This window comes from Hyperolius riggenbachi, chromosome 6, assembly GCF_040937935.1.
Source record: "Hyperolius riggenbachi isolate aHypRig1 chromosome 6, aHypRig1.pri, whole genome shotgun sequence".
In the NCBI taxonomy this organism is placed as follows: Eukaryota; Metazoa; Chordata; class Amphibia; order Anura; family Hyperoliidae; genus Hyperolius; species Hyperolius riggenbachi.
This window is the reverse complement of record NC_090651.1, coordinates 20319992-20608349: the sequence shown is the minus strand read 5'-3', so window position 1 is coordinate 20608349 and position 288358 is coordinate 20319992. Positions and strand designations below refer to the sequence as shown.

At 45.7% G+C, this 288358-nt stretch overlaps 5 protein-coding genes and 2 long non-coding RNA genes across 14 annotated transcripts in view; 4 read left to right on the top strand and 3 right to left on the bottom strand.

Moving 5' to 3' along the window:
• Positions 1 to 85631, top strand: part of TUT4 (terminal uridylyl transferase 4) — a 108447-nt gene extending 22816 nt beyond the window's left edge. Inside the window, exons 2-30 of one of the 3 annotated variants that reach the window (XM_068238977.1) lie at positions 11868 to 12475; positions 17763 to 17908; positions 26689 to 26805; positions 34754 to 34931; positions 37417 to 37505; positions 39696 to 39747; positions 42674 to 42743; positions 46175 to 46301; positions 47378 to 47497; positions 49906 to 50106; positions 51043 to 51217; positions 53171 to 53787; positions 54837 to 54987; positions 57355 to 57441; positions 58299 to 58402; positions 59146 to 59203; positions 60215 to 60318; positions 61338 to 61427; positions 63072 to 63185; positions 64211 to 64288; positions 65517 to 65694; positions 65814 to 65861; positions 70138 to 70220; positions 70757 to 70872; positions 73507 to 73664; positions 74346 to 74440; positions 78543 to 79017; positions 81042 to 81197; positions 84860 to 85631. In XM_068238977.1, coding sequence (XP_068095078.1) covers positions 11965 to 12475; positions 17763 to 17908; positions 26689 to 26805; positions 34754 to 34931; positions 37417 to 37505; positions 39696 to 39747; positions 42674 to 42743; positions 46175 to 46301; positions 47378 to 47497; positions 49906 to 50106; positions 51043 to 51217; positions 53171 to 53787; positions 54837 to 54987; positions 57355 to 57441; positions 58299 to 58402; positions 59146 to 59203; positions 60215 to 60318; positions 61338 to 61427; positions 63072 to 63185; positions 64211 to 64288; positions 65517 to 65694; positions 65814 to 65861; positions 70138 to 70220; positions 70757 to 70872; positions 73507 to 73664; positions 74346 to 74440; positions 78543 to 79017; positions 81042 to 81197; positions 84860 to 84951 — 4590 coding nt within the window. In that variant the 5' untranslated portion in view covers positions 11868 to 11964 and the 3' untranslated portion in view covers positions 84952 to 85631. Of the gene's footprint in view, positions 1 to 11867; positions 12476 to 15490; positions 15578 to 17762; positions 17909 to 26688; positions 26806 to 34753; positions 34932 to 37416; positions 37506 to 39695; positions 39748 to 42673; positions 42744 to 46174; positions 46302 to 47377; positions 47498 to 49905; positions 50107 to 51042; positions 51218 to 53170; positions 53788 to 54836; positions 54988 to 57354; positions 57442 to 58298; positions 58403 to 59145; positions 59204 to 60214; positions 60319 to 61337; positions 61428 to 63071; positions 63186 to 64210; positions 64289 to 65516; positions 65695 to 65813; positions 65862 to 70137; positions 70221 to 70756; positions 70912 to 73506; positions 73665 to 74345; positions 74441 to 78542; positions 79018 to 81041; positions 81198 to 84859 lie in introns of those variants that run through there. The other 2 variants (XM_068238976.1, XM_068238979.1) reach the window with 2 other exon arrangements.
• Positions 85632 to 99047: 13416 nt separating this feature from the next.
• On the bottom strand, positions 99048 to 126670 carry PRPF38A (pre-mRNA processing factor 38A). Its single transcript, XM_068238975.1, has 10 exons — positions 126517 to 126670; positions 123955 to 124114; positions 110367 to 110488; positions 106983 to 107068; positions 105955 to 106065; positions 105044 to 105153; positions 104773 to 104799; positions 103368 to 103468; positions 99356 to 99404; positions 99048 to 99263 (listed from the first exon to the last, which is right to left on the bottom strand). The coding sequence occupies exons 1-10, from the start codon at positions 126644 to 126646 to the stop codon at positions 99221 to 99223; spliced, it is 939 nt and encodes a 312-aa protein (XP_068095076.1). The 5' UTR covers positions 126647 to 126670; the 3' UTR covers positions 99048 to 99220.
• ORC1 (origin recognition complex subunit 1) lies at positions 126523 to 175339 on the top strand. Of its 3 annotated transcripts, none has more exons than XM_068238972.1 (18): positions 126523 to 126752; positions 133350 to 133470; positions 136944 to 137068; positions 138083 to 138261; positions 142318 to 142693; positions 144661 to 144922; positions 145009 to 145116; positions 148759 to 148854; positions 154442 to 154649; positions 158199 to 158293; positions 158420 to 158521; positions 159414 to 159585; positions 159721 to 159828; positions 160792 to 160941; positions 162626 to 162745; positions 163745 to 163905; positions 165067 to 165154; positions 175015 to 175339. In XM_068238972.1, exons 2-18 carry the CDS (start codon positions 133373 to 133375, stop codon positions 175207 to 175209), a joined length of 2643 nt encoding a protein of 880 aa, XP_068095073.1. In that variant the 5' UTR covers positions 126523 to 126752; positions 133350 to 133372; the 3' UTR covers positions 175210 to 175339. The 3 variants fall into 3 exon arrangements, with proteins under 3 accessions (XP_068095073.1, XP_068095074.1, XP_068095075.1); XM_068238973.1 differs by lacking the exon at positions 126523 to 126752 and adding an exon at positions 126831 to 126850; XM_068238974.1 differs by lacking the exons at positions 126523 to 126752; positions 133350 to 133470; positions 136944 to 137068; positions 138083 to 138261 and adding an exon at positions 139687 to 139930.
• A 1812-nt stretch (positions 175340 to 177151) lies between these two features.
• Positions 177152 to 180654, bottom strand: LOC137520696 (uncharacterized). Of its 2 annotated transcripts, none has more exons than XR_011021919.1 (2): positions 180602 to 180654; positions 177152 to 177455 (listed from the first exon to the last, which is right to left on the bottom strand). It is a non-coding gene; the product is annotated as an uncharacterized lncRNA (long non-coding RNA). The 2 variants fall into 2 exon arrangements; XR_011021920.1 differs by lacking the exon at positions 180602 to 180654 and adding an exon at positions 180273 to 180342.
• Position 180655: 1 nt separating this feature from the next.
• Positions 180656 to 262294, top strand: CC2D1B (coiled-coil and C2 domain containing 1B). 3 transcript variants are annotated; one of them, XM_068238964.1, is made up of 26 exons: positions 180656 to 180788; positions 182786 to 182866; positions 208799 to 208920; positions 211724 to 211862; positions 220144 to 220253; positions 220349 to 220498; positions 226018 to 226140; positions 226869 to 227115; positions 228466 to 228575; positions 230280 to 230358; positions 230440 to 230508; positions 231877 to 231998; positions 234603 to 234675; positions 237527 to 237642; positions 241355 to 241505; positions 241606 to 241778; positions 243461 to 243586; positions 243693 to 243751; positions 245365 to 245481; positions 246435 to 246508; positions 246732 to 246790; positions 251093 to 251144; positions 251504 to 251603; positions 252573 to 252666; positions 255688 to 255816; positions 260709 to 262294. In XM_068238964.1, the coding sequence occupies exons 3-26, from the start codon at positions 208852 to 208854 to the stop codon at positions 260709 to 260711; spliced, it is 2544 nt and encodes an 847-aa protein (XP_068095065.1). In that variant the 5' UTR covers positions 180656 to 180788; positions 182786 to 182866; positions 208799 to 208851; the 3' UTR covers positions 260712 to 262294. The 3 variants fall into 3 exon arrangements, with proteins under 3 accessions (XP_068095065.1, XP_068095066.1, XP_068095067.1); XM_068238965.1 differs by lacking the exon at positions 182786 to 182866; XM_068238966.1 differs by lacking the exons at positions 180656 to 180788; positions 182786 to 182866; positions 208799 to 208920; ... (1 more) ...; positions 220144 to 220253; positions 220349 to 220498 and adding an exon at positions 221595 to 221718.
• A 7102-nt stretch (positions 262295 to 269396) lies between these two features.
• Positions 269397 to 288358, bottom strand: part of LOC137520695 (uncharacterized) — a 24287-nt gene continuing 5325 nt past the window's right edge. The window contains exons 2-3 of the long non-coding RNA XR_011021918.1: positions 280104 to 280210; positions 269397 to 270053 (exon numbers count right to left, since the gene is read on the bottom strand). This is a non-coding gene — a long non-coding RNA (uncharacterized lncRNA). The remainder of the gene's footprint in view (positions 270054 to 280103; positions 280211 to 288358) is intronic.
• LOC137522363 (transcription factor HES-5-like) overlaps positions 287002 to 288358 on the top strand; it is a 2607-nt gene continuing 1250 nt past the window's right edge. The window contains exons 1-2 of the mRNA XM_068242408.1: positions 287002 to 287098; positions 288132 to 288306. Of these exons, the coding sequence (XP_068098509.1) occupies positions 287042 to 287098; positions 288132 to 288306 (232 nt within the window). The 5' untranslated portion in view covers positions 287002 to 287041. The remainder of the gene's footprint in view (positions 287099 to 288131; positions 288307 to 288358) is intronic.

The following is a 288358-nucleotide window of genomic DNA, read 5'->3' as shown; positions in this document are numbered from 1 at the left end:
TAAGACTTTTCTGGATTCTCGTAGTCTTATTTTGGTTTACCACCTGAGCGTTACGGACGAGCTCAGCTCATCCAGTAACGCCGCGGTGGATTGCGCAGCCCCTGGTGGGCCGATTTGCATCTTTTTTTTCCAAAATGCCTGTTTGTTCCGATCGCCGCCACGAAAGAGGGCCGCCGCAGACCCCTTGCGCAGCCTGGCCAATCATCGCCAGGCTGCGCTATGGGGTGGATCGGGACTCCCCATGACGTCATTCCGATCATCGCCATGGCGACGGGGGAAGCCCATACAGAAAATCCCGCTCAGGACGGGATTTCCTGTTAGGTATGATCGCCGGCGGCGATCGGAGGGGTGGGAGAGATGCTGCAGGGAGGGGGGAATCATGTAGCTAGCGCTAGCTACATGATAAAAAAAAAAAAATTAGGTAAAAAAAAACCCTCCGCAAATAATCAGAACGCCAGGGTGGTTAAAAATCAGAGTTTAAAGTAAATGGGAACCCGTTACAAAAAAAAAATAGACAGCCAGATACTTGCCTAAAGGCTCATACACACATCGGATTGTTCCAAAAGACCCGTTGTTTGGACGTCCAAACGATCGGTTGTTTGGACGTCAAATCGGGCGTGTGTACTGTCAGTCGTTCAGCTGGTAACGCTGGTTTTGACGGATCCGCCAGGTAATTTGCACTGTTTAAAAGAAAACCAATATGGCAGCCTCTGTGGGCCCATTTCCAGTAGATGCGTTGCGATACGGAAACCGAGTCACAACGCAAAGAAATTGCAACCAATTCACTTCAATGGAGTCGTTTCCATTGACACGAATTGACCTTCGTGATGCGACGCGGGGGAATTTATGGATGGCATTCTGCAGTTTCCCGTAGCACGCATCCAATTCCCTATACCCGCCGACGGGAAGCCGCATGACACCGCATCTGGTTATACGGACAACGACTGGAAGTACCAGCGGGGGGAGTGAGGCGATGCGGCGATTGCCTCACATCCACAGTGCTAGTGGAAACGGGCCCTAAATCCCTCTCGCTTCAGGTTCCCCCTTAATATATGGCCTCTTGTCTAGCTGCGGTCTTGGCTCTGTCAGGGAGATGAATGAGCTGTCTGTAGCTGTGTTTGTGTAGCTGCTGGGTAGTCTTGGCTGGGTGTATTTGTGGCAGAGCTGAGGTCGGATTGCCACATGCTGATGAAGGGTGCGTATTGCCGTCCACCTGTGTGCCCGGGGCCACTTCCTGCTACACTCTGTGCAGACGCCACACACCTCACACTCCTAGCAGAGCTACACACCTCACACTCCTAGCAGAGCCACACACCTCACACTCCTAGCAGAGCTACACACCTCACACTCATAGCAGAGCCACACACCTCACACTCATAGCAGAGCCACACACCTCACACTCATAGCAGAGCCACACACCTCACACTCATAGCAGAGCTACACACCTCACACTCATAGCAGACGCCACACACCTCACACTCATAGCAGAGCTACACACCTCACACTCATAGCAGACGCCACACACCTCACACTCCTAGCAGAGCCACACACCTCACACTCCTAGCAGAGCCACACACCTCACACTCATAGCAGAGCCACTCACCTCACACTCATAGCAGAGCCACACACCTCACACTCATAGCAGAGCTACACACCTCACACTCCTAGCAGAGCTACACACCTCACACTCCTAGCAGAGCCACACACCTCACACTCCTAGCAGAGCTACACACCTCACACTCATAGCAGAGCCACACACCTCACACTCATAGCAGAGCCACACACCTCACACTCATAGCAGAGCCACACACCTCACACTCATAGCAGAGCTACACACCTCACACTCATAGCAGACGCCACACACCTCACACTCATAGCAGAGCTACACACCTCACACTCATAGCAGACGCCACACACCTCACACTCCTAGCAGAGCCACACACCTCACACTCCTAGCAGAGCCACACACCTCACACTCATAGCAGAGCCACTCACCTCACACTCATAGCAGAGCCACACACCTCACACTCATAGCAGAGCTACACTCCTCACACTCATAGCAGAGCTACACACCTCACACTCATAGCAGAGCTACACACCTCACACTCATAGCAGAGCCACACACCTCACACTCATAGCAGAGCCACTCACCTCACACTCATAGCAGAGCCACACACCTCACACTCATAGCAGAGCCACTCACCTCACACTCATAGCAGAGCCACACACCTCACACTCATAGCAGAGCTACACACCTCACACTCATAGCAGACGCCACACACCTCACACTCATAGCAGACGCCACACACCTCACACTCCTAGCAGAGCCACACACCTCACACTCCTAGCAGAGCCACACACCTCACACTCATAGCAGAGCCACTCACCTCACACTCATAGCAGAGCCGCACACCTCACACTCATAGCAGAGCCACTCACCTCACACTCATAGCAGAGCCACTCACCTCACACTCATAGCAGAGTCACTCACCTCACACTCATAGCAGATGCCACACACCTCACACTCATAGCAGAGCCACACACCTCACACTCATAGCAGAGCTACACTCCTCACACTCATATCAGAGCCACATACCTCACACTCATAGCAGAGCCACACACCTCACACTCATAGCAGAGTCACTCACCTCACACTCATAGCAGATGCCACACACCTCACACTCATAGCAGAGCTACACACCTCACACTCATAGCAGAGCTACACACCTCACACTCATAGCAGAGCTACACACCTCACACTCATAGCAGACACCACACACCTCACACTCATAGCAGAGCTACACTCCTCACACTCATAGCAGAGCCACATACCTCACACTCATAGCAGAGCCACTCACCTCACACTCATAGCAGAGCCACACACCTCACACTCATAGCAGAGCCACACACCTCACACTCATAGCAGAGCCACTCACCTCACACTCATAGCAGAGCCACTCACCTCACACTCATAGCAGAGCCACTCACCTCACACTCATAGCAGAGCCACTCACCTCACACTCATAGCAGAGCCACTCACCTCACACTCATAGCAGAGCCACACACCTCACACTCATAGCAGAGCCACTCACCTCACACTCATAGCAGAGCCACTCACCTCACACTACGGCTGCACAGTCAGAGGGCCCACTGGCTTCACCTCCTCTCTTCATAACCACCCGTCTTCAGCTGGGATGTACGGATGTGTTCAAAGTTTTTATTAATTTTTATTTAGAAGATGTTTAGTGAGCAATGTCTTCAGCTCCTGGATGGACATATTCCAACTCACCCCAACCCCATGCTGCATCCCAGGAACCCTCAATCACAATGCCGCTTCCTCCCAGTGTGTGTGTACAGTGTGTGTGTTACGTATGTATGTGTTATGTATGTATGAATGTATGTATGTAGAAGACTTTACATAAAGTCTTATGGGTGGGCAGTAGTCAGGGGTATACAGAGTATGAGTAGAGGTCCAGGGATCAGTGCAAAGCACAGCAGTGCTGGCGTTAGGGGTAGTTGATGACATCAGGGCTGTGGAGTCGGTAAAAAATTATCCGACTCTGACTCCTCAGTTTGTGAAACCTCCCACTCAAGGTACACACAAATTGCTCTGACTCCAATGCCCTGGATGACATGCCAATCATTTAAAGCAGTGGTCCTCAAACTACGGCCCGCCGGCTGAATGCGGCCAGCCGAGGCTTTTTCACTGCCCCCCCCCCCCCTCCCCCAACATAAAATTAATGTATAACTTATAGATGCAGATCACTGCACCTTTAAACCTCAGCAGCCCGGATATAAAATAGCAGTGCTGGCCCCACCCATCCACATACTGCTGAAGCCAGCAAGCAGTCATTCGCTGGTTTCCAATCCAATTCTGCATCAGGTGACACTGCTGTCCAACTGGATGGCAGGTTATCACCTCAGTCTGCTGCACAAAGACGTTCTTCGGGCGCCGCATGACTGAATGGCTGCTGCTGGGAGGTCTCCTCCAGGCATGATGGGCGGGAATATATACCTTGATGCAATGTAATGGTTTTTAACATCATATGTATGTTCCGGCCCCCCAGCATTCTGAAGTATGTTGACCCGGCCCTTTACTGAAAAAGTTTGGGGACCCCTGATTTAAAGGGATACTGTAGGGGGGTCGGGGGAAAATGAGTTGAACTTACCCGTGTCTTCTAATGGTCCCCCTCAGACATCCTGTGCTCACGCAGCCACTCACCGATGCTCCAGCCCCGCCTCCAGTTCACTTCTGGAATTTCAGACTTAAAGTCTGAAAACCACTGCGCCTGTGTTGCCGTGTCCTCGCTCCCGCTGATGTCACCAGGAGCACACGGTGCAGGCACAGACCATACTGGGCCTGCGCGGTACGCTCCTGGTGACATCAGCGGGAGGGAGGGCGCGGCTGCGCAGGCGCAGTGGTTTTCAGACTTTAAAGTCTGAAATTCCAGAAGTGAACCAGAGGTGGGGCCGAGGGGCGGTGAGTGGCTACGCGGGCACAGGATGTCTGCGGGGGACCATTAGAAGCCCCGGGTAAGTTCAACTCATTTTCCCCCGACCCCCCCCCCCCCCCTACAGTATGCCTTTAAAGGAAAACTGAAACTAGAGGGACATGGAGGCTGCCATATTTCCTTTTAAGCAATACTAGTTGCCTGGCTATCCTGTTGATCCCCTGCCTCTAATACTTTTAGCCACAGACACCCCCCCCCCCCCAAAAAAAAAAAGGGAAATATTACACCCAGGCTTCCATCAAATTCTCCCATTGGCTTTTCAGTGGACTTTAGCCTCATGCACACGTTAAATGGTTCTCAACCAAGGTTCACCTCTACAGAGAATCTATAGTGTGTACAGCAGCCCTGATGCATCACCGAGAGATACTGAGTGCCGGTTCTTCTCGGCTATTTATTGTTCTCCTTTGTGCCCCTCCCACCCTATCATGCACCACACCCTCATCCCTCTGCCCCCTCCATAGCATTAGCACTGGGCACCAGTCTAGGGATGTGTCTGTACAGTCAGGGCCTGTTCAGACGGTCAGCGTTTGTAGAACGCATATAAATTCAAAGAAACGCAAGTTGAAAAATGCATGCGTTTTTTTTTGCATTTTCTATTGCGTTTTGCACACACACGTGACCCAGAAAAAAAAAAGAATTATGGGAACCGCAGAGGGAAACGTACGCTAAAAACGCAATAGTACGCGTTTTTGATACGCGTCCATAGACTTTCATTGCGTCCGTTTGTATGCGTGGCGCACAGAACTGCGTGCAGCAATGCGGATGAGAAACGTATGCGTCTCATACGCATACATGTGAACGAGGCCATTAGAAAACATTAGTAGCCGTTTCTATGCAGAAAGTCTTCCTGTACGCATTCTGGAAAAACGTCTAGGAACGCACATAGTCTGAACAGGCCCTAACTGGCTCTGAAAATGTCACTGGAATGATTAAGTCCCGATTCTACCAAACGACAGTAATTTCACGAGTGTACGCTCCTTTATAGCCTTTACCTTTAGGTTGTGTACACATGATGCAATTTTCCCTCCCATCAGATTGGCAGGAAATTTCCCGTCTTTGGATAATTTCCAACATGTCAGATCTGCTTTCGTTCGGTTTTCTGCAGTACTGTTCTCAAAATTCATCCCTTTCTCGATTGGAAGCAGATCTGTCGGCCGCCCATACGCCGCAGGCTGATTCTCGATCAATTTCTGCTTAAAATCTCTCAGTAATCAGCCTCGTGATGCCGTCTCCATCGCTACCCCCCCTAATGTACATATGCCCCCCATGCATGAAAATGCTTTACCTGTCCTCTGTCGCCCCCTGCAGTGCCCATACGTCTTCCGTTTCCGCATTGCCGCCTTACGTGGCTACCATCCTATAGCATGTGGGGCGCATTTGTGCTGTCATACACGTGCTATATGCTGTGTGCCACGTGGGGTGGCAATGCGGAAACAAAGATGTATGGGCAACAGAGGACAGGTAAAGTGACACTGAAGCGAAAAAAAAAACCTCCTGATATAATGAATTGGTTGTGTAATACGGATAATTAAAAGAACATTAGTAGCAGAGAAAATATTCTCATATTTTTATTTTCAGGTATATAGCTTTTTTTTATAACATTGCATCATTCTCTAATAATTGCAGTTTCCACAATACACTCAGCATTTTAAATGATTTCACAGAGCAGGCTAGTGACCCTTTAAACTTTTCTCTGCAGAAAATAACATAAACAACAAAGAAGAAACCGTGAGAGACAGTTGAGATAAGAGCTTGAAAAGACAGTGTTGTCCAGGACTTTATAAAATCACAGCAGAGCTCACAGAAGCTCCTTTACTTAGATAACAAGTGAAGTTTCTTAACCCTTCCTGTACTGGAAACAATTTGAGACTCATATCTGTGCTAATAATGTTATATTTCTTAGCCGTACTACACATACAAATCATTATATGATAAGTTTATTTTCACTTCAGACTCCCTTTAAAGCATTTTCGTGCATGGCGGGGCCAGCGGCCGGGGGTTCCATTGTGTTCGTCGTTCGCAATTATCACATGCCGTTACCGCTGCACACCCGATTAAAGCGGAATATAACCCAGCATTTCTACTTTGCTCTAATAGATTGTTTACAGCATATTATATACAACCAGCATTTTTTTTTACTAGAACTGCATTGAAAGGGTTACACACAGGCATTAGAAGCTTCCCTTCCAGCAGAGCTGGCCACTTCCGAACTTTACATAATGTTATCTTGTGTTTAATTGTATCAAGTGAGAAATGTAAACAAAGCCTTCTCTCACTCTGCTGGGTCCCCTGAACAAAGTCAGAGGAGCATAAATGCTTTCTGATTAAGTTAGAGGATGAATAAAGCAGTTATAAATAAAATGCAAAGTCAGCTCTCAGAGTAAAATAAGTGTACTTTAGGAACGTATAATTTCTAAATGAGTAATAATACTTCTGCACAAAAGCAAATATGCTAACCGTATGGCATATAAAAAGTAGGAAAACATGTTTTTATTGAATATTATTTCAGGCTTTTATACCGCTTTAAGCTCGTCAGACTGGAATTTCCCAGCATACTTGTTGCTGCTCCCATTTTAGTCCGATTCGATGGTTATCATAGCAGATGGTTGTTTGGCCGCCAATCGCCTGAACTTAGAGTGACCTAAACTAAGAACTTCTTATCTGCCCTAAAAGATAAGCAACAGCATAATAAACCTTGAAGAAAAACTTTTCTTTGTTACAGCTGATACAAATCTTGCAATAAATGTGCAGTGTGTCTACTTCCTGTTTTACATGGAAGCAGACATAGGGTTAACATCCTGTGTTTACAAATTAGCTGCTCTGCCATGGCAGTCAGCTAACACAAGTGAAAGATCAAATTACAACTTGTGCTTAGCCACTGAGCAGAAAGGAAGTTCTGAATTCAAGTCTGCTTAAAATAATCAGAATAACTTTATTTTGCTAAGCATGACAGGGTCGTGTTGGGAATTGGGCTTAGCACATACAGGGCTTGACTTGAGCATAGGCAAGCTGATAGAAATCCCTAATTAAATCTGCAGTGTTTCTAGAAACGTCCTGCTTTCATGGAAGCAGACATATTGTTAACATCCTGAGCTTTCAAATGAGCTTGGCATCCTGTCACCTGATTGCCATCGGCTCTGCCATGGCAATCAGGTGACACGGGAGAGATCAAATTACACTTGTGATTAGACAGAAATGAGGGGGAATTAAGGTTCATACACACCTACCAACTATCTGTCCAACTATCTACCAAACTTGCCTGTTAAGCTCCATACTCCTTTTGTTGAGAAACAAGTTGAAACAACAAAAAAAAGTCTTATTGTTCAAACGGCTGATAAGAAGTCAATCCAGCTGTTGGATTGACGGCTTATCAGTCTTATCAGTTGTTTGAACAATAGAAAGAGACTTTTTTTTTTTTTAGTTATTTCAACAAAGACTTTTGACAATTGTGCTGCATAAAAGACCACTGTTTGTGCTCAACAAACAGTGGTCTTTTATGCAGCACAATTGTCAAGTCTTTTATACGCTCAGCATATGGAGAAAACAACTAAATAGTAAAATCGCTCTAATCCACTTATTCATCTTCTGTGTATCAACAAATGTGTCTGGGCTGCAGGGTTGTTTACAGTATCACAGTAGTATAAATACAACTAATTCTTTTCACACTTGCTTTGCTTGATGATAATCCCGGGGCAAGCAGGTATGCATGAGACAATTACTTATTTATGAGAAGCTTTGTGAATAGAGCCCTTGTATTGTGTGAGATCCCTATTTCTTTCCAGAAAGGGGAACTACGTGAGCGCCCTCTTGAGCCCCATTCACATTTGTAGGGCCCGTTTCCACTACACGTGTTGCTATGCCGAAACCGCGATCAGGCGCGGGGGAAAATATGGATAGCATGCTGTGGTTTTCCGCAGCAGGCGTCTGAGTCCCCATAGCCACTAATGGGAAGCCGCATGATGCTGCATCCGGTTGTACGACTGCTCGGGCCTGATCAACTCTGTGCTACTGTGCAGCCTCCATCCACAAGCATTTGTCAATGAAGTGTGGGGGTCCCAGCTCTGGGACTGGGTGGTGGATGGGGAAGCCTTTGGATTATCCAAAAGCTTTGCTCTACTAAGATAAGTATATATTTGAGGGACTTTTATCCCTACAAGTTTCCTTTAGGCCCCTTTCCCACCAGGACGTTGCGTTTTAGGGGATGTTAAGGTCGCATAACCTGCCCCTAACGCAACGCCTGGTGGTGTTGGTGGAGGATGCTACCTAGAGCCGCGTTATGCAGCTTTTGGTACGCCTTGTTTGTGCTATAGACTGCGGAGACCACATGATCCGCATCATGTGATCCCGCCGCAGGGCGGAGCTCCAGGAAGTAAACACTGCAGTCACACCGTGCAGTGAATATTAATTAGCCGTGTGGCTGGCCAAGGAGGAGGAGGTGAGACCTCCTCCTCCAACATCACTGAGAATGTGCAAACAGTCTAACGCGGCTTAGCCGCGTATAACGCACAGCATGCAGCACTTTAACCTGACGTGCAGCGTTACAATGTAACACAACGTGGGCACTGTGAACAGCCCATTGATTTTTTCATTACTGTGCGGTGGGCTGCGTTACAGGCTGCTCTAACGTGCGCCTGTAACGTCCCACTGTGAAAGCAGCCTCAAAGTGAACCCCATGGAAGAGGGATATGGAGGCTTCCATATTTATTTCCTTTTAAACAATCCCAGTTGCCTGGCAGCCACGCTGATCTATTTGGCTGCAGTAGTGTCTGAATAATACCAGAAAGAAGCATGCAGCTAATCTTGTCAGATCTGACAATAATGTCAAACACCTGATCTGCTGCATGCTTGTTCAGGGGCTATGGCTACAAGTATTAGAGGCAGAGGATCAGCAGGACTGCCAGGCAACTGGTATTCCTTTAAAGGAAATAAATATGGCAGCCTCCATATCCCTCTCGCCTCAGGTTCACTCTAAAGAACCACTTCAGTGAAGAAAGTAAGCAGCTAAAATCTGACAAAACTGACAGGTTTTGGACAAGGCCATCTCCTGGTGGGGGAATCTTGGGTTTTCTTTGTTTTTAAAAGCATTTCCTGAACAGCAGTTGCTAAGTTTACCAGTTCCAACATGTTATGGCAAACAGAACGCAGAGTCCCTACCTGCTACATACCTGAACACGGCAAGAGTGGAGCAGACACTGAGCTGTTCGCTCCGCTCTGTGCCAAACGGATTTGTCGCAAGTGTGAACCGAGCTTAGCAGTGTCTGCTGTCCTGTACAACTAATCACTCCTGCAGCAAGGAGGATGTTTTCAGCCAGTCTCGTAGGAACAGTTCTCCCAATATTTTGTTTCTCAACACTATCACAAAATTATTTAAAGCCAATGGGTACCACTTTAAAAATAAAAGTCAGGTACTCACCTAAGGAGAGGGAAGGCTCGGTCCTAATGAGCCTTTCCTCTCCTCCTGGAGCCCACGGTGCTGCGCTGGCTCCCCCGTTCGCGTCCGCCGCCGCAGGGACTTTGGAGGTCTTCGGGAGCACTCAGGCTTCCGAAGACGGGCCGCTCCATACTACGTACGCGCGAGTGCGTCATAGAGGGCGCTCGCGCATGCGTACTATGAAGCGGCCCCGTCTTCGGGAGCCCGAGTGCTCCCAAAGGCTTCCGAAACATCCCTTCGGTGGCGGAAGTGGCAGTATTTGACCGAACTGGTCGAATACTGCTACGGGGGATCCTGCGCGGGACCGGACACCAGGAGAGGAGAGGGAAGGCTCATTAAGACCGAGCCTTCCCTCTCCTTAGGTGAGTATCTGACTTTTATTTTTAAAGTGGTACCCATTCACTTTAAAAGTTAAAAGAATGAAAACATGTAAATAGAGAGAACATTTCTCCTAGATTAAAATGCACTATAAATGACTTTTCTCCTATGTTGCTGTCACTTACAGTAGTAGAAATCTGACAGGGTTTGGACTAGCCCATCTCCTCATGGGGCATTCCCAGGGTTTTCTTAACTCTCAAAACCAGTTAGTGAATGGCAGTTGCTCAGTTTAACTGCCAGAATAGTGTACAAAGAGGCAGGGGAGGCAGCCTGCACATTTATATAAATCCTTTCCAGTAAGTGCTTTTGTAAAGAATAAATCAAATACCGAGAATCCCCCATGAAGAGATGGACTAGTCAAAAAAAAATGTCAGTTCCGTCAAATTCCTACTACCTACTGAAAGTGACAGCATCATAGGAGAAAAGTATTTTATAGCTTATTTTACTCTGGGGGAAAAAAGCATACTTCTTATTTGTATGCGTTAACCTGTATTCCAAATATTAAAATGTTTTGTGGTCCTTGGTAATTGTTGTATATATTGTATTGTTATACCTTGTATAGCACCGAAGCAAGTGCTGAGCGCCGAGACTGGACACCCCATAGCAGCAATGTTAGGCTCTCTGCACACTGCATGCGATTCCGATTTTTAATCGTTTTTTACATCCGATTCTGATTTTTAATCGTTACTGCATGCTGCATTTTTTCCTTCATTTTTCTGTTGATTGCATTCAGGGAAGATTGGAATTGCAAATCGGAATCGCAAAACGGATTTGCAGTGTGCAGGGAGCCTAATGCTGTGCGGGGTGCATAACGGTAATTTGGGGCTCCGGCGGTTGCCAGACTCCTAATAACATCTCTTTCCGAGTTGCGACACCCTGGAGGGGATTAGTATTTAAAGCGGAACTGTAGAGAGCAAATAAACACATTGTTTCACTTACCTGGGGCTTCCCCAAGCCCCCAGCAGCTGTCCTGTCTGGCGCCGGTCCTGCCCGAGCCTCCGTTCTCCCGCCGCCGCTCCGTTCCGTACCTCGACTTGTAAGTCGATGCCAGCGAAGCCCTGCCAGGCGAATCCTTTCTTCACGTTCCCCTCTGCAATAGCGGGGAACACGAAGAAAGGATATGCGTGGGCAGAGCCGCGCAGGCGCAGTGGCCCGGCAGCGAAACCGAAACTAGCTGGTGGCGGGAGAACGGAGGCTCGTCGGGAAGCGGGACAGGACGGCTGCTGGGGGCTTGGGGAAGCCCCAGGTAAGTGAAACAGTGTGTATATTTTGTCTCTACAGTTGCGCTTTAACACCACCTCGAAGTTTTGCGGCAGCGGGGAGAGCCGTTGTTTGGCTCGCCCCGCGCCGAACTGCCGGGCGCCGTGACAATATGTACTCGTACTGTACAGTGCCACAGAAGATGCTGGCGCTGTATAAAATAACAATAATCTAGGAGATGGTTATGAAATGCTCTTGGTATATTTGCTTCTTTCTCTTTTTTGATGTACATAAGAGAGTGTGTAAATATGTGAAGTTTCTAACCGCCTTGTTCTCTGTGTTACCAGACGGGCCAGCCGGTACTTTGCGTTCAGTGGGACTTTAGCACGGCTGCTGTGACTCCGGGAACCCTTCTCCAATGATCTGAAGATAATTTGAGGAATAATGGATGGTAACTCCAGGCCAGCCAGCCATGAGTCGAGGAAGCCGCAGGAACGCCGCGGGAAGACCAGGAGACACCATCGGGGCGTGAACAGCCAGAAGCACAAGAACAGAGCGGAGGCTAAGCTGGGCCAGGAGGGCGATGCCAACTCTCCAGCTACCGTCAAAAAGGCAAAACAGCCAGAGGCGTGCAATGTGTCTCCCGGAGACTCCAGAAACTGTAAAGAGAACCCGTCTAATTGCACTAGTGGCTCAGGGGCGGCGGAGCAGGGCCTTCAGGACGTGGGAAACACCAGAGCTAGAAGATCTTCCCCTCTCCAGGCTGGTAACGTAAAACCACAACAGGCCAACAAGCCGGAGCCGAGCAGCCTCCAATCCAAAGATGCTGGAGATGGGCCTGAAAATCAGATTCCAATCGCCCAATCTGCGGAGAACGGCCCAGAAACAAAGAAAGGCACCACATGTTCAGATGTACCTGCAGAAGCACCTTCAGGGGTGGAGAAACCTCCACTGTGTGAGTACACAATACCGCCGATACCGGCCTGCTCAAAAGTATGGGCACCCCTCCACACTTTCCAATCATAATTCTCATCGACATAACAGACCTTTTGCTTACTGGATTAAGACTCTAAGGACCACTTTTGCGAAAAATTTTTACATTTAAAATACACAACTAAGAAGTCCATTTCTTCCAGAGTAAAATGAGCTATAAAATGCTTATTCCCATGTTGCTGTCACTTACAGTAGGTAGTAGAAATATGACAGGTTTTGGACTAGCCCGTCTCCTCATGGGGGATTCTAAGGGTTTCCTTTATTTCAAAAGCACTTAGTGAATGGTAGTTGCTCAGTCCAAGTACCAAAATAGTGTGCAAATAGGGGGAGGGTGCAGCCAAACATCTTTGTATAGATCCCTTCCAGGGTTTGGTATTTTTCATAAAAATTAAAATACAGCAGTAAGAATCCCCTTATGAGGATATGGACTAGTCCAAAGCCTGTCAGATTTCTACTACCTACTGTAAGTGACTGCAACATTGGAGAAAAGTGATTTTTTTTTAGCACATTTTACTCTGGAAGAAACGTACTTCTTATTTGTGTGTGTTTACATGTATTTTGAAATTTTACAATTTTCCGCAATCGTGGTCTTGCAAATATTGAAATCAACTAAAATGGCATATTCATTCATGGGAAAAACACACACATTATGTTTTCATTGTTTTAATACTTACAAGAAGATGTTAAAATGAACCCAAGGTGGCAGGAAAAAAAAGCAGATACTTACCTACCGTAGGTACCGTGTTTACCCAAAAGTAGGACATCCCTACAGTGCGTGGTTCGGGGGGTTGGCCGTAGAGCTGTGCAGCCGCACTCGCGGCCAGAGGAAGCGGCCATATTGGGAGCGGCACGAGAGCCCGACCCGGCCTGTGGGGTCGCGTTCGGCACGGGGGCGATCTCAGGAAGGGGACCCGGCGGAGCTGCACGGAGGGCGCGGACGGTGTCCTCTGTGCTTTTAAACATCTTGCAGGTACTTGGCTTTTTTAGCCATTTTGGCCTCGTAAGTCCTTTAAAGGGAACCAGAGATGAACGATTTACACAAAATAAACATATCAGTTGATAGCTTGTAAAGAATAAATGCTCTACCTGATAATTTCGCCACTCTGGTGTGCCTTTTTGAGTGCTTTTTATCCATTATTGCTCCAGGAAATATCCAATATGGCCGCCGGCTCATATTCCTTCTGTTTCCAGGTTGAGGTGTTCTGGATGTGCTGTCTAGGCTATATGAGACTATAGACAAGCAGGGCTGCAGCAGGCTTTCATCTGTGTGCTTTCAACTTCATATTCTGGTATGCTGTGTGGCTGCCTGTAGGAAGTGTCTCTCATAGTAATGAAACTGCATACAGTAGATAATAATGACAGGCTGCACAGACAGAGCACACAGATCACACAGCCACACTGACTGAATAGTCGGTGGATTCTTATCACAGCTGCTAATAGACTAATTAAGCAGATAACAATGAAACTTAAAGCAGGGTAGGTGTTTACTGTCATGTTCCCACTGATAAATGTAATAAAATACATGAGGGTGCTTCTTCTCTGGTTCTCTTTAAGTAAGACCTAGCATATATTTAGAGCAATGCCCCACCTGGTTGCCGGTGTACACATGGGCGTGTGTGTGTGATGTCACACATGCGCCCACGTTATACTGCTCCGGGGGGGGGGGGCACATTTTACATTGGGGGGGGGGGAAAGCTCTCTGGGGGTCTCATTTGTTGCTTATCCCAATATCGCTCGCCCACCCCGTCAAGCACAATAGCCCGCCATCTTGCAGCATGTCCAGTCGATGCATGAGACTGATTTTGGCCCGCAATTGGTCGCATCGTCAATCGGGCATGCTTTTAGCGGCAACGATTTTCATCCAATTCAATGTCAATTATGAAATCCGATTGTTGATCAGCTGCCAAGCCGATAGATGTATGGCCACCTTAATACTTTTAGCCATAGACCCTGAACAGACCTATATATCAGGTGATTTGACTGAAGTCTGATTGGATTGGCTGGATGCTTGTTTAAAGGTGCCCATACACTGGTCGATTTTAGCCATCGATCAAAAATCTATTCTATCAAATCTATCGATCGATTAGTGGCCGATTTTGATCGATTTGATCTATCTGACAGGATGGAAAATCTAGCTCAATCTGCTGCTGGCAGCAGATCGATAACCCATAGAGTTGCATTGGATCTAAAGGGGCCCATACACTCAGCCGATTAACGGCCGATCGATCAATTGATTGCAAATCGTTTGCCGATTCGATCGATTTGCGGCCGATTTTGATCGATTTCAATCATTCGGCCAGGGTGGAAAATCAAAATCGATCTGAAGAGATTGCTTATCAATTTGCATTGGCCCCAATCAGATCGATTTTCAATAGATTTCAAACTGAAATCTATTGGAAATCTGTTCCTAGTAAAAAATGTTCCTAAACACATCAGATAGATCAGAAATCTATCTGATGACATATCTGCTGCTAATCTAACGAGTGTATGGCCACCTTAATGGTCCAATAATGCATTTAGATCGATTTCCAAGAGATTTCATTCTGAAATCTTTTGGAAATCTGTTCTTAGTGTGTGGCACACATCAGATAGATTCGACTTGACAGGCATCTGACAGGAATCTATCTTATGGTCAAATCTGCTGCAAATCTATCAGTGTATGGCCACCTTTAGGTGTGTGATCCGGACACACCAAAGAGATCAGCAGGACAGCCAGGTAACTGGTATTGTTTAATAGGAAATAAACATGGCAGAGTCTGATCAGAGAGGTATCTTTTGCCTGCCCATACAGCCAAGTGATAATACATACAGTATCCAAATAAAAACCAAGCTGTGAGGTTAAAGGCTTGTACTGTTTCATACACCAAAATATTAAAATAGTGCCAATATCTACAGCCAATCAATGCAAATTGTGTTTCTGATGAACGGGCAGTTTGAAGTCAGTTGGCAGTTTATGGGTCAGTTAGATGACCATAAATACATTTCCATTGGATTGAAGGTGGCCATACATGAGGCGACTTGACTGCCGATCGACCATCTGATTTGATTATTATAATGGAATCAGGTGAAAATCGGTGCTGCCAAGCGTATGCCCAACCGATTAAGCAACCAATTTCGGGCCGAAATTGGTTGCATGTATTGATAGGACATGCTGCAAGATGGGGGAGATGCTCGACTGAATGGACTGTGTTCCCCCCAGTGTAACATGTGCCCCGTGCATGAATACTTTACCTGTCGGTGTCCACCGATGTCGCCGCTCTCTTCCTCCCATACCCACGCCCCATGTGGTTGCTGACGTATTGCACGTGGGCGCATCTGACGTGACACACACTCTGACGTGATATACGCCAGCAACCACGTGGGGCGTGTGTGTGGGAGGAAGAGGACAGCCGTGGACACCCGACAGGTAAAGTAATCATGCACGGAGCACCGAGGGGCTTATCTTACACTATGGGAGACAGCAAGGCGGGGAGGCGATGTCACTGAGCCATTTCCCAAACGATTTCATGCTGATATTGATCGGAAATCGGTCTGTGGTTTATGGCGGCCAACAGATCTCTCTCCTGTCAGAGAGAGATCTGTCTCTAGGTCAATCTGCCCATACTATTGCCTAGTACACACCATACAATTTTCTGTTATGCTGGGAATACACGGCTGGATTCTGAACCATTTAGATGGCTCGATAGATAATTTCCCACATGTCCGATCTCCGGCCCAATCGTTTCGTCGCTTGATTCCGCATTGAAGACAATGCAGAAAGATAAGAAAAACGAGCGGAAGATTAGAGAATCGCCTGCGGAATCGAGCGGCAAAATTGAGCCGTGTATGCCCAGCATTAGTAAGATTACTTTCTGTAGAGAATGGTCATTATCTCTGGTGCATTGTCTTCTGTTTATCTCCTGCTGAGTAGAACAATGCCTAGTTGCTCGGCAGATGGTTAGATACCGTCTTTCCCCGAAAATAAGACAGTGTCTTATAATATTTTTTTTTGCTCAAAAGCCTCATCTTCACGTGTAGCTGAGGCGGTGATCCGGTGGCTCGATTAGCCGCCGGATCGCCTCTTCCGCGTCCCCGCTTGCCGCGCGTGCGTCGGAATCAATACCCGCTCGATTCCCGCTCGTCGCCGCGCCGCTTATCTTCCGCTCGATTCCCTGCCATTGTCCCCTCGCGGGGAGCGAGCAGGGAATTGGCGGTGGGGAGATCCGTCCTGTTGGATCTTATGCGGCTCGATTGATAAGGAACATCGCGGCCGCATCTACGCGTGTAGATCCGGCTTAAAATATGTGCTAGGGCTTATTTTCAGGGGATGTCTTATATTTCTATTAGGAAGTGTCTCTCAGCAGAACATTTCCTGTTCCTTTGTACTGTGATGTTCATGGATTTGAAAGTATGCTACTGTACTGATCAGGCACCTGCCCTGTGTTCCCTGCACACAGCTGATTACCTTGCTGTGTGCTGGGATGACAGGTTTAGTGCCACTGCACCACTGTGTCCCCACTTACTGGCTGCCCCTTCCTCCTCTTTAGCTTCCGCTAGGGCTTATTTTCAGGGAAAGAGGGTAGATAAATTTCCAACATGTTGGAAATTATCTATCTGGCAGGTAAATCTAATAGAAAATCTAATGCTTGGCATACACAAGTCGATTTTGTCGCTCGATTCTCCCGCTCGATTGTTTCGCCGCTCGATTCCGCAGTCAATTCTCTTATCTTCTGCTCGTTTTTCTTATCTTTTTCCATTCACATCAATCTGGAATCGAGCGGCGAAACGATCGGGCGGGAGATCGGACATGTCAGAAATGATCTATCGAGCCATCTTAATGGCTCAAAATCGAGCCGTGTATGCCCAGCATAATAGAAAATTGTATGATGTGTACCTAGCATAAAGGCCTGCGCAGGTCTAATTTTGCACCCCTGCTACCCGCACCCAACCCACAACCCGCTTTCTGGTGTATCTGGTACCCGCACTTGACCCGCAGAACAGCTAGCTACCCGCACCCGACCCGCAACCCGATTAAATCAAAACGGGAACCCGAACGCGACCTGCATTTCGGGGAACCCGCGGGTACCCGACCTGATGCAGGACTTTAGCCCATACATGGTCTGAGGTACGGGCACCTTTAGACACAGTCATCATGGGTGCTAGAAGAAGCATCCTCCGTATGGCTAGCTTTGGATGTCAGTGTCTTGGGGGAAACACTCCGGAGGCATCACCCTTATCATGTTCTCTTCTGACTCTTCTCCATTCTGTAGGTAAAGCTGCAGAGAGCAGCCCTAGTCCAGAGTCTGTCCGAGGAGATGCCACGCCCACAGACGAGTCCACCATAGCAGATCAAGAGCTGGGCCTGAAGCAAGCAGAAGAGAGGTTGGAACGGGACTATATCCATCGCTTGGAGAAGGTACTGGGTTCTGACAGGAGTGTAACCTGATGGCACACAGGAGAGGGGCAGCTGCACATAATGGGGAAATTCCAAGCAACACCTGAACAATCCCACCGTTAGGTTCTGTTCCCACTAGAGCGGAGAGCGGACATTTTTTTGTCCGTTCTCCATTCATTGCTAAATGGACAGTGAACAGCTCCTATTTTATGAAAAAGAGCCGTTCACACTTGTTACTCTGCAACAAATCCACGGGAACCATTGCAGTAGGCAGGCCGCACTTCTGTGCATTGCGCGATAATTCTGGGCAGGCGAATGTGTTTCTCCATATGGCCTAGGGGGAGCACATCCAGCCTAGGCTTCAGCAGGACCACAGCAGATCATCGAAACGGACTCTACACTACACTGTTCGCTCCCGCTGGCCGCACATGGTCTGGCACCATGTGGGAACAGAACCTAACTCATGGATACAGCATCCAGCACAGCTTCCCTGCAGGCTCTGCATCCAGCACAGCTTCCCTGCAGGCTCTGCATCCAGCACAGCTTCCCTGCAGGCTCTGCATCCAGCACAGCTTCCCTGCAGGCTCTGCATCTAGCACAGCTTCCCTGCAGGCTCTGCATCTAGCATAGCTTCCCTGCAGGCTCTGCATCTAGCATAGCTTCCCTGCAGGCTCTGCATCTAGCATAGCTTCCCTGCAGGCTCTGCATCTAGCATAGCTTCCCTGCAGGCTCTGCATCTAGCATAGCTTCCCTGCAGGCTCTGCATCCAGCATAGCTTCCCTGCATGCTCTGCATCCAGCATAGCTTCCCTGCAGGCTCTGCATCCAGCATAGCTTCCCTGCAGGCTCTGCATCCAGCATAGCTTCCCTGCAGGCTCTGCATCTAACATAGCTTCCCTGCAGGCTCTGCATCTAACATAGCTTCCCTGCAGGCTCTGCATCTAACATAGCTTCCCTGCAGGCTCTGCATCCAGCATAGCTTCCCTGCAGGCTCTGCATCCAGCATAGCTTCCCTGCAGGCTCTGCATCCAGCATAGCTTCCCTGCAGGCTCTGCATCCAGCATAGCTTCCCTGCATCCAGCATAGCTTCCCTGCATCCAGCATAGCTTCCCTGCATCCAGCATAGCTTCCCATAGCTTCCCTGCAGGCTCTGCATCCAGCATAGCTTCCCTGCAGGCTCTGCATCCAGCATAGCTTCCCTGCAGGCTCTGCATCCAGCATAGCTTCCCTGCATCCAGCATAGCTTCCCTGCATCCAGCATAGCTTCCCTGCATCCAGCATAGCTTCCCTGCATCCAGCATAGCTTCCCTGCATCCAGCATAGCTTCCCTGCATCCAGCATAGCTTCCCTGCATCCAGCATAGCTTCCCTGCATCCAGCATAGCTTCCCTGCAGGCTCTGCATCCAGCATAGCTTCCCTGCATCCAGCATAGCTTCCCTGCATCCAGCATAGCTTCCCTGCATCCAGCATAGCTTCCCTGCATCCAGCATAGCTTCCCTGCATCCAGCATAGCATCCCTGCAGGCTCTGCATCCAGCATAGCTTCCCTGTAGGCTCTGCATCCAGCATAGCTTCCCTGTAGGCTCTGCATCCAGCATAGCTTCCCTGCATCCAGCATAGCTTCCCTGCATCCAGCATAGCTTCCCTGCATCCAGCATAGCTTCCCTGCATCCAGCATAGCTTCCCTGCATCCAGCATAGCTTCCCTGCATCCAGCATAGCTTCCCTGCAGGCTCTGCATCCAGCATAGCTTCCCTGCATCCAGCATAGCTTCCCTGCATCCAGCATAGCTTCCCTGCATCCAGCATAGCTTCCCTGCATCCAGCATAGTTTCCCTGCATCCAGCATAGCTTCCCTGCATCCAGCATAGCTTCCCTGCATCCAGCATAGCTTCCCTGCATCCAGCATAGCTTCTCTGCATCCAGCATAGCTTCCCTGCATCCAGCATAGCTTCCCTGCAGGCTCTGCATCCAGCATAGCTTCCCTGCATCCAGCATAGCTTCCCTGCATCCAGCATAGCTTCCCTGCATCCAGCATAGCTTCCCTGCATCCAGCATAGCTTCCCTGCTAGCTCTGCATCCAGTGTTATACCTACATGCTCTGCATCCAGTGTTGCTTACCTACAGCCTCTTTATCCAACACTGCTCTCTTATTTTCTGCAGCATTTCAAAGCACATTACAGGTAGTCCCCAAACTAATAAACACACAAATTATGAACAACCCGCCAATGAGAACGACCTGGAAATGTGAAATTTGAGTCTGTGGGAACAAGTCAGAATTTTTTATTTTTTTTTAAAGACCTTATCGTCTTTGAGAAAATTGATTTGAAAAAAATTCAAAGACAAAACAGTTTTCAAACTGGTAAAATGACATTTTGCTGAGGTACACTTTAGTATATAGCGAGTTCCAAGCTCTGCATACACATTTTATGCATGTAAAAGCAAACCTGTCATCTAGCGCTAGGATCTTCTGGAAGTTTACGTCGGCTGTCCCCTCTGAACGCGACCGCACTGAGCAGGACGTCTCGCCCCTGCGCAGTGCCACAGATCCGCTCAGGTTTGGCTTTTACTGCCAAGTCCGAGTGGCTCTGTGCTGCTGCACAGCGCGGCCTCACTTGTGCAATGATGGGAGCGCAGGTACGAACTTCCAGAGGGTCCCAGCACTGGATTGGTGGTCTTGAGGAAAACGTGGGAAACTTGACTTTATCTCTTTTTAAAGTAAAACGAAAACAGCCCCTCGGGGGTACGTAACTCGGGGAGGGGGAAGCCTCTGGATCCAAATGAGGCCTTTCCCCATCCTCTTCACCCTCCGGGGTCCAAGGCTGGCAGCCCCCAAAAATATAGCCGACAGGTATTCGGTATTTACCTTCCCAGCTACGGCACAGGCGCAGTAGCAGCTTTTCGATGAGCTCCAGCAGAAATAGCCGAGCCCGACTGGTTCTGCTGTACTGTGCAGGCGTAAGTAGACTGCGCAGTATAACAGACCCGATCGGGCTCTGCTGTTTCTGACGGAATCCATCGGAAAGCCGCTACTGCGTCTGTGCAGGAGCCGGGAAGGTAAATATTTACATCGCCTCTGTTTGGGGCTGTTAGCGCTGGATCCCTTCTGCTGAGAAGGACAGGGGAAGCCACATTGGGGTCCAGAGGGTTCCCCCTCCCGAAGTAAGGACTTTGTTTGTTTCCTTTTGTTTTTTAGATATTCCCTTTTAAAGCCACAGGTTTGCTTTAAAATGTATTAGATATGTATGCAGAACTCTGTATATAGCAGGGCTGTAGAGTTGGTACAAAAATCTTCCGACTCCAAGTCCGACTCCTCAGTTTCTGAAACCACGACTCCGACTCCGGGTACCCAAAATGGCTCAGACTCCGACTCCTCGACTCCGACTCCTTAGTCTAATACTTAACAGGACTGTGGATTTTGTACAAAAATCATGCAACTCCAACTCCCGACTCCGACTCCTCAGTTTATGAAACCACGACTCCGGGTGCCCAGAATTGCCCCGACTCCTTGACTTCAACTCCGACTCCACAGCCCTGGTATATAGTGTACCACAGCAAAATATAGTGTACCGCAGTTTAAAAAAAACAAAAAAAAAACTACAAGGTTTGAAAAAAAAAAAGGGTTTGGCTTGTTCTCACTTGTTTCTGGTTTGTGCGAATATGTTCTCGCGATTAATAACAGGATTTATGGGAAACATCGTTTACGAGGGCCGCGCCTGTAGTTTTGCAAAAACATGGCGAAATGTACAAATGGAGTAAGCAAAATTCATTTTTTTTCGAAATCGTACTTGCGTATAACAGCAAATGCGGTTATCAAATCAGAAGAAAATCTGTGCCACCAAGAGTATACCGATGATGCAACCCATTTCGGGCCTAAATTGGTCATATGTATCCGTCGGATATGCTGCAAGATGTAGGGCCGACTTGCACGATCGGGGGCGTGGCAGTAATGGTGTGTGATAATGCAACAGAACCCTCAGCGTTGTTTCACCCAATATAAAATGTTCCCCCCGATGCCCGCTGCAGTATACTTTACCTGTCCGTGTCCGCCGCTGGCTCTGTCTTCATATACGTGCCCCATGTGGTGACATCACACGTGACCACATATACGCCAGCAACCACGTGGGGCGTTTGCATGCAGACAGAGCCAGCAGCAGGTAGGGACAGGTAAAATATACGCAGTGTTCTCCCCAGAAATTTTTTCCAGCCGGGTGGCAAGAAAAAGTAGCCGGGTGGGGCGTGATAACAGAATGCAGGGCTGGCGCTTCTCTGCATACAGCAGAGGAGAAAATGAGCCGATGACAGCCGGGTGCTCACCAAAACTAGCCTGGTGGAGCACCCAGCTAAAAGAGCCTGGGGAGAACACTGTACTGCATAGGGAAGGGTGGGCATTTTACTGTAGGGGGGACAACGCCGGGATGGCGGTTGCGGTGTCACAAGGCCGATTCCCAAGGGATTTCATGCTGTGGTGTGTGGGCAGGTAACCGATTTCTCTACGATCAGAGAGAAATCTGTCTCTTGGTGGAACTGCCCATACATCTGATATATGGGCACCTTTAGAGGATGTACAGGGGACAGGTGGCACAGTGTTTCAGCTTGTAGACAGATTCAAGCTAATGCTGGGATTACACGTTGCGTTTTTAAGGTCGATTTTCCGTCCGATTCTCTTATCTTTTCTTATCAATTTCCAATCACTTTTATGAAAAATCGAGGGATAAAATGATCGAAAGTGAGATTGGACATGTCGGAAATGATCTATCGAACCGTGGGCAGCACGGCGGCATAGTGGTTAGCGCTCTCGCCTTGCAGCGCTGGGTCCCTGGTTCGAAGCCCAGCCAGGTCAACATTTGCAAGGAGTTTGTATGTTCTCCCCATATAGCAGTGGGTTTCCCCCGGGCACTCCGGTCCCCTCCCACATCCCAAAAACATACAGATAAGTTAATTGACTTCCCCCTAAAATTGGCCCTAGACTACAGTACTTACACTACACAATATATAGACATAGGGCTATGGTAGGGATTAGATTGTGAGCCCCTCGGAGGGACAGTTAGTGACAAGGCAATATATACGCTGTACAGCGCTGCGTAATATGTCGGCGCTATATAAATACTTAAATAACTCTATCTGCCGAAAAAACGTATGGTGTATTCCCAGCATTAGAACCAACACTCCCTATGGGCCTTTTTCCACTAGCCTGCGATTTGCGATTTGATTCTGATCGCAAATCGCAAGGTACATTAAACTAATGGAAACTGCAGCAGCAATTTCCATTAGTGCGATCCGATTGCGATGCGATTTTGGTCAAAGCGCAATCGTCATCCTGCCGCGTTTTGTATGCAATTGAGCTGTACTATAATGAGTATAGTAGCTCAATCGTAATCGCAATCACATGGTGGAAATTAAAACGCGATTGCGATCGCGATCGGAATCGCGATCGCAATCGCATTTCATAGTGGAAAAGAGCCCTATCTTGTTAATTTGGTGCTACCTGTAGAAGCAAAAATAGAAACAAATCAAAGATGAATTACAGTAAGCAAGAGGATCCTTTCATCTATCCCGGCCGACTTTCTCCTAGAGCAATTGCCACCACAAACATTATCGGGTGGGGCGAGTTATATTCATTAAGGTGAATGGAATTCCAATCTTAATTTCCAAAGCAGCCTTTTTGTCCTTTAACCTGATTATATCCAATTGTCTCCCTCCAGACAGTATAATCCATTCATGCTGTATCTTGGCTGTGGGTAAATAAGCAAACAATGGTGTGGAAATGTGCAGCTGCCTTTCACTACCTGAGAACAGGTGTGAAGTATAGTCCCAGCCTTCCTTTCACTGCATCAAAGGTGACAAGAGGAGCTCCTCCCTCTCATTATAATATTACATGAGGTGTGAACAGAGGCTGCTGCACTCCCAAGACCCCTCCAGGCTTAACAGCCAATCACTGGAGGTTTCACTGTCCTCACAATGGGAAGGTGATGACTAATGGATTTGACATTGATATGCTTTTAGGTAGGCATACTGCTGGTAGATGTGGTAATTGCGCAATATTTACCTGATATTGACCATTAACTGTCCTGCCACTATAACCCACTAAGAGTATTATTATTGTTAGTGTTATGTGTTTATACAGCGCTGATAACTTCTAATGCACTTTACAGAGTACATAGTCATGTCACTGACTGTCCTCAGAGGAGCTTGCAATCTAATCCCACCACAGTCATAGTCTAATGTCCTACCATAATCTTATTATGTATTTATATAGCAGTGACATCTTCTGCAGCACTTTACAGGGTACATAGTCATGTCACTGACTGTCTTCAGAGGAGCTCACAATCTAATCCTTCCATAGTCATAGTCTAATGTCCTACCATATTATTATTATGTATTTATATAGCACTGACATCTTCTGCAGCACTTTACAGAGTACATAGTCATGTCACTGACTGTCCTCAGAGGAGCTCACAATCTAATCCTACCATAGTCATAGTCTAATGTCCTACCATATTATTATTATGTATTTATATAGCACTGACATCTCCTGCAGCACATTACAGAGTACATAGTCATGTCCCTGACTGTCCTCAGAGGTGCTTGCAATCTAATCCTACCATAGTCATAGTCTAATGTCCTACCATATTATTATTATTATTATCATTATTATGTATTTATATAGCACTGACATCTTCTGCAGCACTTTACAGAGTCCTCAGAGGAGCTCACAATCTCATCCCACCATATTCCTAGTATAATGTCCTACCATATTACTATTATGTATTTATATAGCGCTGACATCTTCTGCAGCATTTTACACAGTACATAGCCATGTCACTGACTGTCCTCAGAGAAGCTCACAATCTAATCCTACAATAGTCATAGTCTAATGTCCTACCATATTATTATTATGTATTTATATACAATGCAATTTCCTGTCAGAATGATGGTCGAATTGATTATTTCTGACAGGTCCGATCTGATTTCTGATCGATTTTGTATAGAAGTGTTTGGAAAATCGATCAGTTAAACTATTGGAAATAATCGATTTGACCGTCCATCTGATGGGAAATTGCATCGTGTGTACCAGCCATGGTATCCTATAACGTGCGATTCCAATTGCGCCTAGGTTCTCAACATGTGGTACGCATATCCCAGGGGGTACTTCTGATGGTCCCAGGGGGTACTCAGGCTTGATATGCTTAATCTAGCATAACAAATTTAGAGTTTCAGGAAATGATAAATTGGTGTTTTAGTTAATGAAAAGCAATGGTAAAGGCTTGGAAATTGTTTAGAACCAATCATCATGTACTACAACTAAATATATATTTGTCAAGGGGTACTTGTGATAATGTTTACTATGCTGGGGGTAGTTGGTGAGTACAGGGTTTTAAAAGAGGTACATTCCAATAAAAAGTTGAGAAACTTCCATAGCGGATGGTCAGCTGCTGTTAGCTGACTGTAGATGATGCGACAATCAGATCCGAGTATGTTATAGAATCAGATGAAAATCAGTGCAGCAGCCAGCATGCCTGATCGACGATTAAACCGATTTTGAAATCGGTTGCATGTATAGATAAAGCATGCTGGGAAATGTTGGGCTGACGTGGTCGATCGGCTGCACAATTGTAGCGTTATTATGATGACTGGCGAATGGAAGGGAACCCTTGGCTGCTGTCCCCTCATGTAAATGTGCCCCCCTGGTGCCCAGGCATTCAAATTTGACCTTGTTTGCTGCTTTTATACTCTAGGCGCATGTGTGATGTCACACACGTGCTATAAGCGGCAACCATGTGGGGCGCACAGGGAAAGCAGCGGACTAGACTGGGAGCAGCTGGTGCGATTTCATTGCACGGGCAGACAGCGGCAGAGGCGGGGCTAGGTGCCTGATTCCCGAGAGATCTCATTCTGAAATCAATCAGGAATCGGCCTGCGGTTTATGGGCAGCAGACAGATCTCTCTCCGATCAGAGAGTTAGAGTGCCCATACATCTAGCAGTGATGGGCAGACTCGACCAAGAGACAAATCTCTCTGATCCGATAGAGATCTGTCAGCTTCCCATACACTGCAGGCCGATTCCCAATCGTTTTCATGCGATCGATTTCAGCATGAAATCTCTCGGGAATCGTCCGAGTCTGCTGCATTTGCCACTGTTACAGTGTGTAAATGTACATGTGGGTGTTTATGCATTACCTGCCGTATGTCACGGTGCCCAGCCATCTCCCAAATCCACCGGCCTTCCATTAGCCCTATACACGCCGCCGCCATGGTGTGTGTGACGTCATCGTGGATGGGGCTAGTGGAGGACCGGCGGATTCGGCAGATGGACGGGCACCGCGACACGGGACAGGTAATGTGTAAACGCACACATGTATGTACATATATACACTAAGGAATAGCACCAGGGGTTTCATCGTGTTCGTCGTTCGTCCTGATATTGCACGCTGTTACCACCACGCATCTGATCGAGCAAGTCGGCCCTACATCTTGCAGCATGTCTGAGCGATACAATTTCGGGCCGAAATTGGTTGCATCTTCGATTGAGCATGCACTTGGCGGCACTGATTTTCATCTGATACGATTATAATAATCGGACGGTTAATTGGCCGCCAAATCGCCTGATGTATGGCTCTTGGTCGATCTGCCCATACACTGCTAGATGTAGGGACACCTTTCCACATGAGCAACAGACCACACCCACAATGCATGACTTTATCACAATCACTGGACTTCATCTCATGATGGGTCTTTTGTCATTGTAATTGTGCAGAGTATATAAGCCTCCTTCTCCTCACAGCACTCCTGTCTTCCTTTCAGAGATCTCCAGACTTCTCCAACTGCCAGTATCTATGCAAGCTGTGCTCAGTCCACATTGAGAACGTCCAGGGAGCCCACAAGCACATCAAGGAGAAGCGTCACAAGAAGAACATTCTGGTAAAAAGGGATTTTCTGTCTGTCTGCCAGCTGTCGAGTTTCGGCGTGTTAGTGTTACTATAGTAAAATGCAATGGTTTTGTTATTCCTCTCAGAAGTTCTATCGTGGACTGAAGAATTTGGTAAGTAGAAATATGAAGGTATCTGAGATTGTTTAACTCTTAAGGCACCTGCAGTGAGAGTGATATGGAGGCTGACATATTTATTTTCTTTTAAACAATACCAGTTGCCTGGCTGTCCTGCTGATCTCTTTGACTGCAGTAGTCTCTGGATCACACACCTGAAAGAAGCATGTTGTTAATCTAGTCAGATTTCAGTCAGAAACATCTTGTTCAGGATCTATGGCTAAAAGTATTAGAGGCAGAGGATCAGCAGGGCTGCCAGGCAACTGGTATTTCAAACAAACTGGTAAGAGGAAACAAAAATGGCAGCCTCTATCCCTTTCACTTCAGGTGCCCTTTAAGGTGCCTATTAACAGTGCAATATTTTTCTCAGATGTGCTCGTTAAGTTGAATTGTACAGCAAACCATGCAATGTAGATAGACAATTGACATGAAACGATTCTATGGTTGATTGCGATACAGAATTCTATTGATCTGAATGTTGGATTTCACAATCGTATCTGAAGAAAGTAAGTTCCTTAATCGACCCGCTTATGGGAACAATCCATAATTACCATCCTGTTACTTACAATCTCGTAAATCTGTTTGAATGGTCCTATCTGAGGAATATATTGTACGGTTAATGGGCAGCTTTATTTTGATCGTATGTCTGTGTTTCAGGTGATGATCATCTCATATTGAATATAATGTGCTGTATTTTCATGAAGGTCATTTAATAAAAGTAAAAGTTAGATGTCTGTAGTTGTGTTAGTGTATTAGCGTAAAAAGGGAGTTGAGTAATACATATGATACACTTTATTTGCCCTTCAAGTAGTTTCTGGAGGGATGGACAAATGACCAATATACTATCACAGTTAACTGCTTCAAAAACACAAATGTTTAAATGGGACCGTGGTTTAAAAGCATGTGGTTGTTCTAACTTCCTGTGATCACATGACTTCCTGGACACCAGGAAGTAATCAGCATTTTCTTTTTTTTCTATTTCTTGTTTTTAATGAGGTTCCATCATAGAAGAAATATTGATACAATTAATATAGTTGAAGCAATGTTAGAAGATTAAACATTGTATGTGAATGACTTAATAAAGTACTCAACTGAATACTAACCTGAAGTAATCAGCATTTTCTGAGCGGTTGTTTGTTCCTGACATGTGCCCTGACTGCAGTGATCGCATAGACTTCTATAGAGAACATTAGCCAGGGACGGGTGTGAGTATATGTATGTATGAGATGCTTTGTATTTGTATTATCGGTAGTTTCTTAGAGAATTATATTTCAGGAACGAAACTGAATGTATTTTCCAACTTTCTATCATGTAAATGTTTGGAAGCTGAGCCCCTTTAGTCAGGATTTGGTGAAGGGAATCAGAATTAAAGCTAACGCTTTGAGGAGCTATGAGAGGATTTCACCGTGTTAACGATCATTTATTGCAAAAATGTTTTAAATCTGAAAAATATATTTTATTGGCTAAAGATTCAGATCCAAAAGGTAGACTTTTACATTAGTCGATCTTTTATTATTATTATTATTATTATTATTGATTTCTGTTGCATTTCCTCAGTTGGGTACACGGTGGCAGGGCCAGGCCGAGGCAGAGGTGAGAGAGGCTCCAGCCTCAGGGTGCAGTGTAGGAGGGAGCGCATGGCTGGGCTGAGGCAGAGGCGAGAGAGGCTCCAGCCTCAGGGCGCAGTGTAGGAAGGGGCGCACAACTCACTCAGCTATCATTCCCCTGTTGTGTTTGAAGCAGAGAGAAATAAGAAAAGGAGATACACGGCAGTGACTGCAAGCCAGATAACTAGAGATTAAGGTGTTTGGGGGCCCTGGGGCACCTATTAGTCTAATAGCAATCAGTGTGTGACGGCTGGGGTGGGAGGGATGGGGGGGGGCGCACTTTGGTGTCTCAGCCTTGGGTGCTGGATGACCTTGTCCCGGCTCTGCACGGCGGTAACAGTGTTCAATATTGTATTGACCCACAGACCCCGGCAAGTGCCCAACCCCCCCCCCTCCCATTATGCCCCTTGCCACCAGATCGACCATTGGAGAGACCCTCTCTGATTGAGTCTGATTAGAGAGAGATGTATTGCCTGCCCACACACTGCTGGCCGATTCCCAATAGATTTTAGCATAATCTCTTTTCAAAATGATCCTGCTGCCTCCCTCCAAGTGTATATGTGTGTCTTCCTCTTCCCCGCCCCACCCTCCCTGTACCTGTGCACAGTGTTGAAGGCTTTCCTGTCATGACAGCACAAATTCTGGCTTCCTCGTGTGTGCGGCATCACCACATGCATGTATTGACGTTGCCACGTGTGCCTGTGGTACAGGTGCTTGCGGAGACACCGGAGGCCAGGATTTCTCCGGTATGTAAAAGTTGAGCCATTAACACTGCACGAGGGCAGAGGGCACAAATGCACTCAGGGGGACACTTGCTGTGCAGCCGTTAATCATCGCGATATTGAACCCTGTTACCGCCGTGCACCCGGTTGAGCCATTGCAACCGAGATTTTCCAGCATTCCAATCAGGCCTTTTGACTGATTTCAGGTGGCCATGTTATGGTACCTCCTATCTGATAATATTATTGGTGGGAAAGGCTGTTCGCCCTGCAAAATGGAGTAATGTATGGGGCACCCTAAGCTTTCAGTATATTGCGAAACCTTCTCCAGACTCTCATCCTATGTGTGTGAGCGAGTCTGGAGAAGAGTTTACTATATGAGAAACTTTTACACCTTCTGTTATCCAGTAAATAGTACCTATAAATGGTATGGCAGATAGATGGCTCGGTAGATAATTTCCGACAGGTCCAATCATTTTTCTGATCACTTCTATACAAAATCGATCAGAAATCAGGAGGTTACGGACACCGCATGGAGGCTGCTACAGGACAGGTAACGGATAAATACACACACAGGGGGCACATTATACATTGCGGTGGGGGTTTGGTCGTCCTGTCGCTCGCTCGGAAATTGCCGCCGTACCGCCACACACCCGACCAAGCAACTTCGGCCTGACATCTTGCAGCATGCGCGATAGACAAAGCGACAAATTTCTGTCCCGAAATTGGTCGCTTTGTCGGTTGGGCATGCACTTGGCGGCAACAATTTTCAGCCAATTCGATTATAATAATTGAATTGGATGGTCGATTGCTGCCAAGTCACCTGATGTATGGGCACCTTAAGTCTCTTATACTACATGAAAGTGGTAACATTTGTGATTGATTGTACAGTTAGATTGCATGGTGTGTGGCCACCTCAGGCATTACATCTATCAGTTCTGGAATCATTTAATTACAACAATCCAGACAAGCAATCACTTGATCACTGGCTGAGGGGGTTACTGATCCTACACAGAGCAGATTTATAATAGGATTAGTGATTGGGAGGTGATTGGAACCCCCCATCACTCTCTTTGATTTTGAAGTGCTCACTGGCATCTGCAACCAATTCATTAACGCTGCATACACATGCCTAATCTTTACAAATGACGGCAGTGTTCTCCCAAGATTTTTGTTGCAGCCGGGTGGCATGAAAAAGTAGCCGGGTGGGGCGCAATGAGAGAATGCAGGGCTGGCACTTTTCTGTGCAACTCTGCTTACAGCATAGGAAGAGGTGAGCCGATGACAGCCAGGTGCTCACCAAAACTAGCTGGGTGAAGAACCCGGCTAAAAGGGCCTGGGGAGAACACTGGACGGGTCGTCAGTCCCCCAGGGCGGCCGGGGCCCTAAGCGGATCTGTCAAAACCAGCCGTACCAGCCTGCCGACAGACTACACACCGGCAAACTGTCGGCAGAACGGCCGACCCCGGGGGTCTGATGACCCGTCGTTTGTAAGGATCTGCATTAGATCTGTTGTTCTTATGGAGATCTTTGTTTCTCTTTCTTTTTTTTTTTTAACCTTTTTCGATGTGACTTGCTCTGTGGAAGCTCTAAGCCTGGTTCAAACCTTCAATTTTGATTGGCCATTCACTGACCAATTTTACCACTGCCATGTAGTATGAGAGCTTACCTATGAAATCTGTTAATAGTATTCAAAATCTGTTAGCCCTTATATTATACGGAGGTAGTAAAATCGTCCAGTCATTGGCCAATCTAAATTTGCATGTGTGTACGCTCCTTAAAATGGCCATATAACAGGTAATTTTGCAGGCCAACTAACCTTTCAATTCATATAATTTTTCCACTTTGGTGCAGCAGCTTATTGACCAATGTTTCAATTGATTTCTGAATGTAAGTGCTTGATTGGTAAAAATCAATTTTATTGGCTCAGGAAACATATATTCCCTTTCACCAATTAGTGCTGCAGAAGATAGTGCCGGAGGTGTGCACAGGAGCAAGCCCAATCCTGCACAGCTGTGCTTCAGCTACGCGACTTAAGGGGCCCATACACCTAATGATTTTCCCGCCGATATAAAGCAAATTCGATCACTGTGATCGAATCTGCTGTGAAATCGTTGCGCAAACGCTGACAGAACGATCGATTTCCGTCCGAAATCAATTGTTCCCGTCGATCCGTCTGTGCGGAAGATTTTGCTCGATCGCCGGCGGGTCAGGAGTTCGAATGTCCGACAACCGACGCTAGCTGCAATACATTACCTGTTCCGCTGGCGCGTGTCCCCGCTCTCTCCGCTGTCTTCTTCTCCGCGCTTGGCTTCGAGTCCGGCTGGCTTCACTGAACTTCCTGTCCCGGCAGGAAATTTAAACAGTAGAGCGCCCTCTACTGTTCCCCGGACAGGAAGTTCAGTGAAGCCAGCCGGACTCGGAGCCCAGCGCGGAGAAGATGACAGCGGGGACTCGCGCCGGCGGAACAGGTAATGTATGTGGGGGGGAGGGGGGGGCGGCGGCAGTGGCAGCTTCACAGATTGTGATCGGTTTCATACTGAAATCGATTCACAATCTGTTTGCAGTAAAGGCAGCCATACGATCCATCTCTGATCATATTCGATCAGAGAGGGATCTATCTGTTGGTCGAACTGATGGCAAATCGACCAGTGTATGGATACCTTTATATCTACGTCCTCGTGGCTTAGATGAAGTTACAGAGGACGTAGATATACTGTAGTGATGGATAAAGTGGTTAAAGCAAAATCTATCACAAAATTGATCTGAAACAATTTGGACATCTACATACGATGCAATCCGTCTATCTGATGGAAGATTGTACCGTTTCTGATGGAAAATTTGTGCGATTCGATTACGCTTCGATTTACGATCAGATTAAATCCAACATGTCCGATAGAGATTCGATGTACCATTGTGCAATGGCAAATCGAATTGAATAGAATCCCGATCGGACATGTCAGATTTAATCGGATCGTAAATAGAATCGTAATCGAATCGCAAAGAATCATATTGTGTAGATTGGGCTTTAAATGTAATGTGTAATTCAGTCTATGGCTAGCATTTATTGATGTCACAGCACAGAAGCAGGCATTGACTTCCTTGATGATGTCATTAGGTGCTATAGTTGATCACATGTGCAATTGCTGCTACACTATTGTTCTATAATACTCCCACTCCCTTTCTATGCAAAATTGACATAACAGGCTGCAACAATAGAATACCCAAACAACTGGGGGTGACCCAAAACAGGCTGCAGTCACCCACATTTCCACATTAATAGCTGGACGGGTCAGCAGGCTGACTATGCAGAGGTCAGTGTGTGTTGGTGTAAATACAACTTTTATTTACCTTTATCTAGGAAAGGTATCGAGCCTTTAGAAAGTGACAAAGTCCAGGTTCCCCTCCCAGGTGCTGCTCTATAACCCCTGTGACTGAGGCTACATCCAATCCTCTCTCTTTCTTTTCTTTGGATTCTCTTGCTTACTGGAGGCTTAAATGGCATAGTATTGGTGGCTGGATAGTGTAAGTGGTGGCTGGATAGTGTAATGGTTAAGGGCTCTGCCTCTGACACAGGAGACCAGGGTTCAAATCTCGGCTCTGCCTGTTCAGTAAGCCAGCACCTATTCAGTAGGAGACCTTGGGCAAGACTCCCTAACACTGCTAATGCCTATAGAGCGCGTCCTAGTGGCTGCAGCTCTGGCGCTTTAAGTATGCCAGGAGAAAAGCGCTATATAAGTGTTCTGTGTTTTGTTTGATTAGGTGTGAAAATATCACCTAGGAGAAAACGTGAATTGAATAAGGGGTGTCTCTCTATCCCCCCCTTCCCCCCCCTCCCCCCCATTAACAAATCCATTTTAATGAGTACACACTTCAAAAGATACCGTTTAGAGTCTAGAATGAAGCTGAGCCTTCATTCTCACTACACATAGTATGGAAATGTTCACCTACAGAATTTGTACAAATCAGGAGTCTATACATTATCTTCCACCAAGCGCTCAACTTTATTGGGCGATCAACAACAGTGTGGTCGATTGAAAGTCTATCGACTAATGGCCTACACACTACAAGCAAGATCCTACACGATTCTCCTTCACAAATCGAGTGGCGATGTTGTGCCTCCATTTTCTGAAACCAGAAAAGTGGACCTGAACTCAGAACTTCTCTCTGCTCTAAAAGACACACAACAGCATAGTAACCTTTAAACAAAAAAAATGTCTTTGTTACAGCTGATACAAATCCTAACATAAATCTGCACCATTTTTACTTCCTGATTCATGGAAGCAGACATATTGTTTACAGCCTGTGCTTTCAAATGAGCTTATCTGCCATAGGCAGTCATGTGACACAGGGGAGAGATCAGATTACAACTAGTGATTAGACACAAATGAGGGGGAATTAAACAGGCTAAACTCTCTAAAAACATACATGGTGCATTTCTCTATATATTTCTTAAAGTGGAACTTCAGCCTAAACAAACCTACTGTCATTAAGTTACATTAGTTAAGTTAATTAGAATAGATAGGTAATATAATCTCTTACCCACCCCATTTTAAAAGAACAGGCAAATGTTTGTGATTCATGGGGGCTGCCATCTTTGTCATGGGGGCAGCCATCTTTTTGGTTGAAAGGAGGTGACAAGGAGCAGGAGACACAGTTCCAACTGTCCTGTGTCCTGATCACCCCTCCCAGCTGCACACGCTAGGCTTCAAATGTCAAATTCAAAATATAAAAAAAAAATGCACCAAAACAGCAGAACGAGAACAACAACATCAGAAATCCCATCATGCTTTGCACAGCATTAGGGGAAAAATGCCCGGGCAGTTTTTTTCTGTGCAGCTAAAAATGAGGCTTGTATAAGAGAAACAAAGTTCTGATGCTGTGAAACTGTTAAAGAAATACAAAGCCTTTCCAGTGCTGCTGAGTCAATTTTTAGTCTGGAGGTTCACTTTAAGTCTTGTGTAAGAGTTCAGGTCCACTTCACGCTGCGTACTCACCGCCTGACTGGTCCTGCGACGTCCCCTTGACGACGGTCATCAGCGACGCCTCTTCCTGCTGGCGGGTGTGCCCAATGTCACACAATGCTACACGCCATGTGCGAACAAGACTTCAAGCGATCACGGTACTTTGCGTTGGAGTCGTTGGCGATCTTAGCAATCCAATCTGCTGTGACGGTCATTATTGTGGCACGACGCTAAGCGGCGTTGGCGGGGCCGCGCACCTGTACCCACGTCGCGATATTGTTGAAACGACCACTCGGCGCTCAAAAAAACGTTGGTCGTCAGGTATATTGTGGGAAAATTGCACTGTGGGTACAAAGCGTAACTGGAACTCGCTGCAGTTGTGTGGCTGATGTGTGCAAGTGTGCAAATCATTTATTACTATTACTTCTGAGCATTATCCCTCCCTTTTTTCTAGATTTGTGTGCATCCATATTTTTTTTCAAGGGCAAGTCGTTTTTGGCTGCTTTGTAATTGTTTTATGATTTTGTTTAATAGGAGAAGCAGGAAGAGAACGAGCTGAGGGCGCTTCCACCTCCGTCGGAGGCCCAGATAGCAGCCCTGAGCGCGGCTTTAGTAAACGCTGCTAAGGAGCATGGGATATCTCAGGAGGACTTCCTCTGCAGACAGGAAATAGTGAGCCGAATGGAGAAAACCATTCAGGTTAAATTGCCTGGTAAGTCATTGCTTCTGTGTTGTAGACTGGGAAGTATTTGGCAGAATGTATGTTGGGTATTTGGGTGCAGTACACATTGCATTTTCGGTTGTCGGCAGCAAAAATTTTAATTTTTGAAATTATTCAAAATTTTTATCAAGTTGCGTTCAAACTGAACGTTTTATTAAAGGGATACTGTAGGGGATCGGGAGAAAATGAGTTGAACTTACCCGGGGCTTCTAATGGTCCCCCGCAGGCATCCTGTGCCGGCGTAGCCGCTCACCGATGCTCCGGCCCCGCCTCCGGTTCACTTCTGTAATTTCTGACTTTAAAGTCAGAAAACCCCTGCACCTGCGTTGCCGTGTCCTCGCTTCCCCTGATGTCACCAGGAGCGTACTGCACAGGCACAGACCATACTGGGCTTGTGCTATACACTCCTGGTGACATCAGCGGGTACGAGGACATGGCAACGCAGGCGCAGGGGTTTTCTGACTTTAAAGTCTGAAATTCCAGAAGTGAACTGGAGGTGGGGCCGGAGCATCAGTGAGTGGCTGCGCGGGCACAGGATGTCTGCGGGGGACCATTAGAAGCCTCGGGTAAGTTCAACTCATTTTCCCCCGACCCCCCTACAGTATCCCTTTAAGGCTGAACTGAAAGGGATATGGAGGTGGCCATATTTATTTCTGTGGAGTGTTTGTTTACTCCGTTTTCCTAGGACAATAGAAAAAATAACTGGTCTACCAGAATGCTCTGGGAGAGGAATTCCGCATAGCTAAACAGCCTAGGCTAAACATCACTGGGGGGTGGGGCTACATACCATTATGTAGCAATATATAGATAATAAGTGTTTCTGATGCTGAAACCAGAAACAAGTACTGTAAAAGAGGGTATCCTAAATAATTTACTGCATTCTACTATATGTCACAACAGGGCCTCTTTTATGTAGATTTCATTTGTTGTTTGTTGTAGGAGAGATGGTCAAAATGGTTCTTGATGGCAACAACTACTTTTAACCTGCTGAGCGGTCTGGACGAGCTCAGCTCGTCCAGTACCGCCGGAGCCTGCCGCTCAGGCCCTGCTGGGCCGATTTGGCTCAAATAAAAAGCAGCACACGCAGCCGGCACTTTGCCAGCCGCGTGTGCTGCCTGATCGCCGCTGCAGTGCGGCGATCCGCCGCATGCAGCGGCGAAAGAGGGTCCCCCCAGCCGCCTGAGCCCAGCGTAGCCGGAACAAAAAGTTCCGGCCAGCGCTAAGGGCTGGATCGGAGGCGGCTGACTGACATCCATGACGTCGCTCCGCTCGTCGCCATGGCGACGAGGTAAGCGAAACACGGAAGGCCGCTTATTGCGGCCTTCCGTGTTACTTCTGGCCGCCGGAGACGATCAGAAGAACGCCTCCGGAGCGCCCTCTAGTGGGCTTTCATGCAGCCAACTTTCAGTTGGCTGCATGAAATAGTTTTTTTTTTATTAAAAAAAAACCCTCCCGCAGCCTCCCTGGCGATCTTAATAGAACGCCAGGCAGGTTAATTAAGGACCCTATCAAATGAAAAGCTAAAAACAATTGTGTGTGTGTGTGCAGCAGTGGTCCTCAAACTATGGCCCGCGGGCCGAATGCAGCTCCCTGAGGTTTTTTCACTTGCCCCCAAACACAAAATGTATAGCTAATAGATGTGGCCCACTGCACCTTTAAAGGGAACCAAAGCTAACCTAAAGAAAAGATTCTATAAATACCTGGGGCTTCCTCCAGTCCCATACGCGCTGATCGATCCCACGCTGCCATCCACCGCTGCCCGCATCTAGGAGAACCGGCTCCCGTCAGTGACGTCATCGGAGCTGCGCTACGCAGGAGAAGTGCGCCCTCTACGTATCTCTCCATACACTGCTGCAGAGAGCGCACCTCTGCTACGCTAGACTGGCGCCGACTGGCGGCAGAGCGTGGTCCCGGTTCTCCTAGATGCGATCAGCGGTGGATGGTGGCGTGGGAGAGATTGGTGCGTATGGGGCTGGAGGAAGCCCCCGGTATGTATAGAATCTTTTCTTTAGGTTAGCTCTGGTTCTCTTTAAATGTTAGTGCCCTGCATATAGAATAGCAGTGCTGGCATCACCCATCCACATACTGTAGAAACCAGCGGGCAGTCATTTGCTGGCTTCTACATCAGGTGACACTGCTGTCCAACTGGATGGCAGGTTGTCACCTCAGTATGCTTCACTGTCTGGTGCACAAAGACGTTCTCAGGGTGCCGTATGACTGAATGGCTGCTGCTGGGAGGTCTCCTAGACCTAGATTCAATGTAATGTCTTTCAATATCATTTTATGCATGTTCCGGCCCCCCAGCAGCCTGAAGTATGTAGACCCGGCCCTTGACCGAAAAAGTGTGTGTGTGTGTGTGTGTGTGTCCCACATTGGGGTGCAAGGGTGCAGTTATTTTGTTTTAAAACTGTGGATTTCCACTTTATAGACGTATGCTATATGCTTTTATAACATCACATTGTTTTTGTTTGTTTAGACTGTTCGCTCCGTATGTACGGGTCATCGCTGACGAGATTTGCTTTCAAAACAAGTGACATCAACATCGACGTAAAGTTCCCTCAGAAGGTAAGTTACTCCGCTCTACTCCAGACGTTTTGCTTTAAAGTGAACCAGAGACGAAGCACACTCATGTATTTTACCCTATATATCAGTGGGAACATTACAGAAAACATCTACCTTGCTTTCTGTTTCATTTTGAACTGTTCAGCTTGCTTCTTTCAGCCATGATAAAATCCCCAACTGAGCATTCAGTCTAGCTTTGCTCAGGAGTTTTTATAGCTGAGTCTGTCTTCTCTGGTGTCTTTTCAATCCTAAGCCTGCCCCCTTGTGGCTCTGCTCAGGAATTATTATAGCTGAGTCATTATAGCAAAGCCAGGCTGAATGCTCAGTCTGAGATTTTATCAGGGCTGATTAGAAGCAAGCTGAACAGTGAAGAATGAAGCAAAGAGCAGGGTAGGTGTATTCTGTAATGTCCCCACTGATATATATGGTAAAATACATGAGGGTGCTTCGTCTCTGGTTCACTTTAAACACATCCAGGTTTAGGGTCCTCACAGCTTATGGCATTTATCTCTGATACCCAAACACATTAACAAAGTAGATGTTTAAAGGGAAACTGAAGTGGGAGGAATACGGAGGCTGCCATCTTCATTCCCTTATAAACAATGCCGGTTGCCTGGTTTCAGTGCTTATGCTCCGCCTCTTATACTGCAAGTCACTGGCCCAGAAGGAGCTGCAGATCAGATGCTGTGACTCTGTTGGCTGCATGCTTGTCCCTGGTGTGTGACTCAAACACAAATAAAGCCAGAAGCTCAGCATGGCAGCCAGGCAAACGGCATTGTTTATAAGGGAATGAAGATGGCAGCCTCTGTTATTTGACACTGAGCAGCAGTTGGATGGAGGGGGGGGGGGGGTTGGCTTGGCCCAGAGATTGGTGTCTGTTCAGTTAGGGGATGTATAGATTGTGCTTCTGTATCAGTTTCTATGTTTCCGCTTCATCTCCCATTGCGCAATGCACTCAGATACAGCACAGACTGCAGCTTCTATTTGCATCAATGGGAAAAAGAGAACTACAGGATAACAGTGATTTTACCGCCTCAACACACTATCCAAAACTAAAAGTTATTTCTGGAACTGGGCGTGAGGCATGAGAGATTCAGTCATACAGTGCATATGAACTTCATCATGTGCAGCGCTGGTTTCCCCTGTGTGTTTAGTTTTCCTCAATCTATGCAGAAGTCCGACAGGTAGATAAACTGACTTTCCCTGAAAAGTTGTCTTTAAAGAGGAACTGTCAAGAAAATCTTAAAATGTAAAACACATACAAATAAGTACATTTCTTCCAGAGTAAAATGAGCCATAAGTTACTTTTCTCCTATGTTGCTGTCACTTACAGTAGGCAGTAGAAATCTGACAGAAGTGACAGGTTTTGGGTTAGTCCATCTCTTCATGGGGTATTCTCAGCATGGCCTTTATTCTTTATATAGACACTCCCTGAAAAAGATTTATACAAAGATGCTGACCAGCCTCCCTGCTCGCTGCACACTATTTTGGTAGTTGGACGGAGCAACCGCCATTCACTAAGTGCTTTTAAAAATAAAGAAAACCCAGAGAACCCCCCATGAGAATATGGGCTAGTCCAGTGATGGCTAACCTTTGCACTCCAGCTGTGACAAAACTACAAATCCCATCATGCCTTTGCCTCACCGAGTTATGCTTAGAGCTGTCAGAGTATTGCAATGCCTCATGGGACTTGTAGTTCCACCACAGCTGGAGTGCCAAGGTTAGCCATCACTGGGCTAGTCCAAAACCTGTCGGTAATGTCAGATTTCTACTACTTACTTTAAGTGACAGCAACATAGGAGGAAAGTAATTTATGGCTCATTTTACTCTGGAGGAAATGTACTTCTTATTTGTATATGTTTACATGCATTTTAAATTTTAAGATTTTTGCAACATAATTCCTTTAAAGGGAACCTGAAACAAGAGGGATATAGACGCTACCATATTTCTTTTTAAGCAATACCAGTTGCCTGGCAGCCCTACTGATCCTCTGCCTGTAATACTTTTAGCCATAGCCCCTGAACATGCATGCAGCAGATCAGGTGTTTCTGCCATTATTGTCAGATCTGACAAGATTAGCTGCATGCTTGTTTCTGGTGTGATAATAGGTTGTGATCCGCTTTTTTCATGATCTCTTGAGAAAACATACAATGAATGTAATCCTAATCCTACATTTATTTGTTTTTGCTTTAGATGAGCCAGCCAGACGTCCTGATTCAGGTCCTGGAGATTCTGCGTCACAGCTGTAAGTCGCTATAGTCACTTATTGCCTGTATATTGCCATGATTTTGTATTATCTGTGTCTTAGTGTGTAAACTTGTACAGTGAGGGCTGGGGCCCATTAGATACTGCAAATCGCTAAAAGTTGAGCAATTTCAGGGAATTAGATTTTTGGCCCTGTATTCCCTCAATCAAATCGCACCGAAAATGCTGCAGCCACTGCTGTTATGATTCAGACAAATCGCAATTGCGGTAGTGGAAGCTATTCATTAGCCTGGCAGTTTCAAATTCACCAGTGATGCCTCAAAAGCGCAAATCGTGGTCAAAAACGTTCCAATGGGCCCTGGACCTTAAAGAGGCACTCCAGTAAAAAATAATGTAATTAAAAAAAAAGTGCTACATGTATAAATGATGTAGTCAGTGTTTGACCATTGTAAAATCTTTCCTCTTCCCGATTTACATTCTGACATTTATCACATTTTTACTGCTGGCAGGTGATGTCGGTGAAAGTAGCTGCTGCTTGCTTTTTTGGCAGTTGGAAACAGCTGTAAACAGCTGTTATTACCCACAATGCAATGAGGTTCACAGGCAGGAAACTGTCAGACCCATGATCCTGACATCACACTGTGGGAGGGGCTTCACCACAATATCAGCCATACAGAGCCCCCTGTGATCAGTTTGTGAAAAGGAATAGATTTCTCATGGAAAAGGGGGAATCGGCTACTGATTGGGATGAAGTTCAATTCTTGGTCGCGGTTTCTCTTTAAAGTGGATCTGTACTTTTGCACAGGACAGAAGGAAAAGCTAGAGAAATACGCCCTGTGTGTGTTTAGAGAGTTTAGCCTGTCTAATCCCCCCTCATCTGTGACTGATCACAAGTTGTAATTTGATCCCTCAGCTGTGTGATCTGGCTGCCACGGCAGAGCAGCTAATTTGTAAATACAGGATGTTAACAATAGGTCTGCTTTTATGAAAGCAGGAAGTAGACTCACTGCAGATTTAATGCAGGATTTGTATCAGCTGTAACAAAGAAATGTTTTCCTCTAAAGGTTATTATGCTGTTGCTTATCTTTTAGAACAGAGAGGAAGTTCCAGATTTATCATCTCTGCCAGCCTACAGCAAACCTACATGAACTGTTTAGGGAGTTGCACTGAGGCCCTAAATTGGGCCCCTTCCACTCAAATAGAAAGATAATTGTTTACTAACATTACAGTTGTTATTGTTAGCACTATTATAAATCGTTTTTTGGTAAAAGTGGAACTTTAGTTTAATTTGTCAGGCCATTTTAAGCCAAGGGTGGTTTGTTAAGAAGTTAGTCCTTCAATAGAAGTGCTAGACAGGAAGTCGGCTGTGCGCAGCAAATCATCGCTTCCCCTTCTTTTTGGTCTCTGAAATCTCTGAAGTTTCCTCAACAGTTTTCACTTAAAGAGAAACCGTAACCAAGAATTGAACTTCATCCCAATCAGTAGCCGATACCCCCTTTCCCATGAGAAATCTTTTCCTTTTCTCAAACAGAACATCAGGGGGCGCTGTATGGCTGATATTGTGGTGAAACCCCTCCCACTGGAAACTGTGAGGACCGTGGTCCTGGAAGTTTCCTGTCTGTGAACCTCGTTGCATTGTGGGAAATAGCTGTTTACAGCTGTTTCCAACTGCCCAAAAAGCAAGCAGCATCTCCTTCCCCTGACCTCACCTGCCTGCAGTAAAAATGTCACCATGTGATAAATGTCAGAATGTAAATCGGGGAGAGGAAAGATTTTACAACGGGCAAACACTGACTAAATACATGTATACATAATTATTGTAAAAATGAAACACATTTTTTTATTACATTATTTTCACTGGAGTCCCTCTTTAAAGAGACTCTGTAACATGAAAAACCTCCCCTGGGGGGTACTCACCTCGGGTGGGGGAAGCCTCCGTATCCTAATGAGGCTTCCCACGCCGTCCTTTGTCCCACAAGGGTCTCGCTGCAGCCCTCCGAACAGCCGGCGACAGAGCCGACTGTGACTTCAATATTTACCTTTGCAGGCTCCAGCGGGGGCGCTGTGGCTGCTTTCGGCACGGAAATAGACGGAAATACCCGATCTCCGTCGGGTCCGCTCTACTGCGCAGGCGCCGGAAACTTGCGCCTGCGCAGTAGAGCAGACCCGACGGCGATCGGGTATTTCCACCTACTTCGGAGCCGACAGCCATCAGAGCGCCTGCGCAGGAGCCGGGAAGGTAAATATTGACGTCACCGCTGCACGGAGGGCTGCAGCGAGACCCCTGAGGGATGGAGGACGGCGTGGGAAGCCTCACTAGGATCCGGAAGCTTCCCCCACCCGAGGTGAGTACCCCCCAGGGGACGTTTTGTCGTTACAGTTCCTCTTTAAAGAACTGTAGTTAAAATAACAAACTTAATTAAATTGCTTATTTATTATTTATGTATGACAGTTCATATTTATAAATTCTTTAGTCAGTGTTTAGCTATTGTAAATTCTTTCCTCTCCCTGATTTACATTCAGAAATGTATCACTGGTGGAGACATCTTATTCCCGTCAGGTGCACCTCTGTGGAATGTTTGTGTACTGGGAGTTCCAAAGCCAGTAGAAAATATACCTAGTCAGCCAGACTCCATTGTGTGTGCGTGCGTGCGTGTGTGAAAAAAGCCAGTGCTTTATTGGTCACAGTGGAAGGGAGCGATCTGTGGTCACTTTCTGCAAGCCTGTGTACTGCATCAGCGCAGAGCTAACAGTGGGGGCTTTCTGATCAGTATCGAGTGGTGCAAGGAGGTAAACAACCGATATCTGGCAGATGTTCCTCGTCTTCCAGATGTAGTGAAAATCTTATAGTGTATGAGAGGCTTTTAGTCTCTGTTTATCTTATCCGGTTGGCATCCTCCTTATTGAGATCTTCCTGTTACGATTTTTCTATGTCATTGCTTCATATTTTTTCTTCTATTTTCCAGCACTGTTTGTAGAAGTGGAGTCGGATTTCCATGCCAAGGTGCCGGTTGTGTTCTGCAAGGACAAGGATAGGTAAGACGCTGTGCAAGCCAACATATTCCGTAGCGCAGCACAGAGTAAGAAACAAACATGGGGTACAAAGGAATGAAAACAATGATGTACACAAAACATAGAAACTTTTACATGTTACAGAAATGGTAGACATAGTAATTGCAGTGAGCAGTGTAACATGATGAGCAAAATGTAGCAAATTCCAAGAATCAAAAGGGTGTGAGAGCCCTGGCCATGTGAGCTTACAATCTAGAGCAGGGGTCTCAAACTCGTGGCCCGCGGGCCATTTGCGGCCCTCGATACAATATTTTGTGGCCCTTGCCGGCAAAAGCTTCCTTCTAGTTCGCTTCAGTGCTCCCAAGTAATCCGCCGCATCCCCGCAGCTAAACGAGGGCTGCAGAGCCCCCAAATTGCCCAGGGGGCAATCCGCCGGCATTTCCTGGAAGGGGCAGAGCTCTGCCCCTCCTGACGTAAATCGCCGCACGGATCGCCGCCTCTGCCCGCCCCTCTCTGTGAAGGAAGAGTGAGAGGGGCGGGCGGAGGCGGCGATGCGCCGCGATTGTGAAATTCCTTATGCGGCCCAGCCTCATCCTGACTTTGCCTCCTGCGGCCCCCCAGGTAAATTGAGTTTGAGACCCCTGATCTAGAGGAATAGGGAGGAAACAAGAGGTAAGGTAGTACACAATATTTATAGCTAGAGGCAGTGTGGTTTCATTTGTAGGAATAACGCTCAGAAGATACATGGAGGTTAGGTTGCTTAAGTGCACCCTGTATGTATTTAGAGAGTTTAGCCTGTCTAGCTGCGTTTTTACCAAAAACGCAAAATGCATGCGTTTGCTGATTCTGAAGTGCAGCTTGTTTAAAATAAAGATCTTGGGTCTGCGCGATTATGATGCGTTTCAATGTAAAGTATAGGAACGCATGAAAAACGCATAGAAATGCGTTTTGTATTGATTTAACCACGAGTATCTATTTTCAAAAATCAAGACACTTGCCAATGAGAAAAACGCAAATGCATAAAAAACGCACCGCGCAGTGGAAAAGGACACTAAGGCCTCGTTCACATCATACGTGCTTCCATGCGGATATGGAAGTGCGTATGACGTGCTGAAACGCAAGAACCGCAGAAGGGCATAGACTGCCCTTCTACCGTTCACATCTACTGCGCTGCGCAGCAGTACGATGCACTGGGAAGCGTTTGCGTACTGGTGCATGCATTTTGCCCACAAGCGCAGAGCTGATCCCATTTATTTATTTATTTATTGTATTTATAAAGCGCCAACATATTACGCAGCGCTGGACATTAGATTAGGTTACAGACAATATTTAGGAGTGACAAACAGCAATATGACAATACAGGAATACAAGAAAACCAGATCACACACCATAGTATGAGTACAAGGTGATGCTTTGTCAGTCACTGGATTGAGCATGGAGATTAGGCAAGTTAGGTTCACTCAGATGCATAGCATGGGTTCACAGTAATGGAGGTGCATGATCAGGTAGGACACAAAAGGAGGAGGACCCTGCCCAAAGGCTTACAATCTAGAGGGAGAGGTGAGGACATGAAAGGTAGGGGACCAGAGTTCAGCTGTGGGTTTAGAGCACTAGTGAGGGGTGGTAGGCCAGAGTGAAAAGGTGAGTTTTGAGGGCCTTCTTGAAGATGTTGAAGGAGGGGGCTGCCCTATGAGGGAGGGAGGGAGTTCCATAGTGTTGGAGCAGCTCTTGAGAAGTCCTGGAGGCGTGCATGGGACTGGGTGATGCGGGGGGCGGTTAGGCGAAGTTCATTGGCGGAGCGGAGTGAGCGGCTAAGTGTGTACCTCTGAGTAAAATCGGAAATGTAGGTTGGACAGGTTTTGTGGACAGATTTGTAGGTCAGACACAGTATATTGAATCTGATTCTGGACTGGATAGGAAGCCAGTGGAGGGATTCACAGAGGGGAGCCGCCATGGTGGAGCGATGGGAGGAGTGGATAATTCTGGCTGCCGCATTCATGATGGACTGCAGTGGGGCTGTTCGGGTCATAGGGAGACCAGACAGAAGGGCATTGCAGTAGTCAAGTAGTTGCACTGTCAATGGATGGGATCGGCAGCGGTGCAGATGGCGTGCGATCAGATGCGCTGCGTTTGCATCCCACAGCCATCTGCGCTCCTCTGATGTGAACGAGGCCTAACTTCCCCTTATTTGTGTCTAATCACAAGTTGTAATTTGATCTCAGCTTTGCCAGCTCAGGAATCTCAGCTACCTTGGCAGAACAGTTAATTTGTAAACGCAGGATGGTAACCCTTTTTCTCCTTCCATGAAAGCAGGAAGTAGACACAGATTTATTGCAGGATTTGTATCAGCTGTAACAAAGAAATGTTTTTGGTTTAAAGGACCACTAACGCGAAAAAAGTAGGCAGTAAAAATCTGACAGAACTGACAGGTTTTGGGCCAGTCCATCTCCTCGTGGGGGATTCTCAGGGTTTTCTTTGTTTTCAACAGCATTTCCTGAACAGCAGTTTAACTGCCAACTTAGTAAGATACCAGCCGGCCTCCCTAATCACTTGCACGCTATTTTGTCAGTTAGACTTTGTTTTCAACAGCGTTTCCTTAACAGCAATTGCAAAGACAATCCTGAGAATCCCCCATGAGGAGATGAACTTGTCCTAAACCTGTCGGTTCTGTCAGATTTAACTTCCTATTTTTTTTTTTTTTTTGCGATAGTGATTCTTTAAAGGTTATTATGCTTTTGCGTATCTTTTAGAGCAGAGAGGATGTTCTGATTTCAGGTCCGCTTTAAAGAACAAACGACACACATGCTAAGCTAGAAATAAAAAACACATATATAAGTAGATAAATACTACCTCTACTTACATAACAAATGTATTGTGCTATCCACGTAATGATTCTTGTGAATTTTATAAAGGAAAAGCAGAAAATCCTATTCTAGGCAGTGGCCATCTTGCCAAGCTAATGCTGACATCATATCCTCCCTGACTCTTGTTTCCTCCCCTCCCTTCTCTTGCTCATTGTGTATTCATTAGCTGCCCTCCTCCCAGAGTCTTCAGACACTCCCACTGAGGTGTATACTAGGAACTGCACTGTCTTTTTTTTAGTCACCTCAGCTTTGCTTATAAACACAAGTGAGCAGGGGACCGTGTTTCAGAAAAGCAGCTAGGCAGGGAAATAAATGGAAAAGGAGGAATATATTATAGATAAAAAGAACCCCCAGCATGCAACTGTTTGGCACTGACTACTAAAGGGCCAGTGTTCCTAAAGTATGTGATAACTCCAAACCGTAACAGCAGAAAAAGTTTTGCAAGTTTTGAATGCAGGATTAGCATCTTTAGCACTTAATACACTCAGACCAGTTGCTGTTGAAATTTGTTTTTTATGGTGACAATACCGCTTTAAAAAGCACATCCCGTTGCCACATGATTTGTGATTCTTGTTTGATGTTTCTTTACAGCGGGATAGCATGCAAAGTGAGCGCAGGAAATGACACAGCGTGCCTTACCACCGAGCTCCTGGCAGCGGTCGGCAGACTGGAGCACGCACTCGTCCCTTTGGTCTTGGCGTTCCGCTATTGGGCCCGGGTAAGGAATGCTTATTGCAGATGTGGCCCTGTAGGCTCAGACATTAGATGACCATTAATATCTAAACATATGTACAGATGCCAGATTTTAATTTACATTCTGAAATTAATCACAGGAGGCGACATCTTTACTGCTGGCAGGCGCATCAATGCGGAATATTTGTTTCCCCTTAAAGGGAACCCGAGGTAAGAGGCATATGGAGGCTTCCATATTTATTTCCTTGTAAAGAATGACAGTTACCTGGCCACCCTGTTGATCCTCTGGCATAAGTACTGTCAAAACCCTGGAACCAGCATATGGCTAATCTAGTAAAACCTGAGTCAGCTGAGTCAGAGTACCTGATCTGCTGCATGCTTGTTCAGGGTCTGCGGCTAAAAGTAATACACAGGATCAGGGGACAGCCAGGCAACTGGTATTGTTGAAAAGGAAATATATATGGCAGCCTCCATATCCCTCTCACCTCGGGTTCCCTGTAATGCTGAAGCCAGTAGAAAAAATATCTGGTTTCCCAGAATACTCTGGGAGAAGAATTCTGCATAGCTAAACGGTTGTGACATCACTGGTAGGCGGGGCTACATACCAATGTTCAGCAATATATAGATATAGGAAGTGGTTCCAATGCTGAAACCAGTGAGCGATTTTTTTTGCATCTTAAATTCAGACGGCATGTCTGACTTTTTTTTCCCTGTATGATGTATGATTCACATTTCAATGCTACTCAGTGGCAGCGCAAAAAAAATATAGCGTAAAAATCATTTTTTTTTCACGAAAATCTAGCACGATTTTTAAGTTAATTAGGTACATGTTCATGTAAATTAGCTTTATTGGTATTCACAGAAGAATCACTAATTGAAGATTTGCATAACAGCAGATTAAAAATGCGCAAAAGTTTTGTTGATCTAAGAATAAATAAATAAAAAATGCACATAAAAAAACTCGAAAAAAAATGCAAATGTTATTTCCTGCACAAGTGAAATGGCACACAGAGTGTGAATGGCCAATCAGAGACCGCCTGATGCAGTGTCTGTGATCACTGCTATTTGTCCCCTAATCATTGTCCTCTTTATGTTTTCTAGCTGTGTCACATAGACTGCCAAGCCGAGGGTGGGATCCCCGCCTACTCGTTTGCCTTAATGGTGGTGTTTTTCCTCCAAAGAAGACAGCCGCCGATCCTTCCCACATATCTGGGCTCCGGGGTAAGTAATTCTCCCCTCTATTCATTTTCTTACGCCTTTTTCAAGCCTGTTCATTTTTAAAGCTCTGCTGCGCTCTCTGCACAGGGGTCTACCTACTTATACTGAAGGACAAGCATCTCCGGGCAGAGCCTGCGTACTGCTCACTGACCCTGGCCGACCCGGAAGTAGCCTGGGCGGCCTTTACAAGATAACAAGACGGACAAGAACCGGGGGGGGGGGGGGGGGGATCAGTGGGCATCAGGACCGCTTGCTGCACGTGAACCCCCCCCCCCCAACAGGCTGCCAGCCCCCGAATTATATCTCGCAACTTGGAGGGGGAATAGTATTTAACGCCGCCTCGGAGTTTAGCGGTGAGAGCCGTCATTCGGCTCTTACCGTGCTGAACTGAGCGGCGCCAAAATAATATGCACCTGTATAGGCAGCCAAAGAGGTTCCGCCAGTATAGGTAGCCAGAGTGGTCCCCCCAGTATAGGTAGCCAGAGTGGTCCCCCCAGTATAGGTAGCCAGAGTGGTCCCCCCAGTATAGGTAGCCAGAGTGGTCCCCCCAGTATAGGTAGCCAGAGTGGTCCCCCCAGTATAGGTAGCCAGAGTGGTCCCCCCAGTATAGGTAGCCAGAGTGGTCCCCCCAGTATAGGTAGCCAGAGTGGTCCCCCCAGTATAGGTAGCCAGAGTGGTCCCCCCAGTATAGGTAGCCAGAGTGGTCCCGCCAGTATAGGTAGCCAGAGTGGTCCCCCCAGTATAGGTAGCCAGAGTGATCCCCCCAGTATAGGTAGCCAGAGTGGTCCCCCCAGTATAGGTAGCCAGAGTGGTCCCCCCAGTATAGGTAGCCAGAGTGGTCCCCCCAGTATAGGTAGCCAGAGTGGTCCCCCCAGTATAGGTAGCCAGAGTGGTCCCCCCAGTATAGGTAACCAGGGAGGTTCCCCCAGTATAGGTACCCAGAGAGGTTCCCCCAGTATAGGTACCCAGAGAGGTTCCCCCAGTATAGGTACCCAGAGAGGTTCCCCCAGTATAGGTAAACAGAGAGGTTCCCCCAGTATAGGTAGCCAGAGAGGTTCCCCCAGTATAGGTAACCAGAGAGGTTCTCCCATTATAGGTAGCCAGAGAGGTTCTCCCAGTATAGGTAACCAGAGAGGTCCTCCCATTATAGGTACCCAGAGAGGTTCCCCCAGTATAGTTAGCCAGAGAGGTTCCCTCGGTATAGGTACCCAGAGAGGTTCCCCCAGTATAGGTACCCAGAGAGGTTCCCTCGGTATAGGTACCCAGAGAGGTTCCCCCAGTATAGGTACCCAGAGAGGTTCCCTCGGTATAGGTACCCAGAGAGGTTCCCCCAGTATAGGTACCCAGAGAGGTTCCACCAGTATATGTAAACAGAGAGGTTCCCTCAATATAGGTAGCCGGAGAGGTTCCCCCAGTATAGGTAGCCAGAGAGGTTCCCCCAGTATAGGTAGCCAGAGAGGTTCCCCCAGTATAGGTAGCCAGAGAGGTTCCCCCATTATAGGTAGCCAGAGTGCTTTCCCCCTCCAGTATAGATAAACAGGGTGCCTCCTATGCAGAGAGTGTAGTGGAGTGTTAAAGAACTCACCTCCCTGGGATCCGGCCATATTCTGCACATCTTCATCCTCTCCTCCTGGGGGCGCTCCATCTCTAAGTTAAGAGCATCATCTGTTGTCATGTGACAGACGGCGCTCTCATCATAGAGATGGGTCATCTAGGAGGACATGATAAAGACGGGCTGCATGTGGTCGGATCCCGGGGAGGTGAGTCCTATAACGCACTGCTTTACATCCCCCGCCTGGCGGTCTCCAGGAGCGTCGCTTGGGTTTACCGCTTATTGCGCTTCAAAGTCACCCTGAGCCACATTCGGGAACACACCAATCAGAAAACTAAGCGAGGCTGAGAAAGGTATTTTGGATATCTGTATTTAGTAAATGGAATCAGAAGTACACAGACACTATAATAGTCCAGTGTTCCAGCCAGTAGATGACCTTTATATGGGCAGTGCCTCTGTTCATTCAGCAGTTACGTTTTGTCTCCATAACCCATGCCATGGGCGTAGCAATCACCCCTGCGACTCCCGCCATCGCAGGGGGGCCCAGAGGCTTTGGAGGCCCCTCCTCCTCCCGCTCCCTAACGCAAGTGCAGCCAATTAGCAAAGAAACCTCCCCATTCACTCACAAAAGCCGTGTGCAGGTGTGTGTGTAATGATTTGCTGCTTCCAGGCTCTGCTTCACAGCAGAACACTCTCTGCTGCCATTCGCTGGCTCCCGATCACGTGACCCGCAGGGGGTTCGGGGACAAAGGCGGCACCATGCTATCATTTTTAAAGGGTTCCCTATTAATTCTAGTTACGACCCTGACCTACACTATAATTGTTTCCCATTTTCTTGTATCTGGTGTTTGGGCAACAGGAAGAAGGCTTTGAATCGAAAAGGCTGGATGACTATCATCTGAAGGGCGTGTCCGGTGAGAAGTATCTGGAATGGGAATACACACCAGGCAGCAATGATAAGAACTCGGGGGCGGACGGAAGAGGGAGAGTCGAGCAGAACCACCGCAGAGCGGCTGCAGCTGACATGGAAAACAAGAAGCACAAATACAAGAGCGGCAAGGTATTTAAAAAAAAATATAATCAAACACATTTCTGTAACGTTTTCTTGTGTATAAATGCCAGTTTTGAAACGCTAGGTAAACATGTCAATGCCTATAGGTGCCAGTTTGAACCGAGCCTGGTAAGTTTTGTTGACGTTAAACACATCATTATTACCTCCCGTGTAGTCTACTCCTCAATCTCTTTCTCCACTCCTGCGTCTTGTTTGTCCACTGTGATAAATGGAATTCTCCGTCCTCCATTTTGAAAATGGCCATTACCCCATAACAGCTTCCTGGTCAGCACACTGTTAAACTGTAACATCGCCCACTTGTGCTTATTTTGACTTTTAATTTTCAGTTCAGGTTCTCTTTAAAGAGAAACTCCAACCTAGAATTGAACTTTATCCCAATCAGTAGCTGATACCCCCTTTTACATGAGAAATATAATGATTTTCACAAACAGACCATCAGGGTGCGCTGTATGACTTATTTTGTGGTGAAACCCCTCCCACAAGAAGCTCTGAGTACCGCGGTACTCTGGGCAAACTGCCACAATGTAACAATGTTTACAGACAGGAATTAGCTGTTTACAGCTGTCTGTAACAGCCAGAACAGCTAGGAGCAGCTACATAACCTGCCCACAGTAACAATGTCACCATGTAATACATGTCAGAATGTGAATCTGGGAGAGGAAAGATTTTACAACGAGCAAACACTGACTAAATCATTTATACATAATTATAATAAAAAATTAAGCACTTTTTTTACTACATAATTTTCACTGGAGTTCCTCTTTAAGATAAATAACGGGTAAAAGCAAGTTTTGAAAATGGCTTCAGAGCCACTTTATGAGTGGGAGATTCAGAATCTTTCAGAGTTGCTGTAAAATGCTCATTTTATGGAGGGAGTCTTGTTGTGTATTTTATCCTCATAACATGCTGTTGCCCTTTGGACAGTGCCACCTGGTGTTTGAGCGTCCTCATAACCTCTCCCTCGGGGAACTCTGGCTGGAATTGTTGAGGTTCTACACGCTGGAATTTGCGATGGAGGAATACGTCATTAGCATACGAGTGCACGGCCCGCTAACCAGAGAAGCCAAGAACTGGCCAAGGAGACGAATTGCTATCGAAGGTGAGATTGTGCCGCCATTGTTGGTTCCTTTTAGATGTTGCACTTTCAGCCTGATCTTTTGTTCCTGGGAACTTCCTGCTTTCAGTCGCATGACATCGATTGGTCCTTTCTACGTCCACATAGAGTGGCAAGTGCATGACAACCATCGTTCACTGCTTTATCCAGATAGAGTGGCAAGTGCATGACAACCATCGTTCACTGCTTTATCCAGATAGAGTGGCAAGTGCATGACAACCATCGTTCACTGCTTTATCCAGATAGAGTGGCAAGTGCATGACAACCATCGTTCACTGCTTTATCCAGATAGAGTGGCAAGTGCATGACAACCATCGTTCACTGCTTTATCCAGATAGAGTGGCAAGTGCATGACAACCATCGTTCACTGCTTTATCCAGTAAAACACTTATTGATTGGTTTCTTCCAAGCAATACTTGACCACCAGATCTGGTCAAAGCAACTAAATGTTTTTTGTTTTTTTTTCTGTCTTCTCTTATCAAATCTGTTACAGTAATTTAAAGTTTTTAGAGTTGCTTATCCCATTAGCAGCTTCAATAGAGTTATCTCATTTGCTCTGCTTTTGACCTCAGTCGGCAGAACTCGTCGTGCTGTAAATTCTTGGAATGCTTTGATGTCTCCCTACTAGCAGAAAATATAGAAACTGAAAGCAGAAGTCCTCTGTTATTGTCTCACACTGCCCCCTAGTGACAAGTGGCCATAAATACACATGACAGCAGTACTAATTAGTAGCGGGCAAATGTAACAAATAAGAAATAAAAAATGTGCTAAAATAAACTCGCCTGGATCACTCTCAAGCCTCTAAATAAATTGGCTGCTAAAAGGTTAATGCTGGGAACACACGATGCAATTTCCCGTCCGATCGACGGGTAATCTGATGGGAACTTGTATCATGTATGCATGTCGAAACTGATCCCGGCCGATAAAGGGAACGATTTTCCGTTTATAACTTTGCAAAATCGATCGATTGATCATAAGCAGATCAGACAGGTTGGAAATACCGTAATCGTCTGATTCCCATCAATCGAACTGGTAGTTGCTTCGTGTGTTCCCTGCATTGGAGAAGGCAGACATTTCTTTCTGTGATGCAACTGATCAGTAGGGATGATTGAGATGCAAATATTTCCCTAATTCATGCGGGAGTTTTGTACATTTTTATGCAAATATATGCAGCTTGAAGATGGACAAATCACATTAAACCTTGATGGGACTTTATTGGTCGATTTTTCAACTGCATACAAATTTGCATAATCATGCATGAACTTGGAAATACTTGCATCGCATTGATCATCCCTACTTATCAGTAAGTGATCTTAAAGTGACTGAGGATCTCCAAAATAACAAAATCAACTTAAAGGGATACTGTAGGGAGGTCGGGGGAAAATGAGCTGAACTTACCCAGGGCTTCTAATGGTCCCCCGCAGACATCCTGTGCCGGCGCAGCCACTCACCGATGCTCCGGCCCCGCCTCCAGTTCACTTCTGGAATTTCTGACTTTAAAGTCAGAAAACCACTGCGCCTGCATTGCCGTGTCCTCGCTCCCGCTGATGTCACCAGGAGTGTACTGCGCAGACACAGACCATACTGGGCCTGCGCTGTGCGCTCTTGATGACATCAGCGGGATCGAGGACACGGCAACGCAGGCGCAGTGGTTTTCTGACTTTAAAGTCAGAAATTCCAGAAGTGAACCGGAGGCGGGGCCAGAGCATCGGTGAGTGGCTGCGCGGGCACAGGATGTCTGCGGGGGACCATTAGAAGCCCCGGGTAAGTTCAGCTCATTTTCCCCCGACCCCCCTACAGTATCCCTTTAAGTCCTAACTTGTGCAAAAGGTCACAGGGTTACTTTAAAACTTTCACTTTGTTTTTCTTTTTATGCAACGACATCATAGTCATTTGCCGAGTAACAGTCGAGGTTAATATATTGTGCTTTTTTATCAGATCCCTTTGCCCTGAAGAGGAATGTTGCCAGGAGCCTGAACAGTCAGATGGTGTACGAATACATTCTGGAGAGGTTCCGCGCCGCTTACAAATACTTTGCCTGTCCACAGAGCAAAGATAAACTCAATGCAGGCGATAAGAAGAAGAGGGAGAGTCTGAACTCATCCAGCCCTGGAGATACTGGGGGTGTCCCAGGAGAGGATGCCAGCAGTAATCAGGAGGGGGTAGAAGAAGAAGGATCTGTTCTAAGGCTGGAGGGTGAGGGGAGCGATGTCTCGGAGGGTCCCGCAGAACCCGCTCATAGACTGTGCGCACAGAGCGAGGAGTCTATTTCCGCCCAAAATCTCCGCAAAACAAATGAACTCCCTTTATCGGAGACAGAGCAAACATCTGAGCCCCCCGGTGCAGGAGGCAGCAGGGACTGTACTGAGCGAGACTCTGCCACTGATACTACTGAAGTAATGTGCTTGTCAGAAGCAGACGATTCCGTGGAGGAATCCGGTTCTGACATTTCCGCTACCTCGAATCATCAACAGGAAACTTTGCAGAATGAAGGAATCCTCCATGAGGGCGAGATGTATTACATCTTCAATAAGTTTATATTGACTTCCGGGAAGGTAAGAATTTGCATGTGCTGCATTTCACAAGTTGACAGCTGGGGGCAGGTATTGGGACAGTTAGAAATACAACTGATGATAAAGAGGAGGAGTTGCTCAGAGTAACCAATCAGGTTTGACCTGTTACATAAATCAGGAAATCTTATTGGTGACTTTAGGCAGGTGCATCACTTTTTCTCCAGGTTTTTTTGCACCTTTATTTATACTTCATAGCTCAAGCCTCCCAGTCTTCAGAAAGTGTCTTTTAAAGCTTTATTTGAAAGCACAACAACAGACATTGTACAACCATGAAATTCTAGCCATTATTAAAGGGTACCCAAGGCAATACTATGAGATAAACATGCGTATGTACAGTACAAAACATATTAATATCCAGGTTGTTTTACTTGTTTTATTTTTGCTGCCTGAAAGAGTTAATTTCTTGGCATGGAAGTGACAGCTTCTGTCTTGTCGGGAATATAGTACACATCACTGACAAACAAATTACAGCCATAAAAGTTGTCCTGGCAGAATACAACTTCTGAGAGCAGAGGGAGATGAAATACATGAACTATTGACCTTTTTCAAACTCTTAGACACTTAATAGGCTGCCACTGATTAGAGACAGCAAAACATTCAACCTACAGTACTTTGTAAATAATTAAATATAAAAGAAGACTCTGGGATGCTTAAAAAGTCATTTTTAGGAGTAGAAGGGTAAATACAATGGTTTTTCTCATCAGTTTATTTTCACTGTGGGTTCAATTTAATAGCTACAACCTCCCAGTCTTCAGGTGGTCATGACACTTACATTTTATCAGAAAGTGTTTTTTTTGTTTTGTTTTGTTTTCACTTTTAAAGCTTTATTTGAAAGCACAGCAACGGATATGGTACAATCGTGAAATTCCAGCCGTACTTAACTCTCTTTACTTTTTTCCCCCCTTTCAAAGCTTTATTTAAAATAACAAACAGAAAATTTCTCGTTCCAATTATGTATTATGCATTATTGATGTATTAGTTATTTCAGAAGTTAGAAATCCTTCTTAAAATGCCTTTTTTTGTCTGTACAGCCTCCCACCATAGTGTGCAGCATTTGCAAACGGGATGGACACTCCCGGGACGACTGTCCTGAAGATTTCAAGAAGATTGACTTGAAGCCACTGCCCCCCATGACCCCCAAATTCCGGGATATACTGGACAGAGTGTGCAGATGTTGTTTCGGTAGGTTGTTCCATCCTTTGCTCCTATTCTCCCTTCTTTTTCCATGACTGAAGAGATACTACCCCACTTCCTGTTCTGACATCACAACAGGAAGTGAACAGAGACATCTCTGATGGTTGCAGAGCGAAGAACCTCTCCCGGAGTACGGCTTTGAAGGAAAACCCGCTCAAGTGTTGTTAGTTGTGGCATTGAATAGAGACATTATGACGTTCATATTTTTAAAATATTCTTGAAGGGGGGGGGGGTACATTTTTCTTGTAATCTCTTTTCTATCCCCAGGGGGAATGAATACAAGTAAGAACAAGATAAGCAGGTTAGGCTGGGTTCACATTAGGACGCAACCACCCGTACGCTTGCGTTCCGCTACGTGAGCGGATCGAGAACGCAAGGTCCCGACATGTCGGGAACGTTCGCTCCGATGAGCGGAACGCAGGGAACGGAACGCAGCGGAACGTAGCAATGTGAACTTTCCCATAGGGAAAGCATTGGTACGGCTGCTGCGTTCCGCTCATCGGAACGGAACGTAGGCTGAAAACAGCCTAATGTGAACCGAGCCTTACTAGATTAACAGCTTCAGAGACAATAGAGTCTCATTCAACAACAGTGGAGTGAATGGGTTCTGCCTGGGAGCGACTGACACTCTTGCCTTGCAGTTCTAGAGTCCTGCGTTCTATTCTTGACCAGTTGATCTACTTGAAGTTTGTATGTTTGCACATGCTTCCTCCCACACACTAAAATGTACTGATAGTTGTATTGGCATCTCTCATGTTGGCTCTAGACCAGGGGTGTCAAACTCAAATGCAAAGTGGGGCGAAATTGTACAACTCAATGTCTACTGGCCACCTTCCTCCCCTATAAAGACCCCTGGTTTCTAATGGCTCCCCTCCAACCCCTATACAGTTTCCCGGTGTCTAGCGGCCCTACTCCCTCCCCTATACAGTTCCCTGGTACCTATTGGTCATTCTTCCCCTATACAGTTCCCTGGTGTCTAGAGGCCCCCACCCTCCCCTATACAGTTCCCTGGTGTCTAGAGGCCCCCACCCTCCCCTATACAGTTCCCTGGTGTCTAGAGGCCCCCACCCTCCTCTATACAGTTCCCTAGTGTTTAGTGGTTTCCCCCTACCTTCCCCATATTGCTTCCCTTTTGTGCTAGGGCTTCACCTCCAATATAGCTTCCCTGGTGGTCTATAGCGGGCCAAACATAATGCAAAGTGTGGAAACCACCTGAGGGCCAAATTAAATGGCTCTTAATGCTCTGGACTGTGGCATCAGGTTGGACTGTTGGACAATGAATGGCTTGAGTTCTTTAGTGCAATATAAAGCACCGTGCAAAACATTTCAGGGCCCTGTCACACCAGAGAACATTATTCTGGTGGTTTTTTAAAAAAATGCTTACATTGGCTTGCAATAAAATCATGGCAAAATGGCTACGGTCGCGATTTTTAGAATAGAGATTTATAATTTTTCTGTGAATTTAGCTCGAATTTAATGCAAGTCAATGGGAGCGGTTTTTGAAAATCAAAAACGACTCAAAAAATGTTCTCCGGTGTGTCTCCAGCCTCAGTGTTGTAAAAATGCTTAAAGAACAAGTGACACCCATGCTAACCTAGAAATAAAAAACACTTCTACTTACATAATAGATGTATTGTGCTATCCACGTAATGATTCCTGTGAATTTTATAAAGGAAAAGCAGAAAATCCTATTCTAGGCAGTGGCCATCTTGCCAAGCTAATGCTGACATCATATCCTCCCTGACTCTTGTTCCCCCCCCCCCCCCCCCCCCCCTCCCTTCTCTTGCTCATTGTGTATTCATTAGCTGCTCTCCTCCCAGAGTCTTCAGACACTCCCACTGAGGTGTATACTAACAACTGCACTGTCTTTTTTTCTATTTACACATCCAATCACTGAGTCACCTCAGCCTTGCTTGTAAACACAAGTAACAAGAGGGTGTTTCTGATGAGCAACTAGGCAAATAAATGGAAGAGGAGGAATATATTATAGATAATAAGAACTCCCGGCATTCAACTCTTTGGCACTGTTTAGCACTAGGGCCAGTGCTCCTAAAGTATGTAATAACTACAAACCATAACAGCAGAAAAAGTTTTGCAAGTTTTGAATGCAGGATTCGCATCTTTATCACTTAATACACTCAGACCAGTTGCTGTTGAAATTTGATTTTTATGGTGACAATACCGCTTTTATAATAGTAATAGTTGTTTGCACAATTGGTGGGGAAGAACCATCTTCTAATAATGATCTTGAAATAAAACCTTTTTTCAGCAATTTCAGGGACAGGGCTAACATTGCGGTGTTAAACTTTTGTTTATGATCTTTTTTTATTTATTTATTTATTTTTGCCTCTGTAGATGAGCTATCTCCTAATCCTATTGAGCAGCAAAATCGAGAGCAGATCCTAATTTATCTGGAGAGGTTTATTCGTAAAGAATTCAATGGTAAGTACTGTGGCAGCTTTAACTTGTGAATATGTTATACATAGGGAGTGGAGCTAAGGTCAGGGGCATAGAGAGGGAAAGGGGATGGAGCTAAGGTCAGGGGCATAGAGAGGGAAAGGGGTGGAGCTAAGATCAGGAGCAGTGAAAGGGGTTGGGCTAAGGTCAAAGACCTAGAGAGGGAAAGGGGGTGGAGCCAAAGTCAGGGATGTAGAGAGAAAGGGGTGGAGCTAATGTCAGGGACATAGCGAGGGAAAGGGGTTGAGCTAAGGTCAGGGATGTAGAGAGAAAGGGGTGGAGCTAATGTCAGGGACATAGCGAGGGAAAGGGGTTGAGCTAAGGTCAGGGATGTAGAGAGAAAGGGGTGGAGCTAATGTCAGGGACATAGCGAGGGAAAGGGGTTGAGCTAAGGTCAGGGATGTAGAGAGAAAGGGGTGGAGCTAATGTCAGGGACATAGCAAGGGAAAGGGGTTGAGCTAAGGTCAGGGATGTAGAGAGAAAGGGGTGGAGCTAATGTCAGGGACATAGCGAGGGAAAGGGGTTGAGCTAAGGTCAGGGATGTAGAGAGAAAGGGGTGGAGCTAATGTCAGGGACATAGCGAGGGAAAGGGGTGGAGCTAAGGTCAGGTGCATTGATTGGGAAAGGGGAATGTAATCCTGAACACCCCAGGATAATTAGGGACAGCCAATGGCTAAAAATTCTGAGATGATGCAAATTTTATGCTAAGTTTATTCACATTTATGTTGCTTGGGAATGGTCCAATCGGATGCAGTTGCTGCATCTGATTGGTACATTTCCGAGCTCGCCTTGTTCAAGTCTTGGTTTTAGTTTAATGATAAGCCTGTTGGCTGTTCATGTAGGTAACGCTAGGCTGTGCCTATTCGGATCATCTAAGAATGGATTTGGATTTCGGGACAGCGACCTTGACATCTGTATGACGCTGGAAGGTCACGAGAATGCAGAGGTAAGATCACATTCACGGTTTCAAGCCTGGTTTACTTAGAGGCACCGTAGCGACATATGTATGTTGTATGTGTGTAGCCACGCCCTCCCAATGATGTCAGCAACAACAACAAAACATTTGTAAAGCACTTTTCTCCCTTAGGACCCAAGTGCATAAGCTTGTCTCAGGTGGCTTTTCAGCTTTTAATCAAAGATGTCCTGGGTTGGAGCTGTCTTGATTAAGTTTGGCAAGGCATTCCAAAGGGTAGGAGCAGCATGACAAAACGTTCTGGCTCCAAATGTTTTTAATTGAACTCTGGGGGGGGGGGGGGGGGGGGGGAGTCAAGTTATTGGATCCTTTTGATCTGAGGTGGTGGAAGGTGAGACGCAGTTGTAATAAATCCCTCAGGTATCCGGGGCCTGGGTTGTGTAGGGATTTGAATGTTAGCATGTCAATTTTGAAATGGATTCTCCAGGTGCGATTCAGACTCTACTGCCAGAAAGACTGCCAGGCAACTGGTACCGTTTAAAAGAAATAATATGGCAGCCTCCGTATCCCTCTCACCCTCTGCTTCCTTTTGATTCACAAAATCTTTATCTAGCCAATCATCGCACCACGCTTCTCCTGAACATTACTGTTATTTGTGCAGTACAGGCACACCCTGAGTACATTATCTCACTTGGTGTGCTGTGTAGGATCGGAATAACTGATTACTTGTGGTTTCATTTCAGTATAAACATCCAATGATATTCCCTTTTTTTTAGAAACTTAACTGCAAAGACATTATTGAAAGTCTGGCGAAGATTCTCAAAAGACATCCAGGTAATGTTTTTAATAGTTTATCACTCAATTATATTTCTTTTTCTTTCCCTGTCACAATGGAGCTTCAGCCAAAGCTATTATTAGAATGGGAAAGGGTTAAAATATTAATCTGGTTATTATTGCTTTCTGTGTCCCTCTTGAGGAGATTGCAGCATACTTCCTGTTCTTGTTAACACTCTTCGGGACAGGAAGTGAAGAGATTATTATTGCTTTCTCCCAAAGTACAACACATTATAAATTACTTTTTTTTTTTTTTTTTTTTTTGCTATGTTGCTGTCACTTATGCTGGGCATACACGGCTCGATTTTGCCGCTCGATTCCGCGCCCGATCGTTTTCTGCGCCCGATTCTGCAGGCGATTCTCGTATCTTCCTGTCAGTTTTCTTATCTTTTCACTTTGTCCTCCATGGAGAATCGAGCGGCGAAACGATCGGGCCGGAGATCTGACATGTCGGAAAATATCTATCAAGCCATCTAAATGGCACAGAATCAAGCCGTGTATTCCCAGCATTAGAGGAAGCAGTAAAAATCTGACAGGTTTTGGACTAGTCAATCTACTCATGGGAGATTTTTAGCATTTCCTATATTTCTTACAAAAGCACTCCCTAGCAGGGATCTGTGCAAATATGTCAGCCAGCCTCCCTATTCGTGTGCACACTGTTTTGGCAGTTGAACTGAGAAACTGCCATTTCAGTAAGTGGTTTTGAAAAATAAAGAAAACCATGAGAATACCCCATGAGGAAATGGACTAGTCCAAAACCTCACAGATCTGTCTGATTTTAACTACATACTGTAAGGGACAGCATTTTATTCTGGATCAGATGTATATTTTTTGTATACATTTTTTTGTTATAGTGGTCCTTGGAAGTCTTTGTAACGTGACATTTATGATGTCGCACTAGGAAAAGGGTCAGGTCTCATACTCTTCTTATAGTCTATATCTCATATTTTTCTATTGTATATAATCACTAGGATCCAAATATCGAGAAAATTTACCTTTTTGTTTTCTCAGGATTACGGAACATTCTTCCGATCACCACAGCCAAGGTGCCGATTGTGAAGTTTGAGCACCGGGAGAGCGGGATGGAGGGAGACATCAGCCTGTACAACACGCTGGTAAGTCTGGCGAGATTCCCTCTTGAGCTGCCCACAGCAGAGCCTGCCAACCTCACAGAACCTCGTAGCGACAACAAACGTCAGCGTGTGTAACGGGAGCCCTGAGAGCTGGAATATGTCACCATTCATACCTCAGCCGCGGAGAGGAAGAACAAAAACACTCATAGCTGCTATTTCCACTGTCCTTCCCCCACATATGGATGAGCTGTCTTTCTGCCACGTCACTAAGATAACAACTGACGTTCTGCACAGATCTATGATATGTAGTGTGTCTCTCTCCTGATTACCTTAGAAACCATTTCGTTTTTTTTACAATCAGACCTTTGGCAGATATTAATTATTTATTTAAAGCGGATCTGAGATGAAAAACGAACTATAACAAGTAACTTGTCTATATATCTAATCTAGAGTTTAGATAGTTTACACGTCAAATCTAGCTGCAAACAGCTTCAACAGTATAGGATTATTTATTCCTGTGATACAATGAGAGCAGCCATGTTCTGCTTGTCATCATTACATACAGGCAAGCAGCTCTGCATCTCCAGCCCTCTGCCTGTGAAAAATCGACTCCCCTCTCCTCCTCCCCTCTGCCTCTGAAATCTCTGACTAGTAACCTCCTCCTCCTCCTGCCCAGACTGAGCTCCCATAAGCCCTTGCTGCATGGATCTCAGAGTGCCTAGGCGCTGGAGGAGCTGTGGGCGAGGCTTGTTTAGTTTATAGGGAATTAGAGTATTAAAACAAAAAAAAAGTATTTGTCTTGAGGAATGCCCTATAAACTATATGAATACTATATAATAAACACAATTATGCAATGAGTACAAGGTCATCTTGGATCCACTTCAACTGAAATGCTATTATTTTGCCATACTGCCCCTTTAACCTCTTCATTTGGTGACACAGCACACCTATAGGCCACGGCATCAGTCCCGTGCGCCCGCTTTCTTCTTATCTTTTAGTTCTCTAACATACTTCACACAATATATATATTTGGTGAATCCAATGTGTTTTGTGTTTTTTAGGCGCAGCATAATACGAGGATGCTGGCGACATACGCTGCCATAGACCCGCGGGTAAAATACCTGGGATATGCTGTCAAGTTCTTTGCCAAGGTAAGTCCTTCATTTGTCATAAATGCATATATGGCTTAAACAATAACTGAAGTGTTAAAAAAACTCCCTACTTCAGCAGTGGAAGCCTCTGTAGGGTCCTGTGGTTTCCCACAACCTCCAGCTGTTCATAAGCAGCTTCATTCTACTGGGCACGTGTAATCTTTTTTTGCACATGCCCAGTACAGATGCAGGAGCATGGCCTGAAGAAACCCATGGGACTTGCGCTGTGTCAAATAAGTAAAGTGGGTCCTTACATTAGATTTGTGGCTGTAAGAGGATCCGGGATGAATATGGACTAACCAAAATCTTCCCACTACTGTCTGAGGCAAGAATGTCATGTTTTTTTTGTTTTTTTGTTAGTACTTCAGTTGCAGTTTTAAGTTTTAAAGGTTATCTGACCCAATGAAAAGCTACCTAATGTAAGCACAGGAGTATGTTCTTGACAAGTCCACATACCCCTGTGTATTGTCCGTTCCCCTCCTAGTTCCCCTGGTTCCTGTAATCACTGTTCGAAAAATATGATTTATAGCTTAAGTAAAATTTTCAGACAGGAGGAGGTGGGCTTACAGCTATGTTCCCGCCCATCACCCTCCTAAACCCTCCTCTTAAGAGGAGTGAATGCTGCAGGGAAGAGAATGGAATTGGAGGATCATAGGAGGGAACATAGCTGCAAGCCCTTCAATATTCACCTATGAGCTCCTTTAGTATTGCTAACCTGGATGGGGTAGCTTGCCGGTGCACTCGTCCAGCAGGTTCACCACTCCTGCCACATTAGATCCAACAACAATGAGGACAAGGCACTCCACGGGCTTCAAACTTGCGTTTGTTTATTCAGAGCTTTGACACATACATGTTACGGGTCACCAGACCCTTCCTCAAGTGTTAGCTGCAAGCCCGCCTCTTCTTGTCAGAAAATGTGACTTAAAGCGGATCCGAGATGAAAAACTAACTATAACAAGTAACTTGTCTATTTATCTTATCTAAAGTTTAGATCGTTTACATAGCAAATCTAGCTGCAAACCGCTTCAACAGTATATGATTACTTCTACCTGTGATACAATGAGAGCAGCCATATTCTGCTTTTCATCATTACACACAGGCATGCTGCTCTGCAACTCCTCCCTTCAGCCTGTAAAAACTCCACTCCCTTCTCCTCCTCTCTCTGCCCCTTGCCTCTGAAATCTCTGGCAAGTAACCTCCTCCTGCCCAGACTGATCTCCCATAAGCCCTTGCTACATGGGTCTCAGAGTGCCCAGGCGCTGGAGGAGCTGAGGGAGAGGCGTGTTTAGTTTATAGGGAATTAGGGTATTAAAACACAAAAGTATTTGGTTAGAGGAATGCCCTATAAACTGTATGTAAGGGGCACAATTCTGCAATGAGTAAAACTTTATCTTGGATCCACTTTAAGCTATAAGTCACATTTTTCAAAGATTGATTACGGGAACTACGGGGGAATGAAAAGAGGAACAAACAACCTTTGCCTTGGGGTCAGGTGTGCTTTAAGTAACAGTTGCCCGATATAATCATGTCATCATTTCTGGTATCGGTTCATGAGTGATTACTGTACAGATATTAGAAAGCCATTTATGCTTCGGATGAATACTGATACCCTTTTTACTGAGCTGTGTGTTTTTTTTTCATCAGCGTTGTGACATTGGAGACGCTTCGAGAGGGAGCCTGTCTTCTTACGCTTATATACTCATGGTATTGTACTTCCTGCAGCAGAGGAACCCACCCGTCATACCGGTGCTACAAGAGGTAAGGAGAGAGAGATGACATAGACAGGACTATACTTACAAATGCAGAGTACCGGCCCCCCCTCCCGTTCACTTCCATACATATAATTTAGGGCCTATTTACTCTGGCGTTCTGCAGCGTCTAGGTCAAATGCTTATTTGCAGACATGCAGTAAGGCATATGGCAGCTTTCAGCAGCGATTGCCATTATTCGCCCCCACATGGAAGTAAACAACTCTGGAATCAAGGATTGCCTAAAACAGCTGGATAAATAGGGATCAACACGTGGCATTTGCGCAAACGACTGCACCGCCCATTCATTTAAATAGGTAGCGCTTAAAGAGGAACTCCAGTGAATATAACCTAATGAACAAAAGTGCTTCATTTTTACAATAATTATGTATAAATTATTTAGTCAGTGTTTGCCCATTGTAAAATCTTTCCTCTCCCTGATTTACATTCTTACATTTATCACATGTTGACATTTTTACTGCTGGCAGGCGATGTCAGTGGAAGGAGATGCTGCTTGCTTTTTTGGCAGTTGGAAACAGCTGTTTTTTCCCACAGTGTGATGTCAGCATTATGGTCCTGACATCACACTGTGGGAGGGGTTTCAACACATAATCAGTCATACAGCGACCCCTGATGATCCGTTTGAGAAAAGGTAAAGATTTCTCATGGGAAAGGGGGTATCAGCTACTGATTGGGATGAAGTTCAACCCTTGGTCATGGTTTCTCTTTAAACGATGAGCACTGCGGCCGTTGTCAGCTGCCCAGCAATCGTCCATGTGACCCTTGCGTTTGGCATGCTATTGATGGAATAGGCAGCGCACAGATGCAGGGAAACACTGCATAGTCGTTCGTAGTTGAAACTGGTCCTAATAGTGACGGGTGGAACTGTGGACAATATGACTCACTGTTGAATTTATAAGCCTAAAGTCCCTGAAATGATATCTCATTACCAATAATCTTATCAATCAAAAGAAACGTGTCATTGGATTTGCTGTCTTCATGGAAAACTGAACTATTCCTTTGTGTCATCTCTAGATATATGACGGGCAGGTTACACCGCAGAGAATGGTGGACGGCTGGAACGCCTTCTTCTTTGATAACACCGAGGAACTGGTGAGTATTTTATCACAAGTCTGTGGATAGTTTTCTAAAGAGACCCGTCTGCTATATTTATCCCTACACTGCAGTCTGTACACCATTGTTAACTCTTCAGCTTACAGTGTCGAAAATCGTATGCATCCGTGCAAAGTTCATTCGCCAATAACTTTATCGCTACTTATCACAATTAATTGATCTATAGCTTGTTTTTTCCGCCACTAATTAGGCTTTCTTTGGTTGGTACATTTTGCTAAGAATTATTTTTTTCTAAATCCATTTTAACAGGAAGATTAAGAAAGAAATGGAAAAAAAAATCATTCTGTCTGTTTTTGGCCATTATAATTTAAAATGAATACATGCTACCGTAATAAAAACTCATGTATTTTATTTGCCCATTTGTCCCGGTTATTACACTGTTTAAATGATGTCCCTATCACAATTTATGGCGCCCATATTTTATTTAGAAATAAAGGTGCATTTTTTCAATTTGCGTCCATCACCATTTACAAACGTATAATTTTAAAAAAATATAATAAGATACTCTCTTGACATGTATATTTAAAAAGTTCAGACCCTTAGGTAACTATTTATGTTGATTTATATATCCGTCCAGATAGACTTAAGTGGTTAATTGTTACATAACTGTAATGTCACTGTGCAACATTGTTTAACGTTGTAATGTCTCCCCATCTTGTGTACTGCGCTGCGTAATATGTTGGAAATGAATTGTAGAATTGCCTTAAAGTGTACCCGAGGCAGATTCGGGGGGGGGGGGCATATGGGAAACGCAGGCATGTTCTCTGCTCTATGCCATGTCTCTGTGCCCCCTCAGCCTTAAGCTCCGTGCTGCGACCCCCCCAAAATTGCAGACATGCAGCTTGTTGGCAGTCTCGAGGGAAAGAGGCACTCCTGCAAAACACCCACTCTGGGCGTCCGCAGTGCCCCTTCCCTCCTCTCATTGGTCCTTTTGCCGCCTATTCCCCGCCTTTCTGAGCTCCGTGCTTCTCGGATGTGTGTGCAGAGCACTGTCTGCAGTGTTCTGACCCCTGAAAACCAATGTAAGCCATTACAGGATTCGGGGGGGGGGGGGGGGGGGGGGGAGTTAGGGAGAGGCGGTAGTGGACTCTTCCTTATCTGACTTGTCCCCCGGATCAGATAGCATGTTTTTTATTACTAAATTATGCCATGTCAGGTTCTCTTTAAGGCAAGGTGTGTGGATTCACGTAATCGTCTCTTCTTACAGAGAATTCGGTTTCCATCTATGGGAAAGAACAAGGAATCGGTGGGAGAGCTCTTGCTGGGCTTTCTGCGATTTTATACGGAGGAGTTCGACTTTAAAGAATATGTCATTAGCATCAGACAGAAGAAGTTACTGACCACGTTCGAGAAGCAGTGGACTTCTAAGTGTATAGCAATTGAAGGTGCGTATGTGTGCTGCAGCTGCGTTACTGTCAGTGAGCTCGATATTGAAATATAAACATGAATGTTTAAAGTCCTGGAATAGGAGAGTCACCTGTGCGCTTTTCTCTGAATCTTGCAGATCCTTTTGACCTCAATCACAACCTGGGAGCCGGAGTCTCTAGGAAAAGTAAGTATGATCTGCCCTTTGTGACTTTCTGATGTCATGTTGCATTGCTGCTATTGTTCTTTTTTTTTTTTTTAACAATAACTTTATTAGTGTTTATTGACTTAAAATAAAAACACACGTAGGCTTACAGATCTTAAAATAAAGTTTCTTTTCGCTGGGCGGTGTCCAGGGGCGTAACTAGAAATCACTGGGCCCCCCTGCGAATATTTGGATGGGGCCCCCCCCATAGGTGCCAAATAATCGTAATGGGGCAGCGTTTCACTGTAAATTAATTGTAAAGTGGGCAGCATTTTACCAGACAATCGTAATGTGGGCCAGAAAATCGTAATGTGGGCAGAGTTCACCAGAAAATCGTAATGTGGGCAGAGTTCACCAGAAAATCGTAATGTGGGCACCAGTCACCAGAAAATCGTAACGTGAGCAGCAGTCACCAGAAAATTGTAACGTGGACAGCATTCACCAGACAATCATAATGTGGGCAGCGTTCACCAGAATATCGTAATGTGGGACAGAAAATCGTAATGTGGGCAGAGTTCACCAGAAAATCGTAATGTGGGCAGCGTTCACCAGAAAATTGTAACATGGACAGCATTCACCAGACAATCGTAACATGGGCAGTGTTCACCAGAAAATCGTAATGTGGGCCAGAAAATCGTAATGTGGGCAGCGTTCACCAGAAAATCGTAACGTGGACAGCATTCACCAGAAAATCGTAACGTGGACAGCATTCACCAGACAATCGTAACGTGGGCAGTGTTCACCAGAAAATCGTAATGTGGGCCAGAAAATCGTAATGTGGGCAGAGTTCACCAGAAAATCCTAATGTGGGCAGCGGTCAGTCACCATAATATCATAATGTGGGCAGCACACACCAGAAAATCCTTATGTGGGCAGCAGTCACCAGAAAATCGCAATGTGGGCAGCAGTCACCAGAAAATCGCAATGTGGGCAGCAGTCACCAGAAAATCGCAATGTGGGCAGCAGTCACCAGAAAATCGCAATGTGGGCAGCAGTCACCAGAAAATCGTAATGTGGGCAGCAGTCACCAGAAAATCGTAATGTGGGCAGCAGACACCAGAAAATCGTAATGTGGGCAGCAGACACCTGAAAATCGCAATGTGGGCAGCAGACACCTGAAAATCGCAATGTGGGCAGCAGACACCTGAAAATCGCAATGTGGGCAGCAGACACCAGAAAATCATAATGTGGGCAGCAGACACCTGAAAATCGTAATGTGGGCAGCAGGCACCTGAAAATCGTAATGTGGGCAGCAGACACCAGAAAATCATAATATGGGCAGCAGACACCTGAAAATCGTAATGTGGGCAGCATAGACCAGAAAATCGCAATGAGGGCAGCAGTGACCAGAAAATCGTAATGTGGGCAGCAGTGACCAGAAAATCGTAATGTGGGCAGCAGACACCTGAAAATCGTAATGTGGGCAGCAGGCACCTGAAAATCGTAATGTGGGCAGCAGACACCAGAAAATCATAATATGGGCAGCAGACACCTGAAAATCGTAATGTGGGCAGCAGACACCTGAAAATCGCAATGTGGGCAGCAGTGACCAGAAAATCGCAATGAGGGCAGCAGTGACCAGAAAATCGTAATGTGGGCAGCAGACACCTGAAAATCGTAATGTGGGCAGCAGACACCAGAAAATCGCAATGTGGGCAGCAGACACCAGAAAATCGCAATGTGGGCAGCAGTGACCAGAAAATCGTAATGTGGGCAGCAGACACCAGAAAATCCTAATGTGGGCAGCAGTCACCAGAAAATCGCAATGTGGGCAGCAGTGACCAGAAAATCGTAATGTGGGCAGCAGACACCTGAAAATCGTAATGTGGGCAGCAGACACCTGAAAATCGTAATGTGGGCAGCAGTCACCAGAAAATCGTAATGTGGGCAGCAGACACCTGAAAATCGTAATGTGGGCAGCAGACACCTGAAAATCGTAATGTGGGCAGCAGACACCTGAAAATCGTTATGTGGGCAGCAGACACCAGAAAATCATAATGTAGGCAGCAGACACCTGAAAATCGTAATGTGGGCAGCAGACACCTGAAAATCGTAATGTGGGCAGCAGACACCAGAAAATCATAATGTGTGCAGCAGTGACCAGAAAATCGTAATGTGTGCAGCAGACACCAGAAAATCACAATGTAGGCAGCAGACACTAGAAAAAAAAATGCACCTGTGAAAAAAAAAACAATTCACTTACCTGACAGAAGTCTTCTCCTCTCCCGGCATCTGGCTCGCAGCTCCCCGAGTCCTCCTGCAGCACATCTCCCGCGCTGACAGGCAGAGTGCAGGGCTACGGCAAGATGGCTGCCGAAGCCCTGTACTAGAGACACAAATAGTCTCCAGTGTAGGGCTTCTTCGGTGGCCATCTTGCCGTAGCCCTGCTCTGCCTGCCGGAGACTATGCAGGCTGCTGGAGCAGGGCTGCGGGGAATGAACTGGCGCAGCCGTCTATTAGACGCTGCGGCCAGTTGAGCACCTTGCTGGGGGGTCCAGAGCAGCGCTCCCCCCACGCACAGTGAGCGGGCCCCAGAGCAGCCCCGGGCCCCCCTGCGGCTGAGGGGGTCGCATCCCCGGTAGGTACGCCGGTGGCGGTGTCCATCAGAACTTAAGCCATAAGGTAAATTAAGAAATCGGCGCTTAGACAGCAATACAGGCACCTTCAAGAGACGGCGCCCAAATTACTTTAAAAACAGCGTAATTCTGAATGACGTCTTTCCCCTTAGTCCATGTTGGCCTCAGGGGGAATAGTAATTAACGCCACCGGGACTTTTGCAGGAGCAGGGTGAACCGTTTTTTGGCTTCACCCTGCGTCCAAATTTCCCAGGCCGTTTTTGCGTGTATGCGGCTGGAAAAAGCCCCTGGTAAGTGAAACTTAAAGGGGCACTACAGCAAAAAAACTGTACAATTTAAAATATGTGCAGACATATACAAATAAGAAGTACATTTTTTTCCAGAGTAAAATGAGCCATAAATTACTTTTCTCCTATGTTTCTGTCACTTACAGTAAGTAGTAGAAATCTGACAGATGTGACAGGTTTTGGACTAGTCCATCTCTTTATAGGGGATTCTCAGGGATATATTTATTTTCAAAAGCACTTAGTGAATGGCAGTTGCTCTGTCCAACTGCCACAAAACTGTGTAGGGAGCAGGGAAGCTGGCCAGCATCATTGTTTAAATCCTTTTTCGGGAATATCTTTATATGAATAAAAGCTTTGCTGAGAATCCCCTCTGAAGAGATGGACTATTTCAAAACCTGTCACTTCTGTTAGATTTCTACTGCCTACTGTGACAACAACATAGGAGGAAAGTAATTTATGGCTCATTTTGTACTTCTTATGTGTATATGTTTGCACATATTTTAAATTTTACAGTTTTTCGCTGTAGTGCCCCTTTAACTTCTTTCTCTCGTCTCACGTAGTCTTTAAGAAGAGTATTAGCAACTTTTATTCAAGCTTTTATATTACCATAGAATTTAGTTTGGTAGCTTGAAGACAAACCACCTCTGACCACAGTCTTGTACACTCTACTAGTGTATATAACAGAGGTAAAATCATGGCTCATTTGGGGAAGGGGGGTTTCACATAGTTTTTGCAATGGATTTAGTGGCGAAGCCAGTAGAATAAAAAACTAGCACATTACAAAGTAACAGCCGTTTCTTCACTGCACATTGCTGAAAACACGGCCACATTCACACAGGTGGAAGCGAGGCTTTATAGTACGCCATAGGAAATTAAACTATGATATATGAATTACTCTATTGTTAAAGGATACCCGAGGTGACATGTGACATGATGAGATAGACATGGGTATGTACAGTGCCTAGCACACTAATAACTATGCTGTGTTCCTTTTTTTCTTTCTCTGCCTGAAAGAGTTAAATATCAGGTATGTAAGTGGCTGACTCAGTCCTGACTCAGACAGGAAGTGATTACACTGTGACCCTCACTGATAACAAATTCCAACTATAAAACACTTTCCTAGCAGAAAATGGCTTCTGACAGCAGGCAAGCGATAAAAAGGGTCAATAGTTCATAGATTTTTTAGCTCTGGCATACTTCGTTGAATGTGTCATTGAGCAAAAAATATAAAACAGTAAAAACTTAAAAGGTAGATTGAAACAATAAAACTGTGGAATATCTTAAAAAGTCATTTTTAGGAAAAGGAGGAAGATACAATCGTTTATTTCATTAGGTTATTTTCGCCTCAGGTGTCCTTTAAAGAAAGTAATAACCGTTGCTGTTTCTTTCTCTCAGTGACGAATTTTATCATGAAGGCGTTCATTAATGGAAGGAAGCTTTTCGGGACCCCGTTCTACCCGCCACTTATGCATGAAGCGGTAAGCTTAGGTCTTATAGTGATCACGTCAGCTGATTATTCTCTTTATTAGTTTTATTGTGTCAAGATACTCCTAAGTAGAGTTATAAAAAAGCAAAAAAGTGCTATGGCATTATATTGGGTGACTTAGTTATACAGACAGCACAGTGTCTAGCTTCTTCCACATATCTGTCTGGGCTCCGTAGCAAAAGAAATATGCAAAGTATCTTGAGTGAAAAGAGTAGTTCTTAAAGTGTGTATTAGCAGTTATTAACGCCTGGTCTAAGACACGCCCCCTTGAATGCTTGTAGAGCCAGGCACTATGTGATGATGTAATCATGTCAACCCTCCCCTACATGCTACAGATCATTCCTACTGCATCTCACTAAACTCACACTTGCAAGTGCAGCTGAGATAGTAGCGATTGATTTGAGTTTTCCCTAAGGGCCCATTCACACTTAAAAATAGCAAAACCGTTTTGCGTGGGTGTTTTTACCGCGATTAGCGCAATTAGAGTTTGGTTGTCTCCATTATTTACTTGATATTTTTTATCCACAGGAGTACTTCTTCGATTCCAAGGTGCTGACAGATGGGGAGCTGGCTCCGAACGACCGATGTTGCCGCGTGTGTGGGAAGATCGGCCATTACATGAAAGATTGTCCCAAACGCAGGAGGTATGAGCAACCTTCTGTAGTGTGGCAGCCTCAGACAGTGTAAGTACAGAGTCAGGGCCCGCCCTGGGCTTCCGATAAACACCATTCTTTATGCCTGCCGGTCTGTGCAGGCCGGTGAGATTGTAGGCCATGCACGTGTTTGCACTTTCTCTTCGATAACGTGGACCTGAACTCTTGCATGGGACCGAAGGAAAACCAAGAAATCCATCCTGTATCTATTCAGAGTTTAGCCTAATTCTCCTTTATCTGTGACTAATCACAACTGTTATTTGACCTCTCAGCTGTGTCAGCTGGCTGTCTCGGCTGAGCAGCTAATTTGTAAACACAGGATGTTGATATGTCTGCTTCCATGAAAACAGGAAGAAGACACACTTCAGCTTTATTGCAGGATTTGCATCAGCTTTAAAGTGAATGGGAACCGCATTTAAAAAAATGAGACAGATACTTACCCAAGGAGAGGGAAGGCTCTGGGTCCTGTAGAGCCTTCCGGCTCCTCTCCTGGTCCCCTCGATCCAGTGCTGGCTCGCCCGGTAGCAGTATTTGTCTAATTTAGTGAAATACTGCTTTACCCGGCCGAAGGAGGCTTCAGACGTCTTCAGAGAGCCCGAGTGCTCCTGAAGAAGGGCGGCCCTGTACTGCACCTGCACAAGCACGCTCTCTTGCACGCTGACGCCTGTGCAGTATGGAGCCACACATCTTCGGGAGGACACGGCTCCCGAAGACTTCCAAATACCCTTTTGGCGGAGGATTGAAACGGGGGGGAGCCAGCACAGGATAGAGAGCACCGAGAGAGGAGACGGAAGGCTCTATACGACCCAGAGCCTTCCCTCTCCTTAGGTAAGTATTTGCTTCATTTTTTTTCAAAACGCGGTTCCCATTCACTTTAAGACAAATAAATGTTTTTAGAGTAGAGAGGAAGTTCTGAGTTCAGGTTCGCTTTAAAGTAGTTCTGGATGGGATTTTTTAACTGAAAAGTTCAGTTCCAAAGGAAATATTTAATTTACACTAATAAACACATTGGCTTTCAAAGTCTGCCACATTCAGTTATGGGTTTAAGTTGGGCTGTAAGAACTCAAACAGGAGTGTGAAAACTGATGCTTGGAGGTGTGGTTTCCTTGTCTTGCTGCTTCTAGCAGTCATGGCAATGTAATCACAAATGGTTGCTGACTGGACACCTGTATGGGAGTATTCTCACAGATACAGCTCAATGCTTTCCAGATTTACGAGCTGAAGCAACAAAAAAAAGTTAATTACCTTAGCTGAATGTCAAACCTCAGGGCAGACGATCAGTGCCTCCCTTGCCATTTTTAGACTCTCTGTTATTTTAATCCAGCTATTATTAGTGGCCCTGACCCGTGCCAGGGTCGCGTTAGCTCATGACGATTAGAATCGCCACTTTAAAACTCCTCTGCCTGCGCAGTACTGCAGCTGCGCAGGATTACAGCGCTGGGAGAGCACATCGTCGCTCGGTATACTGTTATACGTCATGTGGGCGTCACCACATGACAGCCCACATGACTGACTGCACTTCGAGCTGGCCGCGCCCCCTCAGCACAGAATACCAGCGCTGAGCGAGGGAGGACGTTACCTAGCTACAGGGTTTGTTTGCTGTTGATTTGCAGAGTACGTTATTTTATTCAAATCTGCAGTAAACAAATCCTGTAGCTAGGTAACGTCCTCCCTTGCTCAGCGCTGGTATTCTGTGCTGAGGGGGTGCGGCCAGCTCGAAGTGCAGTCAGTCATGTGGGCTGTCATGTGGTGACGCCCACATGACGTATAACAGTATACCGAGCGACGATGTGCGCTTCCAGCGCTGTAATCCTGCGCAGCCGCAGTACTGCGCAGGCAGAGGAGTTTTAAAGTGGCGATTCTAATCATCATGAGCTAACGCGACCCTGGCCCGGGTCGGGGCCGCTAATGATAGCTGGATTAACATAACAGAAGGTCTGAAAATAGCAGGGGAGGCACTGATCGTCTGCCCTGAGGTCTGACATTCAGCTAAGGTAATTAACTTTTTTTTGTTGCTTCAGCTCGTAAGTCCTTTAAAGAGGCCCTGTAGTGACAAATAGCAGAATGCAGTCAATTATTCAGGATCCACACTTTTACGGTAATTATCCTAGATTCAGCATCAGAAACGTTTCCTATATCTATATATTAATGTACATTGGTATGTAGCACCGCCCTCCCTTTGATGTCTGTTTAGCTATGCGGAATTCTCCTCCCAGAGCATTCTGGGTGACCAGGTATTATCTCTACTGGCTTCGGAATTCTCAGTAAACAAACATTCCATAGTGCTGCACCTGACAGCAGTAAAGATTTCCGGGAGAGGAAAGATTTTACAACGGGCAAACACTGACTAAACAATTTATAAAGTAATAATGTGAAAAATGAGCAAATTTTACTCATGTTATTTTCCGTACAGTCCTGCTTTATAACTAGCGCAGCGGGCAGGATTTTATGACGGGATACGCAGTCTCGTATCTCTGAGCATTTATTTTGGGTGCATAAATTTGGCTACTAAAGGATACCATCCCACATGATTTGTCTTTGTTGTGATTGGCTGCTGCCGTACCTTCCACAAGATACGGGCTGGAATGCAGAGTCCGGGACTAACTCTCCTTATCCTCTCTGCAGGGTGAAGAAGAAAGAGAATGAGAAGGACGATGACAAGGACATAAAAGACGACGACAGAGAGCTGAGGGACAAGAGGTGCTTTAACTGCGGTAATATGGGACATGTACGCAGGGAGTGTCCTGAAAACAACCCTGCCCACCAGAAGAACAGCATCCTGGGTAAGTAACTGACAATGATCCGACATGCCGTTAGCAACCTAAAGTGAAATTAAACTTCCAAAATAGAGAATTGTACCCAGAAAACTAATCCTAAATAAAACTTTCCTGGGTCTTCTAAAAAGGGTACCGGAAGTGAGAGGGATATGGCCATATTTTTTTTTTAAACACCTTTTGCCTGGCTGTCCTGCTGATCTCTTTGGCTGCAGTAGTGTCTGAATCACACACTTGAAAAAGGCAAATGACTAATCCAGTCAGACTTCAGTCAGAAACATCTGATCTGTTGCATGCTTGTTCAGGAGATCAGATGGCTACGGCTAAATGTATGTCAGAGGGCCAGCAGGACAGCCAGGTAATCCTCATTGTTTAATAGGAAATAAATATGGCAGTCTTCGCATCCCTCTTACTTGGTTCTCTTTCATTTTGGGGGTTTAAGGGTTGAAAGTTTGAGCCGTGCTACTAATAAATTCTTGTAAATAGTAGAGGAAAATAATTTTTTTAACTTTGCAACGTAATTGTGAGGGTAGCGAAACGTCAGATTTGGGTGCAAATACTTAACAAATGGAACTGATATGAAGAGCTGTGAAACATGATTCCTTGACATCGACCATAAAAAGAAATACTGCGTTGGGTTTTATGAAAACGCCAAAGCCTATTATTGATTATTATTTTTTTTCTTTTTAGCTTCTCAGATCCTCAATTTGATCGTCCCCCAACAAGTGATCACCCCGTTACAGCAGGTGGAGCGTGTCCCCCGCACCCGGCAGGCTTCAGAGTCGGTGAGTATCGCACTATTAGGGGTGTGGGAAAAAAGACACATCTGCGAGGGACTTAAAGGAATTCTATCAAACGTTTACTATTTCTGTAAGCACTATAAATCTATTTGCCAACAACAGTAAGAATGAGCACAACATATATTTTTGCTGTGCAGCGTCTTTGTCTTTATCTAACCTACTGTCGGCATCCCCTGAGGAAACTGACAGTGATGAGGAATTGGGGCAGTTCATTATGCAAGAGGGGGATCCTCTTGCTTGAGTACAGCTGTGGTTTATTCTACTTTGATCCCCCCCCCCCCAGCAGAGCGAGTTATGCAGCGCATGAGCCGGCTCATAAAGTTACTGTGAGGACTAGGACTGTTATCATAATAAATATCCTCTTCAGAGCAATGACGATCCCTCCTCCAGCTCATATGTTTGCCGTTGTGTAGCAACAACTAATCACGCAGCTCAGCACAGAGTCTCCTTCAGACTAGCGAGAGAGGTCTCTTCACAGTAACTTTATGAGCCGGCTCATGAGCTGCATAACTCGCTCTGCTGTGGGGGGAGCATCAGAGTAGAATAAACCACAGCTGTACTCAGCAAGAGGATCCCCCTCTTGCATAATGAACTGCCCCAATTCCCCGTCGCCGTCCGTTTGCTCAGGGGACACCGACAGTAGGTTAGATAAAGACAAAGACGCTGCACAGCAAAAATATATGCTACATTCATTCTTACTGTTGTTGGCAAATTGATTTATAGTGCTTACAGAAATAGAAAACGTTTGATAGAATTCCTTTAAAGAGACTCAAAAGCTAAGATATAACTTATCATGAAATAACCTAACTCAGTAAAATATATAGATTTGTGATAAAAATAATATCTAATTCTTACCACATGTTACTGCAATCAATCAATTCATTCATAAGCCACTCCCCCCTGTCAATTTTGCCCCTGGCGATTTTTCTTCTTTTGCCTGGCCAGCTCGCACAGCATTGTGGGATTGCTGACATCACTGGCAATCCCACTTACAGAGCCCGACCCACGAATGGCTCAATTTGCAAAATCTCGAGAGATGATGCATGGTAAACTTCTGCATCATCTCAGAGTGAGAGACTAGGAACACGGGCTGAAGCAGCTGCACAGCGGGGAGTGACAGGCTTAATTACACGGGGAAAAGGCAGAGAGAGGCTGGTGGCTGCACAGCGGGGAAAGAGATGATTTAGGGCTCTTTTCCACTATGAAATGCGATTGCGATCGCGATTCCGATTGCGATCCCAATCGCGTTTCAATTTCCACCATGCGATTGCGATTGAGCTACTATATTCATTATAGTCCAGCTCAATCGCATACAAAACGCAGCAGGACGACGATTGCGATTTGACCAAAATCGCATCGCAATCGGATCGCACTAATGGAAATTGCTGCTGCAGTTTCCATTAGTTTCATGTACCTTGCGATTTGCGATCAGAAGCAAATCGCAGGCTAGTGGAAAAAGGCCCTTAGAGACGTCTGCAGGAGGTTATCTAAGATGTCATCAGTCCTTCCTATCTGCACGGGATTTCCCAGACATAGTTACACAAAGGGGAGGGCAGAAGACTGGAGGGGAGGACAAATGCTGGAGGGGAGGCACAAAGCTGAGGGTGTACTGTCCCTGGCTTCAGCATGAGAAGCAAGATGGCGGTGCTACAGCAGATCTAAATGTGAGTCTATTCTATGCACTGCAATATACCAGATGTAAACTTTTTATGTTTATCTAACTGTACACAGTGCATAGATTGCATATATGTATTGCTGTTCAAACTTTTTTTCGCTTTAGGTAGTCTTTAAAGAGAGTCTAAAGTCTAAAAAAATACCTCTTTTTACTGGGCAGTCCTCTTCGGCAATAAGGCCAGAGCTGAAATGCCGCATTCCTGCAGCAGAATGATCATTTAAAACCCCTGAAATCAGCGGGGCAAAATTTTGGGCTCCTTCCGGGTAGAGGCAGAGCTTTGTGCAGTAGCTCTGCCTCTACTCACGTCAATCTCCGCCTCCTCCCGCCCCTCTCACTATTCCTTCACTGAGAGGGGCGGGGAGAGGTGGAGATCAGCGGAGTTTGACTGGACTGGAGGCAGAGCTACAGCCCAAAGCTCTGCCTCCCCGGGCAGCAAAATCCACGACCTGGAAAGTCGTGGAATTTTGCCCCTGGGATTTGGGGAGGGTATAAATTCCTCGTTCTGCCGCGGGGATGCAGCGTTTCAGCTATGACCTTATTGCTAAAGAGGATTTTAGGCTTCATACTCCTCTTTAAAGGAGGACGAAACTCAGAACTTCCTCTCTACTCTGAAACATTAGCCACAGCATCATAACCTTTGGAGGGGGAAAATAATCTTCATTACAATTAATGGAAATCCTAAAAGACCTGAAGTTTCACTTGGTTTCCCTCCTGCAGGGAGCACTGAAAAGGGTTAAGCCTAAGGCTAGAAGCACACTGTGCAGAAATGCATGCAGTGTTACAGGAGTGCTCTTAGCCTCTGATTACCTTTGAGCAGAGAGCGGCAGCACAGCTCACAGTTTCGATTCACAGTTACTGATAAGAGCTGTTCTGAGTCGAGATCTTTCAGCATCTCACTAAAGGTAGCCATACACTGGTCGATTTGCCATCAGATCCCTCTCTAATCGAATCTGATCAGAGAGGGATCGTATGACTGCCTTTACTGCAAACAGATTGTGAATCGATTTCAGCATGAAACCGATCACAATCTGTGAAGCTGCTGCCGCCCCCTTCCCCCGCATACATTACCTGATCCGGCCAGTGCAACTCCCCCGGTCTCCGCTGTCTTCTCCGCGCTGGTCTCCGGGGTCTGGCTGGCTTCACTGAATTTCCTGCCGGGGAAAGTTTAAACAGTAGAGGGCGCTCCACTGCTTAAACTTCGTGCCCGGACAGGAAGTTCAGTGAAGCTGCAGCCCTGGAGCCCGCAGCGGAGAAGACAGCGGAGACCAGGGGAGTCGCGCCGGCCGGAGCAGGTAATGTATTGCGTCGGTCGTTGGGCATTTGAACGCCGCTATCAACGCACTCCCGACCCGCCGGCGATCGAGCAAAATCTTCTGCACGGACGGATCGATGGGACACGACGGGAATGATTGATTTGGGACGGAAATTGATCGTTCTGTCAGCGTTTGCGCAACGATTTCACAGCAGATTCGATCACAGTGCTGGTGTATATCGGCGGGAAAATCGTTAGGTGTATGGGCCCCTTAACAATCACAACTCAGGAGAAAGCTCACTCACTCCGGCAAAGGATACGCCGAGGACCACCCCCCCCTCATCTGACTTCTACTAACACAGCATAAGCTGACCTACTTTTTAGCAAAAAGTATTTCAGAACCTGAAGTATGACTTTGTTGGGCTCAATCAAAATAGTTATTTTTGCTAGATCGTTAAAGTGAACCTGAAGTGAAAAAATATCGTATGATTTAATGAATTGTATGTGTAGTATGGATAATGAATAGAACATTAGTAGCAAAGATATTTGTATTTTTAGTTGTATAGGTGTTGTTGTTTTGTGGTTTGTTTTTATAACAATGCATCATTCTGTCAGATTTGCAGTTTACAAACCACACCCTGTATTTTAAGCTATAAAACAGAGCAGAGCTAATGACCCTTTGACCTCCCCTGCAGTAAAACCTTTTCTCTAGCGGTCTCTCACTGTTTCTTGGATGTTAAAGTGCTTCAGACAACTAGACTGTATCTTAACTCTTCCTGTACTGGAAACAATATAAGACTCATGTCTCTGCTGCTAATGTTCTATTTCTAAACTACTACACATACAATTTATTATATCATACGTTTATTTTCGCTTCAGGTTTGCTTTTCCTGTACAGTGGCTAGAAAGCGGTTTCTTGTGAAGTGGAGCTAGCAGCTTGCACTACTGACAACTGTCATTGTTCTGTGCAGTTAGTCTGCCGTGGCAGTGCGCCTGTTAGATTTACCATGGATGAATAAGAGGGTATCACTGCCATACATAAGTTGTAGCTTTTGATTTTATTCCTGGCCTCTCGTTCAGCTTGAATGTAGGGTAGAGTTCTTTAAGTGACCTCTAGAATAACTTTGTTTTAATGTCGTTCTCTCTCTTCTTTTGTGCAGTCGGAATCCCATCGCTCGTCCTACTCTCCGCAGCCTCAGCCGTTTGGGCAGAACTCCATGAGCCAATCGCAGTCCCAGCAGTCAAAGCTGCAGCAGCAAGTGCCGACGGCAGGAAACGCCCATCAGGTTCCACGGCCTGTGTATAACTTTCCCCACTCTCCTCCTACTCACTATTCCCCACTGCCGCTCCTCCCACTACCCGCTCAGCTCCCCATGCACAACAACGGCTGGCCCATCCACGGCCAGGTCATCCGCCCCTCTGGGAATCCCTCTCGCACCGGTGGTGTCACCTACCCGAAACGACCCGGCAGCAGTAACAGCCCCAATCAGGGTGCAGTCAATTTAAACGATCCCAGCATCATATTCGCACAGCCTGCCAGACCTATGGGTGCTCCCACTTTAAATCACGACGGATATTGGCAAAAACCTCAAACGCCTCCTTCACTGATGACGAATGGGAATCTTAGCGGGACAGGTAAATCACTATTCGCTGTATGACAAGGAAGAGAGCGAGAGAGTGTGTGTCTGTGTAATGCGTAGAATAGCTATTTTTTGTAAATGAGATTCATATGCAACATACAATAGTTTCCAAAAACCTGCCATGGATGGAACATATCACTAAAAAATAATGAATACAGACATCAGTATAGCAAATAATAAAACAATAATCCAAATAGGATACAAAAAGTTTATTAGGGACTTATTCCTCAATAAAACTGTTAAAACTGTGTATGGAGGAAAGGCGATTTCAGCAACTCTTTAGATAGGGGTTCTTTGCTGTAATATGTAGAATATCTCAGAAGAGGAAGTAGTGGCAAATTCCATATTGCGGTGTAGATGTATTCTGTACTTTAAAAGGCCTCCCCAGTTATAATTACTATTACACTTTATTAAGGTAGCGTGGCCGGAAGAGGTTGAACTTAAAGGACTTCTGTCGCGAAAATCTTAAAATTTAAAATACATGTTAACCTATACAAATAAGAAGTACGTTTCTTCCGGAGTTAAATGAGCCATAAATTACTTTTCTCCTATGTTGCTGTCACTTACAGTAAGTAGTAGAAATCTGACATTACCGACAGATTTTGGACTAGCCCATCTGCTCATAGGGGGTTCTTAGGGTTTTCTTTATTATTAAAAGCACTTAGTGAATGGCAGTTGCTCCGTCCAACTGCCAAAAAAGTGTGCAGTGAGCAGGGAGGCTGGCTAGCATCTTTGGATAAATCCTTTTCAGGGAATGTCTTTATAAAGAATAAAGGCCATGCTGAGAATCTCCCATGAAGAGATGGACTAACCCAAAACCTGTCGGTTCTGTCAGATTTCTACTACCTACTGTAAGGCCTGGTGCACACCAAAAACCGCTAGCAGATCCGCAAAATGCTAGCAGATTTTGAAACGCTTTTTCTTCTTTTTCTGTAGCGTTTCAGCTAGCATTTTGCGGTTTTGTGTAGCGGTTTTGGTGTAGTAGATTTCATGTATTGTTACAGTAAAGCTGTTACTGAACAGCTTCTGTAACAAAAACGCCTGCAAAACCGCTCTGAACTGCCGTTTTTCAGAGCGGTTTGCATTTTTCCTATACTTAACATTGAGGCAGAAACGCATCCACAATCCAAAATCTGCAGCAGCCCGGGAGTATGCGTTTCAGCAAAACGCCTCCCGCTCTGGTGTGCACCACCCCATTGAGATACATTGACCAAGCGGATCCGCAGCCGCAAGCGGCTGCAGAAACGCTGAAAAAGCCGCTCGGTGTGCTCCAGCCCTAAGTGACAGCAGCATAGGAGAAAAGTAATGTATGGCTCATTTTACTGTGGAAGAAATGTACTTCTTATTTGTATGTGTTTTCAATTTTAAGATTTTCGCGACAGTTACTTTTTAATTGTGTCTTTTTTTTTTTTTTTTTTTCAACCTAGAAAACACAGGAAGTGTCAGTCTCTGCCGATCCCCCGCCTCCTCCATAGCTCCGGTCCCCACCCGCGTCCCTTCCCTCCAATCAGCGGGGAGGGAAGGGACACAGGCGGGGACCGGAGCTATGGAGGAGGCGGGGGATCGGCAGAGACTGACACTTACAGAAGTAAACAGCCGGCTGCGACACGCTGTGTGTCGACAGCGCGTCTGGGTGATTTATGGGGGCATAGCAGAGCGCAGGGGGGGGGGTTAGGGAGGGATCGGTATAGCAACAGAGGCTGGGCAGTATATGCAGACCCAGCCTCTGTGTGCTGTTAGCATTCTTAGAACCCACCTGGGGTTCTCTTTAAATCCCTCTAACGTGGACACAGGCTGCAGTAAAAGCAGACAAGGATTCTAATCTGAATTAAAAGGCTTTTGAGTTATAGGGAATCTAAATTTCTACTTTGCAGCAAAATGCGCACTGCACCCTTGTGGTGTTTATTGAAAGCATGTGGTGTTGTGGTATTAGCACATTATTCTTGTTTGTGAAGATACGATGTTATTGAATAGTTTGTGTACTTTGTTGGTTACACCGGTTGTGTGTTGTCTCTCCAGATCCAGGATATCAGGGGAACTTTGGGAAGACAATGCGGCCATTTCAGCGCGGTAATCGCTTCCCGGTGATCCCGAGAACCTGGTCCTTCGGATTCCCACAGCAATTCCTGCAGCAGAACCCCGCAAGCTTCCACTCTAAGGCGTACTATCCATCAGGTAAACCTACCGCCAAGCAGCTAGCATTCTCAGAGTGCCATCAATACAGACCGCTGTGGCAAAGTCTTAGGTGGCGTTCACACTGTACTGGATGAAAAACGGAAAATAATTGTCAGAAACACCTGATCTGCTGCATGCTTGTTCGGGGTCTATGGCTAAAAGTATTAGAGGCAGAGGATTAGCAGGACTGCCAGGCAACTGCTTAAAAGGAAATAAATATGTCAGCCTCCATGTGTCTCTCACCTCAGGTTCCCTTTAAGGCCATGCATTACTCCATGTATGGCCAGATTGGCCATTTGATAGATCCCTCTCTGATCGAATCTGATCAGAGAGGGATCTATTACCTGCCCACTGATTTCAGCATAAAATCTGTTGAAAATCGTCCTGCTGCCGCTCCCCCAACTCTATTTGTGTCCCCCATGTGCAGCGATAAAAGCTCACCTGTCCGCTGCCACGAATCCTGGCCTCCGGCGTCAAAGCGGGCATCTGTACCACGTGTCACAAGGTGCATTTAGTGACTTTGCCACATACATCAGGTGGCACGTGGTACAGACGCTCGCGGTGATGCCAGAAGAGGCCAGGATTCGTGGTGACAGACACCCACCCAGCTGGTGTCCCCCAAGTGTGTATGTGTTTCCCCCATGCCTATGTGCAGTATTCAGGCTTACCTAGCCTGAATACTGCACACAGGCATGGGGGGAGACACATATACACTTGGGGGACACCAGCTGGGGGGGGTGTCTGTTGGTTTTCTCGATATTGAACACAGTTACCGCTGCGCATCCAATTGAGCCGTTGCACCTGAGATTTTCCAGCATTCTCGCTTGATACTTTTGCCCGATTTCCGCCAGAAATTGAAAGATTGTATGGGCATGTTGCGGCACCCATTTTCTTCCAATTCGAAAAATTTAGCTAATCGGAAAGTCGCTTGGCACGCAATATCGAGTAGTGTGTGGGCACCATTACATTTTCAAGATGGTTCTCTGCTTCCTTCTGTACCTGATTTCGCCCCCAAACCCCAACCCCCCCCATCCCATAACTATGTATTTATTCATGTGCTTGAATTGTTGGATGTTCCCACTATGCCATGCATGTACTATATACTTACCATTGTTTGTTGCAATCCGTACAGCGTCGCAGAAGAACGTCCAAAACCAGCCCTCTGTGCAGCGCGCAGTGTCCTCACAGCGCACGCCTGCACTCAGTGGAAAGGCGGGGACACAAAGAGGGCCGCAACGGGAACGATAAAATGGTGAGCGTCGGGGAAACGGGAAGGGGCGCACGGTATGGCGGCTGTTTACGCCGCCTTACTGTTAGGTAAAAATGTATTTTTATTAACTTCTGATTTTAAAGGAAACCAGAGATTAATGCTTTGGCACAAAATAAACATATCCCCCGATAGAGTTTATAAAATAAATACTATACCTGGTATTTTCGCCACTCTGGAGTGCCGTTTTCTGTGTTTTTTTTTTTTTTTTTTACTAAAACTCCATGTAAAACACAGTTTCTTCAGAAAAGCATATTATTTAGTGGGCTGTGTGCAAAATGAAATCACCATTTCTAAAAACCTTTTATGACGAACAAATACAGGATCTTCTCAAAAAATTAGCATATTGTGATAAAGTTCATTATTTTTTGTAATGTACTGATAAACATTAGACTTTCATATATTTTAGATTCAAATACCCACAACTGAAGTAGTTCAAGCCTTTTATTGTTTTAATATTGATGATTTTGGCATACAGCTCATGAAAACCTAAATTTCCTATCTCAAAAAATTAGCATATTTCATCCGACCAATAAAAGATAAGTGTTTTTAAAACAAAAAAAGTCAACCTTCAAATAATTATGTTCAGTTATGCACTCAATACTTGGTCGGGAAGCCTTTTGCAGAAATGACTGCTTCAATGTGGCGTGGCATGGAGGCAATCACCCTGTGGCACTGCTCAGGTGTTATGGAGGCCCAGGATGCTTCGATAGCAGCCTTAAACTCATCCAGAGTGTTGGGTCTTGCGTCTCTGAACTTTCTCTTCACAATATCTCACAGATTCTCTATGGGGTTCAGGTCAGGAGAGTTGGCAGGCCAATTGAGCACAGTAATACCATGGTCAGTAAACCATTTACCAGTGGTTTTGGCACTGTGAGCAGGTACCAGGTCATGTTGAAAAATGAAATAATCATCTCCATAAAGCTTTTCAGCAGATGGAAGCATGAACCCATTTTTGAACCAGAAACAGCGTCAGAAGCGCCTGACCTGGGCTACAGAGAAGCAGCACTGGACTGTTGCTCAGTGGTCCAAAGTACTTTCTTCGGATGAAAGCAACTTTTGCATGTCATTCGTAAATCAAGGTGCCAGAGTCTGGAGGAAGACTGGGGAGAGGGAAATGCCAAAATGCCTGAAGTCCAGTGTCAAGTACCCACAGTCAGTGATGGTCTGGGGTGCCATGTCAGCTGCTGGTGTTGGTCCACTGTGTTTTATCAAGGGCAGGGTCAATGCAGCTAGCTATCAGGAGATTTTGGAGCACTTCATGCTTCCATCTGCTGAAAAGCTTTGTGGAGATAAAGATTTCATTTTTCAGCATGACCTGGCACTTGCTCACAGTGCCAAAACCACTGGTAAATGGTTTACTGACCATGGTATTACTGTGCTCAATTGGCCTGCCAACTCTCCTGACCTGAACCCCATGGAGAATCTGTGAGATATTGTGAAGAGAAAGTTGAGAGACGCAAGACCCAACACTCTGGATGAGCTTAAGGCCGCTATCGAAGCATCCTGGGCCTCCATAACACCTGAGCAGTGCCACAGGCTGATTGCCTCCATGCCACGCCGCATTGAAGCAGTCATTTCTGCAAAAGGATTCCCAACCAAGTATTGAGTGCATAACTGAACATAATTATTTGAAGGTTGACTTTTTTTGTTTTAAAAACACTTTTCTTTTATTGGTCGGATAAAATATGCTAATTTTTGAGATAGGAAATTTAGGTTTTCATGAGCTGTGTGCCAAAATCATCAGTATTAAAACAAATAAAAGGCTTGAACTACTTCAGTTGTGTGTAATGCATCTAAAATATAGGAAAGTCTAATGTTTATCAGTACATTACAGAAAATAATGAACTTTATCACAATATGCTAATTTTTTGAGAAGATCCTGTATAGATAAATATATATATCAATATACCCTTACATTAGCAGCTCCTTCCATCTCATCACAGCTCTCTGTGATGCTGTGAGTATATAAAACAGGACAGCAGAGCCAGAAGGGGGCAGGCTTGGGCTTGAAAAGACACCAGAGAAGACAGACTCAGCTATAATAATTCCTGAGCAAAGCCAGACTGAATGCTCAGTCTGGGATTTTATCAGGGCTGGTAACAAGCAGGCTGAGCAGTGAAGGATGAAACAGAGCAGGGTAGGTGTTTTCTGTAATGTTCCCACTGATATATATGGTAAATTCATGAGGGTGCTTCGTCTCTGGTACACTTTAAAACCTAAAACTAAAACAAATTGAATTCCAATGCCAAAATGTTTTCTTGTCATCTCGGAATTAAATAACCTCAGCAGTTAAGGAATTTAGCAAGGTTGAACCGGCGACGCGTCCTTCCATCACTAGGGGGAAAGCGCATCGGACGAAAGACCCTGACAGCTTTTTATTTTTATTTTCCAGCTCCCTCGCTGATACAGAACGGACCGCAGTTCCCGGTGTTGTCACAGGGACACCCGAACCGAAATCCCAGCTTCGTGCAGCAGAAGAAATGACGGCAAGAGGCGGCAGCGAACCTTTTCCCGGCCACAGATATCAAGCTATGGATTTTAACTAAAATGTATCCTTTCCTTACGTAGGCCTGAACTTCGCCCAGGCCTGACGGGGAGAGCGGACTTTTAACCTGTATAGTTTGTACATATGATAGTGATAGCTTTACTGGAATCATTCCTTTGAGTGATGCTTATTTCTTTTATTTCATTCCCCCATTTTGTGGGGAGATCTCGTGTTTTATGGTGGGAAAAATCTTAAAAAGAAAAAAAAGAGAGCTTTTTTTGTTTTGTTTTTTTTTCTTCTCTCGTCAATGAACTTCTAAGTTCTTTATTTTACTCTGTTCATAAACTGGCTGCTTCGAGCTCTCTATAAATGTATATATATTTAGATACAAAGAAGGATTTAAGAAAAAAAATAAAAAAGAATGTAATTTTGTACAAGTCTTTTATTATTTTAGGTCTAATGCGGGTGCCAAAAATTTTTTAAATCTAAAGTTCTGTCTTATTTTTGGTACCAACAACAAAAAAAGGCCGTTTTATCCAATTCTCTGTCCCATGACGTCTAAAGAACTTTTTTTTTTAATGATTATTATTATTATGGAAAAAAAATCTGAGCTGGAAATTTTAATTATTTCATAATTTTGGTTTTTTCATTTTGTAATAAAATTGAGAATACCATTGAACTTGTGAATGTTTGTGGTTGTGTTTTATTGGATAGACGCATTGAGCTCATGTTCAGTTACTGGGAATCTGTAAAGAAGGATAAATCAAATGGTGCCCATACATGGTACAATTTTCCTGTTTATTCTACCAAAACGATCAAATTAAATGAAAGTTTAAAAGAATATTTTTTTCGAACAAGAAAAAAGAATCGATTATCACGTTTTTCAATAAAAATTTGATCGGACATGTTGGAAAAATCTTTATATTTAATCTAACAGACTAATTAAACAAAAAATGTAAAAAAAAAATGTACCATAATGGGCACCTTAACCTATTTTGGTTCCTGGACGTAGTTTCTACGTCCAGAAACCATGCGCGCTCCCGCGACCGATCGTGCTTTTTCTGGCTGTCTTCTTCCCGATGCGTCACTCTAAGCGCGTGCTACGCTTAGAGTGACGTCATGTAAACAAACTCATGGCTGCCATCTTGTGGCCAAAAAGTAATACTACACCTGAAAAAAAAAATTAACACACATTTACATTATAAATCTATTGTTTACCTCCCACCCTCCCAAAACTACCCAAATAAAATGTTTACTATATAAAAAAAAAAAACAACATTACAATAAAAAAAACAAAACATGTAAATATTTACCTAAGGGTCTAAACTTTTTAAATATCAATGTAAAGATGAAATATTTCTATATTTTTTTTTATTTTAAACTTGTAAATAGTGATAGATGCAAAATGGAAAAAATGCACCTTTATTTCCAAATAAAATATTGTCGCCATACATTGTGATAGGGACATAATTTTAACGGTGTAACAACCGGGACATATGGGCAAATACAATACGTGAGTTTTAATTATGGAGGCATGTATTATTTTAAAACTAGAATGGCTGAAAACTGAGAAATAATGGATTTTTTCCGTTTTTCCTTATTCTTCCTGTTAAAATGCATTTATAGTAAAGTGGCTCTTAGCAAAATGTACCCCCCAAAGAAAGCCTAATTGGTGGCGGAAAAAAAAAGATATAGATCAGTGCATTGTGATAAGTAGTGATAAAGTTATAGGCTAATGAATGGGAGGTGAACATTTCTCACGTGAAAACGACGGAACGTGAATGGGTTAAAGAGAAACTCTGACCAAGAATTGAACTTTATCCCATTCAGTAGCTGATACCCCCTTTTACATGAGAAATCTAGTCCTTTTCACAAACAGGCCATCAGGAGGTGCTGTATGGCTGATATTGTGGTGAAACCCCACCCACAAGAAATTCTGAGTACATACTCTTGGCAGTTTCTTGTCTGTGAACCCTGTTGCATTGTGGGAAATAGCTGTATACAGCTCTTTCCAACTGCCAAAACAGCAAGCAGCAGCTACATCACCTGCCAACAGTAAAAATGTCACTATGTAATAAATGTCAGAATATGAATCAGGGATTTAAAATATATTACAATGGGCAAGCACTGACTAAATCATTTATACATAATTATTGTAAAAATGAAGCACTTTTTTTTTATTACATTATTTTCACTGGAGTTCCTCTTTAAGGAAGACCACCGATTGCTGAAATTGGTTCATGGCTAATACAATTTTGGAAATGTGGGAAAATAATCAGTTTAGTCTACTTTGAAGCATTACTAATCGGCATAGTAATCCAGACCATCTCCTGGTTGTCATAGTAACCTAGCCTATATCTTGGTTGTCACAGTAACCCAGCCTATATCCTGGTTGTCATAGTAACCCAGCCTATATCCTGGTTTTCATAGTAACAAAGTCTATATCCTGATTGTCATAGTAACCCAGCCTAGGTCCTGATTGTCATGATAACCCAGCCTATAAACGGATGATCATATTAACCCAGCCAATATCATGGTTGTCATAGTAATCCACCTAATATACTGATTGTCATAGTAACCCAGTTACTTTGACCTGATTGTCATAGTAACCCAGCCTATGTTCTGGTTGTCGTAGTAACCCAACCAAGTCGGCGCTAATCTACTTTAGGGGACCCACCGCAAATCCCCATAGACACTTTCAGCTGGGCTGCAAAACGGAACAAATTTCTTCCGTTTGCTTGTTTAAACCCCCCACAAGCCTTATATCCTCTGGTAGCTAAGCATGCCCTCTAACGAATTTTGCGGTTTTCGGTAACAAAAAAAACTTTTAACTGACTGTATACTAGCCGCCAAACGGCTGCAATTTCGGGTCCATCTGCCATCTTAGTTCTGCTCTGCAGGTCATTTCTTCCTCCTCATTGGAGGGATTGTTGGGTGGGGGCGTGCCAGCTTTTGTTGGCAGCTAACAAACCCTCCAATGAGGAGGAAGAAACGACCTGCACAGCAGAATTAAGCTGGCTGACGGACCCGAGATTTAGCCCGTTTGGCAGCTCCTACATAGGCAATTTAAACTTTTTTTTTACCGAAAACCTCAAAATTCGTTAGAGGACATGCTTACCTATCCATAAATATAAGGCTTGTGGGGGTTTAAACAAGGTGAAAGCGGACATTTGTTCCGTTTTGCAGCCCAGCTGAAAGCGTCTATGGGGATTTGCGTTGGGTCCCCTAAAGTAGACTAGCGCCACCAAGTCTATATCCTGATTGTCATAGTAACCCAGCCTAGATCCTGGTTGTCATAGTAACCCAGCCTATATCCTGCCTGTGTGCTCTAACCTTTGTTGCAGGTATATGCTGTTGATATTTCGAGAACGCTGTCTTTTGCTGCTGTCTGTAACGGGTTAATTCCGCCTCTCCCCGCTGCCCTGTATAGGACTCTGTACTTTGGCTGCATCTGCTCGCTGAGGATTAGGGACAGTTAGGCCCTGTATAGGACTCGCTACTTTGGCTGCATCTGCTCGCTGAGGATTAGGGACAGTTAGGCCCTGTATAGGACTCGCTACTTTGGCTGCATCTGCTCGCTGAGGATTAGGGACGGTTAGGCCCTGTATAGGACTCTGTACTTTGGCTGCATCTGCTCGCTGAGTATTAGGGACAGTTAGGCCCTGTATAGGACTCGGTACTTTGGCTGCATCTGCTCGCTGAGGATTAGGGACGGTTAGGCCCTGTATAGGACTCGGTACTTTGGCTGCATCTGCTCGCTGAGGATTAGGGACAGTTAGGCCCTGTATAGGACTCGCTACTTTGGCTGCATCTGCTCGCTGAGGATTAGGGACGGTTAGGCCCTGTATAGGTCTCTGTACTTTGGCTGCATCTGCTGGCTGAGGATTAGGGATGGTTAGGCCCTGTATAGGACTCGCTACTTTGGCTGCATCTGCTCGCTGAGGATTAGGGACGGTCAATGAGGTGCTAGCAATTCTGAGATGTCACAATTTTTTTATGTACATTTATGCAGCTTGAAAACAGACCAATCAGTGGCATTCGCAGCAGCATGTGATCATAAAATCTGCATAAAAATAAGCACCAGTTTGGCATTATTTGCAACACATTGACCATCCCTCAGAGTCAGGGGTTGTGTACCGAATAGTGACGCGTCTCACCTGCAGATATCTAAAGAAGCGTTTGTTTGAGAGATTATATTGGCTTTTCTAGTGCATCAAAGGTTAAAAAGACATCTAAAGTGAGAGAGATATGGAGGCTGCCATATTTCCTTTTAAGCAACGCATTTCCTGCTGCTGATCCTTGGCCTAGCCATAGCCCCTGAACAAGCATGCAGCAGATCAGGCGTTTCTGACAATATTGTCAGATCTGACAAGATTAGCTACATGCTTGTTTCTGGTGGGATTCAGACACTACTGCAGCCAAATAGATCAGTAGGGCTGCCAGGCAACTGGTATTGTTAAAAAGGAAATAAATATGGCAGCCTCCATATCCCTCTCACTTCAGTTCTCGTTTAAAAAAAAACAACCTCAGTAAAGTGGACCTGAACTGTTGCACAGGACAGAAGAAAATCACAGAAATGCACCCTGTATGTATTTAGAGAATTTAGCCTGTCTAATTCCCCCTCATCTGTGACTAATCACAACTGTAATTTGATCTCTCAGCTGTGTCAGCTGGCTGCCTCATGCTGGGTACACATGATGCGTTTTTTTGGTCGATTTCCCTTTCCATAAATTTTCGATTTGTTTTTTCAGCTGGATTCTCTTATCTTTTCTTATCAATTTACATTCACTTCTATGAGAAATCGAGAGTTAAAACGATTGAAAGTAATATTGGACATGTCGGAAATTGTCAAATGCATCTATCGAGCGCAAAAACGCAACGTGTGTAGCTAGCAAGACAGAGCAGCCAATTGGTAAACAGCATGTTAGCAATATGTCTGTTTCCATCTGATGAAGGGGATATGCCCCGAAACATGTCGTGTATTACTGGGATTTGAGAAAACGCAAGTTTGAAGCCAATTGAGTGCCTCCTTCGTATTTACTACATGTTTCCATAAAAGGAGGAAGTAGACACACTGCAGATTTATAGCAGGATTTGTATCAGCTGTAACAAATGTTTTTTATTAAAGCTAATGAGAATAATAATAAAAAAAAAAAAAGATACTTGCCTTAGGAGAGGGAAGGTCCTATAGAGCCTTCCGGAACCTCACAGTCCCCTCGTTCCAGCGTTGGCTCCTCCATTTTGAATCCCACCGCCATGTGAGGCTTCTGGAGCCCGAGCACTCCCGCAGACGGGGGGCTCTGCACTGCGAATGCGAGAGAGCGTGCTCACATATGCGCAGTACGGCTCCTGAAGACTTCAGATGCCTCTTAGGGTGACAGAGCGCATTAATCAACCGATTGGTCGAACACTGCCAGTGCTGGAATGTGGGGACGAAGAGGAGAGGAAAGGCTCTGCAGGACCCAGAGACTTAGGTAAGTATCTGGTTTTTCGTTTTATTTCAATCCCCATTCAATTTACAGGTTATTTTGATGTTGCTTATCTTTTAGAGCACACAGGAAGTTTTGAGTTCAGGTCCGCTTTAACAATGTAGCTATGAGTCTTAGGAAAACTGTAATGAGAAGGATATGGAGGCTGCCATATTTATTTCCTTTTAGACAGTAACGATACCAGTTAGACAATACCAATTGCTTGGCAGTCCTGCTGATCTATTTGGCTACAGTAGTATCTGAATCACACCAGAAACAAGCATGCAGCTAATCTTGGCAGATCTGACAATGTCAGAAACACCTGATCTGCTGCATGCTTGTTCTGGGGCTATGGGTAATAGTATGTTTAGGATGGACTGAGAATGAGAGGAATGTGTTCTACCTGATGGACCACACCTATCCTGATTCAGACCCATTGAGCTGTATCAAAAATGTGTGAGGACCTTGGCCCTCGTAGGACCGGTTTGACATACCTGCTTTAAATGAAATAAATATGGCAGCTTCCATATTTCTCTCACTTCAGTTGCCCTTTAAAGAGGACCTGAACTCATAATACCTAATAACATTTGAAAAAAAACATGTATTTGTTACAGCTGATACAAATCCTAAAATAAATCCTGATTCATGGAAGCAGACATATTGTTTACAGCCTGTGCTTTCAAATGTGCTTATCTGCCATAGGCAGTCATGTGACACAGGGAGGGATCAAATTACAACTAGTGATTAAAGGGATACTAAAGTCAAATAAAAAAATTAGTTTTACTCACCTGGGGCTTCCCTCAGCCCCCAGCAGCTGTCCAGTGCCCTAGCAGCATCGCTCCGATCCTCCTGTCCCCGCCGGCAGCTCCTTCCGGTTTCGGCGACAGCCGTCGACAGGCTTGGAACGCGAGTGATTCTTCGCGTTCCCAGCCACAATATATGCCCCCCCTATGCTGCAATTGCCTTCTTGCCGCAATAACAGCATAGATGGCGCTATTATGGCTGGGAACGCGAAGAATCGCTGTCGGCGGCTGTCGCCGAAACCGGAAGGAGCCGCCGGCGGGGACAGGAGAATCGGAGCGATGCTGCGAGGGCACCGGACAGCTGTTGGGGGCTGAGGGAAGCCCCATGTGAGTAAAACTAATTTTTTTTTATTTGACTTAAGTATCCCTTTAAACACAAATAAGGAGAAATTAAACAGGCTAAACTCTCTAAATACATACAGGGTGCATTTCTCTAAGTTTTCTTTCTGTCCTGTGCAAGAGTTCAGGTCCACTTTAAAGGACATTCAAGGTGAAAATAAAATGATGAGAAAAACATTTGCATCTGTCCTCTTCCTCCTAAAAATGACTTCTTTAGATATCTCACAGTATTATTTTATATTTAAATATAGTTTTCAAGTTATTACTGTTTCATTGTCTCTGCTCAATGACACCTTCATTGAAGTATGCCAGAGCTCAGATCTATGATTTATTGACCCCTTTTATCTCTCTCCTGCTCTCAGAAGCCATTTAGGCCCGGTTCATATTACGAAATGCGGATGGCCATGCAATTGGAACGCACTCCATCTGCATTCGCATGCGTTGCGTGTCTTGTACCCATTCACTAGTGAATGGGTCAGCCGTGTGTTTCGGGAAAAAATGTGTGCAGCATGCGTTCGTGGACAGCACTGGTCTGGAACGCATACAGTGTGAACATCAGACAGTGCAGTCTCACGTTTTTGCCTCCCGCACGCGTTGCCGAAACACTGACGACAATGCGTGCAATGTGAACGGGGCCTTACTGTCAGGAAAATGTTTTATGGCTGTAGTTACTTATCAGTGAGGGTTATGCGATAGTCTGACCTGGACAGAAAGAGTAAGAGGCCCCCAACACCTTCATCTCTAGTTATCTGGCTTGCAGTCACTGTCGTGTATCTCCTTTTCTTATTTCTCTTGCTTCAAACACAATAGGGGAATATAGTGAGTGAGTTGTGCGCCCCCTCCTACTCTGTGCCCTCAGGCTGGAGCCTTTCTCGCCTCTGCCCGGCCCTGGGCATTTGATTAGACTCCAGCAGAAGCTGCCGTTACACAAATCTCCCTCTGCATTGCAGTAATGTGAAAGTGAAGACAAACTTTACTACTACTGTGTGGCAAATATCTAATTGGACCAGCTGCTTCCAAGAGAAGACAGTCACACAGATGTTCTTCCTTCTTTCAGAATGCATTGTTAGGCCAGGTCCACAGCAGTCAGTTGCATAGCACATGTGTTATGAGTGTGATTTGCAATAGAGACTAAACATAGACATTATTACAAAGCCTGCATGCAGCAAGTTAGAATAATGCGATCAGTACAACGCAGTACTGTGAACAGGCCCATAGAACTGTATGGGCAATGAGTTAGCAGAATTATTCTGCAATGCACCTGAGCCCCGTGAACAGGGCCTTATGCTGGGTACACACGATGAGATTTTCTGGCCAATTTACTGTCAAATCGATTATTTCCAACATGTCCGATCGATTTCTGAGCATTTTCCGATCAATTTCCTATTGAAGTGAACGGAAATCGATCGGAAAGCAGATCGGACATGTCAGAAATAATCGATCTGACAGTAAATCGGCCAGAGTGTACCTAGCATTACTCCAACTTGATTGGCCAATTTCACCCCTATGCAATCGGTTAAAGTATTCAAAATCTGTTGCCCCTCATGCTACATAGAGGTGGTAAGATTTGACATGTGTATATAGCTTTAAGGTACTCAATGATAAAATCGTGATTGTACAATCTTACCCAATTTATGTAGTAGAAGGGTAAACTGAATAAATATACTTTGAATAGATATCATAAAGGCAAGAGCACATCCAACTCCATGACATGACTGATCCCACAACAAATCGTTTACACAACATATTTTCCGTGCGCCAACCAACTACACGACAACTCATTTACACACTGCACGCACATGCAATCGAAATGACAGACTGCACGACATGGGCTGCATTCAAAACAACGTACGAAATCAGCCCAGTAGTTCTGTGAATTGATCCCCTGGATAGATTAGGCAAACCGCTTGTTATCAGTTGGTCGTCTAGTCGTTTGTCAACCAACAGACCAAAATCATACGACAATCAGGTGGTTTGGATAAGCGTGTGCTCGAGCCTTTAGGCAGTTCCTCATACGATTATACAATCAAGATTGTATCATCAGTGGGCACCTTTAGGATGACCAGTGAGATGCAAATAATTCAGTTGAAAATTTTATGCAAATGTATGCAGAATGGAAATTAACCAATCCAATGCAGAGTCCATTTTTAAGCTACTGGTACTGTATTTAAAGAGACTCTCTAACAAAATTTTGATCCTTATTTCTTCTATCCTATATGTTCCTATACCTGTTCTAAGGTGGTCTGTCTTACTGCAGCCTTTCCTAGTTGCACAGTGGCTGTATTATCTCTGATATGATCTAATCTTCTCTCCTCTGTCGGGCTGAGGCAGTCAGGCTGGAATGTGCTGTGCTGCTTGTGATTGAATAGAAGCTATACACACCCTCTCCATGCCCCCTGCACACTCTGTATGACTCACACACTGAGCTCCTCTCAGCGTATCACTTGCTATGTCTTGTTTGTAAACACTGCATAAAAATGGCAATTACAAGCCGGGATTGCAGCAGGGAGTGGCAGAAACAGCACAGAGGGGCCCAGGAGAACATAATGAATAGAATGGTATGCTTTTTATTGTAAGAATTTTACAGTACAAATTCACTTTAAAGTAAACCTGAGACAGATGAAATTAAAGTTTTATACACACTTGGGGCTTCCTCCAGCCCCCATTCAGTCCCTCGCTGTCCTCCTCCACCACCTGGATCGTCCACTATTGGTCCTAGTAATTTCAGGGCTTACTGCGCATGCGCTGCCCGCCCCATTGTGCTCCCGTCACCACAAGATTGCTGTGCCTGCGCAGTACTACTGCTTAGGCTCAGTACGCTACCGACCGCAGGATCACGACCTGGGAATGCATGCAGCTGGACTGCGCAGACTGGCGCCTACTTGAGAGATTACCGGGACCCATGACAGAGGATCCAGCCAGCGGACAACAAGCGACCAATCAGACTGAAGAGGGCAGGAGGAAGCCCCAGGTATGTATAAAACTTTTTTTGGCTCATATCAGGCAACCTTCAAAATAAACATCAGCTTAGAATGATGTGGACCTCATTGGCCATCCCCAATCTCAGCATTGGTAAAGGGATACTGTAGTCGGGGGAAAATGAGCTGAAGTTACCCGGGGCTTCTAATGGTCCCCTACAGACATCCTGTGCCCGCGCAGCCACTCACCAATGCTCCGGCCCCGCCTCCGGGTCACTTCTGGAATTTCTGACTTTAACCACTTTACCCCCACCCGTACGGATTTCTCCGTCCCTTTTTCCATCCTTTAACCCCCAGGGACGGAGAAATCCGTACTTTCCGCGTTCCCGCCGCTGTCCGCGCTCCCGCTCGTAAACACGCCACCGCCCACCCGGAGATCAATGAACGGGAAAATCCATTCCCGTTCGTTGATCTAAGCCCCGCAATGATCCGCTGCTCTCCGATGGGCAGCGCGTTCATTGTGAGAAAAAACAAACACAGCCTCCTACTACTTCCTGCGAGCGTCCGGAAGGACGCTCGCAGGTTGCAATACACAAAAAGTTACTGTGGCCAAATAGTAAAACTACACCCTAAGCATGTTTCACATAGAAATAAACGAGTGTTACACAAAAAATTAACTCATTACCTCCCACACTCCCCATTTTTTTTTCTTGTAATTAAAAAGAAATTCAAAAATTTACAATTAAAAAAAATACATAAATAGTTACCTTAGGGACTGAACTTTTTAAATATTTATGTCAGCCTCGCTGGACACCGAGAAGGCATTTGATTCGATTGAGTGGCTCTACTTGTGGGAGATTCTGCGGAGATATGGCTTTGGCCCTAAATTTATCACGTGGCTACATGCTCTTTATAAAACCCCCATTGCTAAGATTCGCATCGGTAACAATATTTCGCAGCCCTTTCAGTTGGGTAGAGGAACACGTCAGGGGTGCCCGCTCTCTCCATATATCTTCGCCCTTGCTATTGAGCCCATGGCCATCCTGATACGAGAATCTACCCAAATCAAGGGAATCCCAGTAGGTTGCATAGAAGAGAGAATTTCATTATATGCAGATGATACGCTTCTCTACCTAAATGACCCAGAAAAATCCTTAACAGCTGCACTCGACATTATTACATTTGGATCATTTTCTGGCCTTCAGATCAATCATGATAAGTCTGTCATCATGCCCCTGGATAACTCTCAGCCACATGGGATGTCTCATCCACTGCAATGGGTCTCCCGATTTAAGTACTTGGGTATTATGGTTACCAACTGTATACATGACTATTTTAATTTAAACATCAAGCTGGTGGTGGAGGCCTTTCGCTGCAGATCCCAGACGTGGAAACAGCTGCCTCTTTCACTCATTGGGAAAATCAATATATTTAAAATGATCTTTTTGCCCAAATTTCTATATGTATTTCGTAACTCACCAATAGTAATTTCCAAAAAATTCTTTAAAATTCTCCATTCTCTAATCTCTACCTTCATTTGGTCAGGTCAGATTCCTAAAATAGCCTTGAGTACTCTGCAACTTTCTATTGATCAAGGTCTGGCTCTTCCGAACATGCTATTATATTACTACGCTGCAATCTTAGTTACCGCTCGATGGTGGTTCGCGCAGGACAGGTACAACCCTGCTGTTGTGACTGAGGCAGCCCGTCTGGGATCTTTTGAGAGGCTTACACTGCTGCCATATAGAGGTACGTCAAACGACGACCGTTGTACTGCCCCAATGCAGACAGTCTGCAAGGTCTGGGTGGAGGCAGGGAAATACTTGGGCGAAAGTAATCTAATCTCCCCACACACTCCTATTTGGGATAATCCTAAACTATCTCACTTCACTCAGATCCCTGACCCCAGAATCTGGACCTCTTCGGGAATTAAAAACCTACAGCATATTGTTCACAATGGTTCACTTTTAACATTTAACGAACTTAAACAAACCTTTTCCATTGGGAACAAGATGTTCTTCCGCTATCTACAACTCCGCCACGCATTCTCTGCGCAGTTTCCTGAAGGGGCACCGGATTTGTCTGTCGGTGATCTAGAGAAAACACTTCTGACGCAATACCTTGATAAACCCCTCTCAGTTATTTATTCAGTTCTACTAGCTAAAAATAACGAAAAACTTAACCGGGCACAAGAAAAGTGGAATGCAGATATTCAGGGTATAGATAATACAGACTGGGAGGATATACTAGAGGAGTTTGTTAAGACCCCCATCTCAGCCAAGGATAGGCTAATCCAGGTCAAATTTCTACATAGAACATATCTCACACCGATTCGGATGCATAAAATTAGCTCCTCCAATGGTGCAACCTGCCAAAAATGCACGGCTGAAGAAGGCACATTCTTACATATGTTTTGGAACTGTACAAAAATCCAGACGTACTGGGCAGACATCTTTGCTATCATTAACGAGATTTTGGAATCTCATTTTGACTGCACACCTAAATTAGCCCTTTTGGGTCTATTTGAAGAACAAACATGTAGTAAGCATGTACAATATTTAATCCGCATATTATGCTTTTATGTTAGAAAAGAAATCCTACGAGTGTGGAAAGGGAATACTAAACCTTCTGTGAACCATTGGAAACGCACAATTAATATTGCCCTCCCATTATATCAACTGACATATAAAAATTGCAACTGTCCACAACGGTTCAATAAAATATGGGCTCCATGGTATAATAATATTATGACGTCTGGTTCGAATCTTGAACCTTGACCCAATTCTAATATTGGATTGTTAGTGGCTTGATGCCGCGGTGCTGTGGGTGGCGGCTGGGGACTGAGCCTGGAGTCTCTCTCTTTTCTTCCTTCTTGTCTTTCTTCCTACTTCCTTTTCTATAGCTCCCTCCTTTTCTTTCCTCTCTCTGCTCTTCCTTCTTCTTCCCTGCTCCTATGGCGCGGTGCTCCGAATGTAGGGAATATACATAAGGCAACGCAGGCTTCATAGGGTAGCACTCTATGTCCATTTTAAATCAGTATAATGATTGCCTACATATGCATCTTAATGTATGACAAGTATGTTGACCTCTCCTATGTTGCTGCTGTATACCGTGTTAACTGGCTTTAGACTCCCTGTGGTGGGAGCAGGACGCTATTCATGTAATGTATCTATGTTTGTTCTTTTCAAAAATAAAAATTGATTTGTGAAAAAAAAAATATTTATGTCAAGAGGGTACAACACTGTTACTTTATAAACTATGGGCTTGTAATTAGGGATGGACACAAAACTGAAAAAAATGCACCTTTATTTCCAAATAAAATATTGGCGCCAAACATTGTGATAGGGACATAATTTAAACGGTTTTATAACCGGGACAAAAGGGCAAATAAATTTCATGGGTTTTAATCACAGTAGCATGCATTATTTAAAAACTATAATGGCCGAAAACTGGAAAATAATTATTTTTTTCCCACATTTTTCCTATTTTTCCATTAAAACACATTTAGAATAAAATAATTCTTGGCATAATGTCCCACCTAAAGAAAGCCTAATTGGTGGCGGAAAAAACAAGATATAGTTCATTTCATTGCGATAAGTAATGATAAAGTTATAGACGAATGAATGGAAGGAGCGCTGAAAGATGAAAATTGCTCTGGTGCTCAGGGGGTAAAACCCCTCAATGCTGAAGTGGTTAAAGTCAGAAAACCACTGCGCCTGCGTTGCCGTGTCCTCAATCCCGCTGATGTCATAAAGAGCGCACAGAGCAGGCCCAGTATGGTCTGTGTCTGCGCAGTACACTCCTGGTGACGTCAGTGGGAGTGAGGACACGGCAACGCAGGTGCAGTGGTTTTCTGACTTTAAAGTCAGAAATTCCAGAAGTGAACCGGCCGGGCCGGAGCACTGGGGAGTGGCTGCGCCAACACAGGATGTCTGCGGGGGACCATTAGAAGCCCCGGGTAAGTTCAGCTCATTTTCCCCCCGACCACCTACAGTATCCCTTTAAAGCGGTATCGTCACCATAAAAATCAAATTTCAACAGCAACTGGTCTGAGTGTATTAAGTGATAAAGATGCTAATCCTGCATTCAAAACTTTCAAAACGTTTTCTGCTGTTATGATTTGGAGTTATCATATACCTTAGGAGCACTGGCTCTTTAGTAGTCGGTGCCAAAGAATTGCATGCTGGGGGTTCTTTTTTATCTATAATCTATTCCTCCTCTTCCCTTTATTTCCCTGTCTGCTGCTTATCTGAAACCTGATCCCCTACTCACTTGTGTTTACAAGCAAGGCTGAGGTGACTCAGTGATTGGAGGAGACAAGAAAAAAAGTAAAGGGCAGAAATGACATCACGAGTTAGCCTTAACTGTGGGCAAAAGACATGGCCCCCACCAGGAACAGAATTCTCGTCATTTACTACATAACATTCACTGAAATCAAAACGTGGACAGTATAATACATGTGTTATGTAAGTAGATCAAGTATTTATCTACTTATATATGTATTTTTTTCCCCTGGCATAGTATGGCTGATCCTACTGCTTTAAAGGAATAGTCCATTTCAACCATATCCCAACACCAATCAGTTTTATTAAAAACGTCTTCACAGACGGGTATCGATGGGAGAACAACAGGATGTATAAAATTGAATCCTAACAGGAGAGAAAAAAAACAAAAAAACTTGTCAATGTCTTATGTACAAAAAGTTCTGAATCCTGGAACGATATTGGCGATGATGTCTGATCATTCGTTGCCACGTCGGCTCTTTTTATGACTCTTCTTTGACCTGAAAGAAGTAACGGCAGGAATGAGCTGAATAAATGATGTTATATATATATATATAAATGGCTGAACATGAATGACAGTGACGCTAGTTACCTCTCTGGAGACTTGGAGTAGCTCCTGTGTCTGTGGCTCCTATGGTGGGCTGTTCATAGAAAACAGTAGGTGAGTTAGTAACCGATCTCCAGCTTGCTACAATCACACAATACGCATAGCAATATTATCCGCTAGGATACTATATTGACTTGTCTGTAGATCGCTCTTTTTTTTGCATTGCTGCCTGAAGGGTTAACCTGGCCACACACATTACAATTTTTTTTAAATATCTGTTCAATTCAAGAATTGCAATAAATTTTTTTTACTGATTGTAACATTTTAAAATATGACCAATGTACCTGTGTTCAATTTTTACCCAATTATGAAAAAATGATTGAAAACTGAGAAAATGGCTTGGAAGTATATATAAGGAAATTGACAATCTACCCTACACCATTCAATTTTCATAAAAATTGATCAGAAAAATCCAGCACTCCCGATAGACTTATCGCAAGGGCAGGGTCATCCTCCTAATGTTTACTGGTTTTGTTGCAATATTTGCGCTGCTTGAGACTACTGTACATTTCTTGGTTGTACCTATGTTCCCTTTGCCGTATTATTGTGCTTTGTAAAGCTCTGCGTAATATGTTGGCGCTATATAAATAAAAAATAATAAAAAATCCGATAAGATTTCTTGCTCGAAAAAAAAAAAAAAAAAAAAAAAAGTTTTCGATTTTTGTGAAAATCTGATCGTTTTTATCGAATTGCCATAAAATCGGATCATTTTATTGTATCGTGTGTGGCCACCTTTAGGCTCGCTTGAACATAACAGGTGACATGAAGGCCCCTTGCACACTGGCATTGTGCCGTGAGTGCAATGTAAGTCAATGGAGCCTTGCAGAGAGTTATTGCGGTGCAACGTCATGTGCCAGAAGCATCCGATCTCATGCAAAGTCTGCATCACGTTACCGCACAGATCATGCACAAGTTAATGGGAGACGCTGGCAGTGTGACTGATGGGAATCCCAGTGACGCAATTCCTGGCCAGCAGGGAGTAGTCACTAACCAGGGTGTGTGTGTGTGGGTGTGTGGGTGTGTGTGTGGGTGTGTGTGTGTGTGTGTGTAGGGGGGGCAGAGGGGGCCACAGTAATGGGCACATTGCAGATGGGGGCGGGCTTTTTTTTTTTCTTACTAATTCTTGTATAAAAATCCTTTCCTGGCTGCTTTTACACTGCTAATCACAATTCCAATTTCCAATTCCAAAATGCGATTTTCACTGAATGCCAGCAACACAAGAAGAAAAAGGCAAAAAAATAAATAAAAATGCAGCACGTGGTTTCTTTAACATTACATGCAATTCCGATTTTGATGCAATTTCACAAGCGATTCCAATTTTTACAATCGATTCCAACGCATGCAGCGTTTTTCTTCATGTATTGCTAGCACCCAGTGAAAATCGATTTTTGATTTTGCATGTAGTGTACTCGCAGTAGGGTACTCTACTTGCGGACTCACATGTAGTGTAAAGAATAAAGGCCCTGCCGAGTATCCCCAAGAGGAGATGGACCAGTCCAAAATTTGTCAGTTCTGTCAGATTTCCACTACCTACTGTAAGTGACAGCAACATAGGAGAGAAGTAATTTATGGCTCATTTTACTCTGGAAGAAACCTATTTCTTATTTGTATGTGTTTACATGTATTTTACAATTTTAAAAAGGGCCATTACAGCTGTGTTTTCTATCACTGAAAAGACACCGGTCTGTCACCCTCCCGCTTTGTGCTCCCCCTCGCCGCTCTGCGCTCCCCCTCACCGCTCTGTGTGCAAGTCCCGGCAGCTCAGCGGCTCTCATTCCCGGCGGTACACTTGCAAACTTCGTTCTCCCGCTGTACGCCGCCGCCTACTTCTCCTCCTCCGTCATCAGCTCTCTTGGCTTCTTCCTCTGCCTAGCATGTCATCAGCTGGGGGCGTGGTGCAGCAGACTCCGCCCACAGACTCTCACTCGTTTCTCTCTGCCTCTACCATCAGCTCTCTTGGCTTCTTCCTCTGCCTAGCATGTCATCAGCTGGGGGCGTGGGGCAGCAGACTCCACCCACAGACTCTCACTCGTTTTTCTCTGCCTCTACCATCAGCTCTCTTGGCTTCTTCCTCTGCCTAGCATGTCATCAGCTGGGGGCGTGGGGCAGCAGACTCCACCCACAGACTCACTCGTTTTTCTCTGCCTCTACCATCAGCTCTCTTGGCTTCTTCCTCTGCCTAGCATGTCATGAGCTGGGGGCGCGGGGCAGCAGACTCCGCCCACAGACTCACTCGTTTCCCTCTGCCTCTACCATCAGCTCTCTTGGCTTCTTCCTCTGCCTAGCATGTCATCAGCTGGGGGCGTGGAGCAGCAGACTCCACCCACAGACTCACTCGTTTCTCTCTGCCTCTACCATCAGCTCTCTTGGCTTCTTCCTCTGCCTAGCATGTCATCAGCTGGGGGCGTGGGGCAGCAGACTCCACCCACAGACTCACTCGTTTCCCTCTGCCTCTACCATCAGCTCTCTTGGCTTCTTCCTCTGCCTAGCATGTCATCAGCTGGGGGCGTGGCCAGCAGACTCCACCCACAGACTCACTCGTTTCCCTCTGCCTCTACCATCAGCTCTCTTGGCTTCTTCCTCTGCCTAGCATGTCATGAGCTGGGGGCGTGGGGCAGCAGACTCCGCCCACAGACTCACTCGTTTCTCTCTGCCTCTACTATCAGCTCTCATGGCTTCTTCCTCTGCCTAGCATGTCATGAGCTGGGGGCGCGGGGCAGCAGACTCCGCCCACAGACTCACTCGTTTTCCTCTGCCTCTACCATCAGCTCTCTTGGCTTCTTCCTCTGCCTAGCATGTCATCAGCTGGGGGCGTGGGGCAGCAGACTCCACCCACAGACTCACTCGTTTCTCTCTGCCTCTACCATCAGCTCTCTTGACTTCTTCCTCTGCCTAGCATGTCATCAGCTGGGGGCGTGGGGCAGCAGACTCCGCCCACAGACTCTTACTCGTTTTCCTCTGCCTCTACCATCAGCTCTCTTGGCTTCTTCCTCTGCCTAGCATGTCATCAGCTGGGGGCGTGGGGCAGCAGACTCCGCCCACAGACTCACTCGTTTCCCTCTGCCTCTACCATCAGCTCTCTTGGCTTCTTCCTCTGCCTAGCATGTCATCAGCTGGGGGCGTGGGGCAGCAGACTCCGCCCACAGACTCACCCGTTTCCCTCTGCCTCTACCATCAGCATGTCCTTTGTAACGCGATATGGGAAGAATGGTGGTTCCAGCCTCGGACGGATACGTGATGCTGTCAGATTGTACATTTGATCTCCGCCTAGGCTAATTTAATCAATTCTCTTCAGATTCATAGTGTTTTCCCTGTTATGCCTGGAAGCCAAGGCACATTCCCTGTGTTTATAAATATACAACGTATATAATGTGCAAATAGAAGAATCAGATTTTGATTCAGGTTTATGATGAAAGTGAACCAGAGACGAAGCACCCTCATGTATTTCACCATATAGATCAGTGGGAACATTAGAGAAAACACCTACCCTGCTCTCTGTTTCATTCTGCACCGCACAGCCTGCTTCTAATCAGCCCTGATAAAATCCCCGACTGAGCATTCACTCTGGCTTTGCTATAATGACTCAGCTATAATGATTCCTGAGCAGAGCCAGCAGGGGGCAGGCTTGGACTTGAAAATACATGAGAGAACACAGACTGAGCTATAAATAAAGGCTCAGTCTGGGATTTTATCAGGGCTGATTAGAAGCAGGCTTAGCAGTGCAGAATGAAACAGAAAGCAAGGTAGGTGTTTTCTCTAATGTTCCCACTGATCTATATGGTAAAATACATGAGGGTGCTTCATCTCTGGTTCCCTTTAAGGTCCTTTGAGACCGAAAACATGTCAGCTTTATGTGACCCATGATACGCTTTCAATAAAGTTTAGAGCAGCTTGAACAAGTGCGGACCATTTCTTCTGTGGCATGGTTTGGGGACAGTTGTGAAGAAGCGCTCAGACATGGACAAACAAGCAAGAAATGAAAGCAGAGGGCACTTGCCTGGAGATTTAGATTTGGACCGGTGGCGCCTCTCTCTCGATCTGCTCCGATGTCTCCTGGGACTTTTGCTTCGGTGCCTTTCACGGCGTGGAGGTGACGGGCTGGAGGCACAAAGACAACAAATGAAAATATTAGCATGAAAACATTATGGAAAATACAAGCAAATCCACTAAATCAGTTGCCACACATGCAGATATTTTAGAGGGTACCTAAAGTGACAGTAAGGTGCCCAGTTTAACTTACCTGGGGCTTCTCCCAGCCCTCTGGTCCCACGCGGTTATTCCGCTCTGATCCCTTCAGCAGCTATGCCCATCAGAAAGCTTGCCAGCTGAGCCAGTTGTGGCTACTGCGCATGCGCAGCCCTGGCAGCCAGCCTTCTTGATCTCACTCCTGTTGCTGGGAGCATTCGGCATGTACGCAGTAGCAATTTTTACAAACTGCTGCGCACACAGAACGCTCCCAGCTACTGGAACGCGATCAAGGAGGCGCAGGGCAGCTGCTGAATAGATCAGAATGGAAAGACAATGTGGAACAAAGACTAACGGTGTCCACTCATGGTACAATTTTTTTTTTTTTCGATTAGATCATTTTGTTTGATTATTCCGTTAGATTGAATATGAAGATTTTTCCAACATGTCCGATCAGATTATTATTGAAAAAAACTGGATAATCTATTCTTTTTTCTTGATAGAAAAATACATTATTTTAAAGAGACTCTGTAACAACATGTTCAGCCTTAGTTCTTCTATCCTATAAGTTCCTTTGCCTGTTCTAATGTGCTCTGGCTTACTGCAGCCTTTCCTAATTGCACTGTCTCTGTAATAAATCTTATCTCCTTTCCTCTGTCGCGTGTGTCGGGCTAAGGCTTGAATGTGTGGAATGTGCAGCACTGCTTGTGATTGGATAGAAGCGATACACACTCTGCAGGCCCCCTGCACACTCTGTATGACTCACACACTCTGTTTATGTGAGCCTATCACAAGCTGGTTAGTTTGTTTGTAAACACTGCCTAAAACTGGCAATTACAAGCCAGGACTGCAGCAGAGAGTGGCAGAAACAGCACAGAGGGGCCCAGGAGAACATAAGGAATAGAATGGTATGCTTTTTGCTGTAAAAATGTTAGAGTACAGATTCTCTTTAACGTTATTTTGATTCGATTGTTTTGGTCGAATAAGTGGGAAAATTAAACATTTTTTTTGTACCGTGTATGAGCACCATAAGTCTTATTTTATTGTATGAAAATTAGTCAATGGAAATCTGGTAGGAAGTTAAATATGCCAAACATTTATCCCCCATCCCACTATCACTCACAATCTTCCCAGCGACCTGTCTAGAGAAAAGTGACACTTTGTTTAAAGTATTTGAGGAACCCTCCCTTAGCTTTACAATCATAAGAGTTACTCACCTCCTCCTCTTGGGGGAGCGACTGCGCCTGAAAGAAAGAGCAGTTGGGTAAGTAATGTACACAGAGTAATGTACACAGGCTACAGCAGTGCAGTGTGCTCCGGCACCGGAAGTGCAGTGTGCACGGGCCGCGGCAGGGCAAGGCGCACGGGCCGCGGCAGAGAAGTAATAGCAATACAATGAACACAGAATCCCAGACTGCTGAACAGAGGCCATGTTTCTTCCACTGCACAGAACCAGGAAGTGCTGCTCTCCTACCCCGACCATCTTACCTTCTAGGCGAGCGGCTGCGGCTCCTTCGGTAGCGAGGTGAAGGAGATCTGCGCGGTCTGTCCAGATCCCGATAATTTCGTCTGTGGTGATCTGGAGACGGGTCTCTGCCCTATGGCACAAAAATGAACAATACTGTGTATGCCGAAATGAGCAGTGCAGACATTTTGCACACAAATTTCACAAACACTAGGGATGGTAAATGGGGTGCAAAGTTGATGCAAGGTTATGCAAATGTTGTATCTAAAGTTTAGTAAGGGTGCTATAAGCAGGACATAACCAACCACTACTTAGCAGGTCTTACTGCACCCGGCATTCAAGGTTGATCTGTTAATGTCTGATGTCAATTATTATTGTACTCTAAGGCCCTTATTCAATTCACTTTTTCTCCCAGGAGATATTTCTACACCTCCTCAATAAAATGCATTTTAAGCCACTAACAAGTAAAAAAAAGACCCAAAATAATTTTGTGTATATTTTTTTTTTTTTTACTCTTTTTCAACTGCAGAGAACTGAAAACGTATTTGCCTTCTTAAAAACAGATGGTATTAGCAATTATTCAGGTTGGAGTGAGCTCTGAAGTGTCCCACAATGCATCACTGCTGAATATGCAAATCATCTTTTGTCCCTGAAAGCTAACCACACCTCCAGAACCGCTGGCAAATATTTATTTTGCATAGCATTTTAGTAAGAGGCCTTTTTGGCTCTTTGTAGCCCCTCCCAGGAGTTCTGGTTCACCATGAGCTTGCTGGGTAGTCTGTTACTAAAGTTATTTGAAACAGAAGATAAGAGAATATCTTCTAGAAGAAAACTTAGAATAAGGGCCTATTTCTATTCAAGAATTGCAATCCACAGACAAGCTTATCAATATGCAGAAGCCTATGTAAAATGATGGCATGGTGACATCACGTACCCTATCATCCTCCTCGTCCTCTTCCTCGCTGGACTCCACATCATCCATGTCTTCCTCCAGAGCGCTGACACGCGGGTCCAGCTGTTCCGTCTCCTCCAGCACAAAGCGTTTCTGCAAGACACAAATCACACAGGTGACGGATTACAGGGTAGATAATTCAATGACATCTTTTATACAGATAGTCCACGGGTTCATGAAGGAGGCAGGGACTGCAAGTTCAATCTTAAACTGAATCTGTTTGTGCCACTTCCGTTCCCCTGTGCTTCCACTGTGTCCCCCTGTGTCTTCAGTGTTCCCTCTGCTTCAACCTCTGTCCCCCTGTGCCACCTTCCATCCCTCTGTCCCCCTTTGTACCCCTTTTATCCTTCCTGCACTACCATTCTGTTCTAGGCCTCCTTTCCCCCATGTTCCAAGCCTTGCAAAGCTCCTCCGCAGCAGAAGCAGCACTGATCTCACCTTCCAGCCGGAGACCAGCGCTGTGCGCCTACCCACTTAGCTTCCTGCTCCCTCTAGTGCCAGTCTTCTGCATGTCATGTGACATACAGGAAAAGATGCTGGGTACTGGAACGAGCAGGAGGCAAAGAGAAGAAAAAAAGCACAGTGCTGGACTTGGCAGGGAGGGGAGAGCAGCACTGCTTCTGCTGTGGGGGAGCTCTGCAATATAGATTAGGCTAGGGAAGCACAGGACGACGCTTGCTTGCCAGGACATGACAGAAGTTTGAAGCTGCTCCTCGGTATCAGGTTTTACACATAATTACAGAATGTTTACTTATGCTACACATAACAGATACACTCCTGCTTGAATGCAATTGTATACAGCTTGGAATTGCACCATAGACTTCCAGGAAAAGTTTCAGGAAGGGGGTGGAGACACTAGATCACCAGGGAAATGGATCCTCTAGGGGAAACATGCCAGTCCTGAAAAGGTTAATATAATCTCATCTACGATTCAATATAAGACACATCCGGTGCTCATTCATGATGTGGTTTATAAGCGGCACATCATGTGACATCACACGACCCCTCACCTGTAAACGAGGCAGTATGATATCGCAGACACGCTCCTCGTGGAGAAGCTGGTCTATGAATTCATCCACATGCATCAGTTCAAACTCTAGAAGACATAAGGATTGCATTAAGGCAGGATTGCACATACATTCATTAATAACTAGGCAGTGTGCACAGACTCTGTGTCCCTCAGTCCAATAAGCAGCACAAGCACTGCAGGGCCATAGATGGGATACACACCTATCTAACAAGACAGAGAACAGCCCAATAGTTATACTCAGGGTTACGAGGAACCGAGGGGAGAGACGTATGCAGGCTGCCACATTTATTTCCTATTAACCACTTCACCACTGAGTGTTTTTTTCCCCCTATGGACCAGAGCAATTTTCACCTTTCAGCACTCCTCCCTTTCATTCGCCAATAACTTTATCACTACTTATAATAACAAAATGATCCATATCTTTTTTTTTCGCCACTAATTTATTTGCCCATTTGTCCCAGATATCACACCGTTTAAATAATGTCCCTATCACAATATATGGTGCCAATATTTTATTTGGAAACAAAGGTGCATTTTTTTAGTTTTACACCTATCACTATTTACAAGCCCAAATTTTAAAAAATAAAAGTAATATACCCTCTTGACATACATATCAAAAAAGTGCAGTCCCTGAGGTAACAATTTTTTTTATTTTTTTTTATTTTTTTTTACAATGCAAACTTTTATTTCAGTGTTTATGGGAGAGTGTGGGATGTTAATTGTATAGCATGTGCAAGTCTTTTTATTGAAACAAATGTATGTAGGTGTAATTTTACTATTTCGCCACAAGATGTCCTCACACATTTTCTTCCTGCCGATAGGAAGTAATGTGTGCATGTGTAATTCAGTTTTGTTACAATCACCGCAGGCATCTCATTGATGCCAGCAATCATTGACACAGGGACTTAGATCAATAACCAGGAACATTGATCTCCTCTCTAATGATCGGCAGTGAGAGTGCGAGTGGGAGGGGTATATCTACGCCCCTGTGACGGGAACAGTCTTCCTGCAGGGCGTAGATATACTGTCGTAGACGCGGCTAGTGGTTAAACAATACCAGTTGCCTGGCTGTTCTGCTGATCATTCTGGCACCAGTAGTGTCTGAATCACACACCCGAAACAAACATGTGGCAATCCAGTCAGACTTCAGGTACATCTGATCTGCACGTTTGTTCAGGGTCTATGGCTAATTTTATCAGAGACAGAGGATCAGCAGGACAGCCAGGCAAACTGCGTTGCTTCAAAGGAAATAAATATGTCAGCCTCCATGTCTCTCTTACATCCAGTTCCCTTTAAATCTTAAAGCGGACCCAAACCAAACATTTTTTTTAATTCAAAATATTTAGTTGCAGCACTCTGACACATACAAAGATAAATAAACATTCCTTAAAGAGACTCCGTAACAAAAATTTCATCCGGTTTTCTTCCATCCTACAAGTTCCAAAATCTATTCTAATGTGCTCTGGCTTACTGCAGCACGTTCTACTATCACCATCTCTGTAATAAATCAACTTATCTCTCTCTTGTCAGACTTGTCAGCCTGTGTCTGAAAGGCTGCCAAGTTCTTCAGTGTTGTGGTTCTGTGATGCATCTCCCCCCTCCAGACTCCTCTCTGCACACTGCCTGTGTGTTATTTAGATTAGTGCAGCTTCTCTCTGCTCTATTATCTTTTACAAGCTGGATAAATCCTCCTCTGAGCTGGCTGGGCTTTCACATACTGAGGAATTACATACAGGCAGAGCTGTCTGCACTCTGCAGGAAGAAACAGCCTAACACTTCAGTGGAAGATAGCTGCAGGGGGAAAGAAGCACACAAATGATCTCTTGAGATTAAAAAGGAATGCTGTAATCAGCCCGCTTGTGTATGGATGTATTTTCTATGTGTACATCAACCTACTTCCTGTTTTGGTGGCCATTTTGTTTGTTTGCAAACAAACTTTTTAAAACTGTTTTTAACCACTTTTAATGCGGCGGGGAGCGGCGAAATTGTGTCAGAGGGTAATAGGAGATGTCCCCTAACGCACTGGTATGTTAACTTTTGTGCGATTTTAACAATACAGATTCTCTTTAAAGCCTATGAGCATTTCAGTGCATGCTTTTCACCCTTCTCTTTGCATAACTAGGGTTATACAGGTGGCAGCCATTAGCAATTCCTCCTTTGCCGGACACCACCTACTCCACCAGTCTGCCGGATTCTGTCCCGGCAATATGAAAGGAAGGGAGGGGTTCCTCTAATAAATGTAAACTATTTTATATCTGTCATCATGCAGCTGAAAAAAAGGCTGCTATTTATCATAATTTAGAAAATAGATTTTATTTCTGAAATCTTGTATTTTTAATTTGGGTCCACTTTAACTATAGAGAAAAATGTTACTCTCTGCTCCAACAAATTAACCACACCTTAAAAAATATTCTAGGGACTAAAAATTATTTGTTAAATTACTGAAAAGGTTAAACTATATTTCACTTTGCCTGGAAGCTAATCAGTTACATTTCTGCAGAATAAAACTGAATGCAATTAAGGTACACTCACAAACGGGTCCCCCAGGGCAACCCACAGAGTGGTGCGGTGTTTTAGGGCCTTCTTTTATCCCTATGTGCAAATATATGGTTTTTGAACCTTTCTGCATACTTTTTGCCAGATACGATTATTTGAGTATATGTATGTGTATATATATATATATATATATATATATATATATATATATATATATATATATGTATATGTATATGTATATATATATATATATATATATATATATATATATATATATATATATATATATATATATATATATATATATATATATATATATATATCATATCATATATGGGCAGCACGGTGGCGTAGTGGTTAGCTCTCTTGCCTTGCAGCGCTGGGTCCCTGGTTTGAATCCCAGCCAGGGCACTATCTGCAAAGAGTTTGTATGTTCTCTCCGTGTCTGCATGGGTTTCCTCCGGGCACTCAGGTTTCCTCCCACATTCCAAAAACATACGGATAAGTTAATTGGCTCCCCCTAAAAAATTGGCCCTAGACTCCAGTACTTACACTACATAATATAGACTTATGGCAATGGTAGGGATTAGATTGTGAGCTCCTTTGAGGGACAGTTAGTGACAAGATATATATATATATATATATATATATATATATATATATATATATATATATATACTGTACAGCGCTGCGTAATATGTCGGCGCTATATAAATACTAAATAATAATAATAATAATATACGGTACTTGCCCATTTGTATATAGTGTGTAAAATCAGGACTATCTGTATTAAGAACCACTTAAAAAATGCATCGTACGTAAATCAAGCCACTCTGCATTCCACATTTATCCCGCAGAGATGATTTACCTCCGTTCCTGTTCTGAGTTTTCACTTTGCGATAGTCGTTATAAAGGGGCTCCAGATATTTGTAGCAGTCAGTGGCTGTACCCGTCAGTCTCATATACAGAGCTCCGAGTGCACGGACATACCTGCCCAGGAAAATAGGAAAATACATGAAGTCAAATAAAACCCGGTTAGACATCTGGCAACACCATCTCTAGGAAATCTTCCAGTGGAGTCGTATATGCTTGGGCTGCAACTCAGTTTATGGTACCTCTGAATGACTCCTCTGTATTTAAAGTGGACCTGAACTCGTGCACAGTAAGAAGGAAAACAGAGAAATGCACCCTGTATGTATTTAGAGTTTAGCCTGTCTAATTCCCCTCATTTGTTTCTAATCACAATCACAAGTAATTTGATCTCTCCCATGTCCCGACTGCCATGGTAGATAAGCTCATTAAAGAGACTAACAAAAGACAAAAATTGCTTACGGTAATGTCTTTTCCAGAAGACGAAAGGACAGCAACCCTGAGACTTGTCTCCCTCCAGCATTCAATGGACAGGAAGCTAGATAAAACATTTGCATATTAGATTAGATAGGGATTAGATAGGTATATACACATGGTTTCCCCTTACCCCATCAGTTGTAAAAAAAAAGACTCCACACAGAATGATGCTTCAAATAAATTTTAATAAGAAATATCCGGGTGGGTAGTAAGGGTGCTGTCCTTTCGTCTTCTGGAAAAGACATTACCGTAAGTAATTTTTGTCTTTCCCAGAACGTCTCAGGACAGCAACCCTGAGATGATAGACAAGAACAAACTAGGGGGGGGGACAACAGCTTGCAACACTTTCCTGCCAAAACATAAATCAGAATTTGACAATACATCTAATTTATAATGTTTGACAAACGTATTGTGACTCGACCAGGTGGCTGCTTTACATATTTGCTCAATAGTAGCTCCTGCCCTCTCTGCCCATGAAGTAGAGACTGCTCTGGTTGAATGTGCCTTGATTGCTGACACCAGCTGCCTTCCTTGATGAACATAGGCTAAAGCAATGGCTTGTTTAATCCATCTGGCAATAGTTGGTCTCGAAGCTTGTTTGCCTTTGAATTTTCCTGCAAATAGCACCAGGAGAGCATTAGATTTTCTCCATGATTTGGAACGTTGAAGGTACTCGATCATACATCTTCTCACATCTAAACAATGCAACTTGCTCTCTTTTTGATTAGATGGGTTATTACAGAAAGATGGTAGAAAAATCTCTTGGGATCTGTGAAACTTGGAGGATACTTTCGGCAGAAAGGATACATCTAGACGCAGAGTAATTCTGTCATCGCTGATGATGCAATAAGGTTCATTTATTGAAAGAGCCTGGAGTTCCCCTATTCTTCTGGCAGTTGTTATTGCCAGCAAAAAAACAGTCTTTAGGGTTAACAGTTTTTCAGATATTTCTGCAATCGGCTCAAAAGGTGGTTCACATAAGGCCTGTAGTACTGTATTTAGATCCCAGGAAGGGATTTTTGACTGAACGATTGGTCGAAGTCTTTTTGCTGCTTTAAAAAACCGGATTATATACTCCTCCTCAGCTAACCTTCTCTCCAGGAAGACACTTAAAGCCGATACCTGTACCTTTAAAGTGCTGATGCTAAGGCTTTTCTCAAATCCACACTGTAAGAATTCTAATACAGAATTTGAATGTGTCAAGTCCCTCTCGTTCTTCAAGCACCATGAATTATAGGTTTTCCATGCCTTCTGATATATTTGGCGGGTAACCTTCTTTCTGCTCTGAATGAGTGTTTCCGATAATTTATTAGAGAACCCTTTGCCCTTTAGTATTTTCCATTCAGGCTCCATGCCGAAAGCCGAAGCAGACTCAGGTTGGGATGAAGCGCTGGGCCCTGTGTCAGAAGATCCTGACGACCTGGAAGAATCAGATAATCTGTAGCTAAACGTTTTAGCAGAGCAAACCAAGGTCTCTTTGGCCAGAAAGGAACAATCAGGATTACTTGTGCTTGATCTCGACATATCTTGTTCAACACTCTTGAGATAAGATGCAGAGGAGGGAAGGCATACATCTTGTGATGACTCCAGGTGATTGAAAATGCATCCAGCTCCCATGGATCGTCCCGCGGGCACAGAGAACAAAATAGACGGCATTTCGCATTGGCTCGTCTCGCAAACAGATCTACTTGTGGGGCCCCCCAGAGATTTGCTATCCTCTGAAACACTTATTCGTTCAGACTCCATTCGTCCTGGGAGAGATCTTGTCTGCTTAGATAGTCTGCTAGATAATTCAGGGTCCCCTTGAGATGTAACGCTTTCAGGGAAAGTAGATTCCTTTCTGCCCAATGCAGAATCTTTGATGCTTGGGATCTTAGACCACTGCTCCTGGTGCCCCCCTGACGGTTGAGATAGGCCACTACTGTACTGTTGTCTGTACGAATAGTCACATGCGTTTGGACAATATGAGCCTGAAATGATTGGAGTGCTTCCCATACAGCTTGCAATTCTCTGCTGTTTGAAGACCGTCTGCGAAGATGAGCAGACCACTGCCCTTGCGCCAGAAGAGTATTCAGATGTGCTCCCCAACCCCAGGAGCTTGCGTCTGTCGTTATAACAGCCTGGGTTGGAAAATCCCAAAGGTTTCCCCTGGAGAGATGCTCTGTCTTTAGCCACCATAGCAGAGAATGTTTGACACTCCATGGAATTTGGAACTTCTTGTCTAGGGAGGATAGATGTTTGTCCCATTTGGATAAGATCCAGGTCTGAAGTATTCTCGAGTGAAGTTGACCCCACTGTACTGCTGGGAATGATGCAGTCAACAGACCCAGTAATGCCATAGCTTTTCTTATCGAAATTATCCTCCTGCTCTGAAAAGAAAGAACAGAATTCAGTAAAAAAGTCGACTTTCTGGGAGGCAAAACAAGTTTCTTATTAGCAGTACAGATTTCAAAGCCAAGAAACTCCATATTTTGTTGCGGCTGTAGGGATGATTTTTCCCAGTTAATCACCCACCCAAGTGACTGCAAAAAATCCAGTGTAAACTTCATTTGAAGTTCCACCGATTGGACAGAGGGACCCCAAATTAATAAATCGTCCAGGTAGGCCATAATCTGAATAGAGTTTAATCTCAGAACAGCTAGAACCTCTGCCATGACTTTTGTAAATAGCCATGGGGCTGATGATAACCCAAAGGGGAGAGCGTTAAATTGAAAATGTCTTACCTCTCCTTGAAGAAGGACTGCGAACCTCAGGAATTGTTGCGACTCTAGATGAATCGGAAGATGCAAGTATGCGTCTTTGAGATCCAATGAGGTTAACAGACAGCCTTCCTGCAGTAGGTTTACCACTGAGCGAATGTTGTCCATTCGGAATTTCCTGTAAAGTACTGCCTTGTTCAGCCTTTTCAGATTCAGGATAAATCTGTAACTGCCTTGGGGTTTCTTTATGAGAAACACAGGGGAATAAAATCCTAGGCCTTCCTGGCATCTTGGTACTTGCCTGATGACTCTCTTTTCCAGGAGGGTGTTTACTTCTTTTAACAGTGCCTGTGACTGATCCGGAGTGTTTGGAGAGGGAGTCACAAAGAATTGCGTTGGTGGGCGCCTGATGAACTCTATTTTGTATCCCTGTGAGATTATGTATAACAGCCAACTGCTCTGGAATGTTTCCTGCCATCTTTCGAGGAAGTGGGCCAGTCTGCCGCCCACCGGGATTCTGGCGTCATTGTTTTGATGGAGGGTTCGTACTGGTGTAAGCCGGATTTCCTCTTGGTCGTTGCATCTTATTTGGTACCCACTTTCTCTTCTGGGTATTTTTATTCTCCGTTTCTTGTTTTCCTGATGAACGAAAGGAGCGATTGAAACGAAAATTCCTCCGTTTAATTGGAAAGTTCTTCTTACTATCAGCAGATCTTTCCAAAGTTTCTTCCAGCTTTGTTCCAAACAAAAGTCTGCCTTCACATGGGATACCGCATAGTTTACATTTGGACGACGTATCTCCCTGCCAGGTCTTTACCCATACTCCTCTTCTGGCAGAATTTACTAGAGCTGTGGTTCTAGCAGTCAGACGGACCGAGTCATCTGCCGCGTCCGCCAAATAATTTGTAGCATGTAAGATCTTGGGAAACATATTCAATATATCCCCTCTAGATATCCCAGATGCTATTTGTGATTGTACTTCCATCAACCATACTTTCAAGGACCTAGCCACAGCTGTAGCTGCCACAGACGGCTTGAAGTTTAATGACGCCGCTTCCCATGCTCTCCTTAGGATGTTATCCATTTTCTTGTCGATTGGATCTTTCAAGCAACCGAAGTCCTCAAATTGTAGATCCGCTCTCCTGGACACCTTAGACAAAGAGGGGTCCAGCTTAGGCGCGGTTCCCCAAAACTTCTGATCCTCTGCACTATACGGGTATCTCTTGGCCAAAGATTTTGGCCAAAAGGCTCTCTTTTCAGGATTGTCCCATTCTCTCTTAATGATTTCTTTAAGACTATTGTGTACCGGTATAAACGACATCTGAGGGTCTGACAACGTTTCATACATCTGGTCTAGGGGTGTTAACGTTTACTTTTCTGTAGTGATCCCCATTGCCTGGTGCATGGCTTCTAACAATTCTTTCATAAAGTCCGTAGAAAAGGCGAATTTATGACTCTTGCTACCCTTTTCTTCTACCTTATCTGTCTCTGAAGGAATTTCATCAAAAGAAGAAATTTCCGATCCTGCATCAGATCCTTCTGAATCTTCTGAAAGCATAACATCTAATTTTCTCTTTTTTGTAGGGGGACTATCAGCAGGGGTTGGATTTGACTGTTTAATCCCCACAGAGCCAGAGGGGCCAGGCATTGACCCCTCTGCCCTAGGTGGCGAGGCGGCCGAGCTTTTCATGGTTTCCACCGCTGAGGAAATTTCGGCTCTAATCCATCCTTTCAAGTCTTTAAACATTGAAGGCGATTCCTCCCTGACAACCTTCTCTGTACAGGATTGACATAAGGGTTTAGAGGAAGATGATGACAAGTGACCCTTGCACACTGCACATTTCTTGGAGGGCTTGTGAGTTGCAGAGCCTTTGGGTTTGTCACTGTCATTTTTATCAGGTCTGCTGGGAAGTTCTGTCTTATCAGCTCTAGTTTCTGATTTCCCATCCACTTTACGAGTTTTAGGCTATAATAAAACAGAAAAACATAAAAAAAATATCAATCAGCCTGAGAACCCTCTGATTAGTGCTAATATGAATCATAGAACCACAAATGATGCATACCAGAGAGGGTACGGAGCTTGACTCCACAGAGCCCTGGGAGGAAGATCCGCCGGCAGCCTCCATAGTCACAGACACTGAAAAAAGTGACTAAGTAAGTTTAATAGCCCTGCTATTATTCCTGCCCTGCCCACAGAATAAAACACATTTATCACAGGCCCCAGAAGATCCTACCAGTCCTGAAGATTTTTCTTTCCGACAAGTCACGCCAGCCTCCACCTCCGTAAGCAAGGAGGAATCTGCGCTAAACGCCGCTCTGGAGCGCACGCCGGGCCAGGAGACTTCCTGCTTCCGGCTTCTGGTCACGTGTGGTGCCAAACACGTGATCCGCGGGCGGGACTTCCGGAATCCGACGAACTTCCGTATCCTGGGGAAGGCTCTAGCGTGCAGCGTGATCCCGCGCGAGGACAACTAGCCTGCGCAGACTAGGGGGATCACACAAGCCGCGGCTCCTGCAACAAGCATGGGTGGCCAGCCAAATCCCCACCACTAGCATCCTGCTGGACAGGATAACAACTGATGGGGTAAGGGGAAACCATGTGTATATACACCTATCTAATCCCTATCTAATCTAATATGCAAATGTTTTATCTAGCTTCCTGTCCATTGAATGCTGGAGGGAGACAAGTCTCAGGGTTGCTGTCCTGAGACGTTCTGGGAAAATTTCATCCTTTTTTCTACCATCCTACAAGTTCCTAAACCTATTCTAATGTGCTCTGGCTTACTGCAGCACTTTCTATCACCGTCTCTGTAATAAATCAATGTATCTTTCCCCTGTCAGACTTGTCGCCCTGTGTCTGGAAGGCTGCCAACTCTTCCGTGCTGATCTGTTATGCACACCCCTCTCCAAGCCCCTCTATGCACACTCCAGTGTGTGTGTTATTTACATAAGCCAGCAGCGTCTCTGCTCTATTATCAGTGAGAGAAGAGAGCTGGATAAAAATCCTCCTCTGTTAGGCTGTGAAAGGAGCTGGCTGACACACACTGAGGAATTACAGACAGGGCAGAGCTGTCTGCAGGAAGAAATGATCAGCCTGTCACTAGTATTCAGTGGATGAGAGCTGCAGGGGGACAGAAAGTAAACACACAAATGATCTCGAGATTCAAAAGGAAGGCTGTATACACCCTGCTTGTGTATGGATGTATTTTCTATGAGTGGACATACTGTACATTAACCTACTTCCTGTTTTGGTGGCCATTTTGTTTGTTTATAAACAAACTTTTTAAAACTGTTTTTAACCACTTTTAATGCGGCGAGGAGCGGCAAAATTGTGACAGAGAGGAAAAGGAGATGTCCCCTAATGCACTGGTATGTTTACTTTTGTGCGATTTTAACAATACAGATTCTCTTTAACAGCACAGGATGTTAATATGTCTGCTTCCATGAATCAGGAAGTAGAAACAGTGCAGGTATCAGGATTTGCATTAGCTGTAACAAAAAAATTTTTTTGTTTAAAGAGTAACTGTTAGCCCCCAAAGTGAAATTTAAATCTGTACAGCAATGTTTTATTTAGTATTAAAGTGATCAAAAATGCCAATGCGTTCTGCAAAAATCAATATAATTTTGCTACTATGTAGCCTTTTGCCCACGCTAACGACGCAAAGCCGCATATCAGATACTGATGACGAGCATGCAGAGCATGCCTATGTTTGCCCGACCCCCCTCTCCCCCCCAGGACCAGGTGCCGATCTATTCGCACCACAAACAGCTGACCGCTCTGACACGGAGAGAGAGCGGCAGCACTTCCAGCGGGAGCACCACAGAGCAGCCGCCGCCGTGCATCTCTCACATGTGATTCTCTCACATGTGACTCGGCGGCGGCTGCTCTGCGGTGCTCCGGCTGGAAGTGCTGCCGCTCTGTCTCCGTGTCAGAGCGGTCAGCTGTTTGTGGTGCAAATAGATCGGCACCTGGTCCTGGGGGGGAGAGGGGGGAGAGGGGGGTCGGGCAAACATAGGCATGCTCTGCATGCTCGTCATCAGTATCTGATATGCGGCTTTGCGTCGTTAGCGTGGGCAAAAGGCTACATAGTAGCAAAATTATATTGATTTTTGCAGAACGCATTGGCATTTTTGATCACTTTAATACTAAATAAAACATTGCTGTACAGATTTAAATTTCACTTTGGGGGCTAACAGTTACTCTTTAAAGGTCATTATGCTGTTGCGTATGTTTTGGAGCAGAGAAGATGTTTTGAGTTCAGGTCCACTTTAATATAAGAATAATGCACTTTCCATGTGGTCAGGCATCTGGCATTGTTTCAAAGAAAATAAATATGTCAGGCTCCATATGCCTCTCACTTCGGGCTCCTTCTAAATGTTTGATATAAAGGGCTCTATTCATAAAAAATTTGTGTCAAAAAAACTCCTGGAGGGAAAATACCGCAGCGGTATTTTAGACTTCTGGGTGGTAATTCATAAAAATGTTGCCAGTTGCGATGCAAGTGCGGAGATCTCCCGCTGAAGGCTGGCGGTAAGCTGTCGGAAGGCATGCGGAAACACTTCAGCCGGCAGAGTCCCTCCGTGCACTGCTCTCTCTGGGAGGTCTGTCCCATTCACTTGTATGTAATCCGCAAAATCAGAGGAAGCGGTATTTCCCGTCCACATACCGCTTCCTCTAATCTTTATGAATGGCCATTTTGTTACTTTTTTCTAGATAAATCTAGAAAAACACAGCAGAAGGCGGAAATTTCTCGCTCTGCTGGGGGATTGTAGATTTTCATGCGGGAACAGCTTTTATGAATGCCCACTTTGCTAAATGGTCGGGAAAGTCCGCTGTTTTGAGTGGAAAGCCCCAGCTGCTTACCTGTAGCCGAGTTTCGGCGAGTCCTCCAGGACGGCTGCTGCTGAGACATTTGGATGTCTCCTCCCCACCTGGAAACACCTGAAATATTTTAAATTGATTAATTGCCTGTGAGCCCATAAAGGAACTCCACCCTCCTTACATCATCAGTTTATTACGAGTATCCATTCATTTATAGTTATCTTTTTTTTTTTTTTTTTTTTTGAACCATGAATATTACCTCCCCCGTATATATACACATACATGTAACTACATACATATATATATATATATATATATATATATATATATATATATATATATATATATATATATATATATATATATATATATATATATATATATATATATATATATATATATATATATATACACATATACATATACACAGGGGTGGGAACTCAGGCAGCCGTCCTGGAGGACTCGCCGAAACTCGGCTACAGGTAAGCAGCTGGGGCTTTCTCCCATCGTCCTCCAGGACGGCTGCTGCTGAGACCAGCGAGAAATTTTACCTTAGGGAGGGATGATGGCCTGTAGAACCTTTCTTCCAAAGGTCTGGTCCTGGCTTGACAGCAATTCAACTCGGTAGTGCTTGATAAATGTCGTTTGATTTGCCCAGGTTGCAGCTTTACAGATCTGGTCTAAGCTTGCCCCTGATCTTTCTGCCCAAGATGTTGCTAATGATCTTGTTGAGTGTGCTGTTAAAGTTGTAGGAGGTACTGCGCTAGCAGACTTATAAGCTAAGGCAATAAGTTCTTTTACCCATCTTGCAATCGTACCCTTAGATGCCTGTAGACCTTTACTTGCCCCTGCATAGGTGATGAATAGATGGCTAGATCTCCTCCAATCTTTTGTACGATTTAAGTACATTAGGATTGCCCTTCTGACATCTAAGGTACTCCATTTCCGTTCCCTATCATTCTTAGGATCTGTAGAAAAGGACGGAAGCACTATTTCCTGTGACCTATGGAAGGATGTAGCGACCTTCGGTAAATAGGCTGGATCAGGTCTAAAGACTATTCTGTCTTGGTGTACTACCATGTATGGATCTTTAATGGATAAAGATTGGATGTCACCTATTCGCCTAGCCGATGTAATGGCGACTAAAAAAGCCACTTTTAAGGTAAGGAATTTAAGTGAAGTTTGTGCTAATGGTTCAAACTTGTCTGACGTTAAGAAATCAAGAACTAAAGCTAAGTCCCAGGGAGGCACTAACTTCCCTGGCACCGGTTGGGATCTAGCAACCGAAGTAAGAAAATTTTTAACGAAAATATTTTTTGACAATCGTCTATTGAGAAAAACTGAAAGGGCTGACACATGAACCCTTAACGAACTGATTGCTAGTCCCATATCTACACCACTTTGTAGAAACTCCAAAATAAATTTAAGGTCATTTGAGGTGACCCCATTTTTTTCTTTCCAACTTCCAAAAGCTCTCCAAATTTTTTCATACTTTTTCCTCGTCGTTAACTTTCTGCAATTAACCAACGTGGTTACCACTTTCTTTGAAAACCCCTGCCTCGTTAGGATAGTCTCCTCAGTATCCAGGCTGTCAGGTTCAACATTTGAGGGTCCGGATGGAATTTCCCCTCCTGAACTAAGAGGTCCGCCCTGCTGCCTAGGTGCCACGGACCCTTGACCACTAGCTGTTGAAGGAAAGGAAACCAGGTCCTTTTGGGCCACCAAGGACCTATAAAAATCACTTTGCATTTTGAAATTTCTATTTTCCTCAACACTCTGGGAATTAATTTGAAGGGTGGAAAAGCGTACAGGAGTCCTGACGGCCATTCCACCGTCAGTGCATCCAAACGATTCACCGGCATTGTTGGATGCAGCGAACAATAATCCTTTACTTTTGCATTGTGTGGACTCGCAAATAGATCGATGATTGGCTGCCCCCACTTCTGTACTATTTCGAGGAATATTTGTTGGTTGAGCTGCCATTCTGCCTCCATCGTCATCCCTCTGCTGAGGGAATCGGCCCACCTGTTCCTGACCCCCCGAATGTGTACTGCTGTAAGCGACAGTGTATTCAACTCTGCCCAAGACATTATGTCCAGCGCGAGATCTCTCAGATCCTTCACTCTGGTGCCTCTTGCACCTGGTAACTTAAATAATGGGCCCCCCACCCCCAAATGCTGGCATCCGTGTAAAGCTTTGCTGGGGATTTCTGGAGCCATTGTCTCCCTTGAGACAAGTGCTGTGGATAACTCCACCACTGCAGAGACTCCTGGACATGGTCTGGGGGAACTGCAAATTTGTCTAAGGAAGCTTGCTTTTTGTCCCAAATTGACAGAAACCATTCCTGAACCGTCCGTGAATGGGCTTGAGCCCAATCCACCGCCGGAAATGTTGCAGACATTAGCCCCAGGAGAGACATGGTGTCCCTTAGCGACACTCTGGTACCTCCTGTGAATGTCTGAACTTTTTGAATTATCTTTCCTATTTTGTCCTCTGGTAAATAAACCCTTTGCGACTCTGTGTCCCAAAGTAATCCTAGAAAGATTTGTCTCCTGGTTGGATTTAGCTGGGATTTTTCCCTGCTTATAATCCAACCCAATTCTGATAAAGTTTTGATTGAAAAATCTAGATCCTTCTTTAAGGCTTCTTCTGAACCTGCCAGAAAGAGAAAATCGTCTAAATACGGTAGAACCCTTACATTGTGGAGGTGGAGGAAAGACATTACCTCCGCCACTATCTTTGTAAAAATTCTCGGGGCGGACGAGATCCCAAACGGAAGGGCCCGATATTGGTAGTGGCATACTGACTCTCCGAACCGGACTGCGAACCTTAGAAATTTCTGATACGCCGGATGAATAGGAACGTGGAGATACGCATCCTCCAGGTCTAACGTCGCCAGAAATGCTCCCGGCCAAATCGTATTTCTGACGGAGGCAATGCTTTCCATGCGAAACCTCTTCTCCACAATGTAAGGGTTCAAGGGCTTTAGATTTAGTATCATGCGGAACTTTCCGGATGGCTTTTGGATTAGAAAAACCCTCGAATAAAACCCCCGAAAATGATCTTGTAGAGGTACTCTTTTGATTACATTTTTCTGTAATAGCGAAATTACCGATTCCCTTAGTGCTTGCGCCCTTAACGGGTCCCTCGGTACTTCCGTCAACAGTCGGCTGGGAGGAGGAAAGGAACTGAATTCGATCCTGTATCCGGAACGAATTATGTCCCGAATGTAAGGACTGTCTGTGATTTTTTCCCAGGCCGGGAAAAAATAACTTAGTCTCCCCCCAACCCCCCGATAGTCACTTTCCGGGTTTTGAGGGAGCGGGTTGGGGCTTGTTAAATAAAAAGGAGCCCCTACCCCTTCCTGAGTTATAGGACCATCTTCTGGACTGAAAGGAACCCCTGTTAGAGGATTCCCCCCTTGAAGGATTCCTTCTGGTTGGAAAAGGTCTTTTAAGAACCTTTTTCCTTTTATCGGGAAACCTCTTTCCTTTGTCTGATGATCTTTCCAATACTGAATCCAGATCTTTACCAAACAATAACTGCCCCTGAAACTCCATTGCACATAAATTGTGTTTTGATGCTGAATCTCCCTCCCAGGCATTTAGCCAAACTGCCCGCCTAGAGGAATTGACTAGGGCTGCGGCCTTAGCCGAGGATCTTAGGCTTTCAGATGCTGTATCAGCCACAAAAGCCATAGATTTGGAAATAACCGGTAATGACTCTAAAATCTTTTCATGAGGGGTGCCTGCCACTAAGTGACTCTGTAATCCTTCAATCCATCTAACCAGGTTCCTGGCCAGACAAATTGATGCAATTGCGGGTCTAAATGAAAATGCCACTGCATCCCATGCGCGCTTAAGTAAGACCTCTGCTTTCCTGTCCATGGGATCTTTTAGGGCCCCAGCATCCTCAAAGGATAAATCGGAATTTTTTGAGTACTGGGCCAATGCTGCATCTAACTTGGGACATTTAATCCAAGGCGTTTCCTCATCCTCTTTAAAGGGAAAACGTCTTTTAAAGGACCTGGGAACAAACAAACGTTTTTCCGGGTCCTTCCACTGAGATTTTATAAGCTCTTTTATTGAGTCATGTATAGGGAAAACTTTTGAAGGTTGGGCACCCAATCCCCTATAAATATTGTCCCGAACAGAAACAATCGGACTGTCAGTCTTAATTTGTTCTGACTCATACACCGCCTTTAAAACTTCCTCTGTATCTTCAGCAGAGAACAAATATCGTGACGGTTTTACCACCTTAGATTTTTGAGAACCGTCAGAATCTAACTCAACTGCTTCACCTTCCTCCTCAGAATTTTCTGAGGAAAATTGAGCCCCCCCCCAGTAGAGCAAGGGGACCCTGTGCCTGCTGACCTGACGGGACCTGTGATACTGAAGCCTGAGGAGAACTCTGAGGCACGTTCTGCGTTATAAAAATAGAATGATTGTCTGAATCCGCCGTATGGGAGGATGAGGCAGTTGACCCGACACCCTGTATCTGAGGTTGTTTTGCCTCTACTGCCAGGGCTGATCTAAATGCAGTGAATGTATTTGAAATTTCATCCTTTACAGATTTCATTAACTCTAATAAAGCCTGAGTAGTTTGTGAAGTCTCTGCAGCCTGACTAGCAGGCTGTTTAGATTCTGCATAACAATCCCTACATATATTTTTGGTTGCCCCCTCCTGCAGCCTTGCATTGCAAACCCGGCATTTAATTCTCTGTTTGGCTTTCTGCAAGAAAAAACAACAGAAAAACAATCTTCCTCAATAACAAGCTCTACATAAACGGGGTTGGTAGAGGTTATATATGTTCTTAACATACCCTTGGGCTGTTACCCGTTTTGCTTGGGTCTCATCGGCTGCATTGTCGGAGGGATGCGTCTGCTCCATTGCAGCGTGAGCGGCGTCTCCTCGTGGCTAGGGGAAGTGCGCCTTTACCCAGTCGCACTTCCTGGTGCAAGACGCCGCCCAGAAGTCTCGTCTGCCACCAATCAGCCGCTAGCGGAAGTGATGCGGCCAGCCCGACGTCTCATCCCGCGAGACTTCGCCACCGCTACTTCCCTCCTCACAGTGGAGACGCCGGAATCAGGGCGGAAACGTCGGCTGATCAGACCATCCCGGCCTGAGACATAGGAGATAGGTAGGACATCCCCCAAAACTCTCCTACCAGGCTGAAACAACAGTTACCAGCCCCAGCCAACATCTAGACAGTAGATAAACCTACTCTATGTAAGATATGGGCGCCCCAGGCAAAAACCCATACCATTCACAACATAATAAAACCTGACCTATCCAGGTGAATCCAGTGGGTGAATGGGAAACAAACAAAAAACTGATGATGTAAGGAGGGTGGAGTTCCTTTATGGGCTCACAGGCAATTAATCAATTTAAAATATTTCAGGTGTTTCCAGGTGGGGAGGAGACATCCAAATGTCTCAGCAGCAGCCGTCCTGGAGGACGATGGGAGAAAACTTGTGGTAAGGTTTTATGAATAGAGCCCAAAGTGTTTGCAATGAACTTCATGGTAATAGAGCGATTCATGGAATGATATTGTGATAATTAAAGTTTATATAATTTTGAGAACTCACTTGAAGTCTTCATTCTTTATAAACTCCACAATAATATCTTTTTCTGGCTGGATCTGCAGCATCTTCAGGGCCAGACACAGAAAAGGAGTGGGCTTGATGTTGCCTCCAAACACCCCTCCAACATACTTCAGCTCCATGGCTTTGTCCACCACCAGCTCCGCTGTAGGGTAAGAGGAGAAAACATTCTGATTACCAAAGGAGTATAAGGGCCCGTTTCCACTGGCCACCGCGCACCATGCACGGCTATGGGATTCGCAGTCTCCCGAATGGAAACTGACGGCAATGTCCGCCGAATCGCTAAGGTAAGCGATTCGGCCGGCGGCGCCATAGTCTCCTATGGCAGAGTTTCCCCGTGCGGTTCGCTTGCAGGGAACTCTCCGAATTCGGCCCAGTTTCCACAGTAGTGAAAACTTGCCCGAAACCAATCATTAAAGTCATATTCCACTTTTGTTGATAAAAAGCAATCCCCACAGTGTTCTCCCCAGGCTCTTTTAGCCGCGCATTACACCCGGCTAATTTTGGTGAGCACCCGGGCTGTCATCGGCTCACCTCCTCCTATGTTGTAAGCAAAGTTGAGCAGAGAAGCGCCGGCCCTGCATTTTCTCATCTCGCCCCAGCTGGCTTCTTTTTCATGCCACCCGGCTACTTTGTCATGCCACCCAGCTGGAAAAAAGTCTGGGGAGAACACTGCCCCAGTTCAGATCTATACATAACAAGGGATTTAGCAGTTACTGAAATGTGTTACCTTCTATCTGCAGAGAATGCCACCTGCACAGCTCAGCCTATCTACCAGCACAACAAGTATTGTGTGTGAGATTAGTGCAAATGATAAAACAATGCTTCCTGCTCTGTGCCGCTAATCGTACATGAAAGAAGAGGGCTGGCTGTGAACCTCTATTTTATCCTGCACCCTGTGTCTATCAACCTTTAAGTTACCCTACACCCTCATTTCCGGTCTATGAACCTCTAGCCTATCCTGCACCCCCATTTCTTCGAAACCCTAAACTACCATGAACCCCCATTTCCTGTTTATGAACCGCTCAGCTATCCTGCACCACCATTTCATGGCAACAAATCCCTGGGCTATCCTGAACCCCATGAAATCTTGGGGCTCTTGTCTACACATAGCCACCATTTTATGTCTGTGGACTCCCCTCGATGCTAGCCTACTTTGAGATGAATCACATAGACTTCTGCTCAGCGGCTTGTTTAGCCTATGTAAAATTATTTTCTGCTACTGTGCAGAAAAGCATTTGACACCCTTCTGCATCATTTACCAGCATTTTGTCACCACATCGTGTTTTAAGCCCCTACGGGACACGGAACTGCTTGCGCACAGTTCTCAGTGTTTTATGTTTTTCAAAAGCACTTAGTGAATGGCAACTGCCAAAAAAGTGTGCAGCGAGCAGGGAGGCTGGCTGGCATATTTGTATAAATCCTTTGCAGGAATTCCTCTATAATAAAACCCCTGGGTACTTATCCGTTAGCCGGGCGCATCCTCTAGGTGGCGACAAAACTCCACCAGAGTTACATCTTTCCCTACTATCCATGTCGGCCTGGAGGGGGAATAGTAATTAGCGCCACCTGCCGGATGCGCCCGGCTAACGGATAAGTACCAACCCCTGTGTCCCGGCGTGTGCCTTTCTTTGTGTAGCTGGGTTCGTGCTTTATGCTACTGCGCATATGCGCAGCACGGACAGTCGTTGAGACAGGACGGGGCCAGTGAGCCGGGCCTGCGTGTGTGCGGGCAGATGGGTGCGCGCGCGAGAGCGGCAGGTGCGCACGCATGCACACTGTTGAAAGATAGACCTAGCGCCCGTTTTAAAATGGGCTTGGGTCTACTAGTTGTCTTAATAAAGAATAAAGGCCATGTTGAGAATCCCCCATGAGGCGATAAGCTGGGCCAAAACCTGTCGGTTCTGTCAGATTTCTACTACCTACTGTAAGTGTTAGCAACATAGGAGAAAAGTAATTTATGGCTCATGTTACCTTGGAAGAAAGATATTTCTCATTGGTATGTGTTTACATGTATTTCTCAAGATAGTGGTCCTTTAAGGAGGTTGTTCCCCCAGGCCCCCTATTTCGAAAAAATTAGTGGACAAGACTAGAGTGACCAGAGTCCCGAGGCCGGGAAGTCCCGCTGCTGAAAGCGGACGTTTCCCAGGACCTCATGCAGCCTGGGACAGCGTACCATCCGGGACGTCTGGTCACTCTAACAAGACAGAACGTAGTGAGTTTGCAGGAAGCAGCTGTTCCTCTGTGGGCATTCCAGTTGGTTCCCCTAAAGTAGACTAGCGCCCTCCTCTCTTTGTAGAGCAGAGCAGGATCGTCCCCCAGGCAACCTAGGCAGGTGCTTGGGGCCTAGTGGGTGTTAAGGGGCCCACCTGCCACCTTCTTTGGCCTCTATCCACTTCAGCTTACCAAAAAGACCACAAGGGGGACCCCAATCTACCGCCTTGCCTAGGGGCCATTACATCTTATTACAACTCTGGTACAGAGCTCCCACAAAAAGCCTGTAGAGTGACCCTGGAGCAGCCAGCACCGGAAACACGTCACACGCACCGGTCAGGCCGAAGCACTCCTCCTTCCAGTATTTGGACTCGTAGATCCGGGTCCGGATGATTTTCTCCACCAGGTATTGCGGATTGGTCCCGTGTACGCTGTGCGCATCCTTCACTGTCCGGTTCGCCATCTTTCACTCCACTAACCAGCAGATTCCGGCGCACAGAAGTGACGTCACGGACCGGCGATAACGCAGCTTCCGGTTTGTGCTGGTGGCGGGAAATTTCCAGCTGGAGGTAAGTGAGCAGCTGCTGATGGTTGGGGGTGACTGCCTGCCCGGACCGCGGGGCACTACAACTTTCAGCATGTCCTGGGACTAGGATATAGAATACAGGTTCTGTCATCCCTGCTCCTGAGATACAGGATGATGATGGGGGACCCCATACCTGTGTGTGGAATACAGAGAACCACAAGTCCCAGCATGCCTGCCCCTGAGATACAGGATGATGATGGGGGACCCCATACCTGTGTGTGGAATACAGAGAACCACAAGTCCCAGCATGCCTGCCCCTGAGATACAGGAGGATGATGATGATGATGATGGGGGACCCCATACCTGTGTGTGGAATACAGAGAACCACAAGTCCCAGCATGCCTGCCCCTGAGATACAGGAGGAGGATGGGGACCCCATACCTGTGTGTGGAGGATAGAGAACTACAAGTCTCAGCATGCCTGCCATTGATACTGGAGACGTTTGTGGGGGATTATAACCTGTGTAGTATACATTATGAACTAAAAATCCCAGCATGACTTGTCACTGAGGCCACGATGGGGTAATCCAAGTTACATCTTCTAGCATTCCCTTTTGCCTTAGCATGCTCTGCTCACACCTGAGGGCTAGTGCACACCAAGCACTCGGCTAATGTGTTTGTGTGGGATAGTTTACACCGGAGCTTATTATATCTCAATGGAAACCATTAAATCGCTTTAAAAATCGCTGAACAAGGCGATTTTTAAGGCCAAAAGCTTTTCACTTCCAGGTCAAAGTGGTCAGTTGTACTTCCAATTTTGCCACGAACTACAAAATCGATGAGCGCAAGCACTTCACTATTGCTAAGCATAAATATAAAATTGCTAGGCACATGCTGGTAATCTACTGCAAATTGCTACAAAAAGCGCCCGCTATCCATGGCAGCCTGGAGGGGGAATAGTAATTAACACGGCCCGGACTTGTGCGGCAGCAGGATCAGCCATATACCGGCTGTGTCCTGCGCCCAAGTCTCCAGCGCCGATTCCTCTCGTACGTGCCCTCAGATGTGATCCTGTTTGCCAGCAGCCATGCAACTCGGCTACCAGTGGAGTCCCTCTCTATCATCTCTTGTATAATTCTAGTGGCAGGGCATGCTGGGAGATGTTGTCCTGCCTGATCCCCATACGTTGGAAAAGGATTGCATGTGCATTATGGGACAGATTGTAAGGGATAGATTGTAAGCCTTTTGAGCAGGATCCTCCTCCTTTTGTGTCCTACCTGATCATGCACCACCATTACTGTGCCCCCATGCTATGCATCTGAGTGAACCTAACTTGCCTAATCTCCATGCTCCCATCCAGTGACTAAGCATTACCTTGTACTCATACTGTGCTGTGTGATCTGGTTTTTCTTGTATTCATGTATTGTCATATTGCTGTAAGTCACCCTTAAATATTGTCTGTAACCTAAACTAATGTTCAGTGCTGCGTAATATGTTGGCGCTTTATAAATACAATAAATATATAAAAAATGTATTGGTCCTTACAACGGTGTGTGGAATCTTCTACTTACTACTGGATTTACCATTGGTTCCAGCACCCAACAAATCTATTAAGGTGTGCGATCTTAAAGCATTTCAAGAGGTCTTAATAAAAGTTTGTACCTACTTTTGTGTCTAAATCATGGGTAGGGAAGCTATAGCTCGGGAGCCAGAGTCGGCTCTTTTAATGGCTGCATCTGGCTCACAGACACATCAGTAGGGATTGGCTCACTAAGCTGCGCTGCTCAAGCAGCGTAGCTTATTATTATTATTGATTTGTTTTTAAAGCGCCAAAATATTCTGTTGCTGTAGCGTGCTCTACTAACTTACTTGCGCTTTTCTCAAAACAAACGGCCGTTCCAACTGTCCCGCCCTGGATCCTGTCAGATCCAGTTATTTTGTAGGATGAGTTCCCCGCACTTTGGCCGAAAAGGCTGCCTGCTCTGTATTTAGTTTGAAACATATTGTATGGCTCTCACCGAATTACATTTTAAAATATGTGGCGTTTGTGGCTCTCTCAGCCAATAAGGTTCCTGACCCCCTGCTCTAAGGCTGGTTTCACACCAGGACGTTGCATTTTAGGGGATGTTATGGTCGCACAACGTGCCCCTAACGCAACGCCTGGTGCTCTCTGCTTTGGACGTCAGTGAGCCGCGTTGTGCAGCTCACTCTGGCGTCCGTGATGCGCACTCTTGGACGCATGCGGCATCACGTGGTCCCGCCGGCCAATCGCCGCACAGAGCGGCCGCTCCAGGAAGTAAACGCTGCACGTCACTGAGTGCAGTAAATATTAATTAGCCATGTGCCTGGCCGCTCTCCGCTCCTCCCCAACGTTACTGAGCATGTGCAAACAGTCTAACGTGGCTCTGCCGCTTACAATGTACTGCATGCAGTACGTTATATTATGGCGCAGCGTTACACTGTAACGCAACGTGGGCACTGTGAACAGCCCATTGATTTTTAATTGCTGTGCGGTGGGGTGCGTTACAGGCTGCTCTAACGTGCGCCTGTAACGTCCCACTGTGAAACCAGCCTAAAGCATCAGGGATGCGGACTGCGGTTTTTCTGCCCTGATCACCTCCAGTTACATAGAAAACCGACCGGGAAGTAGTTCAGTGCAACGGCTGCCGCGCCTGCGCACTTGTGATATCTTGGTGGCCGCAAGAACACCATGCCTGCGCTCCTGTCATCACAGCGCCCTCTTACAGCACAAAGCGTTGTGATTGGCCAAATAGTGTGGGCATAGTTCACTACAATCTATCTGAATCCTAGCAGTTCGACAGGATGCCGTCCACCCAATCATGATAATAGAATTTACATGAGGTTTCCTGCTGGGTCCCCTAAAGTAGACTAGCACCAATACTAAAGTACACCTGAAGTTAGAGGGATACAGAGGCTGAAAAATTGCATTTGAAAGAATGCAGATTACCTGGCTGTCCTGCTGATCTTTTCAGGAATACTCTCCTCCTCCCCTCTGGCTCTGAAATCTCTGGCTAGTAACACCTCCTGCCCAGACTGAGCTCCCATAAGCCCTTGTTACATGGCTCGCAGAGTGCCAAGGCACTGGAGAGACTGTGGGCGAGACTTGTGTAGTTTATAGGGAATTAGAATATTAAAACAAAACAAAAAAAGTATTTGGCTTGAGGAATGCCCTATAAACCTATATGAAAGGAAACCAAATATTGAATGAGTAAAAGTTTATCTCGGATCCAGTCCCACCACTCCCCCTTGAAGGGATATCCGGAGGTAGAAGGGAGAATTATAACCCAGTAATGCAGCACGCCACGCATTCCTTTCACCTGACTATAAACTTATCGATTAGTCGGTGTCTGATAAATCGCTTGTGAAATAGCTGGTCGTCAGCCCAGGCACTGCCCACTTTCTGCATGACAGTCTGCGCTCTAGTTCACAATCTTATCAACGATTTCAACCTGTGCCTTCCACCCTTACGCTAGGTACACACAGTGCATTTTTACGGTTGATTTTTCCCTCGATTCCCTTATCTTTTATCGATTTTCATTCACTTCTATGAGAAATCGACCTGAAAAACGATCAGACATGACGGAAATTATCTATCGAACCATCTATCTCAGGGCTTTTCAATCTTTTCACTAATTGTACCACTTTTATTGCCTGAAAAATGTCAAGTACCACCAGTGTGCCTGTGCAGTAGATCTGACCCAATCAGGCTTGGCTGTTTCGGCCAGAGCCCGAGCGGAGAGCAGCTATTGCGCAAACGCTCACGCTGGGGGTCCCAGCACTGGATTCCCTATACTGAAAAGGAAGGGGGAACCCCCTCCTGAGGTAAGTACCTCCCGGGGCACTTTTTTCTTAAAGGTACACTTTAAGATAAGGGGGACATATGGGAGGGGAATAGCAGGGATGCATTAGTGGGGAAAAGGATTAAAATTGGATTGCTAGCCTCTGTAGGTAGATTGCCTAATATAGGTAGCCTTTCCAGTTCCTCCTTCTCTTCCCTACTTCAATTTTGGTAGTCCCCTCCCACCACCAGAGAGCTGGGCAGTGACCCACCACAAAGTTCAGCTACCTCTCGATCGCTCCTCACTGTGCTGTCCTGCAGCATAGTTCAGACCTCAAATCAGTGGCAACCCAGCCGCTGTGATGTCACTTCCTGTATTTGAAGTATACCTGCCATCACTGTGCACTGTTCACCTGGCTGTCTCTTCACTGCTGATCTGAGGTCTGTAGTATGTCGCAGGGCAGCACAGTGAGGAGCAAGTGAGGGGAAGACAGAATGGGACCAGAACAAGCAGCAGGTGGGCAATTAAGTAGCAAACTTGGAGTGTACTACCTGGGCAACAGCAAAGTACCACTGGTGGTACGCGTACCACAGGTTGAAAAGCCCTGATCTATCTAACAGAAAATTGTATGGTGTGTACCTAGCATATGGCTGTGTTTCCAGCCGTGTTTCCATTTGTGCCGGACCACATGCAGCCAGCGGGGCTGTAGCGCTCCCCCATATGCTATACAGGGGAATGCACCCGCCTGCCCGGGATTCTTGTAGACTGAGCAGAAGTGCGGTCTGCTTACTGCTTCCGATCCCGAGGATCCACTGCAGCGTGACAAGTGCCAATGGCTCCTATTTATAAAATAGAAACCGTTCACTATGAAGTAAAGAACAGACAAAAAAAATGTACATTCTCCTGCTCAAGTGGGAACAGAGCCTAAAGATGGCCATACATCTAGTGATGATGGGCAGATTCGACCAAGAGACAAATCTCTCTGATGGAATCTGATTGGAGAGAGATCCGTCGGCTGCCCATACACCACAGGCCGATCCCTAATCAGTTTCATGCCGAAATTGATCAGGATTCGGCCATGTGACATCGCATCCGGTTGCCTCGGCGAGCCGATTCTATCCCCCTAATGTTAAATGTCCCCCCTGGTGACCAGTGCAAGTGATACATTACCTGTCCGCGGCCTCCGGTTTTCCTCCGCTGGCTCTGGGACACCTCCATTCTCTATACACGTGCACCACATGGTTGCCTAGTAGCGTGGCCGCGTGCATGACGTCTGACGTCACAGGCATGTCCTTACTAGGCAACCACGTGGGGCGTGTGTATGGAGAGTGGAGTGCGCCCAGAGCCAGCAGAGGACAAGCGGAGGCCGTGGACAGGTAATGTATCACTTGCACTGGTCACCGGGGGGAACATTTAACATTGGGGGGACAGCGCCGGGGTTTCCTCGCTCGTCCCGATATCACATACCATTACTGCCGCGCACCCGGTCCAGCAAGCCGGCCCTACATCTTGCAGCATGTGCGAGCAATTAATGCAATCGATTTCAAAGCAAAATTGGTCGCATTGTCGGTTTGGCCATGCACTTGGCAGCATTGATTTGTATCTGATTCGCTTATAATAAACCAATCAGATGGTCAATCGGCTGCCAAGTCGCCTGAGTATGGCCACCTAAACAGTGGATATGATATAATCTAAACAGCTGCAGCAACCCCTCTCACTGTGGAGCAGTGCTTTTCAGCGCTGCTAGATTTGGGCGCAGCCGGCGCCACCATATACTATAATGGGAATCGGTCTATAGCGGGGCTCAGTGAGTAACTTCGGCGCCGTCAGAAGACTGAGCTAAGTTGCTTAAAGGGGAACTGAAGAGATAGGTATATGGAGGCTGTCATGTTTATTTCCTTTTAGACAATACCAGTTGCCTGGCAGCCCTGCTGATCCTCTGCCTCTAATACTATTAGCCATAGCCCCTGAACAAGCATGCAGCAGATCAGGTGTTTCAGTGGTTCAGACTTGTAAGTCTGATCTGACAAGACTAGCTGCATGCTTGTTTCTGGTTTTAATCAGATACTACTGCAGAGAAATAGACCAGCAGGGCCGCTAGGTAACTGGTATTGATTAAAAGGAAATAAACATGACAGCCTCCATATACCTCTCTCTTCAGTTCCCCTTTAAAGGACAACTGTAGTGAGAGTTAGATGGAGGCTGCCATATTTATTTGCTTCTAAATAATACCAGTTGCCTGGCAGCCCTGCTGATCTATTTGGCTGCAACAGTGTCTGAATCATACCAGAAACAAGCATGCCGCTAATCTTGTCAGATCTGACAAAAATGTCAAACACCTAATCTGCTGCATGCTTGTTCAGGGGCTAAGGCTAAATGTATTAGAGACAGAGGATCAGCAGGATGGCCAGGCAACTAGTATTACTTACAAGGAAGTAAATATGGCAGCCTCCAGAACTTCTCAATACAGTTGTCCTTTAAAAAACACAATAATTTGGCCTCCAACAATCCCTGGAAGCGGAATTATATAATTCCCCACCATCCATGGCGGCCTGGAGGGGGAATAGTAATTAACATGGCCCGGACTTGTGCAGAAGCAGGATCAGCCGTATACCTGCTGTATCCTGCGCCTAAGTCTACCAGCGCCGATTTCGTATGTATGTCTCTGACTGAGCCTGAATAGCTAACTTCTCTGAATTCTGCTAAATTCTGTACTTTTGTTTGTTTTCAGCTGAAGACTCCTCATTTCACCTTTATGCGTTCTGATTACTAAGTTGTTTGGTGAAATTTGTTGGATCTGTCCTTGTAAATGGGCTTCACTAACATTCTGTTCTCTAATAGCGTTGCGTCTCGGCACAGAAGTCATGACAAAGTACTTTACAAGAGTGAGGCGCCGCCGCGTGTACAGCTGGAACGGGAGGCCGGAGATAAAGGACAGGAAGGTGTTACACGTGCATTATGGGTAAATATTACATCGATTAGTCCTCGACATACAGCCATGCTGCTTCTGGCTCATCATAATGTATGCAAGTACACCATGCCTCACCACATGCAGAATCGTACAATCCATGCCTCGCACTGAGTAAAGTGGATCCAAATTAAAAATACAAGATTTCAGAAATAAAATCTATTTTCTAACTTATAATAATAAATAGCAGCCTTTTTTCAGCTGCATGATGACAAATATAAAATATTTTACATTTATTGGAGGAACCCTCCCTTCCTTTCATATTGCCGGGACAGAATCTGGCAGGCTGGTGGAGGAGATAAAAAAACAAAACATAGGCTGCTACTGATGATGTCAACGGGGAGGTGATCTCAGCTTGTGTGAGATTTCACATAGACGACAACCCCTGTGAGGGAGGGTAGCTAATGACAAACACACCCATGATCTAAAACCTCCTCCTAAGCTCAGAAATAATGGCTGCCATCTGTATAACCCTAGTTATGATAAGAGAAGGGTGTAAAGCAGGGGTCTCAAACTCGCGGGCCATTTGCGGCCCTTGATGCAATATTTTGTGGCCCTCGCCGGCAAAAGCTTCCTTATAGTTCGCTTCAGTGCTCCCAAGTAATCCGCCGCATCCCCGCCGCTAAACGAGGGCTGCAGAGCCCCCAAATCGCCCGGGGGGCAATCTGCCGGGATTTCCTGGAAGGGGCAGAGCTTTCAGCTTCAGCTCTGCCCCTCCTGACGTCAATCGCCGCCTCTCCCCGCCCCTCTCTGTGAAGGAAGAGTGAGAGGGGCGGGAAGAGGCGGCGAAGCGCTGCAATTGTGAAATTCCTTATGCGGCCCAGCCTCATCCTGACTTTGCCTCCTGCGGCCCCCCAGGTAAATTGAGTTTGAGACCCCTGGTGTAAAGCATGCACTGAAATGCTCATAGGCTTGAAGGAGAAGTGTTCATTTATCTTTGTATGTGTCAGAGTGGTGCAACTAAATATTTTAAATAAAAAAAAGTTTGGTTTGGGTCCGCTTTTAGGGCAAACCCCTTCATACAGTTGTGTGCAAGCTGAAATAACCATTCTTTGTGAATGAGTGATTGGTTAGGATAGATTGCTGAGATAATAATTCCTAGTTTATTCAATTTAAAAAAGGATATCCTCTCATTAACCACTTCAGACCAGGCTAATTGAAATCTGCGCCCTGTTTGGGACCAGTTATCCCTGCCAGGGCATAGATTTCAATGAGCCCGCCGCACGCTACCACTGATCATGCTGCTGCATCCCACTCGCCCTGTCGTCGCTATGACAGCAGAGCCCTGTGAGCTGATCAGAAGCCGATTTCATTAGCTCCTGACCCTGTGATCACTGCGAGCCAATCACATTGGCTCCAGACTGGCTCACGGAGCTTTGCTGTCATGGTGGTAGAGCGAGTGGGCTGCAGCAACTGGTCTGTGCACCGTGACGTCGGTGAGCCCTGTTTTGTGTACCAGCAGTCTATGGTCATTAAAGGGAGCCTTAACTGAGAGGGATATATGGATGTTTCCTTTTAAACAATACCAGTTTCTTGTCAGTCCTGCTGATCTCTTTGGCTGCAGTAGTGTCTGAATCACACAGCTGAAACAAGCATGCAGCTAATTCAGTCTGACTTCAGTCAGAGAACCTGATCTGCATGCTTGTTGAGGGGCTTTGGCTAAAAGTATTAGACACACAGGATCAGGAGGAGAGTCAGGCAACTGGTATTATTTTAAAAGGAAAAATGTATATCCTTCTCAGTTTAGGTTTCCTTTAAGGGGCTAGTCACTGCTGGTACTGAAGTGGTTAACCATTCCCTATTTAGGATTGTTTGCGTGCCTGACTCCCAAAGAGGAGGGATGATTTAGGTGGGGAGCACACTTATCTGAGTCATGCGCGTTTTGCCACACATGACAAAAATCCCAGTCCAGCGAAATGCACTTCTGCCTTCTTTAGCATACAAATTGGCCTCAATTCACTAAGATCATGCAGGAGATAAGGCAAGAGAAAACTTAACACCACACAGTGAGAGAGTTATCTTATCTCTTCATTCCTTATGTTACCTCCTCTGTAGTTAATTTACCTCTCCTGTAGTTAATTTACCTCTCCTGTAGTTAATTTACCTCTCCTGTAGTTAATTTACCTCTCCTGTAGTTAATTTACCTCTCCTGTAGTTAATTTACCTCTCCTGTAGTTAATTTACCTCTCCTGTAGTTAATTTACCTCTCCTGTAGTTAATTTACCTCCTCTGTAGTTAATTTACCTCCTCTAGTTATTTTCACACGCAGTTAATAAACAGTCTGTCTTTAACTCTGGAGTTATTTTAAGGATTGAAGAGTTAACTTAAAGCGAACCCGAGGTGGGATTTAATTATGTTAGTGGGGCACAGAGGCTGGTTGTGCACACTAAAGCAGCCCATACACTCAGCCGATTTTCTGGCCGACCGATCGATCCCGATCGATCGATCAATCGATTGCAAATTGGTTGGCCAATCGACCGATCGACGGCCGATTTCGATCGATTTCGATGGATTTCTATCGAACTTGCAGGGTGGAAAATTTAGGTCGATCTGATGAGATTGCTTATCAGTTTGCATTGGCCTTAATGGAACTCTGATGGCAAAAAAATGCCATCAGATCGAATTTCAATAGATTTCAAACTGAAATCTATTGGAATTCTATCCTGGTAAAAAATGTCCTAAAAACGCATCAGATAGATCATCAGATGCATTTCTTATCTATCTGCTGCCAATCTGACGAGTGTATGGGCACCTTAACACCAGCCTCTGTTGCCCCATGGTGTGCCTCCAGGACCCCCCTGCGCGCCGCTATCCCCTCCGCAGTGCTAGCGACACACAGCGTGTCGCCAGCACAATGTTTACCTATGCGTTGTCTGTCATCGCCGCTCCCCCGCCTCCTCCGTATCGGCGCTACCCGCCCGTGTCCCTTCCCTCCCGCTGATTGGAGGGAAGTGACGCGGGGGAGCGGCGCTGACTGACAGCGCATAGGTAAACATTGTGCTGGCGACACGCTGTGTGTCGCTAGCACTGCGGAGGGGATAGCGGCGCACAGGGGTGTCCTGGAGGCACACCATGGGGCAACAGAGGCTGGGGTTAGTGTGCACAACCAGCCTCTGTGCCCCACTAACATAATTAAATCCCACCTCTGGCTCTCTTTAAAGACAGAATAGTTAACTTTAGGTTTGCCTGAGGTAAAATGGTGCCTGAATACTACATGCCTTATCACCATGGTGATAACTCTAGAAACGTTATTAAAGACAGGAGATAAGCTTAGTGAATTGAGGCCAATGTTTGCATCTTTCCTTTGTAATTACAATGTGTTTTGCCGCATCCAAAAATGTGCAAAGTGGGAAGACCACTGTGAATGTTCTCCTGGCAGTATGTGAATAGTTTATTTTGGCCGGAATAACTCTTTCATTGCATTTTACTTGGTAGTGTGATGGTCTAAATTTGACTATATGTTTTAGGGGACTTGTTGTAAAATCAGCTGGTGCTGAAGAAGTCACAATCAAAGTCGGAGATTTCGTTCTGATTGAGAGCGAGGATGAAGAAAGACCATTTGTGGCATTGCTTAAAGAACTTTACGATGATGGTAAGAAAAATAAACTGAATTGTGTGCATTTTTCTTCTTTTATTAAAGTTTTTTTTGAGGGTAGGAATACAGTAGGCAGGAACGCTAGTGTGTTTGCCGCTGAATCTGTGGGCTGCATGTAAAGATGCATACATGTGCCTTTTACATTGTGTTTTTGAAAACGCACAACTTGCTGCAGAGTTTTCAAAAACGCATGTAAAACGCACATAATGTATCATTATTATTTATATTAAATATTTATATAGGACTGACCTCTTCCGCAGCGATGTACAGAGTATATTGTCTTGTCACTAACCGTCCCTCAGAGGGGCTCACAATCTAATCCTACCTACTATAGTCATATGTCTATGCATGTATCGTGTAGTGTATGTATCGTAGTCTAGGGCTAATTTAGGGTAAAGCCAACTAACTTATCTGTATGTTTTTGGAATGTGGAAGAAAACGAGTGCCCAGAGGAATCCCACGAAACAACATACAAACTCTGCAGAACCAGGGACCCAGTGCTACAAGGCGAGAGCACTAACCACTACACCACCGTGCTGACACACGTATCTCAAGGGAGACGCAGAGGAATGTGTTTTTGATGCATAAATTATACTGTGTGGAATCAGTCTCTTGGGTGACTGGAGCAGATGCTGTACAGACTCCTCACTAGCTTCCAGGCTAGTAACACATTGTTACTATGGAGGGAGGCGGAGGGACAATAAGGAGAGAGAACAATACAGCTGACCAACGTTCGGGCGAAATGATGTGGCATGCTGGATCTCTCGCCAGTGCCTTGGGGACGGTCGGGACCCGCTGTACACACACACACACACAAGAGTCTCGTCGGAGGAGGTCTTTAGTGGCCGTCTCAGCTGAGCTTAACCTAAAGTGTCTATGAAGCTTTACTCAGAGCGACCAATCAGAATCTTTGATGGGGGTGTCTGCTCTGTTTAGCTCCAGTTTACCGTTCATCACTTCGGGTAAATCTGCGCTCCCACTGTTTTTACTCCTGCACATTTTGAATTTCAGGTGCAGAAAAGAATGGCAGCAAGCGAGCCACTGTGAAGTGGTTTCTACGCTACGACGAGGTACCCGTCAGGAAGAGGAAGCTACTTGGCAGGGAGCCCCACCCCCTGGAGATCTTTCTGTACGAGATCAGTATGTGTGATAATGAGATTGACGCAGAGACCATTATTGGAACTGTGCAGGTGCGTACTGATGGAAAGCATATGCTGTACGTGGTTTATTGTGTCGGCAGTTTTATGATGTCTTTCATGTCATTAAAGTGCACCTGAGGCGGTATTAAAAAGATACTTCCCTAAGAAGAGGGAAGCCTACAGAGGCTTCCCTTGTCCTCCTGGCCCCCACCATTGCTGCTTGCGGTCACCCCCACCCCCCATTCAACAAGAGCTTGTCAGATATGTTACTTGGCCGCGCTCCTCTTCATGCAGATGAACAGGACTGCCAGGCAACTGGTACTGTTAATCCACTCAAAACTATTTGCATTTCATTAACCGTCCATATATATTAGCATTTTAATTTTTTAAAACACATCTGAAGTGAGAAGGATATGGAGGCTGACCTATTTCTTTTTAAAGCAAAGGAAAACACTAGTTTAACCACTTCAGGACCACAGTGCTAAACCCCCCCTAAAGACCAGGCTATTTTGTTCATAATAGACCACTGCAGCTTTAAGGCCTCCCTGCAGGGCTGCACAACACAGCACACTTGTGATTCCCTCCCCCTTTTCTCCCCACCAACAGAGCTCTCTGTTGGTGGGGTCTGATCGCCCCCCTAGTGTTTGTTTTTTAATAAAGATTTGTGTCATTATTTTGTGAATATTTTTTACTGTTTGTTTTTTTGTTTTGTTTCTTTCAAACCCCTCCCTCCCCCCAGCCAGCCAATCCTGGCGATCAGCTGTCATAGGCTTCTGCCTATGAGAGCCGATCGCTCTTTAGTGTCCCAGGACAGCCTTGTCACACGGCTGTCCCCAGTACAGCGCTGCTGTTGATTGCAGTGCTGTACTTAGAACAAGGATGGCGGTTTCACCATCTAACAGTCTCCCGAGCGGCGATCGCCGCTCAGAGACTGAATGGGAGGAGCGACTGAAGGGGAGACTGAAGGGGAGGAGCTCCTGACTCCGACAGGAAGTGACTACAGTGTGATCCTCACTGATAAGAAATTTCCCTTTTTATCTCTTTCCTGCTCTTAGAAGCCATTTTCTGCTAGGAAAGTGTTTTATAGTTGGAATTTTTTATCCGTGAGGGTCACACTGTAGTCACTTCCTGTCCTGGGTTGCCAAGCGTCCGTATAAATACGGACAGTCCGTACAAATGCCCCCCAAAAACACCTGTCCGTTCCTGTCCGTACTTTCTGTTGGGCGTCCGTCCAAAGAGCAATCGTGACGGCGCTACTGTCAGGTCGGGCAACAGGAGAAGCTGGCCGCATCGGATATTTCATTTTGCAGGCGTGCCGATGAAGTTTTGCAGGGTGTGTTCCTCCGCCAGCCGCCAGGGACTCTTTTTCTCTCCAGGCACTGCAGTCACATGTGAGGATTCGGCTACAGGACTGCAGTTGCCTGGCAACTTGGCAAGGAACACACAACACTTCCTGGGAAGAGTGCAGCCCAATCACCGGTGAGTGGGCGGGAGAGTCAACAGTCAGTGCACATGTCACTGTGGGGGGTGGAACCGGCTACGCAGCCCGCGGTTTTCAAAGATAGATATGTGCCTGGTGAGGATGAATATTGCTACCACCGTTGAGAGAGAATACCAGCACCTTCCTGCTCAAGTGCTCACGACCCTCAGGCTCAGACAGACCCTGCCTGCAGTGAGGACAAACCATGCAGTACGTCAGGCTTCAGGATTACAGAGAATGGTGAGAGGGGAAAAGCTATTAGGCTGTAGCAGAGTGATTTGTTATCATCCCATTCCCTTCTAACTTTGATCCTTATCTTGTTCTTGTGAAGCACAAATAATCGTGCAGCTGCTTTTAACATTTTGACTCACAGCACAGCCTGCTTGTGGATTTTACGTGAATGCAGTCATTAACCCTGTGTTTGCTACTCTGAATTGCTGGCTTGGCAATTGAGTAAGCACTTTCTTGTTTGCTGGTGGCTTATTTTAAACCTAAGATTGGATTTAAAAAATTATATATATATATATATATATATATATATATATATATATATATATATATATATATATATATATATATATATAATATTTGTAGCTTCCTCTAGTCCCCTCCAGGCTGATTGCTCCCTTGCTGTCCCCGCCACCTTGGATTGTCTGAAATAGCCCCCGGAGAGCCTCCAGTCTGGGGCATTCTGCACATGGAAAGCCGGACTGCACCTGTTCTGACAAGAGGACTTTCCGGGGGACAATTGAGGGTGATCCATGTGGCAGAGGACAGCGAGGGGGTGATCAGCCTGGAGGGGGCTGGAGGAAGCCCCAGGTGTGTATATATATTTTTTTTCCTGTCTCAGGTACACTTTAAAGGAAGTCCCAGAAGGGGATGAAAACCTTAGCTGGCTTTTACCTACCTGGGCTTTTGTTCAAAGGATTGTCAGCACACCGATCTTAATAGCACATACTTTATTGTGCCAGTCTCCACAAAGTGGTCCAACAATTGTTTCGGGGCCATGCAGGGTCCCCCTTTATCAAGGCATGTGGTAACCCCATGCCTTGATAAAGGGGGACCCTGCGTGGCCCCGAAACAATTGTTGGACCACTTTGTGGAGACTGGCACAATAAAGTATGTGCTATTAAGATCGTGTGTGCTGACAATCCTTTGAACATTTGTACTGATGTGGCATGGCCTTTGCCACTTTGTCAGGCACCCGGGAGTAAACAGATGGTGTGCCGACTCCTATCTGGAACTTTGTATACCTGGGCTTTTGCACTGTTGTTTTCTGCAGCACTTTAGAGTACATAGTAATGTCACTGACTGTCCTCAGAGGAGCTCACAATCTAATCCTACCATAGTCATAGTCTAATGTCCTACCATATTATTATTATGTATTTATATAGCACTGACATCTCCTGCAGCACTTTACAGAGTACATAGTCATGTCACTGACTGTCCTCAGAGGAGCTTACAATCTAATCCTACCATAGTCATAGTCTAATGTTGTACCATATTATTATTATGTATTTATATAACACTGACATCTCCTGCAGCACATTACAGAGTACATAGTCATGTCACTGACTGTCCTCAGAGGTGCTCACACTCTAATCCTACCATAGTCATAGCCTTTCTTTTATGGGGAAACAATTCTTCCCAGTTCAAGAGGGATGTTTTGCATGAGCCTTATGCAATAATCCCTTGCTTCAGCTATGTGTCTTTCCTCCAGAAATTCACAAGAAGTTCCCTAAAAAGCCCGCTACTGACTCCGCCCCTAAATCCGCCCCCTGTCCGCCCAAAACTTGTGGTGTCCAGATTTTTTGACCATTTTGTCCAGGAAAAATGAAGCACACAGATAACTATGCTGTGTTCCTTTTTTTCTTTCTCTGCATGAAAGAGTTAAATATCAGGTATGTAAGTGGCTGACTCAGTCCTGACTCAGACAGGAAGTGACTACAGTGTGACCTTCACTGATCAGAAATTCCCCTCTTTTACCTCTTACTTGTTCTCAGAAGCCATTTTCTGCTAGGAAAGTGTTTTATAGTTGGAATTTCTTATCAGTGAGGGTCACACTGTAGTCACTTCCTGTCTGAGTCAGGATTGAGTCAGCCACTTACATACCTGATATTTAACTCTTTCAGGCAGAGAAAGACAAAAAGGAACACAGCATAGTTATTTGTGTGCTAGGCACTGTACATACCCATGTCTATCTCATCATTTAACTCAACTTTGGGTATCCTTTAACTTGGCAGGGGTTGCTTATACGGCCAGGAAGAGTCCTTTGACAAAAACTTTCCTAATTTTACTAATTTGCGATCTTGCTAATTTTACCTCTACTCAGTGAGTTATTGCTAGAAAGGTTAATTGACTTCTGTGTTGGAAAAATGTAACTCTCTCTGTGAATGAGTACCCTGCAACTCAGCAATTGAAATATAACTGCATGGTTTATGAAGCATTCGATATGACATATCAAAGGCGTTCTAGCCAGCCATGTCATTTGATTTTGATTTTTTTTTTTGAAAATACCTACTTTTCCCATGCATTTTAAGAAGATAAAATTAAAAATATTTTAGGCAGTGCTGATCCAATTAGAAACCGTTTATCTATGGTAACATTGGTGATCTATTATTTTTCAGATAACCCAGCTGAAGATGGACGAGCCTTTCCCACCGCAGAATAAGTCTGGGAATGTTTTGTACGTGAAGCTGTCTTGGGATGGGAAGACCTTCAAGCCACTGACATCCATCCTCAGCCCGCTGCAAGCAGGACATGTCATAAGCAACGTCTCTCTGCTCAGTAAATCCCTGCCGATGCCCACCCTGTACCCCCTGGAGGGAGACGTGGCGGAGAGAGGACTGATGACTCGTAGCGCCACCAAGGCTCAGAGGAGCGAGGCGGAAATAGAATCCCGACATTCAGCTTCCAAGAGTTCCCATTCCAAGGAGAGGCGGGAGCCGAGACTGCCCAGCGGGACCACCACGCCCAGCGCCAGGAAGAAACTGCAGCTTAACAGTACGTCCTTCACTCAAAGCCAGTGCACACCAAAAAGCGCTATTGTAATCACAAACTCGTAGTGCTTTTTGAAGTGATTTTTTTTCCTAGGCGATTCTAGGCCTGTGCCTAGTGATTTTCTAATCATGCCTATGGATTTTAGTAGCGTTTTTTTTGTTACAGTAGAACTGGAGCTGAACAGCTTCTGTAACAAAAACGCTTGGAGAATCGCTGTGATCTAGCGCTTTTCAGAGCGATTTTCCACTTTCCCATACTTAACATTGAGGCCGAATGATCTCAGAAATCAGCAAAAATGCTGCAGGACCCGAGCTTGCATTTGGGAAAAAAATCGTTTTGGTGCGATCCATCCCAGTGCAATATATTAGCCAAGCGCTTTTGAAAGCGCAAGCTTTTTTAAAAATGTTCAGAACCTCTCTTGTTGTGCACTGGCCCTCACTGGCCTTGTACTGAAATGTCAGCCCAGTGTTACCATGTGTTATCAAGTTTTGGTTTTGTTTTTTTTAGTGGACCTGAACTCAGAACTTCCTCTCTGCTCTTAAAGATACACAACAGCACAATAACTTTTAAAGAGAAACATTTATTTGTTACAGCTGATAGAAATCCTACTTCCTGTCTACTTCCTGCTTTCATGGAAGCAGACATGTTGTTAACATCCTGTGTTTACAAATTAGCTGCTCTATAGAGGCAGCCTGCAGACACCGCTGAGAGATCAAATTACAGTTGTGATTAGTCACAGATGAGGGGGAATTAGACAGGCTAAAGGCTCTAAATGCATACAGGGTGCATTTCTCTAGGATTTTCTTTTGTCCTGTGCAAGAGTTCAGGTCCACTTTAACACTCACTCGTTCGCTGCTTCCAGCATCACGTCCCCATGGCCGCTGGCTGCCTGCATGTAAGACGAATGGCATGTCCTGTTGGTGTCACGTGAGGCCCTGTGGCCATGGAGACGTAACGCTGTAAGTGGTGATCAGGTGAGTGTTATTACCCACTTGCAACTCTGCAGGGAGGGGGGGGGGATTTACAGCACACGTGGGTCATAGTGTGCCCAGCGCTGATGTAGAGGGTGTAGTGCAGTTATCCGCAAACTTGGCCCTCCAGCTGTTAACCTCTTGACAACCAGCTAACGCCGATCGGCGTAAACTGGTTGTCTGCAGGTTTCCATGGAAACGGGCGCTCCATGTCAGTTCACGGAGGGTTTCTCTGTGAACTGCCTGCGAGCCTCCGATCGCGACTCGCAGGCGAAATGTAAACACGCGGGGAAGAAATCCCAGGTGTTTACTCTGTACGGCAATGCAGCAGCGCCGTAAAGGAGATCGGCGATCACCGGCTAGGCGGTACAGGACGTATCGCCATCGTGTACCGCCCACAGAGCCAGGGAGAGGGAGGGAAGGAGAGGGAGGGGGGAATAGCGCTGCGGAGGGGGGCTTTGAGGAGCCCCCGCTAGGCACACGTGAGCGGCGTCGTCGTCGATCAGACCCCCCCAGCAGGACATCCCCCTAGTGGGGAAAAAGGGGGGGGGGGGGAGTCTGATCGCCCTGCCTGCAATACGATCTGTGCTGGGGGCTGAAGAGCCCACCCAGCACAGATCAATGGGAAATCACTTGGTCGGCAAGTGGTTAAGGAACTAGAAGTCCCACAATGCATTTGCCTTTATGAACCATGACTGTGGCTGTCAGACTCCTGCAATGCATTGTGGAACTTGTAGTAACTTAACAGCTGTAGAGCGAAGTTTGCAGATCAGTGGTGTAGGGGAATGTTTGTGTAGCTTGATTTGGTGAAATACAGACCTTTTTGTAGATTCATAATACCTCTAGTGTACTTAATTGCATTATTTTTACAAAAAAAAACAAAAACAGATTGAGGTGTTCATATCAAATACTGTGCTGCAGGTAAAGCATGAGCGTGTTGTGCCCAGGCTAATAAACCTCAGCCTGATGACCCTGCTATAAATCCTCTTCTTTATTCAGGCCCAGGTAAATCTCGGCACAGTGAGGATAAAGCGAGAGACTCTCCTCTGGAGGATGACCCGAAATCTCAGGAACCGGCCGCTCTGAAGCGCAGGGTGGCCTTCTCTGGTCTCTCTGACTCTCCTCCCAAAAAGCCTCTCACCGATGACCTGTTCTCCAGCTTCGTCCCTCTGAACTCCAGCGACGACCTCACCAAGCTCCGCTTCAGAATGACGCCTGTAAGACGGACTTCCACTGAGGAGCAAAAATCTGCCAAAACCCCGTAAGTAAAGGCATGCCGAGCACACTGTATATCGCTGGCACTGATTGCTTAATGTCTGATTACCGTTCTGTGCCTTTTCTTCTTAGTGTTGGTCCAAATAACGAAACTAAGTCTTTTAAGAAAAGTGAAGTAATAACCCCATCGAAGTCCAAAACGCCTCAAAAACAAAACTCAACGCCAAAGAGAAGCTCAAGGTACCAGCAGAAAATGTTTACTATTTCTAGAACTACGGCACTTAAAGAGAAACTGTAACCAAGAATTGAACTTCATCTCAATCAGTAGCGGATACCCCCTTTCCTAGGAGAAATCTATTGCTTTTCTCAAATGGATCATCAGGGGGGTCTGTATGGCTGATATTGTGGTGAAACCCCTCCCACAGTGTGATGTCAGTGCCTCACAGCACTGAGGTAATGACATCACCCCGTGGGAGCCTTGTTGCATTGTGGGAAATAACAGCTAAAAAAGTGCCAAAAAAACAAGCAGTATCTCCTTCCAGTAACATCACCTGCCAGAAGTAAAAATGTCACCATGTGATAAATGTCAGAATGTAAATCAGGGAGAGGAAAGATTTTATAATGGGCAAACTCAGACGAAATCATTTAGACATAATTATTCTAAAAATGAAGCACTTTTTATTACATTATTTTCACTGGAGTTCCGCTTTAAAGCCGGATTGTCAGCCACAAAATTAAATTCCATTTACCCACTGCTCTTTGTTTATTATGTAGTCTACATCCTGACCCTGCATTACAATATAATCATAAATGTGTCTGCTGTAATGAATCTTATCTCAGTCAGCCTAGTTCTAGTCTGGTGCATTACCCCTCCCACATTCCTGCTCCTCACTGATTGGCTGAAGCAGTGTGAAATGAGCAGGGAAATACACCTCACCCTTCTGCTGAAATACGATCCATGCTATGCTCATATGTCTTTATAAAGCAAACTAGATATGACAGTGCAGTTCTGCATACACCATTTTAGGCAGAGGAGTAAGGGAGGCAATTACAATTCCTTCAATCAGAGGCAGTAAAGATGGACAATGCCTGGAACAGTTTCTTCTTTATTTACTGTATAAAATTCACTGAAATCAAAACATGGACAGTACAATACATCTGTTATTCAAGTAGAACAAGTCTGCATCTACTTGTGTATGTTTTTTTTTTCCCCCTGGTATAATATGGCTCTCCCTGCTACGACTGCGAAAAATTGCAAAATGTAAAATGCATGTAAACATAGACAAATAAGAAGTACGTTTTTTTTCCAGAGAAAAATGAGCCATAAATGACTTTTCTCTTATGTTGCTGTCACTTACAGTAGGTAGTAGAAATCTGACAGAAGTGACAGGTTTTGGACTAGTCCATCTCTTCATAGGGGATTCTCAGGGATTTATTTTATTTTCAAAAACACTTAGTGAATGGCAGTTACTCTGTCCAGCTGCTAAAAAACTGTGTAGGGAGTAGGGAGGCTGGGCAGCATCATTGTTTAAATCCTTTTTAGGTATTATCTTTATAAAGAATAAAAGCCTTGCTGAGAATCCCCTATGAAGAGATGGACTAGTCTAAAACATGTCACTTCTGTCAGATTTCTACGATCACTTACAGTAGGTAGTAAAAATCTGACAGAACCGACAGTTTTAGGACTAGTCCATCTGTTCATGGGGGATTTGCAGCAAGGCTTTTATTCTTTATATAGACATTCCCTGAAAAGGATTTATATAATGTTGCTGGCCAGCTTCCCTGCTCGCTGCACATATGTTTAGCAGTTGGACAGAGCAACTGCCAGTCACTAAGAGCTTTTTGAATTAAACAAAACCCTGAGAATCCCCCATGAGGACACGAGCTAGTCCAAAACCTGTCGGTTCTATCAGATTTCTACTACCTACTGTAAGTGACAGCAACATAGGAGAAAAATGCCTCAATTCACTAAGATCATGCTGGACATAAGGCAAGAGAAAACTTACCTCCACACAGTGAGAGAGTAATCTTATCTCTTCATTCCTTAAGTTACCTCCTCTGTAGTTATTTTACCTCCGTTGTAGTTAATTTACCTCCTCTGTGGTTAATTTACCTCCTCTGTAGTTATTTTCACACGCCTGTCTTTAACTCTGGAGTTATTTTAAGGATTGGAGAGTTAACTTAAAGACAGAAGAGTTAACTTTAGGCTTGCCTGAGGTAAAATGTTTCCTGAATACTACATGCCTTATTACCATGGTAACAACTCTAGAAGAGTTATTAAAGACAGGAGATAAGCTTAGTGAATTGAGGCCAATGTCATTTATGACTCATTTTACTCCGGAAGAAACGTACTTCCTATTTGCATGTTTACATGTATAGGACAACTGAACTGAGGATATAGAGGCTGACACATTTAGTTCCTTTTAGGCTAGTTACACACCAGGACGTTGCGTTTGGGGGACGTTATAGGGCACATAACGTGCCCCTAACGCAAGGCCTGGTGCTCTTCGATGTGGACGTCGGAGTGAGCTCACTCAGGCATCCGTGATGCGTACTCTTGGACGCATGCGGCATCAAGTGGTCCCGCCCGGCCAATCGCCGCACAGAGCGGCCGCTCCAGGAAGTAAACACTGCACGTCACTGAGTGCAGTGAATATTAATTAGCCATGTGCCCGGCCGCTCTCCCCTCCTCCCCAACATTACTGAGCATGTGCAAACAGTCTAACGCGGCTTAGCCACGTAGAACGCACAGTGTGCAGCACTTTGCTGCGTTACAATGTAACGCAACTTGGGCAGTGTGAACAGCCCACTTGTGTTACATTGCTGTGCGTTGGGGGAGCGTTACAGGCTGCACTAACGTGCGCCTGTAACGTCCCTGTGTGCAAGAAGCCTTAAACCATGCACATTGCCTGGCTGCTCTGCTGGTCTGGTCCTGTGCATCTTAACACTTTTAGCCATATACCCTGAACAAGCATGCAGATCAGGTGATTCTGACTGAAGTCTGACTTATTCTAGTCAGACTCCACTTGCAAGCTGCATGCTTGTTTCAGATGTGTGATGCAGACACTACTGCAGCCAAAAACATCAGCTGAACCGCAGGGCAGCTGGAATAGTTTATAAGGAAAGTATGGCAGCCTCCATATCCCTGTAAGAGTTATCAATATAATACTTTATAATAGTCTGTTTTCACACAGGCATTCATGTCCTATGCCAGTGACAGGACCACCACTTTTTGGCATGCGAATGACCATTTCTTTTTGTTTTTTTTTGTTTTTTTTTTCTTGCCAAATTTTTTTTACACTTTTTTTTTTTTTTTTTTTTTTTTTTATTTTACTGGTTTTAAAGCACATCGGAAGTGAAGGATATAGGCTGACCTATTTATTTCTTTTTTAATGATACAGATTAACTGTCTGTCCTGCTGATCCTCTGCCTCTAATACTTTTAGCCACAGACCCTGAACAAGCATGCAGCAGATCAGGTGACTGAAGTCAGACTGGATTAGCTGCATGCTTGTTCCAGGTGTGTGATTCAGACACTGCTGCAGCCATAGAGATCAGCAGGATAGCCAGGCAACTGATATTGTTTAAAAGGAAATACATATGGCAGCCTCTGTATGTCTCTCACCTCGGGCTCCCTTTAAATGTACTTGCTATAGAATTGTTCCCAGGGATGTCGGGCATAAGTCACCTGACCTGTCTGTAGTGTTAGGATTTTGAGATAACGTTCTCATACCCCCTCAGGAGTGTGGCAGGATAAGCTGCACACATCCAATCATGTACATGTGAGAAAACCGGCCAGGCTGGAAGACTTCCCTGCTGAGTTTCTCCCCCGGAAATGCCTGAAGCTTCTTCCTTTCTTATTTCTCTCTCTGTTTTCTTTCAGGCGGTTTGAGGAACAGAATGACGGGGAGCCACAGACGCCTCGTTCCCTGAGGAGATCTGCTCAGATTTCTGCCAGTCTTATTCGCAAACAGATTAAGTAATTATCCTTTCGTTCGTAGTCCTACACTATGCTGACCATGAGTTTAGAGGGTCAGTCCATTTAAAGTGGATTCGAGAGATACTTTTACTCATTGCATAATTTTGTTCATTTCATATAGTTTATAGGGCATTCCTCAAGCCCAATGCTTGTTTGTTTTTTTGTTTTAATACTCTAATTCCCTATAAACTAAACAAGCCTCGCCCACAGTTTTTCCATTGCCTTGGCACTCTCAGACCCATGTAGCAAGGGCTTATGGGAGCTCATTCTGGGCAGGAGGAGGTTACTAGCCAGAGATTTCAGAGGCAGAGGGGAGGAGGAGAGGGGAGTGAAGTTTTCACAGGCTGAGGGCTGGAGATGCGGATCAGCTTGCCTGTGTGTAATGTGCCAAACAGAACATGGCTGCTCTCGTATCACAGGAAGAAATAATCATATACTGTTGAAGCTGTTTGCAGCTAGATTTGCTGTATAAACTTTGGATAAGATACATAGACAAGTTTCTGGTCATAGTTAGTTTTTCATCTCGGATCTACTTTAACGCTGACTCTAAAGGTGTCCACACGTCTACCGATTCTGGCAGCCGATTGTTGAAGAGACAGATCTCTCTCCGATCCAGAAAGCATCAAAAATTATTTTAACACCTGCATATGGACAAGCACCATCAATAAATAATGACTTGAATAATAAGAGTGGGATGTGCTAATTGAGCAACCAAATTGAACATAGAGCTAAAGAAAAAGTACCCAATTCAAACAGCACCAAGCCACTCAGGAGTATATTCAAAAATGCAAATCTTTATTGGTACATAGCAATCAAATTATCTAAAAACAATTAAAATTCACCAGAAGGTGAAGTCAACGGTGTACATAATTGTCAATGTAGAAAATATGTATATGAATCACAATGTCCTCACAAAAGATCCCAAAATTTATGTTTATATATATATAAAAAATGTTTAGTATTCTAAACAATTAAATAAATCAATAATGCCCTCAATTACACTAATTCAAGTAACAATGCAAACCATGAAATGGACATAAAGTGCATGATAGTGCAATAAATAATATAGGTGAATAAATAGACCATACATGGGGCCAATATAAATAAATCAACAGTGTAACCGATCACTAAAGTGCATCAGCCTGATTTCAATCAGGTAAAATATGGGGGGTATGTCCAAGCACACAACAGGAATACCTGAGATAATCAGTGTGAACCCACACTAAAGCGCAACAACCTGAGTTCTCACAGGTTGTATACCGAGTAAAAAAAAAAATTATCACACACAACAATAACATAACAGAATGACCAAGTCCGTGCAATGTGAAAATAGTGTTAAAGGGAACCTTAACTGAACGGGGGGGTAAAGAGTTTTACTTACCTGCGGCTATTACCAGCCCCCTGCAGCAGTCCTGTGCCCTCGGCGCCGCTCTGGAATCCTCTGGTCCCCCGCTGTCACTTAGTTTCGTTTTTGACGACTCACCAGTCGCCGGCCGCCATGCGTATTATTGGACGCATTCATCAATGCAATTAGCGCTATTGCGGACCGCAACGCGTACAAAAATACGCGTTGCCGCATATCTACGCGTGCGGAATGCGGCAACGCGTATTTTTGTACGTGTTGCAGTCCGCAATAGCGCTAATTGCATTGGTGAATGCATCCGATAATACGCATGGCGGCCGACGACTGGTGAGTCGTCAAAAACGAAACTAAGTGACAGCGGGGGACCAGAGGATTCCAGAGCGGCGCCGAGGGCACAGGACTGCTGCAGGGGGCTGGCAATAGCCGCAGGTAAGTAAAACTCTTTACCCCCCATTCAGTTAAGGTTCCCTTTAAGGCAGAAGACTTGCATGAGAGGAGAAGGACGACGACTAAGTGCACCGACGCACGCCTGAATGCATCGCGCGGGCTCTACCCGCTTCAGAAAGAGGCAATTTACTAATGGCGTAAGGAGCAGTATCATGCACTTTATGTCCATTCCATGGTTTGCATTGTTACTTGAATTAGTGTAATTGAGGGCATTATTGATTGATTTATTTAATTGTTTATAATACTAAACATTTTTTATATATATATAAACATAAATTTTGGGATCTTTTGTGAGGACGTTGTGATTCATATACATATTTTCTACATTGACAATTATGTACACCGTTGACTTCACCTTCTGGTGAATTTTAATTGTTTTTAGATAATTTGATTGCTATGTACCAATAAAGATATGTATTTTTGAATATACTCCTGAGTGGCTTGGTGCTGTTTGAATTGGGTACTTTTTCTTTAGCTCTGTGCTCTCTCCGATCCAGTCTGATCGGAGAGAAATCTGTTGGCGGCCATAAACTGTAAGCCGACTCCTAATCCATTTCAGCATGAATCGATCTTGTTTTATGTCCCCCACCCACCCCCCGGGCCCACGTAGTTATACTTCACCTGTCCTCATTGTACGTCTACATTTGCACCCCCTTGTGGTTGCCGGCATTATAGCATGTGGGGCACGTGTGATGTCACATGTGCTGTATGCCGGTAGTCACATGGGGCCTGAATGTGGAAATAGGACATGGACACGCTGCGTGGACTGTTGACGGGTAAAGTATAATTGCATGGGGGGGTGCACAAAACAGGGGGACAGCAGCCGGGGGTTTCCATCGCGTTTGTCGTTCGCCATTGTCACACACTGTTACCGCCGTGCACCTTATCAAGCACATCGGCCCGAGATTTTACAGCAATTCCGATCTGTGAATTTTCGATTGGGCATGCTCTTGGAGGCACCAATTTTTATTGAATCTGATGATTGATCGGCTGCCAAGTCTACAGATGTATGGCCACCTGTACAGTTGCAAATGGATGGTCTGAGTTTTACAGACACAGGGCTTGATTCACTAAGACAAATAGCATACCTTATCAAAGTTAACGTGCCTTATCAGAGTAGCAGACGAACCTGCAGGGGCTCAGGGCAGGATGAGTGGAGCTCTCGTTATTGCCAGTTAGCAGGCATAAGTTTGTGGCGCTCGCTATGCTACTCTGATAAGGCGTGTTAACTCTGATAAGACATGCTATTTGTCTTAGTGAGTCAAGCCCACAGTCTTTACAGTCTTTTTAAAAAGTCTTGGGGCCATTATTGTTGTTACATCTATTTGTAAAGCACAGACGTATTATGCAGCACAATAAAAAAACAACACAAAATCCAGACTCCTCACCTTGAGCTAGGACATTTAAACACTTGTAGATTTAATGGGGAGGTGCTGGAAGGGGTGTGGCAAGCAGAACCGCAAAGTCAAAATGAACTTCCGCACACTCATGCAAATCCACATGCAAATGCACTATCTGTCCCAGGGAGGACTGTAAGGATATGTGCTCCTATTCCTTAGATAGGTTTTTATGCGATGAATGCGTGCATGTTTGTGCTATGCATGTTACAGGGCCAGAGCTAGGGCACATATGACACTGGGCAACCTCTACGCGGTGTATGTGACTACGCAAGAGACTTTATTCTTGTAACAAAGATCCCAGCTTTTAACTTAGCTGTAGGGACAGCATTGATTGCTGCATGATTTTTGTGAATGGATTTGCATGAGGATTTGCGTGAGTGTGCGGAAGTTCATTTTGACTTTATTATGCAGCACTTCACTGTTCCTTCCTCAGAGGAGCTCTCGGCTAGACTACTGCAAAGGACAAAGGGTGGGGGAAAGAGTGCACTCAGAATGCTGGAAAAGATAAATGGCCAGCCGGCTGTAGAATGATCTCACCCTGAGGTCTTTGTTGACGAGCCCGATTGGGTTTTGTCAGCCTGCAGGCTTTGTCCCACTCAGACCGGGGACCAGGTGCTGCAATTACATGTTCCTCTACGGCTGCGGTGTCCAAAGTAGAATGAGGCTCACAGGAGCCGTGGGGACAAAAAGATAATGTAGCTGAATGTGTATCAGTTTGACAGGTAATGGATGTAAAGGACTCAATCCAGGAGGGAGAATCCTGTATCTGTATGCAGTGAAAAGCCACTCCAACCATCTTCTACCACAGTAGTGGCGGCTGGGCGGCAAAGGGGGATTGGCCCCTGAAAGTTAAACATTACACACAGGTCTCCTGGTAAATTTACTACACGCACCTCTCTTTGCACCAAATAGCCGATACCGCCGCCATCCCGTCACCTGGCTCTGCTGTGGTAGAAGCTGGACGGCCTTAAAAGCTTAAAAAGCTCTTGCAGCGTGAACCAACCCTAAGTCTTTGTTCCCACTTGTGTTGAGAATGGACCTTTTTTTGTCTGTATTCAGCTTATTGCAAAACTGTCAGTAAACTCCTCCTATTTTATATTTAGGAGCCATTCACAGTTGCAATGGATCCTTTGCAGCAAGCGGGCCGCACTTCTGAGCTGTCCGCGATAATCCCGGAAGAGAAGATGCATTCCCCATATAGGGGTCAATTCATAAAGCATTACTGCATGCAGTAATTCTGAAAACAGCTGACTTGACCGCAGGGCTGTGGAGTCGGTACAAAAATCTTCCGACTACAACTCAGATTCCTCAGTTTCTGAAACCACGACTCTGACTCCAGCTCCGACTCCAAGTACCCAAAATGGCTCAGACTCCGACTCTTCGACTCCGACTCCTTAGTCTAATACTTAACAGGGCCGTGGATTTTGTTCAAAAATCATGCGACTCCGACTCCTCAGATTCTGAAACCACGACTCCGACTCCGGGTGTGCAAAATTGCTCCGACTCCTCGACTCCGACTCCACAGCCCTGCTTTACCGAGCACTCAGCAAAATGTCAATTCATAAAAGCTGTTACCGCATGAAAAGCTACAATTACTGAGCAGTGAGATAAATTACCGCCTTGTGCGGTAATTATCTCAACACGTCAGTAAATGTCAATTCATAAAGTTTAGAGCAGGCTGTAATGGCACTGAACATACCGCCTGCTTTGAAGAGGTGATACGGGAGCGATAAGAGCAAAGTTAATGGGGATAGATCTCCCAGGCAGCAGCGGTGAGAGCCGAACAAACGAGGCTTCCCCTAAATACTCCAGGCTGTGTTTTTAACCTCTTGGGTACCTGTATTCAGATATATTTCACATCAGAAAGCCTGGCATGTGTAACATTTCTTGAAGTTCTTCTAAGCTGTGGCAATTAAATAGATTGTTTAGAAAGACTAATAGACAGATTCAGGGCAAGCAGAGGCAGTATATAAAAAAAAATGCACATCTAAAGGGAAGTTGGGGGTGCCTCTTTTATTGTAATGCTGTCTGTCTCTGCAGAAATGTATCAACTCAGCTAGCTACTCTTCTCATTACCGACACTTTAGTTCTGTAAAACACCGCATTTCTACCGCACCTGTCAAGATTTTTATGAATTAGCACACAAGTATAAAATACCGAATGCTGTATTTTCTCAACAAGATTTTTTTTTTACCGCAAAGCCTTTTATGAATCTCCCCCTTTGTCTGTGGGTAACGCATCTGCCCCAGGCTCCAGCCAGACCACAGTGGCCAGTAGGAGAGGACACTACACTGTTCCCTCCAGCTGGCCACGTGATCTGGCGCCAGTGGGAACTGAGCCTAATTCCTGCCTGATGCATTCATACTTTACTTTCCAGAGTCCTGACTGAGGATGACATTTATGAAGCAGATGAAGATAATGACTTTGATCCAGCCACAAATTCAGACACATCCTCCAGCAGCGATGATGACGGAGGCGAGGAGAGTGCGGAAGAAAAATCCCCAAAGAGACCAACTAGAAAACAAGCCGTTCCTCGAACCCCAACTTCTGCCAGGAAAACCCCAACAAGAACGCCGAGGACTACTGTAAGTTCAGAGCCACCTGTGAAATCCTTCAGAGAGAAGTGTAGGCGGGGCCAGATACCGGGGCCCGCTGTCTCCAACTGCCCGCCCCCTTGTAGGAGATAACGAAATCAAAATGAACTTCCGCACACTCATGCAAATCCTCATGCAAATCCTCATGCAAATCCATTCACAAAAATCATGCAGCAATCAATGTCGTCCCTACAGCTAAGTTAAAAGCTGGAATCTTAGTTACAAGAATAAAGTCAATTGCGTAGTCACATACACCGCGTAGAGGTAGCCCTGTGTTGTATGTGTCCTAACTCTGGCCCTGTAACATGCATAGCACAAACATGCACGCATTCAGCGCATCAAAACCTATCTAGGGAATAGGAGCACATATCCTTAACGCTCTCCCTGGGACAGGTAATGCATCTAACTAATCCTGCAAGGGAGCTGCTAGTACCTGCATATGTACCATACGAACAGCATTGATTGCTGCATGTTTTATGTGAATGGATTTGCATGAGGCTGCAGGGGTGGGAGTGGTTTGTTGGGCTGCCGCAATGCAAACCAGCAGATAATAGTAAATTTGGAAGGTTGGAGGCGCCCAATCGGAATCAAAACTAGATCTTCAATTCGCGGAAGATCAGTGTTATAAACTGTTCTTATCACCTTGCTTCGACACCAGTAACTTCTTACAGTTACGTCTCACAGACTATTGAGATCACTTGACTCTCCACACAGCAAGCAGGAGATAGACTTCCTCAGGCTTCTTCAAGGTTTACGTTATTTTTTCAAGTAACAGAAATACAGATAGATACAGTTTATCATCTCCTGGCAAAGCAGACTTCCATGTTGCGTTACAGCTGCGTGAGTATCTTCCTACTGAAGATACCCAGGTCTTCTTGTATCTACTCTATGTTACATCTAGACTACCTATGTACAGCAGACATTATATCAGATTACAGAAAGGAAGAGCATACTTAGAGGTCCCAGTCGGCCTTGCGAGCTAGTGCGGAAGGAAGAAGCAGAATGCTCTCTCCATCGCTCACTCCGGATTTAATACCGACTAGGAAAGAGTTAAATATGACATCATCTTCGCCACCCCCTAGATCAGATTATTGGTGGACCCACTCGTGGTGTCATCATACACACCTACTTGATTAATAATCAATGAGGCATTTGACCTATATGCAGGACTGTGGATGTTTAGTAAATATGGCTGATGTTTACTGTTCCTGTGGTGTAGTGTTGAGGTCAGAGTAGTCCGATGGCCTTCTTTTAGGAACATGTTCTCAGTATCTGTGTGTATCCTCTGCTACACGCAGACCCTGAGATGCCTCTGCCTGCATCACAAAACCTCTATTTATTTTAAAGGCATACACTGCGGACAAGCCTTTTACATAAAACTCAGGCCAAGTAACTGAGGCCTACTTAAATTATAACAATCAGGAATATAGGGAGGTGTTTTTTTGAGAAAATTTAAAATCAAAATTTCTTAATAACCCGCTTGGTCACGCCCATCATCCTCTCAGACACGCCCATGACTGCCAAATCCAGGCACTCACTTGACCTGAGGAAGCGGCTTACGCCGAGAAACGCGTTGTCATAGTGCTGTTCGCATTCAATAAATGAAATTATATTTTATTGCATATATTTTATTACATTTTAAGAAATTTTGATTTTAAATTTTCTCAAAAAAACACCTCCCTATATTCCTGATCTTCCGCGAATTGAAGATCTAGTTTTGATTCCGATTGGGCGCCTCCAACCTTCCAAATTTATCATTCTTATCCTACCCAGTAGGACATTGTCGTTCTCTCCCACCTGGAGAGTCGAAAAGATATATTTATATATTTTTTCATTTTTGGAGTTGCGACCGTGGAACTACAGAAAAGGCCGAGTGGGGACGGTATCTCTCCACCTGCAGATACGAGTGGTTGCCTCTTGGGAGCAACCCACCTTTGTGAGTATATTGGCATTCGATTTTTCTCACGTCAAACCAACTAAAAGGGTATTACACCAGATTGGGCTCCCGGTTGCCGGGTGTTTGTCTATTTGTCTTTTGCCAGTGTTGAATCCAGCAGATAATAGCACTGCGGCAGCCCAGCAAGCCACTTCTGCCACCACAGCTGTTATAAGTGGCGCTTAGAGCAGGGCTTGCTGCAACATATTAGAGGTCGTGGCATCGTTTAGAATTCCCCAGAAAGCGCACAGCATTGTAAAAAGAAAAGTTTAACCTATGAGCAGCTTTGCAAGCATCATCTCGAGACTGATAATGAGTGGCAGGGCGTCTTCTGCCGGCATATGCCATTTCAGTGTTCTCCCCAGAAATGTTTTCCACCCGGGTGGCATGAAAAAGTGGCCGGGTGGGGCACAACAGGGGAGTGCAGGGGTGGTGCTTCTCGGTACATCTCTGCTTACAACATAGGGAGAGGATGAGGAGGCGAGCCGACGACAGCCGACGGGACAGGTAAATATGAATGCTTCCTGCGCCGCTCTGCATACCCTGCCAGACAGGACGGCACACTTCACCAGCGGCAAAAAAAAAAAAGCAGCGCACATATAGGCTTGCTGCATGTAGCTGCTAATGGGTTCACCTTTATTAAGTTTGAGGTGGTGGGTGTACAAGCAAAAATAGGTGCTGGGGAAATGTAGTCACTGGATATAGCCGCTCGTAGAAAGCTGTAACATTATCGATGGTCTATTGTTTGGCAGTAGTAATCTTTTACTAACACTAAACCTAACCCTCTTCTCATACAAGCCTCCCCTCTACCAATAACCAACCCTAACCAACCACCCCCACCAATACCTAACCCTAACCAAGCCACCACCATATTGCCTAACTATCCGTCTCTGCACTGAAAACCTGTCTATCTGCACTACCTTTGCTGATAGATACTCTACATATCGTGTGCTGCAGTCATTTTGGCGCCAGGCTATTTGTATAGGAACAGCCCCAGCGCCTGCTATTTTATCAGGTGCAGTTATTGCAGTTATTGATGATATTAATGTGGGGGCCCAAACTTGTACAACTTCCCCTGGCACTCAAATTGCCTGTTGCGGGCGGAAGGTAGTCTGGAGTTCACTGAAATCCCCGATCCGAGATAAAAAACGAACTATAACAACTAACTTGTCTATATATCTTATCTAAAGTTTAGATGCAAACAGCTTCAACAGTTTATGATAATTTATTCCTGTGATACGAAGGGCAGCCATGTTCTGTTTGTCACATTACACACAGGCAAGCTGATAGCATCTCCAGCCCTCAGCTTGTGAAAACTTCACTCTCCTCCTCCCCTCTGCCTCTGAAATCTCTGGCTCCTTGCCCAGACTGAGCTCCCATAAGCCCTTGCTACTAAGGCTTAGAGTGCCAAGGCTCTCTGGGGAAGCTGTGGGGTGGGGCTTGTTTAGTTCATAGGGAATTAGAGTATTAAAACAAAACAAAAAAAGTATTGGACTTGAGGAATGCCCTATAAACTATATGAAAGGAAGACCATTATGCAATGAGTAAAAGTTTATCTCAGAACCACTTTAAAGTCAAATGATCTATTTGTTTATTTCATTTAGCCACGTTCCAAAAGCCATACCGCAACGCCGAAGATCCCAGAGAGGAACCAGCCAGTCCAGAAGCCTGGGAATGTCCTAGAAGAGGCCCGCATTAAGTAAGACCGCCTCTGCCAAGTGCTGTTCCTTTATTGTGCTGCGCAGAACTTCATTTTAAAGTAGTTCAATAGAATCTCTAGGAGAAATGGCATGATTGTAACCTGATCTCGTTCTCCTGTGTGCAGGCTTCACGTTTCTGCCGTGCCGGAATCTCTGCCCTGCAGGGAGCAGGAGTACCAAGACGTCTATAACTTTGTGGAGAGCAAATTGCTGGATGGAACTGGTGGGTAAGTGAAGGTTTGGAAGTGGTCTGCTTGCGGCTGTGTGTATAATATGGACATCAATAGTCACAGAAACCTCAGCGCTGGCAAAGCAGATCTTGCATAGCTTTGAAAGTATCCTGCAGACACCAAGTGCTCAGAGGGACAGTGTGACCGTCACCATAAGAGTTTAAAAGCACTGATCAGTGTCCAAGCATAATAGGTGATAGCTTGCTGAGCAGGAAGAGACGAGATTCAAACCCAGGTCTCCTGCGTCAGAGGCAGAGCCCTTAAAGGAACACTATCATAAAAATGTATAATACATGTAAACAGATACAGATGGTAGTATGTTTCTCCTAGAGTAAAATGAGCCATAAAATACTTTGTCCCTATGTTGCTCTCAGAGTAAGTAGTAGGAATCTGACAGAATCGACAGGTTTTGGACTAGCCCATCTCCTCATAGAGGGTTCTCAGGGTTTTATTTCATTTTCAAAAGTGCTTCTTATGCTGAAAACCAGGATAATGTAAAGGGGGCATCCTGGATAATTTACTGCATTGGGTGCATCTTTAACCTTTTAGCAGCCAATTTATTTGGAGGCTTGCAAGTATGCCAGGTTAATTTATTTTAGCACTTTTTTTCTTATTTATTACATTTCCTTTGCTTCTAATTAGTACTGCTGTAATGTGTATGTATGGCCACTTGTCACTAGGGGGCAGTGTTAGATAATTAGAGGACTCCTGCTTTCAGTTTCTATATTTTCTTCTAGTAGACTAGTAGAGAGAGATGAAAGCATTCCAAGAATTTACAGCACGACGAGTTCTGCCGGCTGAGGTCAAAAGCAGAGCACTTATCTCAAATGAGATAACGGAAGCTGCTAATGAGTTAAGCAAGCCTGTATTTTCTCCCTATACACTGCAGGTGCATGTACATATCCGGTGTACCCGGAACAGGGAAGACAGCGACGGTCCATGAGGTGATGCGAAACCTGCAGGTGGCCGCCGATGAAGACGAGCTGCCCTCGTTCCACTACATTGAAATCAATGGCATGAAGCTGACCGATCCTCACCAGGCCTATGTGCAGATTCTGAAGGTGAGACCGTTGTGGCACCGCAGAGGCCCAGTCTGCTCAGTCCAGTACATTGCAGGAGATATAGGAGGAAAGGTCGGTACAAGCGGTTACATTCCGCTCTCATATTAAGCCTGTATGCATTTGTATTGTCTTCAGCTCCTGACCGGTCAGAAAGCTACTGCTGACCACGCTGCCACTCTGCTGGAGAAGAGGTTCAGCACTCCAGCCTCCAAAAGAGAGACCACAGTATTGCTGGTGGATGAGGTAAGGAAACGGTGTAGACCACGCATGCGTCGTTTATAACGCTGACCCTATTAAAGCGGCAGGGACAGCCATACTGTCCCAGGGAAAAAACGATAGATTAATACTTGTTCTACTTACATAACATATGTATTATTGCCCACGTTTTGATTTCAGTGAATCTTATATATTAAATTAAGAGAAAACCGTTTCAGGCATTTTCCATCTTTACTTCCTTTGACTGAAACCAGTCCTGATGTCATTTCCTTCCTCTTTTTCCCCTAAAAACTGCACTGTTCTATGTAGCTTGATTTGTAAACACATGTGAGCACAGCATAGGGTCATATTTCAGCAGCTTCTGCAGAGGGGGTGGGGTGTGTTTCCCTTCGCAGCCTCCTGTCACACTGAAGTGCCCTCAGCCAATCAGTGAGGAGCAGGAATGTGGAAGGTGAGATAACAAGCTTCCCTCTGGTCGGCAATGTACCAGGAAGGAGCCGGGCTGACTGAGATAAGATTCATTACAGCAGAAACATATATGATTATATTGGAATGCTTGCAATGAGGGGTCATGAAGTAGACTACATAATAAACGCAGAGCATTGGATAAATGGAATTTGATTTTCTGGCTTTAAAGTGTCTTTTTTTCACTGGAAGTAATCTTTAATGTTTGTGTAAAACATCTGGAGCTAAGCAGAGGGTTATAACTTATGGTGTTCAGTACTTGGTCAGCACACTACTTGTGACGTGGACAAATAGGCCATTTCACTGGTATTATATGTACCCTAAAATTTTAGCCTTGGCCATTAAATAATTCTGCTGAGTCTTCCTCTTTCTTTTGGAAGACTAAGCGGTATTTGGTTAACCTTTATTCTCTGCAGCCAATCGCAGCCTTTTGTTTGGTGTTGTCCATGCCTGTCACCTTTGCCATGCTGCCACTGACCCCTGTAAGCATGTGGTGTGTATCTAATATTTGTTCCTCTCCTCCAGCTGGACCTCCTGTGGACCAGGAAGCAGAATGTTATGTATAGTTTGTTTGATTGGCCCACACGGAAGCAAGCAATGTTGATAGTCCTGGCCATCGCAAACACCATGGACCTGCCAGAGAGGATAATGATGAATCGTGTAGCCAGCAGACTGGTAAAAGTTTTGACCATTTGCCTTCCATAAGATATACATATTTTATACATATTTGTATGTTCTCCCCTTGTCTGCGTGGCTTTCCTCCTACATACCAAAAACATACAGCAAAGTTAATTGGCTTCCCACTGAAAAGAAAAAAAAATGGCCCTAGACTATGATGGACATTTAATTATGGTTGGATTAGACTGTGAGCTCCTCTGAAGACAGTCAGTGACATGACTATGTACTCTGTAAAGTGCTGCAGAAGATGTCAGTGCTGTATAAATACATAATAATAATATGGTAGGACATTAGACTATGACTATGGTAGGATTAGATTGTGAGCTCCTCTGAAGACAGTCAGTGACATGACTATATACTCTGTACAGTGCTGCAGATGGTGTCAGTGCTATATAAATACTAAATAATAATAATAATAATAATAATGTCCTCTTCAGAGGAATACAAATTTGAGACATTGGCCTCGATTCATAAAGCATTTCCGCATGAGGAAATGCTGAAAACGGCTCACTTTACCGACCACACAACCAAATCTGTATTCATAAAGGCTTTTTCCGCATGAAAAGCCGACATCCACGAGCAGAGTGATAAATCACCGCCTTGCGCGGTGATTATCACAGCAAAAGTAACAAATGTCAATTCATAAAGATTAGAGGTAGCGGTATGCGGACGGGTATTACCGCTACCTCTGATGTGGCGAGAAGCGTGCGGAATACATTGCAGTGAATGGGACAGACCTCCCAAGCAGCTGCAGAGAGAACACCGCACGGAGGGATTCCGCCTGCTTCTCCTGTTTCCGCATGTCTCCCGACAGCCTAACGCCTGCCTACAGCGGAATATCTCCGCACGCCTGTCACAACTAGCTAAATTTTTATGAATTACCACCCTGAAGGCGGAAATACCGACAGCGGTGTTTCCCCGCTCGACTTTCCCCGCTCGCAGGCACTTTTATGAATCGAGGCCATTGACTTTACAGGGAACAATACCTCACCACCATAAAAAGAGGTGCCCAGAAACTATAAAAATAGACAACTGAAGTGAGAGGCATGTGGAGGCTGCCATATTTATTTCCTTTTAAACAATACCAGTTGCCTGGCAGCCCTGCTGGTCTATTTGACTGAAGTAGTGTCTGGATCACACCAGAAACAAGCATGCAGCTAATCTTGTCAGATCTGACAATAATGTTAGAAACACCTGATCTGCTGCATGCTTGTTCAGGGGCTATGGCTAAAAGTATTAGAGGCAGAGGACCAGCAGGGCTGCCAGGCAACTGGTATTGCTTAAAGGAAATAAACATGGCAGCCTTCATGAGCCTCTAGCTACATTTGTCCTTCAGTACGCCACAGAAACAACTGACAAAAAGATCCTAAAACACTGAAGTAGAAAACTTTGTGAAAAACAGTATTTGTGTAATTCGCAAAACTTCTGGCGATTCCTGTGCATATTGTACCAGTCTTACACAGAAGTTACCCGTGCTTCCTTTTTCTTTTTTTATTGTAAGGGTTAATAAACTATGACTAGAAGTCCAGTAATACATGGAAGTTCTCTATACACTTATATATTTTATTTTGTGCTTATCTATGGAAGTAGGGGTTACACTGTATTTTATTGCTGGTGGAATCTCGCTCTAACTTTATTGGTTACCAACTGTTACACTTCTGCTGTCCTGATTTTTTTTCAGGGTCTGACAAGAATGTCCTTCCAGCCGTACACCCACAAACAGCTGCAGCAGATCATCACCTCCCGACTGAACCATATCAAGGCCTTTGATGATGATGCCATTCAGCTGGTGGCCAGGAAGGTAGGAGGAGTCTAAGCGTTACTTGCATGTAAACTGATGTCCGATTGCTTTGTGCTGCCACCTGCCCTGTCCACCATGTGACGTTATGCATGCGCCGCTCCATTGGCCTTCTGGTTCCCCCCCCGACACCCCCACATAGCTACGGAAAGCGTTGTCAGCTATGCAGCTGACTTCACGACTGTACAGTGTTGGCCCAGCGTTGTTGCCCGAGGGATGGACAAATTCCGGGAGATCAACGTGGTCATGTGGTGCTCGGGTTTCGGATTGCTAAAGATCCAGGATGCTGGACCTGCAGCAGACTTGTGGCCGCTGCACACACACAGGTCAGACTCCCGATTCTTGGCAATGGCGGCCTTTATTGTCCGCCATGGCAGAGTTCTGACCAACGTGTATGTTCATAGCTTAGCCTCTAGACGACCACATAATGCCAATGGGCATGAACGTGGTGGCAGCCCCAGGACTGCATAACGCCACTTTGTGTCAAGTCTTGGGGCGATCGCTGTTGCCGTCTATTTAGTCTATACAGCGCTGCAATCTAAGGCAGCGCTGTAGTGGGGATAGCAGTGTCCCTCGGCTGTCCCCTCTGGCGGCACAAAAGCGATCAGCTCTCATAGGCTGAAGCCTATGACAGCCGATCGCTGTCATTGGGTAGCGGGGGGAGGGAGGGCGGGCTTAAGAAAAAATTTAAAAAAAAAAAAAAAGTGAAATTTAGTTACAAATAAAACATGAACAAAAAAAAAACATGCCAGCAGGGATCAGAGCCCACCACAGAGCTTTCTGTTCTCTGTTGGTGGGCAGAAAAGGGAGGGGGAATCACTTGTGTGCTGAGTTGTACGTCCATGCAGCAAGCCCTTAAAGCTGCAGTGGCCTAATTAGTGAAAAATAACCTGGTCACTGGCGGGGGGAGGGGGTTGTGATGTAAGCCTATGGTCCTGAATCAGTTTCTTGTACTCCTATGACTGAACCCTCACTCTGCCTCCTCTTGTGTGACCTGTACAGGTGGCTGCGTTGTCCGGTGACGCGCGGCGCTGTCTGGACATTTGCCGCAGAGCTACAGAAATCTGTGAGTTCTCCAAGAAGGGGGAAGGGCTGGTGAGAATGGCTCATGTGATGGAAGCCCTGGATGAGATGTTCTCCTCCCCGTACGTCATGGCGGTCAGGTAATCCATTGTAACACTCTGCTGCCTGATTTTCATTCTGACATTTATCACATGGTGACATTTTTACTGCTGGCAGGTGATGTCAGTGGAAGGAGATGCTGCTTGTTTTTTTGGCAGTTGGAACCATGGTCCTGACATCACACTGTGGGAGGGTTTTCACCACAATATCAGCCATACAGCGCCCCCTGGTGATCCGTTTGAGAAAAGGAATAGATTTCTCATGGGAAAGGGGGTATCGGCTACTGATTGGGATGAAGTTCAATTCTTGGTTATGGTTTCTCTTTAAGGCCCAGGCCACACTGGCACTAAAAATACAGACTGTTAGTCGATCGTAACGGAAGGGATGCAAATGCTAATGGATCCAATGTTAACCTGTGGATCCGTTCATACTGGTCAGTTCGAACCGATCCGCACGTTTGGATCTGCAGTTGTTTTTCGAGATCGGCGGATGCATCACATTAACCGCAACAGAGTGGAAAACTGATGCCTTTAAAAACTGATCCATTCCACAGATCAGTATTTACACGGATCAGTTCTCCATCCGTGCCAGTGTGATCCGAGCAGACCTGACCTGAGAGGGATATGGAAGCTGACATTCTTCTTTCCTTTTAAACAATGCACATTGCCTGCCTGTCCTCCTGATCCCCTACCTCATTATACTTTTATCCATAGACTCTGAACAAGCATGCAGATCAGATGATTCTGACTCAAGACTGACTGGATTTCCAGCATGCTTGTTTCAGGTGTGTGATTCAGACACTACTGCAGCCAAAGAGATCAGAAGGGCTGCCAGGCAAATGGTATTGCTTATCAGGAAATAAATGTCAGCCCCCATATCCCTCTCACTTCGGGTATCCTTTATTTGGAAAGTCTTTGTCATGTAGAGTTTCTATTGGGCAGGCTGAAAGCAGCACAATGACATCGTTAGAATGTGATGCTATATTTAGGATACCTCATTTTACATTAATTTTTCTGGTTTCAGCATCAGAAACACATTCTGTAGGTGCATATTACTGTAGATAGGTATGTAACCCCGCCTCCCCAGTGATGCTTAGCCTAGGCTATGTCACACAGCCGTCTGCCCTGCTACCCTCTGGGACACCAGGTGTTGTTTCTGGTCATTTCGGAACGCTCAATGAATGTGACCCTTTTTCCCCTCAGGAGCTCCTCTGTGCTGGAACAGGCTTTCCTCAAGGCTGTCATTGCCGAGTTTAGAAGATCCGGTCTCGAAGAAGCCACTTTTCAACAGGTAACATTTTATTTCTGCACACAAATTACTTGGCACTTTCCAAACAGTAATTCTGAAATCATTTCCACAAAACTTAAAAAAAAAAAAAAAAAAAAAAAAAATATTCCATTTTGGCCAATTGGTGCTGTGACTCCTCTATTCCCATTCATACCTATCCAATCTGCCGGGCGTAACAATAGACCTTGCAAGGGATGCTGCTGCAGGGGGGCCCAGAATCCACTGGGGGCCCTATCCTGAGAGACTGACAACAAAGGGCAAGGAGAGGAAAAACAGCTTCTATTCTCTGCGCAATTGTTCTATTGACTGCATCTGCTCAGCCACTGATAACGAATCAAACAATCCTACTCAGTGTGCAGCAGGCTCTTATTTACAACGCCCAGCCCCCAACCTCTCTACCTCTCCCCAAGTGCTCTGTACTGTAGTGATGCTGGAGAAGGCTGCAGAGCCATTTCTGCTCCATCAGAGATGGACAGAGTGAGTATGATAAGCTGAGGCTAGGAGCACACACATCATTGGCTCTCCTCTGCCCCCGCTAGACCTCCTACACCGGCAGAATGAAAACAAGGGCCAACAGGATCTCCCAGGACCCATCTCACCCAGGTTGCCGCTTCTTTAAGCTCCTCCCATCGGGCCGACACTACAGGACCACCCGCCCTAAGACTAACAGGAGTAGGGACACCTTTTTTCCCCAAGCAGCCCTCCTGTCGAACTCCTGCCTCTCGTCGGTACGCTAGTCGCTTCAGGTCAAATAAGCCAATTAGCCTGGACAAGGCACACTGGAACCCGGGCCAGTAAATAACCCAGCTATTAACCCTCCTGGCGGTTTGTCAAAATCCTATATAAGGGGAAAGGGGGGGAGGGGCAGGATTGAGGTAGACACCCACCAATTTACCTTATTTTCCACATGGTTCTTAATACCCAACCTCCACAATTGTCTTACAATAATTCATCTGTGACATGGTTACCGTGAAAAAAGGGTTGGTTTATTGGTTACTCAGTGACAATGCAAAACATAAAAATGTGCCTGGACACATCATTAAAAACAACAGCGCTGTTGTAGAAAGCTGCAGCACCCTCCCTACCAAACCCAAACACATCACCCAGTCATCCAATAAGGCATGCACATGGGCCCAAGTCAAAGGAAGTTCATTAATTCTCCTCTTAGTTCCAATTTGTATGGTGCAGGGGAGTAACTAAACCGTTAGTCTGCAGATCAGTCCAGCAAGGTACACATAGCTAACTGCAAAGCGTTAAAGCCACAGCAAGAAGCAGAGAGAGTCCAAAGCACATAAAGCCTGCAGCCGTCCGGCTCACTTATACTCACGCCTCCTGGCCATATGTACTTCACCAAGGATCAAACGAACAAGTCCATTCAGGGGCCCCTGTATGTATCTGTGCATGCACTCGACTTTTCTCATCAGCTGCGTCCCGAATCACCTTATCCTCCCGCCGTGTGCGCCACCAGCCATGCAATCTCCACTCCTGGGTTACTCGTACCTCCACAGGCGGTGGGTGATAGGTGGAAGAACTCAGCCCTCTCCCTCCTGGGCCTCCGTAACCACCTCTCGCTGGGTCAGAGTGCCGGTGTCAAAGCACATAGCGCAATCCGCGGAAACGGCTTGTGGGACGCCACTGGAAAGAACCGACTGGGCGGCGGTTCGGGTCGGCAGAGCGCCACAGCGTGCGTAGCCGACTAGTTTCGACCGGGACTTCCGGTCTTCATCAGGGCGTGGCTTCCCATCAGGGGGGGCTGAGCCTTAATGGGCTTTCCTCAGCTCCTCCCTCTTCACGCTAGTTGGAATAGTGCTACTGTCAAACTCCTCCGGGCAGGAAGTATTCAATGACAGATTGTTCCCTCGCAGTTCATAGTTCCCCTAACAAACGAACAAGCCAGAGCAAAGTCCACAGTTACTTAGTCCTTTTCTTTCTCGATTCCTCCTCGAACAGTAGATCATAGCAGAGGAGATCAAAGTGGATTCCATTCTTTTAAACACATCTTAAAGGGACTCCGAGCAGTGCAGAAACTATGGAAAGATGCACATCATTTTAAAGCTCTCTTTCTCCTCTTTCCAATGATATATAAACCACCACCCTACGTCTTTTAGTTTTCTCTATTTTCGCGATTGAAATTGCCGCGGCCGCAGTTTCGATCGCGAAAATAGAGAAAAAAGGCGTAGGGTGGCGGTTTAGGTGTCGTCAGAAAGAGGAGAAAGAGAGCTTTAAAATGATATCCATCAAGCCATAGTTATATTGTATTACACAGGACGACACTTTCCAGAGTGTCAGCAGCTCCATTCTCCTGAATGCAAGTCGTCCTGTGTAATACAATATAACTATAGCTTGATGGATATCATTTTAAAGCTCTCTTTCTCCTCTTTCTGACGACACCTAAATCGTTGCCCTACGCCTTTTAGTTTTCTCTATTTTCGTGATCGAAACCGCGGCCGCAGCAATTTCAATCGCGAAAATAGCGAAAACTAAAAGGCGTAGGGTGGCGGTTTATATATCATTGGAAAGAGGAGAAAGAGAGCTTTAAAATGATATGCATCTTTCCATAGTTTCTGCACTGCTCGGAGTCCCTTTAAGGTGAGAGCCTCCACTCCTTTTTATTCCATTGTATATGAATATATGCACTCTTTAAAGAAGGGACAAAGAAACAGGAAAAAGAAGAAAGAGAAGAGAGGGGAAGCGGATGGGGGGCGGGGGATGGGAAGGAGGGAGAAGGAAGAGGAGGGAAGAGGGGAAAGAATAAAGTACAAAAAGCACCAATATACAGTTGAGGCACCTTCATCTCCTTACACTCTTCATCAACTTGATCATTTAATAGCTCACAGACCACAGACAAGCAAATCTGGCTCAACCCTGCATCCACTTCTCACCACCAGCACTCTACTTGATGCACAGATATTTTAAAGACCTGCTCCCCATCACAGCCCATTACCCATTTTTCCCGGACTCACTCAGACCCCCAAGGGAGAGAAAGAGACAAACCCCTCATAGATAGCTCCTAAGGGAAAAATCCACATTTAAGCCATGTGGATGCCTCGACCTCAGTCGGTACATCCACATGGCCTCCCGTTGCAACAACATAGCCTCTGTCCTCTCCGTTCGTGTCGGCATCTCTAAACTATCGATACACATCGCGCGAAGTCCTACAATTGACCCACCGTGCACTTCCTGAAAATGTTCCGCCACTGGCGATTTCTTTTCCCCACCAGTAATGTTCCCCAAATGCTCCAGGAGCCTTGCCTTAAATGCTCGTGTCGTCATGCCTACGTAATATTTGTTACATGGACATATAATGAGATAGACTACCCACATTGAGATGCAATTTAGGAACTTCCTCAACCTATATTCTCTGGTTTGATCCTGGGAGGCAAATCTATCTGTCCTCAGTACAAAAGGGCAGGCCTTACAAGACCCGCATCTATGCATTCCTACCGGAGGGGGAATACGGTCAAGCCAAGTTCCTCCATCCCTCCTAGGTAATTCTGATCTAACCCGGGACGAGCTGTTATTAGTGGCCTTGGGCCAACGATTTTGCCAATCCTTGGGTCTAGCTGTAGCACCTTCCAGCACACACCTAGGGCCCTACCAAGCTCTCCCCAGTGTGCGCTGAACTGAGTCACAACTCTTGTGAACCCCCGACTTCCACCATCAGCCATGGGACGAGTACGGGGGCAGAGCAGATCTTCACGATTAGTGTGAATAGCCCGATTGTAACTCCGGCGAAGTATTTTATGCGAATAGCCCCTTTCGCGAAACCGCCTATACATCTCCTTTGCCTCACATTTGAATTGTTCAATGTCAGAGCAATTCCTGCGAATTCTCAAAAACTGTCCCGTGGGGATCCCCCCGATCACGGACACCGGATGATGGCTCGCCGCATGGAGGAGCGTATTACCCGCAGTTGGCTTACGGAATGTTCTCGTTGTCAGCCTATTGCCTACTTTGACTATTTCCAGGTCCAAAAAGGAAATCCTCTCTGGATGTGCTGTAAATGTCAGGCGTATATTACGCCTATTGCAATTTAATGCTGACACAAATTCTCCAAAGATCTCCGCGGTTCCCCTCCACACGACAAGCACATCATCGATGTACCGCAGCCAGAGGGACACGCCCCCACGGAACAAACCGCTCGGATACACATCCTGCTCCTCCCACACTCCCAAATGGAGGCAGGCATAAGCGGGAGCGCATGCCGCCCCCATACTCGTCCCCCTCAGCTGATGGTAGCATTTTCCTTCAAAAACAAAAAAGTTATTATGCAATACAAAGGACATGAGGTCAACCAGAAATGAGTTGTGCTCATCGTGAAGGGGGAAGGTTTCAAATAGCATATATTCGAGGGCACTTAGGCCCACCTCGTGTGGGATAGATGTATATGTTACGGCCAGAACCCGAAGTTTGGCCAGAACTAGAAGTGGCCGGCCACTTCGGGTTCTGGCCGGCCAATGCGCGAACTGGCCGCTGCGCTGCGGCCAATGTGAGAAATGAAACAATTCCTGTAAGGTTTAATGTGATGTTGTGGCCGCAGCGCAGCGGGGGCAAAAAATGTATCACACATTTTTACTTTATTCAATGGCATTAAGCCGCCCGGCTTTTTCCTCTGCCTCTCTCTCCTCCCCCCCCCCCCCCCCCCCCGCCTCTCTCTCTCCTTCTCTTTATGGGCACAGCCGGGCGGGGACACGCGTGTCCCTCCGGAGTCGTTCGTCGCGGCAGGGGAATCCTGCCGTTCTTGCAGAGCGGGTGCTGGCAGAAGCAATGTCTGCAGCCTCCCCGCTCTGCTCTCCTGCCGCGAGGAACGACTCTCCTGGACACGCGTGTCCCCGCCCGGCTGTGCCCATAAGAGAAGGGGGGAGAGAGAGGCGGGGGGGGGGAGGAGAGAGAGGCAGAGGAAAAAGCCGGGCGGCTTAATGCCATTGAATAAAGTAAAGATGTGTGATACATTTTTTGCCCCCGCTGCGCTGCGGCCACAACATCACATTAAACCTTACAGGAATTGTTTCATTTCTCACATTGGCCGCAGCGCAGCGGCCAGTTCGCGCATTGGCCGGCCAGAACCCGAAGTGGCCGGCCACTTCTAGTTCTGGCCAAACTTCGGGTTCTGGCCGTAACATATACAAACCCTCCACATCAATGGAGGCCAGAATACAGTCATCCTCCATAACAAAACCATTTAATTTGTTTAGCACTTCCATTGAATCCCGTACGTAAGAGGGCAACCTCCTTACTAGTGGTTGTAATTTTCGGTCCAAATATCTACCAACTGCTTCACATGGTCCTGCTACAGCTGACACAATCGGGCGACCCGGGGGAGGCATGACACCTTTATGAATTTTTGGGAGAACATATATGGTTGGTCTTGTACATCCCCCCACCATCATGTACCCATATTCATTATTGTCTAAGATGCCATGCCTCAAACCCAGGAGCAACCGATAATTTAACTCATCCACAACATGCTGAAAAGGGTCACGCTGTATTCTGGTATAAGTGGACACATCACTGAGTTGTCTGTAAATCTTTTGTATACATATCTCTGTCCATCAAAACAATATTGCCCCCCTTATCGCTAGATTTAATTATCACTTCACTTTGATCTTTAACCACTTGAGGACTGCAGGGCTAAACCCCCCTAGTGACCAGGCCATTTTTAGCTAAATTGGCCACTGCAGCTTTAAGGCCAAGCTCAGCACACAAGTGATCCCCCCCCCCTTTTCTCCCCACCAACAGAGCTCTCTGTTGGTGTGGTCTGATCGCTCCCCCCATGTTTATTTTTTTTTTTTAATAAAAATTTGTGTTCGTTTTTTTTTTTTAAAAAGCACTTCTTCTTTAAATCCCCTACCTCCCTCCGTCCCTCCCTCCCCCCCAGCCGGCCAATCACGCAATCGGCTGTCATAGGCTTCTGCCTATGAGAGCCGATCGCTCTCTTGTCCCCCATGGGGACAGCCGTGTCACACGGCTGTCCCCAGTGCAGCGCTGCTGCTCATCGCAGCGCTGCAGCTAGGAAATAACGGCGTGATCGCCGTCTAACAGTCTCCCGAGCGGCAATAGCCGCTCGGAGACTGAAGGCAGGGCAGAGCTCCGCCCTCCGAGCATAAGATGCGCGCGATCTCATGCTAAACAGAGCCCCAGGACTTTACGCCAATTGGCGTTAGGCGGTCCTGGGGCTGCCGCCGCGGCCACGCCTACTGGCGTGACGCAGGCGGCAGGAGGTTAAGGTCATCCAGTGCCCATCTCTCACCTGGGGTAAGGTTGTCATAATCCCCTGGGGCATCCCATCTATACTTCTGAATTTCTGATTCGAAAAGTTCCAAAAAGTACTCAGATAGCGGTTTGAATTTAATGTTGGTTTGTCAAAATCCGCCAGGGGGCAGCAAATACATTTTTAAAAAAAAATAATTTTTTTTTCCATGTAGCGAGACGAGGTCTCGCTACATGATAGCCGCTGCTCAGCGGCATCCCCCCAGCCCAGCCCGTTCAAAGAACGGGATCTCCTGGAGGGCTTCCCCCGTCGCCATGGCGACGGGGCGGGATGACGTCATCGACGTCGTGACGTCAAAGGGGACTCCGATCCACCCCACAGCGCTGCCTGGCACTGATTGGCCAGGCAGCGCACGGGGTCTGGGGGGCGGCTGCGGCGACGCGGGTAGCGGCGGCGATCGGGCACTGCACGCAGCTAGAAAAGTGCTAGCTGCGTGCACCAAAAAAAAAAATTGTGCAAATCGGCCCAGCGGGGCCTGAGCGGTGCCTCCCGGCGGCATAGCCCGTGCTCAGCACGGGCTTACCGCCAGGGAGGTTAACCTGGTGCTCTTCATGGCAGAGCTGTACTCAAGGTGCGGACTCTTTCAATTAACTTACTTTATCCCTGTGCAGCACAATATCCACACCCGGTGGATTTCTGCTCATGAGCCAACCGCACACTGTACTGCAAAGACCGTTAAAATGTGTAGGTACTGCCTGTCTCGTTGTACTATTGCCTGTCTTGATGTATTATTGCTATTTTCTACGACTGTCTCACTTGTTTATGTATTGTCTATTGCCTGTTTGCCACTGCCATGTGAACCACAAACAATTCCAGGTTCGACCTCGGTCGTACTTGGCGAAATAAAGATTCTGATCTGCCGGTTTTCTGCACACCATGTGGACCAAGGAGGCACCATCAAAAGTTTTGCTGGGGGGCCCAGTGATTTCTGGTTACGCCACTGCCAATCTGCAAATAAATATTCCTTAGTACTTCTTGGTTGTACATTTTCTGGTATCTGGTTTCCCAATATGTCCCCGACAGCAATGTGTCAGTCTACACAGTGAGTTCCCCTGAGTTTCTTTATCTCAGTCTCTCCCATCTGGCTGCACCACACTAGTCCTTCCTTGCAGGAGTTTGTTCATAGCTCCCAACTGTCCCTCTTTCGGAGGGACAGTCCCTCTTTGGGAGCCCTGTCCCTCTTTCCTCCTCATTTGTCCCTCTTTCAAGACTTTGTCCCTCTTTCAAGACTTTGTCCCTCTTTCAAGACTTTGTCCCTCTTTCAAGACTTTGTCCCTCTTTCAAGACTTTGTCCCTCTTTCTATGTAAATATATGTATTTATCTACTAAAAATGTGTTTGACTCTAAACTTTATTCCCATCCTTTAAATTGAAATATTACTAATTTTAAAAATGTAAATATGAAGGAAAATGAACCAGGATAGAAAGGACCAGTGTGGTTTGAATTATAAAACATATTTTTCTTAAGAAATATTTATGGCAGGCGTGTCTAGAGGTGTGGTGGGGGTGTGATCAGGGGTGTGGCTCTTTCTCATCTCAAAAAGTTGGGAGGTATAGTTTGTCTGGAATACCAAACCTCTATCTTGACTGTAGCAGCCTCCATATCCCTCTCACTGGATACCACCAGTAATCTGATGCACATTACCACCAAGAAGAGTTCCCAGTGTCTGTTTCAGGCCCGGCTCACACTGGCAATTAAGTGGCAAATGGATCCATGAAAACGGATCCGATTACCGGTCGATCGAATCCCGTTTTCACTCCGTTGCCATTTAGAGTAGGTTCACACTTTTATTAAAAACGTATCCGTGGCTCCGCTTTTTGGCCCGGATCAAAAACGGAGCCACGGATACCAATGGTAAAAATAGCAGCCATCTTCACTTAAAGGGGCACTACAGAGAAAAACTGTAAAATTTTACATATGTGCAAACATACAAATAAGAAGTACATTTTTTTTCGGAGCAAAATGAGCCATAAATTACTTTTCTCCTATAATGCTGTCACTTACAGTAGGCAGTAGAAATTTGACAGAAGTGACAGGTTTTGGACTAGTCCATCTCTTCATAGGGGATTCTCAGCAAGGCTTTAATTCTTTATAATGATATTCCCTAAAAAGGATTTAAACAATGATGCTGGCAGCTTCCCTGCTCCCTACACAGTTTTTTTTTGGCAGTTGGACAGAGCAACTGCCATTCACTAAGTGCTTTTGAAAATAAATAAACCCCTGAGAATCCCCGATGAAGAGATAGACTAGTCCAAAACCTGTCACTTCTGTCAGATTACTACTACCTACTGTAAGTGACAGCAACATAGGAAAAAAGTAATTTATGGCTCATTTTACTCTGTAAAAAAATGTACTTCTTATTTGTATGTTTGCACAGATTTTAAATTTTACAGTTTTTCGCTGTAGTGCCCCTTTAAAAAAAAATTAATCCGCCTGTGTTCAGGGGGATCAGTTTTGGTCAGATTTAATTACATTGTCGATCTGGTGGCCATCTACTAGTGTATGACCACCTTAAAGAGACTCTGAGATGAAGAAAGAGGGCATTCTTTTACTTACCCGGGCCTTGCTCCAGCCCCATAAGCATGGATGCATCCCTCGCCGTCCTCACTGAATCCTCCGTTCAGCCGCAATCAAACCCCGGTACGCGGCTCAGTCGGTCTCAGTCAGCCGGGGTCTTCTGCGCTTGCGCAGAAGGTCCGTGCATGCACAGAAGGCCCCCTGCTGACGTCACTGAGCCGCATACCGGAGAAGATGGCGGCTTAAAGGGAACCTTAACTGGGAGGGATATGAATGTTTCCTTTTAAACAATACCAGTTGCCTGGCAGCCCTGCTGATCTCTTTGGCTGCAGTAGTGGCTGAATCACACACCTGAAACAAGCATGCAGCTAATCCAGTCTGACTTCAGTCAGAGCACCTGATCTGCATGCTTGTTCAGGGGCTGTGGCTAAAAGTATTTGAGACACAGAATCAGCAGGAGAGTCAGGCAACTGGTATTATTTTACAAGGAAAAATCCATATCCTTCTCAGTTTAGGTTCCCTTTAACAAAGGACAGCGGGTGGACGGCGAGGGACGTATCCATGCTTATGGGCCTGGAGGAAGCCCAGGTTAAGTAAAAAAAAAAAAGGCCCCTCTCAATCTCTGGGCCTCTTTAAAGGAAACCTGAGATCAGATGTAAGAAATATTTTATACTTACCCAGGGCTTCCTCCAGCCCCATGAGCACCACTGCATTCCCAGGTGGCTCCTTTCAGCCAAAATCATTTCTGGTAATCTGGCTCGGCCGTGGCAGTTGGGCTCTTTCCTGACACAGCTGAGCCAGTTACCATGGCTGATTGCGGCCAAACGGAGCAACGCAGGAGGATGGTGAGGAATACAGCGGTGCTTATGGGGCTGGAGGAAGCCCCAGGTAAGTATAAAATATTCCTTACATCTGATCTCAGGTACACTTGAAGGAATGTGTTGAATGCCCCCTCCCCTGTCAGCTGCAGTTGTACCAGCATGACCCTTTCACCTCTTGGAAACACGTTTTTTATCTTTTTCCAATCGGTGCCCTCCCTGGAGTAATAATGCCACACCCCCTGTTTTGTCTGCAGGTGTTCCAGCAGCTCATTGCACTGTGCAGGATAGAAGGTGTGCAGCCCCCATCCATGTCGGATGCCATGGGGGTGTGTCTGAGGCTGGGAGCCTCCCGCCTCCTCCTGGTAGAGTCCAGCAGGAATGACTTGCACCTTCGGGTGAGGATGAACATCAGCCAGGATGACGTCATGTACGCCCTCAAGGAAGACTGACGGATCATCATTACTATAAGCCTTCTGTGAAAATGGTTTTAGATGCAACGTGCGGAATGTTCTGCTAATTTTATTGTATATAGTGTTTTTAAAAAATTGACTACATTTTATTGTAACTAATTTATAATAAAGTTTTGTATATGGTTTCATTTCCTAGTTTTCTTGGCTTGTTTTTGTGTGTGTGTATATATGTGTGCATATATATATATATATATATATATATATATATATATATATATATATATATATATATATATATATATATATATATATATAACTAAACCGCAAGTATTTTAACCACTTCTGGACTGCGTTGCTTTGAAAGCTACGCACTGTTTGGGTGTCGATTTCAATTGCGCCGCTCTCCCGCCGCAGTAGCCCACTCGCCTTGCCATCGCTATGACAGCAGAGCTCCGTGAGCTGGTCAGGAGCAGATTTCATTGGCTCTTGACCCCATGATCACACTGAGCCATTTGGCCCAATGCAATTGGCCCCTGACCGACTCAAGGAGCTCTGCTGTCATAGCGACGGCAGGGCGAGTGGGCTTTAGCCATGGGATAGCGGCGAGAGTGATAGGCCCATGTGGCATGACTATGGTGAGCCCTGTTTTTTTTGTACCTGCATTCTCTGGTCCATAAGGGTCCAGAGACTGCTGATACTCAAGTGGTTAAAGGATACCCAAGGTAAGCACTGAGGCATGTCCATTCTGGATCCACGTACCTCTGTGCATTGTTCATACCTTTCCTCCTCCTTATTGATACCTATAAATATTCCCAAAAGTCAAATTCTTCAAGGAATGATTCGGGGGGAGAGAGACAAGGACAGGAACAGAAAACACACAAGAGGCGAAGCCCGGTTGGCCCGCTACTAGGTTCCAGTGTTTAATTGCAGCACACTTTGTATTTGAGTTTGACACCCTGGACTAGCCCATCTTTTAATGTGATAGGGACTTAGGAAAAAATAAGAGGTAATAAGCAATAAGGTACACAACACAATACAGGTAGTGATACAATGCCGGATCATACGCTAGAGTGGTAGTGCTGATAATACAAGTTCACATATTTTGGGTAGGGTGTACAATCAAGTATGATCCACAGGGGGAGAGGGCCCAGCCAAAGGCTTACAATCTAGAGGGAGGGGGAGGTGACACGAAAAGAGGGGGCTTCATCGAGAGGTTCTCGGCAGAGAGAGTTAGGGCAGCAGTAAGGTGGGGTAGCCCACCTTGAAGAAATGAGTTTGAGGGCTTGTTTGAAGGTGAAGGAGGGGACAAGCCTGATGGTTACAATCCATTTACTTTTGAAATGTTGCTTATTATTAACTACTGGAGATGATTCCTGTATTATTTGGTCAGTTTAAAGAAAACCTGTAACTTGAAAAACTATTTGGCTGCAAAGGTGTCTGAATCACACCAGAAACAAGCATGCAGCTAATCTTGTCAGATCTGACAATAATGTCAGAAACACCAGATCTGCTGCATGCTTGGTTAGGGGGCAATAGCTAAAAGTATTAGAGGCAGAGGATCAGCAGGACGGCCAGGCAACTGGTATTGCTTAAAAGGAAATAAATGGCATCCTCCATATCCCTCTCATTTCAGTTGTCCTTTAACTTTTTAGTGCGCAAATAAAAAGTCCAAATGAAAGAATAACTGTAAATACACACTTTCGATTTCTAGCTGGTTGAGATTATGGCATGTGATTGTTACAGCCAAAAAAAATTGAGAGCATGTACTGGTGTCTATTGTTCCTGCAGGAGCTTCCTTTGGACCTCCACACCTCAGGGGAAGGATGCCTGTCGTCCTATCTGTGAAATAGAACAAAGCTGCTCAGCCTGTCTGTACAGCACTCATTCACCTGAAACCATTGAATCTGGCTACAATAATGTGTGTAGCAAAACCATCACCTGAAACTATCTCTAAACATTGATTCAGGCTACAATAATTGAATGTGAGTACACAGCTAAACCTGTTTATTTACCTTCTGGTTCCATAGGCATTGTGCCCAGCACTGTAAAATATATTCTAGGGACAGCGATTCTGATGTCATACGAGATAATTACACTGATTATAGGTCACGGATTGTAATCTGTCACTTCTCTCAATGCAGCTCGTTAGTATAATAAACATTAAACGGAAGGATTCCACTCCGTATAATGAGTGAGTCAGGTACAGGCAGGCTGGTGGTTTCAGGAGGAAGTCTTCTTAGTATAGCTGCTCCCATAGTGCTGGCAGGTTGGGTTTACTTGGAATTCTGGGCATGCAAACAAATAGGCAGTGTTACACATGCTATTGTTAATAAACTTTATGAAGCACTAACATATTACGCAGCGCTGTACAATAGATAGGAGAGACATTACATTAAAGGAATCATCGGGCAAAAAAAAAAAAATCAGCCTTACTTACCTGGGGCTTTCTCCAGCCCCTTCCAGCCGACTGTCACATGCTGACAACTCCGCTGTCCTGGGCTCTCTGCACGCTATTCAGGCTGACCTTCGAGGTCGTCCTTACTGCGCCTGCGTGAAACGGCGCTCTCAATCCTGGTCCACGGCGCACTGCGCAGTAAGGATGACCTTGAAGTGGGCCTGAATATCGTGCGGGGAGCCTGGGACAGCAGCGGAGAGCGGAGCGGTCAGCGTGGGACAGTCGGCTGCAAGGGGCTGGAGAAAGCCCCAGGTGAGTAAGGCTGATTTTTTTTTTTTTTTTTTTTTGCCTGATGATTCCTTTAAACACAGGGATATTCTAGAGTTCAATAATGTAAGGAAAATATAGCAAATGAGTCAGAGTCCATATGGCGGGGAAGAAGAGCACACAAAGAGGAGGGACCTGAAGAAATTAGTTCCATAGAGTAGGGGCTACTCTGGAGAAGTCCTGGAGCCTCGTGAGTGACCGAGTGGAGGACATCCGTATATTATAGGAGTGATTTGGGGAGTCTCTCAGGATGAGATCCGAGATTTTGGGCTGGCGCACACCAGAGCGGTTCTGAAGCGGTTTTTAAAACGCAGGGGGAAAACCACCTGGGTAATGAAAGTGAATGGGCTGGTGCACACCAGAGCGGTTCGTTTTTTCCACAAACGCAAACTCGGGGGCTGCAGCATTTTTTAGATTTCTGAGGCGTTTCTGCCTCAATGTTTATGTATAGGAAAATGGAAAACATCTGAATAACGCTAGATCAGAGCATTTTTCCAGGCGTTTTTGTTACAGATGCTGTTTAGTAACAGCTTGTAATCTGCTACACAGAAATGCTCCAAAAACGCTAGGCAGGTTTAGAAAAACTCCACAAGCATAGAATCGCTCTGAAATCTGCTTCAAAAACCTCTAGCGTTCTGCAGATCTGCTAGAGGTTTTTGGTGTGCACTGGGCCATATACGAAGGTATGGTGGATGGATTTGTATGCTCGGCAGAACAGTTTAACCTCCTTAGCGGTAACCCCGTGTGTGACACGGGGTAAGCCGCCGGAGGGTGCCGCTGGGCCGATTTGCTTAATTTTTTTTTTGCTGGACGCAGCTAGCACTTTGCTAGCTGCGCCAGCACCCCGATCGCCGCCGCCGCCGCGCGCCCGATCGCCGCTATCCGGTGCGGCGCGCGGCCCCCCCCCCCCCCCAGACCCCGAGCGCTGCCTGGCCAATCAGTGCCAGGCAGCGCCGAGGGGTGGATCGGGTCTCCCAATGACGTCCCGACGTCGGTGACGTCATCCCGCCTCGTCGCCATGGCGACGGGGGAAGCCCTCCAGGAAATCCCGTTCTTTGAACGGGATTTCCTGATCGCCTATCGCCGGAGGCGATCGGCGGGGCTGGGGGGATGCCGCTGAGCAGCGGCTATCATGTAGCGAGCCCTCGGCTCGCTACATGATAAAAAAAAAAAAAAAATTAAAAAAAACTGTTGCGCTTCCCCCTGGCGGTATTTTTCATACCGCCAAGGGGGTTAAAGGACAACTGAAGTGATTAGGAATATGGAGGCAGGACCCATGAGGCCGTGGGTGGGGGGGCCACTGAGCTGGAGAGGGTAGCAGGCAGGAAGGGGGCCCCTCTATCACCTGTGTCCCCTGATCTGGGCTCCCCCTCCAGCTATTAAGCGCTGCACCGTGGTATGATCAGGCAGTGGGCGGGGATGACTCACCTCTTCCGCGTTCCAGCGTGCGTTCCACTCTCGTCACTTCCTGCAATGCCGCCCACTGTACTGAAAGTGGATAATAGCATGAATTTAGCAGCAGGGATCACACTTGTCTGTCAGTTTTCTGCAAGTGTTTTTGTGCATGAGTTATCTGACTGCTGTATTGCTGTCAATTGTTTTTCTGCATGTGGAAAAATGCTTTCAGGTGCGATCTAGCCCCTTGGTATAGGGCTCTTTTCCACTGCTACTCGCAGTCGCGCAAGCAGCAATTTTCAATAGCCGCGATTGCGCCACATAGCCATCAGGAATGGCGCGCAATTCACGGTGAGACCTGCACAAGCCGACGACTGCGTGCAGAGAAAAATCGCGGTGCTCTTGCGATCGGTAAAACAGCTGCGATTAGCTTTTTGAAGTGGATGGCGGCTAGAGGAAAAGAGCACTAAGGGCTCATTCACATTGAGGATCGCAAAACGCTAACAAGTAACACTAGCATTTTGCAGTAACGATTTTCCCAGTTAAACGTGTATTTTTTTACTGTACATTTTTGCCATTTTGACGCAATCGCCATAATCACACTTTTAACCTTGCGATCGAAAACGTGAAAAAGCTCGGCATGCACTGCGTTTGCTGCGAATCGTCGGCGATCGTGTACTTTACATTACACTAGTTCTTATAAAAGTGCTAGCGATTAACGGTAAAGGGCAGCTAATCACCCCAGTGTGAATGGGCCCTAAAGGTGGCCACTAACAATCCACTTTCTAGCGAAAAATCGTTTGAGCAATCAGATAATTCTGATCGGAAGAAAAATCGTTCACTACACCATCAACAAAACCAATCTTTTTTTCCTATCTATCACAACCAACAAAAAAATCCAAATTTTGGTTTGGCCAAGATCCAATCGGATGATTATTTTAAAATCGTTTGTAACCGATTGTGCCCATCAATGGAGATTACTTACAACCAATCCGATCAGAATCTCTGATCGCTCTATTGGACCGTTAGTAGCCGATTAGTTTTCCTATGCAGAAAAAGTACTAATAAACTGACAAGTTTGATCCTGGATGTACTGGTGAGGTCTTGGAGCCAGACACCCCCCCACATGTATTGGGGAGTCCATGCATCAGGCTGGCTGACCAGGGGTGCTGCGCATGCGCAATAATAAGAGACAGGTGGTCTTGGTGCTTTGGCTGAATCTGATAGTCCTGAGCAGGTGGGCGTGGCCGGGAGTTGCGGGTTCCCTGGTTGATTCATTATTACGCAGCAACTCCTCCTCCGCCTTGCGCCTACCTGCCTGACGTTCCCCTCAGGTGAATCACCAGAGGTCATGTGACCCGCTCCAGTCAGCGCATGCGCAGTGCCCCTAATCACGTGCCGTGTGACAGCCGCTGTCCGCTTCCGGGATGTCTCCTCCCAGCATTCTGTGCGTCACCTGACAGCTCTACCCGGTATCAGCTGTGCTGCCCGTCTCCCTCAGGTGTGTATTATTTCCTGTGCCCCTCACATTGCTGTCCCCCCCCACTCACATTACAGCTGCAACCTGCCGCCCACCCCACACTCTGCAAAACACACACACTCTCTCCCTACATTACAGTGCCCTCCCCCATCACCCCTATATTACAGGTGTCACCTCACATCCCCCTTTACAGCTGTCACCCCTATACTCTGCCCCAACTATATTACAGACACCTCGACACTACACAACACACACTCACACTCTTTACAGGTGTCACCCCCACACTCTGCAAAACACACACTCACACTCTCTCCCTACATTAGTGCCCTCCCCTCATCACCCCTATATTACAGGTGTCACCCCACACTCCCTCCCTACATTACAGGTGTCACTTCATATCCCCCATCCCACTTTACAGCTGTCACCCCTATACTCTGCCCCAACTATATTACAGTCACCTCGACACTCTACACAACACACACTCATACTCTCTTTACAGGTGTCACCCCCACACTCTGCAAAACACACACTCACACTCTCTCCCTACATTAGTGCCCTCCCCTCATCACCCCTATATTACAGGTGTCACCCCACACTCCCTCCCTACATTACAGGTGTCACTTCATATCCCCCATCCCACTTTACAGCTGTCACCCCTATACTCTGCCCCAACTATATTACAGTCACCTCGACACTCTACACAACACACACTCATACTCTCTTTACAGGTGTCACCCCCACACTCTGCAAAACACACACTCACACTCTCTCCCTACATTAGTGTCCCCCCCCCCCTCCTCACCCCTATATTACAGGTGTCACCCCACACTCCCTCCCTACATTACAGGTATCACTTCATATCCCCCATCCCACTTTACAGCTGTCACCCCTATACTCTGCCCCAACTATATTACAGTCACCTCGACACTCTACACAACACACACTCATACTCTCTTTACAGGTGTCACCCCCACACTCTGCAAAACACACACTCACACTCTCTCCCTACATTAGTGTCCCCCCCCCCCTCCTCACCCCTATATTACAGGTGTCACCCCACACTCCCTCCCTACATTACAGGTATCACCTCATATCCCCCATCCCACTTTACAGCTGTCACCCCTATACTCTGCCCCAACTATATTACAGTCACCTCGACACTCTACACAACACACACTCACACTCTCTTTACAGGTGTCACCCTCACACCTTCAGTGCTGCTAGATTTGGGGGCAGCTGACGCTGCCATAGACTATAATGGGAATCAGTCTATAGCGGCGGTCAGTGAGTAACTTCAGCGGTGTCAGAAGACGGAGCCGAAGTTGCTTGAAAACACAATAATTTGGCTTCCAGCGGTCGCTGGAAGCCGAATTATATGATTCTCCCACTATCCATGGCGGCCTGGAGGGGGAATAGTAATTAACATGGCCCGGACTTGTGCAGAAGCAGGATCAGCTATATACTGGCTGTATCCTGCGCCGAATTCATTTGTATGCTCCCCCCCCCCCCACACTACAACACACACACACACACACACACACCCACACACCCTGACACACACGCATACTACAGGTGTCCCCCGAAGCCTGCCCCCCTGCCCACTCCCCCCCCCCCCCCCCCCCCCCACACACACACACACACACACACACACACACACACACACACACACACACACACACACACACACACACACACACACATATTACAGGTTTGCCCCCACAGCCTGACACACACATACTACAGGTGTCTCCCCATAGCCTGACACACACACACACATATTACAGGTGTCCTTCTCACAGCCTCCCCTCCCCACAACAAAGCTAACAGTGCTTCCCTTTTTCAGATTATCTGCATCCATGCAAATAAAAACTGTATCACAAAAGTCCCACAGTCCCCTTCCTCTGCTCCATTCCCAAAGTCCCCTTTCTTGCTCCATTCACCAAGTAATAATTCCAAAATCAGCTTTTCACTTTCCCTGAGTCTACATCCTGACAACAACTTCTGTTGATCCTCTCAAGAGTACAGAGCTCCAGCCACCACATCAGCCATAGTGGATATCTGCTCCTATCAGCTGGTGGACATTACTGTGTGCTGCACAGGTAAATGACTGCTGTTGCTGGCCTGTAGTGTGGGGTTATGTGCTGTCTGTTGTGGGGGAGTCAATGTCTGACGCGTATCTCTGCATACTATACTGCGGTAGTAAGTGTTTATTGTATTTCGTAAATATAGTACAGAGTAAACCTCAGATTTCTTTAAGTTTAGCTTGTACTGCTCAATTTCTGTTTCATATTTTGTGATACATTAGGGTACCTACTTAAAAGAAAACCACCTTTTTTGTTGAGAAAAATCCAGTGCTTTGAATTTGGCTCCATATATCGCTAGGCGTAATGGCAAATGTTAGTTCTACTTAGTTACTTTGTTTTTTCTGTGCACATAAGACACAGCTGTTCCACAGGGTTCCTAACAGAAATTGCTACTTAGGAATGTCAAAAAGGTGTAACGGACACTCCTGACTTTTGTAGCTAAAAACTGGTGACAACAGTACTTGAAACTAAATATTGTTGTCACGGTTGCAGAAAAGATCAATATCATCTATCAGGTTTGACAGTTCTTAAGGTGGCCACTAACGATCCAATCTTTTTCATCCAATTTTACCAAATCTATGTACCATAAGGGTAAATTAACTGAATATACTGAATGGATAATTTAGGCAGTTCCCTTATATTACATATAAATGGTAAGATTGGATGAAAAAGATTGGATCATTAGTGGTCACCATTAGCTTGCTGAAGATTGAAATGGAATGACAGGATTCACACCTGATCCTCATTCCAGCACACATCTCCATCCCTTCTGCTGTCTATTTAATCTAATTACTAAGTCAGATATGACGTGGTCAGATGTGCATAGTTTAACCACTTAAGCCTAACTGGACGAAAATTTTCATCCAGTTAGGCTGCGCGCACTCCCGCCATACATTGTGATAGGGACATAATTTTAACGGTGTAATACCCGGGGCATATGGGCAAATACAGTACGTGAGTTTTAATTATGGAGGCATGTATTATTTTAAAACTATAATGGCTGAAAACTGAGAAATAATGAATTTTTTCCGTTTTTTTTCTTATTCTTCCTGTTAAAATGCATTTACAGTAAAGTGGCTCTTAGCAAAATGTACCACCCACAGAAAGCCTAATTGTTGGCGGAAAAAACAAGATATAGATCAATTCATTGTGATGAGTAGTGATAAAGTTATTGGCAAATGAATGGGAGGTGAAAATTGCTCGGATGTAAAAAAATTTCAACCCTGTGGGCTTAAAGAGAATCTGTACTCTAATATTCTTACACTAAAAAGCATACCATTCTATTCCTTATTTTCTCCTGTGCCCCTCTGTGCTGTTTCTGCCACTCTCTGCTGCAATCCTGGCTTGTAATTAACAGTTTTAGGCAATGTTTACAAACAAACTAACCAGCTTCTAATAGGCTCAGCTAAGCATAGTGTGTGAGTATGCAGGGGGCCTGCAGAGGGTGTGTATCGCTTCTACCAATCACAAGCAGCCCTGCACATTCCACACAATCAAAGCCTTAGCCCGACAAACAGGACAGAGGAAAGATACATTGATTTATTACAGAGACAGTGTAATTAGGAAGAGCTGCAGTAAGCCCCAGCACATTAGAACAGGCATAGGAACTCATAGGATAGAAGAACTAAGGCTGAAAAAATTGTTACAGAGTCTCTTTAAGTGGTGAAAGTGCACAGCAAAAGACCAGAATTGGAACAGAGGGAACTGGCAAGATACTCTACACTTCGGTCACATGGTTTGCTACTTAACGGTTTTTTATCTGTTTCACCATATGCTTGCTTGTTTCTGCAATTGCTGTATCTAAACACACTCCACCCTCCTGCTGTCAGCTATCGATCTATAGACCACTTCAGAGAGACATATTAACTATTCTAAATGAACACTTTACAGGGTAGAAAATGCAGTTAAAGTGGACCTGAACTCTTGCACAGGACAGAAGGGAAACGCAAGGGGCCCATACACTGGTCGATTTCAGCCATCGATTGATCGGCTAGAAATAGATGCAGGAAGTGTGACTGATCGATTTCTGGCCGATTTCGATCGATTTGCTCAATCGGTCCGGATGGAAAATGTCGATCAGCTTGAAGGAGGAAGTTCACGTAGCGAGGCTTGCAGCGCGGCCAATAGGATGCGTGCAAGCTGTTTGGAGCGCACGACGTACCAAGGACTCATGGGTAAATAACCCCTTATTTACCCGCCACACACCTGAGGTAATTAAATCACAAATTGGAGTGCTTAGACACTCGTAGTTACTTGTGAGCCCATCACTGCTAAGGACCCTTTTAGACTTGCGTTTCGGTACTGTCCCCCCACCGTAGCTCATCGTAGTGGCCATTAAAGTTAATGACACATGACACACTGCCTGTGGTGCAACACAATGCGACGGAAATGCTCCAGGCACCGCAGAAGTACAGTACAAGCCGCAGTGCTTTACACTGCGACTTCCACAGTAATACCTGAAGTTTGCCAGAAGTCACATGTTAACTTTGTTTCCATTTTCTTTGTTCGCACAGCGGCTATAACGTGTGGTGCGACTTTTCAGCTGCAGTGCGATTGTTACAGCCACTGCGCACCCGTGTAAAAGGAGCCTTATACTTTCAGCCATATACCCTAAACAAAGCATGCAGATGAGGTGTTTCTGACTGAAGTCTGACTAGATTTCCTGCATGCTTGTTTCAGGCATGTAGTCCAGACACTACTGCAGCCAGAGAGATGCCAGGTAACTGGTATTGTTTAAAAGGAAGTCAATATCCCTTTCAGTTCTGATGTCCTTTAGCAGTATGCTCCTGTGTGTTTCAGAAACTTGTGATAGATTTCTTTCTTTTCGCATTTAAAACTATAGCGAACTGCTGAGGCAATGTAGCAAATTAAATGAGGTAGCTTTTTTGAAACATGGCTGTGGAAATCCTACAGAGAGCATATAGTGGGGTACGAAAGTTTGGGCAACCTTGTTAATCGTCATGATTTTCATGTATAAATCGTTGGTTGTTACGACAAAAAATGTCAGGTAAATATACATACAGGAGGCACACACAGTGATATTTGAGAAGTGAAATTAAGTTTATTGGATTTACAGAAAGTGTGCAGTAATTGTTAAAATAAAATTAGGCAGGTGCATAAATTTGGGTACTGTAATTTTATTGGTTCTAAAACCCTTTAGAACTAATTATTGGACCTCAAATTGGCTAGGTAAGCTCAGTGACCCCTGACCTACATACACAGGTGAATCCAGTTATGAGAGAGTATTTAAGGGGGTCAATTGCAAGTTTCCCTCCTCTTTTAATTTTCTCTGAAGAGTAGCAACATGGGGGTCTCAAAACAACTCTCAAATGACTTGAAGACAAAGTTGTTCACCATCATGGTTTAGGGGAAGGATACAGAAAGCTGTCTCAGAGATTTCAGCTGTCTGTTTCCACAGTTAGGAACAAATTGAGGAAATGGGAGACCACAGGCTCAGTTCAAGTTAAGGCCTGAAGTGGCAGACCAAGACAAATCTCGGATAAACAGAAGTGACGAATGGTGAGAACAATCAGTAAACCCACAGATCAGCACCAAAGACCTACAACATCATCTTGCTGCAGATGGAGTCACAGTGCATTGTTCAACCACTCAGCGCACTTTACACAAGGAGATGCTGTATGTGAGAGTGATGCAGAGAAACCCTTTTCTCTGCCCACATCACAAACAGAGCCGCTTGAGGTATGCTAAAGCACATTTGGACAAGCCAGCTTCATTTTGGAATAAGGTGCTGTGGACTGATGAAACTAAAATTGAGTTATTTGGGCATAACAAGGGGCATTATGCATGGAGGAAAAAGAACACAGCATTCCAAGAAAAAACACCTAAAATATGTAAAACAGTAAAATATGGTGGTGGTTCCATCATGCTGTGTGGCCAGTGCAGGGACTGGGAATCTTGTCAGAGTTGAGGGTCGCATGGATTCCACTCAGTATCAGCAGATTCTGGAGACCAATGTCCAGGAATCAGTGACAAAGCTGAAGCTGCGCCGGGGCTGGATCTTTCAACAAGACAACGACCCTAAACACTGCTCAAAATCCACTAAGGCATTCCTGCAGAGGAACAAGTACAACATTCTGGCATGACCATCTCAGTCCCCAGACCTGAATATAATTGAAAATCTGTGGTGTGAGTTAAAGAGAGCTGTCCATGCTCGGAAGCCATCAAACCTGAATGAACTAGAGATGTTTTGTAAAGAGGAATGGTCCAAAATATCTTCAACCAGAATCCAGACTCTCATTGGAACCTACAGGAAGTGTTTAGAGGTTGTAATTTCTGCAAAAGGAGGTTCTACAAAATATTGATATCATTTATTTCTTGTGGTGCCCAAATTTATGCACCTGCCTAGTTTTGTTTAAACAATTATTGCGCACTTTCTGTAAATCCAATAAACTTCATCTCACTTCTCAAATATCACTATATGTGTCTCCTATATGATATATTTAACTGACATTTTTTGTCGTAACAACCAATGATTTATACAGGAAAATCATGACGATTAACAAGGTTGCCCAAACTTTCGCACCCCACTGTACATATGGTAAGCATTGCTTTGCCATGTATCCTACCTAATAATTTACAAGTGTCCCTGCGTCCGTGCTTTTGCGGTACTGCGCATGTCCTGCACTGACAGCCGATTGGACAAGGGGCAGGCCTGTGTGTGCGCGGCGACGTGCGGGTGCGTGCAGGAGGCGGTGACAGTCAGACCTAAAGCCTGTTTTTAAACTGGCTAAGGTCACTAGTCCTATATAATAAAACCCCTGTGTCCTCCTCTGTTCCTGTAAAGTCATGCCTTGATAAAGGGGGACCCTGCGTGGCCCCCGAAACAATTGTTGGTGTATCTTGCGGAAACTGGCATATTAAATAGTATGTGCGTTTGAGATTGGTGTGCTGACGATCCTTGCAACTTGGACTCCTATGTCCCTGTGTTCGTGCTTCCAGACCTGACAGTTTGCTGTCTGTGATCCTCATTGCATTGTGGGAAATGACAACTTTTTCCAACTGCCAAGCAAGCAACATCTCCCTGTGTGCGTAGACTTCAGACAACGGTGGGGAACTGGCGAGCGGGGCGCGTCTGTGTGCACGTTGTGGGGGGTAGAGGCCGTGGCCTAGCGCCCGGTTTTTAAAGGGCGGGCCTTTTTAACTAGTTCTACATAAAATTCACGTGCTCAGGGGCATAATTACAAATCATGAGGCCTCCCAGCAAAACTTTGATGAAGCCCCCCAATGTACACTCCCTTCCCTTGCCCTTACTCAGCATAATATTCACACCTATAACAAGTGTAGCCACATGTAAGAGTGAACAGAGGCGCCAGCAGGATAAATGGTTCTAAAAGGCGCTATTCGTGACCTTGAGACTATACTGTGTACTCCTATCTGTTTATTGCCTGAGGAAGCGGGAACATACCAGTGAAACGCGTTGCACTGTTTGTTTTGGAGTATATTAATAAACCTGTTGTCAGTAAACTGACGGTATCTTGTCTGCTTCGGGAAGGCGAGTCCACCACCACCTCCTGAGGGATTTTAAGCCTTTTAGAACCTTTTATCCTGCTGGCGCCTCTGTTCACTCTTACATTATCAATATCCACCTCTGGTGGAGGGGTGTTGCCCCTTATTTCCTTATCTACAGAGAGCGACTTTTAATCCTGAGTGAGGACAGGTCTAATCTCCTCACCTGCCTATACAGTGGTTACCTAGGAGGTAACCCACGTTTGTGAGTATATACATTATATACTTTTCATTTCCAACCCTTTGTTTTGCATACTACACTATATTGGGCTCTCGGTATTTCTTTTGTCTTTAAGTGTAGCCACATAAACACCTGATCACAATCAAATTTATTCACCAAACACGACTGGGTCGCGCCCGGACTTGCATTTGGCACATACAAGGCTCAGAGACAAATAGAGGGAACAAGTAGATAATACAACAACAACAAAGGTATAACAGCAGCAATAACAAGATACATTTAAAGAGGAACGCCAGTAAAAAAAAAACATTTATCACATGGTGACATTTTTACTGCTGGCAGGTGATGCAGCTGCTGCTTGTTATTTTGTTACAGTTGGAAACGGCTGTAAACCGCTATTTCCCACAATGCAACGAGTTTCACAGACAGGAAACTGCCAGGACCATGGTCCTCACAGGGAGGGGTTTCACCACAATATCAGCCATGCAGATCCCCCTGATGATCCGGTTGTGAAAAGGAATAGATTTCTCATGTAAAAGGGGGTATCTGCTACTGATTGGGATGAAGTTCAATTGGTCATGGTTTCTCTTTAAACCGGGACTGTAGATATAAAATAAACAGTGTTTCACTTACCTGGGCCTTCCCCCAAGCCCCCAGCAGCTGTCCTGTCCCGCACCAAATCTCCACTAGTCTCCGTTCTCCCGCCGCCGCTCGGTCCCGTACCTCGACTTGTAAGTCAAGGCCAGCACAGCCCTGCCAAGCGTATCCTTTCTTCGCGTTCCCCTCTGCAATAGCGGGGAACGCGAAGAAAGGATACGCATGGCCAGAGCCGCGCAGGCACAGTGGCCCGGCGGCGAAACCGAAAGTAGCTGGCCGCGGGAGAACGGAGGCTCGTTGAGGAGCGGCGCGGGACAGGACGTCTTCTGGGAGCTTGGGGAAGCCCCAGGTAAGTGAAAATGTTTATTTTATACCTACAGTTCCGCTTTAAAGAGAAACTCCGACCAAGAATTTAACTTTATCCCAATCAGTAGCTGATACCCCCTTTTTACATGACAAATCTAGTGCATTTCACAAACGGACCATCAGGGGGCGCTGTATGACTGATATTGTGGTGAAACCCCTCCCACAAGAAGCTCTGAATACCGCGGTACTCTGGGCAAACTGCCACAATGTAACAATGTTCACAGACAGGAAATGGCTGTTTGCAGCTGTCTAGAACAGCTAGAAACAGCTACATAACCTGCCCACAGTAACAATGTCACCATGTAATACATGTCAGAATGTAAATCGGGGAGAGGAAAGATTTTACAATGAGCAAACACTGACTAAATCATTTATACATAATTATTGTACAAATGAAGCACTTTTTTAATTACATTATTTTCACTGGAGTTCCTCTTTAAGTAGTGTTCCAGTAGCCAGACTTGACAGTCCTACCATAACTACAGCCATCGGGCAAATCTAATGGGGAAAGGGAGAAGGAGGCGCTGGAGGGCATGAAGAGAGTTCAAAAGGCATTCGACACAGTGTCGTGGGAGTATCTGTTCACCCTTCTATCAGTTTAGGGGTTCGGGCATAACTTTACCACTTGGCTCAGAGCTCTATACTGTTCCCCTGGTGCGTTTATCAAGTACAGTGGGCACAAATCCACAACTTTTCCTATCGGTAGAGGCACCCGGCAGGGATGCCCGCTATCTCCCTTACTGTTCGCCCTTATTATGGAGCCTCTGGCTCTCTTAAAGGGATACTGTAGGGGGGTCTGGGGAAAATGAGCTGAACTTACCCGGGGCTTCTAATGGTCCCCCGCAGACATCCTGTGTTGGCGCAGCCACTCCCCAATGCTCCGGCCCCGCCTCCAGTTCACTTCTGGAATTTCTGACTTTAAAGTCAGAAAACCACTGCGCCTGGGTTGCCGTGTCCTCGCTCCCGCTGATGTCACCAGGAGTGTACTGCGCAGACACAGACCATGCTGGGCCTGCGCCGTGCGCTCTTGATGATATCAGCGGGATCGAGGACACGGCAACGCAGGCACAGTGGTTTTCTGACTTTAAAGTCAGAAATTCCAGAAGTGAACCGGAGGCGGGGCCGCAGCATTGGTGAGTGGCTGCGCGGGCACAGGATGTCTGCGGGGGACCATTAGAAGCCCCGGGTAAGTTCAGCTCATTTTCCCCCGACCCCCCCTACAGTATCCCTTTAATTAATAATCACAAAGACATGCAAGGGATAGATATAGCGGGCAGCAACATAAATTGTGTATGTATGCGGACGACGTAATCCTCACCCTATCAAACCCTCGAATCTCCTTATCCAATCTTGCAGATACACTTATGACCTTTGAAGATATGTCTGGTTTAAAAATAAACAATCTTAAATCCAAAGCACTAAATATTAATCTCCCCACAGCAACTGTCCTTGATTTGCAAAGAACTTACGAGTTCAGATGGGAAACACAAAAATTTAAATATCTGGGTGTTTATCTAACAAATTCATATGATTCAATGTTTAATGCCAACTATCTAGCTCTTTACGCGGAAGTTTCCAAATTATTAGAGTGCTGGAAGCGATATGTGATTTTGTGGCTGGGTCGGATAGCGGCGATTAAGATCACAATCTTGCCCAAGTTCCTATATGCTTTTAGAGTATTGCCGGTTCCTGTTTCCTCCCCCTACCTTAAAAAAGTACAATCTCTCTTATACTCCTTCATCTGGAAGAACTCAGGGCCCCGTATCTCTAGAACTACGCTATATCGTCTCACTACAGATGGTGGCTTGGGTGTTCCTAATGTGGCAGCATATTATAAAGCGGCACAAATCGCACAACTTACACTGTGGCAAGAGGAAGAACGCCCCCCCATCTGGCGTGATATCGAACGTTCAATCTGTTCCCCCACATCCCTTTGCAATCTCCTATGGCTTTCTGCAGCACAGCGCAAACCCATTAAAAACCCACTTATGGTACACTCCTTGAAGATCTGGAATCAGGTCACACTTAAGGATAGGCTCCAATCCCCACACTTGCCTCTAACATCATTCTTGGGACACCCTGACTTTTCCCCAGGTCTACATAACCCCTCCGCCTTTAAATGGTGGCAGCACAAAGGACTAACTACGATATATAGCTTAGTGACGGACAATTCACTTAAATCGTTCGCATCCTTAAAGGAACACAAACAAATCCCTGACACAGAGCTATTTCGTTACTTACAAATATCACACTTCGTCAGGAAATATATCGGAACCCATAAATCCTTACTTACCAGGACTTGGTTCGAACACATCTGTGCCACAAGCCCTGGCGCCCCGGGCCTTATATCTATGCTCTATAAAAACACAATTTCCCCTTCTAATCTTCTTAAACCACAATACATCACTAGATGGGAAAAAGATCTCAGTACCACACTGGAAACTGAGGATCTACAGTATATGTGGAAGAATGCCCCAACAGTCTCGAGTAGCTCAGCGCTGGTAGAGACACAATATAAGGTACTACTGAGATGGTACCTGACACCAGACCGAATTGAAAAATTTAAATCTAGTCACAAGGGTCTGTGCTTCAGAGCTTGTGGTCAGAAAGGCACCTTCCTCCACACATGGTGGTCATACCCAAAAGTGCGTAGATTCTGGGGTAGGGTATACCAAGTTATATATTCCGCAGTCAGATCACCAATTCCTAAACTCCCTGAAGTAGCTTTGCTAGGTATAAAACCCCTAGGCATATCTAATTCACAATATAAACTACTAACGCACATTTGTCTGGCTGCTAAGCGTGTAATTGCCCGATCTTGGAGAACCCCCGCACTCCCTCTACAAATTTTTAAATCCAATCTTAGTCATGCCCTCTGTTTTGACAGAATGAAAGCCATGATAAATGACACCCTCCCTCAGTTCGAAAAAGTTTGGGAACCGTACTTTATATATTATTCCCACTGGCTTCCTGTGTCCCTCACGGCAGTATAGAGTAATATAACTTAAATGATCTCACCTAGGCACTTCTATATCTTTCGACTCCATCACTACAATAGGGTCGGTAGCAGCTCGGCACTATTTTCCTTTTACTTCCCCCTCCCCCCACTACTCTCTTTCCCACTACTTTTTCTTCTCTTTTCTCTCTTACCTCTTCCCTGATGGCTTCTGTCCCATCAGAATGAGGCAATTTATAACAAAAAGCTATTCACATAATGGTGACTAAATTTATAGTGTAGCCCATGGATTGGTCTGTGATCACATTAATCAGTGCTCCTGCGACCCCTGGTCTACACAGAAACCTATATGGTATGAACTGTCAAGATCATTAAAGAGAACCCGAGGTGGGTTTGAAGAATATTATCTGCATACAGAGGCTGGATCTGCCTATACAGCCCAGCCTCTGTTGCTATCCCAAACCCCACTAAGGTCCCCCTGCACTCTGCAATCCCTCATAAATCACAGCCACGCTGCTGACAAACAGCTTGTCAGAGCTGGCTGTGTTTATCTCTATAGTGTCAGTCTGCTGCTCTCCCCGCCTCCTGCAGAACTCCAGTCCCCGCCTGCATCCCTTCCCTCCCTGCTGATTGGAGGGAAGGGACAGGGGCAGGGACCGGAGCTATGCAGGAGGCGGGGGAGCAGCTTAGACTGACACTACAGATGTAAACACAGCCTCACAGCACGGCTGTGATTTATGAGGGATTGCAGAGTGCAGGGGGACCTTAGTGGGGTTTGGGATAGCAACAGAGGCTGGGCTGTATAGGCAGATCCAGCCTCTGTATACAGATAACATTCTTTAAACACACCTCGGGTTCTCTTTAAACCGCCGACACTGCGTGGTGGTTTCTCCTTCCCTAGTACTTTTTATACTAGTTTGATGTTGACTTGGGATGTCAGTAATTGACGCCTTCGAGCTGCTGACATCCAAAATGTTTCCACATGTAATATAATCTGCCTTTGCAGATTTTGTTGTACCTTACTTATGATGCATATAAATTTGCAATAAGCTGTTGATTGTAAAATGCACTTTGATATTACACTGTTGAGCTGTTATTTTATATCCAAAACCAATAAAACTTTTTGAAATAAAAAGAGTTTGACGGCAGAGGGAAAGGAGTAGTTCCGGTGTCTAGAAGTCTCGGTGGAGATGGCTGGAAACTCCAGCCTCAAGGGAGGCGACTGAAGAAATGGTGGCTTGGGTGTGAAGGGTCGTTGGCAAGTCTTAACTCTCTGGAGCACAGTCTGGTGTTATCTGGGGATCTAGAGGATAGTCCCTTTATCAGAGGGAGTGAAGTAGTAGTTGGGGACCCCTTAAGCCCAATCTTTACGGATTTACGATCCGATTTGAATCCGACATGTCCGATCGGGATTTGATTCAATTCGATTTGCCATTGCAAACAATGGCAAATCGAATCGAATTCCGATCGGACTTGTCGGATTTAATCAGATAGTAAATAGAATCTTATAAATAATCGGATCGTGTGGATTGGGCTTTACAGCTCCGGGTTTCCCTGCGGTCGGAGGTGCTGCTCCCTTGTTTTGCCTCTGCTTATGTCTCACTTTAATGGGAACAGGGAGAGGTACAGATACAAGGGAAAAGTCAGCTATACAAGAGTCCCATTTCTTTGCAGAAAGAAGTTGAAAATATGATTAAATGAATCAATTACTGTGCAGAACCGCTCTCGTCCATTCTCAGATATAGCGGAATAGAGGTCATCTGGGTACAAGGTCCATTTGTTCTCCCTTAGTCATGGCTGCGTTCTTCTCAAAGACTTGCTTCTTCTCTTTCAAGCCGTGTCTAAACCGCGCCAATGACAGATGCTCCCGTCCCTCTGATGGCTTATGTTCCGATAACGGGTTACGCTATCAGTGTCCCAATCACATCTAGAATTCTCATCTCCGTGTATATTTTCAGGCTATATAACAGTCTGTAAGACAATATGGCTGTAAGTCCATTAGACATACAAAGGACAAAACTGGTATCACTAAATGAACATGTACAAAACCGAGATTGTCACTTTTGTCACCACCATGGAATTTATATTCTCTGCCCAACATAACAATTATTGTCCGTAATGCTCCAATGACTCCTGCCCACCTGACGCTGTCCTGCCCCCAGACTCCTTTAAACCCCCCCCCCCCCCCCCGACTCCTTCCCACCCTCCTGACTCCATGCTGACTCTGTACCGCCACCTGACTCCTCCCTTCCACAACTCCGTGCCACCCTCCTGGCTCTGTGCCACCCCCTGACTCCTCCCCCAACTCAGTGTCGCCCACCTAACTCCTGATATTGTTTTAAAAGAAAATAAATGTGGCAGCCTCCATATCCCTCTCACTCCAGGTGACAGTTAAAGGACACGTGAAATGAGAGGTATTCGGAAGCTGCAATATTTATTTCCTTTTAAGCAATACCGTTGCCTGGCTGTCCTGCTGATCCTCTGCCTCTAAAGGGGTCTATACACTGGTCGTTTTTAGCCATCTATCGACGGCCGATTTGACGATTTTGATTGAAACGGCTAGAATTTGATGCAGCAGAAAGCATGATCGATCGGCAGATCGATCGATTTACGGCCGATTTTGATCGATTTGCTCGATCGGTCCAGACAGAAAATCTGCCAGCAGCCGATCGATAACCCATAGGGTTGCTTTGGATCGAATAGTGCAACACTGCATTTGTATTTTTTTTTTTCAATAGATTTCATTCTATAAGTGTATGGCCACCTACAGTGGGTTGCAAAAGTATTCGGCCCCCTTGAAGGTTTCCACATTTTGTCATATTACTGCCACAAACATGAATCAATTTTATTGGAATTCTACATGCAAGACCAATACAAAGTGGTGTACACATGAGAAGTGGAACGAAAATCATACAAGATTCCAAACATTTTTACAAATAAATAACTGCAAAGTGGTGTGTGCATAATTAGAGTGCACCTGTGTGTAATCTAATGTCAGTACATATACAGCTGCTCTGTGAGGGCCTCAGAGGTTGTCTAAGAGAATATTGGGAGCAACAACACCGTGAAGTCCAAAGAACACACCAGACAGGTCAGGGATAAAGTTATTGAGAAATTTAAAGCAGGCTTAGGCTACAAAAAGATTTCCAAAGCCTTGAACATCCCACAGAGCACTGTTAAAATGATCATTCAGAAATGGAAGGAGTATGGCACAGCTGTAAACCTACCAAGACAAGGCCATCCACCTAAACTCACAGGCCGAACAAGGAGAGCGCTGATCAGAAATGCATTCAAGAGGCCCATGGTGACTCTGGACGAGCTGCAGAGATCTACAGCTCAGGTGGGGGAATCTGTCCATAGGACAACTATTAGTCGTGCACTGCACAAAGTTGGCCTTTATGGAAGAGTGGCAAGAAGAAAGGCATTGTTAACAGAAAGCATAAGAAGTCCCGTTTGTAGTTTGCCACAAGCCATGTGGGGGACACGGCAAACATGTGGAAGAAGGTGCTCTGGTCAGATGAGACCAAAATGGAACTTTGTGTGGCGGAAAACTAACGCTGCACATCACTCTGAACACACCATCCCCACTGTCAAATATGGTGGTGGCAGCATCATGCTCGGGGGTGTTCCTCTTCAGCAGGGACAGGGAAGCTGGTCAGAGTTGATGGGAAGATGGATGGATCCAAATACAGGGCAAACTTGGAAGAAAACCTCTTGGAGACTGCAAAAGACTTGAGACTAGGGCAGAGATTTACCTTCCAGCAGGACAATGACCCTAAACATAAAGCCAGGGCAGCAATGGAATGGTTTAAAACAAAACATAACTATGTGTTAGAATGGCCCAGTCAAAGTCCAGATCTAAATCCAATCGAGAATCTGTGGCAAGATCTGAAAACTGCTGTTCACAAACGCTGTCCATCTAATCTGACTGAGCTGGAGCTGTTTTGCAAAGAAGAATGGGCAAGGATTTCAGTCTCTAGATGTGCAAAGCTGGTAGAGACATACCCTAAAAGACTGGCAGCTGTAATTGCAGCAAAAGGTGGTTCTACAAAGTATTGACTGAGGGGGCTGAATAATTACGCACACCCCACTTTGCAGTTATTTGTAAAAAATGTTTGGAATGATGTATGATTTTCGATCCACTTCTCACGTGTACACCACTTTGTGTTGGTCTTTCATGTGGAATTTCAATAAAATTGATGCATGTTTGTGGCAGTAATGTGACAAAATGTGGAAAACTTTAAGGGGCCGAATACTTTTGCAACCCACTGTATATACTTTCAGCCATAGCCCCTGAACAAGCATGCAGCAGATCAGGTGTTTCTGACATTGTCAGATCTGACAAGATTGGCTGCATGCTTGTTTCTGGTGTTATTCAGTCACTACTGCAGCCAAATAGATTAGCAGGACTGCCAGGCAACTGGTATTGTTTAAAAGGAAATAAATGTCAGCCTCCTTATACTTCTCGCTTCAGGTCCCCTTTAACCCCAGTACACACATACAAAGTCTGTCGCCTGGTGGGGTGCAGGACTTGACCTCTTGAGCGACAGTGCGGGGCTGAGACTGTGGAGACTCTGTATCCTTCAGGCTAGTGACGTGCTCTGTTGCGTTGGTGGGGGTCAACAGAACGGCTCATAAGGAGCGTCGCATAGCGGCGGGGTGAGTACAGAGAACGATGCCCATGATCCACCAGGACGATCGGTCCCAGACACAGCGTCAGATATTGGCAGCCACTATACACACGAGATTCTCGTCAGAGGCGGTCGTGTTTAGTCTATCGTGTGTACGTAGTTTTAGTTTTTCAGCTGAATTGGCTTTTGCCATTTGTAGAACTGCCATTATGGATTTAAAAATGATCTGTCATTTGCTGAGGAGAAAACGCAAAGAATGGAAGTGTGTATGTAAATGGAACATCGTGCGCTGCGGCGCCACAAGCATCTAGGTTTCCATTTTACCGAGCTTATCCTATCAGAAACGTCCGCATGAGACATGCTGGTGCTTTGTGTTGTGCAAGTGAGTCCAGCTGAGAGGGGAAGTGGAAACTGAGATGTGCAAACTCCTGAGACTACGCATTGCACAAGAGGGGTGATGACCCCTAGCACCAGTGGGTAATGACCCTGGTGATGACCCTGGCACCAGAGGGCAATGACCCCTGGCACAAGAGGGTGATGACCCCTAGCACCAGAGGGTAATGACCCTGGTGATGACCCTGGCACCAGAGGGCGATGACCCCTGGCACAAGAGGGTGATGATCCATGGCACCAGAGGGCAATGCAGATCTGATTTTCCAATTGCCATTGTCATGTCTGCTGCATTTTTCGTGTGCTTGAGCTCCTTTACAAATTTGGCAATTCAGAATTTTTTCTGCTTTCGGAAATCACAAACGCATCACAATTGAGTCTTTTATCTAACGCACAGGTGTGGAACTCCAGGCCTGGAGGGCCAGATCCATGCCAGTGTTTAGGATGGACTGAGAAAGAGGAATGTGTTCTACCTCATGGACCGCACCTTTCCTGATTCAGACCCATCAATTCATTTGAGCTGTGTCAGAAATGTGTGCGGACCTCGGCCCTCGAAGGACCGGTTTGACATCCCTGATCTAACGGATCAGACCGAAATCGCGGCAGAATTGCCATGGTAGAAAAGAAAAGAAAAGTAATCATTTTTCTAAGTGGAAAACAGCCCTAATACTGATTGAAAAAGCCCTGGTTTCAATAGATTTTCATTAGATTTAAAAATTATATTGAATCTAATACTGTCTAATAAAAAACATCTACTGGTGTATGGCCTTCGTTATCAGGGTTGGGTCTGCAGCAGTGGTATAACTACCGGTATGGCCCTTGTTACAGTGGGGGGTGTAGGCTATGGGAATCTGCTCCTACCCCCCATATTCCCCCAGACCCCCCCCCCCCCCTGTCGGCAGTGGAGCAGTGTAGTACTTGCCTGCTCCAACACTGCATCATCTAGTTGTTCTTCCTGACAGTTGCACACACCGTGCTGCATACCATTGGCTCTGGAGGCGGGTCATGTGATCAGGAGCCAGCAGTATGCAAGTACAGAAAGTGCAGCAGCCATTAAGCGGTTCTGGAGCAGGCAAATAACGGAAAATTGTATACTCACCTTTCGGTAATTTTCCTTTCCTTCCAATGACCATGTCAGCATACTACGGGGTTAGTCCCGCCCTGTAACCCCTCCAGGACCTGTCCATATAAATTTTGCACACTCCCACCCCCAGTTGCTTTTTTTTACTAGTCCAAATGTCAGACAGAACTAAGGGTGGGCCCTTCGTATGCTGACATGGTCATTGGAAGGAAAGGAAAATTACCGAAAGGTGAGTATACAATTTTCCGTTTTCCTTCCATGCCAATGTCAGCATACTACGGGGATTTAACTATACATACACTGAAGGGAGGGAATATTCTTGATGCAGAACAATTTATTCAAGTTTAACAAGTAACCAAAGATATTATCAATTCATATCTTTACAGACATCACAAAAAAAATAATTTAATCTTTAGTCATCTTCACTGCAGACAACACTTCCCTTCCAAACTGAACCGTGGACAACAGTCCAGGGTCCACCTTGTAATGTGTGATGAATGTATTCAGAGATGACCAGTTGGCAGCTCGGCATATCGTTTCTGGTGACACCTTCACTAGTGCTGCCCAGGATGCTGATATCGACCTCGTGGAGTGTGCCGAGACCTCTTCCGGTGGCGTTTTACCCATAATACTGTAGGCCATTTTAATAGCCCTCACCAACCACGTAGCTATTGTCTTGGTTGTAGCTGCTTGGCCTCTCCTATAACCTGTTGGAATTACGAACAATCTTCTTGTTTTGCGAAAATCTTTAGTCATTTGGATATATTTGCTCAATAATTCAGGTACATTGAGACTGTTTGGAAGTTCTGAAGTATCATCAGAGAAAGCTGGTAAGTTCCATTCCTGATTAAAGTGATATGTTCTTGACACCTTTGGAATGAATTCGTCTATTGGTCTCAACGACACTCTGTCCGGGAAGAATTGTATGTATGGAGGGTCACAACTGAGGGCCTGTAACTCTGAGACACGTCTTGCGGAGGTAATTGCTGTTAAAAACACTACCTTCAACGTTAGATTAACTAATGTACAAGTCTCGACTGGTTCGAAAGGAACTTTTGTTAATGCTTTAAGTACTAGTGGTAGGTCCCACTGGGTATACCAGTTCTTTTTTGGAGGTCTTATTTTAGTCACTGCCTGAATAAACTGGACCACTAGCGGTTCAATTGCCCACTTCTTATGTGTAAGTGCTGATAAAGCCGATATTTGCGTCTTGATGGTGCTTAGACTGAGACCCATGTCTACTCCTTTCTGTAAAAATGCCAAAATAGTGGTTACTTGGACCTCCTCTATTTGTATACTATCTTCCTCAAGAAACTTAATGAATTTATTCCAAGTTCTGTGGTAAGAAACGTTAGTCGTACCCTTTCTTGCCTTGAGCAAGGTGTTGATAACATCCGTAGAACATCCCAATTCTGCTAACTTCTTCCTCTCAGTCTCCATGCCGTCAAACTGAGGAGTTCCGGATGTGGATGGAAAATCCTGTTTTGGGAGAGCAAGTCTGGTCGATTCGGTAACGGTATGGGGGGAGCTGATATTAGTTTCTGCAGTAAGGGAAACCATGGCCTCCGAGGCCAGTATGGAAGTACTGCCAAGACTGTAGCATCTTCCTGTTGTACTTTCTTCAGTACCCTGTGAATCATTGGAATTGGAGGGAATATATATGCTATGCTGAAATTCCATGGGACCGACAGTGCGTCCCAACCCTCCGCCTGTTGGTACTTGTACCTCGAAAAAAATTTCCTGCACTTGGAGTTCATCGGTGTCGCCATAAGGTCTATTAGTGGCTCTCCCCATCTCTTGCAGATCATATCGAATACCTCCTTGTTGAGGCTCCACTCGTTGTAATCGAGCCATTGACGACTTAATGAGTCCGCTATCTGGTTCCTTACACCTGGAATATGTACTGCTCGAAGATATTGTAAATTTTCCTGTGCCCATGCCATTATAGGTTCCACCTCTCTCAGGAGTGTGCGACTGCGTGTCCCTCCTTGGTTCTGGAGATATGCAACTGCTGTTGTATTGTCCATTTTGAATAACACTCCCTTGTTCGTGATCTGAGAGGCAAAGTGTGACATTGCTTTGAATGCTGCCCTCGTCTCTAGGATGTTCGCCGGGGTATCCTCTGGATCCATGTCCCATCTGCCCTGGGCAAAGCTGTTCTCTAGGTGAGCACCCCAACCCCACCGACTTGCGTCTGTCGTTATTATGACTGGCGGCGAAGGTATTAACTGCTGATAGTTGAGGAGGTTTGTTCTGTTGCTCCACCAAACGAGTTCGTCCCTCATCCTGGGAAAGATCTTGATCCGCTGCTGATAGTCTGTGCCCCTCCATTGGTCCAGAAATCCCTTCTGGAAGGCACGCATGTTCCACCTTGCCCATTTTACCATCGGTATGGAGGCTGAAAACATCCCTATTAGTGCCAAACATTGCCTTGCTGATATGTGGGTGACTCTCTGTAGACTTAGTACCTTTGTGATGATAGCTTCCAGCTTTTCTGTAGGTAACTTGACTGCATTTGCATTCGTGTCTATCTCCGCTCCCAGGAACAAAATCCTCTGTGTTGGTCTGGGTTTGCTTTTCTGCCAATTTACCAACCAGCCGAATTGCAATAGAATTATTTCGGATGATGCCACCAGTAGGATGTCGTCCAGGTAGTGGTGAGCGTGGAGACCCTGACACCTGAGTAAAGCAATAATCGTGATCAGTATTTTTGTAAACGTTCTCGGGGCAGTACAGATGCCGAAGGGTAGTACCCTGAACTGATAGTGTCTCTCCCCTATCGAAAATCTGAGGTATTCTTGAAACATCCTGTGTATTGGTATGTGTAGGTACGCATCTGCTAGGTCTATTGCTATCATCCAGTCCTTTAATTGGATCGTTGGTATGATTGTCTGTAATGATTCCATCTTGAATTTCTCCTGTTGTATGTGGTCGTTTAGAAAACGTAGATCTAATACTGGGCGTAACTGACCCGACTTCTTTGTCACGAAGAACAACGGGGAGTAAAGTCCTTGAAATCTTTGCTCTTGCTCTACTTCTATGATTGCCTTCTTGTCCACTAATTCCTGTACATATTGATTTAGGATCTCTAGCTTCTGTGGCGATCTTGGTAGAGACGTGGGTATGAAGTGTGGTAAGGAGGGTTCTCTTTTGAAGTTCCAAGAATGGCCCCATGATACTGTATTTATGACCCAAGGGTCCTTTATGTTTTCTGCCCACAGTTGTGCATACATCTGGAGTCGCCCCCCTACCGGCTCCCTGTGGGCGGGCCCCGCATCAGAAGGACTTTGTGGACTGTGTATTAACACTGGCTCCTTTCTGTTTGTTGAATTTTGAAAGGTTTGATTGCGTACTCTGCCAGTTTCTACGAAAGGACTGGGAACCTCTGTTGGACTTATAATCTCTAAACTTATTCTGGAACGACCTTCTATCGTTGGGCCTAGTTTTCCTCTGGCGTCTTTCCTGGGGAAGAAGGCCCGATTTACCCCCTGTTACTCTTGAAATAGCAGTGTCCATCTTTGGACCAAACAGATTTTTCCCGTCATACGGGATCTTGCACCATGCCGTCTTGGAATTAGTATCTGCTGCCCAGGGACGTAGCCACATGGCCCTTTTAGCTGTTACTGTATGCAAAATTGCGCGTGTTGCCACTCTAATTATGTCAATAGCAGCTTCACCTACATAGTCTGAGGCTAATTTGAATTCCTCCAACGCCTTGATTAGAGTCTTTCGATCTACATTATCTTGAATAGCTCCCTCCAGATTCTCCCATACTCTTAATGCGCGAGACACAGCTGTTAGTGCAATTGCGGGTTTACACACAGATCCCATAGAACTATAGGCTCTTTTAAGATCCGTATCCACCTTTCTCTCTAAGGGTTCCTTGAAGGATACCACGTCTTCAAGAGGTAGTGTCACGTGTTTTGCTAATCTGATAACGGAAGCATCAACAGCAGGTGGGCTGTCTAGCTGTGTTATAATTTCACCCTCCATAGGATATAATTTTGAAAAACGATTTGACATGGACACTTTTCTCTCTGGTTTGGACCATTCGTCCTGAATTAGTTCAGTAATCTCTTCCATTACAGGGAATGCTAAGGGCTTCTTTTTAAGATGCGGGAAAAAGCGACGTCTTTTCGACTGTGGTTCCTCTTCCTCTTCCCATTGCAAGGCCTGTCTAACAGACTTAACAAAGGGTGTAACCAGAGAAAAGTCAAATCCTACAGCCAGACCATCCTCTTCCTCAGGCTGGTCAGGGTCTGAATCACGCGTATGTGCTGCAGACGTATGGGCGTGCTCAGCCAAGGATTGCTGCACAATCTCCTTTACAAGATTTTTAAATTCTCCTGTCGGCTCTTCCTCAACCGGAATGGAGTAAAAGCATTCTGAGCAGACCAGTTTCCCTGGCATACATTCTCGGCCACAAGCCCAACACTTTTTCAATTCCTTATGACTTCTATCGTGACTTTGAGAACCTCTATTTGATCGAGTTTTACTAGATCTTGAAGAGGATCCGCGCTTTGATGCAGACGGATTTTCTTCAGGTTGGGAGGAACTGCATAGGGAACAAACAGAAATATAAATTTCTGTTAGTAAAAAGTGCCTCAAAAACAAAATTTTTTTTTTTTTTTAAATAAATAAATGTATATATATCACCGTGCCCCACCTATCATTTCCATGCTGATCTGTTTCGTAGGCAGCAGCCACCGAATCCATATCTCACTCATGCAGAGTAATCTACAAATACACATGTGAGACATTAGATGAGGCTAATGATGCAGTTTTTAAGTGAGAGCTTGCAGGTAGAGCAAAAACCTATTGTTACGCACCTATAACACAGTCACTGTAGAGATTAGGATCTTGACAGCAAGTACAGCCAAATATCAGTACCAATCCTCAGCAGAGACCTAAATGTATAAGCAGATAGACATCAGCATGGGACACCAGAGCGACTAAACACTCACTAGTCCGCCGCTCTGTGTGCCGCTTACCTGCTCAGCAGTCTGCCAGGCACAGTCCCCTCAGCGTACTCCACTGCCCCAGAGCAATGTCCGACGTCTCTGCTTACTGAGCTCCCCTGCTATTTGAATCTCCTTCCTTGCCGAAAACAGGAAGTGCAGAGATGACATCACTTCCTCCCGGAAGTCTCCTTGCACTCCAGCGTGGAACACATAGCCTTACTGCAGCTGCCTACTCCCTGTCGGCGCTGATTTACAGCACAACTCTGTACAACCTTTACCCCCAGAAAGATCAGCAGAAAGAGGGGGTTATCCCAGCGCCTACACCTGTTTAAGGTGAAACAGCGGGGACTTCACACAGTGAGGGGCTGCGTGGATGGCTGCCAAGAGAGCAGCAGGTGAGGCAAAAAATAAAAATCGGAAAAAGAAATGCTAGAATATAACAAAATTTACTTGGGAAATAAGCCTAGTGACAGTCCTGGAGGAGGACGAGAAAAAAAAGCAACTGGGGGTGGGAGTGTGCAAAATTTATATGGACAGGTCCTGGAGGGGTTACAGGGCGGGACTAACCCCGTAGTATGCTGACATTGGCATGGAAGGAAATTACACTGCTCTGCAAGCTGGGGGGAGGAGTGTGCTTACATGTGGGTGGAGTTTGGATCACGGAAGCTCTATGCCAGTTTGCTGGGACCCCATTGGGTTGTTGTTACCCCCTTGGTCTGAAGTCATGTGATTCTGCAAAGTGGAAATGTAGGCAAAAGACATTCTGCACACAGGACTTTTTTTTTTCCCTTTGTGGAGCACAGTGTGTTGTTGTGTATGAGGAGCTCTGATTGTTATTGGATCTTTGCCCCAGTGTTGTGGCCTTGTGGGGAAATGCAGCTATGTGCGGCATGGAGAATAGTGTGAAGGGGACTTTGTTTGCATTGCAGAATGTTGGGCAATGTCTGATTTGTTGCTTGAGCAACTTTTTAGCCCTTGTTTTGTTCCAGCCATAAACCCTTTTGTGTTGTAACCATCATAATAACAGAGAGACAGGCAACGCTATCTTGTGTAAATAATTGCTGTTTATTTTGAAAGGAATTTTAAGAATTGTATACATAATAAAGGTTTGATTAGTCCTTAAAGTTACCGCCAACATATATCCTGCCTCTCCTTCTTGCTATGGTGATCCTTACCCACGCTGTACCAGGCCATGTACTGCTCACTCGTATTACATTTAAACCTAATTAATTTTCATCCCCCAATTGTCACTGCATATGATCGTAAATATGCATGAATAAACAAAGCAAAACTTTATTTATTTAATTTTTTTTGCCTTGCACATCTGTACTATTTGTAAAGAATATGTTTAAAGTACCTGCCTCGCTGGCTCCTGCAGCTTTTCTTCCTGCTGCTATGACTAGTATAATTTTTGCTAGACAGAAATCTGTCCAGACTCCTTAAAGGACAACCGAGGTGACATGTGACATGATGGGATAGACATGTGTATGTACAGTGCCAAGGACACAAATAACTAGGCTGGTTCCTTTTTTTTCTTTCTCTGCCTGAAAGAGTTAAACATCAGGTATACAAGTGACAGTTTCTGCCCGGGTCGGACTGGGTCAGGCTACTAAAGCATAACCTCCAGTGATAAGTAATTACAGCCATAAAATACTTTTCTGTCAGTAAATGGCTTCCTGGACCAGGAAAGAAATAAAAAGGGTCAATAATTCATAGATTGGAGCTCTGGCATACGTCAATAAAGGTGCCATTGAGCACAGACAATGAATCAGTAAACACTTTAAAACTAGATTCAAATATAAAATAAAAAATATGGGACATATAAAAAAAGTCATTTGTAGGAGCAGGATAGATTGTTTTTGTCGTAGTTTTATTTTCACCTCGGTTTTCCTTTAATGGTAGGAAGACTCTCGTGTGCGTTTTCCACTATGTGCTATGGAGAACGCATATGTGATTCTGCCTAGTGTGTTCCTACCCTGACTCAAGTGACATCAGGTTTATCCACATAACTGGTCATTTTACATTTTTCTACTTTTTTTTTGTTTGTTTTGTTTTTTGTTTTTTTTTACTTGGAGCAGTGCATTTGTATTTCGTGTTGAAAGTGGTTGAATGTGTCTATCTGAAATGCTGGAAAGATCGGAGTAGAAATTGCTCAATCCGGTGCACAGTGGTCTCAACGAGCGCTACGCCCTTGGCCCCTGTGTCCCGTCCCGTTCCTCCCCCCATTACCCCTCGGTGCACATGCAGTGTAAAATCTCACCTGTCTGCTGGGGCGACTCCCGGCCTCATTCTGCGTCACCAGACGCCTGTGTGTGACGTTGCCATGCGGTGCGCGCCCATGCACCACATACACGGTGGCGCTCGGGGATGACCACAGAAGAGGGCCGGAGTCACGGCAGCAGGACGGTTGAGATTTTACGTTACACAGGTCCCAGGGATGTCATTTACATTTTGGGCAGGTTCCTGATAGACTTCATGCTGCAATCTATCAGAAATTGGCCTGTGGTGTATGAGTAGGCAACAGATCAGAGAGAGATCTGTCTCTTGGTCAGTCTGCCCATACATCACTAGATGTACACAGATCACTAGGCACACACCATGTGACTGCCCGGCAGATCGCCAGGTCGAAACAATTGAATCCGACATTCCCGATTGATAATGGGATCTACTTTTTGATCATCAGTGGCAGTGCACAAAATCAATCCCGTTATCGGTCGGGAGATGATCGGACACGTAGGAAATAATTGTGGCAATCTGTCAACCTGACGCTAAATTGAATGGTGTGTCCCGAGCATTAGGGTCTGTATTGTTGGCACGCCTATCTTATGGAGCCCATAGATTTTTTTTTTTTTTTTTTGGATGTCAGGGGACCCTGCATTTGCGGGGGTGCAGGGGGGGGGGGGATTTGTTTTGCAGGATGCACGGTCTTTAAAAGTGGGTGTGGTTGTTCACTGTAATAGTCTTGTTATTTAGCAGTCATTCCATGCACTTCCTACTATAGTAGCACCTTTTGTGTTTCTTGCTATAGTCCCCACAATTCTAGTGCTCCCCTATACTTGCTTTTTTTGTTAATGTTATTATAACTCTGACCTCCAGTTTAGTGCTTCTTTATACAGTTCTCCCAATTCTAGTGTGGTCTATTATACTTCACCCCTACACCACCACCACCACCACATTTGGGGTAAGCATACACTGTGAGTGAAGAGGCCACAGAGAAGATAAAGAAGTACTTTGGAAACTTTCTCATCCTGTCTTTGTCACAGTAGGGGAAAATGTCAGGGAACCCCTGCAAGGACCACAAGGAGCCCTGGAGTTCCTGGAGAAAGCCTGGCATGCAGACATAGATTCAAGTGCACCTGAACTCTTTCACAGGGCAGAAGGAAAAGGAATGCACCCTGTATGTATTTAGAGAGTTTAGCCTGTCGAATTCCCCATCATCTGTGACTAATCACAACTGTAATTTGATCCCTCACCTGTGTCCGCTCCAGCAGAGAGGTAATTTGTAAGCACAGGGTGTTAGAGAGACTGAGGTGGGCACATAAAATGAAAAAACAAAACAAAACTATGCTACCTGATCCGGGGGGCTGGGCAGAACAGGTAACCGCCATCCCTGCTGCTTCGTTGGCCTGCTGGGGCTCACTTTCGTGACCTCTGGGGTCACTATGCTAGATAGAGAGAGAGAGAGGTTCTCTCCCAGCATGCAGGGAAGCGGCAGGGGGAGTGGCCAGGGAGAGAGAGCTGCCCAATGCCAGCTGGGGAAAGCCTGCATTTTGCTGGCGTTTTGAGCAGGGAATCTCTCCTCCCATTTCCCTCTGGAATAGCGTCAATTACTGTCACTAATTTTGGGGGGCCATAGCGTGGGGGTGGGGGGGGGTGTCACAGAGGCATGTCATGATGCAGGGAACATGTCTCTGTGTCTCATCTGCCTCCCTGCCGCCTCGGATTCTCTTTAACAGTGTATCTGCTTCCGTGAAAGCAGGAAGTAGACGCACTGCAGATTTATTGTAGGATTCGTATCAACAAAGAAATGTTTTTTTTTTCTTTAAAGGTTATTATGCTGTTGCTTATCTTTTAGGGGTGGTGCACACTACAGTAGCTTTATTAAGTGCTTGTGAGTTTAAAAGCTCTTCCTAATGTTATCCTATGTGTGTGTTATTGTAGCGATGTGATTTTGTAAAAATCCCCCATAGCATTACATTAGCAAGAGCTTTTCAAATCGCTAGCATTTAAAAAGCTCTTGTAGTGTAAATCAGCCCTTAGAGCACAGAAGACATTCTGAGTTCAGGTCCACTTTAAATGAATCATCAGCCATAAAATGCTGCCCCTTTATATACTTACCCAGGTCTTCCTCCAGCCCCTTGCAGCTGTCGGCCTGGTGTCCCCGCCGGTGCAGAGGCCGACCTTCTCTACTGCACCTGCGCTGCTGTCAATCAAGCCCACATTGTCCGCTGTGTACTGTGCCTGCGCAGTGCATCACGGACAACATGAGCTTGAATCACAGGCGCACTAGAGGAGGGTCGGCCTCTGCACCGGCAGGGACCCTGGACTGGCAGCTGCAAGGGGCTGGAGGAAGCCCCGGGTAAGTAGAACAGGTGGGAGATTACCCCAAGCCGGCGGCTGCGAGCGGAGATGCTGCGTGGGACATGTCGGCTGCAAGGGGCTGCAGTGTTCTCCCCAGGCTCTTTTAGCCGGTTGCTCCACCCGACTAGTTTTGGTGACCACCCGGCTGTCATCGGCTCACCTCCTCCTATGCTGGAAGCAGAGTTGCGCACAGAAGCACCAGCCCTGCATTCTCTCATCTCGCCCCACCCGGCTACTTTTTCATGCCACCCGGCTGGAAAAAATTTCTGGGGAGAACACTGGGGCTGGAGGAAGCCCTGGGTAAGTATATCATGGGGGAGGCTTTTATGGCTGATAAATGGGGCCCTAGGCAAGGTTAGCTTTGGCTTTCCTTTATGGCCTACTTGGTAATCTGAGATGGGAGACAGGTGAAAGAAAGCGGTAATTGGGCCCCTTGACACCTACTAGTGGATGAACCTGCTCTGATGGTATGTAACTATGATGTTCTGCTTGATATGAGGCCATCAGGAGATCATACTGGCTGTGAATACTCCTGTCGGTATACCAGTTTTGCTATTGGCTGTTGATATAGGACTATCATACGGTGGGTGACATTCACCTGTTGTCAGTCAACTTATGATTCTGACTTCCTCTTCTCTCTGAATTCTGAGCCACGACCTTTTCTTCTTCCTCCGCAGGACTGCTGATTACCGGAATCCACAGCCGGGGGGCGCAGCTTCCATGAGCCGCAATGCTGGGCAGGCGACCCGGCAAGAAGAACGCCCCCGCAAAGGGCCGAGGAGCAGCTGCCGCCAAACAGGTAAGCCTGTCCAGTAATCCTGCATCTCCCCCTTATGTACGGTTATCTAATGGATGAACACATACTGCACTGCAGCTTATTTATAGTGATCAGCACTGTAGCCTTGCAGAGCTGGATCCCTGGTTTGAATCCCAGCCAGCTCAACATCTTTACAGAGTTTGTATGTTCTCCCTGTGTCTGTGTGGGTTTCCTCCGGGCACTCCTGTTTCCTCCCACATCCCAAAACCATACAGAGAAGTTAATTGGCTTCCCCCTAAAATTGGCCCTAGACTTCCGATACACACACTATTCAATACATACCTAGACATATAGCTATGGTAGGGATTAGATTGTAAGCCCCTCCGAGGGACAGTTAGTGACTAGACCATATATTCTCTGTACAGCACTGCGGAAGATGTAGGCGATATATATACTGAATAATAATACCTTTCATTGTGCTGTACCTCATAGAGACACGAAAAGGAGAACACAATTGGCTGCTGTAGTCAGCTGATCATAGACATCAGAGGTCAGGTGATACAGAGGACACCATGTGACCATCTTTGTGGCCTTCAAAGGAACCTGAGGTGTCAGACCTATGGAAGAAGCCATATTTATTTTGTTTTTAAAGAGGAACTCCAGTGAACATTTTACTGTTGGCAGGTGATGTAGCTGCTGCATGGTTTTTGGCAGTTGGAAACAGCTGTAAACAGCTATTTACCACAATGCAACAAGGTTCACAGACAGGAAACTGCCAAAAGTTCGAACTTTTCTTGTGGGAGGGTTTTCACCACAATATCAGCCATACAGTGCCCCCTGATGGTCAGTTTGTGAAAAGGAATAGATTTCTCATGTAAAAGGGGTATCAGCTACTGATAAAGTTCAATTTTTGGTTGGCGTTTCTCTTTAAACAACACAGGTTGCCTGGCAGTCCTGTCTGATCTTTCTAATCAGTAGGGTCTAAATCATACACCTGAATCAAACATGCAACTGATCTTTTCATAGACCTCTGATCTGCGTGCGTGTTCAGGGCCTATGGCTTAAAGCGGACCTGAACCCACAACTTCCTCTCTGCTCTAAATCATATGCAACAGCATAATCTTTAGGCCTCTTTTCCACAGACTGTTGATAGGCAGTGAAATGCCTCTCAAACTCTCACAACTGCTCACTGCTGCCTGGTAACTGCTCACTGCAACCTGGTAACTGCTCACTGCTGCCTGGTAACTGCTTGCTGAGCACACAGTTCAACAGTCCATGGAAAAGAGGCCTTAAATAAATGTCTTTGTTACAGCTGATACAAATACTACAATAAATCTGTGTCCACTTCCTGCTTTCATGGAAGCAGACATATTGTTAACATTCTGGGTTTACCAATTAGATCTCTGCCATGGCAAGCTGCTGTCACAGCTGAGGGATCAAATTACAGTTGTGATTAGTCACAGATGAAGGTGGATTAGACAGGCTAAACTCTCTGAATACACACAGGGTGCATTTCTCTATGTTTTCCTTCAGTCCTGTGCAAGAGTTCAGGTCCAGAGGCAGAGGAGCAGCAGGACAGCCAGGCAACTGGTATTGTGTAAAAGGAGATAAATATGCCAACCTCCATGTCCCTCTCACTTCGGGTTCCCTTTCAGCATGGCCCCTTTTACATGAGCAGGAACACAGTGCTTGTTATGGAGAGCGAATTGGGGGGAGGGGGATGTAACCTCCCTGCTGCTCCATGGAAGAGATTAGGATGTAATGGGGCCCTAGGCGAGGTGGTCGATTTGGGCCCCTCTTGTGGTCCTTTTGGTAAGCTGAATTGGAGAGACTGGCTGATGGGCCCCCTGACACCCACTAGGCCCCAGGCACCTGCCTAGGTTGCCTGGTGGATGATCCTGCTCTGCTCCATGGTAACCAGGCGGTTAGTACTCTCACCGTGTTGCTCTTGGTGTCGGTGTAATTCCTACCAAGGACACTATCGTACGTTCTCCCCATGTTTGCACGGGTTTTCTCTGAGTGTTTGTTTCCTCTCACATCACATAATCACACTGATTGGTTAGCCGGCTTCCCTGACATTAGTGCTGCTCTGTGATAAGGACACAAATCTGAGCCTCTACAAGAGACAGCGAGTGGCCATGTGACTCCTTCAGAGTTCTCTGTTAAAGTGGACCTGAACTCTTGCACAGGATAGAGGGAAAACAGAGCTCACTGTATATATTTAGAGAGTTTAGCCTGTCTAATCCCCCCCTCATCTGTGACTAACCACCACTGTAATTTCATCTCTCAGCTGTGTCAGCAGGCTGCCTTGACAGATTAGTGGCTGAATAGATTACTAGTGGCTGAATAGTGTACTGGTTAAGGGCTCTGCCTTTGACATGGGAGACCAGAGTTCGAATCCTGGCTCGGGTCAGTACCTATTCAGTAAGGAGTGCAAGGCAAGACTCCCTAACACTGCAGGGGGGCCTCCTGAGCGCATCCCAGTGGCTGCAGCTCTTGAGCGCTTTGAGTCAGGAGAAAAGCGCTATACAAATGTTCGGATTATTCGGATTATCGCATTAATTTGCAAGATGTTACAGGATGTTAACCCTATGTCTGCTTCCATGAAAGCAGGAAGTAGACGCACTGCAGATTTATTGCAGGATTTGTATCAGCTGTAACAAAGCAATGTTTTTCTTTGAAGGTGGTTATGCTGTTGCGTATCTTTTAGGGCAGAGAGGAAGTACTGAGTTCAGTTATGTGCTGCCCATTACGTCAGTATATTAATGCAGGCAATAATTATGAGGTTTTCAGTTGATTGGGATGAGCACCAGGGATGACTCTTTCCTCTGCTTCTCCTGTCCAGCTGGGGCTCTTCGTAGACTTCAATCCAGAGGACATGATGATGGGGATCCCAGGTGACGAGGATGACGGAGATCTGGAGGCGGAACTGGCTGCGCTGACTGGCGGGAAATCAGCACAGAAGCCCAAACCAAGAGGAAAAGGTGAGCCCAGAGCTGGGAATACACTATAAGATGCAGGAAACGATTGGTAGTTCCTTAATCGAAAGTCAGTCTGGGAGTATTAATCATTCTACCGCCTTTCACTGCTTGATATTGCTCTATATTTACGTACTCAGACTGTCTCCAATACAGTGGAGGAAATAATTATTTGACTCCTCACTGATTTTGTAAGTTTGTCCAATGACAAAGAAATGAATAGTCTCAGAATAGTATCATTTCAATGGTAGGTTTATTTTAACAGTGGCAGATAGCACATCAAAAGGAAAATCGAAAAAATAACCTTAAAGAGACTCCGTAACAAAAATTGCATCCTGTTTTTTATCATCCTACAAGTTCCAAAAGCTATTCTAATGTGTTCTGGCTTACTGCAGCACGTTCTACTATCACCATCTCTGTAATAAATCAACTTATCTCTCTCTTGTCAGACTTGTCAGCCTGTGTCTGGAAGGCTGCCAAGTTCTTCAGTGTTGTGGTTCTGTGATGCATCTCCCCCCTTCTGGCCCCTCTATGCACACTGCCTGTGTATAATGATCTCTTGAGATACAAAAGGAAGGATGTATACAGCCTGCTTGTGTATGAATGTATTTTCTATGTGTGGACATACTGTACATCAACCTACTTCCTGTTTTGGTGGCCACTTTGTTTGTTTATAAACAAACTTTTTAAAACTGTTTTTAACCACTTATAATGCGGCGAGGAGCGGCGAAATTGTGACAGAGGGTAATAGGAGATGTCCCCTAACGCACTGGTATGTTTACTTTTTTGTGCGATTTTAACAATACAGATTCTCTTTAAGTAAAAGATAGCAACTGATTTGCATTTCATTGAGTGAAATAAGTTTTTGAACCCTCTAACAATAAAAGACTTAATACTTAGTGGAAAAACCCTTGTTTGCAAGCACAGAGGTCAAACGTTTCTTGTAATTGATGACCAAGTTTGCACACATTTTAGGAGGAATGTTGGTCCACTCCTCTTTGCAGATCATCTCTAAATCCCTAAGGTTTCGAGGCTGTCTCTGTGCAACTCTGAGCTTGAGCTCCCTCCATAGGTTTTCTATTGGATTAAGGTCCGGGGACTGACTAGGCCACTCCATGACCTTAATGTGCTTCTTCTTGAGCCACTCCTTTGTTGCCTTTGCTGTATGTTTTGGGTCATTGTCATGCTGGAACACCCATCCACGACCCATTTTCAGTTTCCTGGCAGAGGGAAGGAGGTTGTAGTTCAGGATTTCACGATACATGGCTCCGTCCATTTTCCCGTTAATGCGATTAAGTTGTCCTGTGCCCTTAGCAGAAAAACACCCCCAAAGCAAAATGTTTCCACCCCCATGCTTGATGGTGGGGACGGTGTTTTGGGGGTCATAGGCAGCATTTTTCTTCCTCCAAACACAGCGAGTTGAGTTAATGCCAAAGAGCTCTATTTTGGTCTCATCAGACCACAGCACCTTCTCCCAGTCACTCACAGAATCATTCAGGTGTTCATTGGCAAACTTCAGACGGGCCGGCACATGTGCCTTCTTGAGCAGGGAGACCTTGCGAGCCCTGCAGGATTTTAATCCATTGCGGTGTAATGTGTTTCCAATGGTTTTCTTGGTGACTGTGGTCCCTGCTAATTTGAGGTCATTCACTAACTCCTCCCGTGTAGTTCTAGGATGCTTTTTCACCTTTCTCAGAACCGTTGACACCCCACGAGGTGAGATCTTGCGTGGAGCCCCAGAGCGAGGTCGATTGATGGTCATTTTGTGCTCCTTCCATTTTCGAACAATCGCACCAACAGTTGTCACCTTCTCTCCCAGCTTCTTGCTAATGGTTTTGTAGCCCATTCCAGCCTTGTGCAGGTCTACAATTTTGTCTCTGACATCCTTGGACAGCTCTTTGGTCTTTCCCATGTTGGAGAGTTTGGAGTCTGCTTGATTGATTTATTCTGTGGACAGGTGTCTTTTATACAGGTGACTAGTTAAGACAGGTGTCCTTAATGAGGGTGACTAATTAAGTAGAAGTGTCTAACCACTCTGTGGGATCCAGAACTCTTAATGGTTGGTAGGGGTTCAAAAACTTATTTCACTCAATGAAATGCAAATCAGTTGCTATCTTTTATTTAAGGTTATTTTTCCGATTTTCCTTTTGATGTGCTATCTGCCACTGTTAAAATAAACCTACCATTGAAATGTTACTGTTCTGAGACTTTTCATTTCTTTGTCATTGGACAAACTTACAAAATCAGTGAGGGGTCAAATAATTATTTCCTCCACTGTATATTAAAAGGAGGTGAAAAAATATTGCTGTAAATGCTACAAGCAACTTCAATCACACAGCCGCGACTCTCACTATGATAGGATGTGACCCAGGTGAAGATGCCAACTCCTAGCCACTTAATATGTAACACAAAAAGAAAGATTTGAGAGCCCTGAATAGTGTAATACTGTTAATTGGTATTATTAGCAATGAATAGTAGAAATTTGACTCACAAACATGGGTTGCTGCCACAGGCAACCGCTATATGCGCAGATGGGGAGATTACCCTGTCCTCACTCAGGCTAAGAAGTCGCTCTCTGTAGATAGGAAGAAAAAAGGGCAGAAACACTCATCCCCTCCCCCATAGATGACACAATAATGTGTCTTTAAAACGTTTTCAACATTTATTTCTTTCTCCATTAACATCTGCAACGCGTTTCAGGGCTCTGTCACCCGCTTCCTCAGGCAAAGTACAACGAGCAGCTGAATGAGTGTCAGGAAAAGTATAGCGCCTTTGTGACGCAAACTGTTTTTAAAATATTTTATACTTTCTGTATACACAAACCTAACCACTTAATGGCAGGCAACTGTTAAAGGACGACTGAAGCAAGAGGGATGTGCAGGCTGCCATATGCATTTAATTTTTAACAATGTACATTACCTGGAAGTCCTGCTGATCCTCAGCCTCTAATACTATTAGCCATAGACCCTGAACAAGCATGCAGCAGATCAGTTGTTTCTGACATCCTCAGATCCGACAAGATCAGCTGCATGCTTGTTTCTGGTCTTAAGGTGGCCATACACTGATCGATTTGCCATCAGATTTGACCAACAGATAGATCCCTTTCTGATCGAATCTGATCAGAGAGGGATCGTATGGCCACCTTTACTGCAAACAGATTGTGAATCGATTTCAGCCTGAGACCGGTCTCGATCTGTGGAGCTGCCACTGCTGCCCGTACGCCTCCCCCCCTTGCATACATTACCTGTTCCGGCCGGCGCAAGTCCCCGCTGTCACCTCTGTCTTCTTCTCTGCTCCGGGCTCCGGACCGTTCCTGCAGCTACTGAACTTCCTATCCAGGGGAAGTTTAAACAGTAGAGGGCGCTCTACTGTTTAAACTTCCTGCCAGGACAGGAAGTTCTTGTGTAGCTGCAGCCGGTCCGGAACCCAGCGCGGAAAGAAGACAGAGAGGACTCGCGCCGGCCGGAACAGGTAATGTATACTTGCTGTATTGCGTCGGTCGTCGGGCATTCGAACGCCGCTATCGACGCACTCCCGATGGCGATCGAGAAAAATCTTCTGCACGGACGGATCGACGGGAACGATCGATTTCGGACGGAAATCGATCGTTCTGTCAGCGGTGTGCGCGGCGATTTCACAGCCAATTCGATCACTGTGATCGAATCGGCCGTATATCGGCGGGAAAATCGTTAGGTGTATGGGCCCCTTTATTCAGACACTACTGCAGCCACAAAGACCAGCAGGGCTGCCAGGCAACTGGTATCGTTTAAAAGAAAAATATGGCAGCCTCCATATTCTTCTCACTCTCACAGTTGTCCTTTAATTGATCCAGGCCGGGTTAACTGCATCCCTTGTGGAGCTGGTCAGCGAGATGCTCATGATTTCAGCTTGCATGCAAATTTAAAGTACACCGAATTGAAGTATTGAAATAAATAATTTGAGGGATAAATAACTTCTTGTTAAACTTTTTATCACTGCTTGTTGCCTTCAGGGTCCTTCTCACTCCCTGTTCTTCTCTGTTTTACTATTTGCAGTCAAATCTGTTGCAGGAAATGCTGCAGTGAGTGTACAGTCAGTGGGTGTGCCCCAGCAAACAGTCAGTGGGCGGGCATGTGCGAGTTCTACCGCATGCTCAACAGATGGGAGCGCTCATGCCTGATGGAAAGACGATGGGCATGAGCGATTCCTTCCACTGAAAGGGACACCTCACTGCCAGACTGTACTGGGAAAGACATCAGTATTCTAAAAATTCTAAGCACTTTTTTCCCACCAGGTGAGGTCAGGAGGTCAGCGGATACCTGTACAAACTAGAATGTTTCTTGATCTGAAACCCAGGGAAGAAAAAGTAACATGCTTACCTAAGAGGGAAGGCCCAGGATCTCTGAGAACAGGGGTGTCTAACTCAATCATGTTAAGGCCTCATTTCTACTTAGTGCGCCTCTGTACGCTTTTTATCAGCACATAAATGTTAAGGTGGCGACTAACGATCCAATTCATAGTGAAAAATTGTTCGAGTGATCAGATAATTCAAATCGGAAGAAAAATCGTTCACTGCACCATCTACGAACCAATCTTTGCTTCCTGTCTTTCACAACCAACTAGAAAATCAATGGAGGTTATTTACAACCAATCCAATCAGAATTTCTGATCGCTCTAATGATTTTTTGCTAGAAATTGGGCAGTAGGTGGCCACCTTTACAGATTGATGCATGTTGCTGAGAAGCGGACAGAAGCGCACAGATGGAAACAAGGCCTGAGGGCCAAAACCTAAAACTTAGCCTAAAGACCAAGAGACAGAGCTCTCGCTAATTAAATCTGATCTGAGAGAGATCTGTTGGCTGCCATTACACCACAGGCCATTCACGATTGATTCCAGCATGAACGCTTTCAGGAATCTAATTTGTGATGCCGCCTTCCCTGCTGCCTCCAAATGACCGTTGTACTTGCATTGGCGCCCCATGTGGCTGCTGGCGTTATAGCTTGTGACGGTCACACACATGCTATATGCCGGCAGTCACGTGGGACGCGACAGTGGCAGGGGTTCCTATTGCATTTGTCGGATGTCGCAATATCGCATGGTCACCGCAGCGCCCCTAATCGACCAAATTAGCCCGAAATTTTCCAGCATGTCCGATTGATACAGTTCACCAATATCAAATCAAAATTGGTCGAATCACCAATCTGGCATGCTTTTTGCACGTAAACCAACAGCTGTATGGCCACTTTTCATCCCGGGCCAAACTATTTATAAAGATTTAGCACTCATTGTACAGTCTCAAAGTGACGTAATTCTAGTGATCGTGGGGGCCTGGAACCCCACTCCTCCCCCTTCTGTAGAGTAACGCAGTGGAGCAGTTAAAAGGACCACTATCACAAAAAGAGTAGACAGTTGAAATCTGACAGAACCGACAGGTTTTGGGCCAGTCCATCTCCTCATGGGGGATTCTCAGGGTTTTCTTTGTTTTCAACAGCATTTCCTGAACAGCAGTTGCAAAGTCTGACAAAATAGTGTTCATGTGAATAGGGAGGCTGGCTGGTATCTTACTATTTTGGCAGTGAAACTGCTGTTCAGGAAATGCTGTTGAAAACGAAGAAAACCCTGAGAATCCCCCATGAGGAGATGGACTGGCCCAAAACCTGTCTTTTCTGTCAGATTTTTAACTGCCTACTTTTTTTCGCTATAGTGGTCCTTTAACATTTACCTGCTGCAGTGCTGCTTTGTGTCTCTCCTTCCTGACGGCCACACCCACTATGCTGCATGCCTGTGGCTCTGAATGCAAGTCATGTGATCAGGAGCTGGAAGTGTAGAAACATAGACCATTTATTTGCTGGGAGGAAGAGAAGAGACACAACGTACCACTGGCGCAGGTAAATATTACACTGCTCAGCTACTCTGTGGGAGAGAGTAATGGGAGAAGGGGAAGGAGAAGGAGTGTTTCTCAGCCACATGGAGGGATTTGAGTCCAGGGAGGAGGCCCAATATTGATTTCAGAAAGGGGGGTCCTGTGTGTTTTCCTGCACCAAGGCATAAACTGACAATATTTCACCCAGAGACTCTGGATGGGAAGGCAGTGTACTGTTGTTCTTTTACCCACATAAAATGGCTAGGAGGGCCGCATTCGACCTACGGGTCTTGAGTTTGACACCTGTGACTTAGAGCCTTCACAGTCCTCCCTGCCTCATCCACCGCCATTCCAGTGTACAACTTTAATGTCCAAGAAGTACTCTGGTCTCTAAGTACATCTGAAGGCGAGCGGCTCTGTACTGTGCCCACGTGAGCGCTGACTTGCTCGTGCACCAGTTACCTTGGGAGGGGGAAGCCTCTGGATCCTATCGAGGCTTCCCCTGTCCTGCTCCGTCCCTCGGTGGTCTCGCTGGGCTCCATTGAACAATGGCCATGTAAATATTTACCTTCCCGGCTCCAGCACAGGCACGGTAGCGGTTCTCGGCTCGGAATCAGGCGGAAATAGCCAATCCCAGTGTGGTCCAACTGGGATTGGTTGTTTCAGCCTGATCCTGAGCCGAGAGTGGCTACTGCACCTGTGCTGGAGCCGGGGAAGGTAAGTATTGCAGGCGCTGCTGCACCTGCGCCACAGGCTGACAAATTGTCGGCTGTGGCTTACTAGGGGCTCAGCGAGACCACCGTGGGAAGGAGGAGGACCGGGGAAGCCTTGTTAGGATCCAGAGGCTTCCCCCTCCCAAGGTAAATACCCCCAGGGGCACTTTAGAAAAGTTACAGAGTCTCTTTAAAGTCAAACCAGAAGACGCAGCTGGCGGGAGATTTGAACAGGAAGCTGGCAGTGGAACAAGAAGACCGAGACAGGAACAGGAGGGCTTTATAGGATCCAGAGCCTTCCCTCTTCTTAAAGGAGTTATCCGGGCTATATAAAGGAAATTAACGCTACTTACCAGGGGCTTCCTCCAGCCCCAAGCTCCCAAGACCTCCCTCGCTGCACCTCTGCCCGCAGCCGTTCGCTGGAGCTCCGTCCCGGTCCCCGGCGATGACGTCAGAGCGACCTCCATGCCGCTCTGTACTGCGCCTGCGCAAGCGGCGATGTCAATCACCGCCACGTGGGCCGGAGCGGACTGCTGCGCAGCAGTCCGCTCCGGCCCACGTGGCGGTGATTGACAGCGCCGCTCGCGCAGGCGCAGTACAGAGCGACATGGAGGTCGCTCTGACGTCATCGCCGGGACGGAGCTCCTGCGAATGGCTGCGGGCAGAGGTGCGGCGAGGGAGGTCCTGGGAGCTTGGGGCTGGAGGAAGCCCCCGGTAAGTAGCGTTCATTTTCTTTATATAGCCCGGATAACTCCTTTAAGTATCTTACCTTTTCTTCCTTGGGTGATTACAGGTATCCTTTAAGTTTCTGGTAAATATGACTCGATGCCTTGCACAAGTGTGAACGGTCGATCTCCACACTCTGACGCCAGAAATTATTGGATAACACAGGATCGGGTGAAGGACCCGTCATACACACGTTTGCTCACTTTTTAGTATGTAGAACAGAGGCACCAGCAGGATAAAATTAGATAACATTTTTAAAAATTGCTCGGAGGAAGTGGTGGGCTTGCCTCCAGAAAGCAGACACGAAATACTGTCTCAATAGTAATACACAGATTTATTATACGATACCCCAAAGGCCAAGCCCGCTTCATCAGGCAAAAAAGTGAGGACAACTGTAAAATGGGAAACAATAAAAGAGGCTATAACAATACTGCAGAAATAGATATTTAAAAATATAATACAAGAGATGTTATGAATAAGCATATATTGGCATTTTTCGGGGTATCGTATAATAAATCTGTGTATTACTATTCAGCCAGTCTTTCGTGTCTGCTTTCTGGAGGCAAGCCCACCACTTCCTCCGAGCAATTTTTAAAAATGTTATCTAATTTTATCCTGCTGGTGCCTCTGTTCTACATACTAAAATTCTGTGTCCACTTCTGGTGGAGGGGAGTACTACGCTCTTGTTTCCTGTCTACAGAGAGCGACTTCTTAACCCTGAGTGAGGACACGTCTAATCTCCTCACCTGCTTATACAGTGGTTGCCTATATGGGGTAACCCACGTTAGTGAGTATATCTTTTCTCACTAATCACAATACCATTTGTCTTCAACATACTACACCATATCGGGCTCTCGGTCTTCCCTATTTTTATTTCTCCACGTTTGCTCACTTGGTGACTCAGTCCAGTTGATCAAGAATTAAATTGCAATAATCAATTGGCTGTGAATATTCCCTCTAAGCCTGAGCTGAATCCTATATTGTTGTATGAATATCTCTCGATAGCTCCTGTGCCTATGGAACATATAGAGAAGATGGCTGAGGAGTGTATGAGAGACCTGGATGCCGAGGAAGACGTGGACGATGGCGATCTGGAGGAAGATGATGACTTGCTGGTGAGTAGGGCATTGTATTTGGTCTGGCAGTGAACAGGTTACACGTGTGTCTGTAGTTCTCTACCTATACGAGCGTCCTGTGGTCGGTGTTACAGGCGGAGCTGCAGGAAGTGGTGGGTGCGGTGGAGGACGAGTCTTCTACCGATGTTCTAGATGTCGAAGTGACTGAACCACAGGAGGTGGAGGAAACACAACCTGCAAAACAAGCTACCTCTTCAGCTCTCGCCAGCAAGAGCCCCTCTCAGGTAACAGACCGTCTATTCAGATTCTTCAAAATAATTTATTTTGCCAAGCACGACTGGGCCGTCCCCAGAATTGGGCTTGGCATGTACAGGGTTAGTATAGGATAGGCGAGCCGGTTCTAGACTATCATGATGTCATGACGTCGATGTCCTGTCAGATCGTCGCCATAGCGACGACTGAAGCTAATTGGGAAGCTGCGGCTTTAGCGGGATGGTGGATGGGTGAGTGTTGCCGGCGGCCATCGGGGGGAGCAGATAGGTACTGGGGGATACAGGTAGCTAGCCTAGTGCTAGCTACGAAGTTTAAAAGACTTTTATTCTAAAAATCCCTCCCGCGGACGCAGGCTCATAAACTGCGTACTGCCAGGGGGGTTAAAGTGTATCTGAAGGGAAAAAGGTGCTAAGTCCTAACTAGAGGGAAGCCTCAACTGACTGGGGCAACAAAACATTAAATCTACTTTTTAAGTTTTTAAACATAAAATAAAATGTGGAAAATAAAGTATTTTTAGGAGTAGGAAGGTAGGTGCAATTTCTAATCTCCTCAGTTTATTTTCACCTCAGCTTCACTTTAATGGGCTGCCACTCATTAGAGACAGTAAAACTTTCAACCTATTTGTAAATTTTTAAATATGTATATTTATTTTGATACTTAGTCATTTTTAGGAGTAGAGAAAAAGTATACCATAACTGTTTATCTAATCAGTTTATTTTCACCTCTGGTTCACTTTAAATCTTTATATTTTTTTTTTTTTTTTTTACGATTCCTCAGTATTTATTTTTAGATTTTCCATTTATAGTAATGTTCAGTTTAAACATAAATCCAGTAAAAGTAACGGTTCCCCTTCCAACGGGCCGCGGCTGTTGGGGCAACTCCCTGCCGCCGGGCACAAAGCACCCAGTGTTCTGTGCTCCTCCGCTCGGCTCTCCCGCGTCCCTCTGTTTGTGTTTCCAATAGTCACGCTGTCCAAGACTCCCCCTCACTGACACAGTGAGGACAGCGACACAGGACTGCTGGAACACGTTCACAGAGGCACTGCAGTCTCCCTCACTGACCCAGTGAGGACAGCGACACAGGACTGTGCTGCTGGAACACGTTCACAGAGGCATTGCAGGCTGTCATATAGGTTTATCAGAAGACCCCCAACATATTAACCGTCCCTAGGTGTGAAGAGATACTGCGCAGCTAGTGGTGTGACCTGTTCATCTACAGAATGCTCCTCCAGGTACCTTCTATGTCTGCCGGCTGCTTCTGCATGCTAACTAGTTCACCACTGAGGGTTTTTTCCCCTTATGAACCAGAGCAATTTTCACCTTACAGCACTCCTCCCTTTCATTCACCAATAACTTTATCACCTCTTATCACAACAAAATTATCTATATCTTGTTTTTTTCGCCACCAATTAGGCTTTCTTTGGGTGGTACATTTTGCTAAGATTTATTTTATTCTAAATGCATTTTAATGGGAATAATAAGAAAAAATGGAAAAATATTAATTACATCTCACTTTTTGGCCATTATAGTTTTAAAATAATACGTACTACTTGGGATAAAAGCCACACATTTTATTTGCCCATTTGTACCAGTTATTACAATGTTTAAGTTATGTCCCTAGTACAATGTATTGCGAATATTTAGAAATAAAGGTATTAGTATTTTTTCAGCTTTGTCTCTGTCACTAATTACAAGCCCTTACTTGAAAAAAATAATAGTAATATACCCCCATGACATAGATGTTAAAAAAAAAGTTCAGTACGTAAGGTAACTATTACTACTTTTTTTCTTTTGTTTTTTTTTTTTTGTCTATTTTTTTTTTAACTAGGCAAGGACCACACTAATTGAAATCTATGCCCTGTTTTGATGGCTACCTGGCTGCCCGGGCGTAGACTTCAATACACCGACACCGCGCGTTATCACCGCTCCCGATGATCTTGCCACTGTCTCCCCTCCGCAGCTCACTTGCTCTGCCTGTCTCTATAACGGCAGAGCCCTGTGAGTGGGTCAGGAGCCGATTTTATTGGCTCCTGACCCTGTCTATCAACATAAGCAGGTCCTATTGGCTTACATTGATAGGCAAGGTCAGGAGCCAATGAAAGCAGCTCCTGACCACCTCACATCACTCTGCCTTCATATAGACAGCAGAGTGGGTGGCTGAGGTGGACAGCGATTTGTCAGTATTCGCCGTTATTCCGCCGTTTCTTGTACAGCGGCCTCTGGTCCTTAAGGGGGCAGAGACCACTGGTACTTAAGTGGTTAATGTGCAAATGTTTTATTTGGTTAACTATGGGAAATTGAGGACGGTAAGGAGATCAATTTAGTGGTATATGTGTGTGGTTTTTTTTTTGTTTGTTTTTTTTTAAATGTATGTAGGTGTAATTTAATCTTTGGCCACAAGATGTCCCCACACTTTATCTTCCTGTGTACACTGTTGGTTTGCAAACAGGAAGTAATGCTTCTATGTGTTACTTTAGTTTGTTCAATGACCACGGCATCTAATTTATGCTGGTGGTCATTGATCACAGGCACTTAGATGGGTGAATGGGAACTGTTTTCATTCACCGATCTGTGTACTAACAGGTGGCGACACGCGCAGGAGAAATGTACCAATCCCTGCCAGGTGACAGCAATGACGAAGCTGTAAAGCCGCGTCATCCGCCTCACAGGGGAATGACCAGCGCAGGTGGCTACCGAGGAGCAGCGAGAACAGTCGCGCCATGCTCGGGTGTCTGGCATCACTGAAGAGCTGACACGCCTGATGTTTGGCGATCGTTGTGTGGCCGCTGTACACACGCTGGTCTGACTGCCTGATTCTCGGCCATGGCGGTCATCATCGTCCACATGGCTGAGTTTGAACCAGTGTGGGTATGTAGCTTTAAAGAAAACCAGATGTCCCACATTTTACTAATTATTTTTTTTTTTACTCCCCCCTCCCTCCCGCCAGCCAATCAGCGTGATCGGCTGTCATAGGCTTCAGCCGATCACAGCGGATCACTTCCGCAGCTACAGAGGTGACAGCTATGTCAGACGGCTGTCCCCAGTACAGCGCTGCCTTAGATCGCTGTACGGGGTAATTAGACGGCGGTTTCGCCGTCTAACGGTCTCCTAGTGGCGATCGCCGCTGGAAGCCTGACGGAGATGCGCGTGCATCAGCGCACTCAATCTCCTACAACACAGGCCCCGAGGACCTTACGCCAATCGGCGTTAGGCAGTGGTCAGCAAAAGGTTAAAGGACAACTGAAGTGAGAGGGATATGGAGGCTGCCATATTTGTTTCCAGTTAAACAATACCAGTTGCCTGGCAGATCTGCTGGTCTATTTGGCTGCAGTAATGTCTGAATAACACCTGAAACAAGCATTTGACAATAACGTCAAACGCCTGATCTGCTGCATGCTTGGTCAGGGTCTATGGCTAAAAGTATTAGAGGCAGAGGATCAGCAGGTTAGCCAGGCAACTGGTATTGCTTAAAAGGAAATAAATATGGCAGCTTCCATGTCCCTCTTACTTCAGTTGTCCTTTAATTACCTATTAAAATATAGTTTCTTCTCTGGCAGTGAGGCCTCTTGCACACTACATGCGATTCCCATTTTTAATTGATTTTCAAATGCGATTCCGATTTCCGATTTTTAATCGGTACTGCATGCTGCGTTTTTTTCTGCATTTTTCTTTTGCTAGCATCCAGGGAAATCGGATTTGCAGTGTGCAGGGGGCTGATTGTTTGGCTGTTATCCTTTCTGAACTGCTCACCTGTCAAAGGTGTGACTCAGAAAAATGTTCTGGTCTCAGAATCTTCATTTGACAGGTTTTCCTACTTTTTCTTTTTGAAAAAAGAATGTAGAACTCCACTGTCAGTAAATGCAAGAACAAACAACTGTGGCTATCTAATGCAATCTTAAAAATTAAGCCATTGGACTGAAAATAAAAATGACTTCTTTCCATGTTATTAATGTTCTATTTATCATCTGTACTATTGTATATTTTACGGGCAGAACCCAAAGTCTGGCCACTTCGGGTTCTGCCCGGTCAGAATGCGAAGTGGCCGTGTTACAGCGGTCAATGTCAGAAAGGAATTTGATGCCGGCTCCACCCCCTGCCTCCCTCCTCTCACAAATAGGCCTATAGAGTCCTGCAGCTCCGGCTCCTCCCCGCCCCCTCCTCTCACTAGTCAGCCCTTATTATGCTATTGTGACAGCGGCAATCCAGCTCTGCTCCTCCCCTATAACTTCTGGCAGCCGCTGTCCCCTAGCCACCCTCTATCTCCCCGTTGGTGGGAATGCTGCAGGCATTGCTTCCGTAAACACCCGCTCTGGTGGCACGAATACCTGCTCCTTGCAGTAATTCCCTGCCATGACAAATGATAGCAGGGAAGATACAGGGTGGGTACTGGGTAGCGGGCAGCGGTGAGAGGGGGAGGAGCCAGAGCTGCAGGACTCTATGGGCCTACTCGGGAGTGGAGCCGGCATCAAACTCATTCCTGACATTGGCCGCTGTAACACGGCCCAGTGTTCTCCCCAGGCTCTTTTAGCCGGGTGCTCCACCCGGCTAGATTTGGTGACCACCCGGCTGTCATCGGCTCACCTCCTCACCTCCTAATATGCTGTAAGCAGAGTTGCCCTGCATTTTCATCTCGTCCCACCCGGCTGCTTTTTCATGCCACCCGGCTACTATTTCATGCCACCCGGCTGGAAAAAAATTCTGGGGAGAACACTGCGGCCACTTAACATTCTGACCGGCCAGAACCCGAAGTGGCCAGACTTTGAGTTCTGGCCGTAACATATACATAGAATTAGTTATCTAAGTTTATTTTCACTTCAGGTTCACTTTCAGAACAAGAAAATTGTTGCATGATATATATATATTAGTACATGTACACAGAACCCACATTAAAGAGGAACTATAACCGTGGATTGAACTTTATCCCAATCAGTAGCTGATACCCCCTTTCCCATGAGAAATCTTTTCCTTTTCTCGAATGGATCATCCGTATGGCTGATATTATGGTGAAACCCCTCCCACAGTGTGATGTCATGACCAAGGTCCCGACAGTTTGTGCTCTGTGACCTTCGTTACATTGTGGGAAAGTGATGGCTTTTTCCAACTGCCAAGCAAGCAGTATCTTCCTCTGTGTATAGAACTCTCAATAGCGAACATTCAGCAGAGATCACCTGGCAGAACTAAATATGTCGCCACCTGTGTTGTACTTCGGTTTATTTTGTTGTTCTGCTTAGCATTCTGGCCTTGCAGCTTTGAGAACCTGGGTACAATACCTCCTCAAAGACACTGTATGGATATGGAGTGTGTATGTTTTTGTGTGTTTGTTCGGGTTTCCTCCAGGCACTCCAATTTCCTCACATCCCTCCAAAATATGACCATGAGTTAATTGGCTTTATGTTGTCAGGCTCAGTAAAGTGCGGTATTTGTGTTGTGAGTCTAGTTAAAGTCCATTGAGTCATGGGAACTGCTCAGTGCTGTGTAATCTATGCAATGTGTAAATTGAAATCTCAAGCACAGTTTTGTATCTTCCTCAGCCAGGTGCGGCAGAATTGCTCCAAACACTAGAAGAGCGGGTCGCCAATTACCAAACGGCGATCGCCCATGCCAAGGAAGCCAACGAGAGTACCAAGGCCAGGAGATATGAGCGAGGACTAAAGGTATGTTCTGAGTTTAGGATCTGTGTCAGGGGCGTTGGGGTGGTCGGGTATTGGGACTGAGAGATAGTGGGAGGAGGGGGCATGGTCTTGGAGACTGGGAAGAACATAGAATGCATTTGTTGGTATAATAGTTTAAAGGAATACTATCAGTGCCCAAGTGTTCTAAAATAACAACATACAAATAATGTCTAAGTAGCTGTGTTAACATTTTCCTACTATTCATGTTACATATCAGAGGCAAAAGCTTTAATTAATTGTGTGTAGATTTTAGCTACGTTTGGAATGTCTCATTTGCAGAGATATGAATCTCTGCAGTCTGTTATGCTGAGAACAGTGTAATATTGAAGCAGATTATTTGAAAACAGGTATCAGGTTTCACACACTACAGTATTACAAATGTTTATGTTGCACATAAGGTACATTTCCTCTGCTGTCTGTGAGAGAAAGCTCTGCCTGTCTCTGACTGAGCTCTCTGCACACACACAGTTAACAGATATATTGTGAGGGATTTCCCCCCCTCCCCTCATGGCTGAGTCTGCCGTCAGAATTTCAGCAGACTGCCCTCAGAAAAATGTGAAAGGAATTAGATAAGCAGTGAAATGTATACACCAGTACTTAGCAGCCCTTCCCAAACATTTCCTATCTCAATTGAAAAAAAACATGTTAGTCCCTTTAATAGATGACATGACATCAGTATTTCTCGCTTTCCTCATCTGCCCATCCTGCAGACACTGGAAACTATGCTAAAAGCTGCGAGAAAAGGCAATCCTGTGAATGAGGAAGAGATACCTCCACCAGTGGCTACAGGAAAAAACGCTCCATCTGAAGCCTCCACCATCACCCCTCAACAAGAGGAGGAGAGTTCTGCTCACACTGAAGCCACAGAGCCAGTCACCACACCCCCTTCCCTACCGGAGGCGGCAGAAGTGGCAGCGACCGCCAGCGAACAGACAGCCGACACACAAGCGCAGTCAGGTCAGTCTGCATAGCCAGAGCATCAGATTTATCAAAGTGTTTGAAGAATACTTTTAGTGGTCGCCGCCCCCAATCGAACTTGAACTTCCATCCTGTCAATACTTTCAATAGATTTTTGGTCAAAATCGACATTTCGGGGGGGGGGGGGGGGGGGGGTTATGCTTAGGGGTAATACATTCCCTGCAGATCAATCGACTCTGCAGGGAATCGAACTGTATGTTAAGGTAGCCATACTTTACTCGATCGACTTTATGGGGCAATCAACTTCAGTGTAGTTAATCAAAAGTCAATGGACTAGCGGTCCACACACTGCAAGTGAGATCCTATGCAATTCCCCTTCACTATCGATCTGAATGATGCTGTGCCTCCATGCTCTGAAACCATAAATCGATTCTGTGTCAATCGAAAACTGTAGCCGATTGCTTTATAATCAGCCGATATCTTCCATCCTGTCCAATCGAGTAAATGGGTGATTGGACCAGCAATTGGCCATTTATCATATATCAAGCAGATTGAAACATAATCGATTCTCCCTCAAGCCCATAAAAGGATTGAATTGATTGGTCAATCGTACTGCAAAAAAATGAGTAATGTATGGACACCTTGAAAGCGCTCTCAAATATTGCCCCCCCCCCCCCACTGAAAGTTAGGCTCTGTTCCCACTTGAGCTGCGAATGGACATTTTTTTGGTCCATTCTAACTGACAGCGAGCGGCTTCTATTTTATAAATTGGAGCTGTTCACACTTGTCACTCTGCAATAGATCCGCAGGATGGCGGATGTGTTCCTCCATATAGCCTGTGGGGGTAGCGCATCTGTCCCCAGGCTATGTGTCCCGCCACTCGGTCCCCGTACACAGACCGCTGGCCAGCAGAAGCATGGGAATCTCCACTGGGCTTCAAAAGACCAATGGGAATCCTCTGCAACAAGGAGACTTCTCATTGGTTCATGGTGGACTAATGAAAAGTCTCCCTGTTGCTAGGGAGAATTGGTCTAATGCAGCCTATGGAGAGCCACATGCATCTGCCGGCCTCCAGTACAAAGGGACCAATCGGCGGCGGGTCACGTGAGTGACGCTCGCTGCGGACCAGACCGTGCAGAGCGGATGCAAAAGGGAAGGAGCGTGTTCATTTTGCATCGGCTCAAGTGGGAACTGAGCCTTATCCTAGGCCTCTGTATTTAAATGACCTGCTGGAATCTCTTTGTAAATTGAGATAGAAATGGTCTGCCGATCTGTATCTAGTTCTCTTGTTAGCATAGGACTCCTGTGATGGCTGCAATGCTATATTATGTGAATCAGTGATTGTCTGTTGCTAACAATTTACGGTAATCTAATCTGTTTAATTTACAGAGACAAAGACTTTGCTAGTAACCAGACAAAGAGAATACAAGATGGCGGCACTGAGGGCGAAGCAGAATGGAGACGTGGAGAAGGCTAAAGAGTACATGAGGATTGGCAAGGTTGGCACCACCACAAACTAACTACATATGTTTGTTTTTTTTCTTTAAGTGAGCAGGCAGTGAAAATAAATTGATGGGATAAAAAATTGTATCTATCCTAAAAAATGTGTTTTTTTTTTTTGGGGGGGGGGGGGGCATATCTCATGGATTTATTTTATGTATAAACCTTTAGAAAGTTTATTTAGGGTCTATTTCCACTAAGCTTACATTTTCTCATATTACAAAAACACAATTGCTAACTTCAATATCCTGCCTCTATCTGGCCAGCAGACGCTTGTCAGCCAATCAGGTGCACTGTCATACACCCTTTGCCTGCTGTACCATACCTAGCAGGAATTACATAAATTAGCATTAAGGTGGGAGGCTTCGGTTGGATGCAATCGTGAATTGCATCGTTTACAGGGACGCCCCGTGTAGGCACATCTCCCACACGGTCCCCTCCCTAACCACTCACCTGTCATCCGCATCGTAGAAGCTGCAAAAAAGAAATTTAAAATCACAAACACTGGTCCACATGACAGCCCAGGGGCCCCAGGTCTTCCCCACACTTCCCTCTAGGTGTCGCATGGTGGTTTGGGGGCCCCAGCGAGTAAGAGAGACCTGGGGCCTTTGGGCTGTGATGTGGACCAGTGTTTGTGATTTTCTCATATTAGGAGTTTTTTTGCGTTTTTTTTAATGTAAATTTTAATATGCGTCAAGCATTCCTTACGTGGGAAATGGATGCATGTTGCAGAAATTTTCAGTATGCGGTCCATATTTTTCTGAATCACACCGCATTTGAAAGAACGCATTTAATGGAAATGGCTCCATTGTCATGCACTGGTTTTGGTTTCAATGTGAATAGTGGTGATGTACTATCTGCTTAGAAGAGGTTCTGAAATAAAAATGTGTTTAATAATTGCCTGAGCCCCTAGTTATAGATGGAAAAAAGAAGCGGACTGGGAACAGAGCCTTGAGGTACCACAACAGTCCAAGGGCATGGGGAGGAGTTTAGACAGGAAACTGAATAAGACCTTCCAGAGAGATGGTAGGCAATCGAAGAAAGGGTGGCGAACCCTTTTCTTCTTAAAGTTGGGTTTCTGGAGGTGCCAAGGGACAGATTTAAAGAGACACTGAAGCGAGAATAATTCTCGCTTCAGAGCTCATAGTTAGCAGGGGCACGTGTGTCCCTGCTAAAACGCCGCTATCCCGCTGCTAAACGGGGGTCCCTTCACCCCCAACACCAACCTCCCCCGCCCCCCCGCAAAATCAACGACCAAATTGGTTGTAGATTTTTGCTGCTCCTAGAGGCAGGGCTAACGGCTGCAGCCCTGCCTCCAGTCGCGTCTATCAGCGGCGCATCGCCGCCTCTCCCCCGCCCCTCTCAGTGAAGGAAGACTGAGAGGGGCGGGGGAGAGGCGGAGATACGCGATGACAGACGCGCGTGGGGCAGGGCTGCGGCGGTTAGCCCTGCCTCAATCCGGAAGAGATCCCCCGCTGCTCGGAGGGGATTTCGGGGGCTCAGGGACCCTCGTTTAGCAGGGGCACACATGCCCCTGCTAACTATGAGCTCTGAAGCGAGATTTATTCTCGCTTCAGAGTCTCTTTAAGAAGAAAACTAACATTTTGTAAAATGCTGTGGAAAGATATGCCAGCAGTAGATGAATGGATAATCATAATCGCTGTCTCCGTGTTTAGAATTAGAATTGTTTTTCTTTCTTGCAGAGGTTTAGCACAGTTCTGGAAGCTCTGGAGAATGGGCAACCTGTGGATCTCAGTCAGATGCCTCCTTCCCCTCCGAATGGTATGTAATAAGTAAAGCAAATAACGTACCTATAGATTGCTTGCCACAGCTTATACATTCAAAGATGGACTTTTCTTCTAGATCAAGAGGCAAAACCTCCAGAACAGACAGAGGCCGAATCTCAGGAGCAGAGTCCTGCGAGCAACCAAGGTGAGTGTCGGGGCGTTCGGTGGGCGTGGGATGTTGTCAGATTGATTTATGGGATACAAAATGTGCGCTCACATTAAAGACCCATCAGTGCCAAATAGCTCCCCTCAATTAAAATATTATTGCTTCCCTGTAGCAGATCTTGGCCTAATTAGAAGCAGACCCCTCCCTCCTACCCACGTCCCACCCTATGTAGAATGCAGAGACCTCATTCAATGAAGAGTAGAGCCCCGTACGAATGCCAGACAACCCTCAGCCGAGAATGTAGAGCCATGAAACAGCATGTAGCGATTGGCCACAGCAGATCTATAAATAAACTGTGTCCTTTTCTTTATGTAGCGCAGGATGCCGCTTACTTGTTCACAGCCTGTCCTCACTCCTTACCTTTCCATAGAACAGGGGTCTCAAACTCAATTTACCTGGGGGCCGCAGGAGGCAAAGTCAGGGTGAGGCTGGGCCGCATAAGGAATTTCCCAATCGCGGCGCATTGCCGCCTCTGCCCGCCCCTTCACTCTTCCTTCACAGAGAGGGGCGGGGAGAGGCGGCAATCCGTACGGCGATTGACGTCAGGAGGGGCAGAGCTGAAGCTGAAAGCTCTGCCCCTTCCAGGAAATGCCAGCAGATTGCCCCCCGGGCGATTTGGGGGCTCTGCAGCCCTCGTTTAGCGACGGGGATGCGGCGGATTACATGGGAGCACTGAAGCGAACTATAAGGAAGCTTTTGCCAGCGAGGGCCACAAAATATTGTATCGAGGGCCGCAAATGGCCCGCGGGCCGCGAGTTTGAGACCCCTGCCATAGACCCACACATGGCTCAGCTGTAACAGTAGCATTTCTGTACAGTGCTCATTCCCCCAAACTGTTGCTCTACAATCTATTTATGATCATGAATGGCAACATTGATCAGGTGTGTCGAAGGCGTTAGACAAACTGTGCTGCCCACAGCAACCAATCACGTTCTTCCTTTCTTACATGCTGCACAAGGTGAGGGAATGGGAGAACCAATCACGTTCTTCGTTTCTCACTTGCTGCACAAGGTGAAGGAATGGAAGAATATGATTAAGATATGAACAGAGGTGCTGAAAGAGACAAAAAAAGCTTAAATCAGTTTAAAAAGGGAGGGAGTGGTGGACTTAGCTCTTCAAGTAGACTTGAAGCAGTCAATTGTCAACAAAAATACTTGCAATGCGTTTCACGGTGTAAGCCTGCTTCTTCAGGCTATAACAGGAGTACCGTAACTAGTATGAGCCAGCAAAAGCACCTCTGTTTGGAGAATATGATTGTTTGGGGTAAACCTGTTCAAGTTATTTTGTTGATAAAGGTGAAAAGAGAAGTAACAGAAGTACTAATGCCGTCCTCTCCATTCCTTACAGCTACCGCTGTGACCGTATTGCAGGCTCTGCAGCAGAGGATGGATCGCTACAAGTCTGCAGCTCAGCAAGCCAAAGCCAACGGGGATGACAGGAAGGCCAGAATGCACGAGCGGATTGTCAAGGTACGCGGCAGTAACTGAGGCGTGTGCTGCCAGGGGATGACAACCTGAAACAGGAAATGTTGGGTGCCGCCGCCAGCCCCATAGGCACCCATGTTATTATCTCACTAATATAATACATGTAAAAGTTCGGATACTTCACGCAACAATGGCTGAACGGATTGGAATGAAATTTGGCACACACATAGTACATTACCTGGAATAGCATATAGGATACTTTTTATTACCATAACCAAAAAGTGGGCGGGGACTAATACAAATTTCACTGGGAAAATGTAAACCGCAGCCATTCCTACACTGTTAATGGCAGGGTTGTCAAACGTTGCACAGTTGGCCACTGGATGACTGGGATTAATATTCAGAAAAGTGGGTGAAGCCTACAAAAGCCAGTCAAAACACACCTATTGATTTTCAAGGGGGAATATGTAATTGCTGCCATTCTTGCACTGTTAATGGCACAAGCTTCAAACCTGGTACAGTTGGTCATTGGGGGACTGGGGTTCAAATTTAGAAAAGGGGGTGGAACCACAAACAGCCAATCAGATTTGTTTCATTTCAATGCAAATTATTGATGCTAAAGACCGCAAAGATCACAAACTTGGTCATTGAGTGTTTGTGAGGGGTAGGAAAAGTGGGCGAAGCCAAGTCCAGGCAACGCCGGGCCATCAGCTAGTTGATTATAAGTGGAAATATGCGACTACAAATGGTGCTCACCAAAACTAGCCGGGTGGAACACCTGGCTAAAAGAGCCTGGGGAGAACACTGATCGCAATGGTAAAATATTGGTAAAATTGACTAGTATTTTGCTATTGGAATTCGCACTGCTCAATAAAATATTGGTAATTAAAAAAAACCTCAAACATTTGTTGAAGGCTTTACTCCTGTCGGACTCAAAGTGCTTGTGAGGCAGCCACTAGGGGGTGTATTCAGTAGGCAATAGGAGTGTTATGGAGTCTTGCCTAATGACTCCTTACTGAATAGGATATTGGCTTACTGAATGTGTCAGAGGCGGAGCCCTTAAAGTGTACCAGAGATAGACGAAAATAAATGTTTTACATATACCTGGGGCTTCCTCCAGCCACATCTGCACCGATCTTCCTCCGACTCCTACCCCTAACGGGGTAGCAGCCCTGTTAGATTGGTCAGTCGGGCCAGCCGCCACAGGTGCAGTACGCCCGCGCACGCACCCCTGTCACCCTCCCACGGCTGGGAGCCGTCTGTGCACAGACAGGGGTCACGCACGTGGCCGGGCTGCGCATGCGCAGTATGCCCCAACTGACCATTTTAACAGGGCTGCTTCCGGGCTAGCTATGAGGTTGAGGACGGCGGCGTGGGAGGGATTGGTGCGGAGGGGGCTGGAGGAAAACCCAGGTATGTATAAAACTTTGTTTTTCATTTATCTCAGGTTTCCTTTAACCAATACGCTACTGATATTCTACAAAGCTGCAGTGCCCATTTTGCATGTACGCATGACACCCACCCTACAGAACAGAGATTTGTGGGAGTAGGAAGCACTGAGAGGATACAGTGAACAAATCAACAACCTATTTTTACACCAGGGTGGGAGTTATGCACACACATTACACAGCATTGTGAGACAAAAGGGAAGAGAGCCCTGGCCAAAAGACCTTACAGTCTAATGCCCCATCTACACGATACGATTCTTTGTACGATTTGATTACGATTCTATATACGATCTGATTAAATCCGACATGTCCAATTGGGATTTGATTCAATTCGATTTGCCATTGTTTTGCAATGGCAAATCGAATTGAATCGAATCCTGATCGGACATGTCGGATTTAATCGGATTGTAAATAGAATTGTACAAAGAATCGTATCTTGTAGATTGGGCTTAAAGGTTGAGGGATAGGACAGTAGGTAAAGGGAAGCTGTTTATGAGATAGTAGAAATGGTGGTCAGTGGCTGAAGTGTCCTCGGTAGGAGAGTATGCTTGCCTGAAGAGGTGAGGTTTCAGATTGCGCCTAAAAAGTGTAAAGGTGGCCCCACACCATACAATTTTTTAAATATCTGTTCAATTTAAGAATTGCAATCAATTTTTCTGACTGTAACATTTCAAAAATATGACCAATGTGCCACACACATGTTACATTTTTCCCCAATTATGATAAAAATGATTGGAAACTCTGACAAAATTGCTAGGGTGTGTATATTAATAAATTGACAATCCAACACACACCATACAATCTTTAGAAAGATTGAAGAAAAATATCCCGCATTCCGGATCAATTAAAATCTAAGAAAACAGAAAATCTGATCACATTTTTCAGTCGAATGAAAAAAAAAGCTTTCGATTTTTTTTCGGGAGATCCAATCATATTTATCGAATTTCCGTAAAATCGGATTATTTTATTGTATCATGTGTGGCCACCTTAAGTACGGTTGAGGGGAGGGTGTTCCAGGAGAGGGGAGAGGATTGAGAGAAGTCTTGTAATCAGGAGTGAGAAGAGGTGACCCGAGAGGAAGACAGGAGGATACGGTTAGTGGAGCGGAGACTGCATGTCTGAAAATAAGTGTATATAAGAAGGAGCTCACAGTCCAGCTTCAGATCCAGTTCAGTAAACCTTTTAATGTCTTTATATCCAGCAATACCAAGATGCCATCCGAGCTCAGAAGGCGGGCAGATCGGTTAATCTGGCAGAGCTCCCAGTGCCTCCTGGTAAGATATCCACACCTCTGAAAGTCCTCCCAGAATCAGATATCTTTTTATTACAGCCAAACAGCCTTGAGGAGGAACTGTAGTGATAATAATGTAATTAAAGGACAACTGAAGTGAGAGGGATATGGATGCTGCCATATTTATTTATTTTTTAAGCAATACCAGTTGCCTGAAAGTCCTGCTGATCCTCTGCCTCTAATTCTTTCAGCCACAGCCCCTGAACAAGCATGCAGCAGATCAGGTGTTTCTGACATTACAATCAGATCTGATAAGATTAGCTGCATGCTTGTTTCTTGTGTGATTCAGACACTACTGCAGCCAAATAGATCAGCAGGGCTGCCAGGCAACTGGTATTGTTTTTTTATAAGAAAATAAATATGGCAGCCTCCGTATTCTTCTCACTTCAGTTGTCCTTTAATAGAATTGCTTATTTTTTCATTTATAGATTTAGTCGGTGTTTGCCCATTGTAAATCTTTCCTCTCAGCTATTTACGTTCTGAAATTTATCACAGGGTGGGGAACATATTTAGTCATGTCAGGTGCAATGCTGCAGAATGTTTGTGTACTGAGAGTCCCAAAGCTGGTGAAAATAATCCCTGGCCTCCCAATGTGCTCTGAGAGGAGAATTCCGCATAGCTTAACAGCCTAGGCTTAAGCTAAATACACACGAGCTACATTTGTAGCTGTCGCTAGCACACGGGAGCGTGTGCGCAACAACTGGGCGACAGTTCGTCGCCAACTCCCTCTGCATCCACACGGCAGCAGAGGGATTAGCGATGTGGCGGAAGCTGTCGCAGAGGTTCCTCCCCCCCACGCCGGAAGCTCTGTGTGCTGTATGTGGGTTGCTGTCGCTAGCCCGCATACACATGCGGGACTAGCGACAGTTCCGGCGAAGTTGCGGCGACAGCTGTAGCCGGTGATTGAACATGTCAATCGCCTGGCGACAACTCAGACGAGCGACGGTTCGGGGCGCGCGCGTTATACACACGGGCGACCTGTCGCCGCAACACGCGCGTGCCACGTGGTTGCGGCGACGGCCGTACCCCGTGTGTATGGGCCTTAAAGAGAAATTCCAACCTAGAATTGAACTTTATCCCAATCAGTAGCTGATACCCCCTTTTAAATGAGAAATATGATTTTCACAAACAGACCATCAGGGGGCGCTGTATGACTGATTTTGTGCTGAAACCCCTCCCACAAGAAGCTCTGAGTACCGAGGTACTCTGGGCAAACTGCCACAATGTAACAATGTTCACAGACAGGAATTAGCTGTTTACAGCTGTCTGTAACAGCCAAAACAGCTAGGAGCAGCTACATAACCTGCCCACAGTAACAATGTCACCATGTAATAAATGTCAGAATGTGAATCAGGGAGAGGAAAGATTTTACAATGAGCACACACTGACTAAATCATTTATACATAATTATGGTAAAAAATGAAGCACTTTTTTTACTACATTATTTTCACTGGAGTTCCTCTTTAAGTATTACTAGAAGTGGCTAATGAGAAACCCAGATCTGGGTAGAGAGAACACTTAAGGTGCATACACACGTCTGATTTTATGTCCGATTGTCGTTCAAACCGGACGTTTGAACAACTTGTCGTTCAACAAAAAGTCGTTCAGACGCCTTGTACTCTCAGGCGACAAAACGTTTGATATGCTAATTACAGCTAATTTACATGTCATTTGACTGGTCAATGGACTAGATCAAATGACTGATCAAACAACTTATTTGAAAGTCTATTTGTTTCAAACTAATAAGGGCCGTACACACGCTGGACTGGAGGCAACGACGGGTCCGTCGTCACCTCCCGCTGGGTGGGCATTCCAGCGACAGTCCGGCGTGTGTACAGTCTGTCTGCAGACTAATACGGCTGTTTCTGAGCGATCCGACGGGTGGATCGCTCAGAAACAGCCGTATCAGTCCGCCGACAGACTGTACACACGCCGGACTGTCGCTGGAACGCCCACCCAGCGGGAGGTGACGACGGACCTATAGACTTTCAAACAACAAGTCATTTGTACACAAGTACGGACCTAACTGTCGTTTGAATGACAGTTAACGTGCGTACACACGCATTACATCCAATCGGATCGTTCAGAAACAGCCTTATCAGTCCGCAGACAACGCATACACACGCTCTACTGTCGGCTGAACATCCGCCCAGCAGGAGGATCCGGCGGAACAGTCGTTGCCACTGGTCCACAGATCCGCTAAGTGGATCAGTCAAAACTGCTGCTATCAGTCTAACGATCGTTCATACACGCGCCAAACTGTCGTCCAAACGTCCTGTATGAAAGACAAGTCGTTCAGAAATATCAGACGTGTGTGCGCACCTTTTACAAATTAGCAGCTGGTTTTTCATGTGCAAAGAAGCAGAAGTCTGACAGCGAACATGAATTGGTGGACTTCTATTACTGCAACCCGTCCTACTGAGCAGCTCAGAGAATAGACAGGGCAGCCCGTAACGTAACATAAACCAGAAATGACTGTTATCGGGTGGGTGGAAGCATCATTTCATTCATAGACTTCACTAGTTCAGCCTCTAGCTAATCATTTCATTCATGCTGGGTACACACAATACGTTTTTCCGCTCGATTTTGCGCTTGTTTTTCTTATCTTTTTCCATTCATATCTATGAGAAATCGAGCCAAAAAAAACGATCGGAAGGGATGTCGGACATGTCAGAAATTATCTGTCTAACCCATCTATCGGGGGTAAAAACCTATGGTGTATTCCCAGCATTAGACTGTGCCAGTTTTAATTACACTGCTGTATTCTATGGAATGTCTGCCTTTAAAGTGAAGCTGATTAGATTTTCTGATGGAAGAGCATGAATTCTCTGTAGGGTTTCCTCCATTTCCTGGGATGGAGAGTTCGGAAGATGTGGGCAGTGTGGAGAGAGCTCTAGAGACCGCCCAGAAACTGGCGAACGCTGGCGAGGATGATGGAGCGGAGGAGGAGGTAGGCAGTTAGCCATTCTTTGATTATATTTTATTTGCACTTTTTTCATTTTTGATACAGATTATGCCTTTACCTCCAGGTGGTATTGTCACCATAAAAATCTAATTTCAACAGCAACTGGTCTGAGTGTATTAAGTGCTGTTTTCTGCTGTTATGGTTTGGAGGAAGGCTAGGTTCACACTTGTCGCCTGCAGAATGGATCCGCTTCTGTAAACATTTTTTTTTTCTCTGTCTTGAGAGAAATGGATTTTTTTGCAAGGACGTTTGCAGTCCGTGGAAACGTCCCCAGCCATGGCCGTGGGTGGGGGGGCCGCCATGCTGAAGGGGAGATCAGGCAGGAAGGGGGCAGCGGTGGGGAGGGGGGTCGGCGGCAGGGAAACGACACATCGGAAGAGGACGGCGCTGGACATTCCAGCTGCAGGGGGCTGATAGAAGCCGCAGGTAAGTGGCAGTTTTTGTTTTTTAAAACCTCAACAGAACACCTTTAAAGCAGACCCTTGATCTGTTCAAATAACATTCCGTTATTTCATTATACTTTATCTTATCTATGTATTTGGCTGTCTGTCTCTAGTGCAGTTTTAAAGTGGGAATACAGTCTGGCACATCAAACAATAAAAAACCTGTTTGTCAACTCCTTATTGCCCGTATAGTTATCCTGACCGCCTTTATCTCCAAGCAATGTCATCTGTGTAAAATTGCAATTCACCCATGTCAAAGTGGCGGAAGCAGCCATCACGTGTCTGGTTTATGTTCTGAACAGGCAGAGTAAATTGTAAAGTGGGTAGAGACAGGATCAGTGCGGTTTTTTCATCAGTCAACCAGATTAACTCCAGCCACCCCCCTTTGCAAACATTTCACACACTTGTCCATGCATCAAAGGAAAGTCTCCTCCACAGAGGGTCAAGAGAGTCACTTGATAAGGCTCCAGGGGAAAGTGAGAGTAAGGTCTTTAACTATTTCAGACACTTGCCAAATAATAATATTGTTTTTATAAAAATCTGGTGGTGTACAGAGGACATTTCACCGCAATGCCCTTTTAAAGTGGGATTAAACTCCATATTAACTGTAAAAATGTAAATCATCCAATAAGAAATTATATATTTAGATCACATATCCTGTTTTTTTTTTTTTTTTTTTTTTGTGTGTTCACTGTCAGATTTAAAAGAAATGAATATTCTGCTGGTTTCCATTGTTACTGTTTCTCTGTGATGCCAATTGTGACCTCACTTCTGCCCTTTTCTTTTTATTTTTTTAACTCAGCTCAGTGTTCTTTTACAGCTTATTTTCCAGATCACTGTCCCTCGCACAGCAAATATCTCCTAGATACATCACTGTGGAAACTTTTAAACGGAATGGGGAATTCAATTAACTGCTGTTGATGGTATCATTATCTTATCTGAAATGGGAGGTTTCTGCAATTTGCATTTTGAGATACAGGTAGTCCCCGGTTAACAAACGAGATGGGGACTGTAGCTTCGTTCTTAACCTGAATCTGTTCTTAAGTCGTAACATTGTGCCATCTCTGTCCCCTGTACCTCCTCTGTGCCCCCCAGTGCCTCCAGTGCCCCCCTCTGTGTCACCTCTGTGTCCAATTTGGCTTGGAAACACAGAATCCATGCCGTTCATATTGGCGGGTCTTTCATTCGTTGGGGACTACCTGTACTCTTGTTACTGACTGTAGCTAGAAATAAAGGACTTTCCACAATCCTTATGGCACAGCACAGTTCAGCAAAAGCACACAGACTAGGTAAAAAAAAAGATAAAAATTGGGGGACCTATTTTATATAAAAAAAAAAAAGTGGGTTTACATATTTGGGGCTCTAATTTTTTTTAGGTCATTTTTTTTTTATTTTTGAATGTTACAACCCCCTTTAAAGTGAACCTCCGGACTAAAAATCTACTCGGCAGCACTGAAAAGTCTTGGTGTTTCTTTAACAGTTTCACAGCATCAGAACTTTGTTTTTCTTACCAAAGCATAATTTTTTAGCTGCATTTTTAGCTAAGCTCCACCCATCAAAGAAAAAAAGCACGGGCTTTTTTTCCCTGATGCTGTGCAGAGCATGATGGGATTTCCCATGTTGTTATTCACGTTGCCTAGCAACTGTTATTCACGTTGCCTAGCAACTGGGAGAGGTGCTCAGGACACAGGACAGTTGGAACTGTGTCTCATGCTCCCTGTCACCTCCTTTCAACCAAAAAGATGGCTGCCCTCATGAAATCAAACATTTGCCTGTTCTTTTAAAACCGTGTGAGTAAGAGATTATATTGCCTATCTATTTTAATTAACATAACTAATGTAACTTACTGACAGTATGTTTGTTTAGGCTGGAGTTCTTCTTTAAGTGTAGGTAATATGGATTAGAAATACTTGTCGGACAGTTGCTGAAGAGGCCAAAAGCTCCTATTCAGCTGAGCTGAGTCAAGTGATTATCACGTAGATTTCACTTCTGCATTTTCACTATGAGCCAGTTCTGCTGACTGTAGAGTCATCTGTGTCATGTGTCAGCCACTTGTACCTCATAGTTCGGTTGAAATAAGACATCAGTCCAGCCAGGAAAAAAAAATGAATAAAAAAAAACCACCATCCTGAACCTGCACATATCCCAGTTGATCCAGGAAAAGGCATAAAACCTTACAAGGCCTGGGCCAATTAGCCTTGCAGTGTACCAGATATCTGATAAAAAGATTTCATACTCCCCCGCGGCTTCATCCAGCAGCATAAACACGTCTGAGTTCCACGCCGTCCTCCCGCGATCTGCCATTCAGCTGTGATCAGCCCCCCTAACAGGTTCAGTCCGGTCCAGTCTGGGTCTACTGCGCATGCACAGGAGGTCCGCGCATGCGCAATAGACCCAGACTGGACCTGAATGAGCCTGTTACCGGGGCTGTTCGCGGCTGTACGGCAGACCGCAGGAGGACAGCGTGGGACTCAGACGAGCTTATGGGGCTGGAGAAAGCCTCTGGTAAGTATCAAAACGTTAGAGTTTAACGTCTCTGGTTTACTTCAATGTGTGCGTGTGTGCACGCACACACACACACACACACACACACACACACACACACACACACACACACACACACACACACACACACACACACACACACACACACACACACACACACACACACACACACACACACACACACACACACACACACACACACACACACACACACACACTGTTTCAATTTACAATGCTGTACGCTTTCTCGTGTGCTTAAAGATACTCTGTGACAAAATTATGAGCCTTATTTCTTCTATCCTATATGTTCCTATAGCTGTTCTAATGTGGTCTGTCTTACTGCAGCCTTTCCTAGTTGCACAGTGGCTGTGTTATCTCTGTTATATGATCTAATCTTCTCTCTTCTGTTGGCTCTGTCGGCTGAGGCTGGAATGTGCTGCACTGCTTGTCATTGGCAGAAGCTATACACACCCTCTCCAGGCCCCCTGCGCACTCTGTATGACTCACACACTAAGCTACTCTCAGCGTATCAAATTGCTATGTCTTGTTTGTAAACACTGCATAAAACTGGCAATTACAAGCCAGGATTGCAGCAGGGAGAGGCAGAAACAGCACAGAGGGGCCCAGGAGAACATAATGAATAGAATGGTATGCTTTTTATTGTAAGAATTTTACAGTACAGATTCTCTTTAATAAATATTTGAACACTAAAATAAAAAAAGCTGAAACTTAGCAGTTCTCTCCTTTAGGACGAACAGCCAGCGAAGAAACCTGTCCCCCCAAAACCCACCCAGATTGTAAAACCACAGGTGTCTGCAAGCGTGCCACCGCAAGAGGAGGCACCTTCAAAAGCCAAAGTTGCTGCTTCCACAGAATCCACTGAAGAGCTTCCTGCTGCAGGTATGTGTTAGACGTCTTCTGGAGCTCCGAGAGCTTCTTCTGTCGACCTCTCTCCACCGCTGAGTCTTCTCACACCATTTCCTGGTCATGTGAATTTCAGCACAAGAGCAGCTGGAGTTTCTGGAGAATCGCAGGCGGCAGTACAGGAAAGCAGCGCTCCAGGCCAAGCAGAAGAATGATCTGGATCTCGCTAAGCAGCACATGCGTGTCGCCCACGCTGTTCAGGTCTCCATCGAAAAAGTGAAGAGTGGGACCCTGGTGGACATTGCCAAGGTTGGTGGTTGGTATAGGGGCAGTTTGTGAAATCACAACTAATCCCGAAATTCTGAAAGCGATCGTGAATTAGTGTAAATTCAAGTTAAAAATCTCGAACACCATTGCCGTTCATGGACCCCCAAAGGCAATACAACAAGAGGATGTTGGATTTCAACGTATATCGATCAATTTCCATCTGAAATTCATTGATTTGGGCAACTGCGCAGGACTGAAAATTTTGCTTGATCCGCGGTGTGTCAGAAGCGCGTTGCTAGCTGTGTTAGATTCGACGACGACTGATGCACAATAATAGCAGTACTCGCACCTGTCCCACTGGTGCATGTCCACTGGTGCACTTGTCACAGGTCTCCTCCCTGTGTCCTCTTCTCTTCCTGGTCATGTGACACAAGCTAAAGTTCGAACACTATAGAGATCCGGCAGCATATACACTGGAGCTCTAGTGTTCAGCACTTGTGTCACATGACCAGGAAGAGAAGAGGAAACTGGGAGGAGACCTACAGCATAAAGTAAACCACTGTACAAGGGAGGACACACACCAGCCAGACAGGTGTGAGCTCTGCTTCCGGCCGGGGGGAGCACAGATGGGGGGGGGGAGGGGACCTAGGCAGCCGGTGGAAGCTCCACAGGTGTGTACCGGTCTCCCCTGACACTGGCTGGCACTTTTAGGGACTGGGCATGCTGGAAAAACCCTACCTGTTTGCTGCTTTTACTTCCTGCTGCTGCTCACCCTCCCCTTTCCAAAGCACAGAAAATGCTGCTCTGCCTAAAGCCATTGTCATCACGGCAGCTGCACAGCCTGGTGGAAATCAGAAATGTAGTGTGTACGCAGTGTCGGTTGGTTGCTGAAAGGTGCATACACACCTTTGACGAATGTCGCCCGTTGCGGATCAGGACCTGATCCTCTCGGGCCACATTGCTGGACTGCACACATGCAAGTCAGCTGTGTAGCTGAAGATGCGCTGCATTGCTATGCAGGGAAGGGGGGACGAGTGGCAAGTGCGTGACATCATGCAGTGAGCAGGAAAGCAGCACGAACAGTAAGATCGGCGGGCGATCGGTGTCGCTGGGGTGGTGAGTAGATCTGCCGGGCAGATCGCTGGCGGGTTGGTGGTCGCCAGTTACCATACACACACCTGATTATCAACTGAGGCCTTCGTAATTGGCCGCCTCAGCCAACCTAACTCAGGCATGTATACAGGCCTAAAGAAATGGTTAGGTCAGGGGCTCTCAAACTGGGTGCCGCGGCATCCTGGTGCGCCTCGGGCCTCTTTCAGGGGAGCCTCGGCATGCATCCCGATCCTTTATGCAATACCATCAGGTAATGCAACCACACATTGATATACAATGTGGCTGCATTACCTGCTAGTTAACCTTTAGTCCCTGCAACCATGGTTGAAGTTGAACATGAGGAATTGCGGTGCCTAATAAGTATCACTAGCTACTTAAAGTGGGGCATCGTCTGATAAGGGTCATAACGGTAGTTGTTTTTGGCGAGGGGTGCCTCGAAAACATTTCAAGGGTGCCCTCACCCAAAAAAGTTTGGTAACTACTGGGTTAGGTAATCTGCAATCCCCCCTTTCCTCCCCCTCCCTCTCCCTGCTGTCTGACTCCTGGTCCCTTTTACGAGCCTTTGCCCAGAATAGCTGTCCTGTAATAAAATGAAAGGGTTTTTCTTGCAGATCCCGCCCCCTCCGGTGGACGAGGACAGCGACTTTGTGGTGATTGAACATGAAGACAGCCGAACGCCGGGGAACTCGGACGAAGTTTACTCGCAGTTGTTGAAACTTCTTCAAGAGCAGCATGAGGTACTGCGCCCTGATCTGCCAGCCGCCCACTGACATACAATCTGTATTCTGGAGATTCTGTCCTTGTCCGGGAAACTGATGGCAATGGCTTTCTGTTTTCCTCTAGAAATGCATGCGGTACTCCAAACAGTTCACGCAGATGGGAAATGTTGCAGAAACCACAAGGTGAGCTCACCCCTCCTGACCCCCCCACCCCCAAAACATACACACACTGCATAAACGCACATTGCATACACGAGAAACATACACTGTATACATACAAACACTCTTCATAAACACGGGCACACACACACACTGCATTCACAAATGCACACAGGTGTGCATTTACTTAGTGTATTTACATACACTTTATACACAAACACAATATGCATTGCATATACAGACAGACACTGTATAAACATGTTAACACACTGTTTAGATGCATACAAACACACACACTTCATAAACACAGGCATACACACACTGTATACACAAACGCACAGAGGAACTTATACACTTTATACGCAAACACACATGCATTGTATATATGCATAGATACATACACTGTATAAACATGTAAACGCACTGTATACATACAAACACTTTGGCCTCAATTCACTAAACTATCAAACGTTTGGTAATTTACCTCATGAGTAAAATCTAATTTTGAATTCACTAAGATGTTATAGATTTATTGAATGTTTAACAATAAAATGCTCAATAAGACTATAACCTTAGTGAATTCAAAATTAGATTTTACCCATGAGGTAAATTATCAAATGTTTGATAAAGCTTAGTGAATTGAGGCCTTTGTGTGTACACACATACACTCACACTTTATGAACACAGGCACACACACTGCATACACAAACGCACATGCATTGTATATACTGTATGCATAGATACATACTGTACACTGTATAAACATGTAAACAATACACTTTGCATACACACACAATACACGAGCTGCAGCTTGTGCCTGAATGATGCACGTTGCCACTGTCTTCAGTTTCTACAGTTGTAAATTGATTCTCAGCACTTATTATTAAAGTGCTGATAAGCACTGCAAATGCTAATAGAGTACAGAGTGTTCAGGGCCGTACACACTGCTGACTGATGTCTCCCGTTGGGGATCAGGACCGGATCCACGGGGGCGACATCGCTGGGCCAGTGCTGACAGACGCAAAGTCACCTGTGTCACAATGCGCTCTGTTGCTATGCAGGGGAGGGGGGAGAGTGGAGGATGACGAAGTGATACGTATGTGGTGTCATGCAGGTTGCGTGGAAGCACGAAGACAATAGAGTTTGCTGTCACTTGGCTAAGTTGATCAGCCGGGTGGATTGCTTGCAGAGCGGGGTTCTTGCATTATGAGCCGCCTCAGACGACTTTGGCCATGCGAGTATACAAGCATTAACCATCTCAGTGTAAACACACTTGTAAGAAAGCACAGAAGCAAAACTACACTGCATTATTTATTGGAGCCTCATTCAAAACTATTTTAAGCACATTAAATTTAAGAGGTGGCCATACCCTGGGGCTTCTTTAGTGCCTCCATGGCCTGGCCACTCATCTTTGCCTATCGCCCCCCCCCTGTGTTTCCCTTCGTCTCTGGGCTTTGCCCGCCCATTCTTGCCTAAAGAGCACATGCTCTGTCCACTTGCAGTAGAGTATTCTCCACTTGCGTGCCCTTTTTGTGGTCTTCCACAGCTATGTACAGGAGCCACATCAAGGGGTGTCCTGTCCCTGCAGGGTTTACACGTTTTTGTGAATTTCTTTATTATCTGTGTTGTTGTGGCAGGTTTGAGAAGATGGCCGAGGACTGCAAGAAAAACTGTGATATCCTGCACTTATCACAGGCTCAGGGCCTGGATCCTCCTCCTTATCACTTCGAGGACAAGACTCTGAAAATTGTTCGGTAATAGCTTGTTGTGTATTATAGACAATGTTAGAAGGTGAAAATGGTCTTGGATAGCATAGAGATACAGAGGGGTTGGTCCTGGGTAGCACAGAGAGGCAGTGGGTGTGGTCCTGGGTAGCACAGAGAGGCAGTGGGTGTGGTCCTGGGTAGCACAGAGAAGCAGTGGGTGTGGTCATGGGCAGCACAGAGGCAGTGGGTGTGGTCATGGGTAGCACAAATATGCAGTGGGTGTGGTCATGGGTAGCATAGAGGTGCAGTGGGTGTGGTGTGGTCACGGGTAGCACAGAGGTGCAGTGGATGTGGTGTGGTCATGGGTAGCACAGAGGTGCAGTGGGTGTGGTGTGGTCATGGGTAGCACAGAGGTGCAGTGGGTGTGATCATGGGCAGCACAGAGGTGAAGTGGGTGTGGTCATGATTAACATAGAGCTCCAGTGGGTGTGGTCATGGGTAGCACAGAGTTGCAGTGGGTGTGGTGTGGTCATGGTAGCACAGAGATGCAGTGGGTGTGGTCATGGTAGCACAGAGATGCGGTGGGTGTGGTCATGGTAGCACAGAGATGCTGTGGGCGTGGTCATGGTAGCACAGAGATGCAGTGGGCGTGGTCATGGTAGCACAGAGATGCCGTGGGCGTGGTCATGGTAGCACAGAGATGCCGTGGTCATGGTAGCACAGAGATGCAGTGGGCGTGGTCATGGTAGCACAGAGATGCAGTGGGCGTGGTCATGGTAATGCAGATCTGCAGTGGGAATGGCCATGGGTAGTACAGCGGTGTGGTTACGGGTAGCACAGAGCAGTGGCAAGGTATACGTTTTATCCAGTCGCCTGGTCAGTTGGGTGCAGGGTGAGCCGCATTATGGCCACACTGCTGCTGCTGAAATTCTGGCGGCAGGGACACCTGATTTGGGGTCTGGCTCAATGAGCAATTACTAAAACCTCTTCTGTCCCCACAGAGTGTTCTCGGAGCTCAGCAGCACGGAAATGCTGCTGATTGTAGTGCGAGGCATTAATCTCCCAGCCCCTTCAGGTAAGGATCCCCCCATTCTGTCCTGTTTCATTTACTTCTCTGTCCTCCTGTCACTGTCTGTTTCTGTACCGCCCTCTGGAACCAATCAGATGATCTGCCAGTATCGGCCATTTTGATTGGTTGCTGGTCCTGTTTCTGAGTACACTTCCTGTTACCATGTATCTTGCTGCTTTGTCTGGCTTTATGCAGAGTTCTCAGATTTACGAGTTTGTTCCTTTCACAGGGATGGCTCCCAACGACTTGCACGCATTTGTGAAGTTCGAATTCCCGTATCCGAGCGCGGTAAGTGGCAAAAGGGAAAAGAGTTCTTGGAAATATAATTATACTTGGATGTCCTATAAAGTGACGCACATATCTGGAAAATCTTCATAGTTTATTTCTTAAAGGATACCCCAACTGAAATGTGACATAATGAGATAGACATGTGTATGTACAGTGCCTAGCACACAGATAACTATGCTGTGTTCCTTTTTTTCTTTCTCTGCCTGAAAGCGTTAAATATCAGGTACGTAAGTGGCTGACTCAGTCCTGACTCAGACAGGAAGTGACTACAGTGTGACCCTCACTGATAAGAAATTCCAACTATAAAACACTTTCCTAGCAGAAAATGGCTTCTGAGAACAAGTAAGAGGTAAAAGAGGGGAATTTCTGATCAGTGAAGGTCACACTGTAGTCACTTCCTGTCTGAGTCAGGACTGAGTCAGCCACTTACATACCTGATATTTAACTCTTTCATGCAGAGAAAGAAAAAAAGGAACACAGCATAGTTATCTTTGTGCTAGGCACTGTACATACACATGTCTATCTCATTATGTCACATTTCAGTTGAGGTATCCTTTAATTGTAATTATTATTTGCTGAGAATGTTCCTATTTTATTTTTTATATGTGAATGTGATGAGACTTCATTCAGAGACTGAGTTTTAGCTTATTCCCGTTCCTTCCTAACTTACATCACTGAGTCCGCTGTCATTGACTGTCATGTCTGGTCATGTGACACTGTGACAGGGTCAGTGGGCAAAAGCAAAATCCGTATTAAGATGCCCATTGTCAGTACCGTACAATCTCCTACAGAATGGACCCAGGGCCGGATTTGTACTTTTTACCGCCCAAGGCCACTGTCACCAGCCGCCCCCCTTCAGTGTAGGTAGCCAGATGACCCCTCCCCCTTTCCCTCCAATATAGGTAGCCAGATGACTCCCTTGATCCTTCCTTTTCCCACCCCCTTTTAGTATAGGTAGCCTCCACACCGCAGCAGCCATCAGTGTCACTCATTTCTCTGCTGGTCTCCAGTGCAGAAGCTTCCTCTTCCTTTCCATCTCCAATGCTGCCCAAGGCCATAGCTGCCGGCCACAACGCAAACGTGCACAGAGAGCAAAGTGACTGCTGCACAGGCAGCCAGCAGCAGAGTACCGCTGTCAGGCCCTCGCCTGATCTCCCTGCATTGCAGCATTTGCAAATGCACCAGGTTAGCCTGCTGCTTTGCTGCCCTTGTTCCTGTGGTGCCATGGCTTAGGCAGCCTTGGCCTAAATCTGGCCCTGAATGGACCATACGATCGATCAGATCTTTTGGCGATCAATGGCAAGCGATCATTCTATTGAACTTTCCTTCGATCTTCATTTCGGAACAATTCTTTTTAGTGTGATCAGATTGCTTATCCTTTTTCCCCTCCGTTGATGGGGCAGAGGGAGTATTTCCGATCAATTGCAACGATCTGATCGAACAGTCGATTGTTCGGGAAATTGGATAATTTATTGGCACCTTTGTCTATTATTTATCCTTTATTTCTGATGTAATTGCTTGTGTCACCATTCTGTCCCCCACTCTGCAGTATTCCTTTATCTGTACAGTAATAACGTACATGGGAGGCTTGATGCTGGGTCCAGGACCAGGCCTTGAATCAACCTAGCATAGGTTTTCTATGTAATCTAGAGATTCACGTATGGAAAATATTCCTTTATAATTTGTTATTGAACCTATTTTGGTTCCTGGACGTAGAAACTACGTCCAAGAACCATGCGCGCTATCGCGTGCTCCTGCGGCCGATCGCGCGCGTGCATGCGCACTCCCGGCCGCGGATTCGGTAGCCCAGGAATCAATGTATTGGGCTATGGTGCCCGATCACTGATTCCTCTCCCCTGCTGAAAAAGCGACAGCTTCTCTCGGAAGCTGTGCTTTTTCTGGCTGTTCCCTCCCCGATGCGTCACTCTAAGCGTGTGTTACGCTCAGAGTGACATCATGTAAACAAACTCATGGCCGCCATCTTGTGGCCAAAAAGTAATACTACACCTGAAAGTAAAAAAAATAAAAATTAACACACATTTACATTATAAATCTATTGTTTACCTCCCACCCTCCCAAAACTACCCAAATAAAATGTTTACTATAAAAAAAACTAAACATTACAATAAAAAAAAAAACATGTAAATATTTACCTAAGGGTCTAAACTTTTTAAATATCAATGTAAAGATGAAATATTTCTATATATTTTTTATTTTAAACTTGTAAATAGTGATAGATGCAAAATGGAAAAAATGCACCTTTATTTCCAAATAAAATATTGTCCCCATACATTGTGATAGGGACATCATTTTAACGGTGTAATAACCGGGACATATGGGCAAATACAATATGTGGGTTTTAATTATGGAGCCATGTATTATTTTAAAACTATAATGGCTGAAAACTGAGAAATAATGAATTTTTCCATTTTTTTCTTATTCTTCCTGTTAAAATGCATTTACAGTAAAGTGGCTCTTAGCAAAATGTACCCCCCAAAGAAAGCCTAATTGGTGGCGGAAAAAACAAGATATAGATCAGTTCATTGTGATAAGTAGTGATAAAGTTATAGGCTAATGAATGGGAGGTGAACATTTCTCAAGTGAAAACGACAGAACGCGAATGGGTTAAATAGTGCAAACATCTTACATAGAGCTGTACATAGTACAAAAACAAATAGTGGGGAGCACAGATGCCTCATATACTCGTGTATAAGCCTAATTCTTCAGCACAAAAATTGTGCTGTAAAGTTACTACCTCGGCTTATATGCGAGTCAGTGGAGCATAACAGATGGTGGAGCAGGTTGTGTTAATGGCAGGAGAGCTTAAGGACCGTGCACTAGTGATCCTGCTCTTGCCAGCTGCCTCCCTGCTGTACCTGTGCCCCCTTCCCCTGCAACATGTGTGTGCAGAGTGCACTGCTCAAGAGTACCTGTGGCTTGTGGAGCAGAATGTGCAAGCAGCATTGTCAGCTGTTTAATGATCGGGGATTCTTCCTGTATGGCAATTGCTGTGTTTCATATCGAAGACGCCATTTAGTGGCATCTTGAGACACAGCAGTATCATCCTTGGGGCACATCTGGCTAGGGGTAGGGGAGCTGTACTGAGGGCACATCTGGCTACTGTGGTGAGGGCTATACTGGGGGAGGGGGCTTATACGTTAGTCAATCACTTTTTCCTGTTTTTTTGCGGGAAAAGTGGGTACCTCGACTTATACATGGGTCGGCTTATATGCGAGTATATACGGTTCATTCCAAACTTTGAACAATCAGGACATCCAGCAATACAAATATACATAGTTTGTGTGATTTGAAACATCACCAATACTTGTACATGTTCATATGATAAATTACAGCAGAATAAGAAACACTAGGAGGAGGTCTCTGCCCTTGTAAGCTTACAATCTAGGGGTTAGGGGGGTGGAGACGTTAGGGCAGGAGACACGGGTTAGCGGATGAGGCAATAAACCTCTAATGCTACCTAGAACAAATTTTAGGCTAGTCTGAACAGGTGTGTTTTGAGATAACGCTTGAAGGTTTCCCGGCTTGGGGCATAACGAACAGGCTGTAGGAGAGCGTCCTGGATGTGGCATTGAGGGGAGGTGACCAAGCTAGAGGACAAGAGGGTCCCCTGGGAGGAGGGAAGGTTCCGGGTGGGATGGCATCTGGAGATTACCTCTTCTTATCCATTGCAGGCAGCCATTTCCCATGTTTTCTTTTCAAATCAGAACTGTACAAATTATTGTAGAAATCAGGACAAATGTTTCATGGGAACTAACAAACTATTCTCACGTACACTGGGGAGTGTAATGTGGAGACTCCCTTCCTGTGACTGTGTGAGCAGTTCATTAATTTCAAACAAAAATGAAAAAATCTACAGATTTCAAACACAGGAAACTGGAAGCAGGCAGGTTGTTATCATCACTCTTTAAAGGACAACTGAACTGAGAGGGATATGGAGGCTGCCATATTTATTGCCTTTTAAACAAAACCAGTTGCCTGATTATCTTGCTGATCCTCTTCCTATAATACTTTTAGCTATAGCCCCTGAACAAGCATGCAGCAGGTGTTTCTGACATTATTGTCAGATCTAACAAGATTAGCTGCATGCTTGTTTCTGGTGTGATTCAGACACTACTGCAGCCAAATAGATCAGGACAGCCAGGCAACTGGTATTGTTTAAAAGGAAATAAATATGGCAGCCTTCATATCCCTCTCACTACGGTTCTCCTGTCTTAAAGGGCATTTAACCTAAAAACATATTTGATAAAGGTTGGCCTTAAACTGTGTGCTTGTGTCTTGCAGGAACAGGCACAGAAGAATAAAACGTATGTCGTTAAGAACACCAACTCCCCAGGTGAGTCTGTTGTGCTTCGGATCTAAAAATGATTGAGATGCTAATTTTATTGGCTGATTTTGCTTCAATTTCCGAATTGGGCCGATCAAATGCAGGCTATATCAGAGTTCACTCTGGTGGGTATTGCCATTAGTGATGGTCAAGTAGATGCAAATAACTTTGAGTTGATGCAAATTTATACCATCACTAATTGCCATCTTTTCTTTTCATATACTATAAGTCATGAGGCCCTGTCATTTGTTTTCTCACACAGGAAAAGGCATGTAATAGATGAAGCGACAAATCTCTACATCATGCTTTTGTTCTTTTTTTTTTTTTCTTTGATTTTAGTTCACTACTAACATATGTTTTTTATGCAGAATTTGAACAGTCATTTAAGTTGAATATCAATCGCAACCACAGAGGCTTCAAGCGAGTGGTCCAAACCAAAGGCATCAAGTTCGAGATCTTCCACAAGGGGTGAGTATCTAGTGATATTGTTACCACTAACAAACACAGACAAACACAGAACATTTATATCGCGCTTTTCTCCTGGCGGACTCAAAGCGCCAGAGCTGCAGCCACTAGGACGCGCTCTATAGGCAGTAGCAGTGTTTAGGGAGACTTGCCCAAGGTCTCCTACTGAATAGGTGCTGGTTTACTGAACAGGCAGAGCCGAGATTCGAACCCTGGTCTCCTGTGTCAGAGGCAGAGCGCTTAACCATTACACCATCCAGCCACCAGCTCCATTGTGTGTGCCTGGCTGAGTAGTTATATGCACATAGCTCCCAACTATCCCACTTTCGGAGGGACAGTCCCTCTTTGGGAACCCTGTCCCTTTTTCTACTCTATTTGTCCCTCTTTCAGGACTGATGTATGGATCTATGTAGATATTTGTATTTTTCTACAGAAAAACATGTTTAATTGACTGTAAATGCACGCCCATCTTTTAAATTAATGTATTTATTATTTCCGATAGGGGGGGGGGGCACACGATGGTGATGTTGAAATTTACGTTTTGTCAGAAACTAGCGGTCACAAACAGGACGTAGATTTCAACCAACGCGGTCCAGAAACGGTTAAGGAAACTTAATGATTATAGAAATGATCAGTGTGGGATGAATTTCACATATGGATTCCGTCAGAGCCTCCCGCTGGGCGGACTTTCAGCCGGCAGTAGCGCGTGTCTAAGCGCTGTTGGTGGACTGATCCGCTCAGTGGATCATTCAGAAACAGCCTCATCAGTCCGCCGACAGCATGTACACACGCTCTACTGTCGGCTGAAAGTCCGCCCAGCGGGAGGGTCTGTCGGACCCGTTGTTGGCAGCCGTAGTGCGTGTGTATGCACCTTTAAGCTGTCACTCCTTATCTCAGAAAGTTGTGAGGTATGTATGTGCCGTGTGTGTGGTAAGGTCTGGTCTACAATGTGGTCTCTCTCCCGCCCTGCAGAGTGTTCCTGCTGAGGAGCGATAAGCAGATTGGCACGGCGAGCATCAAGCTGGACAAGCTGGAGACACAGTGTGAGATCCGGGAGATTGTAGAGGTAACGACCATTATTGGGGAAAAGCTTGTAGATGGTTCCAAACACTCCGTATTTCAGTATACCCGAGTTATGCTGACTTCTAGAGACAGTTCACACGGCCAGCTGCTGGCGTCTCGTTTAGCCAAAGCTAAACACTTTCCTGCTAACTTTCTATTCCTACCGTATGCTAGGCCTGAAAGATAAATCAAATTTAAATCGAAATCGTGATCACCAAGCTGACAATTTCTGAATCGTCAAAGTGGCAATTTCCGTGATTACGTTATTTTCACATGGGGAAGTTTGAAGAAGCGGCTTCAAACTTCCCCCAAGACCCAGCATGTGCGGCCTGCAGCATCAGCAGTGTTGGAAATACCTTGTGACAGGAGTCAAACGCTTTCTGTCCTCTCTCGTCATCTCTTGTGCACGGCATACTTCCTGGTTCCTGTATGTCACATGACATACAGGAAGTATGCCGTGCATTAGAGCCTGCAGGAGGCGAAGTGGATAGACGGGCATCGCTGGAGTCGTGTTGGAAGGTATGTCCAGCAGTGCTGCAGCTTGGGGGACAGGGGGCACAGAGAGAGAGAGGAGGACAGAGGGGCACAGATAGGGAACAATGCATGATTTGAAGTAAGTCGTGAATCAAATCGAAATCGTGATTTCGGACAGAAATCGCTCAATTCAATTTTTCCCCAAAATCGTTCAGGCCTACCGTATGCTTTCCTTGACTGCGCAGACGCAAGTCCCAAACTTTGCACCTGCACAGTTCACTCCTTGCTCTGTACTGCTCAGAGAGATGTACAGGTCGACTGCAAAGGAGCAGGTGGGGTGGGGGGACCCTGACAACAACGAGCAGTGGCAGCAGTGTCAGTAAACGGTAATCTAGCCCACCATGGGCTTTATTTAACACTTAATATGGTTCAGGGTTACTTTTAAGTGAACCAGAGACAAAGCACCCTCCTGTATTTTACCATATAGATCAGTGGGAACATTGGAGAAAACACCTACCCTGCTCTGTTTCATCCTTCACTGCGCAGCCTGCTTGTTATCAGCCCTGATAAAATCCCTGACTGAGCATTCAGTCTGGCTTTGCTCAGGAATCATTATAGCTGAGTCATTATATCAGAGCCAGAAGGGGGCAGGCTTGGGCTTGAAAAGTCATCAGAAGACAGGCTCAGCTATAATGATTCAGCTATGATTCCTGAGCAAAGCCAGACTGAATGCTCAGCCTGGGATTTTATCAGGGCTGATAACAAGCAGGCTGAGCAGTGACGGATGAAACAGAGAGCAAGGTCTCTGGTTCACTTTAAGTTTATTTTCCAGGCATGATACAGAACTGTATCAGATTCCCATTCCTTAAACTCCAACCCCCTCCCCCCCCCCCCTCCATCCCTGCGAGTGGGTGGCGGGGGGGACATGAAACTCACCTAGATCAATTATTCCCGCGTCGGGTCATGCCAGCATATATGCTGGCAGCTAGCTTGTAATAGGCTGGCACGTCCCGAAATCACGACGTGGGAATCTTTGACTGAGTTGAGTTTCAAGTCCCCCGCTGCCCGCTTGCAACTCTACAGGGAGAAAGGGGGGAGGAGAGAAATCTGGCCGCCTGTCGGCAGGCCAGAGTAACAGCGCACCATCCCGCAGGCTGTAGTTTGCCCAGCGCTGCTCTAGCCCCATGTGGGCTCCCTCGCCATTCAGTCCGACCACTCCGTTGTCCCGTTCTCTGCTCAGATAAATTGGCCAATGACACTGCACTGCGCATGTGCTGCCCGGCCACATGCGCGCTCCCCGTCATGCGCCTACACCAGTCTGCTCCACTGCGCATGCCTGTTGCCCCAGTCACAGCAAATGTATTGAACCTGAGAACAGGACGACGGAGCAGCCAAGGAGGAAAGCAAGGGAGCCCACGGCCATCGGGACTAGAGGAAGCCCCAGATAAGTATAAATGATGCATCACATACAGTCCCAGGTACACTTTCAGTGTGGTTCTGCTCATGCCGATTAAAAAGTTTTGGCACCAAGTAGTAAGCTATGCCACAACCCACCTACTAAATTCTCTGCCATTCACACCAGGCTGGGCACTTTTTGGCACTCTGACACAATTTAAATTAAAACTATATCACATATTCCTTATGGACTGGATAGAGATGTTTTTGCAAAAAGACACCCACATTAAAGCTTCATTGAAGTGCGGGAAAGCTTTATAGACACACTTGCATCTCCCATAAAAAAAAAAAAAATTATTAAAGAGAAGCGGTGACCATGAATTGAACTCCATCCCAATCAGTAGCTGATACCCCCTTTCCCAGGAGAAATCTTTTCCTTTTCACAAACGGATCACAGGGGGGTCTGTATGGCTGATATTGTGGTGAAATCCCTCCCACAGAAAACTGGTCCTGGCAGTTTCCTGTCTGTGAACCTCGTTGCATTGTGGGAAATAGCGGTTTCCAACTGCAAAAAAAAGCAAGCAACATCTCCTTCCACTGACTTTACCCGCCAGCAGTAAAAATGTCACCATATGATAAATGTCAGAATGTATATGAGGGAGAGGAAAGCTTTTACAAGGGGCAAACACTGACTAATTCATTTATACATAATTATTGTAAAAATGAAGCACTTTTTTATTACATTATTTATTACATTATTTTCACTGGAGTTCCTCTTTAAATCGTTTTCGGTACCACCGTAGTTCCTTTTGACTAGACAAACCCTTGATGCCTCCTTGGGTGCCCACCTCCTCCTTCTTAACGGATGAGTGTAGTATGAAAAGAAATGTCTGGCCTTGGAAATATACTGCATGTAATATGTTCAAGTTACATTATTGAAAAAATGCTAAATTGACACATGTATTTCTGGTGCTGAACTGTGGAGATTCCTTATGTATAACTCTGAGGAGAATCATTGCCAATGCCTTATGTTGTTAGTTTATGTATTGCTTTCCTTCAGAAATCAAAAATGTTTGAAACCAAATTGTATGAATACAACGCATATTTGGCCCCAACACTCCAGTATGCAACCCCCAACCCAATCTGTGTGTTTCAGGTGTATGATGGAAGGAAACCGACTGGAGGGAAACTTGAGGTAAAAGTGAGGCTTCGAGAGCCTCTGAACGGCCAGGACCTGCAGACAGTGACAGAGAAGTGGCTGGTGATGGACCCGGTGACCAGGAAGGTACTGGCAATAAATGGAACAAGAAGATTAAACAAAAAATTACATCTTTTTACATTATACCTCTAACAGCAGGGGCGGACATACCATGAAACCACCGGAATCATGTGATTCAGGAGATAAAATCTAGGGAGCAGCATTTGGACAAACTGTTTGGGCCACCTAGTGCCTGCCTCCTCTCCACTCTCCCGCCTGTCTTCCTGGCACACACACAACCCACCTCATCCACGCATCCCCAAATCCCCATCCTCGTTCAACCCGTGGCACCTGCCACGACCAATCAGACGGCGCTGCTGTCACTAGACTGGCCAATCCTAGCCGCCCACTGCTCCGTTTGCTTACCGGTGCCGATGGACTCATGGGTATGACCATGGCACTGTTATTGGACCAATCACTGCACTCAGTCAGTAACGATGACAATTTGATACAGTGGTTTGCAAAAGTATTCGGCCCCCTTGAAGTTTTCCACATTTTGTCATATTACTGCCACAAACATGAATCAATTTTATTGGAATTCCACGTGAAAGACCAATACAAAGTGGTGTACACGTGAGACGTGGAATGAAAATCATACAGGATTCCAAACATAAAAAAAATAACTGCAAAGTGGGGTGTGCGTAATTATTCAGCCCCCTGAGTCAATACTTTGTAGAACCACCTTTTGCTGCAATTACAGCTGCCAGTCTTTTAGGGTATGTCTCTATCAGCTTTGCACATCTAGAGACTGAAATCCTTGCCCATTCTTCTTTGCAAAACAGCTCCAGCTCAGTCAAATTAGATGGACAGCATTTGTGAACAGCAGTTTTCAGATCTTGCCACAGATTCTCGATTGGATTTAGATCTGGAGTTTGACTGGGCCATCCTAACACATGGATATGTTTTGTTTTAAACCATTCCATTGTTGCCCTGGCTTTATGTTTAGGGTTGTTGTCCTGCTGGAAGGTGAACCTCCGCCCCAGTCTCAAGTCTTTTGCAGACGCCAAGAGGTTTTCTTCCAAGATTGCCCTGTATATGGCTCCATCCATCTTCCTATCAACTCTGGCCAGCTTCCTTGTCCCTGCTGAAGAGAAGCACCCCCAAAGCATGATGCTGCCACCACCATATTTGACAGTGGGGATGGTGTGTTCAGAGTGATGTGCAGTGTTAGTTTTCCGCCACACATAGCGTGTTCCATTTTGGTCTCATCTGACCAGAGCACCTTCTTCCACATGGTTGCTGTGTCCCCCACATGGCTTGTGGCAAACTGCAAACGGGACTTCTTATGTTTTCTTCTTGCCACTCTTCCATAAAGGCCAACTGTGTGCAGTGCATGACTAATAGTTGTCCTATGGACAGATTCCCCCACCTGAGCTGTAGATCTCTGCAGCTCGTCCAGAGTCACCATGGGCCTCTTGATTGCATTTCTGATCAGCGCTCTCCTTGTTCGGCCTGTGAGTTTAGGTGGACGGCCTTGCCTTGGTAGGTTTACAGTTGTGCCATACTCCTTCCATTTCTGAATGATCGCATGAACAGTGCTCCATGAGATGTGTAAGGCTTTGGAAATCTTTTGTAGCCTAAGCCTGCTTTAAATTTCTCAATAACTTTATCCCTGACCTGTCTGGTGTGTTCTTTGGACTTCATGGTGTTGTTGCTCCCAATATTCTCTTAGACAACCTCTGAGGTCGTCACAGAGCAGCTGTATTTGTACTGACATTAGATTACACACAGGTGCACTCTATTTAGTCATTAGCACTCATCAGACAATGTCTATGGGCAACTGACTGCATTTAGACCAAAGGGGGCCGAATAATTACGCACACCCCACTTTGCAGTTATTTATTTGTAAAAAATGTTTGGAATTGTGTGATTTACGTTCCACTTTTCACGTGTACACCACTTTGTATGGGTTTTTTTCGTGGAATTCCAATAAAATTGATTCAGGTTTGTGGCAGTAATATGACAAAATGTGGAAAACTTCAAGGGGGCCGAATACTTTTGCAAACCACTGTAGGTCACTGCTACTGATCGAGTGCAGGGATTGGCCCATTGATGGTGCCGTGGTCCCGTCCGGGAGACTATCAGCACCAGTTAGCTAAAGGTGCAGCTGCTGCATCCTCCAAAGTTTGCTGCAGGCAGCAGAAAGTCTAAACCCGGCCCCCTGTCTAACAGTCTAATCTTATCCCCTAAAAACCACTATACCCTATACTGGTGCACTGGGCAGGCATAATAGAATAAAATCTCAAACTTGGGGGTCAAACCGTTTGATACAGATTATAACAAAACACAAACAAGTGAACAGAATTATAATAAATAATAATGGCAGTATTTGTATAGCGCCTTTCTCCTGTCGGACTCAAAGCGCTTGCGAGGCAGCCACTAGAGCGCACTCAGTAGGCAGTAGCAGTGTTAGGGAGTCTTGCCCAAAGAACTCCTTACTGAATTACTGGCTTACTGAACAGGCAGAGCCGAGATTCGAACCCAGGTCTCCTGTGTCAGAGGCAGAGCCCTTAACCAGTACACCATCCAGCCACAGCTGGATAAAGAGGCAATGTGAGGACCTACGTCTTTGATATGTGAATTATTAAAGCAACATTAGTACAGTTTACAAATGGTCAACAAACCGATATCAATAAATATGGAGATTAGAAAGAACAATGACATTCAGGGCAATTCCTAATCAATCACTTTGCGGCATATTCCGATCCAAATAAAAATGACGGCCGGAGTAATAAATCCATAAATCTCATGTTTTATTATTTATGGGGACAATTGCGATTCATATATAGGGATGATCAAAGAGAGGCATACTTCTGAAATTATGCAAATTTTTATGCAAATATATGCAGATTGGAAATGGACCAATCAAGGTTTAAATTGATTGGTCCATTTTGAAACTGCATAAATTTGCATCAACTCGGAATAATTTGCAAAAAAAATAGACAAGGCTATGACAGTTTACAACTCGACCTATAAGAATAGGGATTATTCTTATAGGTTGAGTTGTAAAATGTAATAGCCTTGTCTATTTTGTTTTTTTTTAGATCAAGAATATAATGAAGGTGGTGTATTATTATTGATTTATAAAGCGCCAACATATTCCATGGTGCTGTACGAAGTAAGAAACAAACATGGGGTACATAATAATACAGATAATGGTATACACCAAATATAGACACTGCTAATCCATTTTTAAAAATAAATATTTTCTCTAATAATACAGTATATGAACAGAGGTTATTATCTCCGTATAAACCAGGCATGGGAAAACTTGGCCCTCCAGCTGCTGAGGAACTACAAGTCCCACAATGCATTGCAGGAGTCTGACAGCCACAGACTCATAAAGGCAAATGCATTGTGGGATTTGTAGTTCCTTAAAGAGAACCCGAGGTGGGTTTGAAGAATATTATCTGCATACAGAGGCTGGATCTGTCTATACAGCCCAGCCTCTGTTGCTATCCCAAACCCCCCTAAGGTCCCCCTGCACTCTGCAATCCCTCATAAATCACAGCCGCGCTGCTGACAAACAGCTTGTCAGAGCTGGCTGTGTTTATCTCTATAGTGTCAGTCTGCTGCTCTCCCCGCCTCCTGCAGAACTCCAGTCCCCGCCTGCATCCCTTCCCTCCCTGCTGATTGGAGGGAAGGGATGGGGGCAGGGACCGGAGCTATGCAGGAGGCGGGGGAGCAGCTGAGACTGACACTACAGATGTAAACACAACCTCACAGCACGGCTGTGATTTATGAGGGATTGCAGAGTGCAGGGGGACCTTAGTGGGGTTTGGGATAGCAACAGAGGCTGGGCTGTATAGGCAGATCCAGCCTCTGTATGCAGATAACATTCTTTAAACACACCTCGGGTTCTCTTTAACAGCTGGAGGGCCAAATTTGCCCATGCCTGGTATAAACCCATTAGTAAACTTTTAGGATTGTCAGTATTTTTCCAATGTGAAAAACAAACTAAGAATTAACTGTAAAGTAAACCAGAGACCATAGACTAGAAAGAATCAATACTTACCCGGGGCTTCCTCCAGCACCATAAGCACGTGTGAGGTCCTGACTGACGCGCGTGAGCCAGTTACTGGGGCTGATCGCGGTTGAACGGCAGACCGCAAGAGGATGGTGAGGGACTCGCACGTGCTTATGGGGCTGGAGGAAGCCCTGGGTAAGTATCGATTCTTAATAGTCTATGGTCTCTGGTACACTTTAAGGCGCTGTACAGGTATTAATTTACATGTGCACACTAACAATACCTACATGTTTCTCCAGGAAAAGGGCTTTGTCAGGGGAAATTATAACATTGTGCTTAACTAAATGTAAATCAAAATACCCCCCACCAACACATTAATAACAGATCACATGATTTGTAGCAGCCTCCCCCATCAGAGCCAACTGAGCTGCGGCTTATACATTCCCCAGTGTCCATCTCCCCTTTACTACTCCTCCCCATCGTTATAGACCATGCAGGTTCATGGCCCCATCATCAGAACATAGACCCAGCTGGTAGGAGTACAAGTGAAATTGCCGCCGGGAGACTTGGGCGCAGGATACAGTCGATATACGGCTTGCCCTGCTCCTGGACAAGTCCTGGCGGTGTTAATTACTATTCCCCCTCCAGGTCCACATGGATGGTGGAAATTGATGTAATTCGGCTTTCAGCTATTGCTGGTGGACGAATTACACTGTTTTATAAGTAACTAAAGTTACTGTGTGCCGTAATTCCTATTGCGGTCTATGGTGGCGCCGCCTGTGCTCAAATCTCATGCACTGGATACAACGTGTTTGGCTGGTAAGGCTGAGAACAGCGGCTAGGATATCTTTTCTCACAGCATATTCTATAGCTCCACCTCTTTCCTACTTAGATTTATATAGTACGTAGGTGAGGCGGTGATGGTAACATGTTTCTCCTGTCTCCCCTCTAGTGAGATGGCTGCAGAAAGAGGACGGCTTTATGTACCATGAAGACGCTGCCTTCACACACCCTTATCTGCCCGCTGCCTCCCGTGCGGCCCGCTGGCCAGGGAAGTAGCTGCATACCAAAGGATCTCCCGCAGCGTTTAAAGGCCCGAGATAAAGCGCCGTCACCACTGAGACATCCCGTCACGATATTGGTGCAGAGCGCCTGCGATCTGCACAACCTCTGTGGCCTCCGACTGCGCTGACCGCTACACCTTACTAACAGTATAACCTGGCGTCACCGCTATGTAATCTCTGGCTTTATATGTGCTGAATGTAAACCAGGATCTGTCTTCACCATTGTCAGAGACCAGAGGACAAGCGTGACAGGACATTCAGAATGTACTGCAACCGAACTTCAAGCTGCTGCCGCCGCCGCCGCTCATTTGTGCTGCCCCTCATTGGCAAGCGGAGTCCCACAATGCATTGCAGCATCGCTTGCCAGCGGAGTTCCCGATGGTGGATTTGCTTCTGGTGCTGAAATAACACTGATTGCTCCAAACCTGCACTGCAAAAGCATATCGTGTGTTTCCTAGCCGATGTTTAACCAGGTTACAGGTTAACGATCTGCGACTGATCAGGTCAGGGTTGTGCTGTTGAAAAAAAAGGCTGCTATGTGGAGGTATGATGTTGAAGTCGTGTGTGTTTGTTCCCAACCCCTCCCCCCCCCCCCCCCCCCCGCCCTCCCATCATTCTCGCTTACTATGGTCACCGCTCACCTAGATTCTTCACCCTAAGTTCAGTCACTCTAAGGTTAGTCAATTTCGGGCTCGACTCCGCCTTTCTGGCAAAGTGTAACACGATAAGGGCCGGTAAGCAGAGAAGCGTTTGGCATCAGTTCCCATTAGGTAAATGCATAGCATTTTGAGCCCAGGAGGGGGACACGGAAGCACCGTGCTTAGACTATCCTGGATGACTGGATTGAGCGTGGCAACGTGAACAGCCGGTACCATTCATTTCAATGGACAGCGCTTAAAGGACAACTAAAGTGAGAAGAAATTGGAGGCTGTCATATTTATTTCCTTTTAAACAATACTAGTTGCCTGGCAGCCCTGCTGATCTATTTTGCCGCAGTAGTGTCTGAATCACACCAGAAGCAAGCATGTAGCTAATCTTGTCAGTTCTGACGATAATGTCAGAAACACCTGATCTGCTGCATGCTTCTTCAGGGGCTGTATCTAAAAGTAGTAAAGGCAGAGGATCGGCAGGCTAGCCAGGCAACTGGTATTGTTTAAAGGATACCCGAACTGACATGTGACATGAGATAGACATGTATGTACAGTGCCTAGCACACTAATAACTATGTTGTGTTCCTTTTTTTCTTTCTCTGCCTGGAAGAGTTAAATGTCAGGTATGTAAGTGGCTGACTCAGACAGGAAGTGACTACAGTGTGACCCTCACTGATAAGAAATTCCAACTATAAAACACTTTCCTAGCAGAAAATGGCTTCTCAGAGCAAGAAAGGGGTAAAAAGGGGAATTTCTTATCAGTGAGGGTCAAAATGTAGCACTTCCTGTCTGAGTCAGGACTGAGTCAGCCACTTACATACCTGATATTTAACTCTTTCAGGCAGAGAAAGAAAAAAAGGAACACAGCCTAGTTATTTGTGTGCTGGGCACTGTACATACACATGTCTATCACATCATGTCACATGTCAGTTCGGGTATCCTTTAAAAAGCAGGTAGCCGCCATATCCCTCTCGCTTTAGTTGTCATTTAAACAATGAACGCCAAGCCCTGCAATTAATGCCAGCGCAACGCCCGTGTAAAATGCTGTGGGGATGAGAGGATTGTCATACCAGGTGACAGTCTCATGTCTGTGGGCACATAAAGGCACCAGTCATTTTAAAGAAATACTAGCAATCTAGACAAAGAGTTGCCTGCCGTATAATAAATTGGGGGGGGGGGGCTTTAAGCCTACGCTAAATACAATGCAGGGACATGTGTACAGGTAAGAATATAACATCCACAGCAATAAGCATGGCAACAGTAATATCACACTACAGTAGAACCTCGCTTATCTAGAACTCCCCAAGCTACCAGCAAGACATCCCGACCTTGTAAGACGCACAAAGCTATTTTTACAGTACAGCGTCCAGTAAATAAACTGTTACATTCTTTGTCTACGCTTCTTTTTAGTTACTATGTTTCAGCGTTAATACAGAGTTTATGGTGTGGGTATAGTGTGGGGTATAATACAGAAATCGTTAAGCTTATTTTTAATAGAACTAATCATGCAATTAGAAACTACATTTATTGAGCCAATACCAGTGCTGGGTAACGGAGATTCTGCTGTACTTTTATTGGTTAACATGGAGAAACGCACAAAAATGATGAACTTTACAAGTGCAAAAAGGAGGTCAGAACTCTGCTGGTGGGAAATAAGGTCTCTGCCACACTACAGTGCTTTTGTGACTCCCATTTAGCACGGCCGTAGTGAGCATGGGTGAGTTTTTGGTCCTCGTCTGTGCAATAGCACAAAGCCACTTTTTCCTCTGCGCACGACCAGTTTCGCGCTACATTGATGGAAGCACGGCTGAGAGGGTCCAGGGCACCTAGAGGCTTCCCACTGCTTAGATTTACTTTAACAGTGGTTACTTCTGATAGGTTTACTTAACCTAGTTTCATATTAGCCAATCAGATGCCGTTTCTGGCTGGTTCTGATTGGCCCATTTCCAAGCTGCATACATTCTTAACACCAACCGGAATTATTACCACCTCACTGACCTTCTGTACTGATCTGGACTGTCAGCTGCCATCAGACTGTGCACAGATTGTGAGATAGATAATCACTTCTGTGAATCTAGGTTAGGATTATTTTTGTTCCCTTAGAGGATCTGTAACCGAGGACTGAACTTCATCCCAGTCTGTAGCTGATGCCCCCTTTCTTTACTTTTTCTCAAATAGATTACCAGGGAGGGTCTATACGACCGATATTGTGGTGAAACCCCTCCCACAGTGTGATGTCATGACCGTGGTCCTGACAGTTTCCTGTCTGTGAACCTCGTTGCATTGTGGGAAATAATGGCTTTTTTCCAACTGCCAAGCAAGCAGTACCTCCCTCCGTGCATAGAACTCTCTGTAACAAATATTCCGTACAGATCACCTGGCAGAGCTAAAGATGTCACCACCAGGGATACATTTCAGAATGGCAGAGGAAAGATTTTATAATGAGAAAACAATTGACCAAATACTCTATATATGATTATTGTAAAAAAAAAATAAGCAATTTTGTTAATTGTTTTCTCTAGAGTTCCTCTTTAAAACATTTTACATTCGCAGTGAAAAACCTGCTATAGTGAATGCATGGAATGCAGCATATATAAAACGCAGAGAATGCCAGAACCGTCAGCAGATGGCGCCAGCAACAAAATACATGTTATACAGACTTGCTGCAGGCTGATGATGGGTTACATTTGTCAGAAAGGAGGTGATGGGAGGAAAAGATTATTCCAGCAACACTGACAATTCTCTGAGGATCTCTCTGACTGTTCCAAAGTATGTCATCGACCCATTATCGATCAAAATCCTCCAGAATGCATTCCAGCACCCTCCATAGACATTTTCCAACATGTCAGATCTAGTAGGTTTCCATTTGACTCCTGTGTCGCAGCCGGCTGTGTTTAGCTCACTACTGTCAGTCTCGCCGCTCCCCCGCCTCCTGAATCGCTCCGGTCCCCGCCCACGTCCCTTCCCTCGCCGCTGATTGGAGGGAAGAGAGGTGGGCGGGGACCGGAGTGATGCAGGAGGTGGTGGAGCGGCGAGACTGACAGTAGTGAGCTAAACACAGCCGTGTAGCGCGGCTGTGTTTTATGGGGTCTGTCTGAGCGCAGGGGTGTCTTTGGAGGAAACTAACTAGCAACAGAGGCTGGGCTCTATAGACAGACCCAGCCTCTATATATGGAATGCGGTGGAAGAACCCCACCTCGGGTTCTCTTTAAGGTCTAAAGATGCTCATTATCAATTCAATTTCACGAATGATCGACCATCCAATCATTGGAACTGATCGCCCGCGCCAACCAAAGGAGGGGAAAATGATAAGCAATCTGATCAGACTGGAAGAATAGTTCCAAAATTCGGATTGAGGGAACAATCAATGGAGCGATTGTTCGTGGTTGATCGGCACCACTAGCCGTACCCAATCGATCATATGGTTGAACATGCGAGAGATTGTACAATTAATGGGCATCTCTGCAGCACAAAACCTCTTCCTGGTAACACGTTTACCACACTAGCTGCTGATTGGTCACAGCTCCACCCCCAGTTACTTTGGACTGAATGGAGTTGGCAGGATCCACCAGCCCTTTCGCACAGGAACTTTGCAGGTGAGTAACGCGCGGTCGCCCAATCACTTTCACTTGACTGAATTTTCAGTGTTGGGTGGAGTAATCCTTTAACTCCTGGAGAAAGGAGAGTGGAGCCCTGTATGATTCTCCTGGCAGGGGGAGGTCTATCTTCCTCCTTCCCCTGTAAGTGCCTTTAACTCATGGAGTCCCCAGACTCCAGGTCACTTAGTTCAGTCACTCCTGTCCCGAGCTTCTGCTTTGTGCGTTCTGTGTGCCTTCCCCTTAGAGACGGGCCGTATCTGTCCAGTAATAAAGAGATGCCAGTCCTGCACATTGAGCCTGGTGGCTGCAGTGTTAGGGTTAATATGTTACCCCTCCCCCCCTCCCGCTATAGAGTTTGTGCCATGTGGAATGAGTCGGTGTTTGGACTGTTAGAGGAGGCCGTTGTTTAATTTATTACCTTTCTGGCTGTATGACACGGAACTGTACTTACTGTATACTAAAATAAATTTGAATGGGACACCTTTCCTATTTGTGTGTATAGAGTGATTTTTATATTAAAAAAACATTTCAAAGGTGGTTGTAACATTCAAAAATACAAAATTGCCAAAAAATATTTGACCCAAATATATAGAAGTAAACACAGGTTTCCTAAAATAGGTCTGTACTGTATACGCCCCCAATTTTTTCACCTGGTCTGAGTGCCTTTGCCTAACTGCAGAAACATTGCAGTGCTAGCAGGATTGTGGAAACTTTTTTTTTTTCTTAGCTACAGTGTCAGGGCTAGTTGTAGCGATTTGCTAATCACTGGCGATCAGCACAATGCTGCTGCTAATGTTGCATGTATATAAGCTGTCTGTACCACCAGATTGCAAACTAACAGGATGTAAACCTGACGAAGGCTGCAAGGCCGAAAGCTTGTTCATTCTTATTCATTTGTAGTTAGCCAATAAATGGTATCATCCTGATTTAAAACTTCTTGCTTTTAATGTAAGTCAGTGGTAGTGTTCACACTAGAGATCGCCAGTGATTAGCGATGTGCTGATGGTGCATGCAGCATTTTTGGAGTGATTGCATTTCAATGTTATAGAATCACAAAACACAATCACTTCTAAATCGCTTTCCTGTACAGTGAAAAAACAGCTTTTTGCTGATCACTGGCGATCAGCACAACGCTACCAAAGCGCCCAGTGTGAACCCACCCTCAGGCTTATCTAAGCATGCAAATAGCAGAAAGCTTCCTACGATAAGATAAGGACAGAAGAAAGTCATTGAATCCCTAGTAACCCATTGAAGAGTTTAAGCCCAATCTACACGATGCGATTCGATTACGATTCTATTTACGATCCGATTAAATCCAACATGTCCGATCAGGATTCGATTCAACTCGATATGTCATGGTTTTGCAATGGCAAATTGAATCGAATCCCGATCGGACATGTCAAATTTAATCGGATCGTAAATAGAATCGTAATTGAATCGCACAAAGAATCGTATCGTGTAGGTTGGGCTTTACACAGTGATCATGCTTTATGCTGGGCATACACGGCTCGATTTTGCTGCTCGTTTGATTCCGCAGGCGATTCTCTTCTGCTTTTTTTTTTTTTTATCTTTTTGCATTGTCTTCAATGTGGAATCGAGTGGCGAAACGATGGGGCGGGAGATCGGACATGTCCGAAATTATCGAGCCATCTAAATGGCTCAGAATGCAGCCGTGTATTCCAAGCATAAGGCACTTAAGCTACGTACACACATGCGACAACGATCGTTCGTTGTCAACGATGAACGAACTTTTAATTGATGAAAGAACGACCTAAGTAAAGTTAGTTTTAAAAGGTGTGTAACGATCTGATCGTTAGAACGAACGTTACATCACGTAAAGCAACTATTGCGCTTGTGCATAAAAATGAGAAGTTTCACAGAGAAATAGTGAAATGCGCAGGTCAAGCCTAGTACGAACGACCGTTTCCAACGATGTACTACTTTTGCAAACCATCGTTGTTGGGAAAAATCCGCCAAGCTAGATCATTCGTTTTGAACGATCTAGCTCGTCCGTCGTTAGACTTAATGATCGTTGGTTGCTTTTTTTCAAACGATCATTGTTTGAAAGGATCGGGGAACGATTGTTTCACACAACTATAGTCGCATGTGTGTACGCACCTTTACACACGCCTAATTCTTTCAAACCACTGGTCGTCAGACTCGCCCGCGGGGCGACCGATCCGCTGGACGGATCGGTCAAAACCAGCTGACAGACTGTACACACAGGCAAACTCGTCAGAACGGCCGCCCCGCAGACAGGTCTGACGACCCATCGTTTGAAGGTATCAGCCGTGTGCACGCGCCTTTATAGTGGCTGGATAGTGTACTGGTTAAAATGGACCTGAACTCTTACACAGCACAGGACAACCTAGAGAAATGCACCCTGTATGTATTTAGAGAGGTTAGCCTGCCTAATTCCCCCTCATCTGTGACTAAGCACAAGCTGTAATTTGATCTCTCAGCTGACTGCCATGGCAGAGCAGCTAATTTGTAAACACGGGATGCTAACTCTGTCTGCTTCCATGAAAGCAGGAAGTAGACACACTGCAGATTTATTTCAGTATTTGTATCAGCGGTAACAAAGCAATGTTTTTTCTTTAAAGTAAACCTAAAATGAACAAAAAAAATGAGTTTTACTCACCTGGGGCTTTCCTCAGCCCCCTTCAGCCGATCGGTGCCCTCGCAGCCCCGCTCAGACGCTCCAGGACCCGCCGGCGAACACTTCTGGTTTGGCCGTCACCGGCCGACAGGCATGGGAACGCGAGTGATTCTTCGCGTTCCCAGCCATAATATCGCTCCCTATGCTGCTATTGCGACCAGGATGTGATGTCTAGATTAGCCGCATGCTTGTTTGTGGTGTGAGTCAGACACTACTGCAGCAAGAGAGATCACCAGGGCAGCCAGGCAATTGGTATTGTTTAAAAGGAAATAAAAAAGCATTCTCTATATCACTCTCACTTCAGGTTCCCTTCCCTTGGAGGCTACAATGTAATTGTGATAAGACATCTATGCTATGTTGCAGAGGGGCCACAAGGGGGAGCTGTCCTACACATAGATATTTTCAATAGCTTTCAGCCTAAAATCTATTGAAAATCAATCCACCCACAGTACACTCCACAATGCAGGGCACCGCTATGGGATGTCTATTGATTGAGATTTGCCACCTGGTTTGAGAGATAATTTTGAACAATTTTCAGTACAAATAGATTCCTGGCAGATTGGATCTCATGCCTGGTACACACCATGCAATGTCCCCATCAGATCGACAGGAAATTTGCCCTCATTTTGATAATTTTCATCATTTCTGATTGAAAAAGGAATCTATTTTGTGCAGTACTGATCTAAAAACCAATCTCTTTCTGGATCGGAAGAAGATCGGACACGATGTAAATTATCGATTTGATGGGAAAGTTGCATGGTGTGTAGCAGGCATTACACAAGTAACATGAGATTCCAGAGGCTCTGTGGGCCTTTATAGCAGCAGATGTGTTCCATTCGGAGGGGAAAGTTGGGTGCCGTGGGCCCGGCAATATACAGAGGAGAGGGGTGTAAGCAGACATTTTTTTTTTTTTTTAAATTGCATTATTTCAACAGGATATGGATTTTTATTTAGAATAATACCAGTTGCCTGACTCTCCTGCTGATCCCGTGTCTCTAATACTTTTAGCTACAGCCCCTCAACAAGCATGCAGATCAGGTACTCTGACTGAAGTCAGACTGGATTAGCCACATGCTTGTTCAGGGGCTGTGGCTAAAAGTATTAGAGACACAGGATCAGCAGGAGAGTCAGGCAACTGGTATTATTTAAAAGGAAAAAATCCATATCCTTCTCAGTTCAGGGTTTTGTTTTATAATTCCTAATCACCTAAATCCCAAATTAGCTGCACCAAGAACTCAAAGGACTACTGTAGTGAGAGGTATATGGAGGCTGCCATATTTATTTCCTTTTAAGAAATACCAGTTGCCTGGCAGTCCTGCTGATCCTCTGCCTCTAATACTTTCAGCCATAGCCCCTGAACAAGCATGCAGCAGCAGATCAGATGTTTATGACATTATTAATCGGATCTGGCAAGATTAGCTGCATGCTTTTTTCTGGTGTTATTCAGACACTATTGTAGCCAAATAGATCAGCAGGGCTGCCAGGCAACTGGTATCGTTTAAAAGGAAATAAATAGGGCAGCCTCCGTATACCTCTCGCCAGGGCTGGGCTGCCATCAGAAATTTTGGGGCCCCTCACACATCACTAGGCTTGGGCCTCCCCTCCCTGGGCCCACCCACTGGTTGCTGTACCCGCCCACTAGCCACCCCACCCCGTGTCTGTGTGTGAACTGTGCTGCGGCGAAAAATGTGCATGGCTCCGACACTGAAGAAAGCGGCATGCACATTGTGATGCGGCAAAAAGTGGGAGTGACCATGGCATGTTGTGGGTGGAGCCAAATACTAGCAAAATGCAGGTAGGCCCCGGTTAACAAGCCAAGTATAGGAGGTGCCCCAGTATAGGCAGCCTGGTATAGGAGGTGCCCCAGTATAGGCAGCCTGGTATAGGTGGTGCCCGAGTATAGGCAGCCAGGTATAGGTGGTGCCCCAGTATAGGTAGCCAGGTATAGGTGGTGCCCCAGTATAGGCAGCCAGGTATAGGTGGTGCCCCAGTATAGGTAGCCAGGTATAGGTGGTGCCCCAGTATAGAAAGTCTGCTGTAGAGGGCTCACTCATCTGCTTCCCACATTCAAGTGCTGATGTCACTCTTCTCTCAGTGCTGGAACGCGGTGTGCTGGTTAGTGAGCCACAGGCCCGCAGCCATCACATGCGTCTCCCTTCAGGTTCCCTTGGAGGCTACAATGTAATTGTCTTGCTAAGACATCTTTGCTATGTTGCAGATGGACCACAAGGGGGAGCTGTTGGACGGGTAGTTAGGCTGGAAAGGTTGGTTATAGTTGTCCTGTACACTGTCATCCAAGAAGCTTTTTGAACTGTTAAATCACACCTGGAATGAGAGGGATATGGAAGTTAACAAATGTATTTCCTGTTTAACAATGCACATTGCTTTCCATGTATGCGTGCTCAAACACCAAGTTTAATTAACCCTAGCAAGTCTGGCTTTGCAAATCTGGCCTAAATGGCTATTCATGAGGCAATGCTCATGCAAATATGCATTTGCTTTCACATGCCAAACTATGCAGGGTCAAAAACCAATACCGCAAAGCGGTCGCCCTGCGGGAATTAGTTCATGCTACATTATCACTATCCAGGAGCGCCACGGGGAGGCTTCCCAATGCCCCTATACAACCGGGGAGACTGCGGGATCCCAGGCGCTCTCAATGCCTGGGAACCATAGCGGCACCCCGGAGGGGGAGGCTGTGTGGCGCAGACGACCCCCCCAAGCGTGGCCGGGGGGGCCGTCCGCACCCACCTCCCAATATTAAAAACAGGCACTTACCTTAACGTCTATTGCGTTCTGCTACATGTACATTAACTTGGGGGCACCACATGAGAAAGGAGTGAAGCATTGGTCACCCCGAGCTTTAGAGCTCAGGGCTGGCTCACATACAGCACTCCAGAGGGGGGGGGGGGGAAGGACAGGTGCAGACAACTCACTCCAGGGCTCACACCACCGGAGCAAGCCATCCACCACCTGCCTCCAAAGGATACAAACTGCACAAAATGCTTTCCATGAGAAAATGTATGCGTGCTCAAACACCAAGTTTAACCCTAGCAAGTCTGGCTTTCCAAATCTGGCCTAATTGGCCAGACAATGCACATTGCCTGGCTGTCCTGCTGACGCCCTGCTTCTAATACTTTTAGCCACAGCCCCTGAACAAGCATGCAGCAGATCATGTGATCTGACTGAAGTGTGACTGGATTAGCTGCATGCTTGTTTCAGGTTTGTGATTCAGACACTACTGCAGCCAAAGAAATCAGCAGGGCTGACAGGCAACTAGCATTGTTTAAGGGCCCGTTTCCATTAGCGCAAATTCTCAGGCATTTTCTGCATGAAGATTTGCATAACCGATACAAGTCAATGGGCCTGTTTCCACGAGCCCAAAAATCTGCCCAGCAGAGCCATCGGAATTCGCACACCACAAGCATAGTGTGTGATTTGCATGTAATGTAAGTAATAGGAAAATTGCATGCATTTTCACCATGCGTTTTTTTTCCATTCATACTTTTTCGTGTAAAAAATCAATGTAAAAGCACATTGACATAGTTAAAATCGCATACTTACAAAAATGTGCGATGCGTGTGCAATTTCGCATGAAAATCTGCATAATAACGCGTATGAATTTGTATCCGCATGCAAATTTGTTTACGCATTTTCCGCAATGAAATTGCACTGCACTAGTGGAAACGTAGCCTAAAAGAAAATAAATGTCAGCCTCCGTATCCCTCTTGCTTCAGGTGTACTGATGGTCATGTCTAGGAGAAGTCCTGGAGAAGCATGTGATTTGTGTGATCAGCTGATAGATTTGCAAAGCTCTGATTTGCTGTGCTCACACCCTGTTTTAGCACATGATCTGGACTAGCCAATCAGAGACTTACATATTTTTCAGTCTATGTCAGTCTAAAAACTATTGAAAATCATTCTACCCACAGTACACTCCTTGATGCAGGGCACCGCTATGTGATGTCAAGATTAGCTGCATGCTTGTTTCTGGTGTGATTCAGACACTACTGCAGCAAGAGAGATCAGCAGGGCAGCCAGGCAATTGGTATAGTTTAACAGGAAATAAAAAAAGCATTCTCTATATCACTCTCACTTCAGGTTCCCTTCCCTTGGAGGCTACGATGTAATTGTGATAAGACATCTATGCTATGTTGCAGAGGGGCCACAAGGGGGAGCTGTCCTACACATAGATATTTTCAATAGCTTTCAGCCTAAAATCTATTGAAAATCAGTCCACCCACAGTACACTCCACAATGCAGGGCACCGCTATGGGATGTCTAGTGATTGAGATTTGCCGCCTGGTTTGAGAGATAATTTGAATCGATTTTCAGTACAAATTGTTGAGCAATAAGATTCCTGGCAGATTGGATCTCATGCCTGGTACACACCATGCAATTTCCCCATCAGATCGACAGGAAATTTGCCCTTGTTCGATCATTTCTAGCATTTCTGATTGAGAAAGGGATTAATTTTGTGCAGTACTGATCTAAAAACCGATCTCTTTCTGGATCGAAAGTAGATCGGGCATATTGGAAATGATCGATCTGATGGGAAAGTTACATGGTGTGTAGCAGGCATTACACAAGTAACAAGACAAAAGACAAGACAAATAACATTTATATCGCGCTTTTCTCCTGGCGGACTCAAAGCGCCAGAGCTGCAGCTACTAGGGCGCGCTCTATAGGCATTAGCAGTGTTAGGGAGTCTTGCCCAAGGTCTCCTACTGAATAGGTGCTGGCTTACTGAACAGGCAGAGCCGAGATTCGAACCCTGGTCTCCTGTGTCAGAGGCAGAGCCCTTAACCATTACACCATCCAGCCACTGCTAGTGGTTTGAGAGGCTCTGTGGGCCTTTATAGCCGCAGGAAATACAACACATTTCTGTGTAATAAAGATGTGTCCACACTCTGTTCCGTTAAGGTTCTTTTCCACAGTGAAATGGATTGGAAATTGTGCTGAGATAACGGTTTAAACTTCTTTCCATGATTGCGTGAGCTTCCATACAACACGGTACACACAGTATAGGAGCTCAATCGCACCCAAAAACGCAGCAGGATGACGATTACGCTCAAGACAAGATCGCAACACAATCGGATCGCACTACTGGAAACGTGGGAGGAGTCCTAGAGAGGGGAAGCTGCGATGTGACTGAAGAGAAAGAGGTAAGTTATTACACTCTGCTCGCGACTCTGCTCAGTAAGGGGCTATCTAATACTGGGTACACACGATACGTTTTTCCCATTCAATTTTCCGCTCGATGGGTTTTTCTGCTCCATTCTCTTATCTTCTGCTCGTTTTTTTCTATCTTTTTCCATTCATTTCTATGAGGAATCGAGCAGTAAAATGATCAAGAGGAATATCAGACATGTCGGAATTTATCAATCGAACGCATCTATCTAATGAAAAAACGTAATGTGTGTTCCCAGCATAACACTAGGGCCTCATCTGCTATCTATACCTGGGGGATCCCACCTAATTCTGGGAATCCACGTTACTTTTTTTGCGGTGGATTCTCCGTGCGATATATTAACCATTGGATTCTCTGCTCAATTCTCTTCCGCTCATTTTTCTTATCTTTTTTCCAGGATCAGTTCATTTCGACGCATGGCTCTGAGAGCCGAGCGCTGAAACTGGACGCCGTCATAGCAGCAATGCTATGATGCGCGCCCCGCGTAGCAGTAGTTCGGGCCTCTGACGACTGCCAGACCCCGAATTACATCTCCCTCTGAGTTGCAACAACTCGGAGGGGGAATAGTATTTAATGCCACCTCGGAGTTTAGCGGCAGCAGGGAAAGCCGTCATTCGGCTCTCCCCGCGCCGAAATATGTACCCCTTTTTTCCATTCATTTCTACAAGAAATCGGACATGACGGCATTGTATCTATCGAAGGCATCTATCGGACCAATTGTCCCATGAAAACGTAACTTGTATTCCCAGCATAATGGTAAGGGCACATCTGGCTACCTGTACTGGGGGGAGGGAAAGCTACCTAATGCTTGGGGGTACATCTGCTATCTAATACTGGGGGGATCCTACCTAATACTGGGGGCACATCTATCTATACTGGGGGATCCTACCTAATACTGGGGGCGCATCTGGCTAGCTATACTGGGGGGAGGGAAAGCTACCTAATGCTTGGGGGTATATCTGCTATCTAATACTGAGGGGGTACCTAATACTGGGGGGGGGGGGGGATCCTACCTTATACTGGGGGCACATCTGCTATCTATACTGGGGGATCCTACCTAATACTGGGGGTACATCTGCTATCTAATACTGGGGGGATCCTACCTAATACTGGGGGCACATCTATCTATACTGGGAGATCCTACCTAATACTGGGGGCACATCTGGCTACCTGTACTGGGGGGAGGGAAAGCTACCTAATACTTGGGGGCATATCTGCTATCTATACTGAGGAGGGGGTACCTAATACTGGGGGCAAGTTTGCTATCTATACTGAGGAGGGGAGTACCTAATACAGGGGGCAAGTTTGCTATCTATACTGAGGAGGGGGTAATTAGTACTGGGGGATCCTACCTAACACTTGGGGGTACATCTGCTATCTATACTGAGAAGGCAAGCTACCTAATAGCTGGGACATATCTATGCTGGGGGGGGGGGGTCCTACCTAATAGTGGCGGCACATTGCTAATACTGGAGACACACCTGCTACCTATACTGGTGGAGGGGAACCTACCTAAAACGTGAGGGTACATCTGCGATCTATACTGAGGAGGGAGGCCAACTAATAGTGGGGGAACATCTATCTATACTATGGGGATCCTACCTAAAAGTGGGGGCACATCTGGCTAGCTATACCAGGGGGCTACCTAATACTGGGGGTACATCTGTTACCTATACTGGGGCAGGCCCAATTGGGGGGGGGGGGCGGCACTTTGGAATCCCTGCCTCTGGTGCTGGGTAACCTTCCCTGGCCCTGATTGTGCCTCCAGTGACCAGAGCCCAATATTTCATTGATTTTTCCTGTGTGTTGCTGAAACACATCAGGCCTCCCTCCTCTCAGCAAATCTCCACAACAATAGGCCTTCTCTTCATGAATGGGGTCCAGTTTAATGTTGTCAGAATTTTCGCAGGATTACAGTCTATAATCCACTCCATCAGCGGTGGGCTTGTGAGGCCCTCGCCGGCCGCCTATTCCCACACTCCGCTGGCAATTGTTAACTTGTGCCGACAATGGAGGCTCAATTGACTGTGAATAACCTTGAGAGGAATGGCGGGAGGAACAGGTGGAGGGGGGGGGGGGGAGCCCACATGAAACAGCCGCCTGGGCTGAAAGGAAAAAAGGCCTTCAAAGTGCTAAAGCCTTAAAAAAAAAAAAAAAAATAACTCCAGGCCTGATGTTTGGAATCTGTTACTCTCCAGTCCCACCCTCATAAAGTGACACACGTCCAGGCGGGAGAGAAAAGTTCAAAAAGGAGGAAGTTTAGGGTGTCTCCCCCAACCAACGTCCTGGTGAGAAAAGCCTCCACCAAACTCGCTGCTCTTCAAGCTGAATATTTATTTGGCGATGAGATCACGGCATTCCTGGCAGATGAAAAGCTCATTCTTCGGTCAGAAGGATGCCCATAATGGGCCTCAAGCAGCGCGGCAGGGTGGGAGGGAATTGGCGGGAAAAGCCATATTTCTTCTGTCAGGATTGAAGTGGGTTACGTCACCGATTTTTACTGCTATTTTCTTTATAAATGTATGATTAGCATGACAGAGACTTTGGGTTGCTTTAATCTTGCCATTTCCATTTCTATAGTTTTTGAATCTAAAGAAGGATGAAAAAGATCTTTTGCTGGTGAAAACGTCAGAGTTTTTGTATGAGGATCATTCTTAAACGAGAACAAAAATCAAGCAGGACATAAACCGAGAATGTTACGAGATGTCAGGTCATGTAATCGATCAAAATCAGCACTAACTTCATAACATCATTTGCTCACTAGATCATCAAAAGCTGTAAAGGTGTTCATACATTAAGCAATGAATGCGTTGATCGACCAAGCGACAAATATTTCTCTGATCGAATCTGATCAAAGTGAGATCTGTTGGTTGCCCATACACCAATTACACCAAATACACCATAGACCAATTCATGATCGATTTCAGTCCCCGTTTGGCCACTGTCATCCCAAATGTTAAGAAAAACAAAAAATTGCTTTCCTAAAACAGAAATAATTTGCGATAATTCAGGTTGGAGTGAGCTTGAGATGTCTCCCAGGCACCACTGCTGAATATATGCAAATTAACCATTGTACCCTTAGAAGCTAAACACACCTCCAGAACCGCTGGAATGCAATGATGTGTCAGCTTGTTAAATTGTACAGAGCCATAATAATCCAACATGCATACAGACTGTTTCGGATTGTTTGATCCTCATCAGTGCATGGCATGGATTAATTTGGCTCTATGGAGTAGGGCTTGTAAACCGAGAGGTACAGACTAACCAGCAAGCTTATGGTGACCCAGAACTCATTGGAGTGTGTAAGGGACTACAATGGTCCTAAAAGCCCCCTTACTAAGATGTCAAATGTTAAAGGGATCCCAAATGTTAAAGAGGCACTATGGCGAAAAACTGTAAAGTTTTAAATATATGCCAACATAAACAAATAAGAAGTATGTTTTATGCAGAGTAAAATGAACCATAAACTACTTTTCTCCTATGTTGCTGTCACTTACAGTAGGTAGTAGAAATCTGACAGAAGCGACAGATTTTGGATTAGTCCATCTCTTCATTTTATTTATTTTCAAAAGCACGTCGTGAGTGGCAGTTTCTCTGTCCAACTGCCAAAAAACTGTGTAGCAAGCAGGGAAGCTGGCCAGCATCATTGTTTACATTTTTTGGTGGAAAATCTTTATAAAGAATAAAAGCTTTGCTGAGAATCGTTATGAACAGATGGACTAGTCCAAAACATGTCACTTCTGTCCAGGGGCATAGCAATAGGGGGTGCAGAGGTTGCGACCGCATCGGGGCCCTTGGGCCAGAGGGGCCCCGTAGGGCCCTCCCTGAACTGCAGTATTAGCTCTCTATTGGTCCTGTGCTCATAATAATCACTTCTATAGATACTTTGAATAGTGGTAATCCTTAACAAACTGTTCCCCATCCCCTTCTTGCACCTCTGACACTGTAGTTGCCATTGGCAGGTTTTGGTGCGCCGCATCAATTGTTATGAATAGAGTGCTTGGGGGGGCCCCATGTAAAACTTGCATCGGGGCCCACAGCTCCTAAGCTACGCCACTGCTTCTGTCAGATTTTTACTACCTACTGTAAGTGACAGCAACATAGGAGAAAGGTAATTTATGGCTCATTTTACTCTGGAAAAACATACTTCTTATTTGTCTATGTATGCACATATTTTAAATTTTACAATTTTTCGCCATAGTGCCCCTTTAATGTGGGTCAGTTTTAGGGGATAAGTCACTATCAGTGCGCCGGAGGTGAGTTAGTGCTGGGGGCAGGAGGAAGTGGGTTATGGTTAAGAATGGGAAGCATTAGGTTTGTATCAGAAGGGGTTAGAAATAGGAAAGAGTAGGCTACAGTTAGAAAAAGAAAGGGTTAGAACATAAGTAGGTTAATGTCAAGCAATGGGAATGAGTAAGTTAAAGAGGAACTCCAGTGAAAATAATATTTTTACAATAATTATGTATAAATAATTATGTATGAATGATTTAGTTAGTGTTTGCCCATTGCAAAGGCTTTCCTCTCCCTGATTTACATTCTGACATTTATCCCATGGTGACATTTTTACTGCTGGCGGGTGATGTCAGTAGGAGATGCTGCTTGCTTTTTTGGCAGTTTGAAACAGCTGTAAACAGCTATTTCCCACAATGCAACGAGGTTCACGGACAGGAAACTGCCACGAGGACCATGGTCCTATCATCACACTGTGGGAGGGGTTTCACCACAATATCAGCCATACAGCGCCCCCTGATGATCGGTTTGTGAAAAAGGATAGATTTCTCATGGGAACATCAGCTACTGATTGGGATGAAGTTCAGTTCTTGGTTACGGTTTCTCTTTAAAGTCAAGCCTCCAAATCCCCCAGATCTCAATCCAATTAACCGTCTGTGGGGTGTGCTGACAAACATGTCCCACCCATGGACACCCACAAGTTACAGAATATAAAGGATCTGCTGATGACGTCTTAGCCCCGGATACCACAGGACACCTTCAGAGGACTTGTGAAGTCCAGGCCTCAGCAGGCCCATCTGTCCTGGCAGCACTGGAAGGTCCTGCACAATGTTGTGCAGATGGTTGTAATGTTTTGGCTGATCGGTGTACACAGACTACAGAGGCCTTTTAGCTTTCTGACGTTCTTTTTGCAAGAAGTGGCTGGCGGCCATTTTGTTCTGCACTACCCGAGCGATGATTAATAAGCTTCCTCACAAGCTCCTCTCATTAATGGGAGAGTCTATCTTCCTTTCTATGTTCCTATCAGCGTCCGAATCTCTGAGTGCTCAGCTCTCCGCCGTTTCCCACACTCGGAGGCCAATCAGAGCCCCCCCTGGGTGAACAATACAGGGGCCTTCAATTACTGGCTGCTAGATGAAATGTGGAAGTGCCTGGGGCAGCAGGTGGAGTGTGGAGGGACAATGGGGGCCGAGGCACTGATGACACATTAGATTCTGGGAAACACTTGTGTGGTGCAGCCACATGTGCTCAGTGTGCCCGGATGGGGAGGATCAGATGTCTCTCACAGAAGGATGATCAGACCCGCCAGGCCACCGTCCGGCATGCAAGGTGCAGAGCACATCATGAATATTAATAGCATTTTAACGCATGCTTGGTAATAAGGTATTAAAGTGCAACTGTAGTGAAAATGACATAAAGTGGTCTGAAAGTCAGCATTTCTACTTTGCTCTAAAAGATTCCTCACAGTTTGAAAGCTACTATCTCAGAATTCTTTTTTAGCAGAACATCACTGAAATAGTTAAACATAGCACGTTGTCCTGCTATTCAGCTTCAAATCTGTATCCAAACTGGAGATAACAGTATCTGTTTGCATTCCAATGTTGATACATGTGTTGATACAAGTGAAAAGGAGCTCTCTGTGAACCTCCTGTGTTTCAAGCACACACACAGCTCAGAACAGCTAATTAGCAGATGTTAATATATAATAAAAAGCAGTTTGAATAAAATGCAATGGCAGTTTTCAAGGCAAGAAAAAGTACACTTTGCAAACTTGTCATTTGTAAGCAGACAATATTACTTATGCACAAAAGCAAATATGATAACTGTATGAGTAATAAAAAGTAGGAAAACACATTTTTATTGAATAATAAAAATAAAATTGCTTATTTTACAACATTCATTTATAGATTATTTAGTCAGTGTTTGCCCATTGTAAAATCTTTCCTGTCCCTGATTTACATTCTGAAATGTATCACAAGTGGTGACATCTTTAGTCCTGCCAGCTGATCTGTGCAGAATGTTCTGGTGACGCCTGGAGCGGTTCTCTCCTCAGATCCAGTTTGAATAAAATGCAGTTTGAATAAAATGCAATGGCAGTTTTCAAGGCAAGAAAAAGTACACTTTGCAAACTTGTCATTTGTAAGCGGACAATATTACTTATGCACAAAAGCAAATATGATAACTGTATGAGTAATAAAAAGTAGGAAAACACATTTTTATTGAATAATAAAAATAAAATTGCTTATTTTACAACATTCATTTATAGATTATTTAGTCAGTGTTTGCCCATTGTAAAATCTTTCCTGTCCCTGATTTACATTCTGAAATGTATCACAAGTGGTGACATCTTTAGTCCTGCCAGCTGATCTGTGCAGAATGTTCTGGTGACGCCTGGAGCGGTTCTCTCCTCAGATCCACTTGCACTACTCTACACCTAAAGGGGCCCGCCGTGGGTCTCTATGAGGCCCTGCAGATCCCCTCATCACCGCCAGCAATGATACTGGGCCCTTGTTGGCTATGGGCCCCATAGCAGCCACTATGGTGATCCTTATGCCATTGATGCATGGAGCCTCTAGGCACACACAGGCTGCTGTGACGTGTTGGGTGCATGGTGATGACATCATCAGTGCCAGGCTCTGGAGAAGTGACATACTGTGCACTGCCCAGAGATTGTCTGGCTCCCTTGCTGTGTGGCTGCTCCTCTGTATGGTATTGTGTAGAGTCTATCCATGTGCGTTCTTAGGCTCTGAGCTCATCGGATACCCTTTGAAAGGCGATCAGTTGGCCTGCGGGGTGGAATGACAGCCTGACACACTCAGAGGTTAGGGCTTGCTGCTAATGAGTAGTATAGAGTGGCACACTTCCATTCTTCTGCCAGCAGAACTTTCTATAGGCAGTCACTGTGGGAAAGCTAGAGAAGGAGAAACTCTCACATTTCTGGCAGACAGACTCACCGCCTGGACTCAGCACCTGCCGCAGCCTCAGCCCCTCCAGCATGTCCAGCTTCAGCCACCGTACAGAGGGCCAGCTAGTGTCAGGTGCCAGCAGCATCAAATCATACCTAGAATATAAAGAAATGTTCAGTACTCATTTAGGGCACATACACATCCAATTTTGATTGGCCAATGTTTGGCCAATTTTATCACTTCCATGTAGTATGAGAGCTTAGCTACACAATTTGTTCATAGTATTCAAAATTCTCTTTTACTACATGGAAGTGGATAGATTGGATGTGTGTACACAGCCTTAAAGTGCACCAAAGAAGAGTAATTACACAAGTTTTATACATACCTGGGGCTTCCTCCAGGAGGAAGGCGGAGGAAGGTGGCGTGGGAGTGATCCGTGCGGAGGGGGCTGGAGGAAGCCCCAGGTTTGGGGAAAACAAATTGGTGTTTGGGCACCCTAATAAGTAATATCAAAGGAAACTTTTTTTTTGCTTTCTGGAGGCTGAAAAAAATATTTAATTGATAAAGGGCATGAAAACATCTCCTGTGAGAAAACGAGAAAATGTGATTGCATCAGGGCCTACGTCTAACAGAATAAATACACAGCAAATACAAGAAACAATAGGGAGAGGACCCTGTCAGTTTTCCATGTAAGTGGACTGACAAAATGGCAGTTAAAGGGGACTTGAACTCAGAACTTCCTCTCTGCTCTAAAAGATAGGCAACAGCATAATAGCCTTTAACAAAAAACATTTGTTACAGCTGATACAAATCATGCAATAAATCTGCAGTGTGTCTACTACCTGCTTTCATGGAAGCAGACACAGGGTTAACATCCTGTGTTTACCAATTAGCTGCTCTGCTCAGGCAGACGGCTGAGTGATCAAATTACAGTTGTGATTAGTCACAGATGAGGGGGAATTAGACAGGCTAAACCAGGCATAGGCAAACTTGGCCCTCCAGCTGTTGAGGAACTACAAGTTCCACAATGCATTGCAGGAGTCTGACAGCCACAGTCATGACTCATAAAGGCAAATGCATTGTGGGATTTGTAGTTCCTTAACAGCTGGAGGGCCAAGTTTGCCCATGCCTGGGCTAAACTCTCTAAATAGACACAGGCTGCATTTCTCTATGTTCTCCTTCTGTCCTGTGCAAGAGTTCAGGTCCACTTTAATATACTCATGCTGATTCCAGGGCTAGGCAGATTTTGTTTTTCTTAAAGTATTTATATAGCGCCAACATATTATGCAGCCTTGCACAGAGTATATAGTCTTGTCATTAACTGTCCCACAAGGCTCACAATCTAATCCCTACCATAGTCATATGTCTATGTACAGTATGTATCATGTAGTGCATGTATCATAGTCTACGGCCATTTTTTTTTTTTTATGGGGAAGCCAATTAACTTATCTGTATGTTTTTGGGATGTTGGAGGAAACCGGAGTGCCCGGAGGAAACCCACGCAGACACAGGGAGAACATACAAACTCTGTGCAGATAGTGCCCTGGCTGGGATTCGAACCTAAGCCCCAGAGCTGCAAGGTGAGAGCATTAACCACTGCCCTGCTGCCCAAATGAGGAGGAGGAGGATGATGTAAGTTTCGCTGGCTTTGGCCACTTCATTCACAAAAACACAAAACGTCAGATAGGTTTCCCAGGCCTGAGACGTGTCACACGCTATTAAAATGTGCTCAATTCACTGGAGGGATGAGGAGGATGGCATGTGGGCACTGGTGTTCCCACATCTTTCCTTTATGCGCTGTGCGACCTCTCTCCAGCTGTGCCTTTGTGCCTTCCTCTGGTGGAGTCACACACACTTCTATTGTCCTGCATGTCCCCGAAGTGTGGGAAACTTCATCAGACTGAGACACGGGGATATCCACACTGAAAGCCGAGCAGTGGCAGCTTGCCAAACTCCCCCCCCCCCCCTGAAGAAAAGGGCTGGTATGGCTGCAGCGAGATGCCCAGCGTTGTATTTAGAGTCCTCCCAGCATAAGGAGTGACATCACGTCGCTGCATTCAGATGAAGAGCTCTATCAGAATCCGAACAATAACAGCATTGCAGTCACAGAATAGTTTTGTCAGTTCTACAGACCAGTCTTTCCTCACCTTCCCTTTAAGACAGGTGTGTCGAACTCAAATACAACGTGGGCTGAAACTGAGCTCTGGGACCAAGTCAAGGGCCGACCTCAATGTCTAGTGGCCACCTCTCTCCCTTATAAAGTTCCCTTGTGTCTAATAGAACCCCTCCATCCTCTATACAGTTCCCTGGTGTCTAGTTGTCCCCTTCACTCTCCTATATAGTTCCCTGGTAACTAGTGCTGTTTCCCTCCCCATATGGCTTCCCTGCTGATCTAGGGCTCACCCTCCATTATAGCTTTTCTGGTGGTCTAGAGTGGTCCAAACATAATGCAAAGTGGTGAAACCACCTGAGGGCCAAATCTGATGGCTCAGAGGGCCAGATTTGGCCCACGGGCCGGAGTTTGACACATATGCTCTAAGAAAACATGCTCTATTATACAGCCAATGCCAGTGCTAGGAGCGTTTATTAGCAGCGAGTGTTATTTTGGCCATGACTGATTCATTCAGGCACCAACGATCAACTATCTTATAGGTGTGAGATTTTGGCAGTACACACAACCAATTTTGATTAGCCAGTTTGACCACTTCCATATAGTATGAGAGATTACCTACACAATCTGTTCATAGCATTAAAAATCTGCTCACTCTGCATGGAGGTGGTAAAATTGGCATCCAAAACTACGATTTAAAAATGTTGCAGCTGAGCTTAGATATTTTTTTAATTTTGCCTGATGCTGCAGGCCTCTCCTGAATGGGCACACTTCCTCTGCCTGATGCTGCAGGCCTCTCCTAAATGGGCACACTTCCTCTGCCTGATGCTGCATGTGTCTCCTGAATGGGCACACTTCCTCTGCCTGATGCTGCAGGCCTCTCCTAAATGGGCACACTTCCTCTGCCTGATGCTGCATGCCTCTCCTGAATGGGCACACTTCCTCTGCCTGATGCTGCATGCCTCTCCTGAAAGGCCCACTTCCTCTGCCTGATGCTGCAGGCCTCTCCTGAATGGGCACACTTCCTCTGCCTGATGCTGCATGCCTCTCCTGAATGGGCACACTTCCTCTGCTTGATGCTGCATGCCTCTCCTGAATGGGCACACTTCCTCTGCCTGATGCTGCATGCCTTTCCTGAATGGGCACACTTCCTCTGCCTGATGCTGCACACCTCCCCTGAATGGGCACACTTCCTCTGCCTGATGCTGCAGGCCTCCCCTGAATGGGCACACTTCCTCTGCCTGAAGCTGCAGGCCTCTCCTGAATGGGCACACTTCCTCTGTCTGATGCTGCATGCCTCTCCTGAATGGGCACACTTCCTCTGCCTGATGCTGCAGGCCTCCCCTGAATGGGCACACTTCCTCTGCCTGATGCTGCAGGCCTCCCCTGAATGGGCACACTTCCTCTGCCTGATGCTGCAGGCCTCTCCTGAATGGGCACACTTCCTCTGCCTGATGCTGCATGCCTCTCCTGAATGGGCACACTTCCTCTGCCTGAAGCTGCAGGCCTCTCCTGAATGGGCACACTTCCTCTGCCTGATGCTGCATGCCTCTCCTGAATGGGCACACTTCCTCTGCCTGATGCTGCAGGCCTCTCCTGAATGGGCACACTTCCTCTGCCTGAAGCTGCAGGCCTCTCCTGAATGGGCACACTTCCTCTGTCTGATGCTGCAGGCCTCTCCTGAATGGGCACACTTCCTCTGCCTGATGCTGCAGGCCTCCCCTGAATGGGCACACTTCCTCTGCCTGATGCTGCAGGCCTCTCCTGAATGGGCACACTTCCTCTGCCTGATGCTGCAGGCCTCTCCTGAATGGGCACACTTCCTCTGCCTGATGCTGCATGCCTCTCCTGAATGGGCACACTTCCTCTGCCTGATGCTGCAGGCCTCTCCTGAATGGGCGCACTTCCTCTGCCTGATGCTGCATGTGTCTCCTGAATGGGCACACTTCCTCTGCCTGATGCTGCATGTGTCTCCTGAATGGGCACACTTCCTCTGCCTGATACTGCATGTGTCTCCTGAATGGGCACACTTCCTCTGCCTGATGCTGCATGCCTCTCCTGAATGGGCACACTTCCTCTGCCTGATGCTGCAGGCCTCTCCTGAATGGGCACACTTCCTCTGCCTGATGCTGCATGTGTCTCCTGAATGGGCACACTTCCTCTGCCTGATGCTGGACACCTCCCCTGAATGGGCACACTTTCTCTGCCTCATGTTGCACACCTCTAGTGACTGGGCACACTTCCTCTGCCTGATGCTGCAGGCCTCCCCTGAATGGGCACACTTCCTCTGCCTGATGCTGCATGTGTCTCCTGAATGGGCACACTTCCTCTGCCTGATGCTGCATGTGTCTCCTGAATGGGCACACTTCCTCTGCCTGATGCTGCATGTGTCTCCTGAATGGGCACACTTCCTCTGCCTGAAGCTCCAGGCCTCTCCTGAATGGGCACACTTCCTCTGCCTGATGCTGCATGCCTCTCCTGATGGGCACACTTCCTCTGCCTGATGCTGCAGGCCTCTCCTGAATGGGCACACTTTCTCTGCCTGAAGCTGCAGGCCTCTCCTGAAAGGGCACACTTCCTCTGCCTGATGCTGCATGCCTCCCCTGAATGGGCACACTTCCTCTGCCTGATGCTGCAGGCCTCTCCTGAATGGGCACACTTCCTCTGTCTGCTGCTGCAGGCCTCCCCTGAATGGGCACACTTCCTCTGCCTGATGCTGCATGCCTCTCCTGAATGGGCACACTTCCTCTGCCTGATGCTGCAGCCCTCTCCTAATTGGGCACACTTCCTCTGCCTGATGCTGCATGCCTCTCCTGAATGGGCACACTTCCTCTGCCTGATGCTGCACACCTCCCCTGAATGGGCACACTTCCTCTGCCTCATGTTGCACACCTCTAGTGACTGGGCACACTTCCTCTGCCTGATGCTGCATGCCTCTCCTGAATGGGCACACTTCCTCTGCCTGATGCTGCACACCTCCCCTGAATGGGCACACTTCCTCTGCCTCATGTTGCACACCTCTAGTGACTGGGCACACTTCCTCTGCCTGATGCTGCAGGCCTCCCCTGAATGGGCACACTTCCTCTGCCTGATGCTGCATGTGTCTCCTGAATGGGCACACTTCCTCTGCCTGAAGCTCCAGGCTATGACTGACATCACCATGTCAAGTAGACTTCACACCCAGTGCAGACACATATAACAGCTGTGTCTTGGTGCAGACAGTTACAGCTCTGAATGAGGAGGTGCTGAGGAACTGAAGCAATAAGACTGGAAGCAGGAAGCTTGAGTGCCTAATAAATTTATCAGCAAGGAAGGGAAATGTTATGGCCCCAAATTCCCATATTTAAATTTATATGCATAGGGGGTGGGATGGGGCTTCGTTCTGTGTGAGAATAGGCTAAGGCTTAGCTATAGTAAAAAAAAAATCAGTATTTAATACCACAATGTTATTATTTTGATGTGACTATGTCATACCTCCCAACTTTTTGAGATGAGAAAAAGGGACACTTAAGCCACGCCCCTGCCACAACCCTGGCCACACCCACATCACGCCTCTAGTCACGCATACCATAAAGATTTCCTAAGAAACATATGTTGTTTTATAATTCAAACCACACTGGTCCTTTCTATCCTGGTTCATTTTCCTTCATAGTAACATTTTAAAATTAGTAAATATATATATTTAAAGGTTGGGAATAAAGTTTAGAGTCAATCGAACACATTTTTAGTATAGAAATATATATATTTACATAGAAAGAGGGACACGGTCCTTAAAGAGGGACAAATGAGGGTGCAAGAGGGACAGAGGGACAGGGCTCCCAAAAAGGGACTGTCCCTCTGAAAAAGGGACAGTTGGGAGCTATGCTATGCACTCTGTAAAGTGCTGCAGAAGATGTCAGTGCTATATAAATACATAATAATAATAATATGGTAGGACATTACACTATGACTATGGTAGGATTAACTTGTGAGGACAGTCAGTGACATGACTATGTACCCTGTAACATGCTGCTGAAGATATCAAGGCTTTATAAATACATAACAATAATATGGTAGGACATAAGACTATGACTATGGTGGGAATTAGATTGTGAGCTCCTCTGAGGACAGTCAGTGACATGACTATGTGCTCTGTAATGTGCTGCAGAAGATGTCAGTGCTATAAAAATAAAGTATATAATAATAATAATAATAATAATAATAATAATAATAATAATTGGTAGGACATAAGACTATGCCTATGGTAGGAATTAGATTGTTAGCTCTTCTGATCACAGTTAGTGACATGACTATGTACTCTGTAAAGTGCTGCAGAAGATGACAGTGCTATAGAAATAATAATAATAATATGGTAGTATAGTGCTGGAGTTTAGACTTCATATTCCTCTTCCTCCTATGTATACTCTGTCTCTAATGTAAACCGCAGCTCTCAGTGGAAGTATCTCTCCTCAGCTACCTACACGATTCACGTTTCGAGGGAGAAAGAGCTCTATAACTGTTATCATTAGCAAAACGTGTGTTATTAAAAATACATTAAAAAAAAAAATAGTCAATATAATTGATATAACCCTCAGGAGACTGAAGCTGCTGATTATATGACACCACATCTTGTCAGAAGCCTTTCCCACACACCCTCCCCCTCCCCTCATTATCCTGTTCCATTAGGGGTCCCAGATGTCAGCTTGTAGAATGACACAAGTCCATTGTCCCTGCCGGCCTGTGATTGGCTGCTGAGTGTGGGAACCTCTTGTAGAGCAGCTCTCCACACATTGTTATGCAGAGAGAGGGGTATATATAGAGGGCTGGCTGCTGTACACTGACAGACACACACTCAGCCTCTAGCTAACCCTAGACACCTCTGACTCCTGCTACCTCCATGGCTCCCTGCAGTATGAGGACACTGGACCATCAATCTAGCAATGGCCTCCGCAAGGTAAGATCTGCCTCTAGTGCCAGCTACTGTCATTCATTCATTACTATTACTGTTATTATTACTAGCCTGTATAGTGATATATAGATCAGTGTGCAGAATGCAGTAGCGTCTGACACCCCTATGGTGGAGTCTGCACATTGCTAGGTTTAACCATTAAAGGGAACTTGTAGTGAGAGTGATATGGAGGCTGCCATATTTATTTCCTTTTAAGCAATGCCAGTTGCCTGGCTGTCCTGCTGATCCTCTGCCTCTAATACTTTTAGCCATAGACCCTGAACAAGCATGCAGCAGATCAGACGTTTCTGACATTATTATCAGATCTGACAAGATTAGCTGCATGCTTGTTTCTGGTGTTATTCAGACACTACCGCAGTCAAATAAAATGCACAAAAACGTGCATCATTGCAATTGTAATAGAATTCCATGGCCCACTTGGGTATTGAAAAATGATTGTGTTTGTTCGCAATCCACTTCCGCATTTTTACTGGACAGCTTTCTGCTTTTTATATACACAATGTGAGGGTTCAGAATGTATTTTGCCGCAAAAGAAAAGAATGAACACGAAAAATTGCGGACGGAAAACACGATTGCAGACTGGCGAATCTTACCACCTCCTTGTTAGTAGGATGGCCAACAGATTTTTAAAACTACGAGCAGATTGTATAAGTAAGCTCTTGTACTACATGGAAATGGGAAAATTGGCCAATCAAAATTGGATGCATGTACCAGGCTTAAAGCTTGCTGCTTACTTTTAATTTTGATTGTCCAATCACTGACCAATTGTACTACCAAAGTGTAGTATGAGAGTTAACATATTTTGAATGCAATGAATAGATTGTAGGTAAGCTTTCATACTACATGGAGGTGTTGAGTTGGTCAGTAATTGGCCAATCACAACTGAAAGTGTGTACCGGGCAGGAACGAGCAGTTATATCTCCATGTTGGGCCCCATACATCAGGCAGTGAGATCAGATGTTGATGATGATGATGACGATAATGAGATATTAATCATGTTGTGTCTTGTTTTGTGCAGGTGAGGAAGCCCGTTATTGAGAAAATGAGAAGAGATCGCATCAACAGCAGCATCGAGCAGCTCCGCCTCTTACTGGAGAAAGAGTTCCACAAGAATCAGCTGCCCTCCAAGCCTGAGAAGGCCGACATATTGGAGATGACCGTCTCCTTCCTGCAGCAGCACATGGCTGGGAAAAGTAAGTTCCCCTTTCTCAGATCTTATGCTTGTGCCATAGAGATGATTGTGCC

Bases quoted from the DNA above. Each gene is read 5' to 3' on its own strand.
- CC2D1B (XM_068238965.1), top strand. From the start codon at position 208,852: ATGCTGGGCAGGCGACCCGGCAAGAAGAACGCCCCCGCAAAGGGCCGA. The intron at 241,779-243,460 runs GTTGGTGGTTGG...TTTTTCTTGCAG, and splicing joins CCCTGGTGGACATTGCCAAG to ATCCCGCCCCCTCCGGTGGA. The intron at 251,604-252,572 runs GTGAGTATCTAG...CCCGCCCTGCAG, and splicing joins TTCGAGATCTTCCACAAGGG to AGTGTTCCTGCTGAGGAGCG.
- ORC1 (XM_068238972.1), top strand. From the start codon at position 133,373: ATGACAAAGTACTTTACAAGAGTGAGGCGCCGCCGCGTGTACAGCTGG. The intron at 158,294-158,419 runs GTAAGACCGCCT...TCCTGTGTGCAG, and splicing joins CTAGAAGAGGCCCGCATTAA to GCTTCACGTTTCTGCCGTGC. The intron at 163,906-165,066 runs GTAATCCATTGT...TTTTCCCCTCAG, and splicing joins CCGTACGTCATGGCGGTCAG to GAGCTCCTCTGTGCTGGAAC.
- PRPF38A (XM_068238975.1), bottom strand. From the start codon at position 126,646: ATGGCGAACCGGACAGTGAAGGATGCGCACAGCGTACACGGGACCAAT. The intron at 104,800-105,043 runs GTAAGATGGTCG...TCTTTCTTTCAG, and splicing joins CGCAGCCGCTCGCCTAGAAG to GCGCAGTCGCTCCCCCAAGA. The intron at 99,264-99,355 runs GTAACTAGCGTC...TACTTCTTTCAG, and splicing joins TACTCCAAGTCTCCAGAGAG to GTCAAAGAAGAGTCATAAAA.